Source organism: Lissotriton helveticus, chromosome 7 (genome assembly GCF_964261635.1).
Source record: "Lissotriton helveticus chromosome 7, aLisHel1.1, whole genome shotgun sequence".
NCBI lineage: Eukaryota > Metazoa > Chordata > Amphibia > Caudata > Salamandridae > Lissotriton > Lissotriton helveticus.
The window spans coordinates 1,224,895,544-1,225,183,901 of NC_136068.1; the positions used below are offsets into that span (position 1 = coordinate 1,224,895,544).

General features: G+C 43.6%; 1 protein-coding gene across 2 annotated transcripts; it reads left to right on the forward strand.

Annotated features, from left to right (window-relative positions):
• The first annotated feature begins 17,766 nt into the window (after positions 1 to 17,766).
• TMEM100 (transmembrane protein 100) lies at positions 17,767 to 139,359 on the forward strand. Of its 2 annotated transcripts, XM_078654408.1 has the most exons (4): positions 17,767 to 17,895; positions 18,019 to 18,116; positions 136,266 to 136,330; positions 137,966 to 139,359. In XM_078654408.1, exons 2-4 carry the CDS (start codon positions 18,097 to 18,099, stop codon positions 138,436 to 138,438), a joined length of 558 nt encoding a protein of 185 aa, XP_078510534.1. In that variant the 5' UTR covers positions 17,767 to 17,895; positions 18,019 to 18,096; the 3' UTR covers positions 138,439 to 139,359. The 2 variants fall into 2 exon arrangements, with proteins under 2 accessions (XP_078510534.1, XP_078510535.1); XM_078654409.1 differs by lacking the exon at positions 136,266 to 136,330 and having other exon boundaries at positions 17,768 to 17,895.
• Positions 139,360 to 288,358: the final 148,999 nt, after the last annotated feature.

The following is a 288,358-nucleotide window of genomic DNA, read 5'->3' on the forward strand; positions in this document are numbered from 1 at the left end:
CAAGTGGTTTTTCTCAATGTTCCATCCTATTTAATGTTTGTCTTTCTAAGATCACATGGGTTTATGCTACCATATAGATGCTGGTGCAGCTTCGGATAGATAATGTGATAAACATCAGTCCCAGTAATTCCCCAGTTTTGGCTGCTTTCTGGAATATCAGTGGTTCATTAGAGATACTGAAGCCTTCCTTTTCTTGCAGCAAGCCATGATAAGATATGTTTCTAATGTGTTTAAAGCCTTAAACATTGTGATGTCTCTACAATAAAGATTTCCATATGCCATCTAAAACAGCAATAGTCTATTTTTGAGTTTAGCATAATGCAGGACAGGTTCGTGAGCAGTCGCGGCCGGCATGAATCGCGAGTGGGGGGGCGGGTGATGCGTGAGGAGGGGGTGGGGAGTTAATTTCGCGGCCGGCATGAATCGCGAGTGGGGGGGGCGGGTGATGCGTGAGGAGGGGGTGGGGAGTTAATTTAATAAAATTAAAAAAGAAAAACTTACCTTCGCCTCCGGTCCCGGACTCCAGTGTCGCGTCTCCTGCTCTCTGCTCACAGGAAGCAGAAGCAGGCAGCCTCCCTCTTTTCCCCTAAGCCAATCACAATGCTGCATTGTCCGCGTTATGATTGGCTAGGAGCAATGGTTGAAGTGGGGGGAAAAAAGTAAGGGAACTGTGGGTGGAGCATCAGGAGGCGATAATAACCAGAGGATTGGGACAGTGGGAGCAGTCAGAGGTGAGGCTAAAAAGAGCAAAACATACAGATTTTTTGTATATTTGGCATCCACAACCAATGCATACACGTTTATTTGAGGTTTAATACATTAGTTAATGAAATTAAAATACATTTACAACGTGGGATACATTTTCAATCACAGAATGTCCCAAATACGCTTATAAGAGGAACCAGGTGCCGTTTGTCTCCGAGCCATGTGGGTTCTTTCATCAGCACTTCTCCCATTTCCTAACCATTTGTAAACATAACATTTGGGAGTAAATTCTATGACAGGAGGGCCCACTTGTTGGGGACCACTGTTGAGTACATCATTCAGTGCCCCTCGGTCAATGCAAAATTGTAGTCCTACATTTTTTATGTGCTTCACACAACAGGTAATGAAGCCAGCATTAGATTCCTTCTGGTTTCCTGTTATTGTACCTAGAAATCGTACTCAAAAATGAATATGTACACCTAAAACAACCCAGACCTGATGGTTTTGCATATGCTTTTAGCATTATCAGATGAATGAGATACAAATATTATATTAGTAGTTTGTGTAATTACTACTCAAGTTAGTTAGCAATGAGAATTGAAAATGCATCAAATCTGAAATTATGAGACTCAAACAGTGGTAGAGTCAGAAATAGGTAGTATTCCTCAGATTGTCTCAATCAGTTATTTTCTCCCCTTGTGACTACTATCCTCTGCAATCACTATTAGACACCTTCATCCTTTGTCTCTCCAAAAGCACTGTAGGTGTCTAGAAATACTACCCAGCAGAGACTGCATGAGGAAAGTCAAACACGAATGGCAAAATATCCTAATTTGCAAATGTTTTCCACATAATTATAGCTCTGCCATATTATCCACATAATACATCATCGGCCGCATAATCTGATGGTTCTAACAAAAAAATTGTATGTAGCTCAAATGGATCAAAACACGTGACTTGTGTTGCTGTTAAGCAGAAAGCCCTTTACAAAGGTTGACTGGTCACCGTTCTCACTGCTGCACTTGTATGTTAAACTAATATTATTGAGGCAAAAGCTTTGCAGAGACTGTTGGATGTGTAAAAAAGTCAAAATAATAAAGTATCAGAAAATGTACCTCACATTACGCTGCAGCCTTTCTTTGCTGCATAATTTAGCCAACACTGCAGCATCATTTTGTCCTCCATTGCTGCATAATTGCAGTGGCCCCAAAGCAGGCAGCACATGTCACATGTTAAAAGTGCTTGTGCATGAAGCAGAGATGCCTGCACGTTCCTGAGACCCGCAATCCCAAAAAAATAACAATAAACTTTAAAAAAAATGTAGCCCACTTTTCACAAAGTGCAAATTGCACAGACCTTTCGCAGGCAACTCCCATAAAGAAAGGAACACCCCTCTTTTGTGTGCATCAAATATCTTGTAAAACACACTGGTTCAGGAACCCCTTTCTATAGTTGCATAACATCCTTTCTGTCTGACAGCATAGGAGCCTCTGATAATTAGATCTATGAAGCTGGTTTTACAGGAGCTCACGATTTGCAGGTGAAGCTCAGTTCGTGATATAATAGTCTAATTCTGCTTTAGTCCGTTACTCCTATAATCAGGGGCCCATCTGGTTTTACCACTTGTGCACTTGCTTTACGTCTCGCTGACATCTGCATGTACTGCACTGTGCACTTAACTATTGTTGTAAATGCTAGTTTAAATCTCTGACACCTTTCCACTCAGGGCTTTGTGTACTTTTCAAGGCACACATTTTGTGCAGCGATTCAAGATTAATCCAGTCATTTAAGCCCTGCACTCAGCAACAAGGCCTAAACAAAGGCCTAAAAGACACAACGGCATTCTCACCATGAACTGAAGTGAGAATGCACAATGGCCATAAAATCACCTCTTCTTTCAGCCTCCCCCAGGTAGGCCCCTTGCTATTCACACTTTCCCATTGTCCCCATAACCTGAAGGTGATGGCCCGGCAGGGGATGACACTGCTTCTGGCCAGGCAGGCCCCATGAAGCAGGGGGTGAAACTAGACTGACCCAAAGGCCAGAGCAACACCGAGCTCCCAGCTTCAAATTACAGAGGGTCGGGAGAGAGCCTCATTACAGTGGCCTGGCAAAGAGAGTAGGTATAGTCTACCAGTTTACAGAGGCTACAAAAACGGCCCATAGGTGCCCCTGAAGCACCGGCCCATCGCCCCATGCACGACTGATTGCCTTCCCAATCTGACGCTGTGACTCAATGAGGTGTAAATCACATTCTAACAGCAGGGTCACTAAAGATAGACGTTTTTGCGTGATGATCTATTGCTCCCACAGTGTTGCTTTGCAGGCCCCTGCCCCAAGACACAGAGGGGAAGAGGGAGGAGGTCGTGCCAACTGCAGACGCCTTCCTTAATGTGCAACACACATGGCTCCACGATCATGCAATACTTTTTAATTTGGACCATTCCTGCCGTCCTGGGACGCATTATTAAAATACAGAAGTAGGGGAACGGACTGTGTTAATTCTAAAAAGTAGGGACCCGCCGTGCCCTACCGATCCCTCCCACTTCTACCACTGGCTAGGAGACCGTCCTTTACAGGCGTCTATGGGGAGGCCCTTTTCTTCATGCAGGCTGCGCAGCAGCCTACATGAAGAAAACGGAGAGTGCTATGACTGGTTTGGTCGGCCCTGGGGCCGACCAAACAGACAGCACCCATAAAATTGGGCTACCCACACCTCCCTGTCCCACCTACCTGCCCGTCCCCAACCAGGCATAGCCTTCTACTGCTATTTATACCATTTTCCGTTTCTGCTTCTCGCACTGCAAAAAAGCAGTGGGGCAACGCTCCAACACCCTAATGGAGGAGCCGCCCCTGTTTGCGAGATTAATCAGGAGGTCAAGAGAGCTGCGAAGCACTTTATCAATGGTGGATAAAGTGCTTTAGATCTTGCCTACAGGCTTTGTTTCACTTTTCTTGCCTCTATAGTCCCTCTGTTTCACACCCGCTTTCCTTCTGCTCTCCGTGGAGTCAGCCTCTCCCATGTTGTCACCACCTCCTGACTGCTGTTTAACCAACTACCTTAACCACCTCAACCCCCCTCCCTTCCTCTGAGGGGTTTCCTATCCTGATAACCTCGAAGGACAGGGCATTACTCACAGTCTAAGGCCACCTTATGTCTGATTGAGTCCTCAGTAGGTAGATAATGACAATTGCTTCCAGGTAATTTCTAAGCATGTTTGCTTAGCTTGCATGGTGCTCAGCATTACTGCTGTCATTTAAGTTTACTATAGTTTCGCAAGTTATGCTAGTAAAACACTTTTGTATTGTGTACTTTTCCTTGTACATCAGAATATTTCCTTATTTGTTCCCCTTTTCCTCCCTCTTATTCTGGATGAGCGAATGACTGCACCACACATATCTTAAAAATTCAGAAATTGTCGATACATTTTTTTTGTGAGAGGAATTGCTTGTTTTTGTCTCGAGGGAGGACACCTCTTCTTGAGTGTCTTCGATCAATTTATATTTTTTTCTGCCTTAGAGTGTACGGAAATTAGGCGCCAGAGGAGAGGGCGCGGGGCCAGGTTGTTCTCAGTGTTTTGGAAGTATGTCGAAAAATTGAGGAACCTCCTTCGGGCTGTGCAGTATATTCTGATAACTCTACTATTAAAGCTCTGAAATATGCAATCCTTTTCTGGCGCACTTTTATTTAATCACCTGTTGCTGCCTTTTGGTGAACTGTGCGGTAAAACAGTGTCCCTCACCTATTCTCCCACATATATTCAATTCCGCTAATTTTTGCAGGGCGTCCATTCCTCAGCAGTACAGACAATTAGCACCTCGTCTTTTGACGAGATTCCTGTTGCATCGCTACCTTTTGATCTCTTTTTTTAAGTTCAAGTAAAATTTTATTAGGAGAAAACAAATTTGGCAGTACAAAAAAGAAAAGGTAAACAGTATCATCAATAAACATAATGGAATAGAATGGTACATTAAGGATCAAAAGTTACAAAATGCGAGAAAAGAAAAGGAAGAAAGAGAAGAAAAAAGGAAAGAAGAAGGAAATGAGGCTAGAAGCGTAAAATGTACATCATAAGAGGCATAATAACATGTGAAGTGATGCATATGTACGCAGAGAAATAAATACTGGAGAAAAAAGAAGGAACGAAAGGCAGCTCAAGGGGGTTTCGAAACTTCTTGCTGAAATGGGGACAGTGGAGAGGTACGCTTGGCACAAACATCCAGATAGAGGGTGACAGGAAGCCATAACGCATGTCTCTTCGGGGCCAAGTTAATGGGATAAACAAAGGCAGTGTCCAGTCTATGATTGTAGCACACATTAAACCACCAAGCTTTGAAAGTAATGCCCTTTGAGTCTTTCCAATTCACAGTGATCTGTTGAAACGCAACAGCTAATAATAAATCGATTATATGAACATTCATGTCAACTGCAGACCAGGAGGAAGAGAGTGAGCCAAGGAAAAGATCAGGGAGAGAGAAGGGGATAGAAGTGTGGAAAATAGAGTTAATTTGGTTCCATACCCTAATCCAAAATGCGTGTGTAAGAGGACAAAGAAAGATCATGTGAAAAAGCGTGGCGTTGGGAGTAAAGCAGGACCAGCAGCTATCCGGGACCAAGGGGAATCGCTTGTGAAGGGTAGATGGTGTGTAAAGGAGACGGTTGTAAAGGAAGAAAAGTGTTTGAGTAAGAGATGCAGCTCTAGAAGATTTGCGGAGCTTGATCCATATTTTGTCCCACAAGGAGGAGGGCCAAGAGACGGCTAAGTCATTTTCCCATTGCTCTTCTACTATAGTTTTCGGTCGAGGCGAGGGAGGATGATGGAAAGAATGGTAGATGGAGGATGCTGAAGAATTAGAGCGCAGTTGAGAATGAAGAGAAGAGAATGCGGTATTAGAAATGGTAATTGGAGAAGAGTGAGGGAGGGATTCAAATGCAGACATAACTGCAGTCTTAAGTAAGGCGTACTTATGAATAAAGGAGGAGGGAAGGGAGAAGGTGCGACGAAGATCAGAAAAAGTGGTAAAGTCAGATCCCGTGAATAGTTGGGAAACCCAGATCAAACCGCGTTGCCTCCAGGTTTTCCAGTAAAAAGGCTTTGATTTGATGAGAATGCTATTATTATGCCAGACAGTGGTGTTAAGAAGTTCAGTGGTGGAAGAGGGAGGACCTGGAGCGGAAGCCAAAAGTAGTTTCGCTGTATATTTGTGAATGGGAGAGGATAAGAATTGGGGTTTACGAGAGAAGGAAAGATATTCAGCAAAAGAGAAGGGGGAGAGAGAGAGGCGTTCAAGTTCAGCCCAGAGGGGAAGAGGCTCGGTGGGATCTTTAAGCCAAATAGAAGCTTGTTTCAGGAGAAAAGCTTTGTGATATGCAGGGAAGTGTGGGAAGTTAACCCCGCCTTCTGATTTGGGGAGGCGCAATCGTGACAAAGACATACGCGGTTTCTTGCCAGACCATAAAAAGGAAGATAAAGTGGAATTGATTTTTGCAAAAAATTTGGCAGGGATGGAAATAGGGATATTAGAAATGGTGTAGAGAACAATTGGGGTGAGCATCATCTTTATGGTGTCGAGGCGGCCCCACCAAGAGAGATAAAGCGGGTGCCATCTGGAGGTAAGGTCAGATAATTTCTGGGTACATTTAGTAAGGCATAATGAAATGGTGTCTGGAATAGAAGGGGTGATGTACAAACCGAGATATTTGATGTGGATCGGACTCCATTTGAAGTTGGACATTACAAAAGTTGGACATTACAAAGTCTGGCTTAAAGGTGAATTTAGTGAGGGGAAGAATTTCGCATTTATCGTGGTTCAATTTATAACCTGAGAGCTGAGAGTAAGTGTTAACTTCGGCAAGGAAAGCTGGGACAGAAACAGATGGGTTCGAAATAAATAGTAAAATGTCATCTGCGTAGGCAGCCAATTTGACTTGTGACTGAGATAAAGAAAAACCATGAATATTTGGATTCTGACGTATCTTGGACAGAAAGGGTTCTAGGGCAAGGTTAAAAAGAAAGGGAGAAAGAGGACAACCTTGTCTAACGCCTCTGCCGAGAGTAAAAAAGGAAGATATCAGGCCATTAGCACAAACTGCTGCTCTGGGATTGGTATAAAGGAAGGAGATGAGGGAGATAAAATTAGGACCGAACCCAAACCATTTTAATGCGGAGAAAAGAAAAGACCATTCAACCCTATCAAATGCCTTCTCGGCGTCTAAGGCGATTGCAGCTAAGGAATCATTAAATCGGGACGATTTAGATAAAACATTAAAAAGGAGTCTGGTGTTATCTGAGATAAAGCGACCTTTAACAAATCCTGACTGTTCAGGTCCTAGGAGATCTGGGAGGAAAGGGTCCAATCTGATGGCTAAAGACTTGGCATATAACTTATAATCAATGTTGACGAGTGATATCGGTCTATAATTCTTGCAGTGTTGGGTGTCCTTCCCTTCTTTCGGTATAATACATATATAAGCGTCAGAAAAGGTGCCTGAGGAGGTGCCACATGTTTTAAAGGAATCAAGGAGGTGAAGTAGCTTAGGTAATAAAATCTGAGCAAAGTGTTGGTAAAATTCGACCGTAAAACCATCCGGACCAGGGGCCTTGTCTTTTTTTAGAGAGTGAAGTGCAGTACGTAATTCTTGAGTAGTAAGGGGAGTTTCAAGGGATGACAAGTCAACAGGAAAGTTAGGAGGAGGTTGAATGCTCGTAAAGAAGGTGGAAATAGATTGAGTAGAGGGTTGAGTTTCAGAAGAGTAAAGTGTAGAGTAGAAACGAGAAAATTCCTCCAGGATAGCAGTATCTTTATGTTGCAAAACAGAGTTAGCATCAAAAACAGACTCAATATTCAATTTGTTTTGTTTAACTTTCAGATAATTTGCAAGAACTTTCCCCGCTTTGTTTTTCCCCCCGTAAAATTTAGAGCTAGATTTTAATAAATACAACGATGCATCTTCAGTAGACTGTTTGTTGTAATTCACTTTTGCAGTCACAAGAGCAGTTAAACTATTCTGGGTGTGTGAAGTATAAAAGGAATGTTCTAAAGCTTTGATCTGAGATAGCAGGTCAGTGGTACGTTGACGAGCAAGCTTGCGCTTAGCGGCAACATGTCTAATGATAAAATCTCTGGCCGCCGCTTTGTAAGCGTCCCAAATGGTATGAATGGCTAAGGAGGGGGTGTCATTAATGGCAAAAAATTCGGTAGTGAACTCGATAAAGGAGGTAGAGAATTTGGGATCTAGCAGGAGGGTGTTGTTGAAACGCCATCTTTTAGGACCGGTGGATTTGGGTAAAAGATCAATCTGAATTAGAACTGGGGCATGATCAGAAAAAACGATGGGACCAATGTCAGCATGGGTGAGGGATTGAGAGACATGGTGAGAAAGAAAAATATAATCAATACGGGATTGAGAATGGTGAACGGGGGAATAGAATGTGAATTCCTGACTGGTAGGGTTACAAATGCGCCATGCATCAACTAGGTTATGTTGAGAGATGGCGTGTGTGAAAAGCTTATGGGACTTGTTAGGGGTAAAAAAAGATTTGGAGTGTCTATCCAAAAAGGGATCCAGTGGCATGTTGCAATCACCTGCTAAAATAAAATTATCTTCAATACATTCAGTAATACGAGAAGCAAATGCATTCCAAAAAATAGGGTTCCCACCCGTGGGGGCATAAACATTAAGCAGAGAAATAGGTACACCTTTTGAAGACAATTTGACATTTAACCATCTACCATCGGGGTCAGCTTCAGAGTGCAGCACAGAATGAGAGAAAGTCTTTCGGAGTAGCAAAGCAACCCCATTTCTTTTGCCATCACCAGGAGCTGAAAAAACCTTTCCAACCCAACCTCTTTGAAGTTTAGCAGACTCAATATCAGATAAATGGGTTTCTTGCAGGAAGGCGATATCAACATTCAACTTAGCCAGATGAGAAAGGATTTTTTGTCTCTTAATGGGTGAATGTAAACCTTTAACGTTCCAGGAAACAACGCGTACTGACATTAAGAATAATTAGGAAGTGAAAATGAAAAGAAGGGATTTAAGAAAGCCTCAGAAAAGTAGAAAGATGAGAAAAAAAAGATAAAAAAGGAAGGGAAATATAGAGAAGAGGAGGGAAGAATGTTGGAAAACAAAAAGTTTCGTAAGAAAATGCAGTATAAGTAATAAAAGAGAAGATTCCGGATGAGAACAGAGGCTGTGGGAGAAGTGGAGAAAATTGATGGAGTAAAAAGGAAGAAAGGAAAAAGAGCCAGAGAGAGAGAGCAACAAGAAGAGCCATAACGAAAAAGTTGAGAAAGAAGAGGAAGAGATTGGAGCGATACGGTAAGATAACGGGATTGTGAGAGGGAAAGAAAGAAAAAAGCAAACCAGAAGGAAGAGAGGTCATTGGAGAAAAAAGTCAGAGGAAAGTATGTAGAAAGATCACTAGCAAAACAAGTAGAAGAGAAATACAAAATTGACCAAAAGAAGAAAAAAAGGAAGAGAATACAGAACGGAAGCATGGAAAGAACAGGTATAGGGAAACAAAACCGAAGAACAATGATAAAGAACTAATAATTAGAAAAGAAGAGCGATCAGATACTTACAAGGGTGGAGAAATGGGGGTACAAAATCTGGAAAGGAGGACGAAGGGGATGAAAACGGAGACGAGACGAGGGGGGTAAGGCCAACCAACGAAGGCGGGAAACGGGGCGACGAAACGTCCAACCAGGGAGACATGACGGGCGCTAGAGTAGGGATCTGCAAGAAGAAGGAAAACAGCACAATCAATTGAAGAGAACTATCACAATGAGAACATTGAAATAAAGACAAACATGTAAAAAAAAAAAAATTTGCAATAAGCTTCAAAAGAGGGATACTGGCAAAAAATGCCAGTCATGAATGAACCAGGTAAGTGCGAAAAACATCAAAACAGGGAGTCTGGCAAAAAAGGCCAGGAACGAATGAGCCAGGTGCAGGAATACCAAGCAGAATAACAAGAAAAAACAGGGATATAAACGGTAGCAGAGCGTCAGGAAATCCAAAGACAGCTATGCAAAAAGTCACGGAGGAAACGATGATGAAGGAACGGAGCTGGAAAATTCCATGTTGCCAGGACCGCAGGAGTTGAGAAAACTACGGAGGCGGACTGGATCCTCATAGGTCGTGGTTTTGTTGTTGTGGGTAACCTTGAATAAACAGGGGTGGAATAGGCCGTATCTAGCTCCAATAGATCGAAGTTCTGCCCTCATGTCCAAGAATGCTTTACGTCGACTTGCTGTGGCTTTGGCGTAATCTTGGGCGAAGAAAAGGGTGGAGTCAGACCAAGTTAAGCGTGGAGAGGCCTTAGCTGCTAAGAGTACCTTCAAAAGATCTGTGTATTCCAGAAAATACATAATGACTCCCCTGGGCTTCGCATTTGGAGAAGTAGAAGAGGGAAGTCGGCCAAGCCTATGGGCACGCTGGATGTTGAGCGTGGTGTCTTCGGGGAGATGAAGAAGCTTGGGCAAAAAGGACTGGAAGAAAGTGATAGGATCAGTCCCCTCGCAACCTTCCTTCAGGCCGTAAAGACGCAGGTTATTGCGCCTATTTCTATTTTCGAGGTCTTCCACCTGCTTCTGGAGAGAGGACAACTGCGCATCCATGTGGGGAATTTTGATGGCCGACTCTCGGAGAGTTGAGACAGATTTTTCCACAGTGGAAACTCTAGCGTCCATCTGAGACCAGTTGTCAGTGAGCGTTTGCAGCTTGGCATTAGTCTCTTCCATGTATGGGCGCAGTGCCCTAATCTCCTCAAGTAAAAGCTCCATGGAGATGGCTGAGGAAGGTGTCGTGGGAGAAGGGGGATTTTTCTTGAGTCTCTTTGGAGTGGTTTTAGAGGAGGTTTGTGAAGAAGGATCCATCGCAGACATGGAGTCACAGGCGTCGACGGATGTGGAAGCTTCCAAATGAGCTAGCGCTGAAAACAATTTAGAGTTTTTGATATAGTTGCGCTTGGGGATCTTTCCGTTATTATGCGCCATGCAAATGTGCGTTGAGAGAAGTGCAGAAGATGCACCAACAAAGTCTAGATATGCAAAAAACGGGCACTAGAAGCAGAAAGCGTCCAACAAGAAAAGCAGGAAGCTCAAAAAAGAGTCAGCGTGGACATATGAGCAGTAAAAATATCAAAGTGGCCAGAGGATAAAGTAAGCTCCTAATACAGAGCGCAAAAATATTGGCAGGGAAAGAAGCGCATAACAAAATGGCGCCTTGCTCTGAGGAGAATATGTAAAGTCAATTTTGTTCCTTTCATGGAGCCAGAAGTGAAAAAATAGTCACCTGAGGTAAAGTACATGTGGTCTCCATAGCCGCCAACAAGGTGAGGAAGAGTCAGGGAGCTGCGTTGAGCCGGAGAGCAGGCGCTGATAGAGGTCGCGTTGGTGCGCAGCTTCACGGCGTCAGACAAGATGGCGGTCGCGGCCGTTGCAGAGCCGCGACCGGGACGAAAATGCAAGCCTGCGAGAATAGGGGCTTCAGACCGCCGTAAAAGAACTCATGGCGGGACCCCGGCACCTTCCTATGTTCGGCGCTGTTCACCCGGTGAGAATTGGTTAGCGCAGTCCGCCTGTCAGTCCCTGTGCGGACGGAGCGCTACCGCCGCACCGCCATTCAGATCGGGCGCTTAGCCACGCCCCACCTTTTGATCTCTAAACATAGAGATCCTTTTAGCCCCTTCTTTGTTTGGCTTCTCACTTTTCATCCACTCGAGGTTGCTGCAGTTTTCTCCCAGGGACCTTACCGCAGGTTGTGTTGGCCTGCCCCCATTAGCACCTCTGCTTTGTTACTGCTCAGGTGATTCAGGTGATATATCTACCACCACCACAATTCAGAGGCTGCATGTTTTGTTCAGTGTTGCCAATGTTACTTTACATTTTCACCACTTGCACCTCGTTCCCCAGCTGCAGGGTGCATGGCCTGGGAATCATGAGATAATTAGCGCCTTTTTAAGTTTGAAAACACTGCAAGGCAAGGACTGGATATGCCAAACATACTGCTTTTTATATGGAATTGCGCTTAGTTAGCCTAACAAAGGTATTGTTGAGAGACTTATGTACGGTTGTGGCAGGCAAAATAATAAAATAATTACTCTATATAGCAGCAGCTTCCATTTTTTGTGTAAAAAGGAACTGATGACAACTGCTAATTATTACCCACTTCATTAGTGCTCATTTTATCGACTTCATAAGTATAAAGACTGAATATGGGAAAAGTTATTTCTACAATTGATGTATTAAACTACAAAGCTATTTACAAGCTTCCAAGCTGAGACTTGACTTCCGCTTTACACATGTTCTCCATAGAAGATTGCTATTGTTGTCGGGCATTATGACTGAATAAGATTTATATTCTGTAGCATTAATAAAAGGCTGCAGCTCAGTGAAAAAGCAATACTCGATTCATGGGCTTTCCTTTAAAAAACACACCTAATCTGGAACTTTGGTCAAATTGCTTGAGACTGTTATGTCTAGTTTCGAGTGAGCATTAAATCAGTTCAGGACTGCAGCTAACAATAGTGTAGCAGGGGCCAACTGCATCAGGGCCCACGGTTCTGTGGGGCCCACAGCATTACCTGCTATTGCTGTCTTTTTTACTGCCAAACCATGGAATAGTAGGCTCTTTTTCTGACTAGCATTAGGGCCCATGGCACCCTTGTTATGCCACTGAACCACTGGTGAATTTATCTTCAGATTTTATAGTTTGAGGATGAATATAGAGCTTATCTTCATGACTAACTCACATAGTACATGTCCTCTCACAGAGTGCATATCTCTGCAAATCGTATCGTGTAGCTTACTCCCCTCTCCTCCCACTGTCCATTATTGGTACTCCCTACCACCACCTCACCTCCCTCTGTCCGTTGTTGCTTCCCGCAGCTCGCTCATATTTGTTTCCCACCCCCTCCTGTTTTCTGTTCTTGCTGCTCCCTCCCTTCTCTCCAGCACCACCTTTGTGTGGCTTGTTTTGTTTATTGTCTTGTGTAAATCCCCTTTATGGCCCTCCCTTCTGCCACAAAGAAACATTAACAAAGTCTAATAGCTCTCACATAGATATTTGGTTTTCTTCATGGTTTTTAAAAATGTTACACAGAAACGTGGGCTGCTATGCAACATGTCTTAAAGCAAACACAAAAGCACTATGTTGCCATCAACACTGGCATTTGTATGGTGCTTTGTTTTTATTTACTTTAAGCCATGTTACACAGCAGCCAGTGCTGTTGTGCAACCTTTCTAAATAATCATTGACAATGCCTATAGCGCTTGCTTAGGTGAAACCTAATGCTTTTGACAATGCTTGTTTATCTTTGTCTGTGAGTGGCGGCTTTGTATTCTGCATAGGTTCACTTCTGTTCTGAATCTTCTGTATCGTACCTGTTTTTCACTGCCTTTAGCATTTGGTGGGACTTGGATGCTTCTGCTTTGATGCTGTTTCTGCACCTGACTATTGCGGTCATCTGTGCTTCTCTGTACCTGGTTGTCGCTGCCTTTAGCACTATTGTACTGTGTGTATGTTGGCTCTATGCTATGTTGCGGCACAGTACCTCTTCTTTCTGTCTTACCAGCAGGTTTTGGGCCGACTGTGACTGTTCTTTCTGTAGGGCTTCGGCCTCCTCGAAAGCCTTGCACTGGCTGAGTGGCACATTGGCTCCTAGGAGCAAGGAATGGAATAATCAGTTTGCTGGGCCTTGGAAACTGATAAGGGAGAGCATATTGTACTTTCGGCTGGCAGATCTCCTAACTCGTCGCCTTGTTACTTCGGTTCGAGGTAGTCCTAAAGCAGGGTAGGGCGAGGACAAGTCCTAAAAAAAGAAGTGGGGTCACTCCAAGTTAGTGGTGTCACCGGAAGTGACGTCACAAAATTAGCCCGTCTCCATCTGAAATGCGTGAATACATACATGATACAAGTAGAGGTATAATGCTGCAATAAGTGGCAGTCACTCAAAACACAAGAACACACTTTACACAGGACCCATTCTTCGGATTACATGGTTATTACAGACTCGGGCCATAGGCACTACGGGCATCTGTCGGGGTCCCTGGAAGTGACATGCTCGGCATGTAGACAGTGCAGCTCCTTGAAGCATTAGCGCCTCAGCTGTGCTCTGAGAAAGACTGGCAAGGGGAGGGCGCAAGGTGGAAGGGGAGATTTAGCCTGAGCCTCGGGTGCATTTGAAAGGCTATCATTCACGCACAGGTGCAGACTCGGGTACCAACTCCAGCTTTTGGGCAGGGGGGAATGTGTCCACCCAGTAAAAACCCGGTAAAATAAGTGGGGGGACACCGTCCACCCACGTGGTACCCCGACTCGAGCCCTGCTTCCTCCCTAGCCTGGTCCCATGCAAAGGGCTATGCCACACACAGAGCTCTGTAGAGCACGTCTTTATTCTTTAGAGTGCAACCGTTAACTAACTATGAGCATTGTGTCATCAGCTTTTTTAACCACATCCAGACACACCTAAACTATTACATCATTCTATGGAATCCATCAGGGTCCAAAAGGGGTCCAATATACATATTACAAGCCTTGACACACGGCACAAAATAGCCTAATAATATGCAGACTATTCTAACATCATCAATAACATCTCTTTTAATGCCCTTTGCATCAACCACCCGTATGTTTTCATGCATTGCACCCAACTTTTCCACAGAGGCCAAAATACCAGCATCACTCGTTATGCACTTTGAAGGCGCCCAGAAACCCACTGAAAATCAGTGTCCTTTATGACTTCATCAGGATTATGAAGCTCTACATAAAGATGCATAGGGAATATTTACTTAATTAACCATCGAAAAGAGATGTATGCCTCCCAAGGGGTATAGAAAATGCTGTATAAATTCCACTATAGTACAATGATAGGTGTTGTGCCTAGACACTGTCAAACTGCTAATATATGCAACTATGTCACAGGAAAAGAGTTTTGCATGCCATGAAAATTATATGAATCCTAAAGAACAAAAACAATATTTTAAAGAAACGGTGAAAGGTGCCTACTTCCAGATATACACGGCGAGGCAGCCTAAACTACACTAGCTGTATCCATTCAACACATTTCCTCCGGTGCCTAAAGAGTCTCAAGTCATGTTTCGCACTTTGCAGACAGTCCCTGGCAGTGATTTGCATCCCCTCACATGTTCCTGCTGTGCAAGTGTCTGCTTCAGTTCCCTTCTGGTCTCAGAAAGGTAAGCACGGAGTTGGCTGAATGGCAGCGGTGGGGGAATCCTGGGGGAAGACGAACAAGTGGGCTGCGGCTGTGGTCCTAAACTCTCCGTCCGCCGGCGGAGTGGGAGACTAATAGCAGGCTAGCGTTTTCTTTACAGATCATATGAAATGTGTTTAAAGACTAACAACGGTAAAGGGGGAAAGAGAGTGTGGTGTGTTAAAGCACAAATTTAGGTTTTAGGCAAGCGAACGCGTATTGGATGATATTTGTACAGGGAATCATAAACGGTGAATGTCGCCCCAGTGTTTCAATAACAAGATTACAAAGTTTGTTTTCTTGCCGTGAGGAGACAGCGTCAGTGTTGCATTGCATCTTGGAGATAACTAAGAGGAATCGGTGTTTCGTGTGCTCTGCACTTAAGTTCCGCTCGGGGAGGTGTCGTCATTTTTAAAATTTAATGGCAGAAGTTGGGAAGAGGTTATTGATAAAAACACTTTTTTTCCGTTTTACGAGCATGCATGTCAGAGCTGTCTCTCGCATGGGGTGTATGGGCTACGATGGACACCCCCGTGCCTTCGGTTCTGATTCCCAATAATTCAGGACTGCACCACCACTGCCCTTTCAGCACGAGAGGCGCCGGCAGTGGGGTCGGGGGAGATGGCTTCTCAAACAATATTTGTCGCCTCTTGTGTTTGTTTCAATGTTTTGCGATATAGAATGTAGTACTTTTTAATCTCTGGCGACGTTTGGCGTGCGGTACCACGTCCTTCACACGCACAGCCTCGCGCACCCACGCGTAAACAACATACCCACACACGCTACCCTGGATGTGTGAGGGACAGTGCCAGCTCCAGGCATTGTATAGATTTGCTGTCCTCGCCTTGCGCTGCATTTGCTAATATCGCTGGTCCGGTCCAGAGAAAGGGATTACTTTTGATATATTCCAATGACAAGCATTGATGTTTTCTGTGACTTTCCTAATGTAAGCGTCCCTTTAAAAAAAATATTTGTCTAACATGTGCAGTCTCAGCAGAGGGTGCCATAATAGCATAAAACTACACACACACACACACACACACATATATATATATATATATATATATATATATATATATGTGACGAAAAAAGCTACATGGGTAAGGACAAATGTAAGAACACTGAATTATACAGTTAGTGTCTTGGGAGAAGGCCGGGGTTATATGCAAAGTTATCAAATTTGAAATTAGTGATAGTGATTGACTAGGAGAGTCGTTACGTTTCTTCTGGTTCAGGTGTAAGTAGTGGGAGAGTAGTGTCCAGAATGGGTTCCTATAGGGTCTTTGTTAGGAGCAGCTACTTTTGGAGGTGTTCCGTATAGCCTAATATAGCTTGTCTAGTTAATAAACTCCCCAACAAGTCACTTGTCCTGTTAGCTATCCCTATCAGTTTACAGGTGTCTGTGATTCTCTGGAATTACTAAGATGTAAATTGTTAATCAGTGATCATGCAGTGCACTCAGTGACACGTCCTGTTTTAAATATACTGTGCTCAGAAAATGAGATTGCTTGGCCTCGAACATCCTAGCTGGTGATTCATGGAGACTGAACCTTTTCCCTAGCAGAGAAAAGGTCAGCCACATTTTCTAGAATGAATATGAATTATTGGTGATATTAAATTCCTTCTGCATATTGAATTATCTCCAGCTGGCTGCAAATGCTGACATTTGAATAAATACACATATATCTCTCAATTATAGTGTGTCCAGACCTCATTTGTACCAAGGACCTAGAGCATGACATTTAAACTGGCATTGTTTGTGCAGCAATTCTAAACTAAGTAATTGAGATATACAGGGTAACATGTTACACCTAGTACCCTATCCAATGACCACGGATCGTAGAATAGCTCAAACATATAGAGTGGTCTTCTTAAATGTATGTGACCATCAGATTTTTAAACTATGCGATGAGAAATAGTTTGTCTATACTTTAACATAGTTTTATTTAAATGTTCTATGTGATCTAATCTGATAAATGTACATATAAATAACGTTATTGAATTGCTTCAGACCATAAAACATAAATTCATGGCTATGTTTGTTTGTGTATAATATTGATATGTTTGGTCAGGAGAAATAGAGCTAAAGGCAGTTTAGCAAAGAAATGAGAAAAAGAAGAGGGTAAGGGGTGAAGGAATTTTAGGAGGACATTTTCTGAAAAAAAGTAACTGTGAATAGAGGGTTAACCCTCCTCCCCCCAGCGAAAAAAATAGAAATTAGGGTTTTAGATATCACGCCCCTTTTGGATTCTAGTATTTTAGTTTAGACTAAATGACATATGTATAGGTATACTTCGTTAACTTCTAATCTTGGAGATATGCATTATTCGGGATAGGGCTTTGGCGTATAAAATTACCTTTGGAACCTATCCTTTTTTTTCATTGAACCAGTTTTTGTATGTTCGAGGTCCGCATTCACGCGGGAAGCAGGTAAAATGAACTTTTTGCACTTTCTGCTCATTGTGTAGCAGTCCGAGCCAAGAGTCACAGTGCAGAATGCATACGTTCAAAACACAGCAAAGAGTTCCACACTGAAGTGCTATTGCGTGAAACTAGACGCTTAACTATGCCCGCTGTTAGTGTTAGCGGACGTGGCTGGGGTTTAGCAGATGCTGTCGTCAGAAGCGGCAGTTTCCAGGGTCTGCCCTGCCTCCTGCCTCGGGCTGAGGCAGCCACTGAGCTGTTTACTCCCCGGATCCCTGGCCGAGCGCTAATGAACCTACCATCCTGCCGCAGCTGCAGTCACAACAAGCTGCTCCTTTTAACGTGAGGTTAACCCCGGCCGGGAGCTTCCTTTGCAAAATCACCATAGCTAGAAGAACTCAGATGGCAAAAATGCGCCCGGGGCTGGAAACAGAAAATGAATACTGCCAGGCAAAGGGGCAGTGTTAAGGGAGGGGCCTTTCTCTCTCAATTGCATCGCATCTGGAGTCACTTCAGAGAAAAACAATGTCTGCAAAATGAAACCTTAGTGAGCTGAATTCTTTCCACAATATTTTTCTAGGTGGTGTGTGTTTCAGCAGGGTGGGGCCGTGCTGTACAGATGTCCGACCATCCACGGCCACTTTTCATCTTTTGTTTTTTTGCTCTTCAGAAACAAGGCTTCCGGGTGAACTTTGCGACGTGATGGCCCAGTCCTGACTGCACATCACACCGAACAGACTGTGCTGAAATGGACTATGGACACCCATGGTAGGTCCTGCGCAGTTGTCACCAAGGGGGAGGGGGGCTCTTCAGAAGGTTTGAGGATATGGAAGGAGCGTGTTCCTTAGCTGGGCCTATGTTTTTAAATGTTTGAGCATGACTAAACGCATGAAACATGAGCACCATGTCTTAAATCCGTTTTTATACAAGCATGTCATGGATAATTGCCCCTCATGTCTCCTGAAGGCATGTTTTCAGTCTTGAAAAGTGTTCCACAGCTCACGCCTGCTTGTAGAGGAGCCACAACCCTCTCAGTTTTGGTTTGGTACAGTTTATGTACTCAGATTATTACAATTTGTGGAACTGGATTAAATACATTGTTTTGATGTTTATTTTAGTATTGAAAAATGGGCTCATCACTCCCACCAAATACAAGAGTTTGGTTAATTTGCTGCTTTTGTAAAGAATCGAAGTCCTGGATCTATCACTCTCAGTCAGCCATCATATTTACATTCCTGATTGTGTACACATCTTCAATGCAGGGTGCGTGGTAATCGCATTCTTTCAGAGCAGCAACTAACCGTAGACTTAAACTCTTGTTTACTGAGAACACATCTTACACTACGTGCAAATAACATGCTATGTAAAGTAAACAAACCCTGGCAGCAACAAACCCGTGGTACAATAAGTATTTAGCACATGTACTGAAAGTGCCATGGTTATTCTTTCTTCTGTTCTTCACCTTAGATCTTGAGCGCACCAGCCCAGAACTCTTCTTAGAAGCCACCTGGGCGTTCCAAAGATATTCTGCAAATTCATGAAAAGTCTATGCCATTTCCTGTGAACCTCAATTGCACCATTACTTCAGCTAGACGTTTCTGTATTTTTAGAATGATACGCAGGGCTCTGAACGTCATGATCAAAGTGTTTCCCTGCAATGCAGCAACAAGAAACAGTGCACCACACGAAGGAGAATAGGAACCGGTGCCAAATGTAATTAGAGTTTGTGCATTAGAAATTTAGAAGTGCTTCAGGAAGTGTAACAATCTCAGAACTAGTTAATAACCTCTGGAGTTACATTTTCGACTCAAATATCACATAAAATCGGGGGAAATGTTCACATATTTCACTTATCCTGTAAGTACTGCACTTTGTTTGCAGTTGTAAGTTTATGAGTAGAAGCTAAAATATGAGTGTGTTTAGGAGAAGAGGAAAGGTTATAATTAAACCTTCCCAATAGGTTTCCTCACTGCACACATGCTCTTACAATGGAGTAAGGGTGTAGATTAAGCATGAAAAATGCCCATAAAATCCCACAATGTACTTGCCTGTAGGAGAAGGCGTTTTCCAATTTAGAAAAAAAACAGAACTCAACTGTAATAACATATTACAGTTGAGTTCTGATGTCACAATCCCTGCAAGTAGAGCCAGCAGCCGACGGGATAGGGAGGTCAAGTCATGGAGCATAGTTAAAGCAGTCGTTTAAAGAATGAAAAAACGAAATGCTGCTTTTTTTCTTCTCTGTTTTTCTGGCTGTAAAGTGATAATCAGAAAGTAGATATTTAAGCTATCGTGTTTATTTATTTTTTGTACTCCTTGGGTAATTTTATAAAAGTGAGAATCTTTCTGTATGTTTCTACAAATTCCAAGCTAGTGCTCTTTTTTATTCCGAAACACCCCAGCCTTTTATTAAACTAAATATAATAGCTTTTTGCAACAAATATCTAACAGCTTTTTTGATGTTAAATTTTACATTTGAAATTCTATTTTTATTGTTCATGTTTACAAACAATCTTTTTCTTTCATATGAAAGTGCTGCACAGCAAGAATTTAAATGGTTTGTGGGAAAGGTGATGGTGTGACAATGTATTACATGAGATAATGTACTCCCTGCAGTACATGAAAAAGATAATGCAAGTCACCCTGGAGCTCCATAACTTTATAAAGGAACTTGGACTTTGGGCTCATTCCTCTGTATGATCATGGAGCTCCTCTCTGACTTGCAAAATCCGTCTATCCTTTTAATGTTTATAATGTGCCACAATACCTCTGGTTTAAGTATGCTCTTCTTTCCGTGGCAGTGCTGAAACTGTTGAGTCTAACCGAATCCTATTCCAAAAAGAACTTCCATACCATGCACTTGTCACACCACTCTGGTCCGCAATATAGCAAGAGTTTTAACCGCAGGCCTGATACTGGTGTAATTGCTTTATTTCAATCCAGTTGTAAAAAGAGACACCTCAGACACAATGTATTTTGTTTCATTTCCCTGAGCCTTGTTCATGGACGAATCCGATTAAAACTCTTGCTTTGTTTCAGACCAGAGTGGCGTCTTTCAGGTACATAGCAAGAGTTAATTTCCCACACACTGAGGCCGCCCTGGGAAGTTCAGAAGCCAGCCAAATGGAATTTGACTCTATTTTCGTGATATATAAATGTACTCACACTTGTCTAAATATATATATATATTTGTCTAAATATATATATATATATATATATATATATATCACGTTGTTAGTCCCAAGTTCCTGCTAACCGGCGATCCTTTTGCGGTGCGTTTTCCAACGGCAGGACCACGCCGTTTAAATATTTCAACAACTTCTGGAAACCAGAAAAAGAGGGTCGCACTCACCAAAGGTACTCATTTCAATCAAATTTTCTTTTTTATTCCAATTTCATTTCAAGTAAACACTCCAAGACAAGGCAGACAAAGCCGACGCGTTTCGCAGCAGCCGCTGCTTGATCACGGCATGATCAAGCAGCGGCTGCTGCGAAACGCGTCGGCTTTGTCTGCCTTGTCTTGGAGTGTTTACTTGAAATGAAATTGGAATAAAAAAGAAAATTTGATTGTGCGACCCTCTTTTTCTGGTTTCCAGAAGTGCATTTTTATGGCACTATGTCATTATTTGCTCTAATGAACTGAGGGCGTTTCTTCACAGTGTATTAGGTGGATATGATTCCTGTACATATAGATTATAATTCTGCCATGTCTAGGATTTCATTTTTCTTCATTCAGAATGTATTTCTGTTGGTTAGAATGATTATTGAATTTTCTGCTTAATGAACTCTTTATATGAACTGCTTTACATGCTTTTTATTATGGATTCCACGTCATTATCATTTTTTTGTGCACTTTTTAGCTAGTGAGTCTTTTCACTATGTTTACTGTGAAGTATACAGAAGGCGTTCACCATTGGTAATTTTTGTATTGTCCTATTTTTGTTTTCACTATTTAAATGCACTGTTTGTTCCTGGCGCGCTTTGTGAACAAGCTCCCTTGTGGAGCGAAACGCGTCATCCTTATTTCAATAAATCGTCTTCCCTGCTATCCATTCTTGGATTCCTGATATTTTTGAGGCTGTATTGCATTGCTGGGCGTCTGGCTTCTGAGGTCTGGACCTGTTTGGTTCCGCCATTATCGGACGGGACTTGGACTGCTTCTTTATATATATATATATATATATGAGGTATGTAAAGCTCCTATTGTCCACAAGCGCTGCAATTCGCCACACAAACAAACAGGAACCAGCGAGACCCAACTTCAGGTGCAAAGTTATTTTATTGTTTCAAAACCCAGCACCAGTCCGCCACGACGCGTTTCGGCTAAAGATAGCCTTGTTCACATGACAACGTCACGAGGGCTGGCCACCCTTTTAAAGTGCATAATCGCCATCACATGACATAGAAATGGAAAAGTTACTATAATGTCATAAAGTAACTCACACATACTTAAAATTGCAGCTTGAATGCTGTTAGTTTGCACACTATTGCACATATTTAAACAGTGTCAATATATTTCTGTACACTTGTTTGTAAAATACAGACTAAAACCCCAAGATGATAAAGCTCCATAAAGTCCAGAATATCCAACATTTCATGTGTAAACATTAGATGACAATGGTTAATCAATATTTACTAAAACCTCCAAAAGACATATAAAAGTTAAAAATATAAATATTTACACTTAAAACCATGTCCTAATGATGGAACTAACTCCTGGGTTTATGTGTAATTGACCACACTAGCAGCTAAGCTCATATAAAGGGTATACAGTACAGTTAATTAATGTGCAAAATAGCAAGGTTTGTGCAACGTATTTCTATATGTACAGATGGCAAAAAAGTGCTACCATATAAAGTGCAAAATTGTGAGTAGAATCATTAAATGTGATTAAAAATAGTTACATAATAATTCAGAAGGCGTCCAGGGTGCATGATAAAACTCAATGTCCAATACAGCTACAGATAGGCATTCTAACCCAAGGTTACATCTCTCAATGGACAGAGGTTATTATAGATAGGTGTGGCAATCCTCCCCAGTATTCAGGCCCTGTGGCACCTTAGTATCCAAAAGAATAATATAGCGCGTTTCTAATTTGCGCAACAGGGACTCTCTATCTCCTCCTCTCCTCTGGGGAGGAACACAGTCTATCACATAATATGACAAGAGGGAAGCATCTTTCCCATGGCACTTGTCAAAGTGCCTAGCCACTGGGTATGAGGGGTCAACGTTGCATATGGCTCGTAGGTGTTGAAGGATGCGCTTGTGGACCTGGGGCCTCGTACTACCCACGTATCTTAGCCCACATGGGCACTCCAAAACATAAACTGCAAATTCTGTCTTGCAGTTGAGCTTATGTTTAATCTTAATGGGGAATGGCGACAGTGGTGTTTTTACTTCTGTTTTGCTAACGCCATTTTTACAAGCCTTACAACTCGAACACCTCAAAAAACCCTTGCTCTCATTTAGCCAAGTTCCCGTTACCACCTCAGGGCTGCTGGATACCAGGCTGTCTTTCATCGACCTCACTTTGCGGTAGGCTATGCTGGGAAATTTAGGAATAACTGGACCCAAAATAGGATCTTCAGACAATAAGGACCAGTTCTCCTTAATAATTTTATAGATGCTGTTGTGTTGGTTGCTATAACCCATAATCATCCTTATCACCTCTTGCGAGCCCTTGACCCGTGGTTTCAAGTTAGTCACTCCTGAGCCCAGGAGTGAAATTCTGTCCATTCTGTTTGCCTTGAGAATTGCCACATCTATAGCTTCAGATTTGTAACCTCTGAGAAGGAAGCGCGATTTACAGTGGAGTTGTGCCAGCCGGCACTCTTCCTCACTGCTGCAAATCCTCCTGACACGTAGCATCTCCCCATAGGGTATGCTCCGTATCAGGTGTGCAGGATGATGGCTCCCGGCATGCAGCAATGTGTTGCCCGCCGTAGGCTTGCGGTGCAATCCAGTTTGAAGACTGCCTGCCTGGACGTAAATCTCAACATCAAGGAACACTATAGAAGTTGCACTGATACTGCTGGTGAACCGGATGTTAAGATTATTATCATTCAGTTTATCTATGAAATCAATTACCTCCGTCTCAGTGCCCTCCCATACAAAGAACAAATCATCAATATATCTTGACCACAGTTTTACTTTGGAGTTCATAGTGGCAAAATGTTCTTGCCAGAGGACCTGCTCCTCCCAGTACCCCATGTGTAAACAGGCATATACATATTTATATACTGTCTCTTTCCAACACTCTGGTACTCCCAGTGCTTAATTTGAGCCAGTGGTTTCAGGTGCTGGGCACCGGTACTTAACTGTTAACGCCACACTTATGACAGTCTGCCACATGGTGGCACTACTATTCTGATTTGGAGATGAGCTGAACAATTGTTGTTTATGAATACAATATACATAAAAAAATACTAATACTTGCCTCCCCAGCTATTCCTTTATCTTTGGGGCCCTGGAATAATCTGAACTGTCACACGTGTAGGCAAGAGAGATGGTTAGTAATTGTTTTGGCAGCTTTAAATGGTGCAAGCTGCAGTGGCCTTCAGGTCAGGGCCCTGGCACTTATTATTTTACAAATTAAGCACTGGGTACTCCTTACTATCCCTTATGTTTACCCACCTTTAAACCTTAAAAAAAATTCTTAAAACAGTTATTACTTCTACCCTTTCCCAGCCCTGATCCCTAAAAAACCTATTACTACCTCGTACCTTTACCTATCCCTCACCCTTAAAAAACCCTTTCTACCCCATACCCCTACCCATCCCTGAACGGTAAAAACCTTGTACCCCTTACCCTTAAGCATCCTACTTCCTAAAAATTTCTTTTAAAACACTTACTACCCAGTACCCTTACCCACCCATAAACCTTAAAACCCTTTAAAGCCCCTACAAACCTTACCCCTGCCAGAACTCTTAAATCCCTTTTTTTGTAAGAGGCATAATAATTATGCCATTAAAAGCATGCTTCGTAAAGTACTGCATAGTGAAGTACCAGCTGCCTGCATGGTACTAACCTGCGTGATAAATGCATGTGTCATAAAGTCCTGTGGAGTAAAGGCCATGGGAGACAGGCTGTACACCAGTCAGTAGTTATCTAGAAAATCTGGTATGAATCGAACCTACTGGACGTATGTTGAACAATCGCATTCTAGTTTCGATATTCGAGATATTCCAAAATCCCTTTAAAGTTCCCACATATCTTGCTTCTCACCATGCACCCTTTTAAAATAGTTCTTTCATATATGTTTCACAATAGGTACATGTATTTTAAAAAGCTTCCCCTGATACTCTTTGTAAAAATGGTAAGACTTGACTTGAAAATTGTATGATTAGCAACATAAGAACACGCTTATTGAACATGCACAGTTTAACATGTTTTAAGCCACTGGGATTTTGCATATTGGAAGTATTTTACTTAGCACTGACTTCCTGTTGGTATAGCCAACTGCTACCAGCAGAAAGAAACAGAGCGGGCCTGGGCATGATTAAGGAAACAAATGTGCTTTGAGTAGTTTGTGTCATGCCAGAAAGCTACAGTGACGTCAATGATTCTTCAGGGCCTCTGAAAGGGAACATGGCGGCCTCCCAGGTTAAACATTAGGGGCCCATCTGGGACTTCAATGTGAGTACACACTTAACCCGAATTTGAGGAAATGAGACAAATACATGCACCTCTCTGAAATATGCACTTCCTTGAAAGGATTCTGGGGATCACTTGCTAAAAGTATACTTTTATTATGGGTTATTGATGCAAGTATCTGTGTATACACGGTTTATGAGTGATGTTGCACGTTTATTTATTTTTATAATTGAGATCCCAGAGCAAACCACCTCCACACAATTTGAAAACTGTGAGTAGTGTTACCTCTTACTGCTTCCGAGCTGTGCTGTCTGCAGCTCAGGGACGAATTCAGAGATAAATGGATAACCTTTAGATAGTGCGACCTCACAAAAACAGGCACCTAGAGCTGTGCTGTTTGCAAGAACACACGCATATGGCACGCACTTTTCAATTAGTAAACAAAGGACTGACAGAGGCAATGGAGTGAAGTTGCTTCTTGGAATGAAACGGTGGAAAACAGCAGTGTGCTGAACTCCTAACTGTGATCTCCATCTGTCTCTGGGCATGGGGCTTTAAAGCTCCGGGTGTTTCCCTTCCTTTTCGGTCAGTCGTCCGCTTTCACCACACGTCAAACATGAAGAAGCTAAGTACTGACACGTCTTTCCGATTCAGACAGTTTGTGTCTGTCTGCATGGGTCGTGTCAAAGGTTATTCGAGGTGTAACTGATGCACAGGTTTCCAGAATGCACTTTATTGGATTTCCTTTTGTGCAGCCTTTGATCACTGTGCCAGACTCACTCTGCCAAATAGGAAAACATGCTGGGCCGGTCCACCGACAATATGATGATTCATCGTTGCATTCCTCGCTGAAGTTGATACAAAAATCAGCACCATTTCAACTGTTAGTTTATTTTGTTTTAGCAAAAATCTACTTTAAATATGCAGAAATTCATGACATTTAACTTAATACAGATAATATCAATTTAATCTTTCTCCAGATTTTTGTCAATGAATATTCCAATTAACAATTTGACATATATATATATATATATATATATTCATATATATATATATATATATATATCCATCCAACAAACAGCGTTTTCTTTTCCGTGAATCAGGAATCCTCCATGCCACAGAATATATATATACACTGTCTGCATTTTACATCGTGCTGTCTCCAAAACCTTATTAGTGAGCAGCCTTCATCTAAGTGCAAAAGCTCTTGTGAGTAGATCGGTGTTTTAAAGTCACATTCCTGTACTGTGCCTTAACTGTGTGAACTATGGTAGCTGTGCCATTCTGTTTACACCGAAACGAGTCTTGTAGTTGAGACTGGTGCCCATGTTGACACCTAGTGACGTATCTGTCTTTTAAGTGAAACGTGAATCCATTTGGTTCTTTGCAGGCACCCATTCTTTAATTTGTTCTAGTTTTCAGTTGGCGAGTAATAAAATCTCTGCCTTCAGGAAATTTAACATCATGTGTGCAACTAACGTCAAAGTATGAATACAGACAAGGCTGTCTTTACTCTTTGGTGTTTATTCCATTGCCAGAGAACACCTTCAGATTGAGGTGGGTGTTTTACTGTATATATCGATGGGTCTTGAAATTCATGTCTGCCAGGAGCAGCACCTGGGGCTCTATGTTGTGGTTGAAGAGAGCCAAAATCGTTGCGTACGCCGATGATACGCAGCTCCTATTCACATGGGGAATTCTACATCCCAGGCTAGGAAATGCCTGTCTGCAGTTTTTAAATGGCTTTCCGCAGCACAACTGAAGTGCAATGAAGGAAAGTCTGAAATTCTCTTTTATGGAAGGTTTTCCGACCAGTTCAGGGAAGCTCTCTGGCCAACAGAATTCCCTATGCCGACCTCTACAGGACAACCTGCAAAAAATGTAGGAATATGGTTTGAGGAGGATCTTTCCTTTTCCACCCAGATCAAGAAGCTGGCAGGTCACTGCTTCAGAATTCTTAAATCTCTCCGGAAGTTTCTTCCACTTCTCCCCAGAACAGCTAAGGAGACTGTCACCCGGGCGTTGATACTCTTGCGGATCGACTACGCTAACGCTTTGTACGTCGGTCTGCCGAGGTATCTTCTAAACAAACTGCACGTTGTCCAGTATGCCGCTGTTAGACTCATCTTCAATATTCCTACGAGATGCAGCGCCAGGCAGCTGATGCGGTCACTCCACTGGCTGCCGGTGCTTCGGTGCTTGAACGAAGTTCAAAGCACTGACCCTGATCCACTGTGCTTTACATGCCAGTGGTCCCATCTATTTACAGAAGCGTTTCCGCTTCTATTCTCCGGTCCGATCTCTCCGATCAGCATCTCAGAGGTTGAATAAATGAATGAACCGATTCTTATCATGCGCAAACTTAGCCCAATGGGCGTCAAGGCGCCTAAGTCAAATATAGCAGCAAGATCCCCCATTCTACAGCCTACTTTCATTGATATGCTCTCTTGAAAAGGCAGGTTTTAACCACATCGATGCTCGATGAGTTCCAGCCCTGTGCTGGAATATGCAAAAACCCATTATTCATGACGAGCTGGGCTCGTCATGAGCGTGCTGGGAGGCTACTGCATGACGAGCCCAGCTCGTCATGAGTGTGGAAGGGGTTAAGAGCCTTTTTAAATGTCTCAATTGAGGGAGAGGTTTTTATTAGGATAGGGATAGAATTCCAGAGCTTCGGGGCAACCACAGAGAAAGCTCTGGCTCCCCATCTAGCTAATTTAACACGAGGAACGACCAGTTGACAAAGTCCCGAAGAGCGAAGATCTCGTGTGGGGACATAGCGCGTGAGAAGAGAGCCAATGGCGCTCGAGGGGCCTTCTGTCAGAGCTCTGTAGACCAAACACAGAATTTTGAAAGAAATTCTTTGGTGGACAGGGAGCCAATGAAGTTCTTTCCTGGCTGTGGTAGCGGAGGAGGAGGTTGGCCTGCATTCCTCGCTTCCGGCTCACTAGATCAGAAGGCAAGTCTCTTGCTGTTAAAGCTGCCTCTATGTGGAATCTGCTTCCCCTAGATCTGCGCAGCATTCATGACTTTGGCCTATTGAAGAAAAAGCTAAAGACATATCTGTTTGTATAAGCTCTCACCTCCCCCTTCCCCCTCCCGTCGAGCTCGCGCCGGGACACTCCAAGGAGTACCCATGCGCATTAAAACACTTAATAACATAACATAGCATAACAAGATTACTGCCCATAGGATATAGCTGTGCAGCATAAAGAGGGTTCACAGATCTTGAGTAGTTCATCTGGATGAACTGGAATATATTGTCTAGGTAGGGTGAAAAGCATTTTAGGAACAAGCCAACAAAGGTACTTCTCACAGAGTGGGTGTGTAAATGGACCTGATAAAATGCTGCTGAGATCTTGAGAAGGATTAGAAGATAGGATTTGCCATTGCTGGTACAAAAACCACAGAGCTATTCTTGTGTCTTCGTTGTGTCCTGGAAACTGAATCCTGATGGACAGGAGTGGCCTTGGTTTCCTCAGGAAGATGGGTGGTGAAATTCTTCTTGATGATTTTGTCTTTTAATGGGTGGCGAGTGATTAAATGGTTATTGGTGGCCTCGTTGAGGTTGAGATTGACCTTCCTAAGAAACAAGAGTGTGTATGTGGCTTTGAGGGTATAAGAGACGAGGCAGTGCTTGAGAGAGGTATTCCTGATGTTGATGTATGAATGCTTTGCCAGTGATGAACTTTTCTATAGAAAATGGGATGGGTATTGTCCTCAATTGATGTGGCTTTGAGAGCGTTGAGCAGTCTTGAGAGGCAGGCAATGGTTATCATATAACATTGTGTCGCCTTGGTCATGTTCAGGGAGGCCTAAATGAAAGGTTGGCTACTATGTGTCTGTTCTATGAGTTCTTTCTGATACTACTTGTATTCCTAATTTTGTCATTGAAAACTTGCTGATAGGTGTGCACCTTTCTCCTGAATGTGCTATAGGGTGTCCTGTGCAGGGGTGCTTCAGTGTTTGATGTCCTTGTCCTTGAAAATCTGCTTCTCATATTATTAATCTGGTAGACTCAAAATTTGTTTTGTTACTCACCAGCAGAGTGCTAGACATTTTGTGTGTAATGGGTCCACACAGTGTAGTACTGTTTATAACACGTGTAGCTATAGCACCCTCATCCAGACCATGACACTACTAAGAATTGGCGGCAACTGGTTATAATAGTTGGGTATGGCCTTTTTACCTCTAGCCTCGTCGAGAGACTGCCTTCTGGCTTTCCTTTTAAACCTATGTAGCATATAATAACAAACCCTGCTTCCTTCAGCTGGTAAGTGGTGTGTATGAGAACGTACATGAGAGTGCTTGGTTTCATCCCCCTACATAGGCATCCATGTTAGGGAGATGTATATAACTCATAAAGTTGTAGGTTGTCTGTAGGATTTAGTAATAGTTATTGATGCTGTTACCTCTTCCTGCTGCTGTAATACTCTCCCGGTACTACCCTCCCTATAGAATTCATTCTGAAGCAAATGCATATATTCAAATGATTTGAGTGAAGGAGGGAGGACTTACTATGCTCTTGGGCCAAACTATTTACATCAAGACAGCTCGTGACCTGACAAGAGCAACACCTAAACCATGCCTATGGCATAAGGCATGGACTGCATACCTTGCACAAAAGATGTGCCCATTCTCTGCTTCCTCTGCCCTTTGTTGGGAGAATATCCCAGTAAGAACACCGAGTTGGCAAATAATTCATACATGGAGACTCACTACTAGACAGTGACAGCTCCCATGCCACTTGATGCCAGGAATCACATGTGAAACACCTTAAAGGAAAATGCACTTTATCCTAATTGCTGCCTGACGTTATCAGTGCAGAGCAGCATGGTTCATGCTCATGAGAACTCACAATTGGTAACTGAATCTAGTATTTAAGTTAGCAATTGAAAATATTTCCATGCTGTACTTGGCGATGGTCACGTTATACCTGCAACTCTATCTCTTGTAAAGTGTGATTATGTTCTGTAAAGCACAGAGAAGTTACTGGGTACCTAGATACACACTCATGAGTATTGCTTATGGCATAACATTTATGAAAGCTACTATGTATATTTCCATAACATAAATTGAGTCTCATAAATCTTTCTGTAAAGAATAACAGCAGCCACGGCCCGTGGAGGGAGTTTCGGTGGGGCGGAGAGGCGAGGCGGGGGAGGGACAGGGTTGGGGGTGCTAAAAACCGGAGTATGGATAATTGAAGGTAAGTAAACAATTTAATTAATAAAACAAATTTCGTAGCGCGCCCTGCATCGTAAAATGTGATGCAGGGTGCGCTACGAAATTCGTTTTATTAATGAAATTGTTTACTTACCTTCAATTATCCATACTCCGGTTCTTAGCACCACCCATCCTGCCCCTCCCCCACCCCGCCTCTCTGCCCCACTGAAACACCCTCCACGGGCTGCGGCTGAATAACAGAGTTAAAACATTATGGTGACGATTCACAAATGTAAATTTGCAGGAGTAGAACTACTCACGTGTAGATCTACACCATCACCACTTATTTGCTTTTCCCTGCTCTTACAACTCATTTTTCAACAATAAATTTACTATTAATAATATTGAGGGTGTTTTTGAAGATGATTATCATCAGGCGGATATATTTGCATACCAAAATATAGGACAATGATTAAATGTTATTAATTTTGTAAACCATGGAATTATTTTAATGTAAAATATAAATGTAAATTAATTAAAATAATTAATATTACCCTAAAACTGATCAAATAAAAAGTATCAATACTTCACATCTTATAATTTATTTTCAACTACATTTTAAAATAAAGTAAATACATGAATTTACATTGTAAATAATATTTTTTAAACAATTAAAAAATGACACCACAATCATTTTTGCTCACTTAATTTGCAGTAAATGTGGTTAATATTATATTTTTATTTAATATTAAGATATTTATAATTTTAAAAATAAGTTTAAAAGTTTTTAAATTAAATGCATTATTAAATATATAAGAGAATGAATCAACAATTTAGCTTACTTTTTATCACTAAAATAACTAATTAATAATTTAAATGTAAAATTAATTTAAACATTTAACATTGTCTCTTATGAATTGTTAGTTTGTTTCCCTGCCTCCATTGTTTTATATATGGAAGTGAGTTGCAGTCCTAGAATATGTGTGGTACTTGACATACTACGTGGCTTGGCTGGAGTACATGTAAACCCATTTTTCACTGTTTGGATCATAGTAAATTTAGATGTGCATTTTGTTAATTGCAATGGTCTTAGACTTTGGAGGGCATGTGTTGTGCTAGCATGTCTTTCCCTATCCCCTTCCTTAAATTGCTCCTCTCCCCTTCCACTGAATAGTATTTAGTCCCCATTTTCTACCACCCCCTATTGTCTCTCCTACTTTTACCACTAAAATGTGTACTTAAGTGTGCACCTGTGCTGAGATCTCTGCACAGAAATTAAGGGAGAAGCAGAGGTGAAGAGATCTTCACACATAGGTTTGTGATTTCCATTTTGTAGTTCAAGAAGTAGTGCTACTGGAGTACTACTTTGCATATCCAAAATGCCTTTTGGATATAGGGATTTATAGGTATATAGTGAGAGATACATGTACTACCTCTGCTATATATTTCACCCAGCCGCCCTCAAGAGTAACCCTTGACAGTTAAACATTTCTATTATTTTTCAAGTGGTACCTTGATGCTTAAGAGCTCATAGGAGTCTGGTAGGATTCAGAACTTGAGTACAGAATAGTATCTCTTTAGCTGTGCACTAGTTTCCAGATTAACCTTGTTGTGTAATTGTGGGTGTCCAGTTAAATGTTAATGTCTGTGGATGTTTTGGAAATAGCTTCAGGAGTTTTTGCAAATTCCCTGAGAATGTCAGAGTGGAATTATTTATAGGAATATAGGAATTTAATAATTTTAAAGGTTAAAGAAGGTGGCGGAATGGTTGGTTTATTAGAGGACAGGGCTGACTGGAAAGAGGGTCGCTAGGCACGCTAGGCATGAGCAGATTAAACTTTTGAAATGCATTTAGTCCACAACATATTGACTGGTGTTGGCATTTCCTAGTATCTCTACAATCTTTCTTGATGGCAGCATTTCCTGGAAGGAAGACATATGATGCTGGAATAAGAAATTGTTGATTATGTGACGGGTGGGGGTGGAGTTAGTTCTCAGAAGATTGTAAATAAGATGCAAAGTTCCAGGGTTGGTTGCTGAAACTGGGAAGTGTCACTGTAGAAGTTCCCAAAAAATTTGTGAAGGGTATTGCTGTAGTGGTCATGACTTCGAAGGACCACATCATTTTGCAATAGGTTATGGAGATGCAAAGCACAGGTCCACTCATTTTATAAACATAATACACAAACACTTTTCCAAAATAACAAGTTTTCCTCATCAAATTTGTAGGGCTAAAGTAGAGCTACAAGCATTGGCAGAGCTATTAGGTCTGGCCTTGAAAGGCTGCTGCGATTTTAAAAATTTATATTTATTATTTTCAGAACGTACATGTAGCATGCTTAGTGTTAACATCCTCATTATATTGCAAGGCTTAATGTAACAAAACATTTTGGTGGACGCACACTTAGCCAGTGCATAACTATTATCCTCTTCGCGAGGACTACCCCCAATAACTGAAGTTTTGAAGCCAATTTCCCCATGTATCAGATTGTAGGTTGTGTAGCGTCCTACCCCAGCCTGGGTACTTGTAAATGATCACTCCACACACAGAGCTTGATATTACACGTCTTTATTCATCAGCATGTAACTTGAACTGAACATTCTATTTCATGAATTGTATAGCTCACACCCACACACTTACCTTACTGTTCTTCTGAGTTCGTCAGGAAGCAAAAGCGTCTCGTCATCTTTAACTCACAAGACACCATATCTCTCCCTTTGTTAAATAAAAATTAACAACAATACATAAATACATTAACACTCTTAAACAAGTCATTTTGGTGCCCAAATCAGTCACCCAGATCTGGTCATGAGAGGCTGAGGAGATACCGGAGAAGGGTCTATGACTGGCATTGGTGACAGAGACATCTCTGGTCTCTCAGGTGGGTAAGTGTCATTCCTGACATCTGAAGTTGGCGAAGGTCAAGGCAGGTGCTTGAAATGTGAAGAATCATGTGTGATGGACTTTCCAGGATCATGAGCAGTCATCATGTGTCCTTTACCTGACAAAATCCTCAGTGGGTCAGCATCAAAAGGAGCATCAGACTTGCGTTTTGTTTCTGCCTTCTGATCACTTGGTCTCCTCTGTTGAACACTGTGTTCCGTGCACAGCGATATCTGTCTGCATAGGTCTTCATGTGATGTTTGTGAGAGGTGTCAGTACTGCAAAGTCAGGCAGAATCAATTGATCTCTCATTGGTCCATTGTGACACCCTGGCTCCTATGGCTCTCCAAAACATTAAGGTGGCAGGATATACACCTGTGGTAGAATGCGGAGTTGACCTGTATGCTCGAAGCGCTGAAGAGCTGATTTGAGTTTAAGCTTTTCCAGCAGCGTGCGCTTACCGGTCTTTGAGGGTGCTCATAAATCTCTCAACCACATCATTCGTCTGTGACCAGAGTGGGGTGCTTTTCTGAAGCTTAATATTTATTTAATAAGTGGAAAGTCTTTAAATTCCCTACTATTGAAAAACGGGCCATTGTTGGATTTCAAAATCAAAGGAACATCCCAAGGCGCAAAATACTTTCTAGTCTTTGAATGACTCGGTCATGAGTCATTGACAATGTATCCTCCACCAGAGAAAAACAGGAATATTCATCAAAAATTACCATTAGATGATGTCCATTGTCAAGCAGTCCAAAGAAATCAATTGCAGTCTTCTGCCAGGAATGTTTTTGGAGATCAGACATGTGTTTAATGGATGTGGGGTTGTCTTAGATGACAAACAGTTGCATAAATGACAGGCCAATAACTCTTTTTCAGCTCTTTCATCAAGACAGGCAAACCACACTTCGTCCAGTGAAGCTTGTTTCATAGCAATAGCCCGTGGGTGTCTCTGATGGGCCAATTCAATAACTTGTTGTATCAGACTCTCGGGTATGACAATTCCCAACCCATGTAAGATGATTCCTTCTGGAGTAACTTAAATCTCTACTGGCACAATCTTGAATTTCTGGTATTCAAGGTCATCATGAAGTATGTGTTCGCCATGATTGGTGTGTAATAATTGTGAGAAGTTGGCCTGGTAGGGGATGTTTCCAATTCTGGAACCACCTACTACCTGACCAAACAATCCCCTTATGGTGTCTGGTTGTAAGTCAACCTTATTAGACAAGCTATCCTAGTGGTAGCATGGACTAAGCAGCCTAAAGGCTTAACTTAAGAGGTCGTGTTAAGCGAGCTGTTTTACCACATACAATCCTGTAATACCAAATGAAAGGACACCACACAAGTATATATTATAAAAATATATGTGTTTATTACTAAAAACAATCCCCAGTATTCTTTATGAATAAAGGGGCACAAGCGTTAAATCAAAAGCACTGTTTAAACATACAAAGTTGCACAATTATGGATGAGGGCAGGGGGCCACTCAAACCATATACTAAACAAGTGGTATAAGAAAGGCCACTCGAGCAGTGGTTAGGCCTAGGGCCTAGGGAATCGCTGGGAGCAGTCAGGACAAGCAATGCTGAAGTCGGGAATGGCCCTCGGGATTCGGGAGATGTGCGGAAAGCGCACGCATGCACCAATGTTAACCAATGGTGCGTAAAAGTCAAATAGTTAAAGTTTAAGGACACTTCCGCTGAACCTAGAGGAACAAAACTTAACACACAGACCCTAGAGGTGTGCACCAGTGTGGGAACACCGGCGGAGCAAAGTTACCTCACCCACAGGAAGTGGGTGCACAGGGTCGAAGTGGCGTCGGGTTTTGACACGCAGGCTCTTGGTGCTTGAAGCTGAAAGGGCTGCAGGCAGGGTGAAGACGAAGTGTCCGGTGGAGTCCAAGGGTGGACTCAAGTTGTAGAGTACCTGAAAGCAGAGGGGACAGAGTCTGGGTCACTCAGCAGTGACCAGGGTGGAACCAGGACGGAACCAGGCAATGTCGGGCGCAATCAGGTGGTCGTCGAGGCGCTTCTCTTCGCTGTCACGTGGGCTCTGGGGCATCTGCGACGTCCAGGAGCAGGTCACGATCTGTCCCACGCAGGCTCTCACCGTCGGTGCAGTCGGCTTCCGGTTTGGAGCAAACAAGCCTTGGTAAGAGCAATCCACGCGGGATTGGAAGATGGCGTCTCACTCGGACCAGGAAGGTCAGAGTCGGGGCTCCCTTTCAGGGGAGCTGGTGTGGATCTGGAGCAACCAGAATCACGAGTCTTTCTTTGTAGTTCGTCGGCACAGGGACCACAAGCCAGCTGGCAAGTGACCGGGCCAACGCGTTGAGCCAAATCGTGCCAAAGGGCCCCACGCAGCACTCGTCGAGTGTGGAGGGCTGAACTTCGGCTCAGGAGTAGCTCAGGGTGGGGGCTTCTCAAACCCCGGTGTACAGCTTCGAGGGTCACTCGTGGGCTGCACGGTCAGCGTCTCGTGGTCACTTCAAGATGGCGTGCCCCACGCTTCCGGTCGCCTCCACGGGTCTCAGCTTTGCAGGGACTGTGGATCGGGCTGTTAGAAGCTGGGCAGGCTTGATCTCGTCGATCTCAGTCGCTCGAGTTCCGGCGGGAACTGCAACTAAGTAGACGTCGAGGGCTGGATGGTGCCTGCTGCTGCAGGGTGGTCACTCCTTGACCACAAGGGAGATTCTTCGGGCTTCCACGTTGAGATGGAGGGCGAAGGGTCCAGAATATCGTTTCAAAATGTTTCTTCCAGGAAATCTGATGTGCATTGGCACTGCTCCCACTCTTATTCGAATCTGGTGGGCGTGATTACCTGCTAGGTCCCCTCCTATGGGTGGGACCCAGGAAGTGGGTGGATACACCCCCTTCCTTTGATCCAGGCCGCCCTGGCACGAGGGCTGGAGTGCCCCAGAACCGGTTTGGCCGGATTATGCAAGGGGCAGCCTTGTGCGCCCCAGGCAGTGTCTGGTTTCTTTCAAACCTCCCTGCTACAATACACTATCTCCTGTCTGGAGGGCGGTGACACCCTCCTGTGACAGGAAACCCTTTGTCCAGGACCCCCTTGACTGGGTTTCGGTCAGCTCCAGGGGTCCAGACATTTGTCTGTGGCAGAGGCATCCATTTTGGGGATCTTAAGGCCTTTGGAGAAATCAACCGCATTAAAGTGAAGTAACATGTCTTACCCCTCTAGAGGGGTGGAATGCCATCCCCGTCGCCAGAACTGGCGAGGGGATGGTATTCCAAAGCGTATGACACCTTACACGACATGTTTTGATAAAGCCAAACCAGAGTTGCTAAATAACCGCGAGGATTATAAGGCACTTAATAGTATATGGTATGGCATTATCCTGAAACAGCTTAGGGATTTGTTCCCGACGGCTGCAGACAGGCTCAGCTCATGCTAGAGCTCCATCTCACATAAAAACCAAGCACCCAGCCTCCAGGATTGGTGAGGCCTGTCTATAGGAGTGGCTCACAGGTTTACATGTGTCCAGATATAGGTTTTAGACATAGGTATACTATATCTAAGCAAGGGGTGTGTACACCACCTTACCCCAGCTGAGTGATCAGCCAGTTGTGTCAATTTAAGAACCAGCCAGGGGTGGCAAAAGATATGCTGCAGCCCCTGGTAGGCCTTAGTGGCTCCTGTGCCCTGTGCACCTATAGTGCATTCTACAGGGGCTGACAAGGAGTCCATTTCCAATTGGTATGTACCTAGGGTACATGGAATCCATTTTACAGAGAGAGCAGATGGCCTGGGGCCCTGATTAGCAGGGAACCAGGTCAACTAAGTCAAAAAACCAGCTAAACACAGGCAAAAAATCTGGGGTAACCATAGTCAGGTAGCCACCTTCCTACATAACCCCCCCCCAAACGAAAGGAGATAAGGCTATCCTTGGCCAGGTAAGCCTATATTGCCTGAGTGGCCATATAAGGAAGTACCTGCACTAGCATGGGTACCCCCTGTCTCATGGTCCACTAAGCAGTCCCTCACCCTTTGGGTATTAGAGGGTCTCCACCATAGGGAATCACTACCTTGGGTGTGTTTATGCAAAGTTAAAGGCTGGTTTGGATATGGAGTATTGAAGTTAGGCTCCACTAAGTTAGGGCTTGGCTTCCTCCAATTATCTTCCACCAGGTGTGCCTTTCTTTCTTTAACTGAGTTGCACTGTGCTCTCAGGGTCAACCTCTGGCTACCTAAAGCTGGAGGCTGGGTCCCTCTGTTTGGCTTGCTGGAGGGACAGTTCAGGTTTGGGCCCCTTGGGTCCCAGGTTTGGCTGTGCCCAACAGAATCCATCTGTGGGAGGTCCCTAACTGTTTTTAAGGGGGCTCCCTCAGGAGTTTTTAAAGTTTTCACCTTACTAGGGCTACTAGTTTTGGTGCACCTAATCTTTTGATGGGGGTGCTTTATTTGACAGGGGGCCCTCTGGGTCTCACTGTCCTTCTTGACCTCTGCAGCCCTGGGCTGGCTAAGGCAAGGGAGAGAGGGGCAGGTTACCTGCTCCAGACTGGGTCCCACCTGAGAAGGGTCCACTGACATCAGAGGTTCTGTCAGGCTAGGCCCAACCACCTCTGGGGCAGTTCCTTCATCAGGGGTAAGATCAGTTCCCTGAGGAGGCTGATCCTGTCCTAAAGTCTGGTGAGGGGGAGATTTCTCTTCCTCCTCCATGCTCTCAGTTTGTGTGGAGTTATCCATCATTTCAGGTTTCACAACACACGTGTCAGTTTGAGTTTGGGCTGTGGCCATCACAGCCCCACCAACCTTTTCAGGAGGAGACTCAGTTTGGGTTTCTGCTGTTATCATAACAGCTTTGCTATTCTGTTCAGGAAGAGCTTTTGCTAAAGATGGGGCAGGGAGTATCTCCGCCCTACCAACCTTTTCAGGAAGGACATCTTGAATTGGGGCTGTAGCCATTACAGCCCCACTAACCTTTCCATTGGAATTTACCATTCTTGAATGGATTTCCTGTTCAACCCCAGCCCAGGCTGAGATTTCTAAATCATTACCCAGTAGACAGTCTACAGGCAAGTTTGGGGACACTGCCACTCTCTTTGGGCCAGTGACACCTCCCCAGCTGAGACTTACTACTGCCATGGGATGATTCGTTTGGATGCCATCAATGTTTATTACCTGGTATGTGGCACCAGGTAAAAGTTGCTTAGAGGGGACTATGCCATCAGCCACCATGGTGATGCTAGCCCCTGTGTCTCTAAAAGCTTCAACTCTTAAACCATTGATGACGGGTTCTTGTCTATACTTGCTCAAAGTATTTGGGCAAGCAGAGAAGTTGGCAAACCCCATGCCAGCCTCATAAACAAGATCATTGGGTGATGGGGACCTGGATAGGCCAGGGTCCACCTGATTTCCAAAAGTAAACCCACCCAGATTCCTGGGTGTGCTTCCACTTCCTGGGGGATTACTGCTGACAGTAACAGGAGGTGTTGAAGCTGGCTTTGGAGGTATATTTTCTTTATTGTTATTCTTGGGACAACAGCTGTCTGTTTTGTAATGCCCCACCTGTTTACAGGGATAACAATAGGGTTTTTTCTCAGTTGAAGAAGTGTCTTGGGACCCACCCCCATCCTTGGAGTTTTGGGGCCCTGGGGAAGTCTTTTCTTTACTTTTATCCCCACCCTTATCTTGAGGCTTGGTAGACTCCTTCTTCTGGTTACTGTCCTGATTCTTAGGCCTAATCCTGGTTCTGACCCATTTGTCTGCCTTCTTTCCCAATTCTTGGGGAGAGGTCAGATCAGAGTCGACCAGGTGCTGGTGTAAGAGCTGGTTCTGACAATTACTTAGGATCTGCTCCCTCATAATCAAATTATACAACCCTGTAAAGTCATGTACTTTGCTGCCATGTAGCCAACCCTCCAGAGCCTTAGTAGCACAATCTACAAAATCAGTCCAGTCCTGAGTCTGTGTCTTCTGGGTGTCTCTGAACTTGAACCTGTACTGTTCAGTGGTTAAGCCAAACCCATCTATCAGAACACTCTTCAGGACTTTGTAATTGTTTGCATCCTCATGTCTGACAGTGAGGAGCTTGTCCCTCCCTTTCTCTGAAAAGGAGTACCATAAGATTGCTGCCCACTGTTCCTCAGGAACCTGCTGTACCATGCAGGCTCTCTCAAGAGCAGTCATCCATTTGTGGATGTCATCCCCTTCTTTGAAGGGGGGCACAATCTTTGTCAGGTTTCTACTATCATAGGACCTGGGTTTCTCTTTAGGAATATTGCTGCCACCAGTGGCATCTAAGCCACACAATTTCTGCTCTCTTGCCAAGGCAAGTTTAGCTTGAGCTAAGGTAAGCTTAGCTTGACTCAGGGCTACCTCCTCTCTCTCTATCTGGAGTCTGACAGCCCTCATTCTAGCCCTATGCTCAGCTTTCTGAGAAGCACTCATGCCTCTCTCTGATTCTCTGGAGGCACTAGAAAGATGAGAGTCCCCTGAGGGAGATCTCACTCTTCTGTTGCCTGGGAGAATCATTTGTTGGGATCTGGGGAGGTGCTGGCCCTCTCCATTTCCCAGTAGGTCCAAGTTGGCCTGGCTAAGCCTACCAACTGGAACCTGGCTACCCTGATCCTGTACTTCTAAGTCCCCAGCATCTGAGTCCTCATCCAAGTCATCATCATCCTCCTCTTCAGGGGGATCAACTGCAGGGGGGTTCCCTCCAGTTCCTGTATCTAGGGAAGCTGCTTTTGCCTTCTCTAAGTCATCCTGTTCTAGGAGTTCTACCAGAATTAGGCAGGTGGGGCTTCTGCCCCTTTTTAACCCTCTTGCTTTGCACAAGACAATCAAGTCTCTGCGGGTTAGTTTGTCATATCCAGAAGTTGCCTGGGTAGGGTCAACTGTCACAGGACTAGACCCTGAGGCCTTTCCTGTGTCGGACATGGTTACTAGTGAGGTGTAAGTGGTGCACTTACCTACACTAAGTGTTTTCCTACTGGACCTTGCTAGTGAGTTGTAGTCAGGGGTGTGCTACTCCCTTCAACCTACAACTACTAAGTTCAGTAGAACTTAATATGCTAAGCTTTTGATTTTATATGTACCTAGAGGTACTTGATGTGATCTTTCAATTTGATATAAAGATTGCAATGGTAAAACAACAGCAAGCTCAAATCCCACCGCTGCCACCAATGTGAGAAGTTGGCCTGGTAGGGGATGTTTCCAATTCTGGAACCACCTACTACCTGACCAAACAATCCCCTTATGGTGTCTGGTTGTAAGTCAACCTTATTAGACAAGCTATCCTAGTGGTAGCATGGACTAAGCAGCCTAAAGGCTTAACTTAAGAGGTCGTGTTAAGCGAGCTGTTTTACCACATACAATCCTGTAATACCAAATGAAAGGACACCACACAAGTATATATTATAAAAATATATGTGTTTATTACTAAAAACAATCCCCAGTATTCTTTATGAATAAAGGGGCACAAGCGTTAAATCAAAAGCACTGTTTAAACATACAAAGTTGCACAATTATGGATGAGGGCAGGGGGCCACTCAAACCATATACTAAACAAGTGGTATAAGAAAGGCCACTCGAGCAGTGGTTAGGCCTAGGGCCTAGGGAATCGCTGGGAGCAGTCAGGACAAGCAATGCTGAAGTCGGGAATGGCCCTCGGGATTCGGGAGATGTGCGGAAAGCGCACGCATGCACCAATGTTAACCAATGGTGCGTAAAAGTCAAATAGTTAAAGTTTAAGGACACTTCCGCTGAACCTAGAGGAACAAAACTTAACACACAGACCCTAGAGGTGTGCACCAGTGTGGGAACACCGGCGGAGCAAAGTTACCTCACCCACAGGAAGTGGGTGCACAGGGTCGAAGTGGCGTCGGGTTTTGACACGCAGGCTCTTGGTGCTTGAAGCTGAAAGGGCTGCAGGCAGGGTGAAGACGAAGTGTCCGGTGGAGTCCAAGGGTGGACTCAAGTTGTAGAGTACCTGAAAGCAGAGGGGACAGAGTCTGGGTCACTCAGCAGTGACCAGGGTGGAACCAGGACGGAACCAGGCAATGTCGGGCGCAATCAGGTGGTCGTCGAGGCGCTTCTCTTCGCTGTCACGTGGGCTCTGGGGCATCTGCGACGTCCAGGAGCAGGTCACGATCTGTCCCACGCAGGCTCTCACCGTCGGTGCAGTCGGCTTCCGGTTTGGAGCAAACAAGCCTTGGTAAGAGCAATCCACGCGGGATTGGAAGATGGCGTCTCACTCGGACCAGGAAGGTCAGAGTCGGGGCTCCCTTTCAGGGGAGCTGGTGTGGATCTGGAGCAACCAGAATCACGAGTCTTTCTTTGTAGTTCGTCGGCACAGGGACCACAAGCCAGCTGGCAAGTGACCGGGCCAACGCGTTGAGCCAAATCGTGCCAAAGGGCCCCACGCAGCACTCGTCGAGTGTGGAGGGCTGAACTTCGGCTCAGGAGTAGCTCAGGGTGGGGGCTTCTCAAACCCCGGTGTACAGCTTCGAGGGTCACTCGTGGGCTGCACGGTCAGCGTCTCGTGGTCACTTCAAGATGGCGTGCCCCACGCTTCCGGTCGCCTCCACGGGTCTCAGCTTTGCAGGGACTGTGGATCGGGCTGTTAGAAGCTGGGCAGGCTTGATCTCGTCGATCTCAGTCGCTCGAGTTCCGGCGGGAACTGCAACTAAGTAGACGTCGAGGGCTGGATGGTGCCTGCTGCTGCAGGGTGGTCACTCCTTGACCACAAGGGAGATTCTTCGGGCTTCCACGTTGAGATGGAGGGCGAAGGGTCCAGAATATCGTTTCAAAATGTTTCTTCCAGGAAATCTGATGTGCATTGGCACTGCTCCCACTCTTATTCGAATCTGGTGGGCGTGATTACCTGCTAGGTCCCCTCCTATGGGTGGGACCCAGGAAGTGGGTGGATACACCCCCTTCCTTTGATCCAGGCCGCCCTGGCACGAGGGCTGGAGTGCCCCAGAACCGGTTTGGCCGGATTATGCAAGGGGCAGCCTTGTGCGCCCCAGGCAGTGTCTGGTTTCTTTCAAACCTCCCTGCTACAATACACTATCTCCTGTCTGGAGGGCGGTGACACCCTCCTGTGACAGGAAACCCTTTGTCCAGGACCCCCTTGACTGGGTTTCGGTCAGCTCCAGGGGTCCAGACATTTGTCTGTGGCAGAGGCATCCATTTTGGGGATCTTAAGGCCTTTGGAGAAATCAACCGCATTAAAGTGAAGTAACATGTCTTACCCCTCTAGAGGGGTGGGATGCCATCCCCGTCGCCAGAACTGGCGAGGGGATGGTATTCCAAAGCGTATGACACCTTACACGACATGTTTTGATAAAGCCAAACCAGAGTTGCTAAATAACCGCGAGGATTATAAGGCACTTAATAGTATATGGTATGGCATTATCCTGAAACAGCTTAGGGATTTGTTCCCGACGGCTGCAGACAGGCTCAGCTCATGCTAGAGCTCCATCTCACATAAAAACCAAGCACCCAGCCTCCAGGATTGGTGAGGCCTGTCTATAGGAGTGGCTCACAGGTTTACATGTGTCCAGATATAGGTTTTAGACATAGGTATACTATATCTAAGCAAGGGGTGTGTACACCACCTTACCCCAGCTGAGTGATCAGCCAGTTGTGTCAATTTAAGAACCAGCCAGGGGTGGCAAAAGATATGCTGCAGCCCCTGGTAGGCCTTAGTGGCTCCTGTGCCCTGTGCACCTATAGTGCATTCTACAGGGGCTGACAAGGAGTCCATTTCCAATTGGTATGTACCTAGGGTACATGGAATCCATTTTACAGAGAGAGCAGATGGCCTGGGGCCCTGATTAGCAGGGAACCAGGTCAACTAAGTCAAAAAACCAGCTAAACACAGGCAAAAAATCTGGGGTAACCATAGTCAGGTAGCCACCTTCCTACAATAATGTATTTGAGTATTAACAAATTCTTGTCAGTACTCATGGCAGCAATGATTTGTTCTACCAACATAACAGCAGGGGTACTGGATTTTACAATGAAATTAACATTGGCATTAGTCGCTTTAGAAGTAGTACAATGACACTGTAACGTCACATGAAAAGTAGTCAGCAGGGTTTTTATATTTTTCTGGATGATGCACAATCGTATATTCATACTCCTGCAAACGCTACACCCACCTCTCAAGGCGGGGGCATCTTAGCTTTAGGGTTGCTGAAAATGGTGGGCAGTGCTTGGTGGTCAGTGACAACTATGAAATGTTTTCCATACAGGAACACATGGAAATGTTCACAAGCCCAGACTACAGCTAGGCTTTCTTTTTCCGACTGTGAATAAGCACGTTCTGTCGTTGACAAACTTCGGCTACCATTAGCCACAATGTGTCTCGGGCATTGGCATGCCCAGTGTGCTGGACAAGGGCCCGACCCAACTGGGCTCCCATCAGAAACCTCCGTCTGCAATTGCGATTCTCCTATTAACATGACCAGAGAATCTGGATTTCATTAAAGACAAGGAGGCTAACATTATGCATTAATCCTTTAATGCCAACTCACAACAGCCGCTTACATCACAAAGGAATAACAAAGAACTAGATGACATCACGCCATCAATATAAGCCATGAGCAGGAGTAGAGCTGCCTCTTTTAAATGCGAACGAACGAGGAGAAGTCCAATCAGGCTGCAACTTGGTACGAGGAAGGTGAAGAGGTTGAAATCCATACAAGGAAGTGAAGTAAAAACCGTAGAGATCCATTAATTCGAATTATCTGAAAACAAAATGAAGAACATCAAAATTTAAACCGTTGGCAAACGGGGAGAATTCAGAAAGTTAGCAATAACATTCGATGTAAGCAAACTTGAATTTGAATAGTTGAATACACATCAAAAACTTAAAATGTTATTAATGTCTAATAGAGCAAAATAACCAAAATATCCTCCATCCAAGGGAGGGAAGGGGGGGGATAATGTTAGCCTCTGTGTCTTTAATCAAATCCAGATTCTCTGGTCATGTTAATAGGAGAATCGCAATTTCATTACAAGACAAGGAGGCTACATTATGCATGTAGGTAGCCCAGAATAACAGCATCAGAAACATGTTCAATAGGTTTACAGTAATGATGCGCAAAGGTAGCAGCATTAGACCAGTCTGCACACTTAAGGATAACATCCAATTTACCACCATACCAAAAGGATTTGCTGGACATAGCTCTTCTTAGAGAGTGAGCTTGAAATTTAGAAAGGTCAATACCAGCAAGGTTCATGGCCAACTTAACCCATCTAGCAATAGAGCAGGATGAAATGGGTTTAAATGGTTTGACATAGGAGACAAGAAGTAGATTTGCATCAGGTGGACGAAGGTCTTTCATTCTTGAGTCATATTCTTTCATGCAATCAACTACACAAAGTTTTTTGCAGAAATCAAAACGAGGATAAGAAATGAAATCAGACATAGTCTTAGTTCTTCTGTGGATTTCGAATTTAACACCAAACATGTCATAACATCTATAAGAGATATCTAAAGCTTTGACGTCGGATACCCTGCGACAAGAAATCAGGCATAAGAGAGAAGCAAGTTTAATTGAAAGACATTTTCTGTTAAGAAGGGAGTTATCAGGCCAGGAGCAAAAAAGGTCAAGTAAAAGTTTAACATCCCAGACAGATTGATATTTGGGCCTAGGAGGCCTTTTAAGCCTGATACTTTTAAAGAACTCTACAAATGATAACGTTCTTACCTACCGTCTTACCGTTGACGAGAGAGTGTCCTGCGGAAATTGCAGATCTAAAACAGTTAATAGATCTGTAGGAAAGACCATTGTCGAAAAGTTCCACCAGGAAATTCACTATATTGACGATAGGAGCTTCCACGGGATCCAAGTCCCTTTCCAAGCACCAACTAGACCATTTTTTCCAGATGTTATTATATCTGCAGTGTGTTCCAGGTGCCCACGATTCTCCAAGGAGAGTGAGAGCCGAAGACGAAAGTCCAGACAAGTAGTTAGATTGCCTGAAACTTTCCAGGCAAGAAGCTTCAGGTTCCCTGAGAGAACCAGGTGGTGATCTTCTCCGTTTGCGTTTAGAAGGAGCCCTTGAGTAGCCGGAATCAGGAAGGGAACATCGCATGAAAGTTCCAGAGCTGTGGGGAACCATGCTGGAGACGGCAAGAATGGGGTTATCAGGACCAGGGAGCATTGTTCCTATCTCACTTTCTGCAGAACCCTTTGGATCATCGCAAAGGGGGGAAAGGCGTAGGGGCGGAGAGGAGCCCAAGGTTGAAGGAAAGCGTTCACAGCTAGAGCACCCGGATCTAGCATCCAGCTGAAGTACGGAGGGAGTTGGAAGGTCAAACGGCTTGCGAAAAGGTCCACATCGAAGAGACCCCAGAAGTGAACCAGGGAATTGAAAACGGAGGTATTGAGTTTCCAATCGCTGAAGTCTAGAAGGAATCTCGAGTTCCAATCCGCTGAGAGATTGGATTTCCCTGGGAGGTATTCTGCCTTCAGAGATATCTTGTGTTCCAAACAGAACATCCAGAGTTTCTTGACTACGTCTGATAGGTCGGCAGACCTCGTACCACCGAGACGGTTGATATATGAGACTGCAGAAATGTTGTCCAATTTCAGGAGAACGGATCTGCCCTGGAGAGTGTGCCTGAAACTCATCAAAGCATAGAGCCTGGCCATCAATTCTAGGAAATTTATATGGTGAGATGATTCTGAGGGGGTCCAGACACCACCGGTGTCCTGGTCGAGGAGACGTGCTCCCCAACCGTGAAGGCTGGCGTCTGACTCTAAAACAAAGTCCGGAGTCGAACCGAAGATAGCCCTTCCATTCCAAGCATCCAAATTGTCCAGCCACCAAGAAAGTTCCAATCTGGCTTGTTCGTCCAGAAAAACGTGGTCTCCGTACCAAAGTCCGGATCTGAGAGCTTGGGCTTTCACTCTCTGAAGAGCACGGTAGTTCAGCTGACCAGGGAAGATAGCTTGGATCGAGGAAGAAAGGAGAGCGAGAAGTCTGGCTAATTCCCGGAGGTAGAGAGACTGTTGCCTCAGAGCAAACCTGATCTCTTTGCGAATTTTGGCAATTTTCTTTTTTGGGAGTAAGAGGAGACAGTTGGAGGTGTCTGCTGTGAAGCCTAGGAACTCCAGAGATTTGGAGGGTGAAAGAATGGACTTTTCCCTGTTTGTAATGAATCCGAGATCCTCTATGAGGTTCATAGAGGTTTCCAGATCTTTTAATATTTGTGCATGAGATTGGGACATGATAAGGATGTCGTCTAAGTAGATGATGAGACGAATACCTCTGGCTCTCAGGATGGATACAATCGTTCTCATGACCTTGGTAAAACACCAAAGGGCGGATGAAAGGCCGAAAGGAAGGGCCTGAAACTGAAAAAGGCGATTGTCCCAAATAAATTGGAGAAAGGGTTGATGTTCTATAGCCATGGGTATGGTGAAATAGGCATCTTTTAAGTTCAATTTGACCAACCAATCTCCTTGAAGGAGAAGGTCTCTGAGCAGATGGATCCCCTCCATCTTGAAATGTCGATAAACGATGTATTTGTTTACCTCCCGAAGGTTTATTACCGGACGCCAACCCTTGTCCTTCTTCTCGACTAAGAAGAGGGTGCTTACAAAGTTTTTTGAGACCAAGGTACCTCGATTATAGCGCCCTTCTTTAACATAGAAGAAACCTCTTCTTTGGTGATTTCCAGGTGTTCTAAAGGAAGAAACAGGGGATTTGGAGTAACAGATTGATATGGGATCTCTATGAAATCTATTTTGAAACCTTGGACTGTCTCTAAAACCCAGGGGTCCTGTGTCAAGGACTCTCAAACGTGAAGGAAATGTTTGAGCCTGCCCCCGACCTTGGGAGGGGAAGAAGAAAGAGAAGCACTTACTTTGAGTGGTGTTGTTGGAAGCACCACGGGGGGGAAGCCTCTTCCGCGTGAACCTCTTCCTCTTGGCGGGTAGTATTGTCTGTTGTTGAAGGGGAAGAAGCCTCTACCGGTAGAACCTCTTCCTCTTCCTGATGAGAAGGGCCGAAAATTTCCGGGGCCGAAAGAGCGTCCCCTTCTTCCGGCCTACCTAAAAGGTTTGTAGGGAAAACTCTTTTCATGTTATTTTGAGCTCTGTCCAAGGCGGTAAAGGTTGCGACATATTTACCAAGCGTTTTAATCATGTCTTCTCCAAAGAGGAGTCCATTTGGCTAGACGAAGGTTCTTTTTCTGCAAGATCGCCGAGTTTGGGGTTTATTCTATTAAGGACAGTCCTCCTTCTTTCAATGTTAAGCGAGGAGTTTGCGTTACCAAGGAGCACTATTGCTCTTTGGCTCCATCCCCTGATTAGATTGGTATCAAGGGGAGTGTTAGAAATGTGGGATTCCTCAGCTAGGTCGAGGATTCTAGTAAGGGGGCCTAAAAGGTCAAGAAGGCGATCCTGGCAGGCTTTAAGAGCCCTTTCAAGGCCTTCCTGGGATCCTTACCTAATTTAAATAAGAACTTTATAAAGTCAGGGTCTAGGTTAGGAGTTTGGCATACTTTATCTTCTATGTATGGTCTAGGACACTCAGACCTCATAGTGTTGCGAGATTGTATCTCGAGAGACTTCCTCAGCCATTTAGTCATGAACTTCGCGACGTGGTCATGTGGATACCACCTTGAGCTGTTAGGGTGGGATATATTGGTTGGGTAGAACATTTCTCCCCCTAAAGGGTCAGGGATCGCGTTCTTTGAAGAGGGTGAGGAATCTGCCTCTGAGAAGGAGTTAAGATCCAAGTCGTCTAAGTCTCCCTCATCGAGGTCGAGGACGAATTTATCGTCAGGGTCGTTGAAGAACTCGTCTTCATCAGAGCTAGGATCAACACAAGCACTGTCATTACATGTGCCGCTGAGGGCACCCACCAAATTTGTGCCGCTATGGACACCCAACCTGAATGTGCCGCGGGGGGCATCCTTGCCTTTTGAGGCACTAGGGCCTCCCATACCTTGTGAGGTGCTTGGACCTCCCATATCATGTGAGGTATCGCGACCTCTATCAGTGCTTAGGCAGTGTTTGCTTTTTTTCTGGGGCTTAGAGTATTCGGGATCGTGAGGAGTGTCATCGGGTAGAAGGGATCTTTTATTGGACATGACCTCTCTCAAAGTATCTAGCATACAGCTCCTCATTTCCCTTTGTAGGAAGGATTTAAAAGCATCGCTATTATGATTAGGCGAGCCAGCGACTGCGTCGTCTGATTCCATGTCAGACATGGCAGGTAAGTAGGTTGAATAAAGTAAGGTTAAAACAAAGGTGATTAGTTAAGTAGAATATATCCCTTAATATTAATATTGTGAAAGGGGATTCTTTTTTTTTAAAAATATTTTTTAAGGTAGAAAGTTAGGGATTTTTTTTTTTTTATATTGCGAGTGAAAGGTATAATTAGACCCTGAAGGGCTTGGGCAAGCTATTTAAGGCGTCTACGGGGCCAAACGAGGGTGAAAAAGAGGGTGAACAGCTGGTCGAGTAGAGAAGAGCGATCGGTAAAAGGCACGAAGGCAACCGACGGGCTCGAGCCAGCTGAAACATGATAATGGAGGAAAGGACCTTAGCAGATGTGGGGTGCAGCGTCGCCACTGCTGAGGCCCATTCCTCTGGTGTGGTGTGAAGAGACGAGCTCGCGCTCGTGCTGGGAAAGATCGTCGGAGACCGACGAAGAAAGGGCCCGAAATGCCTTCTTTGGCTAAATTGAATATAGGGGCATTGTGAGTCGGAGAGTCGCAAAGGCGTCAATATCGCTTCACAAGAGCGTCGCACAAACTCCAAAAGGTGAGAGGAGGGGAGCAGAGAGTCGGGAGAGGGAGACAACCATAGATTGGAAGTCGAGGGGTATGAAGGGATGAAGGACAGGGAGACAACTGTCGCATAAGCGCATGAATATGATCCTAAAGACACATCAAGAGCATGAAAAACAATGCTAGTAATTTAAGAGCATGAAGAGCAATATTAATAATTTCAAGAGCATGGAAAAAAACAATGCTAGTAACTTATTAAACAATAGAATATATGAAAAAGTTTCAATAATTGAGAAAATAGTAACAATATCGATAACAAGAGTAGAGAGACAACTTATCTGTTGTGAGCCGCATTTAAAAGAGGCAGCTCTACTCCTGCTCATGGCTTATATTGATGGCGTGATGTCATCTAGTTCTTTGTTATTCCTTTGTGATATAAGCGGCTGTTGTGAGTTGGCATTAAAGGATTAATGCATAATGTAGCCTCCTTGTCTTGTAATGAAATTTCTGATCAAAGTATGCCATTTCATTGCATTTTCAATTGCATGCTTGATGTTCTAGAAACTTTTTTAACATTCACTTTAACCATTTAAATGGAATATTTTGTTTTGTTAACTCTCAATGGGGCACTTAGAGTGTCAAAGTAATATATATACCTTGAACAGTAACTTGCCATACCAAGGAAGGTCCTCAGCATAATTACATCCTGTAGTGGAGAACTGGATGACAAGGCTTGTACTTTGTTGGAGTCTGGAATCAGTCCCCCAGTAAAAAAGACATTGCCAAAGAACTTGAGTTTGGTTTGATGAAATTCACATTTTGCTGACTTTAAAGTTAGACCAGCACCAGAAAGTATACGGCTCACTTGTGTCAGAGCTTTATCATTTTCCTTTCGGGTGGCCCCACAAACTAGCATGTCATCATTATGACTGGCGGTATTATGCAATGAATGATATCCTGAAAAAGTTTGGCAGCTGATGACACAAACCAACATGAGTCGAAAAGGTAGTAATGTACCTGCAATTATTTTTGAGGTCGAGCTGGTGATACCCTTTGTTTAAATCAAGGTTGTTCAAAGCAACGATGTAAAAGACTTTAGTACTATTCAGCTCCATAATCATGTCAGCAGTGTGCGGACCTGGATGGTGGGGGGACCCATGGGTCCCCCCTTTCCATGAATGCATAGTCTGGCGGGCACCATGGGTGTCCGCCACAGGGTGCACGCTTTTCCCCACCCACCCCTTTTTTCAATGGGAGCCTGTGTATGCGTTCGGTACACAGGCTCTCATAGAGTTCAATGGAAGTCCGAGCGAACCGAGTCCGTCACTACATGGACGCATCGGAATCGGTAAAACCGACTCCCGGAGCGCAGTTCGCTTGGAAAGCTCTCCAAAACCGAGTCCTTCAGAGGAATTTCCTAACGGAATCGGACCCATAGAAAATGCAGTGTTTAAGCAGCAAACGAAGTGCAAGCTTTCTCTGTAGAACAAGAACATTCTGGGAAAAGCAGTTCAAATTTTCCTTCCCACAGAAAATAGTAAGTTCCAACATATGCACCATAAGTGCAAACTTGCCTGAAACCCCAAAAAGACAAAAGTACCAGAGAACTCCATCATCTCCATGAGCTCTCCAAAAAGTTGCGGAAGACTACAAATTGAATTGTCTAAAACAACTGTCCTCATGGGAATGCCCACAGGCAGACTGTGAGAACAGAACAAAAGAGAAGTCAGGAGGTGACTATGTAGCTAATTAGAAATTATGAGAGCAAAACATAACGAGAATATGTGAAAGAACAAAACATACCTCATGAAAAATGAGTTATAAAGCAAGCTTGATTATAATATATTGAGGCTTAGGCCATTAGGTGCCAGAGAGATAGTTTTACATGCATCAACAGCGTCAAGTAATAACAAGCACTGGCTTTACCAATGTTTGTAAATATTTTTTATAAAGCTCTACAAGGGTAATATTTTTTGTGTTTTAGTGTAGATTTTGAAAGAGCAGCTGCTCTCAGTCACATATTTGTACAGCAGTGGCACAAATGGGCTAACCCTTGGTAGGTAAAATTAGGACTGCGTAGAAACAAGTATTTTTGCTTTAGTTATAACTTTGATTCTGTTTGATGAATCTTCACAAACATTTCCAAAAGAAAATCATATTTACTTTAGCTCCTTCCTGGATCAGTAAAAAAAGAGCGGGGTGGGAGGGGGATTAAAATGTTTTTTCATCAATCATTCTTCCATAGGAAAATTGAATTGGGCTGATGGAAGATTAAATGATCTGTAATCAGATAATAATCAACATTCAGAGCAAAAAAATTTAAGAGTAGGTATGGGTGTTAGGAGAGCCTAGCCTTAAGGATACTTTCTATGGCCAAAAGGATAGAGCAATCAGAGCAATAGATGAGATAACAAAAGAAAGAAAATTCGAGCATAAAAGTGGGGAAGTATTTAGTACACACTTTCACAAAGCGGATTATTTATCCAAGAAATATGAGAAATAGAAGGTGTGCTATAGGTGTGGGAGTTAAAGTCCTATTCCTTCATTCAAGTCCTGTCCCACAGTTGGTAAGGAATGTAAAAATTGCAGTAGAATAGGGCATTTCATCAGGGTGTGTAGCGATGGAAAGAGGAATTTTAAAAGTAGCAAAAGTAAGGTAGCATGCATTAATGAGTCTCAAAGTAGAATTATATGGAATAATATCAGAAATAAAGTTAAGGGCAAAGGGGAGGAAAATTCAGCAAAAGTGTTGGGGGCTCGTGAACATGAGGTTAAGAGACCAGTCTCTCGACAAAATCTTACCCTTACTCAGGTTCCCATAGGCAATTGTTACCAAATAATTTTTTAGAGAACAATTTACTTGTGTGCTGTCTGAAGTGAGCTTTGAAGTTCCAAACATTGCTGTGTAATCCTTTGAGTTCTTAGGTTTAGTCAGAGAAACAAACTTTTAAAAATCGTGAGGCTCCCATCAAGGTATTTGTAGAATGCAAAGGGGTGAACCTCCAGGATTGGAAAGACCAGTGGAAATTAGGGATTGTCTTAATTCCCCGGGGAAATGAACAAAACCTGTTGAGTCAAGATACATAATTTTTTATTAAAAACATATCAAGTTGGAAGGCTTTATTCACAAAATAAAACTTGAGAAAGGAGCACAACCAGTCAAACAAAAATTAAGGAGTGTGCCTAAAAGAGAATTGAACCAGATCCTTGAAGACCTAATAAAGGTGGACATCATCAAGGAAGTGGAATCATCAGGATGGGTGTTGCAAATTGTTATTGCAGAATCTGTTTAAAAGTTGACATTAAATGCCAGTATATTAGTTTATTGTCATTCGTTGCCAACTATTAAGGAGTTGGTTACAAGCTTAGAAGGGGAGTAAACAATCTTCCCTTTAATTTTTATCTTCTGTGTGCAGCAATAAATGTTCTCTTTACACAACAGCCAAGTCTGTGTGCGCAGAAGGCACGTAAAAACACACTATGCAAGCAATTGCAGCGTGTGAGCTATCAAAGTCAGTAGGTTCTACCACTTCAAATTAAATGTAAAAGCGTAATTTTTGATTCACTCTTAGTTGCATGTAATAATCATATTTGAGTTAGAGGTATTATACTCTATCATGATCATACCAGTTCCCCTTGACATTTGCTCCACCAGCTCCTGCATTAAAGAGTCACACAAATGACAAAACTCAAATGATTGTACCATTGTTTTTTTTTTTTTTTTAAATTTCTTTATTAGTTTTACGAATTTTCATGTATTACTACTGTTACAGACAACGGAAAATGCATATTGCATCTCTTACAAGCAGTGCTTGTCACAAACATTATCCCTTTAGACTGCAAGTTACATATCTGGAACCAATGATTTATTTAGAAACTTGTATCGCGCGCAGCTACCCCCAACAGGGGTGTCCCGGCGCTACGGACAGTTAGCAGTTGTAAGTATGACTGAGCGGCTAAGGGTTGGTAAACAGCCATGTTTTTAAATTGCGTCTAAATAAGCATTCCGATTCTATCATATGAAGGGACAGCCCCTAAACCTTACCTTTGCTTCATATTAGACACCCCTATAGAAGGCCCAAGGGCAGGGTGCATCGTAAGTATAAGGTAGGTCATGCTCTGATGTGTGTAGCATGTTCTAATAGTGAATTACAGCCATTTTCGTTTTTCACTATTGAAGGCTACCTGTTCTCATAGGCCAGAATGGGCAGTTAGATTATTACATTTTTATAATCCCAACTGACTCAGGGAACATGATAGAAATTCGAATTTAGTATGCCTGTACTCCGAATAATAAAATACACCTTTTAGTAAAGTTGGTTTTAATATTCTATATTTGAAAATACCATTTTTAGAAAGTAGGTATTTTCTTGCCGAACTATCCAGGCCTGCCTCTGCTGGGTTGTGTATTTCTTGTCTGGGTTTGTGAGTGACAGGGCTGGGGGATTCCAGAAGATAGGCTGGGGCAGCCCAGTGGTGAAAAGAGAGATCTGCATCTAGATGGGAGTGAGGGGTTGCACCTAGGACCTGAATAGGGCTGGGCCTTCCCTTTAAAATGCTGGCTCCACCTCCTGTAGCTTGTCTGATGTCTCTGCCCTACACTGTGAAAGGAGAGGAGGAATCATGTCAACAGAGTGCTCCAGAGCTGTATCTTTCCTCCCCTGTGCTGGCTCCACCTCCTGTGGGGCGGCTGATGTCTCTGCCCTGCACAGTGAAAAGAAGAAGAGAGTCATGTAAACAAAGTACTCAGGAAATGGTTTGGACTAGGCAGAGGCCTCTCTGCCTTCAGAGAAGAAAGGATTTTGGGGTATAAATATTGGGACCCTGATCCCAAGAAATTAGATCACTTCTGGACAAGAAACCTTTCTGCCAAGGAGAAGAACCAAGGAAGCTGGAGGGGTTGTACTGCCCCTCTGCCAGTGTGCTGTTAGCTGGGTTGGCCTGCAGTGGTTGCTTCATTGCCAAGGGAAAGGAGAAGGAACTTTGGTAGGACTTTAATCTACAGAATATTCTCCAAGGGCTTGACCTGTGCTTACCTCCTGCTGAAGTCTCAGGGACGAAAGACTTCACCTCCAGCTCCCCACTGAATTTCCTTGCTGGGAATTCTGACTCCAGACACTTGCGTGCCGCAGGGAGCTGGAAGCCCGACGCATCGAGAAGAAGCGTGTCGCCGCTGCAGCTGTAATCTTCGCATCGCCGGAGGAGCGAGCCTTCGCCGCATCTCCCTGGAAGCGTGTGTTCATCGAAGCTGCCTGCTGTCGCATCACCAGAGAAGCGTGACGCCATCGTGAGAGTCGCCATTGCATCACCAGAGAAGCGTGTTGCAGGGCCTGTCGTGGCTCCAAAGTACAGAGTCGTCGCAAGGCTGTCAGGGCGTCATCGTCATCGCATCACGGCATCAAGGGCGCCACCTTCTCGCATCGCAACCAGATCATCGCATCGCATCAAAATGCCAACTAGCGCACTGCAACGGGCCCACAGACCGAGAATCTACGCATCACCTCCGCACCGGTAAGAAGCATGACGCATCCCCTTCTCTGCGCAAGCATTGAGGCACGACGCATCATCTCCACCAGATCACGGAACCAACGCATCTCCCCTTTTGCAAGCCTTTTGTTTACTTTGCGTTACGCATCCATGTACTTTGTTGAGAACTTTGTCACATTTACCAACAACTTGTACTAAGCAACTTTAATCTTATTTTAAGTAATCTTAAGTGTAGTATTGTGGATTTTTGTCGTTTGTGGTCTTGTGTTTTAAGTCTATATAAAGAGTACTTATTTTTTATAAAAACCTGTGTGGTGTCCATCTGTAGTATTTTCATTATATTACTGTGTATATTCACACATGCTTAACACACTGCCTCTGAGATAAGCCTATCTGCTCGTGCCAAGCTACCAAAAGGGTGAACAGGGGTTATTAAGGAGTGTAATCCCCTTATCCTAACTTAGAAGTAAGGGTCCCTATTTGGACAAAGGTGAATACCATTGCCAACTAGAGGCCCCCAGATCTAACAGGCACGAATAATGGTCCGTCGGGTGTCCAAAGGAAGAAAAGGGAGAATTTTACGAATCATGCGTAGTTTACCAAAACACGCAGATCTGATCCTATTTATTTGAGCCTTGCAAGACAATTCGTTGTTATATAAGAATCCAATATTCCTGACTGATTCCAGTGGGACTAGGGGAGATTCAGTTCAGGTGGCCACCAAAGTAGGGGCATTCTTTTGATTAAAAAACATCACCTCGGTTTTATCCGAGTTGAGCCTGAGTGTTGAGTGACATCCAGGAGGAGATGTTACTAAGGCACCGTCTAAAGTTAGAAAAGGTATCATCAGAGTGATCTCTAAAGAGGTTTCAATAGAGATGGATTTAAAAGATGTAAAAGCCTCTTCCTTAGTTACCCTAGAGTCAAGAACTAGGGCATCCGTGGCCGGTCTAAACATGGAAAATATTTCTAGGATTTTGGCATGGAAAAAGTTAGACCATCACAAGGTCCTTAGATAGGGGGAATCGAGCTGGATAATGCAGTTGGTTTTGAAAACTCTTTCACTATTTTAAACAGAGTTTTTGAGGAGTTATTGGTGAAGTTAACTTTCTTAACAAAGTACTCTTTAATTACAGTACGTTTGAGTTTGTGGAATTTCTTAATGGCAGCTCTATAAGTAGATTTTGCCTCTGGATCATAGGATTGTCTCTTGCTCCGCTTACATTTTTTGCAGTGGCTCTTAGCACGCAAGGTGGGGCAGAACTAAGGAGCTGAAGGTTTTAGTCTAGAGGAGATCATCGGTCACATAGGGGCAGTATCGTTTATGGCTGAGGATAGCCAGCCATTAAAATTTGAGACATCGGAGCCTAGATCCCCTAGTGACTGCCATGAAGAACGGGAAAGTGTGGGGGCCATCGATGAGCATGTGATTTTAAACCATTTTCTACCATAATCCTGGGCCTTAGCGGAAATGGTAGGGCGAGGGGTTATAGCCAGACTAAATGGGATTAGGAAGTGGTCTGACCATGTAAGAGATGAACAATAAGCAGGATACAGTGCTTATTATAGCAACATATTACTATGTCAACAACCATACCACTAGAATGTACACAACATTGCTGGTAATAACAGATTGGCTTGTAGGGGGGAGCATATTAGGATAGGGGGTAAAGGGGTGAGGGGGTTACATCTCACTGACTTGGTATATTAAGTGCAGATGGTGTTGCTACTGCTGTGTATGATATAGGTCCTGCCACATTGTTCCTCAAATGATTGTACCATTAAGTACATTATCTCTGAATAGTGTGTGAGAGCATTCAACAGAGCTCTCAAGTTTTCCCAGGTCAGGCATTTTAGCTGATCCAGTCATGTTGATTTCTTGCCAATGCATAACATGCATTTTATCCATCACATTATAACAACAAGATGACAAGCAGTAGAATGCCAATTTTTAAAATGGATTGGATGAACTATCTATGCCAGTCAATGGACAACAGGCGATAAGCGAGCCATGCCTTGACACTGGGCAGCAACAGATATCTACCTTTGGTGCCTGGAGCCCAAACATAACTCTGGGTCTTGTGAGTAGTGCTTAGAATGACCAACGGGTGCGTCACTGGTGCAGGTCGTTGCCTTACTCCCGGGCATCAATATCTCCCAGGTATCTGATTTCCATCGAGATACAACTGGCTCTGGGCCCACAGCCTTCTGCTTTCTACCTAGAGTTTCCATCCCCTGGGACTGACACTACACAGTTTGTTGTCTTCACCCAGGCTAAGCTGGCTCTTTTATCCTCCCGCTTTCTCTGGTGCACCTGAAAGCCCCAAGAGCCCTCGGGGCCTCTAACTAGGACTAGGTTTTCACCAGAGACTTCAACCCTGCTCAGCCTCTACCTGACGTGGCAGTTGCTCAGCTGCCAAGGTTTCAACCATCACTGATCTGTTACAAAATGTGGCACATTTCTGAAAGTTGAAGGAAATTTTATTACAATCCCTGTTACATGCCCAGTAGTTGATAGAGAAAGAGTTCCTTGCAAGGCCTTACTTTGTGATAAGTACTTTCACAGGGTTTTTGGGCTCTTACCCAGATCACATTTAGAAGGTCAAGATCATCAACCATGATGATAGCAATGAAGTATATAATCCTTTTCCCTTACTAGCACAGATGGTGGGGACAGTTTGACTCTGCAGAAATCAAGTGGCCTTGGCCCTTTCCCTTAGGTAGATCTGGAGAGTCCATCAGCACCCCAGAAGGAGGAGATTGCCTCCTTCATGGCTGTGCTACACAATATTGTTGAGGGTTATGGAATGCCTTTGTCTGCAGATTAAAACAGGCTAATTACACAGAGATTCTGCAGCTGGCCTCCACTGCTGTGAATCCCTTTCTCCCTGTCAACAAGGCATTCATAAATCATATTTTGGTCACATGGAGTAAACAAGTTTCTACTCAGATAGTGAATCATCAGGTCACCCAGCATCATAATCCTTCACCTTAGCCTACCATGGCTCACTCCTGGAGAGTCTTGTCGTATAGGCTTCCACTTCCTCCTAGCAGAATTCTGACTCTTTCCTCTCTACTCTCCAAGAGGGAATCCAAGAGGATTGAGGCAATGGGGAAGAAGTTGTACTTTTCGGGGTGTCTTACCGTTTTGCACCAAAAATGCGACTTCCCTTCTGATCTTTAGGAAATTGCACAAATGTTTTTTCCTGATCCTCCCTGATCACCTTTGGGACCATTCTCCAGAAGTGTTGCATGATGGTCTGTACACAGCTAAAGAGAACCTCTTCGTCTTTAGCCTAGATACTGTGGAATGGCTGGTGAGGTTCATGGGCTTCTTTATTGCCATGCATCACTGAGCCTGGATGCACTCAACTGGCTGTGTTGTAATGTCCAGTTGATTCTTATGAACATTCCCTTTGATGATGATCATATTTTTTGCAAGAAGGCTGATTTACCCTCGGAACATTTTAAACAGGGTTGTGGCATGGTCCACTTATTTGGCTTGGCTTCCCCTGTTCCACAAACAATACTGTAAGTATGGAGATTACTACCAAGGTATGCCCTTTTGGCAGTGCCACTCCTCACAACCTGTGCATTAGAAGTCCAACCAGTTCTTTCCACAATACAGAGGACATAGCAGTTCCAGGGGTGTCCAAGGAAAACAGTAACATTTCCAGACCGTAAAAGCACTTTAGATCGCCCTCGAATGTACACATCTGTCCTGTAGGAGGGAGGGTGCCATTTTACTTATAACATTAGCTGTCCATCTCTATGGACCATTGGTTCTTCTAGAGTGTCAACCAAGGCATACTCTTCCAGGACATGTTCCCTGCCGCTATGCATTTTCTCCATCCCCTCAAAGGACCATGCTGTCACTCTATCCATCACATTGTATTTTCTCTTCCTTTGGCACTGTCTACACTTCATAGAGGTAAGCGAGCCAGTGGAGGCTTGAGCCAGATCCCTGACTCTAGCTCTTCCTCTTGGAACCTCAAGACCAAAGCAAGCTTGGCGTTCATGTGGCTTTTGCCTGCCGCCCATACTCTAAGCTCATGTGCCAAAAATTGAACACAAACATTAACATGTTGGGGAGCGGTGGCATGTAAATGTTTGATAAGGAGAGAGAATAAGATACCCATCTAGCGGCAGAATTGCACAATGTGAAAAAAAAACCTGGGATCAATCGTGGCTTCCCTGTTTGACCAGATTGTGTGATCTTAAACAAATATTTAATTTACGTGTCTCATTTTTCTTCATTATTGCATATGTTGCTGATGTGTGCTGTATAAAACATATCCTGTGTTTGATTTAATATAGGTAACTATAATGTTTTTCCAGCTATAATAGGAATATAGGCCATGTGTATGGTGCGCATGACAACTGACGTACCTCTTAGTTCACTAATGGCATTGTTGTCATGGCAGGAGGCATGAATGTTTCTAAATTCATATTTAAAAACTGTCAATTTTATTAAATGCTTTTTAACGCTGTAAAATATTCTGATGTCCTAAAGTGAAACGCTCCAGTATGCTAAAGAAATATGCTTTTTGGAATTTTGAAGAGATCATCTCATATTTGTTCATGATTTACATGCCACACATTATCGGGACTTGGCTCATACCCAGGGGTCTTGGAGCCAAGCCAGACCCTTCCCCTGTTAATTTGTTGACTCCCCCGCTTCTAATAATACACTCTCAACATTTCCATGTCTCTCTTGTTCCAAATGGCACAATTGAGACCTTCGTTCTGTGGTCTACAGAGAGGCCAAAGTTTGTATGAGAATTATTGCTGAATACCCTATTGGTTCAGTGAGAGGCACTAGGAGAAACTCACACTCTAGCCCCATCATAAACTCCATCCACACCAAGAACTCACCCAAACACTTGGATGCAACTCAGCTTGCATGATGCTCTGTACAAGATTCATAAGTTGCATGAAAAAATAAATTACTGGAACACATCGGGGAAAATAAAACACTCCTAGGAAGCAGGATTGTTTATGCCATACAACATGAAGTCAAAAAGTGAAATGCAACATTGGCTGCATTGCTGACCTCTGCTATGTTAAAAAAAATCTTTGTAACATTAAGGGCATGGATATAGTAGTTGGAGTGAACCCATTAATGTTTTCACGTGACCCTTCCCACCTAAACCTCTGGCCTCAGCCATTACACCACTGTGGGCTGTTTGAAACCTGAGAGGCCAGTGCCATGCAAAATGCGCTTTAAGGCCTAATGGAACAGTTTAATGTCCTATTAACTTTAGGATAACCCCCTTCAGCCCCAGTCCCACAAAACTGTTTACTCTCCCACCATCCCCACAGCTGGACCTCAGCACATGGCCCATCGCGCAGTGCCCAATTACCAGCCCCCCATATCTTAATTATTTACATAAAATGCTCCATCAGTTGTCCCAAGCTGACAGCGTTGGTAAAATCTGCACGTTTCTGCACCAAGTGCCTCCACACGTTTCTAAGAACTCTCACAGAGCGTGATGTGCCATTGTGCACCAACAGAAACTTCGAACTCACTCATTTTAAATGAGCGCTTGGTGAAGTCTCTCTTTCTGAATATTCGTCGTGCTCGTTCCAAAAGAGAGCCTGGGCGCTTTGAAAGGAAAGGTGCGTGCACGCAGTCACGTACCCTAAAGGTAATATATGGCATAACTATTCTCCACGTTGGACCTTGTTCAGCCTACCAAATAGTCATGTTGACACCAGATTCGCGTCACCTAAAAGCTTTCCTCACATCTCGCATCATATGGCTTGTTTCAGTTTAAGACTATACCCTTTGGGCTAGCTTCAGCTGCGTCGTTATTTCAGCGAGTGATGTACCACTTGTTTATCACTTTTTTAAGAAAATGGAAATGATTGTAAAAGGTTTTCAGGATGACAACTTGATCTATTCTAAAAATGATATGGATCACATGAGAAACATTGAACTAGTGTGTGCTTAACTGAAAGAAAATGGTCTCACCCTCAAAAGTGAAACATTTCACTTATTTTGTACCAAAGTAGAATAGTTGGGGCACATTATGTCAGGGGTTGGCATTGTACCTTAACAGGCTCTTGGTAAAGCAATTGTATGAGCCCCCCTCCTGATTCTAAAGGTAAGCTTTTGTCATTTGCAGGTTTGTGCGACTGTTATAGCAAATTTGTTACGTTATGTTATGTTGATCTGTATGGCACTCTAATGAACCGTAAGAGTATTCATGCACTTGAGCAGGTGGGTAGGTGTGTAGTCCCTGCAGAGTTATTTTGAAAAGTCTACAACATCTTGCAGAACTCAAGAAGTGCGGAGGAGACCTGGATGTGATGAGGGAGGTTGTTCTATGTTTTGGGTGTGATGTAGGAGAATGAGCGACCTCCTGCTCTGCTCTTACGGAAGTGAGGGGCATGTCGGTGTGATTGTGAGGCAGAGCTTAGGTGTCTGGCAGGCTGGTGGAAGTGTTTGCAGCTGTTGAGTTATGTTCGTCCAGTGTTCTGTAATTCTTTCTATGCGTGCATGAGAAGTTTGAAGCAGCTGCTCTTGTTCATTGGGAGCTAGTGAAGCGCTTTGAGGTAAGATGAAGTGTGATCTGGTTGAGGTGTTGGAAGTTGAGTATGAGTCTTGTGGTGGCATTCTGGATGGTCTGGAGCCTGTGTAGGAGTTGTTAGGAGATTCTGGTGTAGAGTTTGTTGTCGTAGTCCAGGCTAGTGATGAGTGCTTTTGTGACAGTCCACCTGGTGTTCTGTGGCAGCCACTTGAAGATCTTTTTTAGTATACATATGTTATGTTATAAAATATTTTATTACGCGCTCTGCTACTACAGAGTATCCTGGCGCGATATGTAAGCACTAAACAGACCAAATCCAGAAAGAAAGAAGCAGAGAACTACATACTAAGATTAAAAAGATGGGTTTTTAACCCTTTCTTGAATCCCGCTAATGTGGTTGATGCTCTCAGAGAAAGTGGCAAGGCATTCCAGGACCGTGCTGTTTGGACAGAAATTGACTGCCCACCCAGTCTTGCATATCTGACCTTGGGCATAGACATCAGATGGAGATTGGCCGATCGAAGAGCACGGTGAGGCGTGTAAAAGGTAAACCTCTTGTGCAAATATTGTGGGCCTTGGTGATCCAAGGCCCGAAAGGCCAGAACCAATGATTTGAACAGAATGCGATGTGCCACTGGGAGCCAGTGGAGCTCACGAAGATGGGCACGTGCACTAGTTCTTCGTGGAAGGTGGAACAGAAGTCGCACGGCCGCATTCTGAATGATCTGCATTCGATTTATAAGGTATTTCGGGAGACCACTGTAGAGAGCATTGGCATAGTCGAGCCGTGCCAGGATCAAAGCACGCAAAACAGTCTCCTTCGCCTCCCTGTGAAGAAGTGGAAGGAAACTCTTGAGCGACTTAAGGGTCGCAAAACAGGTCGCAGTAAGTTTTTTTAGGTGAGCTTCAAACTTAAGATCCTGTCCAAACCAGACCCCCAGGTTTTTGGCCGGGCCTCCGTGATAGCTAGGACATGCAGAATCAGTTGGCCAAATAAGATCCCTAAAATTGGCCGGAAAATTGCCATAAAATAATAGCTCTGACTTGTCCTCATTGCATTTTAGCTGAGCTGAGACAAGCCATCGGAAGACATTGGTCAGACAGGAACAGACGGCCCGAGCGTCTAAGCAGTCCTTAGGCCAGGTAAACAGCAACTGCGTGTCATCGGCGTATGACATTATTTTGGCTCCCCACTGCTCAGCCAGATAGATCAACGGAGTCATATAGACGTTGAACAGCAGAGGGCTTAGCGTTGAGCCCTGTGGTACCCCGGTGGTGAGCTTCTTAGGTGATGAAGCAAATGGGGGCAACCATACCTGCTGCGACCGCTCAGACAGAAACAAAGACAGCCAGGCCAGAACCGCGCCCGACAGCCCCACCTCTGCCAGCCTTGTCAACAACTGGGCATGGGGTACCGTATCAAAGGTGGCAGATAAGTCCAACAAAACCAGGACCGCTCTGCCGCCTCCGTCGAGACACTCCCTAATAGCTTCTGAGACTTCCACCAGAGCCGTCTCAGTGCTGAAAGCAGCCCTGAACCCCGATTGAGCCGGGTGCAGGGCATGAGAAGATTCAATAAAACTATTTAGTTGCCTAAAAACAACTTTTTCGCACACTTTCGCTAATGCCGGGAGCAACGATATCGGGCGATAGCTGGAAGTAGCCAGGGGGTCTAGGCCGGGCTTCTTCAACAAAGGAAGAAGTTTCGCCTGTTTCCAACAGAGAGGTACTGAGGCAGAAGCCAGAGACAGGTTAACAACCTGGGTAACCTCCTGATACACCAGACTAGCCGCTCCCCCCAGAACCCTAGCAGGGCACGGGTCAGAGGGTGAACCAGACTTTAGCGCCTCCAAAATGGCCAGCACATCAGCTTGCTGGGCTGGCTCAAAGATGGAAAATTGGCTGACAGGTTGCTTCGCACCCAGATCAATGATAGGTGGTGAAAGCTGAAGGGGACCACCGGAGTTTAAAAGCTCCTCTTGAATTTTAGCGATCTTATTATCAAAGAAACATGACAGTTCCTCACACCACAGATCGGATGCCGGAGGAACTGGGGAGGCGGCACAAGGGGAGAGAAAGCTCTGAACAATGGCAAAGACTTCTCTGCCATTGTTGTCCGCCTTCTCAATCCTTCCTGAAAAGTAGCTACTTTTAGCAGCCTTGATTTCAGCATAATATACCTTCTGCGCCCTCCGCAGCTTGCACTTAAGTTCCGGGCAGAATTCAAGGCGCCAGGCTCGCTCCAGCTTTTTGCACCCTGATTTGAGCTCTCTAAGGGCATGGGTGAACCAGGGTTTGGAGGGAGACAACCTCGACCGCCTGCTACCACCCTTATTAGTATGTAGAACAGCACTTTGTTGAACCCAAGCGTTGAATGATTCCACCGCAGAATCAAGATTCAATGGCAGGGTCGGCCGGTTCGACAGAAGGGAGTCCGAAAAGGTAGACAAATGTATTCGCTGGGCATGAGCTTGAGAGACAGGTAGTTCCTTCGGCCCTTTTGATTTTATGGGCCAGGTAAACAAAATTAAGGCGTGGTCCGACCAAATGACCCTCCTAGGGGGTAACATAGTGATCTCAAAGTTAGAACAGACCAAATCTAACCAATGGCCAGCCGCATGGGTGGGGAAGTTCACCCATTGTGTAAGATGCGCCAACGAGAAGACTTCTGCCAAGCCGATCGTTTCCGGTAAGTCCAGCGCATCCATATGAATATTAAAATCCCCCAGAAGAAGATATCGAGAGAATTTAAGGGCACGGGGGACAATGACCTCCTCAATATTACCAGCAAAACAGCCCGCATAGCCGGGGGGGCGGTAAAGCAGAGTACCTCCCAAGGTGAAATGAGGGGAGAGGACCACAACGAAGTGTAACATTTCTGTCTCGCCAAGTAATTCAGGCGGTTCACTCACCACTGTCCAGTGGTCCCGGTAAATTACTGCCAAACCGCCACCCCTGCCCGTTGGTCGATCCATCCTGGCAATCCTGAAGCCACGTGGTATAGCAAGTTCGACCACTGGCATACAGGACTCAGAAAGCCAAGTTTCAGTGACGAAAAGGAGATCAAACTCCTTCTCGTCAAGCAGCTCAAATATGTCGGCCGCGTGTCTGGCCATTGATCTAGCATTGATCAGGCCGGCTTTAATAGTATCTAAGTTTGTCCTAGTCGTGCCACCAGGAGATAGGCGGCTAGCAAAACAGAACCCACATGCCGGGCATCGGCGATGCGTAGACTCTAGTACCTCCCAATGTTTGGCGGCATCGCAGCTGTAGGTATTGAGGGCACACAGCTCCTCAGAAGAATACCTCAGAGAGCCAGCCTGAGAGCAGTGAGGGAGGTAAGGGGATGCCCCGGCCCTGGGCCCGTCCGGGACACAGACGGGCACAGACGGGCCCTCCTTTGGCGCTCCTTCGGCGCGCAGACGGCGCGCCCGCAGCGCGCGACCGCTGCGCGCTCGGCGCATTGATGCGTTAAGTAGGGGCGGGGGCGAGGCAGGAGACTAGAGCGCCAACCCCGGTGCAATGCGGTCCCGCCTCACTTCCGGGAACCGCTGGGGCCGAGCGCTGAGGGCGGCGCTGGTCTAAATGTGCAAAAAACGCTATTCTAAAGTGCAGCGTGCAGTGGACCCAGGCAGAGAAGGCAGGCAAGTTGATCCAAGTTAATACAAAGCTCGCGCTAGGCGGCAATCCAATTAAAAGAATTAAAAGAATAATTGTTTAAAAACAAGTAGGTTAAAAAGCGGCAGAAACGAGTAAATTTAAAAGCAGCAAAGTAACAGTGCAGGTATGGGGCGGATAGTACTTACATAGGATGTGGAAGCATTAACTTGTGCAGTCATGTTGAATGTGTCGTCTAGCATAATTGACAGATTTATTGTGTGGTTGGTGTGTGTTGGGTAGAGCTCCGATGGCCACCAGGTGGAGTCCCATGGCGAGGTTTTGTTTCCGAAGACCAGAACTTCCATCTTGTTAAAGTTGAGCTTGAGGGAGTTGGTTCACATCCAGTCTGCTACCATGGTCACGCAGTTGATGAAGTTGGTTATGGTGGTGGTTGTCATGTCCATCAGGGAGAGGATGAATTGGATGTCTTTGGCATAGGAGATGATGGTGATGCCTTGGGATTGGATGATGTTGGGGAGCGGTGGCATGTAAATGTTGAATACAGTAGAGCTGAGGGATGATTCCTGGGGAACTATGCAGCTCAGGGTCTTGGTCTCTAATGTGAAAGGCAGCAATCAGATCCTCTGGGTTCTTACCGTGAGGAAGGAACAGATCCATTTGAGTTTGGATCCTTGGATGCCAATCTTGTGGAGTCTACAAATGAGCATGCTTTGGGAGATTGTGTCGAAAGCCATGGAGTGGCGAGCAGGATGACGGCTGCTGTTTATCCTCAATCCAGGATGGTCTGGTTGTCTTTGGTGGCCACAATTAGTGCTGTTTTGGTGCTGTGGTTCTAACCGAATCCTGATTGGGTGAGCCCGATATGAGTTGAGAGTTGCAAGTTGGTAGCTTTCTTGATCACTTTGGCTGGGTAATGGAGCAGGGAGATTAATTGGAAGTTGCTCAGTTGGTTCGGATCGGCAGATGGTTTCTTGAGGAGGGCTTTGACTTCTGCATTTTTCCAGTTTTCAGGGAATGTGACGGATCCATGGAGGTGTTGTTGATGTGGGGGAGGTTGGGGCTGATTGGTGATGTTCCCAGGTTGTAGTTGTGGTAGACAGATAGGTTCATTGGAGCCCCGGAGTAGTTGGTCCTCATGATTGTTGCTGTGTTGTCTCTGGTGAGGGTTGTCCATTTGTTCATCATGGTTGGCGATGGTCAGGGTGCTGATGAGTTTCCTAAGGTCAGGTTGGTGTGCGAAGTTGCTGTCGATGTTTGCAGTTTCGCTGTGGAAGACGTTTGATAGGTCTTCACAGAGTTGTAGGTAGGGGGTGATGTTATTAATGGAGGCTACCGGTGATATGAAGGCACTGATGATCAAAAAGTTGCCTTACAGCTGCTGGAGCTTCCTTTGATGCATTCAACTAGTGCTGGTAGCGTCTGAGTGCATGTGGTTGTATCAATGGTTTCGTGGCTGGCTCTCTATTTCCTTTCTGGCTGTTCACAGTGCAGTTTGGTGTCTCAGAAGTCCTCTGTGTACAAGCTGGCCTGCTTGCTGGAAATCTGAGTGTCAGGTTTGATGGGTGTGAGGGAGTCTGCGAAGTTCTTAATCCAGCCATTGAAGTTGGTGATGTCCTTGTCGGTTGATCTGTGCTGAGGGCATTGACCCAGTCTGTTTCTGAGATTTTGTCTCAGCTGTGGGTAGGAATGCTGACGGGAATGTTGATTTATAGTGTGTTGATTTAGAAGTGGATTATGGAGTGGTCAGTCTATGTGAGCAACGAAGTAGAGTTGTATTTGATGCTGTTGCTGGTGGTGAAAATGGGGTCCAGTGTGTGTGTCCCATGATGTTTGTTGGTCCTGAGACGATCTGGGTGAGTACAATGTTTCCCAGGCTTTAGAAGAGAGCATTGGAGCAGGGGTTGGTTCTGTTTTCAAGGTGAAAGTTGGGTCGCCAAGGTATATGTAGGCTCATGAGTCAATGATTGAGGTGAAAAAGTCAGTGATGAGGTTGATGAAGGTTGCTCATCATCCAGATGGTAGTTAGGTGAGGGTTACGCTCAGTGAAGTGTTCGGAGATTTTCAGCTTGAAGTGTAGATGTTCCATGAATGGGGTGGCTGTAGAACATTTGATAATTAATAGCACATTTGTTTATAATTTTGCTGAAAAGATGGAAACACTAAGAAATTGGTGTGAAAGAATGTGGAATTTGTTTGGGGTGAATAACAACAGAAAGCTTGTGTATTGGCACATATTGCTAATGCCCTACCCTGAAGTCCTTTTGCTTGTGGCAAATATGGTTGATGCTAGTATCTACATTATGGGTGAGATGCTGTCTCAAATAGCTGATACGGATGGTTGGAATGTGGCAAATGCTTCCAGGACATTGTCTGAGGAAGAACACAAATATGCTGTAATTGAAAAAGAGTTACTTAAATGTGTCTGGGCCTCAAACATTTCAGGAGCTATATATTGGTGAACAGATTCATAATTAGAATTGATCACAAACCTCTGATTAATAATCTTTTGCCAGGAGGAGGATGGAATGCCACTACACGCATTTCCAGGTTGATATCTCATTTGCAAGAATATAATTTTGAGATCCAGTTTGTTCCAGGGAAAAACGATGTGACCACAGATTCTTTCTCCAGGTTGCCTATTGAACCTCCAGAATGAATAAAGAAAACTTATCAAAAGATATGCAGTATTTCTGTGGGAAGCGTTGTGGAAGGAGCATATGGTGGAATCTTAAAGGTTGAATGGAATGTTGCTGAAAAATAAGATGATATTCTGCAGTTAGTATGCAAATTGGTGGTGGAAGGCTGGGCCAGACATCACTTTGTACCAGTAGAGTGTCTTCCGTTTATGACAGTTGAAGAAAATTTGGATATGGAATGAGTATTGCTTTTTAAGGATGGTAAGTGCATGCCTCCTGCTGGTAAAAGAGAAAAGTTAATAAAGCTGCTCATGAGAGTCACCCAGGGATATATGACATATAAAGAATGTTGCACTGCAATTTTGGTGGCCTGAATGTACAGGAGGACTCATTTTTGGGTGAGAGATTGTCTTCAGTGTGCTTATGGTGGGTAGATATTAAAGTTCCCACCCCATGGTCAAAAACTCCTTTGAAAAAGATAGCATTCAATATCTCAACACCATTTCATTGTGTTCCCAGTGTCCCCCAGAATGCTTTAGTTTTAATGAACTTGCATTCCAAATGGCCTGAAGTTAAGTTTGCAAACCATGCCATCACTTCTTGAGTTGTTGAGTTTTTCAAGGAATTGTTTGCTAGGGAAGGACACCCAAATCTATTGACACTTATAATGGAGTACAAATTACGTCCCAGGAAATCAAACAGTTTATTTCACATATAACATTAAACACATTACCACATCACTATACAACCCACAAGTGGAAAAGTTAAATTGGGTACTGAAGTAGAGTGTAACATAGAGTAGAATTAATAATCTGGATCAAAAAGAGTTCCTAAGGTTTTAATTATGGATATAACATATCACATCTCACAGAACTACAGGAGTCAGCTCTTTTATTATTTTGAAAGGCAGAGACCCGTCCTTGGTGGTTCAAGAAGAAGCTTAGTAGCAAGATAAATAACGTGGAAGATGCTTCTCCTGAGGAGAATGTTCAGGATGTGTATAACAGAGTTGCTAGGAAACATGAGAAGATGGAAACTTGGCATGACAGGAAATTTGTAGTTAAGAGACCTGACTTTGTCATGGGTGGCTGGTTCAGAGTTCCTAAGTCTGATTTTGTAACTAAAGGAATGTCCAAATGTCTTAAACCTCTGAAAGTGCTGAGTTAATCCAAGAAGTATTTTGACTAAGGGTGGTCGTGTATGGAATGTGAAGAGATTGTGAAGTGTACAACAGTAAATCAAACCTTGTCTCCCGTTTAATATTTAGTGAGGGTTCTCATACCTTAGCAATCCATGCCAGTGGTTGATTCCAGGTTGCAACAGACTGAGATGGGCGTTGATTATTTGTCTATGGGTGATTGGTTCAGGAGGGAGCCTGTAGAACAATTTCTAGAGAATTCCATTACTGGACCTGTTAAATCTGTGGTTTTCCACAGGCAACACTTCTGTTAAACGTGAGGATTGTATTTGGTGTGCTTTTCTGCTATTACTTGTTTTGTGATGTCTCTTTTTTGCATGGTTTTGTCCCATGGTGCTTTTCTTTCTCTAAGTTACAGCTTTTTATATTATTTCTTTTTCTAAGGGAAAAGGTGTGTTAAATGCTTCTACACATTATCACTACGTATATGCTTTTATTGTTTATAGTGTCCACACACTTCCTATATTCCTCCACCATGTGGTTAAACAACATACCTTTGACATTTTTATCTAGGAGTTATTTGCTTTGTGGCAGACGTGTTGGCTGCCGCAGGTGGTTATAAGCACAGCCTACGAGTAGTTGGGCGCAGACCCTGTCTGAACTCCATGCTGTGCACAGTGTAATGTTGGCTGACCATGGGGGTTAGACGCAGGGCCTCGCCGTAAGCCAGGCGCTGCACCCCAATCTCACAATGTGCATGGCTGAAGGCTGTGCTCATCACTGGTTTTGTATAGTAAGCTATGGTAAAAAAAAGCTGTTTACTCTAAAAGAAAACATAGAAATTCACTGAAAAAAATAAAGGTTAAAGTGGCGTTATAATTGTATGTGGTAATGATATCTTACTTGAGATTACAAAACACCTTGGCAATTCACTGAAAAAAAAGGTTAAAGGGACGTTGTAGTTAGTATATTATTTTAACCTTAAACAAATTGAAATTCAGCAGTTATAGTTAACTGAAGTAACTATTATTTGCACCATAAAATAACTGTAACTCGCATCTCGTCATGCACTGCTTATACCCTTTCGTATTACATCGCTCACTACAAATTCAATGACATTATTGATAACATCACTGATGACCTCTAAAATACTATCATTGATGAGAACAATGTGAATGGCGGGGGCAAAAGTTACTTCAAATTACAATTTTATGCTTCTCAGTTACTGTCAATGTAATTTGTGACTGCAAAAAAGGCATGTCAGCACAACATGTGACATCAAACCCTTTTCTGTTGTGCTGAGACTGCTTGCATCATTTCTTTTCTTCTGAACCATCTGATGTCCTTTGTCTTTTCCTGCTACTACAAGGTGACCTTCATTTTCTCAATTATTATGGCGGCTCGTATGAATAAAAATATTTTGTTTTGGTTTGGTGTAGGGTTCCAGAATGCTTGTTACTTGTTGTTTCCGTAGCTTGTGAACTCAGGGCTTATTGCTGTAATAGTCCTTCATTTTAGTGTATGATATTGAAATACTTTGTATCTTTTATGCTTGACTTCTTTTCCTATGATTGAACACTCTGGTTCCTTGATGTGTTTGTTTCTTTCATTTGTAAGGTCTACATTTCCTTCTTTGTGGGTTAGTATCATGCTAGCCTTTGATACATTCGAATCGCAGTCTAATGAGCCTGGTTACAAAACTAGCCCTTCAATTATTTCTGTATTTCAAATTTCTAAAGGAATACAGTGACAATTTCTTGTCAGTGTAGTTGGCTGCTGACCCAGCATATATCAAGTCTTTAATTTTTTATGAATTAAATTGCCATGCAAAACCCTATTTTAAGCGCTTACATTTCTAGATACATAGAATGCTCACCCTTTGACTATTATTTTGCAGTTTTTCTTTATTAAAATTGGTAGGGAACGTCACCAGAGTATTAAAGCATACATTTTTCATTAGCTGGGCCCACAACCCATCGAAATAATTGACAATTCTTTGTCAAAAAGTACAACAATCATCTCTTTTCCCCTCCTCTAACATAACTGATGATACTGAGAATCGTTCTAATACACCTGGCTGCATTATAGATGTCCAAGACAATAGCAGCTAGAGTCCCACTACCAAGAAGAGAGGGACAATGTCTCAAACATACATTTGGATGCTAGTATTAAGGGGAAAACTATTTCCAAGGTTTATGAATTTAATAAACCTCTATAACAAGGTTTATGAATTTAATAAACCTGTATAACAAGGTTTATGAATTTAATAAACCTCTATATTTTGGCATAAGAACCCGGACCCTGTGTTTCTGTATGACCTGAGTGCTCGGCGGTACACCGTTTCTTTCTTCATATATATATATATATATATATATATATATATATATTCACTGAAAAAACCATAGGTTATAGACCATATATAGTTAGGAATTAGCATTTACAAAACCTTATTTTACTCACACAAAACCATTGAAATTCCATATATAGTTAGTTGCACTAACTATATATCGCGCACCCGCAATCCACTGCTGATGATGTCACATATTACATCATTCATGACATGGTCAGTGACATCACTGATGACATCACAAATGACATCACTGATGACATCACTGACGACATCTCAAATGACATCACTGATAACATCTCAAATGACATCACTGATGGCATCACTGATGACATCTCAAATGACATCACTGATGACATCATCCAGTGACTGTGTGTTTCTGTAAAGTTAAAATGTGTCTTACATATTGAAGAATGAGTGGAAGTATAAGTGTCTGGACAAAGGATTTAGTAGGTGCATGACTGAATGTATGAGTGAGTGATTAAATGTGTCTCACTGAGTGCATGGGTTAGTGACTAAACTACCTTAATTTGAGCATCATTATGTCTGTTGTTCTGTAAACTGCTGCACGTGTTGATCAGTAGCTATATGATTAACTATATGGGTTACTGATTGATTGTCCAAGTATTTGTATGGGAGACTGAGTGTGTGTGTGGCTGGCTGGCTGGGAGGTGTGTGACTCTGTGCAGATCAATGTGTACTTGTATCAATGATTCTATAAGAAGGTAAGTATGTGTTAGTATATGTTTGAAAATGTAAGGTGCTCTATATTTAACTGTATAGACAAGAAAATGGAAGTGTCATTGATTCTTTAACAGGACTGACTACGTGTGTGAGTAACTCCATGGATGAGTGGCAGACTGTGAGTGTCTGTATAGGTGTATGAGTGCATATGATAGTGTTGTAAAGATGAGTGATTGTATGTATGAATGATTGTATGGGTGAATGAGTGAATGTGTGTGTAGACATAGGAATCAGTGAGTGCGTATGTAGTAACTAGTATTGGTGTGTCAATGGTTTCAAAAATTATACTCTGTATTTAACACTGGGTGAAACAGAGGTTATATTAAAATGTGAGGAGATGCATTGTATTGTCACATGAATGATATCATCAGTGATGTGGTCATTGATGTCAAATCACATGTCATCAGTGATGTCATCAGTGATGTCATTTGAGATGTCATCAGTGATGTCATCAGTGATGTCACTGACCATGTCATGAATGATGTAATATGTGACATCATCAGCAGTGGATTGCGGGTGCGCGATATATAGTTAGTGCAACTAACTATATATGGAATTTCAATGGTTTTGTGTGAGTAAAATAAGGTTTTGTAAATGCTAATTCCTAACTATATATGGTCTATAACCTATGGTTTTTTCAGTGAATTTTCAAGGTTTTGTAAATGCTAATTCCTAACTATATATGGTCTATAACCTATGGTTTTTTCAGTGAATTTCATTGGTTTTTTAACAGCTAATATCTGTAGCTGTAAAATGTATTCTTCTTTAAATCCAAAAATATATTTGATATGTTTATGAATAATTTTTTTTAAAAATATTTTTTTTTCTTCGTTCCCGCTTCGCGAATCGGGAAGCTTCCCGGTAGCTGACCTTGATGCCGCGAAATAGACCGCGAGCCGGTAAACGTTTCTTTACCGCAACTGCCGCGTTACAAAACAACATCGTGACGCCTCCCGTCCGCATGACGTTTCACGTTGTCGCGTGATACGTCATATGACGTGCTACGTTAGCGAACTGGTACGCGAAGCGAGTCGCAAAGCGCAGGTTTCTGGAAGCAAACCGGGAGGCCCTGCAAAGCGCTTAACGTAAACACAGCAGGTCATGTGACTTGGTAATAACACTTTTCATTGGTTCATTTCACTTTTGGTTTCCTAATGATGTAAGACTAGGTCATATAATCTAAAATGAACACTTTTCATTGGTTGAGAACTCTTGTTTTTCCCAAATGATGAAAATCCCTCCTTCTTTCCTCACTCTGACTTTCATCATTGTGAGAGAAAGACCCTTTGTGATCACTGAGCAATGGCTTCTTTAGTAGCTTCAGCTGGTGCTTCCCCACCACCTCCACCACATCCAAGGAAGAGTGGACCACCTGCTCAAGTTATAATTCAACAAGAAGAGGAAGAAGAGGAACAGGACGACGAGCACGAAGAGAGGCAGTTTTTGCCTGAGGAGCCCAGGACGTCTCACCGGAAAGAAAACTTCATTTGGCAATTTTTTAAAATTCCCAAAGGTCAGAAAAAAGTAAATGCAAGATACGTAACTTGCCTTATATGTCAAGATAGACTGTCCAGAGGAACCGAGAAAAAATACAGTTTCGGAAACTACACAATGCATCGCCATATGACTAGGTGGCATCCTAACAACTACAGTGGTGCACAGTTTCGGAACGACCTAGATAATCTCCCTATTATGGCCAGAAGATCTGTTGTACCGGAAGTAACGGGACCAGAGGGCAGGGAGATGGTGCCAAATATACAAATGAGATTTGGTGAAGTAAAACACATCTGCGTATTTTGCGATGGATTCATTTCCTACGGAGAAAGAAGCATCACTCTGATCAACAGAGCTATTGACTATCATATGCAAGTTTGTACGAAACGCCCAAAATAATAAATACTTTTTTTTTGTTTTGTTGCTCCTGTTGAGCCCTTTACAATGAATCGTTTTCATTGCCCCCTCCAAGAAAAACCCAAAAAAATATAAAACTGTTCAGAAAAATTCAAAAAAATGTTCCGAAAAATAATAAAAAAAATATAAAACAACAAAAACAATAAAAAAAAAAGTTCTTTTCAGAACTACCTCCCCGTTATTAAAAAATTGGTACAATATTTGGAACTGTGCCAACCTCTATTTCTCTTAGTTCGCTTCCCAGTTCGCTCGCCGGTACACGAACCGGAAGCGAACCAAAAACAGTAAGTATAAGGGAAGGAAACAGACACTTATGTTAAAAGAAAGACAGCTATAGGGGAGTAAACTAGAGATACTATTACCCGTAATCCACTGCTGATGATGTCACATATTACATCATTCATGACATGCTCAGTGACATCATCAGCAGAGGATTGCGGGTTTTTTGGCAACGTGCCTTATCCACGGTTTAATAACGCTGCCTTTTGCTTTATATAAGTTTTCAAATTGTATGAAATATATACCAATAGGTCGTTATGAACCTTTAGGTAGTGCTTTTCTTCATGAGGTCTGGTCGCTTCCATACACATACAGATGTTTCAAAGATGATCAAGAAGTTTATCTGAATGGAGAGGAATGCACTGAGACGCCAGATCATTCACTAATGTGTAGGCACATACAGTTACACGGTTCATGCAACAAACACCGACCAAATATGGCTTGCGTGTTGCAAGGCACGCCAGTTCCTGCTATCATCCCCACGTTCAAGTTGTTGGAAAATGGTAGTTATTTGATGCTCAATAATGAAGATTGTTCTGGGTTAATTAAAAGTATTCCTTTTATCGTAACAGTAAGTGAACGGGTTATTTGCTGCAGAAATGTTCTATTTCCTCCCACACATGAACATAGGGAGTTTTCAATCTCGCCACAAATACCAACCTTGGGAGCAGATTTCAACGGCATGGCAAGAATAAGAGCTCTTTTGTCTCAGAGAGAGGTGGCCTTGAGTTCGGCCCGTGAAACTTTCGTGCTTCACATAGCGAACACCCGTACAGAGGTGCAGACCCTTTTCAATTCAGATTTGCCTTTCCATTTCAGTAAGATGGTTCGGACTATCTTTAACGCATCCTCCACAAAGGCCCTGGCGCACTTTTTTAAAGTTGTTACCAGTGGTCTCGTGACTTCATTTGAGAAAATCTTTGGAGTCATCCCTGCTTTCTTTCATTTTATTTTTTCCACTCTGCTTCGTGGATTGCCATTTTTATTTGCATTACCAGCGGACGCTCTTGTGCTTTTTTACATTTTTAAATATGGATGTCCCTCCTATGCAACCTCCCGCCCTGCAGCTGCTGACACTGTTCCGCAATCGCATGCTAGAATATTATGGCACAATGCCGTTGGCGATATTAAGCACGGCATATGGATTATCTTTTCGATTCTACTACTTCACCTGTGTCCAGCCTGTATTTCACTGCCTGACCTGTGATTTCGATTGGGCCATTGATTTGTGTCTCTGCGGACCGGTTTCTCCTGACGTCGACTTTAATCAGCTGATGACTCCTATCATTACTCACGAGTTGGTTTGTCCTGGCGAAAGGATTATGGCTGTGGCATTGATGCATGGACTAATTGGTCCCTGGAATTTACTGGCGGCAACACAGTCTTTCTTGGAACAGAGCTTTCTTGAAACCCACCGAGCTGTCCTCTGATGGTGATAGAGGATCCGGTGCTGGGAGAGCACGTATGTTCTTTTCCGCTTTTAAATTGGATGGCTGAACTGTTTTCGGATGAAGACGGTGACTTCCTATTGGAGGCTGTTGCAGCTTATTTTGCATACACAGTTATGTCATAGACCTTTTTCATGTTTGATATACTGAGTACTAGCATTTCATTGACAATTCATTGACTTATTTGTCAAGTTTTTATTATTTAGCTTGCCTATTGGCTTAAGACTCGATAAAGTACTTGGCTGTTTTATTTTTCTTTAGCATTACATTTTCCTAGTTTTTAATGCTTTACCTTGCGGACCGTCCACATATAAACTTGCAATCTGCTCTCATGAGATGGCACTTCTATTATCTTATTCAGTTCGTTTCCGGATCATGGGGAGGTGTCATCTAGGTCCTGGATATCTTTACACCGTGTTAAGTTAGTATGGGCTCATTACCGGTTTAAACGCCATTTTTCCTTTTTTGCAACTTCTGCACACGACACTTAGTTGTTGCTTTAGCTTTCAACCTAGTAGTTCATCGTGGTTTACATGAGAATAATATGTTATTGCTCTACTATCTGCTTTGCTTGTTAAACTATATCTGTACAGCGAGTGCTAAAGTTTCAAGAACAACACGATACAGAATTGTTATGAGGTCTGATCTCCACGACTTCATACTCATAACATAAGTGCAACTTCTGCCAATTCTGGGCATGAGGCGGGTTTTATATTGCTTTGCCGAACACACATACACAACACTTGATGCGGTTCACATGAAGAGAGAGCTGGTGTATGCTGATGTGATTCCTTCAAATCTAAGACACTAAAGTATGGGCACGCCCTAAACCAACACAAAGAGACCTTCTTAGCAAATAATATAATATGTGTATTAGGGAGGGTGAGATATAAGCAGCCGCGGGCCGTGGAGGGAGTTACGGTGAGGCAGGGAGGCGGGGAGGGGGAGAAGCAGGGTGGAGCCCTCTCCACCCTGCCCTTCCCCCTCCCCATCTCCCTGCCTCACCGTAACTCCCTCCACGGCCCGCGGCTGCTTATAAGTGTTGCTAACTCTTATTCATTTACAGCATGTTAACATACTGTCACCATTCGCTTTTTATGTACTAGTAACTATGCTGGTAATTTTGCTACTGATAATATGTGTACTTGTATTATCTAAGATACTACGCCTGAGAAGACGGCATTAGTAAATAAACATTTCAAATACACATGTGTTCTTCTTAACTCCATGTTCTGGTTTCTAAGAAATATATAACGACCGACTGTTCATGAGTTCCACGTATCCTGAGGTACTATAAGTTCATATTCTGGATTGTCTAAACATTGAGAGTTTGTTATATCCAATGTGACACTGTACCTAGCTTGCTAAGGGGTTTTTGATTACTAAGGTGAGTTTTGGGACACCCTAATTCGCCGAGGTTCCAATCCTCTGTCCACAGTTCTGTGTGAGAACAGAAACCCTGCGACAGGGGCACCCCCGACCCTTGCTGGAGCTTCATCACACTTGCGATACAACTCCAGCAATGCGCCACCTTTACGGCACAGATACATCACGCATCTGTGCTGTTTTTGCCCCATGATGCGCCTCATTGTAAATGCAGCACACCATAGGTGACGGAACAGCGGCACAGAATGACTAACACATCCCTGGTGATGCGCCAGTCATCATAAATCTATCCCTATGCTTCTTATCTTGTTAGAGATGAACCGCCATATGTATCATCAAAGTTTTTTGCATTTCCTAAATAGCGAACTTTAAGGAATAAATAGCGATTCTTTACCATTCCTAGTTTGCGATGAGCTATTTGCTAATTACAAATTACCCATTCATTTCCTTCATTTCCATAGGGCGGTTGGACTCACTTTTAGCTCGAACGGCTGAATGGATTTCCACGAAACTTGGCAAAATTGTAGGGACTGGTAGCCCGATGTGCCTTTGCTATGTCTCAAGATATATGCTCCAGTGGTTTTTACGAAAATTAATTTTGAAAAATATATATTGGGCTACATTGGCCTATATATATGTTGGAGCCCAAATGTAGCCCAATGTAGCCCAATGAAGCCCAATGAAGCCCAATGTAGCCCAATGTAGCCCAAAGATGGCCGCCAGAGACGAAAAAAAACAAATGTAGCCCAAATATCAGCCAGATGTAGCCCAACTATAGCCCAGTGACAGAATGACCAATCAGCTTCGCAAACCTCCGTTACGCGAAGCGGAGCGCTGTTACAGATATATATCTTTTTTTGAACGTTAATTTCTCAAAATCCACTGGAGCACATATATTGAGACCTAGCAAAGGCACATCGGGCTACCAGTCCCTAATATTTTACCAAGTTTCGTGCAAATCCATTCAGCCGTTTTATTATTATTATTTTTTTTTTTTGCCCCGCGGGGCCCTTTTAAAACCTCCACATCAAACCTAGGGGGTCAGCGAGGATCTACTATTCCCCCTTATGGTCATTTGCCCCTTCGCTTTCGCCTCCTCTTGTCTCTCGATCCTACCGAGAGACAAGATGGCGGCCGCTACGGACTGTTTGGAATGTTGACAGACGCCGGAGAACCAATCAGCTTCGCTTCACAAAGCTCCGTTGCGCGAAAAGTACGCGTCCTGGAGCGCTGCCCGGTCCGCTGTTACAGATATATATCTTTTTTTAAACGTTAATTTCTCAAAATCCACTGTAGCACATATATTGAGACCTACAAAAGGCACATCGGGCTACCAGTCCCTACAATTTTGCCAAGTTTCGTGCAAATCCATTCAGCCGTTCGGGCTAAAAGTGAGGCCAACCGCCCTATGGAAAACTCAATGTTAAAAACACGTTTTGGGACCCCCCTTTTTTCTCGGCCCCCCCTTGACGAACCCCCCCCGAATTTTCAAGGGCTGCTCAGAAACAAAATGTGCCATTTTCCTGAAAATTTCAGCCAATTCCGTCCACAAACGCCAAAGTTATTAGACATAGAATTTTCAAAAATCCCATAGAGAAAAAATCCTAACTATATATACCTACTGGCGACCGCCAGTAGGTAATATATACATATACATATATATATATATTTTTTTTTATCCAACACTTCTTTTTCCAAAGAAAAACAGGTCACACTCCGGACTTCGTGATTCGGTTCTTTAGTATATTTATTCCATCAACCTTTCAATTTAGAAAACACACCAACGCGTTTCGATCTCCCCTGAGATCTTGTTCACGGTAATGCCCCCTCCAGTGTTACACCTATTTAAAGTGAAATTTGTGCTTACATCATTTCCTGTATTGACTTTTGCAGGGCATTATGGTATTTGTAGTGACAATTTAACATATCCATATATACACATTGCTTTAAAATAAATCAAAACTAGTGGGAAAATTAAATAAAATAAATTAAATACCAGCTATCAATTAGCCACATAAGTTGATGTTACATATTCCTAAAATCTTGCAAATTTACGGCTTTTGTGCATTATGCATACACAATGGGTTGCCTTACTGTTTCCTGTTATTTAATTCCTAACAGCGGTTTCTTTAACATCTATTTGTACTATTAATGCCTCCAGTGGCAAAAATCAACCGTACTTCCAATTTACCAAAACGTTTTTGAAATTTACAACTCATTTCCTAGTTAAATATATAATATTTATAAATATGTAAATGCCTCCAGTGGCTTAAATCCAACTAAATTTCAAGTATATATATATATATATATATATGGTATGTGATCAAGGACACTTGATCACATGTCCGAAACGCGTCATCATGGAGGCCCGCTGGAGTTCGTAACTCTCTTCTCGGTTTTGGGAGTTTACAGCGTTTTTTGATTTACTAATAACTTTGGCGCCGTTTGACGAAATTCTCCAAGCTAGGGGGTCGATTAGGATCGCGGATTTCCCGCATCCTCCAGGCCTATGGAAGCCACCGTCGGCCCGGAGGATGCGGGAAATCCGCTGTGGACCCACCAAAGACCCACCGCCAAATTAGGATGGCTGGTGGGTCTTGGTTTCAGTCCGCCGCTTTTCCGCCGCGGTTGTAAGCCGACCGCTCAAACATGTCTGGCGGTGTCAATCAGACACCGCCAGGCATATTAGGATGTCTGGAGTACTATGCCTTTCCACGGCGGCATTTCCGCCGTGGAAAGGCATACGTACTTTGGTTTGGGGGCCCGTTGCGGGCCCCCAGGGGTGAAGGGCGGGTGGGGGGTGCACATGGGGGGGTACCTCTGGTACCTTTGTGTGCACAAAGCGGCAGGCACCGCGCGGTGCCTGCCGCTTTGTGCATGCAAATGCACTGCTTAAATTTTTAACATTGCGGCGGGTGCTGCTTCAAGCCGCACCCGCCGCAATGTTAAAAATAGAGGATGTGCCCGCCAGGGTGGCGGTCACATCCTAATTGCACAGGAGGGAACGCCGCAGCACATGGGGACGTTCCCTCCTACTCAGGGCTCGCGGACGGACGCAAGTCCGTCCGCGATCGTAATGTGCCCTAATTGTTCACTCAGGTCAGCTCCTGTCTTGAAAGTTTCGGGGTGATTCATCGGGGGGGGGGAAAAGGAGGGGTCCCAAAACGTGTTTTCTTCTTTTTAATTTCCATAGGAAACTTTAGACACGGGTTCAGCTTGAACTGCTGAACAGAATTACACCAAATTTGGCATAGAGATAGCTCTTGGTCCAGAAAGCACGCTTTCTTAAAATGGTGTAAATCCATTCAGAAGTTTTTGATTGAGATATATATCAGTGATGTCAGTGACCATGTCATGAATGAAGTAATATGTGACATCATCAGCAGTGGATTGCGGGTGCGCGAGTTATAGTTAGTACAACTAACTTAACGGAGGAATTTCAATGGTTTTGTACGAGTGAAATATCCAACTAACTATAACACCCCTAAAACCTATGGCTTTTTCAGTGAATTTCTAAGGTTTTTTAAATGCTGATTCCTAACTATAACATGCCTGAAACCTATGGTTTTTTCAGTGAATTTCAAAGGTTTTGTAAATGCCAATTTTTAAATGTATTTTTTTATACTGATTCACTACATTTTTATGACTATTTATTTTTTAGATATTTTATTTTTTACATTTCATTATAATTCATTATACATTACATTACAAAATATACTTTCTCAGAATGAATGACTATAGTTTAAATACTTTGCAAATAGGCAATAGACTTTTAAGTACAGTAGTTACAGTTTTTGCAATGGGCAACACAATTTCAAACACAATGCAACATTGAGTTGAATGGACATTTCTAGTTAAATGCAATTAGTTACTTTATGAATTACTTTTCTAACCACAGGACTGAATCCTAGATTCACTCCTGGGACATCTCATGTAAACAGTTGAGTAAAAGCATTTTGGTTACAGTAGTGATTTTTAAGGAATATTATTGTATTTTAAAAGTTGACACTTAAAAACCTTTTCACATAAAATCACCAATGTTATCCTACGGGAGGAAATTCACTTAGCAAGTAAGTAGTGTTATTGTTACTTTTTCTTATTCAGTGGTGGATCCTGGATCCAGCACTGGAGCATCTCCTGTAAATAGTAGAAAGAATGCATTTCAGTCATACAGGCGATTTTTTAGGAATATTTGTAGTTTGTGAAAATAGACACTTAGAAACTTTTCTGGTGAAAACCAGACAATGGATTCCTACGAAAGAAAATACAAGTTATTGGTAAGTATTGTTATAATTACTTTTCAAGGTCAGTGCTGGGCTAAAAGATGCAGCACTGGGTTCTCTCTTGATAAAGGTGAGTAAATCGGAATTCATTGTTTGGATGATTTTAGGTGAATATTTAAAAGTTCAAAAATTCCACACTTAGATGAATATCTAGGCAAAACCAGTCAATGTTATCCTATGGAAGGAAATTCAAGTTACTGGTAAGTATGGTTAGACTTACTTTTCAGGATCAGTACTGGGCTCAAAGATGCTGCACTGAGGTCTCTCCTGATAACAGGTGAGTAAATCGGAATTCGTAGTACATCCATTAATCGCCACAGAGCTGAGTATCAGAAAGATGTAAAAAGGGGCACGGCCTGCACCACCTCTATGCAACGCAGCGCAGTGGCGCTTCCTGGAAGCACCTGGTGGGCTACTTGGCCCCCATGGTCCCTCAGGTTTGCAGTGGAATTTTTTCCCCAACTTAAAATGTGTCACGGGGCATGTTTGCAGACATGTCAACTCAGGACCCGCCTCCTTCCATTGTGCAAACGCGCCCTGTGGTGCGTTTTAAGTTGAGGAATTAATTCCTCTTCGATCTTCAGGGTCCCTGGGGGCCAACTAGCCCACCAAGTACCTCCAGTAAGCGCCACAGAGCTGCATTGCAGAGAGGTGTAAAAAGGGTAGTGGCCTCTGAACACCTCACTGCAACACAGCTCCATGGCGCATACTGGAGGTACCTGGTGAGCTTTATTTTTTAAAATGTTATTTTGGAGGGGGGCTGCCTTACCCCCCTCCTGTAGCCAGTTCTGGCCCCATCCCCCAGTGCCGTTTCTTTTTTTTTAATGTTTTTTTTTGGGAGGGAGTTGGCGTGGCCCCCCTCCCGGGCCACTACTAGCCCCAGGGACCCCATCCACCGGGGCTGGCCCTATCCGTTAGGGGCCTTGGGGGGGTCCCCAAATACCCCCATGGTCCCAGCCGGCATTGCTTTTCCACATGGGGAGTAGCTAACAACCTGCTCCCCCTGTGGAAAAGCAATCTGCTTTCCAATTTGGAAGAAGGAGCAGGTTTCCTGCTCTCTCTTCCAAATAGGAAAGCAGTTTGCAATAACAAGGTGGGAGCTGCGAGGCTCCCGCCCTGTCATTGCAAACTACAGTGTCCTGGGGGTGGACACCCCAGAACACTGCAGGAGCCGGCCCTGGAGGGTGGCGGTTCCCAGGGCCTAGACAAGGCTCCAGGAGGGGGGCTGCGCGGCCCTCTCCCACGTTTTAAAGGAGCCCCAGGGGTGGCGGTACCCAGGGCTGGGGGGGCCTCAGAGCCCCCTCACTTAATGTTTTAAAGCCCCGGGGGGTGGCGAGCCGGCGGGGGTTGGGGGGGCCTGAGAGCCCACCACCCATTTTAAACAAGCCCCGGGGAGTGGCAGTCCCCGGGGCTGCGGGGGGCCCTGTGAGCCCCACGCATATATTAAGTTAGAGCCCTGGGGGGGTGGCAGGTTCCCGGGGCAGTGTGGGAGATTGGGACCCCCCGCACACAATTTTTTTGATGATGCCCCCGGGATTTGCCCCCCGGGGCCAAATTAGCATATTTAGCGCGGGAGACCGCGTTTCTTTTTTTTTATTGGCAGGATGCGCGTATCCTGCGTGCATCCTCCCATTTTAAAACAAAATAAAACAATTTGGGGGGACATTTTTTGGAGGTTTCTTGTGCCTCGGTTCTACCGAGGCACAAGATGGCTGCCAACACTTACTGGTTTGGAATGTTGACCGCCAATTAAAATACAACTCATGCACGGCAGGGTGCGTGTAGGCTGCGCTTAGGGTATGCTGACCTATGCGGGATCCACCGCGCCCATAGATATATAAATGCATTTAACTGTCATTTTCTCAGGAACTACTGAATAGATTTACACCATTTAAGCAAAAGGCATGAGTCTGAAGTAAGGACTACCTCTTTGCCAAATTTGGTGTAATTCTGTTCAGCAGTTCGGGCTGTAGCTGTGGCTAAAGGTCCTATGGGAAATTGCATGGGGAAAACGCGTTTGGGACCCCCCTTTTTTCTCGGCCCCCGCTTGACGAATCACCGTGAAACTTTCAAGATAGGAGCAGACCATAGCTGGCCAAAAGTTTTGAAAAGTTGGCGAAGATTCGTCAACCGGCGCCAAAGTTATTCTAAATAGAATGTTGCGGATTATCTATGGATAATAGGTCCTAACTATAACTACCTACTGGTGACTGCCAGTAGGTAATATATACGTGTCTGTGTCATAAGCAGTGCATTGTGGGGGCGCAAGTAATAGCTCAGGTAACTATAACGGCTGAATTACTCTGGTTTTGTATGAGTAAAATGTGAGCCTAACTATAATGTCCCTGCAACCTTTGATTTTTTTTCAAAGGTTACAGGGACATTATACTTAGGCTCACATTTTACTAACTACTATACACAGGAACAAGGGTCCAAGGGAAAATATTTACCGACCCACTACAGATTCAATCCCCAATTCCATACTAGTACAAACACAACTGGAATCTGGTGGTCAACAGACTATAGTAAGAAGAAATGCAAATGCTGAACATACAGTCACCAAAACTTGTGTTGCATCCAATAACTACTCATTCATATGAACTCCTTGCAACATAGGAAAGTGGCTATAGGATTTCCATCAACTGCCCTTCGTGGCCAGTGTCATCATCTGGAATTCCTGCTTTCCTACCACAACACCTCATAATCAAAAAGGGTGCCTCTGTGGATTAAATGACATACTCGTCAAAAAGCGGTAACCAAAGGCGCAGGTTACTGTCCATCAAGGAGGAGGTCTTTAGAAGAGCCATGTTTTGAGGTCCCTCGTGAAGATGGTGAGGGATGTTGTCTGTCTGAGGTGAAGCAGGAGGGCGTTTTAGGCTCTCACTGTTAGGAAGGAGAAGGAGCGGCCTCCCATTCTGGACTTCCTGGTGTGGGGGACCGTGGCTTGTGAGAACTGGGCTGATCGTAAGGTCCTTTGGAGTGTGTGGAATTTGAGATGGCTGTTCAGGTATGCTGGTGAGAATTTCGAAGGCGATTCTTGCCTCGATGGGGAGCCAGTGGAGAGTGCACAGGTGCTGGGAGATGTGGCAATGTCTTGGCAGGTTGAGGATTATTCTGGCAGCAGCATTCTAAATGTTTTGAAGCTTGCGGGTGAGGTTTTTGTTGATCCAGGCGTAGAGTGCTTTGCCGTAGTCAAGTCTGCTGGTGACGAGGGCGTGAGTGACAGTCTTTCTGTGTTCTAGTGGAATCCATTTGAAGGTCTTGTATAGGAGGCAAAGGGTGTGGATGCAGGAGGATGCAACAAAGTTGATCTGGCTGTCCGTTCGGAGTCCAGGATGATTCCGAGGTTGCATGTGTGGTCAGTGAGTGTGGGTGGGCTTCTGAGGGCGGGCGGCCACAGGGTGTCATTCCAGGCATCGGGGTGTGGGCCCATAATGAGTACTTCTGTTTTGTCTGTGTTGAGTTGTAGACAGCTGCTCTTCATCCATTTGGTGACTACTTTCATACCTTCTTGAAAGCACCTGCATAGGTGAGTGAGTGGGTATGTGAGTGGCTCTATGGTTGAGTGAGTGGTTATGTGAGTACTTGTATGGGTCCATGAATGGGTATGTGAGTGGTTATGTGGGTGTGTGAGTGGGTTTATGAGTGGTTGCATAGGGGTAGGATTGGGAGTGTGAGTGGTTGTATGGATGATGCCATCAGTTATGTCATTTGAGATATCATGAGTGATGTAATATATAAGATTACAAGCAGTGCATTGTGGGGGCATAAGTTACAGTTAGCTTAGTTAACTATAACTACTGAATTTCTCTGGTTTTGTGCGTGTGAAATGTGAGCCTAACTATAATGTCCCTGTAACCTTAATTAACCAGTAGAAAGTACACAACTTGGGTAGATATTATGTGCAAAACTGTGGACTCTTGTTGGATAAAAGGCCAAGTGTGATTCCTTTGTGACTGAGTCACTCACACAGCTACTGATGCACCCACAGAGACACATAGACCACCACACACACCCACTTCCAGACCCACTCAGAAACACACACATACTCACAGACGCAGTGAGACTCTCACTCTGACGCTTGTGCACCCACTCAGAGACCCATTCAGACAGTGACACAGCCACTCAGAGACCCATTGAGACAGTCACACTGCCACTCAGTGAACTATTCAGGGTCACACAGCCATTCAGAGACCCATTCAGACACTCATGCAGCCACTCTCAGACCCACTTAGACGCATACCCCCTTTCACAGGCCTACTCAGACACTCATGCATCCACTCACAGAACTGTACAGCCAATCACACCGCCCTTCACAGAGCCTCCCAGACTCGCACACCCATTCATAGACCCACTTAGACCACTAGCACACCCACTCACAGACCCACCCATACAATAATGCATTCACTCATAGACTGACTCATACACTCAAGGAGGCACACACGATCCCACTCAGACACTCTCACACCCATTCACAGATGCACTAAGACACTCACTCAGACACTCATGCACCCACTCACACTCAAGCACCCACTCACAGAGCCACTCAGACTCTAAATCACCCGCTCACACACCCAGCGATACACTTATGTAGCCACTCCGAAACCTACACAGACACCCACACACCCAGCCACACAGCCATTAAGACACTCATGCACTCACTCACACACCCACTGAGACATTCATTTACTTACTCACACATTCACTCTTAAAGGTTACAGGTTACAGTTAGGAAGTAAAATTAAAAAGAAACTTGAAATTGACTTAAAAACCATAGGTTACTGGAATTTTATGGTTAGGAAGCAACATAATAAAAAACCTTAGACAATCACTGATAAACCAAAGATTACAGGGACATTATAGTAACGAAATAGAAAATAAAATCTTAGACATTCACTGAAAAAACCAAAGGTTGCAGGTACATTCTAGTTAGGCTCACATTTCACTTGTACAAAACCAGCGAAGTTCAGCGGTTATATTCAGCTGAGATAACTATAACTTGCACCCCGGCAATGCACTGTTTACACTCTCACATATTACTTCACTCATTGCATGGCCACTCAAAAATGTTATACCCCTCTCTCCTGTCCCTGAAGGATCAGGGACACTTACTTGACTGTCCGGCAATCGTTGCCACTTATTTATTTTATTTATTGATTTTGAAAGTTTTATAGAGCGCCAACAAGACCCTTGTGGGTATCAGAGCGCTTTACAAACATAGAGGTTATTTATACAACAAAGAGGTTACTTATAGAAACAAATAAAGCAGATAGATCAGGTAAACATAACATCTTGTGCAACGTAGAGCAAAAGGGTGCAAGACAATGAAGACCCATTGAGTAAAGGCAAAGGCAACTATAGTGCCTAGGTGGTCTAGTTGACCCTTGTCATGAGAGGAGTACTGGTGAAGGTGCAATTGTTTCCAGGATTTCCTTAGTCTATCATCATGTGAATTTTGCCATGAGAATCGATTTTACTTCCTTTTTGAAAGATGCAGTGGAGGAAATAAGTCTGGTTTCTGGAGGTAGTGCATGCCAGATCCTAGGCGCTATTCCTGAGAAGGATAGTTTCTATGTTTTTTGCTTGTTGAATCTTTGTGGTTTTAGTAGTAGGTTTTCTACACTTCTTGTGGATCTAGTACCACCAAAGATTGTCAGTTTCTGTGTGAGGTATCTGGGTGTATTGTGATGTATGGCCTTATGCGTCATGCACGCAATTTTCAGGTGAATTCTGACTTCAAAAGGTAGCCAGTTCAAGGATTTTAAGTCTAGGGAGATGTGGGGCCTTCTTTTCGAGCCAGTTATGAGTCTTGCTGCTGCATTGATGTAGGCTCTTAGGGGTGCTGTTGTCGCTTTAGGGAGGCCACAGAGAGCGACATTTCCATAATCCACCCAAGGGATAACTAGAGCTTGAACTGCTGTCTTGAAGTCATTGGCGGGCAGGAAGGGTTTCAGCTTCCTCAGTGTATTTATCTGGAAGTTTGCTCCCTTAGTTGCATTGCTAATGTGTTTCTGCATATTGAGGTTGCAGTCGAGGGTTATACCTAATTATTTTGCTGAGTCCACAATGGTTGGCTGAACGTTGAATGCAGTAAGATGTTTGAACCAATCATGCATGATGAGGACTTTGGCGGGTGGGGCTATTAGGAGGAATTCAGTTTTTAAAGCTTTCAATTTGAGATGGTTCTCTGCCAACCATGTCTGGGAGACTTAATACCGGGACGCAAGGAGTTTCACTTGCGTTCAGGAAGATGGAGGTGGGTAGGCTAAATGGCAACGACTGCTGGACGTTCAAGAAAGTATCCCCAATGTGTCGGAGAAGGAGGAGAGGGGCATAACATCTACAAGTGACTTTACAATTAAGGAAGCTTTGCTTCCTTTTTTTAGATGACCAGTGGGCAGTTACATGCCTGGCATTCCTAAGGAACCCCGATACTATTTGATCAGGGTGATATTGCCTTTCAAACATTGGCATTTCGGGGATAACTCTATTCCGGATATTAATTGCACACTAGAGGTACTGTGTATGATTTCATGTGTGCATGATTGAGTGTACTTTTAAAATGCATTTTATCTCTTACCTTGCATGTGGCAACTATTTGAGGAAGGGGTGATATGAAGTAGTGATTATGAAATTTCATGATGCATGTAACACCAACTAAGCATTTTTTGTATGTACATGAATATGTGTGTAGAACAGTAGTATGATGTATATGTGTTGGAATGCATCCGTGGGCTTAGGTATGTGGGAAGTACCAAGCTCCAGGTGCATTTGAGACTATTTCAACACCTGAGGGTCATTGTCAACTCTGATACTTCCTATACATTTTAAACGATTTCATATCAATTATTTAAGTCAATTGAAGTATTTTATTATTTGGGATTGAGGCAAGATCGCGGCGGCATCCGCAACTGAGTAAGCTGGCTCTCTCCCCTGAGTGAACCCCCTCCCACTTACCTGCCCCAATGGACGTATGACCGGATTTCTGCCCTGTGGATATGATCTGGAGGCTCTGTGTTATGCGCCACGTGTTACAGGTGCCGCTGCACACTTGGCTGCCTTTTACTGGCATGAGGCTGCTGCTTTTCTGGCCATGGCCCTATGACTCCACGGTCCTAAGGCCATGGAAACCTGCGAGAGGTGCAAGACGCCGTGGACCGCCCACTGTGAAGGGAACCAGAGCAGGGGCCGGATTAGGAGCGCAATGTCAGCGGGCGGCCTGAGCGGGATCCCTAGATTGTGGAGAGACCCTGAAGACTGGATCCTCTGCCCGTGCTCAGAAAATGCTACCAGCAATTTTTCAAATGCAGACGGCAAAGACGAGGAAGATGCAGGCAGCTGAGATTGAGATCAAAGGAAATGCAGCTATGTCCAGCATGACGGCTGCAGGGAGCCTCCCGCTGAACTCCGAAGTGACACGTCTACTATGCCTGACTCACTCAGTGGCAAAGAGGTGAGCGAGGATAATGGTAAATTACCCTGATATCGAGGGACCAAGCTTGTAACAGTGACAATTTAGGCTCCTTACAAGAGGTGGTTGCCGGGGATAGGTTTTCTCAATGTCAGACCCTTCAAATTCGTCAGGCGATGAGAGCCTGGGAGGAATAAAAGACTGAACTGGAGAAGAACTTACCCAGAGCAATGGGAGTGATACCAGCAGCCTGCATTTTGAGGAGGCGGTCACCGGTGCTGCAGGAGGCAGTCCCTCAACTAGCCCCTCAACTGTTCAAAGGCAGAAAGAGTGCAGAAAGTCATCCATGATTGAATCTAAAGGGACTGTAGGCTCATTAGTATGGTATTACTCCTTTTCGTCTAATCTTGGGGGTGACGGAGATGTAGCCATAGGAAACACGGTGGTCAGGGGAGTGGAAAAGCCAGCGGAGATTTCACTCTCTATCATCTACCAGGGTATTGTGCTGCACAGGAAGGAGACTCGGACAGAGAGCCTAAGAACTCAAGGCGCATACCGAAAGCTGCAGAACTATTCGCAGAGTGGGGAAGTCCTGTACAGAATTTGCAGCAAGGATTGGGGAAGTCGAGACTCAGATTTCTATGCTGCAGGATGAACTCGTTGCCCAAAGAACCCTTATGGACTCTCTAGGATCACAGAAGGATGATACATCTGGAAGTTAACAGATATGGAAAACCGCTTAAGAAGGAGCAATCTGAGAGTCTTGGGTATCCCTGAAGGGGCGGAGGGAGCGGATGTGTAGAAATATATTGTAGATCTCACACAGTGGAACTGGTACTGGAACCCAGAGGTTCAAAGGGCACATAGATTTCCTTTCAAGCAGCAAAATGCGTTTGGGACATCTTGTAACTAAACCAAAAACTATATTAATTTTTTGGAATAATTTTTGGGCTTGAGAAGCTATCTATGATCTAGCATGTCCAGACAGGAAAAGGGCAGGGAAGGGGAGTGACTTTTTTGTCAGGCCCGATTTCTGTCATGCAACAGTAGGGAAGAGGTGGCACCTGCGGTAACTGATGCCAATGTTTCAGGCAAAGGCAGCACAGGTCTTTTTGCTTAAATCTGTGAAATTGAAGGTAAATTGTAAGAGTCAAACACAATTTTTCACTTCGAAGTCGAAGCCAAAGAATATCTGCAATCAATTCAGAATGGCTAGGATAATGTATATATTTGTATGCATTGTTTGTATGCAGACCTGGGTCAGCAGATAAACATCCTGCTAATGCTAGGCGGATATCTTTTGAGTGTATCTTGCGGGAGGAAACAGGGGGATCTTTGTCAGCTCCCCCTCACCAGAGGCCTTGGGTCCTTATGTCTCACTAGAAAGGCGGGAATGGGGGCGAGTCTTTAGAGGGTGGGGAGCCAGTGGTGTGGAGACTGGGGGTGGGGGGAGGAGGCTTGGGTGCAAGGAGATGGTTGGCTTGGGGAGAAAAGGTTAAAAAAAGGTAATGGTGTAAGTGGGTGGAGAAATGTTCACTTAAACATGCTAGGGTGTCAAATTAGGAGAATATGGGGAATAGAATGATGGCAGGGAGGTTATGGGTATGTACGTTTAATGTGCCTGGTTTAAACGACGGGTTAAGAGGCAGCAGGTTGGGAGGGAATTGAGAAGTGTTTATCCCGATGTGGTATATCTTCAGGAAGCACATATTACTTGGGAGAACCATTGTGTGCTGGCCAAATTGGGATATACGGTATTAGTGTGTACGCAACATGTTGCTACAACTCGAGGGGTGTCTATATTGGCTAAATCCTGTGTACGGTTGTTGGGAAGGGTTATGGGAGGTAAATATGGCCGGTGGCGCAATTGCTAAATGCACGGTTGGGGAATGGAAATTTGTTAGATGCTCGGATTACAGGCCAAATGTTGATGAAGTGCAGATTCTAGATGTGATTTATACCGAGTTGGCATAATGGGTAACCCCTTTAATACTGTGTGGGGAATTTAATATACATTATACAGAGTTACATGCTGGCAACAGAATATGTACGGGTAGGAAACGTAAAGTTTTCAAGGCCCTGCAGCAGCTAGTGTCCGAGCATGGGTTAGAAAATTTGTGGTTCAAATATAGATATCCTGATCCAGGATGTACATATTTGTCCTACCCCCAACTAGTGGGTGAGGCTGGATTACTTTTTCATCTCTAGATGACAGGCCGCTACGGGCAGAATTCAACTATTCCCCAGACTTACCTATGATCATAGCCCAGTGGTTATGGATTTATCGATTCAAAGCCTACCGAGGCCACAGAGACAGTTCACCTTTGATAGGAAACTACTTTCCGATGAAGTATTTGTGATACATACGAGGAACAGGATTATGCAAGTTTCTGATAATAAATAGGAATACAGCTTCCCCTGTTGTAGTGTGTGATGCTCTTAAGGCATGTCTTAGGGGGGTAACATTGAGCTTCAGTACACATAAGCAAAGACAACATAATAGCTTGCTCCAGGGTCACTACGATGATCTCAGGCAGGCTGAATGTGACTTAAATCTATGATTAGTTGATAAGGTGTCAAGTTCTTTGGCACAAGCTACGGTCACCCGCTGTAAGGCTAGGATTAACCTATTATGGTCTGAAGACATTGCCTCCAGGTACCAAATCTACAGAGAGAATTTTATGAATTCGGGGAGCCCCTTGGAAGATGTTTAGCTAAACAAGTCAGGAATAGGGAGACTGAGCGGGGAAGTGCGCTAATTGAAGACTCTGCCTGGAAATGTGAGATTTAAGCAGTATTTAGATAATTTTATCAGGATTTGTACACAGGGGTGGACAAAACAGAGGAAACATCATCCCGATGCCTACCGCAAGCCCCGTTCAACCAGACTTTGAGTAGTGAAGATGCTGCAGAGTTAGAAAAGTCTATAACCCCGAAAGAGGTTGAGAGAGCTAATAAATTGTTAGCGGTGGGTAAAGCAGCTGGCCCTGATACACTACCTTTGGAATTCTATAAGACCTTTTTTTCTGAACTTAACACAGAAATGCTGACAGCCTTTCAGACTGCACAGCAAAGACCGGCTCCAGTATCATGGGATACTGCCAACATCATTATTTTTAAGAAAAGGGATAAACCTCAAACCCTCCCAGGTTCATACAGACCTATCTCGCTTCTAAAGTGCGACGGTAAGATCTACACCAAAATCCTGGTAGCCGGCTATCTATGGTAATAACCCCTTTGGTCTCAATAAGCCAGCATGGCTTCATCCTGGGAAGAGGCACGGTCAACCATATTAATCGGGTGGTGACTATGTTTGATATAGACAAAGTCCAGCAGACTCCACTTGAACTGATACTTCTCGATGCCAAAAAGGCGTTTCACTGTGACTCTTCAGAGTTTTTATGGATAGTGATGGGCCGCACAGGTTTTGGGTGTAGTTGTATTAACTCAGTTAAAACAATGAATAGGTCTCCTGTGGCTGGAATTTGTGTGATGGGATCGGAATCAGAACCTGTTTTTATAACTAGGGGAACATGGCAGGGATGCCTTGCTCATCTTTACTGTTTGCGCTATACATTAATCCTTTTAGAATAGAGTATGGTTATACAACCTGTACAGATTCAGCGGGAAAAGTATAAAGTATTGGCTTATGCCAAGGATGTAGTGATCGTCATCACAACACCCGCCACAGCCATGCCCGAAATAGAACAGTTAGCCTCCTCATTTGGTTTAATGTCAGGGTATAAATTGAATATCGCTAAAACAAGATCATTTGTACAAATCAGGCTATTTTTAACCATATGATAGTTGTGCAGGAGGCAGACTATTTAGGTATTAAAATTAGGGAGTCCTTAGATGACCTAGTTACTGTGAACTTGGACCCATTGTTGGCTGGAATCGAGAAAGAATTGGGGAGGATAGAGTGCTTACACGTTTCAGTGGTAGGCCGCTGTAACGTTCTGAAAATGGACTTTCTACCTAAGGTGTTGTATTTTTTCAGGTCGCTTCCTTTAGAGCTCAGCAGAATTCAGCTACAAAATCTGCAATCTTTCTATGTAGGGTTTATGTGGGGTCAGAAGCAATCTCGGAGAGCACTGAGGTATATGACGCTATCTAGATCTCGGGGAGGCTGGGCGGTCCCTAATTTTTGCTCTATTATTATGCTTCCCTCCTTCAGAATATGAGTATCTTATTAACTGGAGAAAAAAGTAACAACTGAGCCAATGCTCTTTCTATCTATCACATGTTACTAGGTGCAGAAGCATAGAGATGTTTTTTAAGGGTAATTGAACCAAGTTACTATAAAAAGACCCGGTTTAAGGTGTTAGTCGCATTTTTTAAAGTGTGGAAACAGGTTCATAAGAGCCTGAAAATTGGGAGAATTAATTATTATACTCCTATTCATGCAACGCAGTTACTACTCCCTATTTTCTGGGATACAATTATGGGTAGGTGTAAATCAAAGGGGATTTCAATTATCGGGGATTTATATGATAATGGTAACCTCTGCATCTTTGCACAACTGAGGGAAACTTATGGATTGTTAAATGCAGATTTCTTTTAGTATTTACAGATATGGGACTATCTATGCGAAAGGAAACTGCAGCTGGTGGACTTGGGGAAAAAGGGTCTTATGAAAGCGATTAAGGGGGCTTTTGACATGGCAGGGAAAGTTCTGAATTCCTCAAGTCTCAGGGCTCATCACTATAAAACCATTTATAATCTGTATCATACACCCGTGAACATGCTGTAGTGGGGCGGGGTAAATGATGGTAAATGCTTTCGGATGCGGAGCCTACTCAGCTGATAGTCTCCACATGTTCTTTGCATGTATGAAATTACAGCAGCTTTTTTAGGGATAGAGCACTTATTAACTTCTGTGACTGGGGTAGAAATCATGCTTACTCCAACAGCTATACTATTAGGCTTGGCAGAGGAACAGTTAGCCTCCTCATTTGGTTTAATGTCAGGGTATAAATTGAATATCGCTAAAACAAGATCATATGTACAAATCAGGCTATTTTTAACAATATGTTAGTTGGGCAGGAGGCAGACTATTTAGGTATTAAAATTAGGGAGTCCTTAGATGACCTAGTTACTGTGAACCCCAGGACATTGCAGGAGCCGGCCCTGGAGGGTGGCGGTTCCCAGGGCCTAGACAAGGCTCCAGGAGGGGGGCTGCGCGGCCCCCTCCCACGTTTTGAAGGAGCCCCATGGGTGGCGGTCCCCAGGGCTGGGGGGCCTCAGAGCCCCCTCACTTAATGTTTTAAAGCCCCGGGGTTGGCGAGCCGGCGGGGGTTGGGGGGGCCTGAGAGCCCACCACCCATTTTAAACAAGCCCCGGGGGTGGCAGTCCCCGGGGCTGCGGGGGGCCCTGTGAGCCCCCCGCATATATTAAGTTAGAGCCCTGGGGGGGTGGCGGTTCCCGGGGCAGTGTGGGGGATTGGGACCCCCCGCACACTATTTTTTTGATGATGCCCCCGGGATTTGCCCCCCCCCGGGGCCAAATTAGCATATTTAGCACGGGAGACCGCGTTTCTTTTTTATTATTGGCTCCTGCGCGCATCCTCCCATTTTAAAACAAAATTAAAAAATTGGGGGGGACATTTTTTGGGGGTTTCTTGTGCCTCGGTTCTACCGAGGCACAAGATGGTTGCCAACACTTACTGGTTTGGAATGTTGACCGCCAATTAAAATACAGATCATGCACGGCAGGGTGCGTGTAGGCTGCGCTTAGGGTATGCTGACCTATGCGCGTATGCACCGCGCCCATAGATATATAAATGCATTTAACTGTCATTTTCTCAGGAACTACTGAATAGATTTACACCATTTAAGCAAAAGGCATGAGTCTGAAGTAAGGACTACCTTTTTTCCAAATTTGGTGTAATTCTGTTCAGCAGTTCGGGCTGTAGCTGTGGCTAAAGGTCCTATGGGAAATTGCATGGGGAAAACGCGTTTGGGACCCCCCTTTTTTCTCGGCCCCCGCTTGATGAATCACTGTGAAACTTTCAAGATAGGAGCAGACCATAGCTGGCCAAAAGTTTTGAAAAGTTTGCGAAGATTCGTCAACCGGCGCCAAAGTTATTCTAAATAGAATTGTTGCAGGGTTTCTGTACTCACACAGAACTGTGCACAGAGGAGTGGAACCTCGGCAAATTAGGATGTCCCAAAACTTACCTTAGCAACCAACTCACCCCTTACCGAGCTAGCTACAGTGTCTCATTGGACATATCAAACACCCAATGTTTAGACAAACCAGAACATGAACTTACAGTACCTCAGGGTACGTGGGACTCATGAACACTCTTTCGTTATATTATCATTACAAACCAGATCATGGAGTAAAGAAGACACATGTGCATTTGAAATGTTTATTTACTAATGCCGTCTTCTCAGGCGCAGTATCTTTGATAATACAAGTATACTTATTATCAGTAGCAAAATTATCAGCATAGTTACTAAGACATAAAAAGCGAATGGTGACAGCATGTTAACATGCTGTAATGAATAAGAGTTAACAACACTTATATCTCACCCTCCCTAACACATATATTATATTATTATCTAAGAAGGTCTCTTTGGGTTGTTTTAGGGCGGGCCCATACCTTAGTGTCCTAGCATGAAGGAATCACATCAGCATACACCAGCTCTCTCTGCATGTGCACCGCATCAAGTGTGTTAACAATTCTCGTGCAAAGCAATATCAATCCCGCCTCAAGCCCAAGTTGGCAAAGGCTGCACTTGTGTTATGACTATGAAAGCGTGGAGATCAGACCTCATAACAATTCCATATCGTGTTGCTCCTGAAACTTCAGCACTCTCCGTGCAGACATGGTTTATTAAACAAGACTGATATCAGAGCAATAACATATTATTCTCACATACACCACGGCAAACCACTAGGTTGAAAGCTAAGTCAACAATTAAGGGTCGTGTGCAGAAGTTGCAAGAAAGGAAAAATGGCGTTTAAATCTCAAATGTACCTATGCTAACTTAACACGATATAAGGATATATAGGAGCTATACAACACCCCCCCATGATCCGAGAACGGACTAAATAAGGTAACAGAAGTGCCATCACATGAGAGCAGAATCCATTTATAAACGAGCATGAATAAAGATTCAATTATAAAAATTAATGCTAAAAAAATAGCCCACAAATATAATGTGGCTCAAGCCAATAGGCAAGGAAAAATAAAATGTCTTGACCAAAAGTCAATAAAGTCAAGGAAATGCTATCAATCAGCATGTCAATTTGAGGCAGTGTCTAAGATAAGACCGTATATGAAAAGTAAGCTGCAACAGCCTCCAGGAGGAAGTCACTGTCCTCATCAGAAAACAGTTCAGCCATCCAATTTAAAAGATGAAAGGAACATACGTGATCTTCCAGCACCGGATCCTCTATAACCATCAGAGGACAGCTCGGTGGGTTCTCAAGAAAACTTAGTTCCAAGAAATTTTGCGCTGCCGACAACACATCCCAGGGACCCATTAGTCCATGTGCCACCGCCAAGGCCATAATCCTTTCGTCAGAACAAACCAACTCGTGAGCAATGATAGGACTCATCAGTTGATCAAAATCGACGTCAGAAGATGCTGGTCCGCAGAGACACAAATCAATGGCCCAAAGGAAATCACAGGTCAGACAGCGAAATACAGGCTGGACACAGGTGAAATAGGAGAACCGAAAAGATAATCCAAACGCCGTGCTTAGAGTCGCTAACGGCAGTGTGCCATAGTAATCAAGCATGCGGTTGCGAAACCGCGTCAGTAGTAGCTGTGCGTGGTCTTGCACAGGAAGGGCATCCATATTTAAAAAGGCAGAAAACCATCAATGCGCCAGCCGCTAATGCAAGCAAAAACGGGAACCCTCCAAATAAGGATGAAAAAATAGAATGGAAGAAGGCAGGGATGACTCCAAATCTCTTTTCAAAGGAAGTCACGAGACCACCGCTAACAACTTTAAAAAAATGTGCTAGGCCCGTTGTGGAGGATGCGTTAAAGATAGAACGGACCATGGCTCCGAAATGCAAAGGCAAATCAGTGTTTAATAGAGCCTGAACCTCCGTACGGGTGTTAGCAATGTGAAGCACGAAAGTTTCACGGGCCGAGCTCAAGGCCACCTCTTTCTGGGACAATAGAGCTCTTATTCTAGCCATGCCGCTGAATTCTGCTCCCAAGGTCGGTATCTGTGGCCAAATGGAAGACTCCCTATGTTCACGTGTGGGAGGATAAAGAACATTTCTGCAGCAAATAACTCGCTCACTAACCGTTACTATGAAAGCTATACCTTTAATCAAACCACAACAGTTTTCATTATTGAGCATTAAATAACTACCATTCTCTAACAATTTAAACGTGGGGATGATAGCAGGAACCGGCGTGCCCTGTAAAACGCAAGCCATATTCGGTCTGTCCTTGTTACATGAACCGTGTAACTGTATGTGTCTACACATTAAAGAATGATCTGGCGTCTCAGTACACTCATCCCCTGTTAGATAAACCTCTTGTTCATCCTTGAAACATCTGTATGTGTATGGGAGTGACCAGACCTCATGAAGAAAACCGCTACCTAAGGGTTCAAAACGACCTATTGGCACATATTTCATACAATTTGAAAACTTATATAAAGCAAAAGGCAGCGTTATTAAACCGTGGATAAGCCACGTAGCAGCAGTGGCCTCTGCCACAGAAAAAGGTAAAGATTCCAACCTTTCAATATGGAGCATAGAAAAGGAAGCATCACGCATTGAAAGCAAGCGTTGTTTGTCTGTCAAATTAAACGGTGCAAATAAAGAGGAAACGTTCATGTATCCCCAGGGAACTTTACCCATTTTCAGAGTCTGAAGTGTCCATGCAAACTGCATGATCGAACGTAATTGATTTTGACCATGGTACAATACAGATACTTCATCATGCACAATATCAACAACAGACGACACAATATTATCTAATGTGTAAATTCTAGAGGAAAGCACGTTAATGCTATTGTCAACAACTGCAAGAACTTTCTCAAGATTTGCCTGATCAATAGCCCTAAGGCGTGAAGCAGCCTCAATCTGTGAGAGTTTCCAAATTTCATTGTAAACACCATATAACCAACGTTTCGACCTGCCACTAGCTGGGCCCTTAATGAAATCATTCAAATCCACGTCTGCATTCAGTTTGGAAAGGTGATACTTAACCGCAGGTAAAGTTGAATGTTTCAGCCAAGCTTGACACAACTTGCCCACAGAGTAAGAGGTGACAGTATGACTCAAATCAAAACGGGGATCAGATCTAACAGCCTTAAAACCGTCAGTTATATTTAAAAATCTCTTTTGGCAAGAATCAGCACTACGGTGCCAAAGCAGCCAACCCTTGGGATTCATACTGGAAATGTTAAAGGAGGAATTCAGAAGCAGAGCCTGTATATCTCTAATCGACAATTTAGTAAAATTACTCCAATTCTCATATTCCTCCAACTCCGGGAAAGACGGGGTGTTTAACCTTTTAGATGTAGCCAATCCAAAGCATGTTGTCTGGGAAATGGTTTCATTTAAAAACCACATATGATTTGGGATGAGACATGCACGGTGCAAAGCCTCAGTGCCTCGTACCTGCCAGGCTCTTGAGCCCCAAACTGATTTAAGGTCTATGGTATCCTTCCATAGCTCATACCCCCCAGTAACTAATTGATCCAGGAAGGCCTTCGAATACAACAATTTTGTATTTGTAAGTCGAACCTTGGACAGTGGCTGTTTGTGAAATTTAAAATAAAAGGACTCGGGATTGGACTGATTAAAGTCAGTGAAATAAGTATACTTTTTAAGAAACGTTTCTGAACTCCCTTGTGTAGGTGCTGGGCAATGTTCCCACTGAGTAAAATTAACCGCATCCCTTCGGGAAGATGTCTTGTGTAAGAAGTGATTGCCATAATGTTGGTAACAGAACAATTCACCATAATTAGCAGATTCTAAATATAAATCCTCAGCATCAAAGGCAGCATAGTATTTCAAATCAGAAAACAAACTTTCCACAGCATTAACATCCCAATCATCAGAACGAATGTTTTGTTTCACCACATCCCCCATATTAACTCTCAGTACATTAGGGACATTAACGACTTCCGTTGGGCCATGAATCTGAAAACGAACTGCATCCCACGCGATTCCATCCAGAACAGGCCACGCTGTGATGTTAACCAAAGTCAAGTCTCTTTTTAATCTGTGTGTAGAATGTGAAGAGGAAAGTGGGGCCAAAGTTCCATTCAAATGAGTAATGCAAGTTCTCTCCTCGACATAGTGTCCATTCATAATTCGAAAAAAATAAAACACAAAACCAATTGACATAAAAAGGTAAACTGAAAAAAAGGACCAGCCAAATGTATATCCAAGGAGGTATCAAAAAATGTTTTTTAAACAGGCTAGCATATACTGCAATTTTAGAGGGTTTTTTCGAGGCAAGGGAAGCAGAGTCAAATGAAAATCTGGATTCCGTGGCTAAACGAGCTTGCAGGTCAGGCATGGACAAATCAGTGGGGTATGTATAGTCTGTCTCATCAAGGTTAGTTCCTGGTAAATTATTCAATAATGGACTGGAAACAGCAGGTAATTCGATGGCCACCTCAGGTTCATTATTAGAAGCAGTGGGCATAATTGGATTTCTCACAATGGAAGGACAGGAAACAGCCGGTGTCATGCTAAGAAGAATCGGCCACTCTGTGTATCTTGACATTGTCAATAGAAATAAACCTGTTTTCCTTACGACCTCGAAGTGGTGGTAAAATGACTGTTCTTGTGCCCTTCACTCCAAGCACTGGGACTGGAGCTCGATAGGAGGGACCAAACTCTTTCTTGTTGTCGATCTTCTCTCGAACCAGTTCTCCAACTTGGGGTAGCCAGCCAACTACCGGGATCTGCAACGCATCATCCGAAGCGGAGGGCAAATGTTCCTTTGCAAGAGTGTCTCTGGTCTTTTGTAGATTCTGTAAAACATTGCAATGTTCATCTGCGTCAAAGGAAGTGGCGCGAACCACTGAGTCTAGACCGTCAAGGTCAGGGACGAACATCTTGATGCCAAAGAGCATTTCGTATGGGGTCCGCCCACCCAGAGACCTTCTAGGGAGATTATTAAGAGCACGCTGCACGCCATAGAGGTGAGCCAGCCAGTTTCTGCCAGTGCCTATAACTCGGGCTGTCAAAGATTGCTTTAAATCACGGTTCATTCGTTCAACTACACTATTACCCTCAGGTCTGTAGGGTGACGAAAACTTGACTTGGACCCCCATCGAAGTCATGGCATCCTTATACGCCTTAGAGGCGAAAGCCGGACCCTGATCCGAATGGAAGGTACCACAGGCAAAAATCCCTATAAAGATACGCAAATCTCTGATGACAGTCCGGGAATCAGCGCTGCGATGTGGCCATACCCACACAAAGCGTGTGCATGAGTCAACTGCTACTAAGATGTATTTATACGCAGTATCAGATGAAAATGGACCGCAGTGATCTAAATAAACACAGCCTAGTGGTTTATTAGAAATGTACAACTGAGTCTGAGGCGGACGCGTAGCAGTTGAAGGTTTAATCTGCTGGCATATGTCACAAAGAAGGACATAATCACGCGTCTGTTTGTACAGTCCCCGCCACCAGAAACGTTGTTGTAGTTGCGTTACAGTGGCTGAGACGCCCGCATGCGCAGACGCCACACCTTCATGAGCCGCTGTAATCAAGTCTGTTCTGCGATCCGAGTTGGGAATCAGCCGGTCCCCAACATCAGGAATTGTCACAAAAGGAACCTTTTCGGGACTTAAGTGGTATTTATACTTCGAAGGGAATCCCGAAGGATGTTTACTTCCCTTCTCAGAGGCAGCAATCGCTGCCAAGATGTCGCTATCAATCTTGGTTTTAGACCTAGTAACTGCTGCAACTAAGTATGTAGATACTGCTGATTTCGCCGCTTCATCAGCAAGCGAGTTGCCAACAGCGTGTACTCCCACGCGCTGATGACCGAGAGTATGAATCACATAAACGAGTGGCAACATAGCCTTAAGCTCTGCCACTCGAACCCAGATCATTTTATGTTTTATTGTGCTACCCTTGGAATCAAGAAAATCATTTTGAATCCAAAAGAACAAGTTTTCATTGTAAGACTGGACACAGTAGTAAGAATCACTTACAATTAGAGTAGTAACACTTGGATCTGCGTACTCCAAAGCTAGTAAGAGAGCACGAAGCTCTGCCAATTGTGCGGTGCAATCGCCCAGGGGCAACGTGTGTACCTCCCTGGAAATGAACTCATCATTCAACATAGCACCGACCACAATGGCGCATGCGGAAACGTAGGCATGTTTAGAGCCATGCGCAACCTGCGCCGACCCATCAGTGTAAATGATGCAATGGAAGTCCTCCAAAGGTCGCATCGCCAGAGGAGCAGGGTGTACGAATTCATACTGCAAGTACTCCTGCGACCGTAAGGAAGCGTCAAAAATAAACATGACATCCGTGGATGACAATGACGCTGCCCACTGAATCCACCGAGGGTGCAAAGCCTTTGAATTTGGTACACTTGCTTTCGTGACTGCCTCCAAATGAGGACAGGGTGTTACCACTAGCATGCGTTTCCCCTGTGACAGAGCTCGTTCCCTTAGAATAGCCATCTGTACAGCAGTTAAAACCTTTTCTATGGTGGGAAACCGCATCTCAGCCGAAGTGTACAAGTGTGACTTGTAAGCAATAGGTACCGTGTCACCTTCATTAAAAGTGAGGTACGTGAAACCCACCGTCCCAGGAATTATTCTTATGACCAGGTTGGTGTGGTTATCACGAGTCAGTAAATATTTAGAAGCGAGCAGATCAGCCTGCAAGGATTGCAAAATGGCTGAATGCTCAGGCAGCCAGCATGATTTAGAGAAAGTCGGTTGTATCAAAGCATACAAAGGCTTGATACGCTGGGCATATTCCGGAATGTAAGTTCTGCCGAAATTCAAAAAGCCCAGTAAGGATTGTAATTTTTTCAGTGTTGTTGGTGCGCGCAATTGTGCGCACTTCTCCAAGAAGTGAGGAGCCAAACCTCTACCTTCATTGTTGAGCTCATAGCCCAAAAACAACACTGTGTGTTCAGCAATGTGCGATTTTGCAAAGTTGAATTTGTAACCCATGTCTGCGAAGTTGCAAACAAGAGAATTTACACGACACAGATGCTCCCAAATATCGTCGTCTGTGAGATATATGTCATCCACATACGAAAAAGCATCAGGGTCGAGTGCCTCCAGAATAGAGACAATTCGAGCGGTAAATACACCAGGACTATTCTTGTAGCCCATTGGAAGACGCCGGAATTGCTTTTGGACTCCAGCGCTTGTAAAACTGGTCCATTGGGAGCTAAAGCTGTCCAATCTGTGGGCATAAAAACCATTGGATATGTCAAGCGTTGTCTTGAAACGCTTACGCACGAGACTATCCACTAGGGCAGAGCCGTGGGTATTCTGTACAGCACAGTTACGGCAATGCGAGTTTAAATGCCGGTAATCCAAAACCAAACGATATGATCCGTCAGGTTTATTCACAGTAAAAAGGGGATTATTCATCGGTGACACACACGTTTCAATAACTCCCTGATATTCCAATTGTTCAAGGATTTCCGCGACGGAAGATTTTGCTTCACGCCGAATGGGATATTGAGGTTGAGGCTGCGGCTGAGACCGCAACTGAATTTCGTGGCAAGGCGACAATTTATCCCAACCACATTGGTTACGGTACAGAGCCGGCGCGAGAGCCCGAGCCCACTCTTCTGCAAAATGCTGCGCATGCTCTTTCGAGACAGTGTTCGCGAAACTGGGTAGGATTACCTCCTCCCCTCGCGGCGCCGCGAGCACAAAAGGTGGGGGCCAGTCAGCCTCCGAAAGTAAAATATCATATGTAGAAGACAGATTCTCCCAAAATACACCTTTAACGGTACGCTGTATGTCACCTTCAATTAACAGGACAATTTCATATAGTCTTTCAGGGGGAGCAAGTCTCGTATCCGCTGTTTCTATCACAACGTAGACATCAGTCGCTGTCACCCTCAGTAGTGGACGCAGCGCCTCTCTGACTATGGTTATCTCCGCCGCGCTGTCCAGCAAGGTCAGAGCCCACGTCAGATTCCGAAGCCGCGTTCTCACTATCTGTGGCATATCGATGCGCTGTTAAGGCTGCGACTTTCTTTTTCGCAAACTGCGGACGCCTAGGCGTAGAATCCTCCTGCTTCACTGCGCCGTCCGTCTGGCGGGACTGACCACGTCCTTGTTGGCCACCACGTCCACGTCCACCCCCTCCTCCTCCACCGGTCTTCGGGGCCGATGTGTCCTGAAAGGAACGAGGAGAGCGTTGATCAGAACCCTGAAAACGATCAGGTGATTTAATCATCGCGCGGTCGCGCAAATCATAAACTTTTTCGGATGGCGCAGGAGCTTGTATTGCAGGAAAAGTACCCTGAGTCTGCATTGTCTGCTTCCCCTGTGTCTGTTTTTTAGGCCAATTTTGTTTCTTGGACTTTGGCTGGGCATCTGTCACTGCAGATTGCCCCTGTGGTTGTTTTTTCTCCTTCACTGGAAAATATTTCAGACCTCTACTTGTGCGGCCAATCGTTTTATAAGCGGCCACCACAATCTTTGCTTACTGGCGGGGTTTGTCGGCATCGGGCAGAGCAGCCAAAGCATTCGACACCTGAAAGTTAACTGCATCTCCTTTAACATTGGAGAGAATGAGATCACTTACAATCTCAAAAGAACCACACAGGCGCATACCCAATTCAACCGCTGCCTCTGGACCGTGATCATTCTGAACACGTCTAACGATTTCAGGCAGGGCAGTCATAGACGGGGTGCCGAAGCACCGTGTATAAACTGCCGCAAATGTTTTTCCCCAGCTGTCACAGTCAGCAAGTTCAGGAGTAATATCCTTCGGGAGAGTAATCGTCAACATTCTATGTTTATCAGCAGGAGTAGAATTCGGAAAAACCGCTTCCAGTTGATCAAACTTCTCTGCTAGCCAGAATGGGAAGTCATCGTTGTCAACAGGACGCGCACCAAAAACCGAATTTACCATCACTGGATTGAGACGCATTCCGCCTCGTTCCATGGGAGCGGCCGCACCCCCCTGGGGACCACCAGGAAGATGTCGACCGATGTATTGCACTAGAGCACGAATCACGGAAATGGAAACTACATGTAGCCTGCGAATTTCTGCCAGGGTACAAGCCCCGTGATTCGGGTGCGGGGTAAAGCCACCCAACGCAGGCCAATTAGTACCTGGAATTGAGAGTGGACCTAACCTCGCACGGGACAAAGAGTGGGGGAGGGCGCCATCAAACCAAACTCGATGCTGCCAATGATCAATAGGTATTTCCAATGCCCTGTATGGCGTATATTCAGCCGGGACATCCGAGGCGGTGTAGGAGTGGTACAAACCAGAATTAGCGTCCACAGCCGGAAACGTAACCCAAGAGTAAAACAACTCGTAAGGAAACACCGGATCTGCACTTACCACGAAAATCACAGCCATCCCATCCACTGGGACCTGGTACGTCTGAAGATGGTTGCGTACCGCTACGCGACTATGCTGCGCAATAGCCACCGCTGCCGCCATTACAGAATTGGAAACAAGAAAACACAAAGAATACTTTGTAGCACAACTGGGTAGTAATTCAAAGAAACCGTTTAAGTAAGAATCAAGCTTGAATAAAGACCTATTTCAAAAAATAGGTAGGTTTCACCAACACCCCGTTTTCCGGAAACGGATGTGAAGGGGTTAAGGCATGAACGATAAACTACTCGAGTGTCATGATATAAGACCACCGAAACCGTTGGGCGCCATGTTGCAGGGTTTCTGTACTCACACAGAACTGTGCACAGAGGAGTGGAACCTCGGCAAATTAGGATGTCCCAAAACTTACCTTAGCAACCAACTCACCCCTTACCGAGCTAGCTACAGTGTCTCATTGGACATATCAAACACCCAATGTTTAGACAAACCAGAACATGAACTTACAGTACCTCAGGGTACGTGGGACTCATGAACACTCTTTCGTTATATTATCATTACAAACCAGATCATGGAGTAAAGAAGACACATGTGCATTTGAAATGTTTATTTACTAATGCCGTCTTCTCAGGCGCAGTATCTTTGATAATACAAGTATACTTATTATCAGTAGCAAAATTATCAGCATAGTTACTAAGACATAAAAAGCGAATGGTGACAGCATGTTAACATGCTGTAATGAATAAGAGTTAACAACACTTATATCTCACCCTCCCTAACACATATATTATATTATTATCTAAGAAGGTCTCTTTGGGTTGTTTTAGGGCGGGCCCATACCTTAGTGTCCTAGCATGAAGGAATCACATCAGCATACACCAGCTCTCTCTGCATGTGCACCGCATCAAGTGTGTTAACAATTCTCGTGCAAAGCAATATCAATCCCGCCTCAAGCCCAAGTTGGCAAAGGCTGCACTTGTGTTATGACTATGAAAGCGTGGAGATCAGACCTCATAACAATTCCATATCGTGTTGCTCCTGAAACTTCAGCACTCTCCGTGCAGACATGGTTTATTAAACAAGACTGATATCAGAGCAATAACATATTATTCTCACATACACCACGGCAAACCACTAGGTTGAAAGCTAAGTCAACAATTAAGGGTCGTGTGCAGAAGTTGCAAGAAAGGAAAAATGGCGTTTAAATCTCAAATGTACCTATGCTAACTTAACACGATATAAGGATATATAGGAGCTATACAACAGAATGTTGCGGATTATCTATGGATAATAGGTCCTAACTATAACTACCTACTGGCGACTGCCAGTAGGTAATATATACGTATCTGTGTCATAAGCAGTGCATTGTGGGGGCGCAAGTAATAGCTCAGGTAACTATAACGGCTGAATTACTCTGGTTTTGTATGAGTAAAATGTGAGCCTAACTATAATGTCCCTGCAACCTTTGATTTTTTTTCAAAGGTTACAGGGACATTATACTTAGGCTCACATTTTACCAACTACTATACACAGTTACACACGGGAACAAGGGTCCAAGGGTAAATATTTACCGACCCACTACAGATTCAATCCCCAATTCCATACTAGTACAAACACAACTGGAATCTGGTGGTCAACAGACTATAGTAAGAAGAAATGCAAATGCTGAACATACAGTCACCAGAACTTGTGTTGCATCCAATAACTACTCATTCATATGAACTCCTTGCAACATAGGAAAGTGGGTATAGGATTTCCATCAACTGCCCTTCGTGGCCAGTGTCATCATCTGGAATTCCTGCTTTCCTACCACAACACCTCATAATCAAAAAGGGTGCCTCTGTGGATTAAATGACATACTCGTCAAAAAGCGGTAACCAAAGGTGCAGGTTACTGTCCATCAAGGAGTAGGTCTATAGAAGAGCCATGTTTTGAGGTCCCTCGTGAAGATGGGGAGTGATGTTGTCTGTCTGAGGTGAAGCGGGAGGGCGTTCCAGGCTCTCACTGTGAGGAAGGAGAAGGAGCGGCCTCCAATTCTGGACTTCCTGATGTGGGGGACCGTGGCTTGTGAGAGCTGGGCTGATCGTAAGGTCCTTTGGAGTGTGTGGAATTTGAGATGTCTGTTCAGGTATGCTGGTGAGAATTTCGAAGGCGATTCTTGCCTCGATGGGGAGCCAGTGGAGAGTGCACAGGTGCTGGGAGATGTGGCAGCGTCGTGGCAGGTTGAGGATTATTCTGGCAGCAGCATTCTCAATGTTTTGAAGCTTGCGGGTGAGGTTTTTGATGATCCAGGCGTAGAGTGCTTTGCCGTAGTCAAGTCTGCTGGTGACGAGGGCGTGAGTGACAGTCTTTCTGTGTTCTAGTGGAATCCATTTGAAGGTCTTGTATAGGAGGCAGAGGGTGTGGATGCAGGAGGATGCAACAAAGTTGATCTGGCTGTCCATTCGGAGTCCAGGATGATTCCGAGGTTGCATGTGTGGTCTGTGAGTGTGGGTGGGCTTCTGAGGGCGGGCGGCCACAGGGTGTCATTCCAGGCATCGGGGTGTGGGCCCATAATGAGTACTTCTGTTTTGTCTGTGTTGAGTTGTAGACAGCTGCTCTTCATCCATTTGGCGGCTACTTTCATACCTTCTTGAAAGCACCTGCATAGGTGAGTGAGTGGGTATGTGAGTGGCTCTATGGTTGAGTGAGTGGTTATGTGAGTACTTGTATGGGTCCATGAATGGGTATGTGAGTGGTTATGTGGGTGTGTGAGTGGGTTTATGAGTGGTTGCATAGGGGTAGGATTGGGAGTGTGAGTGGTTGTATGGATGATGCCATCAGTGATGTCATTTGAGATATCATGAGTGATGTAATATATAAGATTACAAGCAGTGCATTATGGGGGCGTAAGTTACAGTTAGCTTAGTTAACTATAACTACTGAATTTCTCTGGTTTTGTATGTGTGAAATGTGAGCCTAACTATAATGTCCCTGTACCCTTAATTAACCAGTAGAAAGTACACAACTTGGGTAGATATTTTGTGCAAAACTGTGGACTCTTGTTGGATAAAAGGCCAAGTGTGATTCCTTTGTGACAGAGTCACTCACACAGCTACTGATGCACCCACAGAGACACATAGACCACCACACACACCCACTCCCAGACTCACTCAGAAACACACACATACTCACAGACGCAGTGAGACTCTCACTCAGACGCTTGTGCACCCACTCAGAGACCCATTCAGACAGTGACACAGCCACTCAGAGACCCATTGAGACAGTCACACTGCCACTCAGTGAACCATTCAGAGTCACACAGCCACTCAGAGACCCATTCAGACACTCATGCAGCCACTCTCAGACCCACTTAGACGCATACCCCCTTTCACAGGCCTACTCAGACACTCATGCATCCACTCACAGAACTGTACAGCCAATCACACCGCCCTTCACAGAGCCTCCCAGACTCGCACACCCATTCATAGACCCACTTAGACCACTAGCACACCCACTCACAGACCCACCCATACACTAATGCATTCACTCATAGACTGACTCATACACTCAAGGAGGCACACACGATCCCACTCAGACACTCTCACACCCATTCACAGATGCACTAAGACACTCACTCAGACACTCATGCACCCACTCACACTCAAGCACCCACTCACAGAGCCACTCAGACACTAAATCACCCGCTCACACACCCAGCGATACACTTATGTAGCCACTCCGAAACCTACACAGACACCCACACAGCCATTAAGACACTCATGCACTCACTCACACACCCACTGAGACATTCATTTACTTACTCACACATTCACTCTTAAAGGTTACAGGTTACAGTTAGGAAGTAAAATTGAAAAGAAACTTGAAATTGACTTAAAAACCATAGGTTACTGGAATTTTATGGTTAGGAAGCAACATAATAAAAAACCTTAGACAATCACTGATAAACCTAAGATTACAGGGGCATTATAGTAACGAAATAGAATAAAAAAACCTTAGAAATTCACTGAAAAAACCAAAGGTTGCAGGTACATTCTAGTTAGGCTCACATTTCACTTGCACAAAACCAGTGAAGTTCAGCGGTTATATTCAGCTGAGATAACTATAACTTGCACCCCAGCAATGCACTGTTTACAATCTCACATATTACTTCAATCATTGCATGGCCACTCAAAATTTTTATACCCCTCTCTCCTGTCCATGAAGGATCATGGACATTAACTTGCCTGTCCGGCAATCGTTGCCACTTATTTATTTTATTTATTGATTTTGAAAGTTTTATAGAGCGCCAACAAGACCCTTGTGGATATCAGAGCGCTTTACAAACATAGAGGTTATTTATACAACAAAGAGGTTACTTATACAAACAAATAAAGCAGATAGATCAGGTAAACATAACATCTTGTGCAACGTAGAGCACAAGGGTGCAAGACCATGAAGACTCATTGAGTAAAGGCAAAGGCAACTATAGTGCCTAGGTGGTCTGGTTGACCCTTGTCATGAAAGGAATACTGGTGAAGGTGCAAGTGTTCTCAGGATTTCCTTAGTCTATCCTCATGTGAATTTTGCCATGAGAATCGATTTTACTTCCTTTTTGAAAGATGCAGTGGAGGAAATAAGTCTGGTTTCTGGAGGTAGTGCATTCCAGATCCTAGGCGCTATTCCTGAGAAGGATAGTTTCTATGTTTTTTGCTTGTTGAATCTTTGTGGTTTCAGTAGTAGGTTTTCTGCACGTCTTGTGGATCTAGTACCACCAAAGATTGTCAGTTTCTGTGTGAGGTATCTGGGTGTATTGTGAAGTATGGCCTTATGCGTCATGCACGCAATTTTCAGGTGAATTCTGGCTTCAAAAGGTAGCCAGTTCAAGGATTTTAAGTCTAGGGAGATGTGGGGCCTTGTTTTCGAGCCAGTGATGAGTCTTTCTGCTGCATTGATGTAGGTTCCTAGGGGTGCTGTTGTCGCTTTAGGGAGGCCACAGAGAGCGACATTTCCATAATCCACCCAAGGGATAACTAGAGCTTGAACTGCCATCTTGAAGTCATTGGCGGGCAGGAAGGGTTTCAGCTTCCTCAGTGTATTTATCTGGAAGTTTGCTCCCTTAGTTGCATTGCTAATGTGTTTCTGCATATTGAGGTTGCAGTCGAGGGTTATACCTAATGATTTTACTGAGTCCACAATGGTTGGCTGAACGTTGAATGCAGTAAGATGTTTGAACCAATCATGCATGATGAGGACTTTGGCGGGTGGGGCTATTAGGAGCAATTTAATTTTTAAAGCTTTCAATTTGAGATGGTTCTCTGCCAACCATGTCTGGGTGTTCCCAAGCATTGTGTTAAGCAGTTTAATGTCTTCAGGGGTGTGTATCATAAGGTATAGTTGGGTATCGTCTGCGTACCTGTGATATTGCACGCTAGACGCTTGCAACAGTACGGTGAGTGGTTCCATGAATAAATTAAACAATGTCGGGGATAGCGAGGATCCTTGCGTGACTCCTAACGTTACTGGAACAGGTTTGGACAGGGTGTTGTTGAATTTGAATTTTTGCGTCCGGTTTTGAAGAAAATATATAAACCAGTTGAGCAGTGACCCTGATAGACCCATTTTGTGAGCCTAGCCATCTCCGACTTCCTCAAAGTGAGGAACTCCTCACGTTCCAATAATAATTCTCAAAAAGTACTCACAGTCTACAATTTAGCTGATCTATCTAGGTATCAGTGTTATATTCATAATTGGGAATGAAGTACCTGCATTTACATTGTTCCTTGCCTAAAGGTCAATTTTTAAATGTAACAGCAGAACCTGGCGGGGTGAACATCGGTGAGCCAAGCCTCTGTAGCTAAGGTTCGTGCTCCCGTGTCCGCGTTCCTCTGCCTACCCCTCTCCGCCAGGACCGGATAGTAACGTTACATTAATTGTAGACGGCGAGTACTTTTTGATAGGTCCTGATGAATCGCCGGTCAATGTACCCTTAGCGAGAAACATGTCGACCACTATCTTAGTACAGTCTTGAGCCTGGAAACATTACTTTCCAGTCCGTCCAGACTAACTACTGTTTTTAGTTGACGCATGGGACCACCCGAATAAAGTTGCTTCCGGTACCCTTGTTTCATTTTAATTCACATTTCCATCTACAACACTCTGGCCCCTCACCCGCACTTCACCCATAGGCATCTGGATAAAAAGATCTCCACCAAAGAGCCCCTCTTTGAGGTGTTGCCCGTTGGGAATTGCACCGCCTGCCCAACGAGGAGCATTGCCTATGATGAAGCATGACACCTGCAAAGGTGTGTGAGGCCAGTATATCCAGCAAAATGGATACCCATTGGTAGGTTACCATTCAATCACCATTCCATATCCACACTCCAGTGACCTGCACACAAACCCCAGGAACAGCCCAGTCCTTTTGTTGTAACACACTTGTTAAAATGGTCCCCTAATTTGAGGGACATTTTGGTTCCTGCAAGAGTAAGGAAACCACAAATGGAGAATATCATAATGAGAAGCTGTGGTCAGCCACCAGTAAAAGGACCTCTCCCATGTGGCAATTGCAATGTCTGTAGATTACCCACCCATACTAAGGAGCTAACATTATGTCCAGACTGGCATCTGTATAAACACACTAATTGTAAGACAAAAAACGGTGTCTACGTGATACCAGGTCTGGTGACTTAGTGGACTAATGCGTCCAATGACATGTGTTCGACCTCATCCTCACAAGTTCAATCGCTAGCATGTCCACTCAGCCTTTCATCCTTCTGAGGTCGACTAAAATGAGTACCATTGAGTTGGGTAACAATAAACATCTATTATTCAACACCAAGATCCCCTTGGGTGAACATTAAAGATTGCCCAGGTAAGTTACGATATATAGACATGCACACAAAACATGTGCAGGCATGTATAAATGAACTTAGAAGCACCATTTGGTGTAAAAGAAATCTAACAAAAATGTCAGCTTACTGTACTGAAAAAGAATATGGTCTAAACTATCTGAAGTAGGTCATATTGGAGAAAGTAACAGAGACTTGGTACACCAGAAGACTCCTTCTACTGAAGGAACAGAGATGGGTTTTTAAATTCGAAACACACATTAAGGGTTTAAATGAAGCTATCCCCTGGGCCCTAATGATGACACATGGAAGACTGTAAAAAAAAAAAATGAGATGTGAGATGCAGACATGTTTCCATACAGGAACTTCATACATGACTACAAATGACAGAATTATTAAATGTATATGGGCTTCATACGGTTTAATGAGAGGAATAAGTAGTTATTAGATGAGCAAGGGATAAGGATGACCTCTATCTGAATTAGTACTGGGAACCCCCCTAATTTTCCTTCCATATATCTACATATTGATTAATAGTGTCTATATATGTTTAGTCTAGGACTATTTGTTATGAAATGATTTATCACCTACGATGGTGACCATTTTAGCATTGCTCCGATACTAATCCTGTAAACAGGCATTTGGAACAAGAATATCCTTCAGCCCTTTTTACGCTTACTTTAGCGTTGATTTTATGTTATTATCCACTCTTAATAATAACTGAGGGTCCTGGTGGAGTTACAACCGTCCTAACATGGCACCCTTTGATTCCTCTTTATGCAAGGAATGAGGCGCCCTGGGCGCGCATGAGACATTTGACAGCAATACGCAGGAGGGGAGAGGCCAGATGGGAGACTTAATACCGGGACGCAAGGAGTTTCACTTGCGTTCAGGAAGATGGAGGTGGGTAGGCTAAATGGCAACAAATGCTGGACGTTCAAGAAAGTATCCCCAATGTGTCGCAGATGGAGGAGAGGGGTATAACATCTACAAGTGACTTTACAATTAAGGAAGCTTTGCTTTCTTTTTTTAGATGACCAGTGGGCAGTTACATGCCTGGCATTCCTAAGAAACCCCGATACTATTTGATCAGGGTGATATTGCCTTTCAAACATTGGCATTTCGGGGATAACTCTATTCCGGATATTAATTACACACTAGAGGTACTGTGTATGATTTCATGTGTGCATGATTGAGTGTACTTTTAAAATGCATTATATCTCTTACCTTGCATGTGGCAACTATTTGAGGAAGGGGTGATATGAAGTAGTGATTATGAAATTTCATGATGCATGTAACACCAACTAAGCATTTTTTGTATGTACATGAATATGTGTGTAGAACAGTAGTATGATGTATATGTGTTGGAATGCATCCGTGGGCTTAGGTATGTGGGAAGTACCAAGCTCCAGGTCCATTTGAGACTATTTCAACACCTGAGGGTCATTGTCAACTCTGACCCTTCCTATGCATTTTAAACAATTTCATATCAATTATTTAAGTCAATTGAAGTATTTTATTATTTGGGATTGAGGCAAGATCGCTGCGGCATCCGCAACTGAGTAAGCTGGCTATCTCCCCTGAGTGAACCCCCTCCCACTTACCTGCCCCAATGGACGTATGACCGGATTTCTGCCCTGTGGATATGATCTGGAGGCTCTGTGTTATGCGCCACGTGTTACAGGTGCCGCTGCACACTTGGCTGCCTTTTACTGGCGCGAGGCTGCTGCTTTTCTGGCCATGGCCCTATGTCCCCACGGTCCTAAGGCCATGGAAACCTGCGAGAGGTGCAAGAAGCCGTGGACCGCCCACTGTGAAGGGAACCAGAGCAGGGGCCGGATTAGGAGCGCAATGTCAGCGGGCGGCCTGAGCGGGATCCCTAGATTTTGGAGAGACCCTGAAGACTGGATCCTCCGCCCGTGCCCAGAAAATGCTACCAGCAATTTTTCAAATCCAGACTGCAAAGACGAGGAAGTTGCAGGCAGCTGAGATTGAGATCAAAGGAAATGCAGCTATGTCCAGCATGACGGCTGCAGGGAGCCTCCCGCTGAACTCCGAAGTGACACGTCTACTATGCCTGACTCACTCAGTGGCAAAGAGGTGAGCGAGGATAATGGTAAATTACCCTGATATCGAGGGACCAAGCTTGTAACAGTGACAATTTAGGCTCCTTACAAGAGGTGGTTGCCGGGGATAGGTTTTTCTCAATGTCAGACCCTGCGGTAACTGATGCCAATGTTTCAGGTAAAGGCAGCACAGGTCTTTTTGCTTAAATCTGTGAAATTGAAGGTAAATTGTAAGAGTCAAACACAATTTTTCACTTCGAAGTCCAAGCCAAAGAATATCTGCAATCAATTCAGAATGGCTAGGATAATGTATATATTTGTATGCATTGTTTGTATGCAGACCTGGGTCAGCAGATAAATATCCTGCTAATGCTAGGCGGATATCTTTTGAGTGTATCTGGTGGGAGGAAACAGGGGGATCTTTGTCAGCTCCCCCTCACCAGAGGCCTTGGGTCCTTATGTCTCACTAGAAAGGCGGGAATGGGGGCGAGGCTTTAGAGGGTGGGGAGCCAGTGGTGTGGAGACTGGGGGTGGGGGGAGGAGGCTTGGGTGCAAGGAGATGGTTGGCTTGGGGAAAAAAAAGGTAATGGTGTAAGTGGGTGGAGCAATGTTCACTTAAACATGCTAGGGTGTCAAATTAGTAGGAGTATACCATGAGAAAATGGGGAATAGAATTATGGCAGGGTGGTTATGTGTATGTGCGTTTAATGTGTCTGGTTTAAACGACGGGGTTAAGAGGCAGCGGGTTGGGAGGGAATTGAGAAGTGTTTATCCCGATGTGGTATGTCTTCAGGAAGCACATATTCCATGGGAGAACCATTGTGTGCTGGCCAAATTGGGATATACGGTATTAGTGTGTACGCAACATATTGCTACAACTCGAGGGGTGGCTATATTGGCTAAATCATGTGTACGGTTGTTGGGAAGGGTTATGGCAGGGAAATATGGCCGGTGGCGCGATTGCGAAATGCACGTTTGGGGAATGGAAATTTGTTAGATGCTCGGATTACAGGCCAAATGTTGATGAAGTGCAGATTCTAGATGTGCTTTATACCGAGTTGGCATCATGGGTAACCCCTTTAATACTGTGTGGGGATTTTAATATACATTATACAGAGTTACATGCTGGCAACAGAATATGTACGGGTAGGAAACCTAAAGTTTTCAAGGCCCTGCAGCAGCTAGTGTCCGAGCATGGGTTAGAAAATTTGTGGTTCAAATATAGATATCCTGATCCAGGATGTACATATTTGTCCTACCCCCAACAAGTGGGTGAGGCTGGATTACTTTTTCATCTCTAGATGACAGGCTGCTACGGGCAGAATTCAACTATTCCCCAGACTTACCTATGATCTTAGCCCAGTGGTTATGGATTTATCGATTCAAAGCCTACCGAGGCCACAGAGACAGGTCACCTTTGATAGGAAACTACTTTCCGATGAAGTATTTGTGATACATACGAGGAACAGGATTATGCAAGTTTCTGATAATAAGTAGGAATACAGCTTCCCCTGTTGTAGTGTGTGATGCTCTTAAGGCATGTCTTAGGGGGGTAATATTGAGCTTCAGTATACAAAAGCAAAGACAACACAATAGCTTGCTCCAGGGTCACTACGATGATCTCAGGCGGGCTGAATGTGGCTTAAATCTATGATTAGTTGATAAGGTGTCAAGTTCTTTGGCACAAGCTACGGTCACCCGCTGTAAGGCTAGGATTAACCTATTATGGTCTGAAGACATTGCCTCCAGGTACCAAATTTACAGAGAGAATTTTATGAATTCGAGGAGGCCCTTGGAAGATGTTTAGCTAAACAAGTCAGGAATAGGGAGACTGAGCGGGGAAGTGCGCTAATTGAAGACTCTGCCTGGAATTTTGAGATTTAAGCAGTATTTAGATAATTTTATCAGGATTTGTACACAGGGGTGGACAAAACAGAGGAAACATCATCCCGATGCCTACCGCAAGCCCCGTTCAACCAGACTTTGAGTAGTGAAGATGCTGCAGAGTTAGAAAAGTCTATAACCTCGAAAGAGGTTGAGAGTGCTAATAATTTGTTAGCGGTGGGTAAAGCAGCTGGCCCTGATACACTACCTTTGGAATTCTATAAGACCTTTTTTTCTGAACTTAACACAGAAATGCTGACAGCCTTTCAGACTGCACAGCAAAGACAGGCTCCAGTATCATGGGATACTGCCAACATCATTATTTTTAAGAAAAGGGATAAACCACAAACCCTCCCAGGTTCATACAGACCTATCTCGCTTCTAAAGTGCGACGGTAAGATCTACACCAAAATCCTGGTAGCCGGCTATCTACGGTAATAACCCCTTTGGTCTCAATAAGCCAGCATGGCTTCATCCTGGGAAGAGGCACGGTCAACCATATTAATCGGGTGGTGACTATGTTTGATATAGACAAAGTCCAGCAGACTCCACTTGAACTGATACTTCTCGATGCCAAAAAAGGCGTTTCACTGTGTCTCTTAAGAGTTTTTATGGATAGTGATGGGCCACACAGGTTTTGGGTGTAGTTGTATTAACTCAGTTAAAACAATGAATAGGTCTCCTGTGGCTGGAATTTGTGTGATGGGATCGGAATCAGAACCTGTTTTTATAACTAGGGGAACGTGGCAGGGATGCCTTGCTCATCTTTACTGTTTGCGCTATACATTAATCCTTTTAGAATAGAGTATGGTTATACAACCTGTACAGATTCAGCGGGAAAAGTATGAAGTATTGGCTTATTCCAATGATGTAGTGATCGTCATCACAACACCCGCCACAGCCATGCCCGAAATAGAACAGTTAGCCTCCTCATTTGGTTTAATGTCAGGGTATAAATTGAATATCGCTAAAACAAGATCATTTGTACAAATCAGGCTATTTTTAACAATATGATAGTTGTGCAGGAGGCAGACTATTTAGGTATTAAAATTCGGGAGTCCTTAGATGACCTAGTTACTGTGAACTTGGACCCATTGTTGGCTGGAATCGAGAAAGAATTGGGGAGGATAGAGTGCTTACACGTTTCAGTGGTAGGCCGCTGTAACGTGCTGAAAATGGACTTTCTACCTAAGGTGTTGTATTTTTTCAGGTCGCTTCCTTTAGAGCTCAGCAGAATTCAGCTACAAAATCTGCAATCTTTCTATGTAGGGTTTATGTGGGGTCAGAAGCAATCTCGGAGAGCACTGAGGTATATGACGCTATCTAGATCTTGGGGAGGCTGGGCGGTCCCTAATTTTTGCTCTATTATTATGCTTCCCTCCTTCAGAATATGAGTATCTTATTAACTGGAGAAAAAAGTAACAACTGAGCCAATGCTCTTTCTATCTATCACATGTTGCTAGGTGCAGAAGCATAGAGATGTTTTTTAAGGGTAATTGAACCAAGTTACTATAAAAAGACCCGGTTTAAGGTGTTAGTGGCAGCTTTTAAAGTGTGGAAACATGTTCATAAGAGCCTGAAAATTGGGAGAATTAATTATTATACTCCTATTCATGCAACGCAGTTACTACTCCCTATTTTCTGGGATACAATTATGGGTAGGTGTAAATCAAAGGGGATTTCAATTATCGGGGGATTTATATGATAATGGTAACCTCTGCATCTTTGCACAACTGAGTGAAACTTATGGATTGTTAAATGCAGATTTCTTTTAGTATTTACAGATATGGGACTATCTAGGCGAAAAGAACCTGCAGCTGGTGGACATGGGGAAAAACGGTCTTATGAAAGCGATTAAGGGGGCTTTTGACATGGCAGGGAAAGTTCTGAATTCCTCAAGTCTCAGGGCTCAACACTATAAAACCATTTATAATCAGTATCATACACCCGTGAACATGCTGTAGTGGGGCTTGGTAAATGATGGTAAATGCTTTCGGATGCGGAGCCTACTCAGCTGATATTCTCCACATGTTCTTTGCATGTATGAAATTACAGCAGCTTTTTTAGGGATAGAGCACTTATTAACTTCTGTGACTGGGGTAGAAATCATGCTTACTCCAACAGCTATACTATTAGTCTTGGCAGAGGAATCATTGGCTAGACTTGGTACACAAAGTCGGCTACACTATATTTATGGCAACTGCTGTCGTTCTGCTTTCTATTACCTCAGCATGATTGCAGAAAAACCACCTTCTTTTGAAATGTGGAAAGCCAGGTTTTTTGCATTTTTTAGCCTAGGGCATAATTTATACTCTCTCAAGCGGCCTCGTAGGAGGAACTTTCAGCCTGATTCATGTACGGGCCGTTTTGCGTGTCCCTAATAGCGATTAATAGCGACTCGCTATTGAGGAAACGCAAAACGGCATTCATGTACTTTTCGGGGAAAAAATAGCGACTCGCACGCGGGCGCTAAAGCCGTTAGCGACCGACAAAAAACGCAGAAAAATCGCTATTTCCGGCTACCTGCGATCGGGATAGCGACTCGCAATCCCGATCGCACGGGATAGCGACTCGCAATCCCGATCGCACGGGATAGCGACTCGCAATCCCGTGGGATCGGGAATGCGAGTCGCTATCTCGCGGGATCTGGAAAACGGGAAGACGCATTACGAGCACCGTGATGACATCACAACCAGGAAGCAGCCAAATCCCACCCCCAAACAACACAGTGACGCTATCAGTCGAGTGTTGAAGACCGAAAGCTGCCGCTAAACTGCCGTTAGCGACTCACAACCCCGCCGAAATAGCGACCGCCATGTCGGAGGAACCCCAGCCAGGCCCCAGCAACAGCGCTGCCCGCAAGCGCAAACTGAAATTCTCCGAACAGGAGCTGGAGAACCTCATCGAAGGGGTGGTGGCCAACCACGACCAGCTGTTTGGTGCCAACTCCCGGAGGGTCCCAGAGCAGGAGAAGAGGAGGATCTGGGTTGGGATTGCCTCCAGTGTGAACTCTGTGGGCGTTGCGGACAGGTCTCTGGAGGAACTCAAAAAGCGGTGGTACGACCTCCGAGGCCGTGCCAAGGAGAGGGTTGCGGAGCGCCTTGGTGAGGCATCAGGCACCGGAGGTGGTGGACCGACTGTCCCACCCAACACCCCCCTGGAGGACCAGGTAGAGGACACGTTGGAGAGGGAGGCATGTGTTGGCGTGACCCCTCTGGACTCCTCCCGCCCCACCCAAGACACCCAAGGTAAGTGGCATGCGACTGCGACCCTGTCCCCTATGACCGCCCCTGACCAAATAGGCTCACTCATTGGCCCTTAGTCATGCCTATGTTGTGCATCAGGAAATGCCCTAAAGCATTGTGGGAGACGTAGTATGTCCACAATGTAGTAGTACCACAATGCGGCCAGAAAGGTTCCAAAGTGCGCAAATACACAGCCACCCAGGGAATGACACCCAGCATGCATGTAACATCTGCACGTCTGACAGTCACATGCACCTAATGAGTATCCACTTACCCTCACAGGTGCGGGAGACAGCAGTGACAGTGAGAGGCTGCTGATCGATGAGGAGGCCCAGGAGGAGGAATCCCTACCTGAGACACAGCCACCAGCCCCTGCAGCAGCGCCAACACCAGCAGCCAGGCCCCCCGCCTCTGCTGCATCAACACCTACAGGCCCACCGGCTGCCAAGGCCAGGCCCCCCGCCTCTGCTGCATCAACACCTACAGGCCCACCGGCTGCCAAGGCCAGGCCCCCCGCCTCTGCTGCATCAACACCTACAGGCCCACCGGCTGCCAAGGCCAGGCCCCCCGCCTCTGCTGCATCAACACCTACAGGCCCACCGGCTGCCAAGGCCAGGCCCCCCGCCTCTGCTGCATCAACACCTACAGGCCCACCGGCTGCCAAGGCCAGGCCCCCCGCCTCTGCTGCTTCAACACCTGCAGGCCCACCGTCTGCCAGAGCCAGGCACCCCACCAATGTGCCTCCAGTGGCTGCGGCACCTGCAACACCAGCTGCAACAACACCTGCAGCACGGCCAATGAGACCTGGCCCAGCCACATCCGCTACACAGCGGCCCAACAGCAGGCGGGGCAATGGGCATCTCCATGCCTGCCTGAGCGTGGAGCGGCGCATGCTCCGCATACACCAGCGGCAGTCCCAGCAGCAGGGAGCAATCCAGCTCCAGCTCCATAAGATAGGCCACAATGTGGCTGGAGTCGGGGAGAGGATGGACCGCATGACGGCGGCCATGGACCGCATGACGGCGGCTATGGAAGACAACACTGCAGCGCTGGTGAAGCACCGCAGTGTTGCAAGCAGGCGCCACCACCAGTTGCTGAGCCGGCTGTCCACCTACAGCCGCTCCAATTATGTCTCGGCAAATGCCACCACCCTGCTTGCGCGGCGCTCCCTGACCCAGCAGCACCAACTGGTCCAGTGCTGCGAAGATATTACCCGGGTGCTGGAGCATTTGACCACCGCCGTCACCGCACTGCACGCACCTGTGCTACCGGCAATTGTGGGGGGTGATGATGCTAGTGAGGGTGCCTCCAGTGTCAGCAGCCACTCTGCCACGCAGGCCCCCCCACCTAGGCGCAGCACAAGGGCTACGCCTGCTCCAGCTGCCCAGGAGGAGGAGGAGCCTCCCAGGCGCATGCAAATTGTGCGCCGGAGGCGCCAATGACATTGTGTCAGGGACACAGGCGCAGGCTGAACTTAAGCCTGCCATGGACCGTGTCATGCAGTATGCATGAATACTGCATTTTGTAAATAGTTGTTTCCAAGACCCATTATTTTTTGTGATAATAACAAATACATTTATTTTGGTGCACACATACGCCTTGTGTAATCATTACAGTTTGCATGCAATTGTGATATGTGGGGTGGGGGAAGGGGGTGGGCTAGAAATTGTTAGCTGTGATGTGGTTGCGACGTCTGTGGCCTTCAGCTGGGTTCTCCCCGCGTGCATGGTGCGCATGTGCTGGTGGCCGGTCGTCCCCCTCAGATTCACTGCCTGAGATGTCAACTGGTATCCGGCGCTTGGTTGCAATGTTATGAAGCATTGCACAGACAGCCACAATGCGGCAGCACGCTGCAGGACTGTAATACATGGCCCCACCTGTCTTGTGCAGTATACGGAACCTGCTCTTGAGCAGGCCAAATGTCCTTTCAATACAGTTCCTTGTCCGGATGTGCGCAACATTGTAGCGGTGTTGCTGAGGTGTGGCAGGGTTGAGGTAAGGGGTCAGGAGGTATTCCCGTAGGGCGTAGCCACTGTCACCTGTATGAGAGGAGCAGATGTTGATTGCCTGTGCAGCGCAGTTACTTCATAGCAATGTGACATTGTCGACAAAGTGTACTTACCGAGTAGGTGTCCTTCCCCAAACTCTCCCCTGATCAGTCGTGTGTGGAGTCCGCTGTGCCTGAAGATGAAGGAGTCATGGGTACTCCCTGGGTACTGGGCCACAATGTCAGTGATGATGGTCTTGGCATTGCAGACCATCTGTATGTTGAGGGAGTGGTACGACTTCCTGTTGCGGTACATATACTCCGTGCCAGCTGGTGGGCAGATGGCTACGTGGGTACAGTCTATGCAGCCAAGGACATGGGGAAAATGGGCAACATTATAAAATTGTAGTTTTGTGAGGTCCAAATCCTGTTGGCTCGTGGGAAATGTGATGTGCCGGTGGAGCTGGGTGAGCATGGCGTCAACAAAAGTGTGGAGGCAGCGTGACATGGTGGGCTGGGATATCCCCCCAGCAGCGGCTACTATGCCCTGGAAACTGCCGGATGCCAGGAGGTGCAGGCTGCACAATACCTGCACATGTGTGGGCACAGAATTGTTTCGCCTTGTTGGGTGCTGCATGATGGGGTCGAGTTCTTGTATCAGCCAGGTGATCATTTCCCCATTCAGCCTGTATTTAGCATAAATCTGTTCTCTGGTTTGCCCCAGCAAGGTGACCCGCTGCCGGTAAATCCTTGCCTGCCTCATGCGTCTCCTCCGTGCTGCTCGCTGTAGCCTTCGCCGCCTCACCACCATGTACATCCCAGGCATTGTGGAACGCCTATTGCTGCTGCTGAATGTCCTTATGTGTGATTGGTCAGGCCTGGACCTGTTGGTGATTGGCTAACAGTTTTTCAAAATTTGGTTAATCATGGCTTTTATGGTTACCACCTGCTTTGAGTTGTCCTTAAATTGCGCCGCGCAAATGTGCGATTTAGCACTTTTTCGCTAATGTATTTCTTTCATGAATGCCGATTGAGACAATATTGCGTTTCGCTATTCAATTCGCAGATTCCGTGGTTGGTCGCTATTTCATTATCGCTAATGCTCGGCTTCCCGGAGTCTGCGACTTTTACAGCGTAATCGCTATTCCGGTCGCTATTATTTTTTAGCGATTTCGCTATTTCGTACTTGAATGCCGATTCCGTGTTTTGCACCCGCAATTGCGTTTTCGCAGCCATTGCGGGCGCTATTTCGCTTCATGAATCAGGCTGTTTGTTTTAAAAGTCTGGGGAGCCATAATAGATTAAGTGAACGATGAAAGGTGAAACCAACAAATTGTAAAAAATTTTATTCTATTGCACCCTTCTCCTATCCCTTTGTGATGCCCTGCTGGCTTTTGATTGTATTGCTCATTCTTACTGTTTTAGCAAAGCAATGAATGCTGTTAGTTTTTAAATATGTAATATGATATTTGAATATTATGTATGTAAGCTACATGACATTTTTGTATTTTGATACAAGGCATATTTTTATTGTGATATTAAATACTGCTCCACGCTGATGTCATGGCCTAATAAAATAAAACAAAATAAAAAAATGTAGTATTTTGTTATTGATGACGTCTCAGTTTTAAGAAGAGGTGGCAATATGTAGAAATTATTACGACAGCTAGAAACACGATACATATTAGAACTTGGCTCCAAAACCCCAAAAGGTCTCACATCAGCGAGGATTTGCACAGCTATTTATAACAAATGATTAGTTATCAATGGCCTTTATATATAATCAAATTTTGGATACGACTACTTTACGATCATTGTGAACCTGTTGGGTAATGATTCAGGAAGATATTCAATGCCACATTATGCCAAATACACAAGGGCAAGTGTCCCGTAGAGGGGAGAGTATTGAGCAGTTTAACTATTCACATAAAGAGTACAGACACAGCTGCTAAAGTACCATTATATTTTTACTTTTATGTGATTATCCGAATTATTTTAGGTGGCACTAGCATTTTATCTGTAAGCACTTTATATACTTAGCACTTTAATTAAGAAGTCACAGCGTGGACTGTGTAAGTTGCACCCATGAATTAGATGTAATTTGCTGAACAACATCATGATTGTATGATTTTATATTCGAGTCTAAAAGTATAATTTGATAAAAGATTAAAAAATGTACAAGTTCATGAGAGCAGCTTTTTAAAATCAAAGAACATTCAATGTGTATCAACAAGACAACGCATATAAACAAATCATATACTGATTTTCACATATGATTTCAATAGCTAAACGACATGTTTTAATTGTGCACTAAGCAGCAAGATATATATAAAACAAGGTTTTTAGTGTTCGTATATTGTAGAAATCACAATGGTTTGAAAGTCCTGATGGACGTGCGGTCAGTTGATTATGTCCACAACTTCATGCAAATGAGCAATAATCATGTGGTGAAAAAGTTGTATACAAAAAAAGCAGAATGACAACGCAGTGTACATGTGATCAAGGCAGCGGTCGGCGGAGAAACGTGTCATTGACATGTAAATATTACAGAAATAAAAGCACGCATAAATCGTAGTCTGTTTGTGTGACGACAATCTCGGGATTGGATTTGTATGTATATGTGTGCGTGAATATATATAACAATGGGTGTAGGATCTGAGGAGTTTTACATGCTCCCCGGAGTAATTGTTGGACGATCAGTCACCTTCTTCTAGAACTACTCAATGATGCTTTGCTATCACCGGTGGGGCCATTTGTGTACACTGTTGAGAAATCCTAGCACAATTCTTTTATTTGATCAATAATTCCGACATGGTTTTAAGAATGTAACATTTCCGAATATACACTTAGCACTATTGTAAAAGAGAAACATTGGCTTCAACATTTGCTGCTTGTGAAAATATCTTCTGTCTAGTTTCCTCCAACTTGGACAGTATTGTTAGGACCATAACTTGGCAAATATTATTTTGTGAAATTTATTAACACTTCTAATTAAAGGTTTAGATATAAAACTTTCACATGTACAGGCTGTTGAACAACGGTTGTATGTTTATACAACGCATTCCGTTGCAACGCATGCCTTTACCACGCATGCGTTACAACGGAATGATTTTTTAACGCATAACCTTTTCCTCTAATTCTTGCGTGGTGACGTCGTACGTCGTTAAGAGGAAACAGAAGTTTTTTTCCGTTTCCTCTTAAATGATGACGATTGCCTGCATAATATGACGTGATTTCAGGTGAGGTTTTTATTTGGGGGGAGACCCCCCCAAACCCCCCTTGTTTATTTTGAACCTTTACCACATATGCCTTTACTACATACCTCGTAGTAAAGGTATGCGTGGTAAAGGCTTTCGTGTTAACCACGCATGCGTTGTAATGCATGCGTGGTTAATGTATTCATGGAAACGGCCGCGTTGTAGTGGCTGTTTCCCTTGAACAACATGCCATGAATGCCCTATTATAAATCTTGTGAACACTGTACTGTGCCAAAATGTTTGTACGTAACCTATTAAGGTAAAATACAGTGTATCTCTGCCCTCTTTTGTATGTTTACCAATTTAACTGAACTGGGACTGGTACATGCCTGAGTGCAGAATCAATTAAACACAAATTAATAAAAGAGAGCATGCCACATTGTAAATACTCATGATTATGTTTTATGGCAATAGAGTATTCTTTATCTTAACAGATGTCCATAGCTTGGGTACACTTGTAGTCAAACTTCACTAAAATTATTTCCAATGTGAAGCATGTGAGAATGAGAATCCCTAGTAGATTAACCATCTGCATAGATGCTCTCTCAGATTGGATTCCTGTCTAAACTGTGTTTCACATACATCTGCTGTAGTAACATCCTAGGAGGAGTTGGGGTATGTTAGAACCGGCTATTTCTGGTAGGCTAAGGCTGACGCCAAAGCCAGGCAGAAACCACCATTCTAGTCAGGGCAAGGAAGTCACACGCCAAGATAACCCCTGCTCACCCTCTAGGTAGCTTGGCACGAGCAGTCTAGGCTAAACTCCGAGCCGATGTGTAAAGCATTTGCGCCAGCACACAACAGCAACAACATACTAGGCACACCACAAAAGGAACTCCACACAAGGTTATATTAAAATAACTTTTTTATTGTAAAAATCACATCAGATAGAAATCACACATGTACATGGTGCCAACTGGCACGGCAATATTCACAAGGGATTATTTACACAGGACAGGGCCACATGGGCCACTGTCATAATCAGCACTTTTAGAAATAGAAATAGAACTTATGATCTTAGAATAAAAGTATATAAAATCCTATAACACAAAGTAACAGTTATAGATCACATCCAGTAACTACTGGGAACAGGTAAGTACCTCCTACGCAACCCTAACCACCTTAGGAGACTGTCACGCCGGGGACCAGGACCTCCCTAGGAGCACCTGTACTAAAAAGAACAACCACCTAAGTATCACACAGCATTTAGGGGTCTAAGCAAGAACACATTACCCATGATGTATGGAACACATTCAGGAGTAGTAAAGGAAAACCACCTAAGTATCACACAGCATTTAGGGGTCTAAGAAAGAACACATTACCCATGATGCATAAATATACATTCAGAGGAGTAGTAAAGAGAAACACCTAATGTATAAACCTACACATTCAGCGGTGTTAAGAATAAAGCACATGATGCAATAAAAATACATTCAGAGGTACCATAACAATACAGTAGCGCAAAAGTCACATGATGCCTAAACACATTCAGAGGTGCAGGAATAAAAACCATACAATTGCGCACAGCCTTACATAAGCCACCACCTGTGGCAGTCCCTAGGCCAACTGGCCTTGTAGGGGCAAAGATGCCCTGAGTCTCAATGTCAGGGCGCGCTGCCATGCAGCGCCAGTCTCAGCATAAGCCTAAACGTAGCAGGTGCCCACTACTTGCTGGGCACCTGGGAATCACACAAAACCTAAACGGTGCAGCTGCCCACTAATTGCTGGAGAGTTGTAACAGGCCGGGCACCACTGTGCCCCCTCTGTCCCACACAGGGACTCTCTCTCCAATTGCGCCTAAACGGTGCAGCTGCCCACTAATGGCTGGGCAGCTGGAGACAAAACTGCGGCAGGGCTCTCACTAGCCCTCAGGAAGCAAAACTGCGCCCACTGTTGGAGCCTCACAGGCTCTTATGCCAACATGCCCATCGTTGGAGCCCACAGGCTCTTCAGCTAACATTGTCCCCAGGAAGCACACTGGCTCCTTAACCAATCATGCCCCTCATCCATCAGGCATTGGCACCACTGGCCGTGGGGACCCCCACTGGGGCTCTTAAACAAAAATGTGCCCCATTGTTGGAGTCCCTCCTGGACTCAAGAGAACAGAAATGCCCCTGGGAGCCTTCTAGGCTCTAGGAGCAATGAGGGGGGTCAACAACAGCTGTGGGGGCCCGGGGGCGGCACCGATCATGTGCCCCGACATCACCCCCTCTGTACAACAAAGCCGGGGCCCCTCTGGGCCCGAATCACTATGGCGGCAGAGTCAGAGCAGCCCCCCTTCTATGCGGGGCTGCTCGAGAGCGGGACACCGACAGGGTGCCTCGCACAACTTCCCCCCCAGCCGGCCTTTACTCACCGGCGCTGGGGAGATCTGCAGCTCTCTCTCTCTCTCTCCCCGGGGCTCCCCCTTCACTCAGGAGCCCCGGGGCAGACACGGCAGGCGGCTTCCTTCCGGTGGCAGTGCGGGGCTCTCCCAGTCTCACGGGAGCCCCGCGCCATCTCCCGCCGTACTTCTTCTCTCGCTGCAGGGCTCCCTCGGCACACGGGAGCCCTGTTAACCGGCCGCCACGTTTCTTCCTCGCCGCCTCGTCTCCAGCAGGTCACGGGCGTTGGGCCAATCCCATCGCGGCTCTTTCGGCGAGCCTCCCCACGACGTCATGCAGCATCCAGGAGCCAGCCAACCACAGCGCGGCTCCTGGACCAGGCCCCCTTCAAAGGACCAATCAGAGCACGGCTCTCCTCGGGTCTCGGCCAATCCGGTCGCGGCCCCTTCGTGGTTGCTTTCTCCGCGGCAAATCGAGGTGGGCACTCGTAGATAATTAAATAAAGACGGGCCAGAAACCTCAGCGCTATAAGCGCTATAAGCGAACATAAAGCGCTCCTAAGTGCTAGAAAAGTCCAGATAAAGCGCTCTCAAGCGCTTGGGGGAAATAAAGCGCTCTTTAGCGCTAGAGCACAATCCACAGCACTCCTAGCGCTAGAACAGCAGGCAGAGCGCTCCCAGGCGCTCAGGAGGAAGCTCAGCGCCTCCAGGCGCTAGAAATACAGTTCCAGCTCTATCCACAGGAAAATGCAGCTCCTCCATGCTGCCAAAGCCCCAGAGCTTCCCAGGGGGGCAAAGCCAAGTCCCCCCATCAGCCGAGGCAGGGCAGAGGGGTCCCCAGGAGTCCAGGAAAGTTCATCAGGAGTCCAGGGGCTGGGCTGGACTCAGGGATTCCCCTGAGCCCAAGCAGCAGCACGCCCCTGGCAGATTCAAGTCAGAGACAAGTTCATTTTGGAAGGGGACACAGCCCCTTCTTATACACAGAAAAGTCTTTGAAGTCCTTTGAAGTCTTTGTGTAAGCGGGCCCTGAGCCCTGGGTGTTTCTGGTTTCCCTCTCCTGTCAGCCTCAGGTCATAGGTGACAGTGGGCCTTCAGGAGGGGGAGCCAGCAGGGTGGTCAGGCAGACACAGCCCTGCACCATCAGACGCTATCTCCTCCCGCTTCCCTGGCAGCAGATGTGCCCTTTCATCTACGGGCTGACTCCGACCCCCTCCCTCCGGGGGCTCTGCAGCGCCTCTCACCCTCAGACCAGACAGTCAATCCACAAGCAGGCCCAGGCACTCCTGGGCCAGGCTCACCAGCCAATCACGTGCCAGCAGACTCACTACACAAATATGCCAACTTCTAAAAGTGGCGCTTCTAGACTAGACACAACCATGCTGCATACACCATTACGCATTATTCATTCTCACGAGTTCATACATATCAAACTCGACCCTGCACTCCCCACACATCAGGAACTACCATGGGCATACATATTCCCCATTCATTCCTATGGGAGGGCAGGTCACTCACCACACATACACAGAGAACACACGCACTTTACACTGTACCACAGTGAAAAAGTGCGCAGAGGCCTAAAATCACCAACCCAGGTTCCAGAAACAGGCTAGGAAAAAGCAAAAAGTCTCGGGGTGAACCTGCCCAAAGGACCGGGTCCAACAGGGTATATTATATAATCAGCATTGGTAAAGCCTACCGGTCCAGTCTTGGCAAGCTGGTGTAATGGGTATTAGTTCTGGCAATAGCCAAGACCTTTTGATTTTACAAAATAATGTATATGGTGGGTTTACCTAAAGGGACTTTCAGCTAGCCCTCTTCATACTTTGGTCTCTTGTTGTGTCAGTATCAGTTTTCGTCTGCCTACTACAACATAGGGAATAGAGCAGTGAGTCAGCTCAAATCAGCCTTTGGCTATCTTCATTGGGAGTAGTAGCATTGACATGTTTCACAAGGAGCACACCGGCAAACAAACAAAAAAAAGGTAGTTCCCTTCAGTGGCATAGACTACTATTGCAATGGTTTTGTGAGGCCCACAATTTTTTTGTTTGTAACCAATTGTTTTGTTTTAGAATTACAAGGGCCCAGCACAACCCCCCAAAAATAAAGTTTCCAAAAACCATGACAAAAGAAAACAAGCACTGGCAAAGCCCAGTCGAAAGGCTGGCAAGGAGATGCCAGACATATCTGCTTTGACAATGCTTGTTTGTTTCTTGCAGGGATATGCAACAGAAACAAATAGAAAAACAATGCAGCTATCTAAGTATGGAGGCGCTATATATGCAATAATAATTGTAAATAACAAAAAACAAAACCATTACATGTAATGGTAAGTGCAGTATGGATTCTAGTGGAATAGACACCTCTTGTTAATTTTAATGTACATTGTCAGAGTACAGTATTGACCCCCTCTAGCCCTGGCCTTGAAGTGCACTTTTAAGGCATATGTTCACATGTACTGAGGGAAATAGCTTTCACTCACAGTGCAAGAGAGCCAGTGGGTGCAGAGTGCACACCCATTGCCCTATGCTATCGTCTGAGGTGGGCAGCAAAACAACTGTAAATGACCAATGAATGCATGAAGAGGGCGGGACAAAAGTGTCTCTATGTATGTATATGTGTATGTGTTTTTATTTGTAAAATTGGTTGATTGCATGTGGCTAGCGAGACATCGAATGCTGCATTTAGATAAGACCTTAAATATAATTAGAATTGATTTTGTTTTTTTCTTACCCAAGGCTTTGGGTAACAAGGTTGCATGAGATTTGGTGAGTATACTAAATTAAACAGCCTACCCTGCTCTGTTGACATATGTAAATATATAGCGCCAGCTAAAATTGCAAGTGATATTTGGAGCAAAATGCATATATGTGGGAACTCTGGGTCGTTCTCATGTTTTGGTGGAGAGCAGCTCGTATATAGATCACACTACAACACCACCAACACAATGAAACTGCTCACCTCAAATGTCTGTTTTTCTAGCAACGTTTTTAAGCATAGTATTGGCACTGTGCCAATCATGCCAATCTAGAATGGGACAAGGCCTTTGCAAAGTCAGGAAGGAACAGATCTAGCGGAGCGCGGGTCCTTGGATTCTAATCTCCTGTTGGCTGGTGGGATACTGGGTTGGATGCCGTTTAAATGTCCAGGAGGATGAGGACAGCCATATCACCTCTGCCTAGGATTTAGTGGATGTCGCCCGTAGTGGCAATGAGAGCTATTTATATTCTGTGGTTAGATCTGAAGCCAGATTGTGTGGTATTGAGGAGTTGGTGGTCGTTAATATGGTTGGGGCATATGTTGATCCGTTTCTCCAAGACTAAAGCTTGGTATGGTAGCAGTGAGACAGGTCTGTAATGTGCAAGCATTGCTGGGTCAGCAGAGAGCTTTTTGATGAGTGGGAATGTTTCCAGGTACACAGGAAGGTAGCTGATGAGATAGAGGCATTAAGGATTGGGATAAGCGCCGCACTGATGGGTTGTAGTCTTTGGGGAAGGCATGGTGGGGGTGTTGCCCCTGTGCCATCCTAACTAGGCATGTTCTTATCTGGTTAACCCCCACAGTGGATGTGACTTCCTAAACAGTCAATGCTATTTGTGTTCTTTGTAAAAGGATAGTCATTACTATTTCAAAATTTCCACACCAGTCACTGAGAAGAACTGCTGCAGGGCTAGACCGAATATAGAAAAATAAGTGCATATGAAGTATATCTGTTCCATTTACTAAAGCATACAATTGGATTGCTTCTTTTCCCTAGCAGCCCCTCATTTCTCCTAGCAGCAGTATTAAAGTGTAACTTTCAACCGGAAAGTGTTGCTGAAAGAAAATGTGTAGGATTAGCTGACCTGGACTGAAAAGACCAGTGCAAAAGTTAATGTTCAGTTGCCTACTTCCTTCAAAGCTATTTTTGGAACTATATTGTGCCTGAAATTGGCTGCATGGCATTCCAAAAGGCCTACACAATTATGTCTGTGATCACATACCATTTTCATATTTGTGGACTCCGAATGCCAATTACCATTTTAAATGATGCGCTTGCTGGGTGGAAGGTGAAGAAATGCTAGTGTACTGACTGGGCGTACGTATTATGACCCCAACCAAGTGGTGGCTCAGCGCAAGAGATCCATTTTTGTAGCATGCTATGGCTTGAACTGGGAACACCAGTGGCAGGGTTGGAAGTAGCGCAGACCTAAGCACAGCCAAGTAAGGAATATTGGGGCATATTATCAAGACTCGGCAATAAAATTATCGCCGCTTTATCGGCAGGAAACTGCCGATAAAGTGGCGACAATGGGCTTGATAATATGCTCTATGGAATTCCAATCGAAACTCATGTTAAATGTCCTTCACATCTAACATGAGCTTCGATTGGAATTCCATAGAGCATATTATGAAGCCCATTATCGCCACTTTAGCGGCAATAATTTTATCACTGAGTCTTGATAATATGCCCCCTTATTTCCAAGGATCTCTGGGATAGTTTTGATGGCATGGTGCATTTATTCAAGAAATGAAGAACAGTGCTTTGCAGCTCGAGTAGAAAACTGACTGGGAATCTTATTACTTGACAGAACAGGTATTTTGGGCACAGTTGCACAATTATATTACATATCATATTTTCTGAGGATACCTTTCTCCTTTAAGTTCATTCCATGTTTGACTGCATTTCTGTTTAATTAATTGTTGCGTATGTACTACATGCATCATCTCTAAGAACGGCCTTCTTGCTCTTGTCAGGCTACCAAGGATAAACCATGGATTCCTCACATTTCTGAAAATACTAAGGAAAACATTCCTTAATGAAACTTATCTTATGCAAACTCCAGTGCCACAAACAGACAGTAATGATGTCTTTATGTCTATTTATTTTGAGCCCATTAAATGTAATATCCTTTCATATGTTGCTTTTGTTGAGAGGATTTATACCTTCAAAATGCAGGTCTGCCAAGTATCACGCATCAGGCATGACTCTACCGCATTTCAGTGTGGTGTTCCGCATCACCGCACTGAAATGCATTGTCACTCATTTTAATACTGTCTCTCTGCTGTCCCTGCACCGAAGTATTAGCCACCCCAGGCTGCTAGCGTGCGTGCCTGTGACCTGCGCCGGCTCTGCTGCTCCCCAAAGACTTGCAGGCACGGGCGCTACCCCCAGCACAGGCAGGCTCAGTCAGTAACCGTTAATTGTGTGTCCACACTGCTGCTACAAAATCTTACTCTGCTGCATGAAATTCCAGCCCGTGGCGCCGGCCTGGCTGAGTCACTCAGACTACTGCCCATTCCTGACGTCACCGGGTCAAGGTAGTCGCTGTGCCTAATACCGAGAGGAGACAGTGACAGCCGCCGGGTGGGGCCTGCCCTCAGTGGGCTAGTGCGTTACAATGTAACTACACCCGAAACAGCGGCCGGCATAACAGTGGTCACTTTCAGTGCCCAGTGACTATGGAGATACTTCAATAGGGTGGAACCGCAAAAAGAGCGGCATTTCGAAATTAGTTGCAGTGTGCACACTGCATACAATAAAATGGGGTGGTATATTGGATCCCTCGGGCGAGCCGGGCCCTCAGGCTCACCAACCCTCTTCTGCATAGTTACATGCTAACTTTGACTCGCCATGGAGAGCCTGCTGCCTGACAGCTTGTAGCGGAGGGAGCTGCTCGCCGCTGGTTTTCGGCTGGTGCTTAACTAATCCTCCCGCGGCGCGGATCTACCGTGGTGAGTGAATCAACGGCGGTGCCATTTGAGCCGGGCGAGGTGAGCGCTGGCATGTTTTTCACGTTATTATTTCAACTTCACATAAGCACAGATGAGATCAAAACTTGTAATTAATCAAGCCCACTGTCGGGCCTTCCCACAGGCATTAAATTCCTTGTGTTTTTCTTGAAATGAGAAAGAGAACAACGTGATGATCCGGATTATTATCCGAACGGCAGCCCCCACACACAGATCTGGTGGTACCTCGCCTTTCTTTTTAACACCTTCTATGCTCATGACGAGCTTAGCTCGCCATGAGGCATGGTGCTCGTGTGCTCATGACGAGCTCAGCTCGTCATGAGCCGTGGAACGCTCACACGCGGGGATAATTCACCCGGCTGTGCTAAACGTTCTACGAAAACGGGTGTGGCCGAGACGAGCTCAGCTCGTCATAAGCACATGAGCACTGTGCCTCATGACGAGCTAAGCTCGTCATGAGCACGGGGGCGCTGTGTGCGAAGGGGTTAAATGCTGGCAAGGCACCCCAGTTTTTTATTGCTATGCAATAGTAGTGAAAAAATTCCAGACGGAAACTGGCAGTTTGGTTCTTTTTGCCGACCTGCCCTAGGCTGTCCCTGCCACTCTAAACTTAAGTGGTGTTGGCACTGCAGGATGTTTTCCCCCCTGCCTCGCAATTACCGAAGTGCTGACTGCGCCCCACCCCCAAACATAATTTTGGTCCCAGGCAGCCGGTCTGACTCAGAGAGCGGATCGTTGTCCTTTGAGGCCAGTCTCCTCTGCAGCAAAACCAGCAGAGCATTTTGGTCAACTGGCAAGAAATTCTCAAGTTCTCAACGAGTGTTAAACAATTGCTGAAGAATGACTAACACTGTAAAGGTAAGCTATGACACCAACGCAGCACGCAAATAATAATAGTCACTGCTTTGATTTACTCACGAGGAAGTGCCACTTGCAGTGTCACACAATGAAAACATTTCAATATCACACATAAGCAATTGGCAGCTATGTAAAGTTGTATTTAAGAATCGTGTCTACCCTTTGCAAAATGTTAGAAAGAGAACACTAGGCTGGTATTTTTCTCCCCGGTGGGGGACAGAGATGCAGAAGGGTTAGGGTTGTGAGGGTAGTTTCAATAACAAGCTGACCCATGCTATAAAATGTGCTTTTTAGGCTAGCATGCAGTCATGAACAGATCATCTTCTGAGCAGCATCAGTGCCTGCCAGCCTGCAGTCACACAGTGTGTCGCTGGTTAGTACCCTTGCATTTCTGGTGCCGTGCAGCAGTTCTAACATGTTCTTAGAGTTTCTCGTTGCTCAAATGGGTAGAATCTCTGATAATTATATGTGCCTCTCATCTTCATTGCTTGATTTTTTGCTCGCAAGATAGTGTCACTCATAGGCGTTGAAATGTCACTCATAATTACACTGGAATTATGAAAATGTCACACATTGCAATCTGAAACCTTGGCAGCTATGAAAATGACGAACTAGGAACATGATTTCCTGTTCATGCAGAGTAACACTCAAACTGTGCGGCAAGGATAAATTGTTATGTAAATGTTGTTATTGATTCTACCGTTCACTATAGCTCAGATGTTCCGTGGAAATGGCCTCAAAATGTGGGTGCTAATTGTATATCAACTTTGTGCGAGCACTATTTAATTTTGCGAGCTAACCAATGTACTGAAGGATGTATGACGTTACAACGCATACTTTTACAACGCCTACCATTACCACGCAATTTTTACAACGCAGGATCCATTACAACGAAGTACCATTACAACGCATGTATTTACAACGCAGGTACCTTTACAACGCATACCATTACAACGTAAGTATTGGTAAATTTATAATATTTTTTTAAATGTAAATTTAATTAAAATTAATATTATTTAATTTAATTTAATTTAATTTAATTAATTTAATTTAATTTAATCAATTTAATTTAATGTAATTTAAATTTAATTATATTTAATTTTTACCCTTTATCCCTTTACCCAAAAACCCAATACTGACCCTGAACCTTAAAAATACCCCTTTACCCAAAAACCCAAAACTGACCCTGAACCCTAAAAATACCCCTTTACCCAAAAACCCAAAACTGACCCTGAACCCTAAAAATACCCCTTTACCCAAAAACCCAAAACTGACCCTGAACCCTAAAAATACCCCTTTACCCAAAAATCCAAAACTGACCCTGAACCCAAAAAATACCCCTTTACCCCAAAACCCAAAACTGACCCTGAACCCTAAAAATACCCCTTTACCCAAAAACCAAAAACTGACCCTGAACCCTAAAAATACCCCTTTACCCAAAACCCAAAACTGACCCTGAACCCTAAAAATACCCCTTTACCCAAAAACCCAAAACTGACCCTGAACCCTAAAAATACCCCTTTACCCAAAAACCCAAAACTGACCCTGAACCTTAAAAATACCCCTTTACCCAAAAACCCAAAAATGACCCTGAACCCTAAAAATACCCCTTTACCCCAAAACCCCAAAACTGACCCTGAACCTTAAAAATACCCCTTTACCCAAAAATCCAAAACTGACCCTGAACCCTAAAAATATCCCTTTACCCAAAAACCCAAAACTGACCTTGAACCCTAAAAATACCCCTTTACCCAAAAACCCAAAACTGACCCTGAACCCTAAAAATACCCCTTTACCCAAAAACCCAAAACTGACCCTGAACCCTAAAAATATCCCTTTACCCAAAAACCCCAAACTGACCCTGAACCCTAAAAATATCCCTTTACCCAAAAACCCAAAACTGACCTTGAACCCTAAAAATACCCCTTTACCCAAAAACCCAAAACTGACCCTGAACCCTAAAAATAGACCCTTTACCCAAAAACCCAAAACTAACCCTGAACCCTAAAAATACCCCTTTACCCAAAAACCCAAACGTATAATATTTTTAATAAAATGATATACTTACCAATACTTACGTTGTAATGGTATGCGTTGTAAAAGTACTTGCGTTGTAAATACATGCGTTGTAATGGTACTTCGTTGTAATGGATCCTGCGTTGGGAAAATTGTGTGGTAATGGTAGGTCGTTGTAAAAGTTGCGTTGTAAAGGTTGTATACCGTACTGAAAGCTCGTTTCACAAAATAATGAATTATAAAGGGGTCGCAGAGCAAGCAGAAAAATACTACACCAATCTTGGTGAAACATATCTGTGTTCTTTTATTTAATAAAAAAGCAACATTTAAAACAGGCCACTGACATTTCACCTTCTTCCACGGGCTTCTGAAGGTAGGAAACATCACAGTAGGGTATTAATTAAGTGATTGAAACTAGATATAATAATACGTCTCTTCGGAATCAACATATATTGCATTGCTAATTTGCTTTAATAAAATGATTCCACATCTATATATATAAAAACGAATGTATGTCTGTCTGTCAGTCTGTTTATCCTTTATGCATCACTACACCATTCATCCGATCGCCATGAAACTTTGGGAAGTTTTTGAGTACACTTCCGCGAAGGTTTCTGGCATATGCATTACTACACCATTCATCCGATCGCCATGAAACTTTGGGAAGTTGTTGAGTACACTCCAGTGAAGGTTTCGGGCATATGCTTTACTACACCATTCATCCGATCGCCATGAAACTTTGGGAAGTTATTGAGTACACTCCCGCGAAGGTTTCTGGCATACATTTTTTTAAATTATCGGCCCCCCAGAGCCCTCATAATCTTTCGAATACTGAATGTTTCCATTTATGTATCCACAAGCACTCGAATAAATAAATAGAATTTAAACGACACTTTGAAATGTTTTCCATATTAAAATGAATATGTTTCAATAAAAATGACACAATGTAAATTGAATGTTATCATAACAAGTTTCCTTGAATTTCCTTTCTTCTGAGATCGCAGCAACGCGCAACGGGTAAGCCATGACACTTTGGGAAGTTGTTGACTACACTCCCGCGAAGGTTTCTGGCATATGCATTACTACACCATTCATCCGATTGCCATGAAACTTTGGGAAGTTGTTGAGTACACTTCCGCGAAGGTTTCTGGCATATGTATTACTACGCAATTGATCCGATCGCCATGAAACTTTGGGAAGTTGTTGAGTACACTCCCGCGAAGGTTTCTGGCATAAATTATTTTTAAATATCGGCCCCCCAGGGCCCTCATAATCTTTCCAATACTGAATTTTTCCATTTATGTATCCACAAGCACTCGAATAAATAAATAAAATTAAAACAACACTTTGAAATGTTTTCCATATTAAAATGAATAAGTTTCAATAAAAATGACACAATGTAAATTGAATGTTATCATAACAAGTTTCCTTGAATTTCCTTTCTTCTGAGATCGCAGCAACGTGCGACGGGTAAGCTAGTATAGAATGAATGTGAATGATTGCACCCATAAATTGCTAGGAATAAATATTCCTGACTAGAGGTATCAAAAACTGTTTCCATATGGTTAAAAGCATAAATGTCATTATAATATTATAAAACCATCTACAACATTGTGTTTAATGTGACCTGCAGACTTCAAGGACACATTATAGAAAAGAGTACAGTCCATCATCAATATTGAGTCCTTTGGGTCAACAGGTCAAGAGAGGCATGGTCATTTTCTTCCTTCTGTCTGGTTTAATTTTGATTCTCTATTTTCCAGTTTTGAATGGTCAAAGTCTTTGCAGATCGATGCAAATATCAAAAGTTGTGTTTCAATGTAATGCATCGTCTTAAAATAAAGTGCCTTAGGATGCTTGTCATATACTCAATTAATTGTGCCATGATTTAACCATGTCTTAAATGTCTTAAATGACAAAACTGTTATTTAAGTCTTAAATGACAAAACTGGGAAGTTGATGATCTCAAAATTAAAAAGGCTAAACAGTTCATATAAATTATATCGCACCGTACATTATGTGTGCAGGGAAAGGATATCAACTCATAACAGGGTGAGGATTAATGTGCTACGGACAGCAGTGAGAGCCATTTTAAGGTGGATATGGAGGAAGTTGGAGGAAGTTTAGAACAGCAGTATAATTATCGTGGGCCAGATTTTGGTGGCTACCAGTGAGTTGAACTTTGTCCTAGTGCAAAGCATGGATGGTATAATAGTGAAATTGTGCAATACTCTGCCTCTTAATGATATTGAGGCAATGACACACTGTCAACATGAGAAGTCTGAATTATAGTACCCTAACAACACAAATAGAAATTGTTTCTTATTACTCAGCATACTGGCATCAATGGTATTGCTGCTAGCATCTCTCGGATATAACAAATCTATATACCCATATCTAGTAGCATGCATTCAAGGTTATTCATTTTCAGTCGATTAAATTGAGCTGCAACTTACTCAGGCCATGGCTGGGTGAATGGGGTTACAAGCTGTTACTGGGGCTATCTTGGATGCAAACGTGCCTTTTGACCCAATGTCTCGGTAAAGACATGGGAGTACCTGGTATACAGAGGCACTCTTTTGTAGAAAGAGTCCTGTGTATATTAACTGCATCTCTTGCTTACAGTTACAGATACAAAAAAGTCTGTGGTGCGGCTATCTGCAGATTTTCCTTCCTAATGGCTGCCCCAAGTGAGTAGGTGAAGGCTAATTTACCAATGATGATTGTGTGTGCATTTTTGTTTCCTTTAGTAATGTTCCGCTCATTCCAGGCTCAGAGTTCTCTGAAAACTGCACAGCTTTGCTAACATAGGTTTCACATATGGTCACTTCATGAGGAATTATGCAGGACACTCTGTCGCCCGATCCACATAAGGCCAGCAAATGCAACATAAACATATATAGTGGTTTGGTGGCTGTGACTGGTTTTTGGGCAGTTTCAACAACGTTTTCTATGTTGCAGCCAGCCAATCAGGTTTGCGTGGGGCCACAAATACAGCTGGGCTACTTAATTCGAAATGGATGTTGGGGAAACAAGCTCCTTTGGTCAATCAGAGTTATTTTTTTTTTAACCTGGGTTGGTGAATGGTCCGCAAACCTCGATTTTTGGACCATCCCTGGACTAATGCTCCAAATACCTCTGTGGGCCTGAATAAGAGTTTGGTGGGTAGGATACACCATCACAAACATGACAACTATACCGTGCGCCATATTACAAATGCATTATATCCTGTGGCACTTGCAGTATGGTATCAGGCCCTAAGTCTTTAACTCTTCAAAACACACATACCAAATGTATGTAACCCTAATTCCTTAAGAACTACTGAAAGGATTACACCAAACCAATCAAACTTACATCCCTAAGACCAGTACTTTCTTGCAAAGTTTAGTGCAGTTCTCTTCCCCTGTTTTCTTTCTGTAGAGGACAGCAACATTTCCAATGGGAATTAAAATGTGAAAAGTCGCTTCTTTGACTCTTCATATTCTCCCTGAAGCATCTGCATGAAATATTAATTGCCAAATATGCAAATATTTATTTTGAGTGTATACCAGCTTGGCCTGTAGCTCCTCTCCAGATATATTGGTTTGTTTCATTGTTTGTACATATATTGCATTTCCTTCTTTTCCCCCCAAAGGCTTTGATTATGACTGAGGCGGATTTTTGTGCAGAGATACAGAGTAGCAGGAATTTACAATCCCAGACATTATCTTCACACCTAAATCCACCTATTATGAGTCAATCGCCATGAAATAAAGAATCACAGTTTTTCTGGTTCAAATTCCCAATTCCATGGGTGTAAATGCTTTCTGATCATAGCAGCTGGTAAATGTGAGTTAGTGGGCTGATGCCTGGGCAAGGGGTGGTGAGAGTGTGAAAGGGAAGCATGGGGGTAGAGGGAGGGGGAGGGTGTTGTAATCAGGCCTGGTTGCACTTGCCTAAAGTGATTCTACTAGATACATTTTCTCGCCTGTGAAATTGGTGCAGTGTTACCAGGGAAAATCCAGTTGCACAAACACTGGGCCATTTCAGATCAGAGGTAGCCGTTTTCCACCCAGAGACCCTGCTCCGAATGACTCGTGCTCATGGGCATAGAGTTTATTTCTGCTGTCCTTGATTCGGTTTCTTTTATAAAAGCAGCATAGCAATGTATGAAAATGTGGAATATTTCCAACATAAAATTATAACATACTTTAAACAATTATTTAATTTAAGTATTGCATCTTTAAATTAAAACCTATATAATTGTACTGTAATACAATGTGTTGCACTCGGTGAGCTGTGACTGAAAAATATATTCTTTAATATGTTATTTTTTTTTTATATAGTTCAACACATTCTGGGTCCTAATCAAATCCTTTCTAAGGATTTATCCATCATTAAGAAATTCAACATGACTGAAGATCCAATAAAAGAGATTCTTGGTGGTCCAAAGTGCTTGGAGCAAGTAATGGTGGAGAAGACCAACAACAATGACTGTGTGGTGTCCGCTGTAGCTCCTCGTGTCAGTGAAACTCAGCTGACTGCAGCCACAGGAGGTGCTGAACTTTCTTGCTATCGCTGCACTATCCCCTTCGGAGTGGTCATTCTCATTGCTGGTGTGGTGGTTACTGCAGTTGCATACAGTTTTAATTCCCATGGATCAATCATTTCAGTATTCGGACTTGTTCTTTTATCATCTGGACTGCTTCTGGTGTGTTCTAGCGCTTTTTGCTGGAAAATCAGACAAAGGAAAAAGAGAGCCAAAAGGAGAGAGAGTCAGACTGCTCTTGTGGCCAATCAGAGGAGTTTATTTGCTTAGAAGGACTGTTCACTGAAATACCAGAGAGCTGAAAAGTAAATACTGAAATTAGCTTATGAGCTCACATGGCCAATTTAAAGGCAATACAATGAAGGAAGATGATGAATCCAAAGGGTGGCGATGCAGACATATCAAACACGTGTCTTTAGAAAAGCCTCTAACTTTGCTTTGGATGCAGATGTGTTGCATTTTCCCGAAGAAAAGCAATGTGTCCCTGTTTCTGTAACAATCCAGAATGTGAGTCATTGCTTGGATACAACTAGGAGACATTCAAATGCATTTAAAACGAAGAGCGGACACTGCGCTCCAGAAACTGGAATGAACATATTTATTGTGGCAGTGGAAAGCTGAAGGATTCTAAACCCTGTAAATTTCACTTGGCTAGTTGCCTCATGCTTAAATGTTACGTTGAAGTCAGTGACATTCTTGGATTCACTTATTCTTGCCAGTTATATGTATGTTACAGTGAGTAACTGTTACGTGGTACTTCTTTTTTTATTAGAAATTAATATGAACTGAATGTTTTATTTTTCAAAAAATGTATATGAGATAGGCAGTGTAGATCTGTGTTAACTTTAAAGTTATGAAACTTGGCACTTTTTGGTCATTATTTCATTAAATATAAAAACCAAATTGGATATTTAATTTCTAATATTAAAAATTCATTGCTGCTAAAATGTTAGGATTTTTTTTATATATATATATATATTTTTTCGCAGACAGCTCTCCAGCATAGATGTTTCTCTTCCTTTTTAAAATGATAATTGTTGTATTATTTCAAAACTATCCAGCATAATGTCTTTGTCGTAACATTGACTCATTAAAATGAATTGTTGTGGCTTTTTGTATCCCAAAGATTTTCCTTTTATTATATGTATGCTCTCTACAAGGTGATACAAAATAAACTGAAGTACAATCCTATATTCGAGCTACATTACCATTGAAATGATTGTTTCAAGAATATGATTGGTGTCTGTATAACGTATGCAGTATTATATATAAGTGCACCGAATAATCTGCAGGAGGGACAGTTGCGTTTTGTTGAATGGGTGTTAATGAAGCATAATCCAGTATAGAAACTGCACTCGTGGCTTGCCTTTTGGCACTGATGACACTTAACCTGCTACCCTTGGGGTTGAGCAACTAGAAAATCTGGCAGGAATGCACATCAAATAGGAACAAATTGTAGGAAAGGACGAGTAGTAAAATCTTGGATGTCATCCGAGGTCCAGCATGCATGATGTCACTTCATGTACTCCTAGCTCCCTAGATCCACCCAGAAAAAAACTTTTCTTTTTATTAAAGACCTTTCACCGACTAGTGTTTACAGTGGCATGCTTTATCATAGAGTTCTCTGCGATACATACCATATTAGGCCGTGTATTTAACCTCGGCACTCGAGGGAGCAGTGATGTGATGGGTGAGGAAATTCCCTACACACTAACCCCAGTCTATGACTTTAATGTGGGTCCGTCTTGCAAGTTTAAAAACTGAAAGTGATTCTCTCGAGTTTTTATTACTCTAGCATCTACATGTTTCAGCAACCTACAGTGCCAGAAGGCTGGTCTTGTGGTTTTCCTCTAGACCAGGGGTATTCATAGTATGGTTCGCGGGCCGCCAGCGGCCCGGCAAGCCTTCCCTGGCGGCCCGCGGACTTTGCAGACAATTTACCCGTGTTTAAAAAAACAAAAAAAAAAGAGTTCCACTGAGCGCCGCAACTCTGAGAGACTCTGCTGCTCTGTGGGGACCCGGGCATTCCAGTGATAGTCAGAGTGCAGCTGCAGGGGCGCTAGGAGGTGAAATACAAAAGCCTCATTAACATTGGAATGGTCTTTTAAAGACCTGTGAAGTGCTCGGGTGTGGATGTGTGTGTGTGTGCTGGAAGCTGTCTCAGCCCGGGCACACAGGCAGGGTGAGATGAAGAGGGTGGCAGAGTGAGGTAGAGGGAGGGAGACAGAGGGAGAGCGAGGGCGGGAGTGAAAGGGAGAGGGAGGGAGGGAAAGGGAGGGAGAGGGAGGGAAAGGGAGGCAGACACAGAGGGAGGGAGGGAGGGAGGGAGGGAGGGAAAGGGAGGGAGAGCGAGGGAGGGAACGGAAGGGAGGGAGAGCGAGGGAGAGGGAGGGAGGGAAAGGGAGGCAGACAAAGAGAGAGCGAGGGAGGGAAAGGGAAGGAGGGAGAGCGAGGGAGGGTGGGAAAGGGAGGTAGACAGGAAGAGGGAGGGAGGGAGGGAAAGGAGGGCGGGAAAGGGAGGCAGACACAGATAGGGAGAGCGAGGGAGGGAGGGAGGGAAAGGGAGGCAGACACAGACAGAGGGAAAGGGAGGGAGATGAAGGGAGGAAAAGGGAGGTAGACAGAGGGAGAGCGAGGGAGGGAGAGCGAAGGAGAGAGGAAAACGGAGGCAGACAGGGAGAGCGAGGGAGGGAGAGCGAGGGAGGGAAAGAGGGAGAGCAAGGGGGGGAGACAAAGCAAGGCAGACAGAGGGAGAGCGAGGGAGGGAGGCAGACAGAGGGAAAGCGAGGGAGGAAGGAAAGGAGGGAGGGAAAGGGAGGCAGACAGGGAGAACAAGGGAGGGAAGGAAAGGATGGAAAGGGAGGCAGACAGGGAGAGCAAGGGAGGGAAGGAAAGGAGGGAGGGAAACGGAGGCAGACAGAGGGAGAGTGAGGGAGGGAGGGAAAGGGAGGCAGAGAGAGGGAGGCAGAGAGAGGGAGACAGAGAGAGGGAGACAGAGAAAGGGAGACAGAGAAAGGGAGAAAGAGAGGGAGAGGGAAGGAGACAGAGGGAGAGGGAGGGAAACAGAGGGAGACAAAGAGAGGGAGAGGGAGGGAGACAGAGAAAGGGAGAGGGAGGGAGACAAAGAGAGGGAGAGGGAGGGAGACAGAGAATGGGAGAGGGAGTGAGACAGAGAAAGGGAGAGGGAGGGAGACCGAGGGTGACAGACCGAGGGAGGGAGGAGGGAGGGAGGAGGTTGACAGACAGAGGAAGGAGGGAGGGAGGAGGGAGACAGAGGGAGGGAGGAGGGTGACGGAGGGAGGAGGGAGACAGAGGGAGGAGGGTGACAGACAGAGGGACGGAGGAGGGAGGGGGAGGGTGACAGAGTGAGGAGGGCGACAGAGTGAGGAGGGCGGAGCGAGAGAGAGAGAGATGTGTGTATGCCGGGTCTGGTGGCTCAGTGGACGAAGGCATCCGCTGCAGGGACCTGTGTTCAGCCTCATGGTCACAGCTTATTTTGTTGCTCTAGCCCCGCCCCCTCCCCCACTGACCTCGCCCCCACCGATGCGGCCCTCGGACACAAACCACACTGTAAATTTGGCCCTCGAGAGAAAGATTGTGAGTACACAGGCTCTAGACCAATCTAGATCCCTAAACTTCTCACCTAGTATATTTGTCGGTGTGCATTCTATCTAATCCTACTCATGCAATACACAGTCATACAAATTGATCTGAGAGCATTTCTTGGTTTATGATTGGTATGTCACTTACCCATGAGGGTAGTAGACAGGGGGGCATGCCTTGTGGCATTCGTCAAAGATTCATATCTTCAGGTGCACCTAGGTGCTGTCTCCTGCCCCTGGAAGGTGATATAGGGATCTATGGGTTTTTCCAATATAAAATAATTTCTCTCTTGCAGTGGGGACATTTTGCCCAGATTTGTAATTGTAACACACAATGAGACAAGTACATTTTTTTATATTTGCATACCACTGCCCTCATCCAGATTGAGGCTATCCCCCTCCTCCCTGTTTTTGATCATCATACATTTTCCTCTAATCTACCTCCCCTCTGTTCCTCTAACATCACTTTGATACAAGCCTAACTTTCCTTTGTACCTATGGTATTCCATTCATGCCTATCTCTCTTTTATGCGCTTGCCCTTCTTTTTCCTGTCGAAATATGAATCTACTACCCTTTGTGTCTTTATTTTCCACTGAGTTCTCTGGATTGGCTTTTAGCCTCCTTGGAGTACAAAGTGGGAGAGATGAAGCATCATCGAAGCCCATTTATCCCCATAGTGAAACTGTGAGTGTGTCGGAGACCAGTTATCTTTAGTTGGCTATTTATGAAGATAAGGATAAGGAAGAAGTGAATGCCAGAGAGTTTAAAGAAGAAGAAACTGATTGTGGCCCACCAGGAAGAAGAAGAGAAGATGTTGGAAAGACGTGAAAAAGAGAAAGAAAGGCAAAGTTGAAAGGTAGGAAAAGAGAAATAGAGATAATTGTAGAGAGGCAGTTACCCAAGGAAAAGCTTAGATTTGTAGCACAAATGACTAGTTCTGGGAAATATGATTCCCTCTCCAAATCTGAGGAACTTCTTTCTAAATGTCCAAAAGTGCTTATGCATATGTATGTGGCATGTCTAGATATTGTAAAATGGTTTGAGAGTTTTGAGATCACTTGTAAATCACAAATGTTGAATGTAGTCTTGAAAGCAGGAATAAGTTGCTTGCCAAGGGAAGAACTGACTGTCATATGGAGAATGCATGTGACAGATAACAAGAAGTACCAGGAATTAAAGAAAACTCTGTTCAGAGGGCTTGTGTTGAAGCCAGCCCAGTTCCTTCAGAGCTTTTACGTAAACAAGAAAGTGGATGCGGTGATGTGTGATTGGAATGAATGGGTGAAAGGGATGGCAGCATTAGACTTTCATGCCCTTGACTCGCCAAAGGAGACACATTGACTTCGAAAGGAGTGCTCTACTCCACTCAAGCAATGCCTGTCAGACCTACCTCAAAAGAACGAAGAGAATCTTTCAGTGTTAGCTGACAAATTATGAGCTAACAGGGTTAACAATGGCCTGGAACTGAATGAGTCTAAGCCAACGGGGGAGTATTTCCAGCAGACTGGTTCCAAACAAGAATTGAAGGCTAGATCTGTTCCAAAGCATCCAAGGCTCAACATAAAAACTGAACAGGGTTCTTAGTCAGGAGCACAAGGAGAAAATTGCAAATGAGTCTTCTGCATTGTACAAGGTGGGGAGTATTTACTAGTGCCACAAAGAAGGGAAACACAACAGTGAATGTCCTATCAAGTATCCTGTACCAGTGATAGTTAGCGTGTTATGTGTGGGACATGGGATCAGTGAGCTCCCTGCTTCACTCAATCTAGTAGTGATGAACTCTGGGAGAGTGACCATGACGCTTTGAAGCACATCTGCCCCAATACCATGGAGATTATCAATGATAAAATTGGGCTTCTAGCATCTTTTGTGTCCCTACAGCTTAACAAGACGCCAGTCCTACCCTTTTTGATCCTTAGTACAATTGGGAGAGTGTCCACCCCTTAGGGTCTCCTCACAGGCCACACCAGCAGGTGCAGTCCTTCTTCTGCCTTTCACAATTCCATAGGGATTGTGAAGAGGGTGCTGATGGTGCCACATTGATACCCAATGCCAGCCTGTGACTGGGGGAAACTCCGGGCCACTCCCTAACCAATGGGGGTAAATGTTCCCTGGGGGGACCCTGGCCACTTCTACAGCACTTCATGGGTGTTTTATTCTAAAGTATCCCATTGTGCTCCTCTCTACCTAAAACCAATATAGCAGAACTTTCTTTTCCCTGTGCAGAGCTCCCTGTGCCCATCCAGGGGTGTGGCTATGATAAAGGTCAAACTCTCCCTTGCGGTCACTCCAAACTGGTTTTGGAAGCAGCCCCTCTACCCCTGGGATTGGTGCCTGGCTCCCTTGCAAGAGACTAGAGGGGGCAATCCCATTAACAGTCAGGTGGCACTGAACACTGGCAGAAAGGCACATTCTCTTAGGCAGGAAAAATGACAACGTTCTAAAGGTTTCATTTTCAAAATAGTGATCTAAACTCTGACTTGGACCATTACAATGGATTTTAAATTACCCTTAATGTGAGTCCTCAAATTAATCAGTCACAATATCTTTATTCGGTCAATATTGCCCATAAAGGCATATGTAAAAACAATAAAGGGAAATTCATACATTTAATGTAGTGTATAAAGTGCAAAAGGTTGCTATATACAGTCAAAAAAGTACTCTCAGTATATCCCTGACAACAAAAACCTCAAGAGGGTCTGCCATGTTAGCAGAAATTAAACCGAGCTATCATGATTGTTTTAAAACTGTCAATCCACCCTAGCTATCATTTGATTATACCATAATCGTCGTATCTGTGTTCAAATGATTAAATATCCATAAACACAGTATAAAAATACTCAGCTTATAAACTACACATGAATCCCTTCTGAAACATAATACATTACGCAGGATAAGGTATACAATTATACAGTCATAGTCTAGATCTGATTTGCATCCTACTGTAATCTATACATAAATATACAATCTAAAATCCTAATAGGCCATTAATATCCATTTCCTAAAATCTATTACTTAGAAAGTTTGGTCAAAAATGTCCTCCACGAATCAAGGTTCTATGGGCACTATTCATATTTCAAATTATCCAACTCTGTTAGTTGTTTTCTTCTGGCAATAACTCATGTGATGTACATCGAGACTGTATAAGAGACTAATTCACTCTCTAGTTTACATACCCATTTGAATGCATCCTGGTGCAAGAAGAGAGAAAAAGTGTGCACAATAAACTACTCTTAATGTCTCTATATAGGCTGCAAAATAGCGTATGATAAATAGCGGATTGTTTTGTTCGGCCATCACAAGGACATTTTGGCAAGCCGGGTGTCCAGGCGGCCCATTTAGGGCAAGCCACTAATTGAAGTAATACGCCAGGTCGCTTGGTTGTCAGGTAAAACCTCTGCTGTGTGTTTTTTACTAAAGATAGGTACTTAGGTAGACCTGGCTGAGACTGGATAGACATATCTTGTCACAGACAATTTACCGCTCACAATATTCTGCCTTAAACCTCTTCTATGGTTATTGAAAACCAGATTTATCTCCCTCTTGCTAAACTACTCAATGCTTTCTGGATTAGCAATAGTTACTCCTTCAAAAAACTCAGAAAGCAGTCTGTTTACATAGCTTAGCCAGGGGATCTTGTGGTGCTCGTCTAGATTTAGACAATCGAGTATACAATATTTTGAAAATTTCGAGCCTGCCTTGCTTCACATGTTGTACCAACAGATAACTGTGCTCTGGCCGATCAAATCTTTTATGAATGGCATATCCAGCTCTTTATGTACTATATAAGATGAAGTGATGCAGGGTATATAGCCAGTGTCATAGACATAGACATAGAAACTGATTCCTCAAATAAGTTTTCTAGCTATTTCCATACTGAAGTTAAGCATTCTAAGGTGTTATTATGTAACCCGTTGTTTTCCTATGAGAAAGCAAGCACTACCACAGTGAAAAAAAACTTTGGAGAATTTTCACTGCCAGGACATGTAAAACATATGTACACATGCCCTACTTTTTAAATACCATGCACTGCACCCAATGGGCTTGTAGGGCCTACGTTAGAAGTGACTTAAAGGTAACAAATAGGAAGGTTTATGTCTGACAAAATGTGTATTTTGCCCAATCAAATTGGCAGTTTTAAAAAACTGCTTCCCCATTCTTCAGGGGCAGGCCTGGAGACATGTTTTCCTTGTCATTTCAGTGGTTTCACGATATGTGCTGCAGTCCACCAGTGACATTCAACTTACAGCCCCTGAGTACACTTTTGTACCATATACTAGTGATGTATTTATAGGTTATATATGCCAAGCAGGAGTTGAGCCAATTTCTACATGTTTTAGGGGACATAGTGCATGCACTGGAATTTGGTTAGTAGTGCCCCAGTGCGCAGAGTCCACAAAATGCAGAAAAAGTGCAGACAAAATGGGAGTGACCAAAAAAAGAGGCCTTTTCCTGCAAGGTCAATGGCAAAGTCTTAGGGGAACACTTTGATCACCATATTGCTGCAAGGGCCAGGAAAGGGTAGTGAGCAGTGCAGGGCAGACTCTTAGAAGCCAATTGTCATGGCGCCCATCGCCTCTGCTGCAAACAGCAAGATGGATGAGACACCCAAAGCAGACTGTGTGTTTGAGTCTGGGTTGTTTCCAGAACTGTAGGGTCTGTGGCTGCTGGAGGAACGTTCAAGTACAAGTTCCACAGGGTGCAATTAGAGTACTTTACACTTGTGGGACTTAGGAAGGAAGCCCAGGAACAGGTCAGCAAGAAAGACATCAGGAAACATTTATTCCTCGGCAGAGGTTTTAATTCTGCCGGCGGAGTCAGCGAAATTTTAATAATTCTGTGTTACTCTGGTAACACAGAATTACCTGATTAATTAAATTCCATCCTCTGCCAGCCGAATTTAAATATGCAGTGGTTTCTAAAGTTTAGAAATCACTGCAAACTTCTCAGCACCCTTGAATACTCCGCAGTAATTAACTGTTAATAACTGCAAAGTATTGTAAGGGCACTCAGTGATATATGAAGTGGTTTCTAAATTTTCTAAACCACTTCATATCTCCTCAACAGTGCCTTTTATACTCTGCAGTGATTACAAATTTTAACCACTGCAGAGTATGTAAGTGGCGGGCACCGAGTGATATGCAGAAGTTTCGAAAGTTTTAAAACCACGGTATAAAACTCGTTTTGTCAGTCAGTCAGTCAATAAATCTTTATGCGGCTGAAAATTCAACCATAAAAGACTGCATAAAGCAAGTAAACATTTCAGGCATTTAACTAAACCAAATTTGTAACATGTATACAATAAAACCATTTGATCAATTGACAATAAAATCATTTTCCAACAAAGTTCCGAGCCGAACAGCGGAAGAAATGTACTTATAGATCATTAAGCAGATAAATTCATCTTTTAAAAGAAGGAGATGATGTAGCACATCTTTACACTTACTTATATTTAAAAATCTTAATAAAGGTTTTAAGAAAGAACATCTTGGGACAGCATAAAGTTTACAAAAAAACATAAAATGTAAAGTTCTCTGTCGAGATTCTGAGTCACAAGGACACAGGTCCAATTTAGCATCACAATGTGCATCATGTGGGTACGAAACCAGTAAATAAGCAGTGCCTATCCTAAATCTTATGAGATAAAACATCTTAACATGATTAAAATAAAAAGAAAGATAGGGCTCAGTGCCTGGGGAGCAAATCAACAATGAGTGTTCAACAACCGGTTTCTTTGTCAACTCTTTATGATCTCTGACTGAGTAGGAATAAAACAGGAAAACTCTTTTCAGCTCAGCTTTTGAGATTTTGACTATGTTTCCGGGGGTATTAATACATTCTGATAAACCCAACTTTCCCTGTAAATCATAGATATACATGAACCAAGGAATTTTCTTTACATAATCCAGCTTTAAACAGTCAGTGGTTATAGCACGATTCAAGACTGTCTCTTCTTTTGCCCGGATGTTACGCCAGAGCAAAAGCGGTGCTAGTTGCATACGAAAAGATAAAGGGGTCACACCTAGTTCATTATGACAAATCGTAACAGCAGTACTTTTCGGGACTGTCAATAATCTTTTCAAGAACATGTTTTCAGTCCTCTGCAATCCCGTAACAGTACAAAATCTCCAGACATCGGCCCCATACATAGTGATGGCACACGTGCGAGCTTGATAGATGTCTATAATGGTTTTTATAGGCAGAGAGCCTAGTTTTTTTGTAAGTATGAACATGGCCTCAATATTTTGATTAAAAAAACAATTCTTGCCTCAATTAAGTGAGACCAGGAATTTTTTTGACTGAAAAGAATGCCCAAGTAAGAAAAGGTGGGTACGTAAAGTAATTTTTCATTATTTATTAAACAAGTTTTTAGAATTGTCGGGTATTTGCCCACCACCATAACATGAGATTTTGCGACATTTGTTTTCCGGCCAAGGTCACTCATAAAATTATTAAAACCAGTTAAAAGCCTCTGCAACCCCATCCCAGTTCTGGACATTAACACACAATCATCAGCATATAAAAGTGCTGGGAGAGGTCTGCAGCCTATTAACAGTGCGTCAGTATTCCCATTATCAAGATTGCGCTCATTTATGTATAGGCAAAATAAAAAAGGGACAAGGACGCAACCTTGTCGGACCCCGCGATCCATCTTTATTGGAGCGGTTAATTCCCCATTTGTACCGTAACACCCTGATGCATTGCTGCTAAAAAGTGGACAATTGGTAGTTCAATGCCCATGGATAGCATCTTCTCCCAGAGTCTCCCCCTCTGTACCCAGTCAAAGGCAGACGTCAGGTCCATGAACCATAAATAAAGGCGTTCAGGCCTGGCTAAGGTGTATTTGCCGATGACCAGGTGCAGGTTGAGACACTGTTCAACTGTGCCCACACCTCTCGTAAACCGATATTGGACATCGGAGAACTTCCCCTTTTTGGCTACCCAGGAATCCAACATCTCCAATATAACTTGACCCATAATTTTTCCGGTTCTGTCAATTAAAGATTAGGCCTGGGCAGTAAATTCCGATCCGCTCGCGGAATTTGTGGTACTTGCGGAATTTGTGTAATTTTGCGTTCCGCGGAGAACGTGAAATTTCACAAAATTCTGCATTCTGCATACGCGACTTAGCGAAATTTTTGCTTATTTGCATTCTCAAAATGCGTGCTCGCAAGATATTTTCCACCCAAGCATGCAAATAGCGATTGCGAACAGTAAAAAAGCATCGCGAACATGCAATTCCGCGTGTTCGCTGAATTTCTGCTTGTTCGTGGAGATTTTTTACCGTTTTGCGAAGATTTGCGTAATGCGATTACGCAAATTCCGGCCACCCCTATTAAAGATATGGGTCCAACCTGTGTCCCTTTTGGAAAATAGGAACTATTATTACTGTTCTCCAGAAGTCAGGGGGACCCTGGGCTGCATAACATCTCAATAAATTAGTTAGCAGCTGTAACCCAAGAGAAGGTTGGCTAAAAACAGATCCGCAGGTATACCATCTGGGCTAAATGTCTTATTTTTCACAGTCTTGGATAGGGCTCTGTCCACTTCATCTACCGTCAGCAGTGCCAGGGTGGGAGCCCCATATTGAAAGTTAGGGCTATCATATGAATTATTGCAACTTTTGTAAAGACTAGAGAAATGGTCTACCAGGATTCAGGCATAATTGTCATGTCCATACTGCCATTTTTGGAGCTATTAAAGTGCTCCTGATTTACGATGCGCCAAAAGAGCCTAGAATGCTTACTTTGACTTGCCACATGGAGTTGCCCCACGCTTCTTGCTTAAATTCCATTTTGCGCTTCTTCAGCGCATGTTTATAGGCATACCGTAAATATTTTATCTCCATGGGACTTCTTTACCAATTTATTATGCTGTGGGGTGCATTCGCTATTAATGATTATTGATGCTCTGTTGTTTAGAGCCTGTTTTGTTTAGTGAGTATCACCCTTGTTGTCTCAGTAATTGCCTTGAAGGATTTTATCATGGATTCTGGTTGTCTTCCAGGCAATCTGGAATTTGATTTAAGTTTGACTCTATGATCTGCTTGAGGACAGAGTCAGGATTTAACGCAGACCATTTTCGTAAAAGCCCCTTAATTCTGTCATAAGTCAAAGGCAATATTCTAGTGGATACAATTAATTCTTCAGAGGGTGTGACCAGGTCTAATGACAAAGGATAATGGTAGTTAAAACCATTTTTATGGATGTTAAAAAACACTGAGTACGGGTTAAAATAATCAGATAAGACAATAAAATCAATTAGGGTGCCATGGCCTCTCCCAACATATGTTACTAAATCTGTACTTGTTTCTTCTAGGAGATCAATAGTTAAAAAAAGAGAATATTTTAACAACAGCGAGTTAAATATATTCCACAAGGGTTGTGGTCAAAATGTTGGGCACCTTCGCTTGCCCCCATCTGTAAATGACAAGCTGATCACTTAGAAAGGGGGCACACCTTGCAATTCAAATCGCTTCCCCAGAGCACAACAAAATGCATATCAATCTCCTCAATGTGCTTTGTTAGTATAGTTTCGAGTTCTTGGGCAATACTGGTATTTAAAACATTAAAATTGTTATGATAAGAATTGACAACTACTAGCATCAAATTTTTCCTATGCAGAATATTAATAATCTGAAAGTGCGGGGAGTCAAGACAAGTTTTTCCCAGTCTTCTATTTAAAGTTGTCGAAACCAAGGTAAGAAGCCCTCCTTTATTATGACCACCTAAAGAAGCTCTGGCGGATGTGTGAATGGAATAAATGCCATTTAAATATGCAGTGTCACACATCCAGGTTTCCTGAAAGCATACTCTGCTATATTTTCCATTGAAACCTATCAATTCTCCAATTTCTAGTTTACTCTGCAGGTCCGCAATGTTCCAGAAAAGGCTTCCGTGGGTGATCATGTTATTCTGACTGACATGCGCGCTCTCCGGATCTCCTGAGACTGAAATGAGGCCGTCCTTAGGGACCAGATCAAATGATGCATGGACATCCAACTCAACTGTCACAGATACATTTACTAATACTGGCATTGTTTGGGCTGATACAGAACAGATAGAGTTGGCTACTTTGAGGATATCGTGAGGGGATGTGTTCTCTATGCCCCATAAGCAATCTATGAATTATTCTACCTGTGGAAGGCTAGCAGATGATAAAGAATTCACTCTCAGGTGACTAGTGACGTTAGGCCCAGGCTGTGTGACAGGTTGATTCTGATTTTTAACTCCAGACACCTCCAAGGTCTGAGTATCCAGTCAGGCCACATGGTCTAAAGGAGAAAAATCCCATGTATCCGATTTTACTTGCGAGCCCAACCAGGAGACACACTCAACATTAATGATATTATCATACAAGTCTTCACGACCAGTCCAGTATGCAGCTTTTACCATCCAATGCACCGTTTTGTTTTTAAGCTGCTTACAGTCTTCTTCCGTGCTAGGTGGCAGGGGGGGGGGCATTTCTGAGTATGATAACATAGGGGGTAGCTTCTGGGGAAGATGAAGAACTCTCTCATTATTATCCCCATTTTTCACATGATATATATGGTGTTCATCTAAGTAGTTAGTCCTGCCATTCTCCCGGCCAGTAGTCCTTTGATCAATTGTTATGCCCAATCGTCCACTATCTGGTGGTTTTACCGGTTGCATGGTTGCCTGAGTGGTGTTTGTAGCACAACCCAGTGCTGTTGGCAACTTGTTATGTTTGTTGTGGTATTTCATTAGTGCAAAATGCGCCCTGTCATCTTTTTGGGATTCAAGGGTGTATTTAGCGCAGAATCTCACCGAATTTTTATGTATTTCCCATGATTTAGCTTAATGAAACCCCGCTGATCCCACCTACCCACCACTAGAAACATTATGCTCGATTGCACAATAAACTGCTTTATAGTGAGCCGGTGAATCCCGAGCTAGCAGCAACCAATAAACTAGTGGGTACCCTAGTGCACAGGAGATTTCAGCTTGGGTATAAAAAATACAGGACAGGTTGTTTCCTTTGTTTTGGAGGCCAGGAATGCGCTGGGGCACAAATGTTCTGTAGGGTTTGTTACACTTGATAGTTGAGTGAAAAAACTTGAAGTAAGGCAATAGCACCATTGTTGCCATTAACTGTAGGAGGTGGGCATTTGACTGGATTGGAATTTAAAGTTAGTCCTTTTGACTTACCCCAAGCACAAACAAAAAGCTCATCTTGGTTATGGTGGATCATGCCACAGAGTACTGAGAGATATTGTGGTATTGGCACGTGTGTGTTGTTGCGTGTGAGTGTGTGTGGTCACGTGTGAGTGTGTGTGGTCACGTGGGGTGTGCAGAATGTATGGGGAGTGTGGAATGCTTGTGGTAGAATGCCGTGGGAGAGATGAGACAGTTGCTGAAGGAGGAGGGTTGAAGAGATGTCCTGTGTCGCTGTACCCTGTACTTGTAATAAAGTATTGTGGATTATGGACTACGCTTCACTTTTCATCATTTCAACAGATATACCTCTGTGAAGTACAACCACCAAGGCTGTTGTGAAGGCACTCCTACGGATCATTTCATGAGTTGCAGTTCCCAAGATGGAGGAACTAGAGGAGAGAGTTGTGGGAGAAAACAGGAGAGATATACCACTTCTCAACAACATACTACCTGAAGATGAACTGGTTGATGTAATGCTGTAATATGAATCTTAACAGCTTGATTGGAACTCTAGCAGAGAACCTCAAGACAAATTGGGATCTTATCCTGCCATACATCTTGTTAGCCTACAGGGAACTTCCACAGAAAGAAGTTGCGTTGTGTGCCTTTGAACTTCTGATTAGAGACCATGTTCTTTTTCAGCTTAGAGGGGGCCATTCAGTGTAGAAGAAGTTATCTTTACCCAGTCCTGAAGTGCTAAGCTGTTCTCATCGGTAGACATTCCAGAAGGTTCCTTTGATGATTGCTTTCTGCATGGGGTTTGAGATCTATTGTGACATCACTCACCAGAAGGACCCTATAAATAGCGCTAGCGCATCAACCAGAAGTGCCTGGGAGTGTTTAAGTGGAATATGTATCTCATTGCAAAGAACAGAGAGAGGATATAGCTTTGTCCAACTAGTAGTGAGGTGTTGAGTGATTTGATGACCCTATAGAGCCATAGTCTTCACTGATGAAAGACAATAAAAGCTGAGGTGTAGATTCAACATATCAAAAACAGGTTTGTGTTCTCCAATCTGTGCATTCCTGATAGAAGGCTGTAAACTAGGGCCTCAATAGAAACTAAAGACCTCTGACACTGAGGGGTATTCCTGGGACTGATATGAGGGGGTGGAACTGGCACCTGCATTCCAAGGGGCAGGATCCTGACCCCACTAAAGATATGGATCAAGCCTTCCAGGGTAGAGTTGCAGATAAGACAATATTTAGAGCGGGCCTGTACATTTCAAAGGTGGCATTTTGAGCTGATCTCATCTTCAACGTCCATTGTGGTTGTAACTTCTGAGGCTCTGCCCTCAGGAGTTAGAGATGCTTTTGGGATTAGGACCATACTTCGCTGGTTCGATGCTGGGACATCAACAAGAGGAATAATTGGGGCAGGAGAAACCGCATCTGGATTATCCGCAAATTTGTGAAGGCCTGGGACTTGTCGTGCTCTAGAAAGGAGACTATCAGTTGGTGGATTTTCTTGAATGTTGCTGGCCTACAACTAATTGCAATTGTGGAGGCATTGGTCCCAAAGCACACTTCAAGGGCTGGTTGTCTGGCCTCCTGTCCACGAGATCCCAGGGACGTAAAAGAACTCCTCATTTCCGAGAGATCGTAAGGACGGGACAGGGTGCACCAGAAATGGGAGGAACTGATTGTCGCTTGGGACTGGACCAACTTGACGTACACCGTATTCACACCGTGCAGAAGAGTGTGCTCATAAATTTCAGCGGCCCACCTGAGGTGCTGGAACGTGAGGATTTTAAGGAGTGCTGGGGAAGTTTGCCGAGTCGGAGGGACCCCTGCTTGCAACTGGAAATCTGTGCTAGCCTACACTTCATTGCTTGTGGTGTCAGAGGGTTGTTGGGGGACATTTTTCGATTCAGTGGGACCCAAAGTTTAAGCCTAGGATAACAGTGCGTGACATCGCAGCCTCCATCCGAAGACACCGACTCTTTCTCCCCAGACCCACATCACAAGGTACTCTGTTGTTGAGAATATTATGACAGGACCCGAGGGGTCTCATTGTGCCTTGTGTGCACCCACGTCTGGCTGCCTGGAGCAACTGCAGCTTGCCTGAGGAGGAGCATTTCTATAATTTGGAAGTGTGCCAGCTTCCGGATAGTGATTCAATACTCGTGAAGGTGTTGCTGGCTACCCGAAGGCCTAATCTGGAGGGACGAAACCAAGTAACTGTTTCCTTCCGCTTTAGGTGGTCCTGACAATCTAATCTAAGTGTTGCCACCAGTTGTAACGTGTATCGTTGACTGGTGTAGCTTGAGTGGTTGAGGGTCAGGGTCACAAGGCGTAGTCAAAACCTATGATTTCTTGACGTTGCAACTGTACGGTGTATGCGATATTGGGAATGTTGTATTTTATGCTATGTGGTAGCGGGAAAGTGGAATACCTCTGAACTACCTCTGTATATGTTTCTCTTGCTTTTGACTTGGGAGGGATTGCTTGGATTATGAACACCTCAGGGAAGTACGCACATGGGTTTTTGGTGCTTATGAGGCTGAGGGGATAGTGGGGCGTGTGAATACCTATGACTAGTACATATGTATTCACGCCATTCTGCTGATAATGGGAGAGTTCGACAATTGCATATAACTGTAAAGCATATATCCAATGTGTATGTAATTTTGAATTTAATCTGTGAGTAATACAAAGACCAGTGCTTTATACATACGATGTGGCGTCTTTTTGTAGTGTACTCAGTGTGTTGCGACGGTGATGTTGTGCCATAACTTTGCACTTTGACCCTGAAGATAAGCCTGACTGCTCTGTACCAAGTGAGCACAGGTTATCGGACAAGTGTATCACAATCATCCTATCTTGGATGGTGGATACTGCCTGCCTTCGATGTGCCCCAGTCATCCAGAAACCACTAGGTCTAACAGGTATAATAAGGGGTTTATCACACCTTCCACTTAGGGTAAGCCTATGACCACATTGTGCATTACCTGTTGGTTCATCGTAGCACTTTAAGGATAAGATGTTTAAAACCATTTTGGGGTCAGAAAGCCTCAATATGCAAATTCACTTGGTTTGCAACTAGAAAATGTTTGTTTCTTATGTGCTATACCCATTTGGCAATTCAGTAAATGGTTACTGAATTAAAAAAAATGGATTTAGCAATGTTTAACAAAGCTCTATTTGGGAGGGGCATTTTTAGGGTGATTCTTCCAAATTGTGATTTACAATGCATTCTATTAATGGCTGTGACTGTAATCCAGTTGCAAAACATTGAAAAGTTACTGACTCCTGAGCTGGGGTAAACAATTAGCAAAAGGGAAGGGGCTCATTTTGTACCCCTTTCCCTTTGTGAATGTTAAAAAAGATTTATGGGGTGTAGACTGGGGTCCTGTGGTTGCCTACTCTCAAACATTTGAAAAAAGAGTTTCTTTTGCTTTTTAAATACAATCCAGTATTCTTTCCGAAAAAGGGCTACATTAAAAAAAATATATATAAATGCAATAAAAAACATGGTGGTTACTGACCCTAGTAGGCCGTGATGCCTGTGATGGTCACCAAATAGAGTGAGTCACAATTTGCGATCCACCTCATGAATAATAATGAGGTAGGCTGGATAAAAATACATTCTGAATTGAAGTTTTACAAACTGACCTATTATTACTTAAGTCAGATCACACAATTGTATTTCTTCAATAGAAATTTGGAATGTGCATGACTGGATCCTAGATCCCTAACCTCTTTCTGACAATCATCTTCTCTTTCCATGGTTTCATAGAAGGGAATGGTGTGAGAGTGAGTGAAGCAATGAGAGCCCTGACACAGTAAAAAAGAGGACTGTAAATAAATATCTCTCTTGAGGCATCATAATTTCCAATAATATTTGTTCTCAAGTCTTAAAATTAATTTCACAACGACCTGCACTACACCCAGATGAAAACAAATGAACCATGGAAATGCAAAGGCTAATTAACAGTTTTATATTATTCCAGACCTTAATATAATAATATAGTTTTATACCCACTGCTTCGGGCTATACTGGTTACTAGGCAATGGGTAGATACTGAAGGAGAGGGGGTCTTTATCAACCGGTATGGCCCGTGGATGAAGGGGTGTTAGAACATTGCATCCTTTGAGGGTAGAATGTTATAAATTAAAAAGGAAGAAACAGAAAGACAAACATTGGAATAGAGGAGAAAGCCTACACCAGCCGTTCAATTGAGCTCTCAACATTACAGTATTCTCGTGTTTTATGTATTTCTTAATGTCTCCGTTTTAAAGTTTTGTAATTCCGTTTTTTTCTTTTTTTAAATGAGCTGATCTTGTCAGATTTTCGATATGTAACAGTTATTTTATTGTAGTTGTTTCAATTAAGAGAAAAAAAGGGAGTGGCACAGGAGTTTCACAAACTGTGTCACGGTGACTGGATGACCGTTATTACTGACATTTTAAATAGAGCAGACTATCCCTGTGGGGAAGGGCGTGTATTTAAAGTTAGCATTTGCGTTGCTACACTCCTCTGTTACCAGGCCCTATAATAAAATCACTTGCATCAGAGGAAAGCTGACAACACATTTTATCACCTTCGGCGCTCTAACTTAATCACGACAGGATGCTTTCCTGCCACAAGGAGAACAAGTTGCGTCACTAGAACATCTGACCCTGGTATCTCATGTCAATCACTTTGCTTAAGGTCATTAAAAATATTAGGGTGTCCCCTTACAGCATACTGTAAAGCCCTTGCCTGAGTGACAATTAACAGGAAACACATAGCACAACACATAGTTGAGCTGGCGGATGAAATAAATGCATTTCCTGTTTAAAACGTGACTGTTTTTTTATTGTTTTAACCAGAATTCCTTCTCCAATCTTTTACGGCAGATGATGGTTGTAATTGACATGCATTATATCTATATATTTTATGTTCAGTAAACTTTATATTTAACATTCCTTGTCTCGAAGTTGGATGCAAACAGAGCCTGTGGGAGAAAATTACTTCAGTAAATAAATGCAAAATATTTTACACTTTGCAAACTTAGACGATATTATTAAACACATTTGAAAATCTTAACTTAGAATGAAATGTCACAGAATCATGCAAATAGTTCCCAAAGGAGCAGAAGATGTATGAGCAATTCGACTACAGCAGAAACACCCATCCTCATATTGTTTTACTGCTTTTTGACTGGCTATCCAATTTGGAGATATTTATAACCATCGTTTATTGATGCAGGAATAAGACATGAACATTAGGCTGTATTTTTTTGTTCGAATTGGTGAACATAAAAGCAATACAAGCCACATCCTCCTGTGGCAAGCCAACCTTCTAATTAATGAGGAGTAATGTACTTGTAATAAGCAGGTCAGGAAATCCACCACCTTTGTGACCGAACATCCCAAACGCCAAACTCTAAGGGGTATATGCACAAGAACGTGTGATAACTACAGCAAGAGTAGCGTAACGCAACTTTCAACATCGTATCCTATTGCGGGAAAATAACCTGTGTCCACCTGGAATTCACAACAAGGCGGTGGCATGCGATAGACACCAGATAACGTGGCAAATGTCTGCGTGAAAATCAATGGCACGCAGCAAAAATACGATACGCGAATGCAAAAAAACATGCAAAGAGGCCAACCGCGGTACAAAAAGTAGCGAAAAACAGCCACAGGCCTGCATATCCCACGCGTCTGGTGGGACAATGCACCATAAAAACAACAGTAAAAATACACCAGAAACAAGCCAAAGCACATAGTAATATGGAGGCACCATGACCCAGCGCAGAGGCCAACTCGAACCCCACAACCCCCACAGACTACCAGCAAGGAACAACGGGGTCAGGGAAGGCCAAGGAGAAGAGGGAGAGGAAGACGGGGTGCAGACCGCAGGAAAACAAGACCAGCGTCACGGAGGTGGCAAAACACTATCAGCAACTGAACCACTAGCAGATCGCCTGGATTGCAGTCTGAGTGCCGAGGAGGCCAATCCAGGAGGCCAATAGGCGCCGCCATGACGTGACAACCTAAGCCAGGCACAAACCCGCTGCCAACAGGAAGGCAGCAATGGTGACAGGAGGTGGCAGTCCAGCGCCACAGGAGGAGCTGGAGGAAACCCAGGCCAAAGTCATCAGTGTGGAGACGGTGCAAGGAGTAGGGAGTACAGACACAGCTCGAGAGGACCTGACACAACCTCAACAGGGAGTGCAACGAACAGGGACTGGGGGGACGGGGGAGATGGGCACAATGGCATCCATGCACAACGAGGTGTATTACACTGCACACCCACAATCACCCAGGATCATGTGCCAGATCCCCTTGGCACACTGCAGCACACACAAATAGACGACAACGTGGAACAACGCGCATATCACTGCAGAACAGAGGACACAACTTGCTCCACACATGCACAGAAACATGCTGACTACATCTGACAGAGCCGGAAACTGTGAAATGGAAATGCACTTGTACAACCTCACATCGATCATGTAGTCCAAATGTACACTGTCCCGCAGAAGAAACCAGCACCCCCCAGTCACAACGTACATTGCCATGCAGTCTGCATGCAAACCAGCACAATGCGCCAACATATATGTCACCACAAAGTCAATACGCACCTCCCCTTCACATCGCAGAGGGGCACACAACACCTTCAGCAGAGCACAGAATACAACACATCAGTGATGCTTGAGAGGACCACCACACCATCGACACCAACGTCCTACAACAGCCCATGGATATCCCACACAACCACCCACCAGGACCAGGCCAGCCAAGTTACTCAGAGGAGAACACCAAGCCTCCAACGGACCACACAGCAGGAAGCAACTGCAAACACAGATGCCTTACGACACTTCACCCACCCACACATGGCAACCCAATGCCATGTGTCAGCATGCCACAAGGAGGTGGCCCAAAAGGTGTTGTTGGGGGCCGAACCCATGGAATGCGAACCAGGACACATACATAGGTGTCTATCACCCTTCAGGGCCCATCCACACCCCACTAAGGAGACCCACACTGCCATAGAGATACATGCAGATGCACATTCACAGTACAGGGCCACGCCCGGGCCGCTCAAATAGCTGTCTCACACCCATGTTGGCTCCGCGTACAACGGCCCTGGCCACTCCCCTTACTAATTGAGTGGGTGACGACAAAGCTACATGTCCAAGATCCAACCCGCTGCCTGCAGTGACATGTCTGCATCTGATGTACACAGCACAATTCCATGTCATAGGGCCCAGGGACCTCATGCATACAAGACCACAGGGACACATGCAGATATCCTGTTGAACTGGCTACGGGCACATGTGCCCGGCCCCTTTATTGGCAGGGCCACATGTACAGTGACGCCTGTGCTGGATGTGTGTGGGGTGAGTGTAAGCCATTCCACACGGAATGTCTGGTGCTGGCAACCACTTGAACATTGGACACCAGTGCAATGGAAACAGAAAACTGCTGCGCAACACGGAGTGACCCGGAGAAAGTCCAGTGGACAGCTAACATGCAAACAGAAGTGTCCGTGAGTCGAAGCGCACTGGGTTGGGACACTAGAGATGAGCGTGCTCAGGTGAAGAAAAAGTCTCGGTTTGTGTCCCTTTGATATAACCCTGATGCAGATGCAGTGGGGTGTGTTAGACCTGAATCATCTTCCCCATCAACATCTCAGGGCCCCCACACTGTTTGAGGTGACATAGCTGCCCAACCGCTCCACAGCACAAAACACAATCAGCAACGGACAATGGCCTGCGGTGCACTGAGTCACTGGCACCCGAAGCGCAGAGCAAGAGCTAGCTTTCTAATGAAGAGGTATCCTATCAAGGGCATAGAAAACGGACCTTTCAGTGAGTGTGACGTTAAGCCACTTGTTTTTGAGCTGGAATCCAAAATTGTTAGTGTCAATACAAGAACAATAGTACTTGCAACAGGGTGTATGTTTTGTGTGAGGAGGCCACTTTAGTTTAATTTCTATTTACAGAAATGAGAACATCCTAATCCAGCCCCTCTGAACAACACCTATCTATTTTTGGTCGCCACTTCCCTGTTCTCTGCACCTCCTTGCCATCCAGTCCCACTTTCACCCCTCTCCCAGAGAACCAACCCCTCCACCCATTATTAGTGAACTGATCCAGGCACCCACATCTCTGACAGCTGAACCTTCTACCCCCAATACCCCTTGCACTGTCTCCACCTCCACCCTCCCTACAGCCTCCTCCACTACCAGACCCCCTGGCACACTCGCACTGCCCAGCTCAATGTATCTTCCACTCCTGTTTCCTCTCAGTCCATCCTCCTTTGCAGTCGTCCCAGACTTCAACGAGCTCCATCACACTCTCCTCCACAAAATAGACCCTACCATCTCTCTAATGATCTCTATAAGGCCTGTCTGGAACGCAAAATAAACACTATTCTGAAAGAAATTTCATCACTTCGCATAAACGCAAAGATTTGATTAACAGGTTTTTATTTGCCTTCTTTTTCTGACCCCAAATTTCTTTCACTCTCAGTTTGGAGAGATTGTAAAGCAGAAAGAAAACGAGTTGGCATTACCTCTTCACCATTATGGGAGCAAGAGGAGAATCACCAAATCTAAAGAACCTATGAAAATGTATCTGTTTTCAGGACCAAACCCTATTCGATCTGTATGTATATGTTTGTGGGCTATTCTAGCAAGTACTTTAGCTAGGACATCAGAAAATGTCTTATAGTCACTATTTAATAGTAAATTGGGTCTATATGAATCAGCTCTCTTTGGATATTGCTGGGTTTTCATATCAGGAGGATCTGAAGGAAGACATATCAGTTTGACTATGTTGGGCTTATTCCTCAGTAGGAAGTGGGCCATTGGGCTACCTCATCAGTTTGACTTTGTTTGGGCTTCTTCCTCTGTACTCCCTGGCAGCATAGCTCACACAGCTGCCCCCCCCAGAGTGTGAATACCTGCATCAACTTAAGGCTTTTGCCACATGAATTAAGGAACAGCTTGGGATTTTTAAGATGCCCTATACCCCCTGCACTGCTGCCCTAAAATGTCTAATATCACCCTTTCATTTTTTGGGCTACTTCTCAATAGGAAAGTTTGGGCTACTTCCTCAGTAGACATCTACTTTGGACCATTCCCTCAGTAGGAAGCTATTTCGGCAACTTCTTTAGTTGAAATGTGTTTTTGGGCTACTTCTGCTGTAAGTTCTCTATCAATCGCCAGTTTGTGTTTACTGTTTCGGCTACTTCTTCAGTTGAGATGTGTTTTGGCCTACTTCTTCAGTAGTATTTCTAACAATCACTAGTTTTTATGTCATCGGTCCTACTCTATGACTTGGAAGTGATTCTGCCTTTCCTATGCCAAACAAGAATAATTAGATACAGAAACATATTTACATCAGAACTTGGTACCGTGTGACCACATTATTATCTTGCACATTTATTGTGTCTCTATGCACATACTGCTATTTATGCCCAAAAGATGATTTTGCCTACCCTATGTTGATTTTCGTTCCCATACACTGTGATTTTATGTCGATGCAGGTATCTATTGCCTACACTGTGATTTTTGCCTAGTCTACCTTATGCCAGCAGTAGTTAATCTGTTTTCCTAATGTTTTTAGTTTGTGCTCACTCTGTTTAATTTACACTAAGGATCCAAAGGAGAAATCCCAATTGAGAGCGTATCACTCCCTAAAAATACATACAATCACAAAAGATATGTTCTCTAAAGAAATGGGAGTTTATTGTTTGACAAGGAAAGGTATTCCTTTATAAGGACGAGAACCCTCACTCACCTGAGGGTGACATGCTTCATCTTGGGGCTCCCTCCTCACACCGGGGCCGCAAGGTCCCAGATGTGGGCTACAACTCCCCAGCAAGTGGAGTAGTTGGAGAGGAGCTGATGTGTTTTGAAAGGGGGATGACAGTGTGAGTCGTGACGGAGGGGCAGCGTGCAAAACAAATCAAGTGAAAGGTTAAAACTATGTCAGGAGGCCCAATATTTTTATTCAATGGTACCCTTGAATAGAATTAAAGTGGAGAGGAATGGGGATCCAAAGCAAATATACCCCCTTAGTGGTCAGCATGTTTCTGCCTCTGATAGACTCCAGCTGGAGTTCTTAGGCATTCTTCAGAACCAGTCAACAATTCAAGTCACTCTGCATTCAAACAAAAAATTAATTAATAAATCAGATGGCTATACTGCCCATGATTATATGAAGTCACAAAACTGATGATTGATTAATACACCATCTCCATATGTAAGAACAAAGGAAAATCGCCTTATATAACTGTGATGCATGTGGATCTATTCTCATCACACCCTTGTAAAATATTTGCATCAAAGTTAATTTAAAAGTCAAAAGATGGGTTACCTGATGGAGAAGATGTATGTTACCTCTCTTGAGCCATATGGTAGCCACACAGCCAACTTAGCTATTGTAACTAAAAACACAAAAATTAAAAACAAATGGTGGTGAAGTGTGTGCATCATTATATACACTCTCTTCCACCAAAACGGTAGAGGGTAGGTTAACATGAAATCATTGGACATCATCATCACAGCTTGAAGACAAACAAAGGGGTTAGATTAGAATCAATAAAGTCCCATGTCTAAACAAATGGGTGTCCAATCCGTTAGGATTCTCCTTTCACTGAAAAATGATCAGTTCCACATTAATCCATATAAATACCCGTATAAAGGCAGGTTGAGTACCTACTCTCAACTGGACAGCCCAACTATCCGGGGAGGCAGAGCTGCTTGGCCACAGTGTCATAACCAGAGCGTGAAAAACATCCCCACATATCTGGTTATGTGCTATGTCGCACTCCGAGGGAAAACACTACCTAAGACATAAAGCCAACACCTAGCGTCTATTGGAAGGTCTAGAGTCAGCTAGTCCCAACAATATTGTTGTAAGGGGGAAGACAATAATAGAAAGGAGGCCTTTGAACCTTATATCCGGGATGTCCTTAAAATTAGTGAATTTGATGGGTAAGCCATGCATGAGCCAGGAGAGACCACGCTCACCCTGTATCTTCAATACTGCCATGTGCTGATTGCGATACCCACCCGGTATCTAAACTCCTCCTCCTTCACAGAAAAAACAGTAAAATAACGGTGGTAACCTGGAGTAGGAGGTGGGGTAACATGTGAGCCATGTTCACGCTTATTGGTGTCGTAGTCCAAGTAGGCTGTGTGTTCGGGGTTCCTGCTAGAATATAAGCTGAAGACAAAATGGCAGAAACAACGTGAAGCGTCACATGTCTGCGTGACGCTAAGCAAAGTGGGATATGCAGTTCCCCACATGAGCACTAACTGCAAATCTAAAAAGTGTGCTCTAGTGTATGGAGAATAGAAGTTTCAATGATAGAAGAAAAAGAGTAAAAATGCGATACCCTGAAAGTGCAAAAAGACGAATGCCTTCATAGACTGACACCCAATCACAGTCATTAGGTCAGCTGCTGAAATTATGAACACATTGTGTTTTCTTGCAAAAGAAAATGCTGATCCCAATGAAAACATCGGTGTGGCATGTTAAGGCTATGTGTCAAAGAAGCTGTAACAAGTATACAAATCAGATTGAGGCATTACGGTCACCATTTAATTGGACACGGGCTCTTAGGACCAGGGGTGTCTGCATAAATCTAAACACGGAACCTCCACTCAAAAAGGCACATTAAACCAGCAAGACCTTAAGATATTCTGTGTCCCAAATGGAACTAACGGAGGTACATCAGTCGTTCTAAAATGGGTTGCCCTTGTAGTGTAAAACAAACAAGTCTGCTCCGTAAAACCTCCAAGGGGAGGGAAAGAACAAACATATCCGGGAAAGAGGGGCTTTCAATTGGTGACTCATAGATGAGTGTTGATAGCAAAATCTGGCAAGATGGTCAACAGGCAGAGGATTAACTGTCAACCAATGGGATCATCTGCCCAAACTAGTCCATGGAATCTCATCATTCAATCCCTGAGTGTCACAACGAAGCCTATAGACTCACCTCTGCTCTCTATGGAACTGACATATTTCAGCTTGTCATTGTCAGAGTGTCCCACACTAAGGATGTGTCTAGTGAGTTTTGTATTGTCTTTTTTGCATCTGATGGAACTCCAATGCTCACCTATCCTCAGTTTCACCTTGCTTGTCGTCAACCCTACATGCAACAGAGTACATGGGCAACGTAGAAGATAAATCACACCTTCAGTGTTGCAATTGGTCAGGGAGTGTAGTACCCAAGGAGTGGTGAGTCCCAAGTCTATAGATAGTAGTCTGGACAGACAGAACAAGTGCTGCAGTGGTAGTGCCCCTTAGCAGGGGTCGATGACCATAGTGTGTTATGTCTTCTCACTGGGAGAGTGCTGCGGGGACATGTATACCATCATGCCCTGGATATTCTGACTACTTTTCAGAGCAAAAAGGGGCTTGGTTAGTGTTTCGAGCCCGTGTTCAGAATGTGCCAATTCCTATTAATCAAGTTTTTCACCATATCTGTCAAGTGACTATAAGTACTGACACATACTAAGCAGACCATTGGGCTCTTCGTTACCGTCCCAAGTAGAGCTTCACGATTGTTATTTTTTGCTCTCTTGCATGCTCTGGATATGACATTAGTGGGATAGGCACATTGTTGTAAGTGAATTTCCTTTTTTCAGTGCAGTTAAGCCGCAATCTTAGAAATTGCCCCACTGGAAGATTGTTCCTAAGTTAGTGGGGGTGAAAGCTGGTGTAATTCAAAAGAGAATTCCGAGCCATTGTTTTGGTGTACAATTCTGAATAAATGCCTCCATCTCTTGGATATATTAGGAGGTCCAGAAATGGTAAGGACATTTTACTAGACTCATGGGTGAACTTCAGATGGGGATTTCTCGAATTTAACCAGTTCGCAAAGGTGTCGAGGGAGGCCCCTGAACCTTACCATATTATCAGTATGTTGTGGATATATCGATAAAGACTTTCAAGTTTGATAGTGTAGGGATTTTCAACTGGATAAATATGCTTGGTCCCAAAATTGTGCATGTATAAATTCACCATACTGAGGGCAAATATACTGCCCATGGAAGTCCCGGTTACCTGTAGGTATAGATGTTCACCATTTTTTTATTCTTTATTCAGAATTTTATATAGCGTTCCGGCCCAACACCGCAGGAGTGAAGAACGTCCCAATCCTCTACCCTCACCGTGACCCCCAACACCCGCAATCAAAACGGATGGTGGAGAACACGACACCGGGAGAAGGTGGGTAACAAAACAAGGGAACCCAAGGTCTTGGGGAACACAACTCGTCTCCTCTGGCTTCTTGGCAGCTGACAGCTTGACACAGACGAGACCGCTAAAATGAAAGAAGGGGACAAGATTAAACACACCCCTACTACTATTACCAGTGCCAAGTACACACACGAACCACCAACCTCCCTGCTTACCCCAGATAACAAACGGGAGTGGCTTGATACGAAACTGGAATTATTCCACTGCATTCGTACTGGTTGTTTCTTGCGTAACCCCAGACCAACCACACCCCCTCAGGAAACACCGAGAATGACAAAGGGGGTGGAATTCAATTCTTAGGACAAAAAGGGACAGGGGAAAAATGGTATCAAGGAAATACGAAAGATACCCAAAAAACCCCTGGAATCTAAAAAATAACACGAAGGTAGCGCAAAAACGGCCGTTATTCAGCTCCTTCGTGAAACCACCCAAACACAGCATATAACAAGATGGCTTGGATAGAAAAAGGGATAATAACGGGACGTTAAAACCCAAAGGAAACGTAGCCGAGAATCCCAGAACGTCACCGAAGATCAAAAACAGGTCCCCAAGAAAGGGTTCAGAAATGCCCAAGGGAATAGGAAAACAAGGGAGCAGGGGAAAAAGGGGATCAAAACCCAGCACTAGAAAAGACCGCTGGAACTGAGCTCGAAGGAAGGGAAACAGGGTAGGACCACAGGAACAGGAATCACACGGCAAGGGACCAATATAGAAACCAAGCACCTGTTTCCTGTTGGCAGCCCCCTTTTAAAGCGAGCCCTAGGGAGCGTCCATAAATTCGCATATGCACTTGGCACTTTTAAGAAAAAACTGCTAACGGGGAACTAGACAGAAGGAACCAGGCCCCCTTGAGCCCCAACAGTACCCCCTCCTGAAAACCTCCCTCAAAGGAGCTGGCCGTCTATGCCTATCTGCCTGTACTTTCATGGCTTTCTTGGACTCAAATAAATGCTGTTGGGCTTTCTTCCAGATATCAATCAAACCCCTACTCAGGGAATCCACTGCTAGTACCCTCTCAGATGGCTGAATAGGAATTGTATTGGGATGGAACCCCATTGAACAATAAAACTGTGACATGCCTAAAGCTGAGTGCATGCTGTTATTATATGCAAACTCAGCCACAGGAAGGGCTTGTACCCAACTGCCCGTCAGTGACGTTAGCAAACAGCGCAAATACTGCTGCATGGTTTGATTGGTACATTCTGTTTGCCCGTCGCTTTGTGAATGGTAAGCTGTTGACAAACGTACTTCCATCTTTAATGATCGACACAGGGCAGTCCAAAAATGTGAAACAAACTGTGCCCCTCTATCTGAAACGATGGCAGTAGGAACCCCATGCAGTTGGATCACTTGGGCCAGAAACACATCAGCCAATTCTCTAGATGTAGGTAACCCTGGCAAGGGAACGAAGTGAGCCATTTTTGTGAATAAATCCACAACAACTAAAATGGCCGTAAACCCTGAATCAAGCGGCAAATCGGTCACGAAGTCCATACTGACCGTATGCCAGGGGGAAGGAGGCACTGGCAATGGGTGCAACAACCCAGACGGAGACATGTGCGAGGACTTACTAACAGCACACACCGGGCATGAGGCCACAAATACCTGTACATCATGGGCCAGAGACTTCCACCAAAACCAACGCATACACAGCTCTTTGGTCTTATTGACCCCCGGATGCCCAACGAAGGACGATGAATGACAATATGTAAGAACCAGTGTACGCAATTCGGGGGGCACAAACAAATTCTTTGCCTGATACAATAACCCATCCTTTAACCTGATTCCAGGTTCCGACAGCCACGGAGCCAGATCTAACTGCTTCATTTCATCCTGCACTTTAACCATGAAATCGTCTATGGAAGCACAACCAACTATCTTATCACCAGGAATCATAAAACAGGACTCCTCTGTCTTGTTTCCTTGTGACGGATCCGCATAAATCCGAGATAATGCGTCAGATTTCCCCTGTTGAGCAGCTGGCCTATACGTGATGGTAAAATCGTATTCATTGAAGAATAGCACCCATCTCATCTGTCTGGGAGTCAAAGCCCTAGCGGACCAGAAAAACTCCAAGTTCTTGTGATCCGTATAGATGGTAATGGGGTGACGAGCCCCCCAAAGGTGATGGCGCCATTCCTCAAAAGACAGCTTTATGGCCAATAGTTCCCTTTCGGCAATTGTATAATTCTGCTCAGCAGGTAGTAGTTTCTTTGAAAAGTACGCAATTGGATGCATCAACCCAGATTTATTGTCACGCTGAGACAACACGTCCCCAACGGCTAGCTGGGACGCATCCGCCTCTACATAAAACGGAAGAGCAGGATCAGGATGCATCAACACAGGAGCAGATGTAAAAAGCCCAATCAATCTTTCCAAAGCCAACTGTGCCGCCGGCGTCCACTCAAACACCACTCCCTTCTTCAACAATGAAGTCATAGGCGAAACAATGTCAGAGAAATGACTGATAAAACGCCTGTAGAAATTGGCGAAACCAAGTAGCACCTGTATATCCTTAACACATGTGGGTATGGGCCAGTTAACTATAGCTTCGATCTTCCGGGGATCCATCTTTATACCATCCGCAGATATCAGGAATCCCAAAAACTCAACATGTGTCGCACCGAAAGTGCATTTATCCAGCTTGACAAATAAACGGTATTCCAACAACTTAGACAAAACCTGCAAAAACATGAGCATCATGTTCCTCAAAGGACGAGGAAAAAACGAAAATATCATCAATGTAAACAATCACACTGACATCCAAAAACTCATGCAAAACCTCATTTATAAAAAACTGAAAAGCGGCAGGGGCGTTACACAAACCAAAAGGCATAACACAATATTCAAACAAACCAAACTTACTACGGAACGCCGTTTTCCATTCGTCGCCCTCGCGGACTCGAACGAGATGGTAAGCGCCTCTTAAATCAAGCTTTGTGAACACCTTGGCATGTCGCAGCTGGTCTAACAACACCGGTATAAGAGTTAATGGGTACTTGTCCTTTATTGTGACCTTATTCAATGCTCTGTAGTCCACGCAAGCGCGAAGATCACCCTCCTTCTTCGGTATTAAAAAATATGGAGGAAAACACAGGCGAAGAAGAAGGCCGAATAAACCCATTCTTTAACATCTCTTCCAAATACAGCCGTAGATGTTTCTCCTCCGGCTCCGACAACGCATAAACCCTACTACAGGGCAAAATGGCCCCCGGAACCAAATCAATACGGCAATCAAAAGCCCTGTGTGGTGGCAATACACACGCCTGATCCTTATCAAACACCTCCTTATATGCCACAAACGAAGGAGGCAAACCGTTCTGATCGCAACCACTCGCTGCACAAGACAACGGAGACACCCAATCAGTCGCCTCACAATAACAGTGAAGAAGACGATACTCCGAATCAAGCGTAACCAGCCTCCGCGCCCAATCGATTCTGGGATTATGGGCCTGTAACCAGGGTACCCCGAGTACCACCCCAAATGCTGGTGCAGCAATCAGATCGAAACAGACCGTCTCAGAATGCCCATTATCAAATGTCATCAACAAAGGTTCAGTTTGTCGAGCAATCGACCCAGAGGTTAGCTCCATGCCGTCAATAGCCCTCACGGGTTCAGGTTGTTTCTTCATCACACAGGGAACCATCAACGACTCGGCCAACCCAATGTCCATAAAGTTCCCTGTGGCCCAACAATCCAATAATACCGACAAGGAAGCTCTACCACAAGATGAGTAAGCGAAGCAAGCCGATACCGTGAAATGATGCGGGACTCTTTGAACCGCCCCTTGTACGTCATATGGGTTACAAAAACCTCTTTCATGGACTAAAGGACTCTCACAATCCCTTCCCACGAAAGCCACAGCCTTATTCTCCGGGATCCGGGACGGTTTCACTGGACACTCTCGAGCAAAGTATCCGCCCCTCCCACAATACAAACACAACTGCAACAAGCGCCTTCGCTCCTTTTCCTCCTTGGATAAGGGACCCCGCACCCCACCCAAAGGCATAGGTTCAGGATCTGTTTTCACGCCCCCATTCTCAGATGTTTCTCTCTTGGTTACAGTTGTCCTTGGGGGTTGAAACCTGATCTTTTCCCCTTTTCTTTCACTCATTCGATGGTTGAGTTTAACAACCAAATCGACGAACTCAACACAATCTTCAGGGGGGTCTACAACCTGAGAGACTATGTCTTTTAAGTCCTCGCACAAGCCCTGATAAAACAAAGAGGTTCTTTTTGCCATGGGCCATTGTGTCTCTGCTACTAGACGATTGAAAGTAGCCACATAACCCAAAAGATCCTGCTTACCCTGCCGTAGCTTTAAAATTTCAACATCGCTTGCCTGCATAAAAGCATGCTTAGCAAACAGACTATGCATCTGGTTCTTAAAGGCCGGGAAACTATTCAACACAGCGTCATTGTTTTCCACTAAGGGGACCGCCCAACTAGCTGCAGTACCCGAAAGATATGAGATCACAAACGCTACTTTAGTAGTGTCGTCAGGAAAAGCGGTTGGTCGACACATGAAGTGCAAATGGCACTGGTTCATAAATATAGCATATCTGCTACTATCCCCGGAAAACCTCTCTGGAGCTGCTAGAGGCACCGGCACGGGAGTGTTCACTGTAACGGACAAAGGAGAAGGAGACCCACTCTGCCCCCCACTCCTCTCATATTTAAATGTGGCTGGTTGAATCAATGGGGGCTTAGCCTTAACTGAGGGATCCCCTCTCTTCTCTTAGTGCTTTACTTCACCTCACTCAGTGTCCCCCGTAACTCCTGATTCTCCTGACGCAGGGATTGGACTTCACCCTGTATGTGCGCTAAAGCCTGCATGATTTCCTGCATCGAAGAAGCCCCCCCTGCTGCCTCCTCAACCATTCTTCACTCGAGCGGTGTGTTAATTCGTGGGCTTGGTTTTCTGTTCCGATGCCGACCGGCCCAACACCGCAGGAGTGAAGAACGTCCCAATACTCTGCCCTCACCGTGACCCCCAACACCCGAAATCAAAACGGATGGTGGAGAACACAACACCGGGAGGAGGTGGGTAACAAAACAAGGGAACCCAAGGTCTTGGGGAACACAACTCGTCTCCTCTGGCTTCTTGGCAGCTGACAGCTTGACACAGACGAGACCGCTAAAATGAAAGAAGTGGACAAGATTAGACACACCCCTACTACTATTACCAGTGCCAAGTACACACACGAACCACCGACCTCCCTGCTTACCCCAGATAACAAACGGGAGTGGCTTGATACGAAACAGGAATTCTTCCACTGCAATCGTATTGGTTGTTTCTTGCGTAACCCCAGACCAACCACGCCCCCTCGGGAAACACCGAGAATGAAAAAGGGGGCGGAATTCACAATTCTTAGGACAAAAAAGAGACAGGGGAAAAATGATATCAAGGGAATACAAAAGACACCCAAAAAACCCCTGGAATCTAAAAAAGAACATGAAGGTAGAGCAAAAAACGGCCGTTATTCAGCTCCTTCATGAAAACACCCAAACACAGTGTATAACAAGATGGTTTGGATACAAAAAGGGATAATAACGGGACGTTAAAACTCAAAGGAAACGCAGCCGCGAATCCCAGAACATCACTGATGATCAAAAACAGGTCCCCAATAAAGGGTTCAGAAATGCCCAAGGGAATAGGAAAACAAGGGAGCAGGGGAAAAAGGGGATCAAAACCCAGCACTAGAAAAGACCGCTGGAACTGAGCTCGAAGGAAGGGAAACAGGGTAGGACCACAGGAACAGGAATCACACGGCAAGGGACCAATATAGAAACCAAGCACCTGTTTCCTGTTGGCAGCCCCCTTTTAAAGCGAGCCCTAGGGAGCGTCCATAAATTCGCATATGCACTTGGCACTTTTAAGAAAAAACTGCTAACGGGGAACTAGACAGAAGGAACCAGGCCCCCTTGAGCCCCAACAGTACCCCCTCCTGAAAACCTCCCTCAAAGGAGCTGGCCGTCTATGCCTATCTGCCTGTACTTTCATGGCTTTCTTGGACTCAAATAAATGCTGTTGGGCTTTCTTCCAGATATCAATCAAACCCCTACTCAGGGAATCCACTGCTAGTACCCTCTCAGATGGCTGAATAGGAATTGTATTGGGATGGAACCCCATTGAACAATAAAACGGTGACATGCCTAAAGCTGAGTGCATGCTGTTATTATATGCAAACTCAGCCACAGGAAGGGCTTGTACCCAACTGCCCGTCAGTGACGTTAGCAAACAGCGCAAATACTGCTGCATGGTTTGATTGGTACATTCTGTTTGCCCGTCGCTTTGTGAATGGTAAGCTGTTGACAAACGTACTTCCATCTTTAATGATCGACACAGGGCAGTCCAAAAATGTGAAACAAACTGTGCCCCTCTATCTGAAACGATGGCAGTAGGAACCCCATGCAGTTGGATCACTTGGGCCAGAAACACATCAGCCAATTCTCTAGATGTAGGTAACCCTGGCAAGGGAACGAAGTGAACCATTTTTGTGAATAAATCCACAACAACTAAAATGGCCGTAAACCCTGAATCAAGCGGCAAATCGGTCACGAAGTCCATACTGACCGTATGCCAGGGGGAAGGAGGCACTGGCAATGGGTGCAACAACCCAGACGGAGACATGTGCGAGGACTTACTAACAGCACACACCGGGCATGAGGCCACAAATACCTGTACATCATGGGCCAGAGACTTCCACCAAAACCAACGCATACACAGCTCTTTGGTCTTATTGACCCCCGGATGCCCAACGAAGGACGATGAATGACAATATGTAAGAACCAGTGTACGCAATTCGGGGGGCACAAACAAATTCTTTGCCTGATACAATAACCCATCCTTTAACCTGATTCCAGGTTCCGACAGCCACGGAGCCAGATCTAACTGCTTCATTTCATCCTGCACTTTAACCATGAAATCGTCTATGGAAGCACAACCAACTATCTTATCACCAGGAATCATAAAACAGGACTCCTCTGTCTTGTTTCCTTGTGACGGATCCGCATAAATCCGAGATAATGCGTCAGATTTCCCCTGTTGAGCAGCTGGCCTATACGTGATGGTAAAATCGTATTCATTGAAGAATAGCACCCATCTCATCTGTCTGGGAGTCAAAGCCCTAGCGGACCAGAAAAACTCCAAGTTCTTGTGATCCGTATAGATGGTAATGGGGTGACGAGCCCCCCAAAGGTGATGGCGCCATTCCTCAAAAGACAGCTTTATGGCCAATAGTTCCCTTTCGGCAATTGTATAATTCTGCTCAGCAGGTAGTAGTTTCTTTGAAAAGTACGCAATTGGATGCATCAACCCAGATTTATTGTCACGCTGAGACAACACGTCCCCAACGGCTAGCTGGGACGCATCCGCCTCTACATAAAACGGAAGAGCAGGATCAGGATGCATCAACACAGGAGCAGATGTAAAAAGCCCAATCAATCTTTCCAAAGCCAACTGTGCCGCCGGCGTCCACTCAAACACCACTCCCTTCTTCAACAATGAAGTCATAGGCGAAACAATGTCAGAGAAATGACTGATAAAACGCCTGTAGAAATTGGCGAAACCAAGTAGCACCTGTATATCCTTAACACATGTGGGTATGGGCCAGTTAACTATAGCTTCGATCTTCCGGGGATCCATCTTTATACCATCCGCAGATATCAGGAATCCCAAAAACTCAACATGTGTCGCACCGAAAGTGCATTTATCCAGCTTGACAAATAAACGGTATTCCAACAACTTAGACAAAACCTGCAAAAACATGAGCATCATGTTCCTCAAAGGACGAGGAAAAAACGAAAATATCATCAATGTAAACAATCACACTGACATCCAAAAACTCATGCAAAACCTCATTTATAAAAAACTGAAAAGCGGCAGGGGCGTTACACAAACCAAAAGGCATAACACAATATTCAAACAAACCAAACTTACTACGGAACGCCGTTTTCCATTCGTCGCCCTCGCGGACTCGAACGAGATGGTAAGCGCCTCTTAAATCAAGCTTTGTGAACACCTTGGCATGTCGCAGCTGGTCTAACAACACCGGTATAAGAGTTAATGGGTACTTGTCCTTTATTGTGACCTTATTCAATGCTCTGTAGTCCACGCAAGCGCGAAGATCACCCTCCTTCTTCGGTATTAAAAAATATGGAGGAAAACACAGGCGAAGAAGAAGGCCGAATAAACCCATTCTTTAACATCTCGTCCAAATACAGCCGTAGATGTTTCTCCTCCGGCTCCGACAACGCATAAACCCTACTACAGGGCAAAATGGCCCCCGGAACCAAATCAATACGGCAATCAAAAGCCCTGTGTGGTGGCAATACACACGCCTGATCCTTATCAAACACCTCCTTATATGCCACAAACGAAGGAGGCAAACCGTTCTGATCGCAACCACTCGCTGCACAAGACAACGGAGACACCCAATCAGTCGCCTCACAATAACAGTGAAGAAGACGATACTCCGAATCAAGCGTAACCAGCCTCCGCGCCCAATCGATTCTGGGATTATGGGCCTGTAACCAGGGTACCCCGAGTACCACCCCAAATGCTGGTGCAGCAATCAGATCGAAACAGACCGTCTCAGAATGCCCATTATCAAATGTCATCAACAAAGGTTCAGTTTGTCGAGCAATCGACCCAGAGGTTAGCTCCATGCCGTCAATAGCCCTCACGGGTTCAGGTTGTTTCTTCATCACACAGGGAACCATCAACGACTCGGCCAACCCAATGTCCATAAAGTTCCCTGTGGCCCAACAATCCAATAATACCGACAAGGAAGCTCTACCACAAGATGAGTAAGCGAAGCAAGCCGATACCGTGAAATGATGCGGGACTCTTTGAACCGCCCCTTGTACGTCATATGGGTTACAAAAACCTCTTTCATGGACTAAAGGACTCTCACAATCCCTTCCCACGAAAGCCACAGCCTTATTCTCCGGGATCCGGGACGGTTTCACTGGACACTCTCGAGCAAAGTATCCGCCCCTCCCACAATACAAACACAACTGCAACAAGCGCCTTCGCTCCTTTTCCTCCTTGGATAAGGGACCCCGCACCCCACCCAAAGGCATAGGTTCAGGATCTGTTTTCACGCCCCCATTCTCAGATGTTTCTCTCTTGGTTACAGTTGTCCTTGGGGGTTGAAACCTGATCTTTTCCCCTTTTCTTTCACTCATTCGATGGTTGAGTTTAACAACCAAATCGACGAACTCAACACAATCTTCAGGGGGGTCTACAACCTGAGAGACTATGTCTTTTAAGTCCTCGCACAAGCCCTGATAAAACAAAGAGGTTCTTTTTGCCATGGGCCATTGTGTCTCTGCTACTAGACGATTGAAAGTAGCCACATAACCCAAAAGATCCTGCTTACCCTGCCGTAGCTTTAAAATTTCAACATCGCTTGCCTGCATAAAAGCATGCTTAGCAAACAGACTATGCATCTGGTTCTTAAAGGCCGGGAAACTATTCAACACAGCGTCATTGTTTTCCACTAAGAGGACCGCCCAACTAGCTGCAGTACCCGAAAGATATGAGATCACAAACGCTACTTTAGTAGTGTCGTCAGGAAAAGCGGTTGGTCGACACATGAAGTGCAAATGGCACTGGTTCATAAATATAGCATATCTGCTACTATCCCCGGAAAACCTCTCTGGAGCTGCTAGAGGCACCGGCACGGGAGTGTTCACTGTAACGGACAAAGGAGAAGGAGACCCACTCTGCCCCCCACTCCTCTCATATTTAAATGTGGCTGGTTGAATCAATGGGGGCTTAGCCTTAACTGAGGGATCCCCTCTCTTCTCTTAGTGCTTTACTTCACCTCACTCAGTGTCCCCCGTAACTCCTGATTCTCCTGACGCAGGGATTGGACTTCACCCTGTATGTGCGCTAAAGCCTGCATGATTTCCTGCATCGAAGAAGCCCCCCCTGCTGCCTCCTCAACCATTCTTCACTCGAGCGGTGTGTTAATTCGTGGGCTTGGTTTTCTGTTCCGATGCCGACCGGCCCAACACCGCAGGAGTGAAGAACGTCCCAATACTCTGCCCTCACCGTGACCCCCAACACCCGAAATCAAAACGGATGGTGGAGAACACGACACCGGGAGGAGGTGGGTAACAAAACAAGGGAACCCAAGGTCTTGGGGAACACAACTCGTCTCCTCTGGCTTCTTGGCAGCTGACAGCTTGACACAGACGAGACCGCTAAAATGAAAGAAGTGGACAAGATTAGACACACCCCTACTACTATTACCTGTGCCAAGTACACACACGAACCACCGACCTCCCTGCTTACCCCAGATAACAAACGGGAGTGGCTTGATACGAAACAGGAATTCTTCCACTGCAATCGTATTGGTTGTTTCTTGCGTAACCCCAGACCAACCACGCCCCCTCGGGAAACACCGAGAATGACAAAGGGGGCGGAATTCACAATTCTTAGGACCAAAAAGAGACAGGGGAAAAATGATATCAAGGGAATACAAAAGACACCCAAAAAACCCCTGGAATCTAAAAAAGAACATGAAGGTAGAGCAAAAAACGGCCGTTATTCAGCTCCTTCATGAAAACACCCAAACACAGTGTATAACAAGATGGTTTGGATACAAAAAGGGATAATAACGGGACGTTAAAACTCAAAGGAAACGCAGCCGCGAATCCCAGAACATCACTGATGATCAAAAACAGGTCCCCAATAAAGGGTTCAGAAATGCCCAAGGGAATAGGAAAACAAGGGAGCAGGGGAAAAAGGGGATCAAAACCCAGCACTAGAAAAGACCGCTGGAACTGAGCTCGAAGGAAGGGAAACAGGGTAGGACCACAGGAACAGGAATCACACGGCAAGGGACCAATATAGAAACCAAGCACCTGTTTCCTGTTGGCAGCCCCCTTTTAAAGCGAGCCCTAGGGAGCGTCCATAAATTCGCATATGCACTTGGCACTTTTAAGAAAAAACTGCTAACGGGGAACTAGACAGAAGGAACCAGGCCCCCTTGAGCCCCAACAGTACCCCCTCCTGAAAACCTCCCTCAAAGGAGCTGGCCGTCTATGCCTATCTGCCTGTACTTTCATGGCTTTCTTGGACTCAAATAAATGCTGTTGGGCTTTCTTCCAGATATCAATCAAACCCCTACTCAGGGAATCCACTGCTAGTACCCTCTCAGATGGCTGAATAGGAATTGTATTGGGATGGAACCCCATTGAACAATAAAACGGTGACATGCCTAAAGCTGAGTGCATGCTGTTATTATATGCAAACTCAGCCACAGGAAGGGCTTGTACCCAACTGCCCGTCAGTGACGTTAGCAAACAGCGCAAATACTGCTGCATGGTTTGATTGGTACATTCTGTTTGCCCGTCGCTTTGTGAATGGTAAGCTGTTGACAAACGTACTTCCATCTTTAATGATCGACACAGGGCAGTCCAAAAATGTGAAACAAACTGTGCCCCTCTATCTGAAACGATGGCAGTAGGAACCCCATGCAGTTGGATCACTTGGGCCAGAAACACATCAGCCAATTCTCTAGATGTAGGTAACCCTGGCAAGGGAACAAAGTGAACCATTTTTGTGAATAAATCCACAACAACTAAAATGGCCGTAAACCCTGAATCAAGCGGCAAATCGGTCACGAAGTCCATACTGACCGTATGCCAGGGGGAAGGAGGCACTGGCAATGGGTGCAACAACCCAGACGGAGACATGTGCGAGGACTTACTAACAGCACACACCGGGCATGAGGCCACAAATACCTGTACATCATGGGCCAGAGACTTCCACCAAAACCAACGCATACACAGCTCTTTGGTCTTATTGACCCCCGGATGCCCAACGAAGGACGATGAATGACAATATGTAAGAACCAGTGTACGCAATTCGGGGGGCACAAACAAATTCTTTGCCTGATACAATAACCCATCCTTTAACCTGATTCCAGGTTCCGACAGCCACGGAGCCAGATCTAACTGCTTTATTTCATCCTGCACTTTAACCATGAAATCGTCTATGGAAGCACAACCAACTATCTTATCACCAGGAATCATAAAACAGGACTCCTCTGTCTTGTTTCCTTGTGACGGATCCGCATAAATCCGAGATAATGCGTCAGATTTCCCCTGTTGAGCAGCTGGCCTATACGTGATGGTAAAATCGTATTCATTGAAGAATAGCACCCATCTCATCTGTCTGGGAGTCAAAGCCCTAGCGGACCAGAAAAACTCCAAGTTCTTGTGATCCGTATAGATGGTAATGGGGTGACGAGCCCCCCAAAGGTGATGGCGCCATTCCTCGAAAGACAGCTTTATGGCCAATAGTTCCCTTTCGGCAATTGTATAATTCTGCTCAGCAGGTAGTAGTTTCTTTGAAAAGTACGCAATTGGATGCATCAACCCAGATTTATTGTCACGCTGAGACAACACGTCCCCAACGGCTAGCTGGGACGCATCCGCCTCTACATAAAACGGAAGAGCAGGATCAGGATGCATCAACACAGGAGCAGATGTAAAAAGCCCAATCAATCTTTCCAAAGCCAACTGTGCCGCCGGCGTCCACTCAAACACCACTCCCTTCTTCAACAATGAAGTCATAGGCGAAACAATGTCAGAGAAATGACTGATAAAACGCCTGTAGAAATTGGCGAAACCAAGTAGCACCTGTATATCCTTAACACATGTGGGTATGGGCCAGTTAACTATAGCTTCGATCTTCCGGGGATCCATCTTTATACCATCCGCAGATATCAGGAATCCCAAAAACTCAACATGTGTCGCACCGAAAGTGCATTTATCCAGCTTGACAAATAAACGGTATTCCAACAACTTAGACAAAACCTGCAAAAACATGAGCATCATGTTCCTCAAAGGACGAGGAAAAAACGAAAATATCATCAATGTAAACAATCACACTGACATCCAAAAACTCATGCAAAACCTCATTTATAAAAAACTGAAAAGCGGCAGGGGCGTTACACAAACCAAAAGGCATAACACAATATTCAAACAAACCAAACTTACTACGGAACGCCGTTTTCCATTCGTCGCCCTCGCGGACTCGAACGAGATGGTAAGCGCCTCTTAAATCAAGCTTTGTGAACACCTTGGCATGTCGCAGCTGGTCTAACAACACCGGTATAAGAGTTAATGGGTACTTGTCCTTTATTGTGACCTTATTCAATGCTCTGTAGTCCACGCAAGCGCGAAGATCACCCTCCTTCTTCGGTATTAAAAAATATGGAGGAAAACACAGGCGAAGAAGAAGGCCGAATAAACCCATTCTTTAACATCTCTTCCAAATACAGCCGTAGATGTTTCTCCTCCGGCTCCGACAACGCATAAACCCTACTACAGGGCAAAATGGCCCCCGGAACCAAATCAATACGGCAATCAAAAGCCCTGTGTGGTGGCAATACACACGCCTGATCCTTATCAAACACCTCCTTATATGCCACAAACGAAGGAGGCAAACCGTTCTGATCGCAACCACTCGCTGCACAAGACAACGGAGACACCCAATCAGTCGCCTCACAATAACAGTGAAGAAGACGATACTCCGAATCAAGCGTAACCAGCCTCCGCGCCCAATCGATTCTGGGATTATGGGCCTGTAACCAGGGTACCCCGAGTACCACCCCAAATGCTGGTGCAGCAATCAGATCGAAACAGACCGTCTCAGAATGCCCATTATCAAATGTCATCAACAAAGGTTCAGTTTGTCGAGCAATCGACCCAGAGGTTAGCTCCATGCCGTCAATAGCCCTCACGGGTTCAGGTTGTTTCTTCATCACACAGGGAACCATCAACGACTCGGCCAACCCAATGTCCATAAAGTTCCCTGTGGCCCAACAATCCAATAATACCGACAAGGAAGCTCTACCACAAGATGAGTAAGCGAAGCAAGCCGATACCGTGAAATGATGCGGGACTCTTTGAACCGCCCCTTGTACGTCATATGGGTTACAAAAACCTCTTTCATGGACTAAAGGACTCTCACAATCCCTTCCCACGAAAGCCACAGCCTTATTCTCCGGGATCCGGGACGGTTTCACTGGACACTCTCGAGCAAAGTATCCGCCCCTCCCACAATACAAACACAACTGCAACAAGCGCCTTCGCTCCTTTTCCTCCTTGGATAAGGGACCCCGCACCCCACCCAAAGGCATAGGTTCAGGATCTGTTTTCACGCCCCCATTCTCAGATGTTTCTCTCTTGGTTACAGTTGTCCTTGGGGGTTGAAACCTGATCTTTTCCCCTTTTCTTTCACTCATTCGATGGTTGAGTTTAACAACCAAATCGACGAACTCAACACAATCTTCAGGGGGGTCTACAACCTGAGAGACTATGTCTTTTAAGTCCTCGCACAAGCCCTGATAAAACAAAGAGGTTATTTTTGCCATGGGCCATTGTGTCTCTGCTACTAGACGATTGAAAGTAGCCACATAACCCAAAAGATCCTGCTTACCCTGCCGTAGCTTTAAAATTTCAACATCGCTTGCCTGCATAAAAGCATGCTTAGCAAACAGACTATGCATCTGGTTCTTAAAGGCCGGGAAACTATTCAACACAGCGTCATTGTTTTCCACTAAGGGGACCGCCCAACTAGCTGCAGTACCCGAAAGATATGAGATCACAAACGCTACTTTAGTAGTGTCGTCAGGAAAAGCGGTTGGTCGACACATGAAGTGCAAATGGCACTGGTTCATAAATATAGCATATCTGCTACTATCCCCGGAAAACCTCTCTGGAGCTGCTAGAGGCACCGGCACGGGAGTGTTCACTGTAACGGACAAAGGAGAAGGAGACCCACTCTGCCCCCCACTCCTCTCATATTTAAATGTGGCTGGTTGAATCAATGGGGGCTTAGCCTTAACTGAGGGATCCCCTCTCTTCTCTTAGTGCTTTACTTCACCTCACTCAGTGTCCCCCGTAACTCCTGATTCTCCTGACGCAGGGATTGGACTTCACCCTGTATGTGCGCTAAAGCCTGCATGATTTCCTGCATCGAAGAAGCCCCCCCTGCTGCCTCCTCAACCATTCTTCACTCGAGCGGTGTGTTAATTCGTGGGCTTGGTTTTCTGTTCCGATGCCGACCGGCCCAACACCGCAGGAGTGAAGAACGTCCCAATACTCTGCCCTCACCGTGACCCCCAACACCCGAAATCAAAACGGATGGTGGAGAACACGACACCGGGAGGAGGTGGGTAACAAAACAAGGGAACCCAAGGTCTTGGGGAACACAACTCGTCTCCTCTGGCTTCTTGGCAGCTGACAGCTTGACACAGACGAGACCGCTAAAATGAAAGAAGTGGACAAGATTAGACACACCCCTACTACTATTACCAGTGCCAAGTACACACACGAACCACCGACCTCCCTGCTTACCCCAGATAACAAACGGGAGTGGCTTGATACGAAACAGGAATTCTTCCACTGCAATCGTATTGGTTGTTTCTTGCGTAACCCCAGACCAACCACGCCCCCTCGGGAAACACCGAGAATGACAAAGGGGGCGGAATTCACAATTCTTAGGACAAAAAAGAGACAGGGGAAAAATGATATCAAGGGAATACAAAAGACACCCAAAAAACCCCTGGAATCTAAAAAAGAACATGAAGGTAGAGCAAAAAACGGCAGTTATTCAGCTCCTTCATGAAAACACCCAAACACAGTGTATAACAAGATGGTTTGGATACAAAAAGGGATAATAACGGGACGTTAAAACTCAAAGGAAACGCAGCCGCGAATCCCAGAACATCACTGATGATCAAAAACAGGTCCCCAATAAAGGGTTCAGAAATGCCCAAGGGAATAGGAAAACAAGGGAGCAGGGGAAAAAGGGGATCAAAACCCAGCACTAGAAAAGACCGCTGGAACTGAGCTCGAAGGAAGGGAAACAGGGTAGGACCACAGGAACAGGAATCACACGGCAAGGGACCAATATAGAAACCAAGCACCTGTTTCCTGTTGGCAGCCCCCTTTTAAAGCGAGCCCTAGGGAGCGTCCATAAATTCGCATATGCACTTGGCACTTTTAAGAAAAAACTGCTAACGGGGAACTAGACAGAAGGAACCAGGCCCCCTTGAGCCCCAACAGTACCCCCTCCTGAAAACCTCCCTCAAAGGAGCTGGCCGTCTATGCCTATCTGCCTGTACTTTCATGGCTTTCTTGGACTCAAATAAATGCTGTTGGGCTTTCTTCCAGATATCAATCAAACCCCTACTCAGGGAATCCACTGCTAGTACCCTCTCAGATGGCTGAATAGGAATTGTATTGGGATGGAACCCCATTGAACAATAAAACGGTGACATGCCTAAAGCTGAGTGCATGCTGTTATTATATGCAAACTCAGCCACAGGAAGGGCTTGTACCCAACTGCCCGTCAGTGACGTTAGCAAACAGCGCAAATACTGCTGCATGGTTTGATTGGTACATTCTGTTTGCCCGTCGCTTTGTGAATGGTAAGCTGTTGACAAACGTACTTCCATCTTTAATGATCGACACAGGGCAGTCCAAAAATGTGAAACAAACTGTGCCCCTCTATCTGAAACGATGGCAGTAGGAACCCCATGCAGTTGGATCACTTGGGCCAGAAACACATCAGCCAATTCTCTAGATGTAGGTAACCCTGGCAAGGGAACGAAGTGAACCATTTTTGTGAATAAATCCACAACAACTAAAATGGCCGTAAACCCTGAATCAAGCGGCAAATCGGTCACGAAGTCCATACTGACCGTATGCCAGGGGGAAGGAGGCACTGGCAATGGGTGCAACAACCCAGACGGAGACATGTGCGAGGACTTACTAACAGCACACACCGGGCATGAGGCCACAAATACCTGTACATCATGGGCCAGAGACTTCCACCAAAACCAACGCATACACAGCTCTTTGGTCTTATTGACCCCCGGATGCCCAACGAAGGACGATGAATGACAATATGTAAGAACCAGTGTACGCAATTCGGGGGGCACAAACAAATTCTTTGCCTGATACAATAACCCATCCTTTAACCTGATTCCAGGTTCCGACAGCCACGGAGCCAGATCTAACTGCTTCATTTCATCCTGCACTTTAACCATGAAATCGTCTATGGAAGCACAACCAACTATCTTATCACCAGGAATCATAAAACAGGACTCCTCTGTCTTGTTTCCTTGTGACGGATCCGCATAAATCCGAGATAATGCGTCAGATTTCCCCTGTTGAGCAGCTGGCCTATACGTGATGGTAAAATCGTATTCATTGAAGAATAGCACCCATCTCATCTGTCTGGGAGTCAAAGCCCTAGCGGACCAGAAAAACTCCAAGTTCTTGTGATCCGTATAGATGGTAATGGGGTGACGAGCCCCCCAAAGGTGATGGCGCCATTCCTCAAAAGACAGCTTTATGGCCAATAGTTCCCTTTCGGCAATTGTATAATTCTGCTCAGCAGGTAGTAGTTTCTTTGAAAAGTACGCAATTGGATGCATCAACCCAGATTTATTGTCACGCTGAGACAACACGTCCCCAACGGCTAGCTGGGACGCATCCGCCTCTACATAAAACGGAAGAGCAGGATCAGGATGCATCAACACAGGAGCAGATGTAAAAAGCCCAATCAATCTTTCCAAAGCCAACTGTGCCGCCGGCGTCCACTCAAACACCACTCCCTTCTTCAACAATGAAGTCATAGGCGAAACAATGTCAGAGAAATGACTGATAAAACGCCTGTAGAAATTGGCGAAACCAAGTAGCACCTGTATATCCTTAACACATGTGGGTATGGGCCAGTTAACTATAGCTTCGATCTTCCGGGGATCCATCTTTATACCATCCGCAGATATCAGGAATCCCAAAAACTCAACATGTGTCGCACCGAAAGTGCATTTATCCAGCTTGACAAATAAACGGTATTCCAACAACTTAGACAAAACCTGCAAAAACATGAGCATCATGTTCCTCAAAGGACGAGGAAAAAACGAAAATATCATCAATGTAAACAATCACACTGACATCCAAAAACTCATGCAAAACCTCATTTATAAAAAACTGAAAAGCGGCAGGGGCGTTACACAAACCAAAAGGCATAACACAATATTCAAACAAACCAAACTTACTACGGAACGCCGTTTTCCATTCGTCGCCCTCGCGGACTCGAACGAGATGGTAAGCGCCTCTTAAATCAAGCTTTGTGAACACCTTGGCATGTCGCAGCTGGTCTAACAACACCGGTATAAGAGTTAATGGGTACTTGTCCTTTATTGTGACCTTATTCAATGCTCTGTAGTCCACGCAAGCGCGAAGATCACCCTCCTTCTTCGGTATTAAAAAATATGGAGGAAAACACAGGCGAAGAAGAAGGCCGAATAAACCCATTCTTTAACATCTCTTCCAAATACAGCCGTAGATGTTTCTCCTCCGGCTCCGACAACGCATAAACCCTACTACAGGGCAAAATGGCCCCCGGAACCAAATCAATACGGCAATCAAAAGCCCTGTGTGGTGGCAATACACACGCCTGATCCTTATCAAACACCTCCTTATATGCCACAAACGAAGGAGGCAAACCGTTCTGATCGCAACCACTCGCTGCACAAGACAACGGAGACACCCAATCAGTCGCCTCACAATAACAGTGAAGAAGACGATACTCCGAATCAAGCGTAACCAGCCTCCGCGCCCAATCGATTCTGGGATTATGGGCCTGTAACCAGGGTACCCCGAGTACCACCCCAAATGCTGGTGCAGCAATCAGATCGAAACAGACCGTCTCAGAATGCCCATTATCAAATGTCATCAACAAAGGTTCAGTTTGTCGAGCAATCGACCCAGAGGTTAGCTCCATGCCGTCAATAGCCCTCACGGGTTCAGGTTGTTTCTTCATCACACAGGGAACCATCAACGACTCGGCCAACCCAATGTCCATAAAGTTCCCTGTGGCCCAACAATCCAATAATACCGACAAGGAAGCTCTACCACAAGATGAGTAAGCGAAGCAAGCCGATACCGTGAAATGATGCGGGACTCTTTGAACCGCCCCTTGTACGTCATATGGGTTACAAAAACCTCTTTCATGGACTAAAGGACTCTCACAATCCCTTCCCACGAAAGCCACAGCCTTATTCTCCGGGATCCGGGACGGTTTCACTGGACACTCTCGAGCAAAGTATCCGCCCCTCCCACAATACAAACACAACTGCAACAAGCGCCTTCGCTCCTTTTCCTCCTTGGATAAGGGACCCCGCACCCCACCCAAAGGCATAGGTTCAGGATCTGTTTTCACGCCCCCATTCTCAGATGTTTCTCTCTTGGTTACAGTTGTCCTTGGGGGTTGAAACCTGATCTTTTCCCCTTTTCTTTCACTCATTCGATGGTTGAGTTTAACAACCAAATCGACGAACTCAACACAATCTTCAGGGGGGTCTACAACCTGAGAGACTATGTCTTTTAAGTCCTCGCACAAGCCCTGATAAAACAAAGAGGTTCTTTTTGCCATGGGCCATTGTGTCTCTGCTACTAGACGATTGAAAGTAGCCACATAACCCAAAAGATCCTGCTTACCCTGCCGTAGCTTTAAAATTTCAACATCGCTTGCCTGCATAAAAGCATGCTTAGCAAACAGACTATGCATCTGGTTCTTAAAGGCCGGGAAACTATTCAACACAGCGTCATTGTTTTCCACTAAGGGGACCGCCCAACTAGCTGCAGTACCCGAAAGATATGAGATCACAAACGCTACTTTAGTAGTGTCGTCAGGAAAAGCGGTTGGTCGACACATGAAGTGCAAATGGCACTGGTTCATAAATATAGCATATCTGCTACTATCCCCGGAAAACCTCTCTGGAGCTGCTAGAGGCACCGGCACGGGAGTGTTCACTGTAACGGACAAAGGAGAAGGAGACCCACTCTGCCCCCCACTCCTCTCATATTTAAATGTGGCTGGTTGAATCAATGGGGGCTTAGCCTTAACTGAGGGATCCCCTCTCTTCTCTTAGTGCTTTACTTCACCTCACTCAGTGTCCCCCGTAACTCCTGATTCTCCTGACGCAGGGATTGGACTTCACCCTGTATGTGCGCTAAAGCCTGCATGATTTCCTGCATCGAAGAAGCCCCCCCTGCTGCCTCCTCAACCATTCTTCACTCGAGCGGTGTGTTAATTCGTGGGCTTGGTTTTCTGTTCCGATGCCGACCGGCCCAACACCGCAGGAGTGAAGAACGTCCCAATACTCTGCCCTCACCGTGACCCCCAACACCCGAAATCAAAACGGATGGTGGAGAACACGACACCGGGAGGAGGTGGGTAACAAAACAAGGGAACCCAAGGTCTTGGGGAACACAACTCGTCTCCTCTGGCTTCTTGGCAGCTGACAGCTTGACACAGACGAGACCGCTAAAATGAAAGAAGTGGACAAGATTAGACACACCCCTACTACTATTACCAGTGCCAAGTACACACACGAACCACCGACCTCCCTGCTTACCCCAGATAACAAACGGGAGTGGCTTGATACGAAACAGGAATTCTTCCACTGCAATCGTATTGGTTGTTTCTTGCGTAACCCCAGACCAACCACGCCCCCTCGGGAAACACCGAGAATGACAAAGGGGGCGGAATTCACAATTCTTAGGACCAAAAAGAGACAGGGGAAAAATGATATCAAGGGAATACAAAAGACACCCAAAAAACCCCTGGAATCTAAAAAAGAACATGAAGGTAGAGCAAAAAACGGCCGTTATTCAGCTCCTTCATGAAAACACCCAAACACAGTGTATAACAAGATGGTTTGGATACAAAAAGGGATAATAACGGGACGTTAAAACTCAAAGGAAACGCAGCCGCGAATCCCAGAACATCACTGATGATCAAAAACAGGTCCCCAATAAAGGGTTCAGAAATGCCCAAGGGAATAGGAAAACAAGGGAGCAGGGGAAAAAGGGGATCAAAACCCAGCACTAGAAAAGACCGCTGGAACTGAGCTCGAAGGAAGGGAAACAGGGTAGGACCACAGGAACAGGAATCACACGGCAAGGGACCAATATAGAAACCAAGCACCTGTTTCCTGTTGGCAGCCCCCTTTTAAAGCGAGCCCTAGGGAGCGTCCATAAATTCGCATATGCACTTGGCACTTTTAAGAAAAAACTGCTAACGGGGAACTAGACAGAAGGAACCAGGCCCCCTTGAGCCCCAACAGTACCCCCTCCTGAAAACCTCCCTCAAAGGAGCTGGCCGTCTATGCCTATCTGCCTGTACTTTCATGGCTTTCTTGGACTCAAATAAATGCTGTTGGGCTTTCTTCCAGATATCAATCAAACCCCTACTCAGGGAATCCACTGCTAGTACCCTCTCAGATGGCTGAATAGGAATTGTATTGGGATGGAACCCCATTGAACAATAAAACGGTGACATGCCTAAAGCTGAGTGCATGCTGTTATTATATGCAAACTCAGCCACAGGAAGGGCTTGTACCCAACTGCCCGTCAGTGACGTTAGCAAACAGCGCAAATACTGCTGCATGGTTTGATTGGTACATTCTGTTTGCCCGTCGCTTTGTGAATGGTAAGCTGTTGACAAACGTACTTCCATCTTTAATGATCGACACAGGGCAGTCCAAAAATGTGAAACAAACTGTGCCCCTCTATCTGAAACGATGGCAGTAGGAACCCCATGCAGTTGGATCACTTGGGCCAGAAACACATCAGCCAATTCCTAGATGTAGGTAACCCTGGCAAGGGAACGAAGTGAACCATTTTTGTGAATAAATCCACAACAACTAAAATGGCCGTAAACCCTGAATCAAGCGGCAAATCGGTCACGAAGTCCATACTGACCGTATGCCAGGGGGAAGGAGGCACTGGCAATGGGTGCAACAACCCAGACGGAGACATGTGCGAGGACTTACTAACAGCACACACCGGGCATGAGGCCACAAATACCTGTACATCATGGGCCAGAGACTTCCACCAAAACCAACGCATACACAGCTCTTTGGTCTTATTGACCCCCGGATGCCCAACGAAGGACGATGAATGACAATATGTAAGAACCAGTGTACGCAATTCGGGGGGCACAAACAAATTCTTTGCCTGATACAATAACCCATCCTTTAACCTGATTCCAGGTTCCGACAGCCACGGAGCCAGATCTAACTGCTTCATTTCATCCTGCACTTTAACCATGAAATCGTCTATGGAAGCACAACCAACTATCTTATCACCAGGAATCATAAAACAGGACTCCTCTGTCTTGTTTCCTTGTGACGGATCCGCATAAATCCGAGATAATGCGTCAGATTTCCCCTGTTGAGCAGCTGGCCTATACGTGATGGTAAAATCGTATTCATTGAAGAATAGCACCCATCTCATCTGTCTGGGAGTCAAAGCCCTAGCGGACCAGAAAAACTCCAAGTTCTTGTGATCCGTATAGATGGTAATGGGGTGACGAGCCCCCCAAAGGTGATGGCGCCATTCCTCAAAAGACAGCTTTATGGCCAATAGTTCCCTTTCGGCAATTGTATAATTCTGCTCAGCAGGTAGTAGTTTCTTTGAAAAGTACGCAATTGGATGCATCAACCCAGATTTATTGTCACGCTGAGACAACACGTCCCCAACGGCTAGCTGGGACGCATCCGCCTCTACATAAAACGGAAGAGCAGGATCAGGATGCATCAACACAGGAGCAGATGTAAAAAGCCCAATCAATCTTTCCAAAGCCAACTGTGCCGCCGGCGTCCACTCAAACACCACTCCCTTCTTCAACAATGAAGTCATAGGCGAAACAATGTCAGAGAAATGACTGATAAAACGCCTGTAGAAATTGGCGAAACCAAGTAGCACCTGTATATCCTTAACACATGTGGGTATGGGCCAGTTAACTATAGCTTCGATCTTCCGGGGATCCATCTTTATACCATCCGCAGATATCAGGAATCCCAAAAACTCAACATGTGTCGCACCGAAAGTGCATTTATCCAGCTTGACAAATAAACGGTATTCCAACAACTTAGACAAAACCTGCAAAAACATGAGCATCATGTTCCTCAAAGGACGAGGAAAAAACGAAAATATCATCAATGTAAACAATCACACTGACATCCAAAAACTCATGCAAAACCTCATTTATAAAAAACTGAAAAGCGGCAGGGGCGTTACACAAACCAAAAGGCATAACACAATATTCAAACAAACCAAACTTACTACGGAACGCCGTTTTCCATTCGTCGCCCTCGCGGACTCGAACGAGATGGTAAGCGCCTCTTAAATCAAGCTTTGTGAACACCTTGGCATGTCGCAGCTGGTCTAACAACACCGGTATAAGAGTTAATGGGTACTTGTCCTTTATTGTGACCTTATTCAATGCTCTGTAGTCCACGCAAGCGCGAAGATCACCCTCCTTCTTCGGTATTAAAAAATATGGAGGAAAACACAGGCGAAGAAGAAGGCCGAATAAACCCATTCTTTAACATCTCTTCCAAATACAGCCGTAGATGTTTCTCCTCCGGCTCCGACAACGCATAAACCCTACTACAGGGCAAAATGGCCCCCGGAACCAAATCAATACGGCAATCAAAAGCCCTGTGTGGTGGCAATACACACGCCTGATCCTTATCAAACACCTCCTTATATGCCACAAACGAAGGAGGCAAACCGTTCTGATCGCAACCACTCGCTGCACAAGACAACGGAGACACCCAATCAGTCGCCTCACAATAACAGTGAAGAAGACGATACTCCGAATCAAGCGTAACCAGCCTCCGCGCCCAATCGATTCTGGGATTATGGGCCTGTAACCAGGGTACCCCGAGTACCACCCCAAATGCTGGTGCAGCAATCAGATCGAAACAGACCGTCTCAGAATGCCCATTATCAAATGTCATCAACAAAGGTTCAGTTTGTCGAGCAATCGACCCAGAGGTTAGCTCCATGCCGTCAATAGCCCTCACGGGTTCAGGTTGTTTCTTCATCACACAGGGAACCATCAACGACTCGGCCAACCCAATGTCCATAAAGTTCCCTGTGGCCCAACAATCCAATAATACCGACAAGGAAGCTCTACCACAAGATGAGTAAGCGAAGCAAGCCGATACCGTGAAATGATGCGGGACTCTTTGAACCGCCCCTTGTACGTCATATGGGTTACAAAAACCTCTTTCATGGACTAAAGGACTCTCACAATCCCTTCCCACGAAAGCCACAGCCTTATTCTCCGGGATCCGGGACGGTTTCACTGGACACTCTCGAGCAAAGTATCCGCCCCTCCCACAATACAAACACAACTGCAACAAGCGCCTTCGCTCCTTTTCCTCCTTGGATAAGGGACCCCGCACCCCACCCAAAGGCATAGGTTCAGGATCTGTTTTCACGCCCCCATTCTCAGATGTTTCTCTCTTGGTTACAGTTGTCCTTGGGGGTTGAAACCTGATCTTTTCCCCTTTTCTTTCACTCATTCGATGGTTGAGTTTAATAACCAAATCGACGAACTCAACACAATCTTCAGGGGGGTCTACAACCTGAGAGACTATGTCTTTTAAGTCCTCGCACAAGCCCTGATAAAACAAAGAGGTTCTTTTTGCCATGGGCCATTGTGTCTCTGCTACTAGACGATTGAAAGTAGCCACATAACCCAAAAGATCCTGCTTACCCTGCCGTAGCTTTAAAATTTCAACATCGCTTGCCTGCATAAAAGCATGCTTAGCAAACAGACTATGCATCTGGTTCTTAAAGGCCGGGAAACTATTCAACACAGCGTCATTGTTTTCCACTAAGGGGACCGCCCAACTAGCTGCAGTACCCGAAAGATATGAGATCACAAACGCTACTTTAGTAGTGTCGTCAGGAAAAGCGGTTGGTCGACACATGAAGTGCAAATGGCACTGGTTCATAAATATAGCATATCTGCTACTATCCCCGGAAAACCTCTCTGGAGCTGCTAGAGGCACCGGCACGGGAGTGTTCACTGTAACGGACAAAGGAGAAGGAGACCCACTCTGCCCCCCACTCCTCTCATATTTAAATGTGGCTGGTTGAATCAATGGGGGCTTAGCCTTAACTGAGGGATCCCCTCTCTTCTCTTAGTGCTTTACTTCACCTCACTCAGTGTCCCCCGTAACTCCTGATTCTCCTGACGCAGGGATTGGACTTCACCCTGTATGTGCGCTAAAGCCTGCATGATTTCCTGCATCGAAGAAGCCCCCCCTGCTGCCTCCTCAACCATTCTTCACTCGAGCGGTGTGTTAATTCGTGGGCTTGGTTTTCTGTTCCGATGCCGACCGGCCCAACACCGCAGGAGTGAAGAACGTCCCAATACTCTGCCCTCACCGTGACCCCCAACACCCGAAATCAAAACGGATGGTGGAGAACACGACACCGGGAGGAGGTGGGTAACAAAACAAGGGAACCCAAGGTCTTGGGGAACACAACTCGTCTCCTCTGGCTTCTTGGCAGCTGACAGCTTGACACAGACGAGACCGCTAAAATGAAAGAAGTGGACAAGATTAGACACACCCCTACTACTATTACCAGTGCCAAGTACACACACGAACCACCGACCTCCCTGCTTACCCCAGATAACAAACGGGAGTGGCTTGATACGAAACAGGAATTCTTCCACTGCAATCGTATTGGTTGTTTCTTGCGTAACCCCAGACCAACCACGCCCCCTCGGGAAACACCGAGAATGACAAAGGGGGCGGAATTCACAATTCTTAGGACCAAAAAGAGACAGGGGAAAAATGATATCAAGGGAATACAAAAGACACCCAAAAAACCCCTGGAATCTAAAAAAGAACATGAAGGTAGAGCAAAAAACGGCCGTTATTCAGCTCCTTCATGAAAACACCCAAACACAGTGTATAACAAGATGGTTTGGATACAAAAAGGGATAATAACGGGACGTTAAAACTCAAAGGAAACGCAGCCGCGAATCCCAGAACATCACTGATGATCAAAAACAGGTCCCCAATAAAGGGTTCAGAAATGCCCAAGGGAATAGGAAAACAAGGGAGCAGGGGAAAAAGGGGATCAAAACCCAGCACTAGAAAAGACCGCTAGAACGGAGCTCGAAGGAAGGGAAACAAGGTAGAACCAGAGGAACAGGAATCACACGGCAAGGGACCAATAAAGAAACCAAGCACCTGTTTCCTGTTGGCAGCCCCCTTTTAAAGCGAGCCCTAGGGAGCGTCATTAAATTTGCATATGCACTTGGCACTTTTAAGAAAAACCGCTAACGGGGAACTAGACAGAGGGAACCAGGCCCCCATGAACGCCAACACTTGTCCCAAAGGTATCGGGTGTCAGAGTGCCTTACATAGCACCAGTTACGTTACATGAGGGCACATTAATTTTTATTAGGCACTGGGAGATTAAGTGATTTGCCCTGAATCACAGGATGTTCAGCGTCATTGCCGAGATTTGAACCTATTCCCCAGATTCGAGATAGACCACCCTAGCTGTTAGGCCAACTCCTCTCCCCTTCAAACATATTGAAAGAAGTTCTCCTTAATGGTCACTGTAGCACATTGAAGCACAAAGGAAGTCGGTGTCAATTCTTTTCGTTCTTTCAATAGAGACCTTATGGTATTCAAAGATTCATCTTGTGGGATATTTGTATGCAGTGATTCTTCATCGAAAGATGCTAGAATATGAATCTCTGGGTCAAAGGACATCTATGTCAATGTGTTAAGTATGTGCTTGGAATCTTGCAATTATGAAGGCATATCTAAAACCAGAGGACATAAGAGGGAGTCCGCAAACTGAGAAAGTGGTTCTAGTACTGAACCTATTCTGGAGACAATCAGTCTCCCGAGTGGTGGTCTTGTTGGTTTGTGTACCTTGGGTAACACATAGAAGTAAGGAGTCTTTAGTTGTGTGTTAACTAGAAAACCGGCTACCCTCTTCGTAATCCAGTTGGATTTCAAAGCATCATCCACCATGGACTTGATAGGCGAGGTGTGGGATCGAGGTGGAGCAAACGATAGTATTTCACATTGTCCAGTTGATGGAGGCATTCCGTATGGTAAGTGTTTACATCCATGACGACAGTGGCACCACCCTTGTCTGCTGGATAACAATCTCAGGATCCAAGCCTAGAATACGGAGACACTCAAATTCTTTCTTAGATACATTGAAAAAGGGGGTCCACGCTGAAGGTCTGAGTTGATCATCTCTTTAATTACAGCTTTTTCAAGTGTTTCCACTTCCACTGGCACCATGTGGAGAGGTGGGTTAAAAGTGGACTTGGGTTTGAGACCAGTGTTGATCTCTTGATAGGAGGTCTCAGACATCCTCTCTTCTTGAAAGAAGAAGTTCAATCATACTTTCCTGGAGAATTGTGCTAACTCTGTTCGTGAGGCAAAAGCCTCTCCTAGGTGTTTGGGTACAAATCCTAGGTCCTTATTCAGGACCTCGTGTGGGGAGTCGTAGCCCACATCCAGGACCTTGCGGCCCCAGTGTGAGGAGGGAGCCCCATGGTGAAGCACGTCACCCTCGGGTGAGTGAGTGTTCTCGTCCTTTTAATGGAATACCTTTCCTTGTCAAACAATAAACCCCCATTTCTTTGGAGAACGTATGTTTTATGAGTTGTGTGTGTTCACTCTGGTATCTAACCCGTGCTGTGCGTGTGTATACGCCCTTGTATTACATAGGCCTTTCTGTCAAACTGGTCTTTAAAACCCTCCACCACTAAGAACTCAAAAAATTGAGCAGGCTCCCCAATGCTCATTGGCATTCACGGCCTCATGTACCTCACAAGGATCCTAGCAAATCTTCTTGGTAACTTCCCTTCATCAAGCCCCATCTCTAGCGCCCTACTCTTCCAAAGAAGTGCCATCCACTCCTCCACTGATTGACCCACTGCTGCAACACACAATCATCTCAGAGGACCCCCTCCCCAAGGAATGGCCCTGGACTGCAGATACTGCAGTAGAAACACTCACCTATGTCATACCGCAACACTGTCATGGAAAAGTATGGCTTCAACTCATATTGTATTAAATTTCCACAAAACCTCTCCAAACAGACCGCAAAAAAAATTCAAGCACAAAATTCTCAAACAACAGCTAGAAACACTGATAACAGACATCTTCTATATTCCAAAACACAGAGGCCTTGAAACTGACTTCTTCTTCTACACTAAGAAACCTGTTAAATGGAGAGAGAACTACCTACAACACCTGCACGTAACTAATACTACCAACAACCCCTACTGAACTAAGCTCACTATATCCCCATCTCAGAACTTTAGCGGGGAATTGTCGATAACCATTTACAGAAATGAGAACATTCTTATCCAATCCTCTGAACAACACCTATACATTTTCAATTTCTACTTCCCCGTTCTCTGCACCTCCTTGCCATCCAGTCCCTCTTCCACCCCTCTCTCAGAGAACCAAACCATTCACTCTCTCCCAGAGAACTGATCCAAGCACCCACACCTCCGACTGTGGAACTTTCTACTTCCAATACCATTTGGACTGTCTCCCCCTCCACCCTCCCTACAACCTCCTCCACTACCAGCCACCCTGACGCCATGGTTTTGCTACCAGAATTGCTTTCCCTCTCTCCATGGCCCGCTTCCACTGCCCAGCTCAATGGATCTTCCACACCTGTGTCCTCTTAGTCCATCCTCCTTAGTAGCCATCCCAGACTTCAATGAGATTCATCACACTCCCTTCCCCAAAACAGACCCAACCGCCTCTCTAATGTTCCCTAAAATGCCTGTCTGGAGGTCAAAATCAACACTGTTCTGAAAGAAATTCCATCACTTCACCTATGCATCTATGGTGAACACTGACACTGCCACAAACATTCACCTTGACCCTCCCATCCCTCACTCCTAGCCAAACTATCCCCTACATTCATGACCACCTTAATCCTAGATGTACCACGACGGGAGTGTTGCAGCGGTAAGCCAAAATGCTGAGCAACACCTATGACAATGCCCCCAGCCAACTCAGCCATAGCAAGATCCCAGTCATCCTTGGCACAATTAGGACCCTGAACACCACCTGCCCTCTCAGGCACCCCGCTCAACTAACTACCATCCAACCCAATCACCATGGGCAGAGATCTTTACCTACGCCTTGCTGCTTGCTACTAAACTGTCAATCAGCTGTCAAGCATGCCACTGAAATAGCTGAAGTTACCTTACGACATAATACTGACATTTTATTTTTAACTGACACTTAGCTAAATCATCGCTCATCCCCTTACATCAACCTCTTCACCCCACTGGGCTCCTCAATCATTTGCAGCAACTACAAGATTTGTAGGGATGGCAGATTAGACATCATACACAAAATCAATCTTTGCCTACTACCAAATACCCCACCGTTGAATATTTAGGAGTTCAGCTCTCCTCTAAAGGCCCCAACTGCACCAAATTGCATGTCATTTATGACCCTCCAGGTAATAACTCACAGTTCTTCAAAGGCTTAACAGACCAAATATCACAAAACCATCACCTAAAGAATGCTAAACATCCTACAGTAGTTACCCAACACTGCCATAAACAAATTCACAATAAGGGCTCTACCCATGATGTAATCATCTCTAAGCATAACATCCTATTCCTCCAATCTGACCAACCATCCAACGGGACCGTTCACAGTCTAATTATTTTCGATCTCAATACCATCCAACCAAAGACCCACCTCCAATCTAGCCTTCCTAGGCACTGGGTGAGGAACATACAGAGAATCCCTCAAGCAGAATTAGAAGCTTTAGTCAGTTCCCAAATCCTACCTCCACCCAACATCTCCGCTGATGACCCTACCATCCACTACTACACAAAAATGGAAGAACTCGTTGAAGCAGTCTACCCCCTAAAATTCAAGAAGTCAAGAAGTATCCCCTCCAGATCCTGGTTTAATAAAGATCTTAACAATGAAAAGTGACTACTCTAATTGACTGAAAGAAACTGGAGACAGCAACCCCCACTAACCAATCTATCAATTATCCAGGCTGAATGCCTACAATAAAAAGACCCCCTCCTATTTCCGAGACCACTTGACAGGTCCGGGAACAAACCCAAAGACATCATCAAACAGCAAATCTCCTCTTTCCCTCAACACTCAATTAATGACTCTATGAAGTGCTGTGAGGAATATGCAAAATTTTAATCTGAAACAATATCTCACTGCAAACTCTCTCTCTTGAGCCACTCACCTCCAAACCCTGCACCAAGGATGCCCCTTGCCGAAAGGATCCATCCAGAGCCCTCCCTACAAATGATGGCTGTGTACCCCTATCTGCCACATAGTTCATCAATCTCAGCCCCTTGCAATTGAAAAAATTATGCAACCTGGACTCATTTCAACCATTTTCCCGAAGAAGTCCTCAAATTACTTGCTAGCAAGAAGTCTACATTGCACATCTTCGCCCCCCTCCCTGCTGCATTTGTTAAAAATCTCAGTCACATCATCTCTCCTACATGGACCAAAATCATCAACTCCTCCCTATCAAATGGCTCCATGCCCATCCTCAAGATAGGTAAGTCACCCCCTCATCAAAAACACAGACGCCGACCAGAATGACTGTAAAACTACAGACCTATAAATACCTTCCCCCTCCTTGCCAAAACCATTGAAAATATGTGCTTGCACAACTCAACAACCACATTGAAAAATACAACTTACACAACACCTTCCACTCTGGGTTCAGGAAAGGCTGTAGTACAGATACTGCAATACTGAACATCATAGATGACCTGCATCGATTGCTGGATGATGGCCAGGCCTGTCTCCTAGTCCTCCTGGACCTCTCAGCCGCCTTTGATACTGTCCACCATGATATCTTCTCACAGCATGCAGGCCTCAATGGAACTGTCCTTCAGTGGTTCGCCTCATTCCACAACCAATGCTCACAGCTAATCAAACTAAACAACTCAATCTCAAAAGCCACACCAATCTCACAAGGAGTTGCTCAAGGGTCAATCCTGTCTCCTGCTCTATTCAACCTCTATCTGGAACATCTTGCAATGATCCTGAAGCAAGCTGACATTGCCTGTCATCTGTATGCAGATGCAACCCAACTCTACATGAAAATCTCGTCAGTCTAAGACATCCAGCACCCAAATTTCACTCTCTTCATGGTTCATTCCTGGCTGACCAGCAACCATCTTAAGCTCAACCCAAACAAAACTGAACTCCTTTTCATCCAACCTAAACAAAAATCGTTTCCCATCAATATCTGGCTCAACAACCTCACTGCATTAAACTCCAAACTGTCCATCTCCAACTCTGTTAAATTCCGGGGGATTACACTTGACAGTCACTCGAACATTAAAGAACATGTTAATGCCGCTGCAAGAAGTACCTTCTACACGCTGAAACACCTTAAAAAAGTCAAACACTTCATCCACATCAAAGACTTAAAGATTGTGGTGCAATCCTTAGTTCTCCCCTAGCTGGACTAAAGAAACGCAAGGATCACGGGTACCCCAAAAATACTCCTAGCCCCTTTCAAAGCTACACTCCACGTTGTGGCTAGATTACTATCGGGAGAGAGTTGCTTCAACCACATCACTCACGCAGCTCAACTGGCTTCCAATTGAGGCAAGAGCTATACTTAAAACTGATTGCATAACTCATAAAGCTCTCTTCATGAAAAAAACAGTCTACCTTGCCAATAAATTATAAAAAAGCTAGTCGAAGCAGACCTCTTTGAAGCTCCAACAGACTACTTCTGATTCTGCCAAAATTCAAGAGAGAGAAATCTCGTGCCTTCTCCTTCTCTGGGTACCCTTTCAGAATCTGAAACTCACGGCTCCAAGTCTTACGTTACAATCAAACATTCCCTCATTCCAAGAAGAAACTAAAATCTCTTCTCTCAAAAAATAATTGAACCCTCCTCCTAAAATCATGTCTGATCTGTTTCTCCCTTTCCTGCAACCTTTAAATAAATGTGTGCATCACTACCTAAGGGGAAGCTATGCCTCTACTCCCTTCACCATTCACGAGACCCTATGCTAGCTACCTCAGAACCTCACGAATCACCAACAGACTACTCCAGATTTCACCCAAATTTATGAGAGAAATCTAGCGCCCTATCCTTCTCTGGGAACGCTCCCAGAATCTGTAACTCGCTGCTCCAGGACTTATGTGACAATCAATCATTCCTTCACTTCAGAAAGAAACTGAAACTTCTTCTCTCAACAAATATTTAAACCCTCCTCTTGAAACCATCTGCCTGGTCTGTTGCTCCCTTCCCCACACCCTCTAAATAAATTTGTGCATCACTACACAGGCAAAAACTATGTCTCTAGTCTCCCCACCAAGTACAAGACCCTCTCCTGGCTACCTTAGCACTATTTTGTCTTTCTACACCACTGTCCCTCATAATTTTCCCTATACCCTGTTACTATTTATTTATTTTTACTCACTCCACTTGTAAACCAGTGCAATTACTGCTGTGATCTATATATAGAACTAAGTAAACCAGAACATCAAGGGAGCAAGAAGTTCATAGAAAAAAGTATCAAAGATATGAAAGATCCCCGAAACAACAAAAGGAAGTCATAAAAACGAGAAAGGCATTTAAGTTTGCCCATGATAAAAACAACTATGAACAAGGGTAGGAGTTCACATTTGCACGAAAGTTCAATAACCTGCGCAAGCAAAAAGGTGCCATTGCAAACAAAGTGACAACAATTGCGAGACCCACAAATCTGGCAGGTAGTGATTCAAATATATCCACATCAGATGCCAGTTTGGCCCCAAGTGAAACTGAATCTGAACATAGCAACTCAGGTGCAGAACAAGGAGATTTGGGTCAATTGACACTTACGGAGGAAGGACCATGCAAAACAAACGTCTCAGCAACAAAGGAGGAATGTCAGAAGGCATCAAAGAAGGAAATGCCTCAGGAACAAGAGGACGGAGACAGCAGAATCAACGCTGGAAGAAAAACTAGTGACGAGTGACAATACTATCATTAACGTCACCGATACACAACTTGATCAGGCAGAAAGACAATTTCTGTCCTTAGGTCTCTCTTTCTGTCCACAGAGTAACTATGGCTACTGCAAAACTCGTATCGATGTTTACAAATGTATAAGGAAAATCAAACTAAGAAAATATTTTACCATCAAAAACAACTTGGAGGATACCAGTAAAGACAAACAAGAGGTTTACATCGATTCAACCCAAAACAAGGGATTACAAGCTAGAGACATGCCCCTTAGTGGAGAAGTGTGGCTCACTGGTTAGAGGAGGCAGACCCTGATGCAGAGGTCAGACCCGGGACCAGGGTTCAATTCCCGACGCGGCAGGGTCTTGAGCCCAAATGTCCACGGACTCGATAATTCTCGCCTCGGTGCCTACTCGAATCATGGGTTCACACTCTGCAGCTCTGGGCAATAGCTTGCTTAATCTCCACTACGGCCCCGCCGCGGCGGGATGCCTGGTCTTCACCTTGGGGATGCCCATTAGGGGTAATCTCGCAGGGAAAGCCAGGACGGGTTCCCAAAGCAAGCGCTAAGAGACCTGTTGGTGATTTGGCGCTATATAAATCGAAATTAACATAACATAACTTATGCAAACACTGTATTTCCTCCATGATGTTTCAGTTGCTAATACAAGCATACAAGAGGTTGCTAAATGGAGGGGGTTGACATTGCTAAACCGGGACGCAGTCCATTTAAACCAGTATCCACCTTTGTCCCTACCATGCCACGGGATGCAACTGACATATTTCATGATTGCATCACTGAAGAACTCAAGAAATTACAATGAAAATTGCAGGTGCAACAAAATACCCCCACATATCAGGTTAAAACATATTTTGAGGTTATGAATAAGCTGAAGAACAACAACACTATTGTAATAAATAAATCTGATAAAGGGGGGAATGTGGTTTTATGGGACAAACAAGAGTATATAAAGGAAGCATATCTACATCTTAATGACATAGCTTGTTATTGCAAAATCAACATGACACAGGTAAAACAGATACAAAAGAACTGTTAAGATGAAATAAGCAGATGGAAGAAAGAGGGTCTTATCTCCAAAGATGAATTTATGTTCTTAAATAATGAGTTTCCTGTTACCTAACATGTACTTTATTCCAAAGGTACATAAGAACGAATTACCTGTACCAGGCAGACCTATTGTTTCGGCAATTAAAGGTACCTTTGAGAATACATCTAAGCATGTAGATTTTTATCTTCAGGAATTTGTGGTCCAGTTACCAACGTATATCAAAGATACCACAGACTTTTTATTCCAATTCAACCATCAAGTATGGTCAGACGATTTTATCTTTCTCACTATGGACATCACTGCCCTATACACGAGTATAGCCCCCTCAGATGGGCTTAGAGCAGCAGAATACTTTTTGAGCAAATGACCGATTGAGATGTATTGTCATAATCAAATGCTTTTACAAATGATACATTAGTGTTTGAACAATAATGTATTCTTGTTTGACAATGCAATATTCCAGCAGCTGCTGGGTGTGACTATGGGGGCATGCTTCTCCTCCAGCTTCAAATGTTTACATGTGGGCTGGCGGGAGGAGCATGTCCTCAGGGTGCAGCAATGGTGGGGAATGGTCAGAACACAAAGTGAAGTGGTGGCGTTATATTGACGACATTTTTGTGATATGGAGGGGGACCAAAGATCAGGCCCTTGAGTTTGTTGACAGTATCAATGCTAACACACTGAATCTACATTTTACTGCCCATATAGATAAATCTAGTGCCAATTTCTTAGATATTACTGTTCAAGCTCTAAAAGGCAAAGTAGAAACTTGCCTATTTAGGAAACCTACATCAGGGAACACAGTATTACTTGCTGGTAGTTTCCACCCACAGCACACCATTTCCAGTATTCCCTATAGAGAGTTTCTCCCCATTCACAGGGCGTGTAGCACAATAGAAGCCCTTGAGTATCATCAAAATGAAGCCAAAACGAGACTTGAGACTAGAGGATGTATCCCAAGAAATTGGCCATAGCTATAAGAAAGGCTAATGACAGGAGCAGGAGGCCCTATTTAATCCAGACATACACAAAATAAGGGAAACAATAGATACAGCCAACCAGTCATCAAGTGACAATAAGGAGATGCGATTAATTACCACCTATAGCAAACAGGCCAAAATTATTAAAGCCTTCATTAAGAAACAGTGGCCAATTGTTTTGACAGATGTCACGCTAAAAAAAGTTCTTCCAAAGAACTCTACCATAACTTTTCAAAAGGCATACTCTAATTGTAACAATTTGGTAAAGAATAGCCCTGAAACAATGAAAACAGATAGTTGGCTTTCCTCAAGAAAAGGGTTTTTTAAGTGCAGCTCATGCAGAGTTTGCTAATTTCGTATCAATACCACCACATTTAAGACACCCTTTTCAGACAAATCCTTCGCACTAAGAGAACATTACACGTGTAGGACTGACTGTGATGTATTCTTATAGGTTCTGTATCAATCCCCCTATTCCTGACCCTATTCTGGTTAACAAATTAACTAGCAGCCATCCCATGATGCAGAAACCGTTATCTGATTACGCCAGACCACGGCACAGGAGCGCGTTATCTGATTAGGTCATAACGCTTGCCATCTAATTAGGCAAGCAATATTCCTCCAGCCCCTGATAAGGCATACGGAGTTCTCAAAACAAATCAAACCTATGACAACCTGGGAAAATCTGTGCGGCCATTGTTTTGATTTCTCAAAGAACTTCAGTAAAAGAATGTGCTAACGACCAGCTCGTATGACATCCTTATTGACGTATCTATGTCCATCCTAACGTCAATCTCGGCACCTTACAGGTATAAATATTGCCAATATTGCCTTAAGCAAACACACGCGGTGGTGACGAGATCGGAGCAGCGAGACTTGCCGAAGCCCAGCAGAGAGCGAAGCCCCCGGCGCTGCCCCGCCTTCCTGACACGCTGAGAATGAGACGCTGCTTTCTCCTGCCGAGAAATCCAGCTCCGGCGCTTCCGAGCAGCCCTCGCAGGCAGCTTGGAATATCGAGACCTCAGACGAGAGATACTATCCCTCAACCATCCTAGATCTCAGGTACAGAGCTGAATAACCCCTTACAGAGAATTCTTGAATCAGTCACTTGGCAAAACAAACTTAACTTAAACTGCTACTTTCTATCCCCGCCCACGTATTAGGCTTAGGTCAGGTACACTGGGGTAGGCGTAGTTGGAAGCACCAGTTGAGTACGATTAGTCAAATGTTTATATGTGTATGTATATATTCTGTCCATTTTAAATAACATATGGCTTAGAAACCATATCAATGTTTTTACAGTATTATTTTATAATTCTGCTTTTATTGTATGCACTTTACTTAACCATAAGTATTGCGATAATATCGATCCATTTCTCTTGTACGAGAAAAGAGACTGATCAATAAATAACATCTTTTATTGAACACGCCCGTCTCTTCCTTTTCTCTACAATCTAGTGAAACTAAGAATGCACGTACTGACTGAGTAAAATAAGTTGTCTTTTGTTTTCACACGACTCTAGAGATACACTCTTGATTAGGGGAGAGCAAAGTTGTCATGTTCTATGGTTGTCAGAAACTAAATCCCTTCTTGTCTATCCAGGGAGGTTCAACTCCTCCTTGCCTATTCGAGAAAGTTTCTAGTGAACTCTGAGCTAGCTGGCAAACCCAAAACTTTAAGTCTAATATCGACAGTAGAAGACCTAGTTAACGTCTGGTCTAGGTCTATACTATTGGAGGTATTATTCCAATGCGCAGAGCCTATTGGGATAATAGGAACTACACTACATGGCGCCCAACGTGTTTGGATAGGCGATAAAACTAACGCAAGACTTTAGAGTAACTCAGTCGTGCTCTTTCACTCAGACCCCTTTTTCCCATAATACTCCAAAGACGTCTGGAGTGGGTGAGAGGTAAAATCCGCCAAACCTCGCAGGAGGGAACTCCTATGTATGGTTCTTGGTTCAATCAACGTTGAAGGATACACTGTTCCAAAATATTGTGCATCTAATCTTTGTTTCCACAAGAAACCTGATCTGCAAACAAACAGAATAACCTTCCTGACAGTAAAATGCCAGAAAGTGATGATGAAAGAGAGAGAGCTAGAGTAGCAGCTGAACTAATAGAAGCTGATAATACTATGCAAGAAGCAGACCCGGATATAAAACTCATCCCGGTCAACATAAGAAGATCTATAACGTTAAAACCTATAGACAATGGACTGACACCAAGAGGTGGTACAGTCATATTCGTAATTGAGGCACACGAATATCGGCAGACAGAGGTATTCTATTCATGGATACACTTTCCAGCAGCAAATGCTGTAACAAAGGAGTTCCACTATTATAAAATAGAGGAACCACCGGATACCTACACTCCTTTCGAGGAAGTGGAAGTACCACTCAAATTCCAAGAGCACCTGCTCTTGTTTAATGGCGCCCTAAAACATAATAATCACATCACCAGGCTCGGTCCACTAGGTAGACCAGGAACAACATGGCCGGTCCTAGCCGGATACACACCACATCCAGACATCGAAAGAATGTCTGCAGCAGATGTTTTAGTACAACTAAAACAACTAATTAAAGTATATAGACAACTAGTCCAATATGTAATACGGACTTCAACCATCCAACCTGTAGTTAAAATTCCACAGCTGACCCCACATCAGGGGAACACAAATAAAATTACACCACAGAACATACAGTCCTGCCTAGGTAAAGTACCAGCTAAACGGGAACAAATACCATTCTGGTTAGCACAAAAAATCACCCAAATAGAGGCGGTGTTTCCAGACACCACCCCTGTGGATAAACACAGGATTCTGACTATCTGTCTTCCAATGGGAATCGCACCACACGTGGAGGACTGTGACACTTGGGGTACAGTCTTTGCTTCCATTTACACAAAAACACATGGTGTACCATCCATGTCGGTAATACCAGATGTGCTAAAACAAATTCAAGACGAATACGGTCCAGAACCCGCTTTAACTCTCGGTATGAAATTACTAAAAGACTTCAAGCAGGTCTCGGCAATATTACTAGCCAACATAAAAGGAGAAGCAGCGAATGTGGCGATCCGCCAGAGGTTAAAAGAGACAGATATAGCAGACCAACCAGCTGAAATTGCCAGAATTATAGAAAAATCCTATGAAGAACTAGGTAGAGATAGTTTGGGTGGAATACCAGTGAAGCCCCAACTAATTGAAAGTCCTGAAAAAATATTTATTAAAAATAATCTAAACAGTCAAAAGAAGAACTGGGATGGAAACAAACAATCCAATCCAAAAGAAAAGAGATTCCAGTCCAGAGGAAGGTCTCCTCGGCGGAGAGAAAGATCTCCGGACCAAGGACCCAAGTCTCCCCAAAGGGAGCCCTCTGTGAAAAAATACAACCTTAGAAATAGGGATAACATAAAGAAACCGGATAGATATCAAGATTTTGATACACGTCCCTCTCAATCTTTTCAGACTTCCTCGCAGAAATCGGAAAGAAGAGGACGATCGGTACCCAGGGAAGGGCACGTCAAGTCCAAAGACAAAGAACCTGCTCATCCAAATAAAAAATTACAGTTTCCAAAAAAGAAGGTAGCCAGTATTAAAGTATTCAACAATGCCGAGAATACTGAGGACACAGCTGAAAAACGGAGAGTGGGCTCAGACAATGCTAGACAGCGCAGCAGAAGTGAGCATAGCACGCAAAGTCCTTATGAATCATCTGGAGACAGTGGACACGAATGAATACATTCAGGTGGAAACTGCAGACACCAGAGTTAGCAAACCTCACAAAATATATGAAATAACTTTACGTATAGAAGGGGATAAGACTAGGAAAATAAGGGGCCTTTTTTGGGATAATCTCTCCAAGGGCTATGACATCCTTCTAGCTGAAAAAGACTGGCCACCAGAGTTCGTCAGGGAGTGCCCACATGGCGAAGAAATAATTATGCCTGCCTTCTCAAATCATATTCCAATTCATAAAAAATATACACTTGCAAGAAAGTGGGCAGTAGCTCAAGCTCCTGCTTTATATAAAAATCATGTAGGATGGGATGAGGAGTCTCCTCCTCACAAAATCCAGTTAAAATCACAACCTACTGCACAAAGGCAGTATCCAATCAAGCAAGAAGCTAAAAAACAGGTAAAAGAAATTCTAGATCAACTAGAATACCAGGGGGTGATTGAAACTTGCACCTCACAAATGAACAACCCTTTGTTTCCTGTCTCCAAACCAGACAATTCATATCGTCTAGTTTTGGATTACAGACACCTTAACTCATGTTGCAAAACTTTTGCAGTGCAAAACTCGCATAGTGCTGCACTAATGAATAACATAGTGCGCAAAAAATATAAAACAACATTAGATATCTCTAATGGATTCTTTTGTCAAAATATAGCACCAGAGAGCAGATACTTGTCAGCGTTCTCAATAAATGGCGCTCAAAAAGAATTCTGTCGGCTACCCCAGGGGTACAAGAACAGCCCAGGATTATTCTCAGCGAGAGTAACAGAGTTACTACAAACATATGATGACGAAGCATTATCGTATGTCGACGACATATACCTAACAGACGATGACTTGGATACTCACTTGAAGAGAGTGAACACCATAATACTTGGGTTCGCGGCAGAGGGTTACAAATTCAACTTTAAAAAATCTAGAATTGCCCATCTAACAGTCCTGTTCTTAGGATATGAATTATCAAGTGAAGGCAAAAGCCTGGCTGACAATTTCCTTGAGAAATGTGCCGTACTCCAAGCACCTAGAACACTAAAAAACCTACAGTCAATTCTAGGCTTCCTAAATTTCGGAAGAACATACATTGCAAATTACGCAGAAAGGGTCAAACCCCTTTATGATCTAATAAAACCAGATTTAAAAAAAACCAATTGGACTCAAATACACACAGAAATTCTGAGATCCCTACAAACAGATATGTTAATTAAAACAAAATTAGAAACACGTGATAACACACGCAACCTTGTAATTCGAGTCATCCCAGGAAGATGCGGATTCACATACCTGACCTCTAATGAGGGAGAAAAGGTACCAATTGCATTCAAATCACACTTGTACACAGAAGCTGAAAAGAAATTCAGCATTAAAGAAAACAATGTTTATGCAGTTCAAACCGCAATAGCTAGAGAAAAAGATAAAGCTGACGGTAGACACATCACAGTCAGAACAGCAGAATCAGCCTTTGAGGCATTAACAACCCCGTGTAATTTACCAACAACAGCATTGAATCCGGAATGGATACAATGGGTGAATTCCATTACAATGGACAAAGTAAAATACTACTTTGATCCAGAACTAAAGGAACTAAAATATCTAGAATATGAAAGAACATTCCCTCTGCCAATCGACATTCTGCCATTACGACAGTACGCTTGTGTAATCTATACAGACGGACATGCTCAACCATCCGTTTGGGGAGAACAAGCATACAACCCCACATGTGAGATTACAAAAGAAGTGTGGCGCGGAGGTATACTAAGACCTCTATTAACAAAAACACACTCAGTAGAAACTAATTCAGAACAACAGACTGAAATAATAGCATTGAAAATGGCGCTAGATAATGCAGATCGCGAATTCCCGACACTCATAGTGTCCGATTCGTATTACTGCGTCAAATCATATAACAGCGATTTACAGAAATGGATTCAAAACGGTTACAAAGATGACACAGGTGCAACAATAAAGCAAAAACTGCTTTGGGAACAAATAGTTCTGTTAAAGAAAGAACTACCAAAGACTCACGTGATACACTCACTGAGTCATCAGCGTGATGGCGTTCACGTTGCAGGGAATTCATTGGCTGAGAAAGCCACAGCGGTAGCAACTAAATCGGCTTCCGTAGCTAGGAAAAAGCGTGCAGTAAAATACATTGACGGTGAAACAATGCTGGCGGTGAAAACGTCATCAAAAGGCGACTGCTCAGCGTTACCGATCAGTTACCCACTCGAATATACATACATAATCGATGCGAACTCCGTTCCTTTTGCTCGAATCCCTGGAGTGGGGGATAGAGTAATTCCAAACAAGGACAGGAGAACTTTGTTAATAGCAGACGCATATATGGGCGAGGGTCTCAGACACCTCAAACTAAAAGATTCTCTGGAAGAACTACAATCAGTATACTGGTGGCCAGGCATGAGCCTGCATCATCACATTTTTGTAAAAAAATGCCCGGGCTGCAACAGAGATCGCAGCGGCGAGAGGAACGGGGTAATACCATGGCGTCTCACTCAATAAGGGCTAAACAATAATCAGTGAAACAAGTGTAAATAATGCGTCCCATTAACAAATAAAGACTAGTTTCCACTTATAAATGTAGACCCCAGCACTCGGCTGACGTCGGGACTGTTATACAAAGATTTGCAAGTCTAAATGGCATATACGCTAGGAGCATGCTACGTTTGACCAATGTTTTCACTTTAGCCCTCAAGCTTGTGGGAAAGCACGGCCAAATGAGCATAGCGAAGCGGGATTCTTCTCACTTCCTTCCTGAGGGATACGGGATGGTGTAAAGAAAAAACCAAGGCATAAAGCAATCTATAACAGCAAAGGTATTAGGTTCGGGAGCTGGGTGGGTCAAACATCTAATAAGTGTCCAACGTAGTCTAAACAACTTGCCAAGAAATTCTCTGAGGGGATTCAGTCCGTACGAATTACTGTTTGGGACTAGGATGCTAGTCTTAGATCTTGACAGTCAGACTTCAGTGGTGAAAGAAAAAAGCTTTGATATCAAAGATCGTTTGGCTATTTTACAGGACTTAAACGAAACAAGAAAAGACCTGAGCAACATAAAGTTGAAACAGCAGCCAACAACCACTGAAGAACCACCACCTGTCCCAGCAAGACCTGTCTGGATTCCAAAAATCGGGGATCTAGTCAGAGAAAAGATCGCGGTAAAGAAGGAATTTGGGCCTTCTTACAGAAAAGCAGTTCCTGTCTTGTCCATCAACGGGACAAGATCAGTTGTACTACCGCCACTTGCTGGTAAAAAGGAGAACCGAGTTGTATCCATCGACCTGGTAAAACCACAATCATGTGGCCGATAACAAACAGTAGGCCAAGTGGACTCCCGATAAGTAGTAGAACACCGAGGTTTGCTACAAGTACAGAGGTGCTAACTAAAAGGCTAATCACATTCGAAACGCCTACAGAACAACAACAAGGACTATGCAACAATGCAATGGGCCTCACACCTCTGAAAACCCAAATAAAAACATTTAGTAGAGACACACCAACCTACAATGAAGTAACAAATGAATATGCTGAAGCTGCAAGAAACAGTAATCCTGAAGCAATTGGAACAATAGACAGAACGGCATCCGGCTACTTCATCAACTTTGATGATTCTTCTGAAGATCTAAGTGAATTAAAGACACAGCCATCAACAAAAACTTTTAAAGACAAAGCTAAGGAACTTTTGAAACAACTGAAAGAAACCTATCTGATTTATCCATGGATTGAATTTTGGGTGTCCTTTGGTGTATTTATCCTGATACTTTGGCTCATCATGATACTATGTTTGGGACGCTTCATTGAGGGAAAATATGCAAAAATGGACACAGCAAGCCAGAAAATCAACTTGATCCTCAAGCCACACACGTCTTCACACGTCAAGAAAAGAGAACTTTCTTCAGTCAATTTCACAGCCAATCCTATACCGGGTGGGGTAGTATGGGACAATACTGACTATGAAATTTATGGTCCGGTTGAAATCCTCAAATATCCACACCAAATCAAGATCTTGTTGAGTGACTTTGTAAAACCAAACTCATTTGCTGATGATTGGGACTTTGAAAGTATTAATGACATGATGTCTGACCTAGTGATGTCTGCTAAATTTACCAAACATGATTATTTGCAGGGTTCGTCTAATTATGATAGTATGTACTGCTACAACCACTATGGTAACCATTTTTTACATAAATCAGCACAACCTAGAAATATTTTAAATTATAATCAATTGGAACATTGTGCAACCCCTCCAAAAGGAAGCTCAAGAACCGTTTATGACAAATATTCATATTTTTCAGGGTTCAACACAAGTAATGCTGAAACATTTTATTTAAAATTGTCAAATAGGACAGGAACAAAAACCATGCTTACAAACAAGAAATTGATATATTCGGACTCATTTTTTGAACAAATGAATACATTTGGTTTTGATTATTGGGAAAAAAATGTTGAAGTAAAAAGTGTTTGGGGTACAAAAGAATGGCAAGTACAAGGTATAGAATCATTGTTTAGAGCCTGCATGATCCCAGAACAAATTATATTCTTGAATGAAACTATTCAACAAACTACCTGTCTTGGATTAGCCAAAATCAAAGACTTAAATAAACCGTCTATTCCAAAACCAACAATGAACAGCAATAACTCTGCAGATGAAGAGATAGACGTAAACTTTGTATTAAACCAAAACAGAACAAATCCTGATCGGAAACAATGGTTGATCTGGCCCACAGATACTAATAACTGTCAAGACAGATTCCTGAACAAAACACAGGGGTTCACATTGACCAGGCCAGACCCTAGATATTCCCAAAGACAACACCCAGGGATAATCACCACCTACAGTGTGGGCAAACTCTGCCTTCAATGGCTACAAACTTCCACACTGACAGAGATTAAGCAACACCTAACTTTACTTACTGATGGTGCTGACTTGCGTGATTTCATTATGGGACCGCGCAAACAGCGTCAAAAACGCTTCATAGCAGCCTCTATATATGCAGCTTACAACGAGGCCTGGAAGATAACTCAAATTGAGACAGCAGAAAGTATACGGGAAATTGACCGTATTAATTTGGAAAAATCGCTTTCTGTAGTGGACAATGGGTTAATGACTCTGTCCTCCAGAATCTTTTCATTGGACAGCATTGTGTCATCAGCAATCGACATAATATCGCAAGACTTACTGTTGTTACAACACGGTCAGTCTCAATTGCGTTCTATTGTACAGCTTGGCTGGACGTTACAAAATCTGCGTTCAGGCTATGTGCCTTGGCGTTTAATCAACACAACGTCACTATTCAATATCTTTAACCTTACTGATAAACAGATCAGTATGGCACAGAAGGGTGCTGATTATACAATCCTGAGCATTGAGAAACTCGAGAGATTACCATTGACAATGTCAGAACGACCTGTTGTTGAATGGATAATACATGGGATAATTAATATTCCGATATCTACTTTCAGGTTTCAATACTACCAAAAATATATACAGGCTGGCATGTACGAAAAATTGGGAAAAGGGTACATTAAGACAACATGGAACTTGCCCTATTCACATGCATGTGTCAGTAATAAAGGACAGAAAGTGTTTCTTAGTGGCAATAATTGTGCAATGTCACTAAGCGGTACACTTCTGTGTAATGGAATTAGTTTGCATGGAGCCTGTGAAGGGTACTCAAATAACCTTTCATGTCACCAGCTAGGCGCACCTGCAACAGAGATAGAGCCATTCTTTAAAAGACTCTATAACGGGAGTTACATTCTAATTGTGGATCGCAGATGTTGTAGTCTACTGCCCGGGGTTCCTTATCTCGTTAGTACGACTGCGAAGGTCATGTGCTGTGGACGCTTATTGTTCCCCAGCTCCTTTCCAGACAGGGAGGCAAGGGCATGGCCTAACTTGAAAATTACTTCTATTCGAGTTGATACTTTAAGCAGAATGAAAACAGTGCTTCTTCAGACGCCGACCAGGCTCACGTCATCAAAAGAAACGTATGATCTCCTAGTCGCAAGGACGACTGCAGAGATTCACTCATTATTATCAACTAATTCCCCCATACATTTTGCAGAAATCCGGATTGAAATCTTAAATATTTCTGATACCAGTGGAATCTCAAATGTATTTAAGACAGTATTTTCGATGGCATTAACACCATTCAAAGCCATACTGGGTATTTTTCCAGACTTCGTCCATTCGATTTTTGGAGGAGTTCCCCTCATTTTGGGACTAATTGCAGGAATCCTATTCTTAGTCCTTATATTTCGTTATGGCAAACCATGTCACAGACAAAACACCCGCGACAAGGGAAGAAACAATCCGAGCCATTGGATACCGGGACCGGATATCAAAAATCCTGGGACTAACCCGGCTTAGAGACCTGAACATGACTTGGTTTCTTTCATTTCGGCCGATATGGCAAAGATGTGTTTTACCTGTATTAAGGTGCATGCTGTGCGGAGAAGAATGCGTGTTGGACACCTGTCTGACGCTACAATCGGATGCGCCAATGGATGCAGAAACATTGTTGGGTCCGGTAAAGGCTCATGCATTGTGCTGTCCTCAACGGCTGCCAATCCTGATGACGGCATTCGTGGAAACTTCACCACTACGATTAAGGGGTAGTGAAGATCAAGATGAAAGCAGCATCGATCAGGTACAACCTTCTGTCAGCAATACTACTCAAAACGTCAATGGAGACAATCATGCACATGAATGCATGGTTACATCCTTTTCCGAGTTAGTGGAACTCTCACAGGAAGCTGTTGACAGCTTTTTCAGCAGTCTCAATGATATGATGTTCTCACCAGAGCAGAAATAATGACTCTTGAACAAGCTAGCACACGGCGTTCCCGACACCTTGAATTTGGCCTTCAACTTTAATAATAAAGTAGCAAGATCAACTTTTCCTCCAGTCCACGGACAGCAACTTTTTAGCAGCCCCCAAATATTTTTTTAAATTTTACGGGACACTTTTTCTTCTGCTTAAAGTGAGAACTATTCTTAGAGAACTAATTTCTATTTTTAGAAACTTCATAGACATTAGCTGCCTGCTGGTATGTTCATAAATATTTTTGAACTGTGATGAAGTGGTCTCGAACTTTTCTTCTGTATTAAGAGCCATTTCATGTGTAATTCTAATATTCAATTACTAATAATGTATACATATGCGTGATTATTTTAGCATTTTTCCACTGCTTGAGTGCATATAGTACATATGACTATTTTTTTCCCGTATGTTACATAATTTCAAAATGCATTATGTGTATTTTGGGGTGGTAAGGTATACACGATACTCTACAGTATGTTTTACTATGCCTAGATTCGTAAATATGGCCATAGTTAGCGTGGAGTGGGTGTGATGTATTCCTATAGGTTCTGTATCGATCCCCCTATTCCTGACCCTATTCTGGTTAACAAATTAACTAGCAGCAATCCCATGATGCAGAAACCGTTATCTGATTACGCCAGACCACGGCACAGGAGCGGGTTATCTGATTAGGTCATAACGCTTGCCATCTAATTAGGCAAGCAATATTCCTCCAGCCCCTGATAAGGCATACGGAGTTCTCAAAACAAATCAAACCTATGACAACCTGGGAAAATCCCTGCGGCCATTGTTTTGATTTCTCAAAGAACTTCAGTAAAAGAATGTGCTAACGACCAGCTCGTATGACATCCTTATTGACGTATCTATGTCCATCCTTACGTCAATCTCGGCACCTTACAGGTATAAATATTACCGATATTGCCTTAAGCAAACACACGCGGTGGTGACGAGATCGGAGCAGCGAGACTTGCCGAAGCCCAGCAGAGAGCGAAGCCCCCGGCGCTGCCCCGCCTTCCTGACGCGCTGAGAACGAGACGCTGCTTTCTCCTGCCGAGAAATCCAGCTCCGGCGCTTCCGAGCAGCCCTCGCAGGCAGCTTGGAATATCGAGACCTCAGACGAGAGATACTATCCCTCAACCATCCTAGATCTCAGGTACAGAGCTGAATAACCCCTTACAGAGAATTCTTGAATCAGTCACTTGGCAAAACAAACTTAACTTAAACTGCTACTTTCTATCCCCGCCCACGTATTAGGCTTAGGTCAGGTACACTGGGGTAGGCGTAGTTAGAAGCACCAGTTGAGTACGATTAGTCAAATGTTTATATGTGTATGTATATATTCTGTCCATTTTAAATAACATATGGCTTAGAAACCATATCAATGTTTTTACAGTATTATTTTATAATTCTGCTTTTATTGTATGCACTTTACTTAACCATAAGTATTGCGATAATATCGATCCATTTCTCTTGTACGAGAAAAGAGACTGATCAATAAATAACATCTTTTATTGAACACGCCCGTCTCTTCCTTTTCTCTACAATCTAGTGAAACTAAGAATGCACGTACTGACTGAGTAAAATAAGTTGTCTTTTGTTTTCACACGACTCTAGAGATACACTCTTGATTAGGGGAGAGCAAAGTTGTCATGTTCTATGGTTGTCAGAAACTAAATCCCTTCTTGTCTATCCAGGGAGGTTCAACTCCTCATTGCCTATTCGAGAAAGTTTCTAGTGAACTCTGAGCTAGCTGGCAAACCCAAAACTTTAAGTCTAATATCGACAGTAGAAGACCTAGTTAACGTCTGGTCTAGGTCTATACTATTGGAGGTATTATTCCAATGCGCAGAGCCTATTGGGATAATAGGAACTACACTACATGACCATGCAATCTGTGCTACGTGGGAAGTACTAAACTACAGGTGTATGTTCGTATATTGCAGCATCTCGGTGCAATAGTGAACTCTGACCCAGCCTATACTGTTGCTAGACACTTTAAAGCTGTCCATGATAATAATCTCAAATGCCTGCAATACTTTGTTATCAATGCAGCATCTCCAAACAAATGGGGCGGCAATCGGGAGAGACAGTAACGCCAGCTTGATCCAGATATATAATAGAGCTGGAGACTAAGTCTCCATTAGGGCTCAATGTCGGAGACGATTTGCACAATTTTCTGTAAGTTAGGGATAAGCGTTACCCAAACCATAGTCAAGGCTTAGTTGTCAGCCGTGTAACAAGTATAAAAATAAGTCAAAGTTTTCTGAATCTTCCATTTTTTTAACATTAGGGATGCACAGGCAGGTTTTGTAGCCAGGGGCCGTCCTGTTTACCACAGACACGGCCGCTCCTCCACGCTGCTCCCGACCTGCCTCCCCTAACTGCCTGGTATCGTCGTTCTCCCCAGCTGCTTGCACTCGGCGCTTCCACGATCTCTTCTCGCTTTGCAGGACCGCTTATTTGCATACAGCGCTGCTAATCATTTATTAATTTAAATAGCTCGCATTGTAGGAGAGCCTTATTTGTTTGTATACAGCGCTGCTATTCACTCATTTGTTTATTTAATTAGCTCGCATTGTAGGAGCGCTCCATTTGTTTGTATACAGCGCTGCTAATTTGTCATTTCATCTTTCACTGCACGCTTTAATTGCAAACATCGATTTGAATCACGTAACCTACTGACATTGCAAGATTGTTATCTCTGTAAGTTAATGTGCCTTTAGAACGCTGCTTCACCTCGCCTGCTAAGTAGTTGCAGAGATATTTGTGCCCTCGCTGTGTTGGCTTTACTGACTTCTGCACTTTGCATTACTTTGCCTGTTTGTTTGCTCCGTCCCGCCGGCCATTTTGTTGTTGGTATTATTGTTGTCGGCCCTGCCCGAGTCTCCGCCCCGCTCCCGCCTTCCCAGCTCACCCTCCCTCGCCCCTCCCCTCTCATTATCTACATATGACAGTTGCTCTTGCGCGCAGCGTTTACGCGCAGCAACCGCGCCCAATCCGCGCCGAAGGTGCGCCAAAGGTAAGCCCGTCTACGCCCGTCCGCGCCTGGACCGCGCCCAGCGCCAGACCCCCTGTTCCTCGTACCTCCCACCTCCCCCGCATTACTTACGATGCCACCACCCTCCTAGCCCTCAACCCCGGCCGCTCCCCCATCTGCGTCCAAGCCGCTCCTGGACACACCCATGGACCCTTCTCCTGCTACTCCTGCAAGTTCGACGGCACCAAGAACAAGAACAACTCCTCATCTACGAACACACAACAGATATCCGACCCCAACCACCTACAATGCATCCTGCTCAACACCCGCTCGGTCCACAGGCACGCCATCGACCTCTGGAATCTTCTAGACACCATCTCTCCGGACGTCGCCTTCCTAACAGAAACATGGATGAACGCCACATCAGCCCCAGACATCACCATTGCCATCCCGGAAGGCTACAAGATCATTCGCAAGGATCGTACCGGCCACACAGGAGGAGGCATCGCTATCGTCCATAAGCAATCCATCCGCATCTCAACCAGCTCAGACGTAAATCTCGCCAACTCTGAACACCTTCACTTCCAGATCCACACCGACCCCAAGACCACACTCAGAGGCACCCTCCTTTACAGGCCACCAGGACCCCGCGCACAATTTAGTGAAGACATCACGGACTTCATCACTCCACACGCGCTCCCCTCCGAGGACTACATCCTTTTGGGAGACCTCAACTTTCACCTTGAAAAGAACAACGACCGCAACACCACCACCCTTTTGGACAACCTCGCAAACCTCGGACTTAAACAACTTGTCACTACCCCCACACACATCGCAGGTCACACACTCGACCCTATCTTCACCTCCAGCAAGCATGTCTCCTTCAGCCACACCTCAGCTCTCCTTTGGACTGACCACAGCTGCGTTCACTTCACCTACAACAAGCCCACATCCAACAACCACCCCCAACCCACTCTGCAAAGAAACTGGAACAAAATCACCATCGACCAGATCTCCTCATCGCTTCTTCAAAAGCCCCCCGCCCACTCCTCAAACCCAGACCAAGCAGCCACCAACCTCACCCAATGGTTATCCAACAGCGCCGACATCCTAGCACCACTGAAAAAACGACAAATCAAACTAGGCAGCAAGAAGGCCTCCTGGTTCAACGATGATCTTAAGAAATCCAAGAAACTCTGTCGCTCCCTCGAGAAGGCCTGGAAAAAAGACTCAACCACCAGCACCAAGGACGCCTTCAAAAACGCCACCCGCATACACCACCAATTAATCCGAAATGCCAAGAAAGCAGCCTTCAAGGACCGTCTAGATAACAACGCCCACAACAGCAAGGAATTATTCAACATCGTCAAGGAATTTACCAACCCCTCAGCCAACTCCAACGACATCACCCCCTCTCAAGCCCTCTGCGACTCCCTAGCCTCATTCTTCCACAACAAAATTGCAGACATCCACAACAGCTTCGACAACCAACCCGGAGACCAACCCACCCAATCCCCTGCAGGACCCCCACCCCCCCTGAACATCCTCAATGACTGGAAGCCAATCTCCACTGAGGACACCATCCGTCTGATGAACTCTATCCACTCAGGATCCCCCACAGACCCTTGCCCTCACCACATCTTTAACAAAGCAGACTCCATTATTGCACCGCACCTCCGAGACATCATCAACTGCTCCCTCAACTCCGCAACCTTCCCGGAAAGCTGGAAACATGCCGAACTCAGCGCTCTCCTGAAGAAACCCACAGCTGACCCCACCGAACTCAAAAACTATCGCCCTATCTCACTCCTTCCATTCCCGGCCAAAGTCATCGAGAAAGCTGTCAACAACCAGCTCGCCGCATTCCTTGAAACCAACAAATCCCTCGACTCCTCACAGTCCGGCTTCCGAGCCAAGCACAGCACCGAAACCGCCCTCATCGCAGCAACAGACGACATTCGAACTCTACTGGACAATGGAGACACAGTCGCCCTCATCCTCCTCGACCTCTCCGCAGCCTTCGACACAGTCTGCCATAGCACCCTTCTACAGCGCCTCAAAAACATCGGAATCCAAGGAAAAGCACTGGAATGGATCACCTCGTTCCTCTCCGGAAGAACCCAGAGAGTCCGCCTTCCACCATTCAAGTCAGAGGCCACTGAAGTCATCTGCGGCGTACCTCAAGGGTCCTCACTCAGTCCCACCCTCTTCAACGTTTACATGAGCCCCCTCGCGGCCATCGCACGCCAACATAACCTCAACATCATCTCCTACGCCGACGACACTCAACTGATCCTATCACTCACCAGACACCCTAACACGGCCAAAACCAACCTACACGAAGGAATGAAAGAAGTAGCCGAATGGATGAAGCACAGCCGTCTGAAACTGAACTCAGACAAAACTGAAGTCCTCATCTTAGGTACCTCCCCCTCCGCCTGGGATGACTCTTGGTGGCCAGAGGCCCTTGGAAAAGCACCCATCCCGACGGACCACGCACGGAACCTGGGCGTCATCCTGGATTCCTCACTCTCGATGAACAGACAAGTCAACGCCGTTTCTTCATCTTGCTTCAACATTCTTCGCATGCTCAAAAAAACATTTCGCTGGATCCCTACCGAAACTAGAAAAACAGTCACCCACGCTCTGGTCACGAGCCGACTGGACTACGGAAACACCCTCTACGCCGGCACCACCGCAAAACTCCAGAAAAAACTACAACGCATCCAGAACGCCTCAGCCAGGCTCATATTAGACATCCCGCGTAAAGAACACATCTCTGATCACCTGAAAAACCTCCACTGGCTCCCCGTCAACAAGAGGATCACTTTCCGGCTCCTAACCCACGCACACAAAGCACTCTACGAAATCGGACCCGAATGCCTCAACACACGACTATCCTTCTACACCCCCTCCCGCCAGCTACGATCCTCCAACCAAGCCCTTGCCACTGTACCTCGCATCAACAAAACCACCATGGGAGGTAGATCCTTCTCCTACCTAGCAGCTAAAACTTGGAACTCACTTCCCACCCACCTTCGCCTTACTCAGAACCACCTAGCATTCAGAAAGCAACTCAAAACGTGGATATTCGACAAGTAACTCCCCACCCTTCTACAAGCGCCTTGAGACCCTCTGGGTATGTAGCGCGCTATATAAATCATTTGACTTGACTTGACTTGGGTATTAGTATCTACACGAGTTTAATGAGATAAGACATTATTTACGTAGCGGATTGCAGATTAGATACATAAGGTATTGGTACCTGGAGATTTTAGACATATTCTGCATTTTCCCAAAGGAAATTGTACACTCTATATGAATTGACACCTTATGATCCCATAAGTTTTAGCAAATTTATTGCACTTTTTGCACAGCAAGTTCCTATTATGCACTTTGCACACTTCGGTACTGTTTAGGCATTAGCAATTTTTTTTTTTTTTTTTTTGTCCTAACTCACCACTAACGAGTGCAAATGGTCTCCCTTGGCCCAATCTTATCCTGGGCGCCCCGGGCCGGACTTCTTGCTTTCGCCTGGGGCCAGCCCGGCCTGCCTTTTTATACCAAGGCATGGTGTAATCATTGGACCTTGCATATACTATAACAGCCTCATTGCTTTCCCCCATTCCATAAATGGTTTCCACACCGTGATATTTACATTGTGGGTTGATTGTGATTCAAAACGTGCAGTTCTAAGTGGAGCTCGAAGCCAATTTTCATATAATGTAGGGCTGGCATCTTTCCAAATCTTACAAATTTCTCTTCGAGCAATCAAAATGAAAAAAAAGAATAAAACAACTTGTGTCTCCCTCAATCCAGCAATGAGCTCTGCATCCAGACCAAACATGACTCTGGCTAAGTTCAAGCATAATTTTGTTTTAAAAATACTCTCAATAGCCTTCTCCACTCTACCCCAGAAGGGCCCCACTACCGGAGAGTCATAAAAGATGTGAATCTCATCCGCTTCTATGAGTCCACATCTTGGACAGAGAGGAGATGGGTTTACAAACTTAGCCAGCTTTTTAGGTGTATAATAGAGCCTGTTTATAGTGTAGAAGTGATTTTTTTTAGAGAGACTGTCCTAACATATTTGTAGAGTACTTTAAGAGAGTTATCATACAAAGTAGCTGAGTCTGCCACCAGCCTAGTAGAGTTCCAAACCCGATGAAATGGGGGGACTGCAATTCCTCCGCTTCCAGCATTTTCCTATACCAGAGCCCAACTTCCTTCTTCCTAGGCCCAGGAGATAGGAGAGCTCGTCGATTTCCCAGTTACCACCGATGTTCTCTTTCTCGGCCATGAACCAGGAGGAGAGTTGGATGTATTTAAATCTAGACAGAGAGTCCCCTATCCTAGATCTCAGTACCTCCCACGGAAGGACCTTTTCTGATGTTATTAAATCAGACCAGAAACGTATTCCTGCTCTCCTGATAGGAAGAGACAGGCTGTCCCTAAGGCATGGGGGCAAACCTGGAGATTCCCAGATTGGAGCACACTCAGAATAATATTTGATGCTCCATCTTGCTTTAACTTTGTTCCATACAAAAAGAGCTGATTTTAAAAGCTTTAGGCGTACTTTTTGTAGAATTGTACTGCTCCTCAGATCAGAATATAGAGGGCTAATAGATCAAAAAATAAAGGCTCAATGGGCCGTTCATGCTATGGGTAATTATGAGTATGGGGAGAGAGCCGGTACAGTCCTGGCAAGTAAGATCAGAATGGACCGGGTGCGGAACAATTCCCCCCCCCCCTGTTCCAATGAATACGAAGCCATGATACACTCTTTTTGCTATAACATCTTCGCCCTTTTTCTTTTAGGCGAATTGGTGGTAACAGCAATGGTGGAAACTGGTTAATGGTAATTATCTGTCAAACAGTACACAAGGGGTTAGGATTGGATGGGAAAACGACACTGCTGTAGGGTTTTGACAGATCCGTACATCGATTACACCCCAACCAGTCTTGGACTGAGACAGCATGTCAACTTCCCACATGCCATTCTTCCCTGTCCATGGGTCTGACAGATTAAGCCATGGTGGAGATGAGGAACAATAAAAAAAAAAAAAAAAAAAAATATTGATAGGTTAATGATTGATGACCAGGGGAATACATCTTGCAAACAGAAAGATATGGAAGATCATTTGCTCTCTATGTTCTCTAAACTCTATGAGGAAGAATCATCTTCCACACATGAGAACTCCGTACAATGGCTGGAGAGTAAGGCCCTGCCTAGCCTGACAGATGAAGGTAGATCCATTCTTAATAGTCCCTTCACTGAGAAAGAGGTTAGGAATCATATTACAAAATTAAAAAATAACAAAGCAGCAGGGCCTGATGCCCTCCCTGGCGAAGTTTATAAAATTTTCCATGAGAGTCTGGTACCTAGACTATGTGAATTATTCAATTACGTTTATAGTCAAAGGGGCAGGATACCAGCATCCTGGAAGAAGTCCATCATTGTACTCATCTTAAAGCCAGGGAAGGACCCCCTTAATGCAGACTCATATAGACCCATCTCCCTGCTAAACGCTGACTACAAAATCTTTACTAGTGTTTTGGCAGGGAGATTGGCTAAATTGGTTCCACAACTCATCAGTTCGGACCAGAAAGGCTTTGTGCCCGGAAGATACATTCATGAGTTGATTTTGCAGTTGATTGGAAGCATAGATCTAGCGGTGGCACGGTCGGAGCCCTTGGCGGTAGCTGCATATGATGCGGCGAAGGCCTTCGACCGTGTCAACTGGGGATTTTTGTGGAAAGTACTTAGGGTAATGGGTTTCAGTCAGACTTTTATCCAAACCATGAGAGGGTGCTATGAGGGTGACTCGGCGGAAATTTTATTGAATGGTCTTTTAACATCAAGCTTCAATATTGGGATTGGTACCAGGCAAGGGTGCCTCATCTCACCCCTTCTTTTTGACATTTATATTGAGCCGTTGGCACAAGCATTGAGGAACGACGAGACAATTACACCTTTCGAATACAAGGAGTTGAAATGTAAGCTTGCCTTATATGCTGATGATCTTTTGATTTATACCAGCAACCCTGCGGAAGTACTCCCTAGGGTGGAGATGATAATGGCTGATTTTGGCCTCCATTCGGGATATCAAATAAACAACTCGAAGACAGAAATCATGTGTTGGGGGATAGATAATTGGGAAGGTCCTTGTAGCAGCCAGTTTAGATATCTGGGAATTATTATCACTTCAGATATTAATAACATAGTTCAAACCAACATAAAGAAACTATGTAAGGATATTGACCAGCTCTTCTCCAGATGGCAGAACCTCTCCCTTACAATATATGGCCAAGTCAACCTGGTCAAGATGATAATTCTGCCTAAGTTAACCTATTTGTTTAACTCGATACCCCTCATTTTTCCAGATAAAATCTTGGCGAATATTCAGGGAAAGATTGGCAGTTTTATTTGGGCTAAAAAAAAATCCAGGTTATCTTGGAAAAAGCTGAAAAGAAGATTATTAAAGGGGGGCTAGCACTACCAGATATAAACTGGTATGCTTTATCTTTCCAGTTGAAAAATATCCAATGTCTTCTTTCATGCCCTGATGATTCTAATTGGGGGAGGATTCTGAATATAATGGTAGGTCAAGAGGGAGGCAAGTCCAGGTTTCTGTATAAATTTGGCATTAGCACTTTTTTACTACATCTGTAGTAGGACAATATTGTAGAAAAACACTTTTGCACTTTACATACAGTAAACAAGAGTAGTTGTGTATAATAGAATTAGAGCTATTATGACTGACCATCGAAATGTTGTTTGCTGTGAGATAGATAGCGCAATAGTAGGGCGCACTGTCCGTACAAGATGAGTTTTTTTAGAAATAAATACAGGTATTTATTATTTTAAGCATTAAGCAATTTATAAATATAATATTCCTGTGTAATAACAATGTATTTGCACACACTGAATATCTGGAATGTCAATGTCAACACACATGGAATTGTTAGGACATGATACTATAATATTTGTTTACACTACACACTTTACATAATGCCATTACATGTTAATTATTGAAGAGACACTTACAAGGTGGCCCAATCGACAACAAAGACTATATTTGTAGTTTTGGACACTGTTACTTTGTATATATAAATATAAACGTGTCCAAGTTAGGTGCGCAGACAGAATGATTATCATGCGCCATATTAGAATCAATGTTGCTGTTTTTACCTTACATGTAAAGCAGTTGACATCAATGTATAGTATGTTTTTCATTGCTATCTATATATTGATCACGTTACCGGAAGCTACACTTTTACTTTATATACCCACTTTTGTAGAACATTTGTCATGTGATCAAGAACACAGCCTGTGTCTGAAATGCGTCAGAGGCAGCACCATTTTTTCCTAAATAAAGTATTAATTGTGGCACCAGCTTTACCATGAATCCGTGTTCCTGTATGTGCGCAATCGCACTTGGATATCGTCAGTGGATAAATATATATATATATATATATTTGCCAATGGCCTATGCTTATATTTTAGCAGCCTCCATTTTGGAATTATTTTTTTGTATGTTTACCCAACACACTGTTTATAAATTTGTTCACAATTGCCATGATTAATTTATAACTTGAAAACCTAATATAAGGTGCTTGTTCTGCATTTGTGAAAAAACATTCTTATATTTGTTTGCACTGTTTCTTTATTTTTATTTTTCTTCTTTTGGGCGTGTTCCCCCAATTAAGCCCCTCCCAGTGTTATGTATATATATTCCCACTTTTTTGTTGAGTGCTTATATGTGAACAAGCTCCCCAGTGGAGCGAAACGCGTCATTTTCCAATAAACGTTTATTCCTGCTACTCACTCGAGTTGGATCCTTTGTGAGCTTTGTTTTGACTGTTTGCTGAGGCGTAATGAGGTCTGCACCCTGATGTTGCCTGTCATCCACTGACGGGTTGGGATTGCTTTTTCATATATATATATATATATATATATATATATATATATATATATATATATATATATATATATATATATATATATATATATATATCTATATATAGATATATATATATATATATGTATATTACCTACTGGCGGTCGCCAGTAGGTATATATAGTTAGGATTTTTTCTCTATGGGATATTTGAAAATTCTATGTCGAATAACTTTGGCGTTTGAGGACGGAATTGGCTGAAATATTCAGGAAAATGGCACATTTTGTTTCTGAGCAGCCCCTGAAAATTTGGGGGGGTTTCGTCAAGGGGGGGCCGAGAAAAATGGGGGGGTCCCAAAACGCGTTTTTCCCATGCAATTTTCCATAGGGCGGTTGGACTCACTTTTAGCTCGAACGGCTGAATGGATTTCCACGAAACTTGGCAAAATTGTAGGGATTCGTAGCCCGATGTGCCTTTGCTAGGTCTCAATATATGCGGTCTAGTGGATTTTGAGAAATTAAGGTTAAAAAAAATATATATATCTGTAAGCGCGCCCCGGTGAGCGCCCCGGTTCGCGTACCTGACGCGTAACGGAACTTCGCGAAGCGAAGCTGATTGGCTCTCCGGTGTCTGTCAACATTCTAAACAGTCCGGAGCGGCCGCCATCTTGTCTCTCGGTAGGATCGAGAGACAAGAGGAGGCCAAAACAAAGGGGTAAATGACCATAAGGGGGCATAGCAGATCCTCCCTGACCCCCTAGGTTTGATGTGGAGGCTTTAAAAGGGCCCTGCGGGGGGAAAAAAAAATCATTTTTTTTGCATGGGGAACGCCCGGTACGCGCACCGGGAAGCGGTCTGGGGAGCGTACTATAAGGAAAAAAGAATGATAGACTTTTTAAATATTGTATGTTTATTGATTGTTCATTTTTTATTTTTTTTGCTTTTTTTTATTAAATATAAATTTATGTTTGTGATTCTTTTTCCAAATTTAACAGAACATTTAACAACACATTGTTGGAAATGTCCTCATTTTCAATCAGCGAATCTACTGCATCTACACATTGAACTAATTCATGGTCCCGTGATTCATCCATGAAATCTGAGTCATCATTGTCCTCAATATCTTTTTCTGTGTTGTTCTCCAGAACAATTTTGAAGGAAATATTCTGCTCTCCTTCCATTTTCTTGCTGTAATTTGCATAAAAAATAAATATATCAGTAGAGATAGGGCACTGTTGGGTTTAGGTTCAGACAGGTACTTGTGAGTTTATAACAGAGAAGTAATCTATGGGCACTGTATGGTTTCAGGCGTGAAGTAGTACTATTAAAAAGTGCCTGTGAAGAAGCCTAAGTAAATTCATAATTATACCACAGAAACCTAAATCAATCCATAATTATAATAAACAAGCCTTTCTCAATGTCTAACTCTTACAGAGGGACAGTATATAACTATCTGAAAATGTTTTCCCAAATTAATTTAAAGTGCATGACATAGTTCTCCTTTCAAATTTACAAAATAACATCTTACCTTTTAAAAACAAGTTTAAGTTGTCAGTGAAAATGCTCTTGGAATGTACTTCAGGAAGTAGTAGTCAAAATGGCTGTGCTTCTCTCTCTTTCTTTATATGTATTCAGGTACATAAGCAATCAAATGTCAGGTAAAAAAAGTAGAAAATGAAAGTAACATTTTACTTGGTTGTCAATTCCAACACTTCAGATGTGTTTTGTGAAGTAATTTACCTCAGGGTATTTAGAGAGGTCTACAGGCTAAATGGCTAAATGGAATTCCAACCAAATTTGTGAAAATGGTAGGGATTGGTATGTAGTATGAGCTAATCTATATTTGGTGAAAGTGTCTCCAGTGGTTTTTCTGTATATTACTTTCCCACCTTTTTTGAGCGAGCGCTTCCCGGTGCGCACCCCGGTACGCGAACCGGCAGCGTTACGGGAGTCCTCCATTTTGTGTTTCGGTAGAATTGAGATACAAGATGGAGGGCAAATAATGTTGAGAATGGGTAGAAGGGGGCACGTTGCGCGAACCGGGAAGCAAATCAAAAGAAATAGAGGTTGCCAGAGTGCTAAACATTCTAGCAATTTTTTATAAAGGGGAGGTAGTTCTGAAAAGAACTTTTTTTAAAATAATTTTTGTTGTTTTATATATTTTTTATTATTTTTCTGAAATTTTTTTAACTTTTTTTTGTAATTTTTGAACGATTTAAAAAAATTTTAGTTTTTTTTGAGGGGGCGTTTTGAGCACTTGTGGTTTTCAAATGCTCTGTTTATCAAATTGATACTCATATTTGCACATGAGAGTAGGTCACCACAATAAGGAACGACTGGACAACAACGCACACAACAGCAAGGAACTCTTCAACATCGTGAAAGAGCTCTCCAACCCCAACGCCGGAAACAATTACATCACCCCTTCGCAAGACCTCTGCAACTCCCTCGCCTCCTACTTCCACAACAAGATCGCGGACATCCACAACAGCTTCAGCACTCAACCAACGCACGCCACGACCGAACCACCGCCCCCCACCACCACCCTCCGCGCCTGGTCCCCGATCAGCACCGAAGACACCATCCGCACGATGAACTCCATCCACTCCGGATCTCCGACAGACCCCTGCCCTCACCACGTCTTCAACAAGGCCGACGCTGTAATCGCACCCCACCTGCGGGACATCATCAACACCTCCTTCGACATCGCCACCTTCCCGGAGAGCTGGAAGCATGCCGAACTCAGCGCTCTACTCAAGAAACCATCAGCAGACCCTACCGACCTCAAGAATTACCGCCCCATCTCGCTGCTCCCGTTTCCGGCCAAAGTCATCGAGAAGACCGTCAACAAGCAACTGGCCGCCTTCCTCGAGACGAACGGCTCCCTCGACCTCTCGCAGTCTGGCTTCCGGGCCAACCACAGCACCGAGACCGCCCTGATCGCAGCCACAGATGACATCCGAGCCCTGCTCGACAACGGAGAAACAGCGGCCCTCATCCTCCTGGACCTCTCCGCGGCCTTCGACACTGTCTGCCACCGCACCCTAGTACAGCGCCTCAGCAACGTCGGAATCCAGGAGAAGGCACTGGAGTGGATCACCTCCTTCCTCACCGGAAGGACACAGAGAGTCCGCCTCCCCCCGTTCAGATCCGAGGCCACCGAAGTCATCTGCGGCGTTCCTCAAGGCTCCTCGCTCAGCCCAACTCTCTTCAACGTCTACATGAGCCCCCTCGCAGCCATCGCACGCCAGCACAACCTGAACATCATCTCCTACGCCGACGACACCCAGCTGATCCTCTCCCTCACTAACGACCCGCCACCGCCAGAGCCAACCTGCACGAAGGGATGACAGAAGTAGCCAAATGGATGTCGAACAGCCGCCTGAAACTGAACTCAGACAAGACGGAAGTCCTCATCCTGGGATCCTCACCCTCCGCCTGGGACGACTCCTGGTGGCCCCCCGCCCTGGGCAGCGCACCCAAACCAACTGACCACGCACGCAACCTGGGCTTCATCCTGGACTCCTCCCTCTCCATGACCAGACAAGTCAACGCCGTCTCCTCGTCGTGCTTCCACATCCTGAGAATGCTACGCAAAATCTTCCGATGGATCCCCACCGAGACCAGGAAGACGGTCACCCAGGCCCTCGTCACCAGCCGTCTGGACTACAGCAACTCCCTCTACGCCGGAACCACCACCAAACTCCAGAAGAGACTCCAGCGGATCCAGAACACCTCAGCACGACTCATCCTGGACATCCCCCGCCGCAGCCACATCTCCGGACACCTGAGAGACCTGCACTGGCTCCCGGTCAACAAGAGAATCACCTTCCGGCTCCTCACCCACGCACACAAAGCCCTACACAACCAAGGTCCAGGATACCTCAACAGCCGCCTCAACTTCTACGCTCCCACGCGCCAGCTTCGATCGACCAGCCACGCCCTCGCCGCCGTCCCCCGCATCCGAAGAGCCACCACAGGAGGAAGGTCCTTCTCCTACCTGGCCGCCAAGACTTGGAACTCCCTTCCGACCCACCTCCGCCTGACCCAGGACCACCTCGCCTTCAGGAAGCAGCTCAAGACCTGGCTGTTCGAGCAGTAGCGGACCCCCCCCCAGCGCCTTGAGACCCTCTGGGTGAGTAGTGCGCTATACAAATGCTCTGATTGATTGATTGATTGAATAAAGGCACACTATCTACATGTGCACAAAATTCTGTTGGATGTTTGGGACCGTTTCCCTCGCCTCTGGTCCTGACAGAGTTACCTGTGCCGATGTACTGGCCACAGGAGTTGGTGGGTTGTCTTGGAGGTGACGCATCTCTGCAACGCTGTAATTCAGTGGATGCCACCTCTGCATATGACGGTGCATAGTTTAGTTACCATAACTATACTTTTTGTCTGTACCTCTAGATAAAACATCTTTACAAATGAGGCATGTCACATGTCGGGCATTCACTTTTTTTGGCCTTGAGGAAAAGAATAAAACTGCCAAATAAAACTGTCTTTGTGGTGGGATTTCCGGGGCTCTTCACGTAAGAACTGCCTCCTCTCTACTTCCTCTTCCTCTTCTTCTTCCTCTTCCTCATCTGGGTTGGGAAGGAACTGTGGAGGTGGTCCTTCGTTCCTAGGTGGTTGTGGTGGTGGTGGGGGTCCACCAGCTGCAGCTACTACAGATGCCATTATTTTAATAAGCAAAAACAGGTCTTCCTCTCACAAAGATGAAAGTCAGAGTGAGGAAAGAAGGTGGGGGCTTTCATCATTTGGGAAACCAATGAAAAGTGTTATTTTTAGGTCACATGACCTAGCCTTACATCATTAGGAAACCAAAAGTGAAATGAACCAATAGAAAGTTTTATTAACAAGTCACATGACCTGTTACGCTTACGTTACGCGCTCCGCGCCGCGCCCCGGATCGCTTCCGGGGAGCTGCGCTTCGCGCCTCGGTTCGCGCTCCGAAGCACTTCCGGGTGCGCTAACGCGGCACGTCATAAGACTCATTACGCGGCAACGCGATACGTCGCGCTTACACGACGCGTCACGATGTTGTTTTCTAACGCGGCAGTTGCGCAAAAAGAACGTTTACCGGTTCGCGGACCGGGTCGCGGCACCAAATTAAGCTAACGGGAAGCTACCTGGTGCACGGACCGGTAGCGAAACAAAAAAAAATTTAAAAAAAATATATACATAAAAAAATTATATTAAAAACATATAAAATATATTTTTTGATTTAAAGAAGAATACATTTTAAAGCTTTTGATATTTGCTATTAAAAAACCATTGAAATTCACTGAAAAAACCATAGGTTATAGACCATATATAGTTAGGAATTAGCATTTACAAAACCTTATTTTACTCACACAAAACCATTGAAATTCGCATATATAGTTAGTTGCACTAACTATATATCGCGCACCCGCAACCACTGCTGATCATGTCACATATTACATCATTCATGACATGGTCAGTGACATCAATAATTTATTTATTTATTTATTTATAAAGTCTTATATAGCGCGAACGTGACCCACGAGGGTATCAGAGCACTTTACAATAGAAGAATAAGCCATGGAAAAGGTAGTCAATACAAACAACATGTCAAATTGTCATAGTAGAGCAATAGCATCTGCAGAACATATTACATTAGACATTGTGCTATCAGCCGCACAGATCTATATCCCACGAAAAACATTAATTAGCAAACAATTGTGGAGCAACATGGGATGTGATAAAAGACATGCAGCCAGATACGTCCCATACTTGGATTTAGGACATTAGTTTGTTCATTAATAGACTTTTTACTTCCTTTTTGAATACAGTAAGGGATGTGATTCCACGCACTCTGGGTGGAAGAGAGTTCCAGATCTTTGGAGCAATCCCTGAAAAAGCTCTACAGCCTGTTCTCTTCTTTCTGAAGGATTGGGGTTTCAAAAGTAGAGTGGTCGCACTTCGTAGTTGTCTGCAGCCACCTGATTTTTCTAACTTTAGCGCCAAGTAGCTGGGTGTATTGTTGTGAATTGCTTTGTGCGTCATGCACGCCACTTTCAGGTGTATTCTTGCTTCATAAGGCAACCAGTTCAGTGCTTTCAAGGTTGGTGAGATGTGATTGTTTCTTTTGGTTCCTGATACCAGTCTAGCCGCAGCATTCAGAGCTGCTCTCAACGGTGCAAGCCTGTATTTCGGGAGACCAGCGAGGGTGGTACTTCCGTAGTCTAGTCTAGGTAGTACCAGAGCTTGTACAGCAACTTTTAGGTCAGCCTGGGTGAGGAAGGGTTTAAGTTTTCTTAATATATTCATTTTGTGATTAGCTCCCTTGGTGGCAGTAGAGATGTGCGCCTGCATATTCAAATGTTTGTCAATGGTGACACCTAGGGATTTAGCCGAGTCTATGATGAGGGGGACACAGTCAAAGGAGGTTAGGTGTTTTAACCAGAGGTCTATCTTTGGGGTGTAGTTTGGTGGTGAGATGAGGATGAATTCCGTTTTTTTGGTGTTTAGCATGAGATGGTTGGTGGTGAGCCAGCTTTGCGTGTTCAGAAGCGTAGTGTTAAGAGCAACAAAGTCATCTGGCGAGGAGATTTTAAGGTATAGCTGCGTGTCATCCGCATAAAGGTGATATAGAATGTTCGCAGAATTCAGAGCATTCGCCAGGGGCTCCATTAACAAATTGAAGAGAATGGGTGAAAGGGCAGATCCCTGAGGTACACCAAGAGTGACCATGGATGGTTGCGAGAGTGAGTTCTTCATCTTGAATCTTTGAGATCTGTTATTCAAGAAGGAGGAGAACCACTGTAGCACAACGCCCGAGAGGCCTATCCTTCTTTCCAATAGGGCTAGGAGCTTATCGTGCTTGACCGTATCGAAGGCGGAAGACAGATCAAGGAGTATTAAAAGGCATGATTCATTTCGATCAAGCATGATTAGTATTTCATCCATAATGTGCGTGACTGCAGATTCAGTGCTGTGCCCACTACGGAAGCCCGATTGGTGACTGTCTAAGAGGTTGAAGCTCTCAATGTGATTGCATAATTGGATTTGAACACATTTCTCCAATAGTTTAGCCAAGGTGGGGATATTGGTTATAGGACGGTAGTTGTTAGGATCAGCTGGAGAAGCATCAGCCTTCTTTAGTATAGGAGTGACCTGTCCTATTTTAAGGCAATCCGGAATGACACCTTGAATCAAGGAGGCGTTTACAATTTTATACTGCAAGGAGTCAGACAATTAGACCAATACCGTACCGGAGTACGGACATGGCTCCGGTACATTGATGATATTTTCATCATCTGGGATGGCACTGTGAAGGAAGCTGAAGAGTTTGTTGACATTCTTAATGTGAATGACTTCAACCTCTCCTTCACTAGCCATATAAACAAGGCTACTGTTGACTTCTTAGATCTGAGGGTCACAATAGAAAATGAGCGCTTGGTGACAGCTCTGTACAGGAAAGAGACGGCCGGAAACAGCCTTCTCCATGCGCAGAGCTGTCACCCGCGGAATCTGATTAACTCTATCCCCTATGGTGAACTCCTTAGAGCTAAAAGAAATAGCACTAAAGTGGAGGATTTCGAAAGAGAAAAAACTGTTATGTGCGAAAGATTTAAAGCCAGGGGGTATAGCAAGAAATGCATTGCAGCAGCTGTACGCAAAGTAAAGGAGAAAGACAGCAACCTTACATCCACTGAAGACAAAAATACTGAATGTGAGGGTGTTAGGTTTATAACAGACTATAACTCCCAAGCCAGAGAGGTTAGAGGAGCTATTAATAAATACTGGAGCGCCCTCAGAACGGATAAGGATATCAAATCAGGTATTCAGGAGTTTGCACAAATAACGTACAGGAGACCATTGTCTCTAAAAGACAAAGTTTGCCAAACACTTGTAGTGAACAAAAAAAGAAAAGACAACCCGGTTCAAGGATTCTTTGTCTGTGGCCGCTGCAAAGCATGTAAATTCAGCCACAGTACGAAAGAGATTAAGTTGTCTACTCTGTGTGAACCCTACAAAATCATTAAGCATGTTTCATGTCAAACTGAATATGTGGTTTACGCTCTAAAATGTCCCTGCAATAAGTTCTATGTGGGAAGTACCATTAAACCAGCCAAAGATAGGGTTTTGCAACACCTAAGGGCCATAAAAAACCATGATAAACAATACCCAGTGGCAAGGCATTTTGCCACCCACCATCAAAGCAACAGTAGCCTTCTCTCATTCGTGGTACTAGACCAAATACCCATGAGAGAGAGAGGTGGTAACAGGTTGCAAGAACTCAGACGGCTGGAGTCTAGGTTCATAATTAAATACCATACCATGCAACCCCAAGGGCATAACTGTGATGAGGCATTAAGTGTACATCTTGGATAAACGTCGAATATTGAATTGATGATTAATGAGCCTAAGCTACTTCAAATAATCTTTGTTTTTAATGGAATGAATGTAGAGAACACATAGCAGTATGATTGATAATCACTGTATTTATTACTTTTTTACAGGTACCATTATCGTTAATTTTGGGAGAATGTGAGACAGCTCATGCAAGACAGAAAGTGTGTGGCACAATGTATCAAGTGGCAGTCTATGAAAGGAGCGATGACCCTAGAATCGAAGTATGACTTTGTTTATTCTGGACTGGCAATAGCCCATGGTGTAGAATTGAGTGATGCATTAAAACCGTAAGAGATGCAATTGATCATTTTTAGCCCACTTGGGCTTAACTACACGCAAGCATATGATGAATTACCGGTTTATAGCGGCAAATATGCTGAGGCACAGAGACTTTGGTGCAATAATGACCTTTTGGACTTAACTCGTGAATTGGGCGAAAATATTGCCTCAACATGTAATTTTGTTGCTCCATGTAGACGACCAAAAAACTTATAAAAATTTATAATTGTATGAAATATAAATAATAATATATATTGTGAAATGTAAAAGACACATTATGAATTATGCCACGTACTGCTGATAAAATTTGCAAATCTGTCTTCGCAGCTCCAGATGATAAATGAAGGGGTAGTCTGTCTATTATGTCTATTGCGCACTGTAATCACATGACACACCTTTAAAATACTGGATGGTAAACAGACACAATTACTCGTGACCAAGGGAAGTGGTTCCCGAAACGCGTTGAGTGGGCTGTGAAATAAAACACCAGTTTCTGAACTTGTTTGCTGGCCTGGACGTCGTTCTTGAAAGAAAGGGTGAACAATTGTGGTGGAATTCGTAGGGAGTGGCGCTCCCGTCCTGGCCCGCCGCTGCAAGCGGCCATTAAGCTTCGCGCCGACAAGAAGTTGGATATATATATATATATATATATATATATATATATATATATATATATATATATATATATATATATATATATATATATATATATATATATATTACCTACTGGCGGTCGCCAGTAGGTATATATAGTTAGGATTTTTTCTCTATGGGATTTTTGAAAATTCTATGTCTAATAACTTTGGCGTTTGTGGACGGAATTGGCTGAAATTTTCAGGAAAATGGCACATTTTGTTTCTGAGCAGCCCCTGAAAATTGGGGGGGGTTCGTCCAGGGGGGGTCGAGAAAAAAGGGGGGTCCCAAAATGTGTTTTTAACATTGAGTTTTCCATAGGGCGGTTGGCCTCACTTTTAGCCCGAACGGCTGAATGGATTTGCACGAAACTTGGCAAAATTGTAGGGACTGGTAGCCCGATGTGCCTTTTGTAGGTCTCAATATATGTGCTCCAGTGGATTTTGAGAAATTAACATTTAAAAAAAGATATATATCTGTAACAGCGGACCGGGCAGCGCTCCGGTTTGCGTACTTTTCGCGCAACGGAGCTTTGTGAAGCGAAGCTGATTGGTTCTCCGGCGTCTGTAAACATTCCAAACAGTCCGTAGCGGCCGCCATCTTGTTTCTCGGTAGGATCGAGAGACAAGAGGAGGCCAAAGCGAAGGGGCAAATGACCATAAGGGGGCATAGTAGATTCTTGCTGACCCCCTAGGTTTGATGTGGAGGTTTTAAAAGGGCCCCGCGGGGCAAAAAAAATAAAATAATAATAATCGAACGGCTGAATGGATTTGCACGAAACTTGGCAAAATTGTAGGGACTGGTAGCCCGATGTGCCTTTGCTAGGTCTCAATATATGTGCTCCAGTGGATTTTGAGAAATTAACGTTCAAAAAAAGATATATATCTGTAACAGCGCTCCGCTTCGCGTACTTTTTGCGTTACGGAGCTTTGCGAAGCTGATTGGTTCTTCGGCGTCTGTAAACATTCCAAACAGTCCGTAGCGGCCGCCATCTTGTCTCTCGGTAGGATCGAGAGACAAGAGGAGGCCAAAGCGAAGGGGCAAATGACCATAAGGGGGCATAGTAGATCCTCCCTGACCCCCTAGGTTTGATGTGGAGGCTTTAAAAGGGTCTCGCAGGGCAAAAAAAAAAAATATCGTTTTTTTAGTTTTTTTGCGTGGAGTGCGCCCGGTTCGCGAACCGGGAAGCGTTCTGGGGAGCGTACTTTCTTGAAAATTAGTGAAAAAAGTTAGAGTAAAATAATAATTGTGAGTGATCAGATGTAGGGTAGCTCTGAGAAGAGCTTTTGGGTTTATGGTACATTTAGGTACTTATAAGTAGGTACCAATGCACAGTCTTAAATTCAGAGTGAAAATTCTGTTGCCCTCATCTGAGAAGTGAACTCCATCTCCTCTGTAGATATCTTGCATGTAGTAACGCAAGTTATTGTTGTACAGGGAGCCCATTCCATGGTCTCTCATGTAAGCTGAAACAGATTTGTTTACATGCTTCCTCGATTTCTCAATTTGTGGACAAAATTGGTTCGACCACCTCCATTTTTGTCTTTGGCATATATTTGAATATACCAAGGCAGTCTGAGGAAAAAGTGCCATCAATTGCTCAAAGGTGTCCTTTAAAAGCATTTCCAGACCTACCCCAGTCAAAGTGCCCAAATCATTACCTCCACAGTGCACAATTAACAGGTCAGGTTTTGGCAAATGCATAAAGGTTTTCACCAATGGTATCAATTGGTGACATTTTAATCCTCTGTGGCCAAACCACTTAATTTCCACATCTTGTAAATTGAGGTTAGGTAAATTCCTGTTTTCAGCGTACCTCTGAGCCCAATAGATGTAACTATGTCCAACAATCCAGACAGAAAACATGGCGAGAGAAGGTTCTCCTGCAGTCAGATGAAGTGTGGCAATGAAATGGCAGTTGAAAAAATGAGAGTGTAAAATGAAAAAAACTGAGGAGTTTCTGTGTTAATGAAGCAGTAAGAGTGATTGGTGGATTTTGATGGCTGAAAACAGAAAGTTAGGGTGCATGGATGAGTTCGTTGAAAGATGTATTTTGAGTGGCGAAGAAAAAATCATGAAATGAAAGATTGCACTGGATATGCAGGTGCACTGAGAGTTCAGAGTTCAATTGCAACATTGTTGTGTGAACTTGGAAACACCAGAGGTCTTGAAGAGGTGGTTGCTATGCAGAAAAAGCAGAGAGGGGGCAGAGGGGGGAAGGGTTTTGATTTGAAAAAAAGTGAGGGAAGAGTTTTGATTGGGTGACATGAGAGATAGGTGAGAAGAATTACAGCATTTCTGTGCTTTTGATAGCTGCAGACTCTGGAGTGCATACCTTTTGCTCTGCTGAAGACAAATTGGTGTGTTTCTGAGACTGTTTTGAAACTCAAAGTATTTGCTAAGGTGAGAAAAGATTTCTTTAATTTAGATTGAAAATAGTGTGCTTTAAGGAGAAAATTATGAAGAAAGTTGTGTTTTTCAAATGTTGCTTTGTCTCAAGTGTTTTACAAATAGATTTTGTTTCTTTGAGAAATTGTAATTGGAGAAAATGTGAAGTATTAGTACTGACAGGGTTTTTATGTGCATAGGAGCTGTGGAGTGTTTTCAAATTATGACTTGTAAATCGTTTTTGAGAAAAAGCAATGGTTTTAATATTGATGACAAGGACATAATGGTGTCTGCTTCTTTATAAGGTAATTGAGAGTCTCTGATGTTATTTTTCCCATTTCAATGTAAGAAGTTTGTCTGTGGAGCAAATTGCTTGTAAATATGCTCCCACCTGTGCATGGCAAATTTAGATTTTGAATGTTTGCGTTACATAGGCATGTTAAAGGTGACTGAAACATGCTGCAAAGGCAATCAAAAAACGCTTTTATGTGTCTTAAGGACATTTTAAGTCATTTCCCCATGTGCAGTGTTTTCAAATTATGAGTTGAAAATCGTTTTTGAGGTAAAGGAATGTTTTCAAAATTTATGTGCGCCATATGCCCCCAAATTTCTTTTTCAGGGGTGCAGCAGGGTGTTCTTGAGACACCCCTGCACCCTCGGAAAAATTCGTAATTTGCGATGAGGTAATTGCTAATCGCAAATTGCACCTTCATTCCTATGGGCCTCCTGCTGCATGGAAATGAATGGGTAATTTGTAATTAGCAAATAGCTCATCGCAAACTAGGAATGGTAAAGAATCGCTATTTATTCCTTAAAGTTCGCTATTTAGGAAATGCAAAAAACTTTGATGATACATATGGCGGTTCATCTCTAACAAGATAAGAAGCTTAGGGATAGATTTATGATGACTGGCGCATCACCAGGGATGTGTTAGTCATTCTGTGCCGCTGTTCCGTCACCTATGGTGTGCTGCATTTACAATGCGGCGCATCATGGGGCAAAAACAGCACAGATGCGTGACGTATCTGTGCCGTAAAGGTGGCGCATTGCTGGAGTTGTATCGCAAGTGTGATGAAGCTCCAACAAGGCTCAGGGGTGCCCCTGTCGCAGGGTTTCTGTTCTCACACACAACTGTGGACAGAGGATTGGAACCTCGGCGAATTAGGGTGCCCCAAAACTCACCTTAGTAATCAAAAACCCCTTAGCAAGCTAGGTACAGTGTCACATTGGATATAACAAACTCTCAATGTTTAGACAATCCAGAATATGAACTTATAGTACCTCAGGATACGTGGAACTCATGAACAGTCGGTCGTTATATATTTCTTAGAAACCAGAACATGGAGTTAAGAAGAACACATGTATATTTGAAATGTTTATTTACTAATGCCGTCTTCTCAGGCGTAGTATCTTAGATAATACAAGTACACATATTATCAGTAGCAAAATTACCAGCATAGTTACTAGTACATAAAAAGCGAATGGTGACAGTATGTTAACATGCTGTAAATGAATAAGAGTTAGCAACACTTATAAGCAGCCGCGGGCCGTGGAGGGAGTTACGGTGGGGCAGGGAGGCGGGGAGGGGGAGGGGCAGGGTGGAGAGGGCTCCACCCTGCCCCTCCCCCTCCCCGCCTCCCTGCCCCACCGTAACTCCCTCCACGGCCCGCGGCTGCTTATATCTCACCCTCCCTAATACACATATTATATTATTTGCTAAGAAGGTCTCTTTGTGTTGGTTTAGGGCGTGCCCATACTTTAGTGTCTTAGATTTGAAGGAATCACATCAGCATACACCAGCTCTCTCTTCATGTGAACCGCATCAAGTGTTGTGTATGTGTGTTCGGCAAAGCAATATAAAATCCGCCTCATGCCCAGAATTGGCAGAAGCTGCACTTATGTTATGAGTATGAAGTTGTGGAGATCAGACCTCATAACAATTCTGTATCGTGTTGTTCTTGAAACTTCAGCACTCGCTGTACAGATATAGTTTAACAAGTAAAGCAGATAGTAGAGCAATAACATATTATTCTCATGTAAATCACGATGAACTATTAGGTTGAAAGCTAAAGCAACAACTAAGTGTCGTGTGCAGAAGTTGCAAAAAAGGAAAAATGGCGTTTAAACCGGTAATGAGCCCATGCTAACTTAACACGGTGTAAAGATATCCAGGATCTACATGACACCTCCCCATGATCCGGAAACGAACTGAATAAGATAATAGAAGTGCCATCTCATGAGAGCAGATTGCAACTTTATATGTGCACGGTCCGCAAGGTAAAACATTAAAAACTAGCAAAATTTAATGCTAAAGAAAAATAAAACAGCCAACTACTTTATCGAGGCTTAAGCCAATAGGCAAGCTAAATAATAAAAACTTGACAAATAAGTCAATGAATTGTCAATGAAATGCTAGTACTCAGCATATCAAACATGAAAAAGGTCTATGACATAACTGTGTATGCAAAATAAGCTGCAACAGCCTCTAATAGGAAGTCACCGTCTTCATCCGAAAAGAGTTCAGCCATCCAATTTAAAAGCGGAAAAGAACATACGTGCTCTCCCAGCACCGGATCCTCTATCACCATCAGAGGACAGCTCGGTGGGTTTTCAAGAAAGCTCTGTTCCAAGAAAGACTGTGTTGCCGCCAGTAAATTCCAGGGACCAATTAGTCCATGCATCAATGCCACAGCCATAATCCTTTCGCCAGGACAAACCAACTCGTGAGTAATGATAGGAGTCATCAGCTGATTAAAGTCGACGTCAGGAGAAACCGGTCCGCAGAGACACAAATCAATGGCCCAATCGAAATCACAGGTCAGGCAGTGAAATACAGGCTGGACACAGGTGAAGTAGGAGAATCGAAAAGATAATCCATATGCCGTGCTTAATATCGCCAACGGCATTGTGCCATAATATTCAAGCATGCGATTGCGGAACAGCGTCAGCAGCTGCAGGGCGGGAGCTTGCACAGGAGGGACATCCATATTTAAAAATGTAAAAAAGCACAAGAGCGTCCGTTGGTAATGCAAGTAAAAATGGGAATCCACCAAGCACAGTGGAAAAAATAGAATGAAAGAAAGCAGGGATGACTCCAAAGATTTTCTCAAATGAAGTCACGAGACCACTGGTAACAACTTTAAAAAAGTGCGCCAGGCCCTTTGTGGAGGACGCGTTAAAGATAGTCCGAACCATGTCGCTGAAATGCAAAGGCGAATCAGTATTTAAAAGGGTCTGCACCTCTGTACGGGTGTTCGCTATGTGAAGCACGAAAGTTTCACGGGCCGAACTCAAGGCCACCTCTCTCTGAGACAAAAGAGCTCTTATTCTTGCCATGCCGTTGAAATGTGCTCCCAAGGTTGGTATTTGTGGCCAGATTGAAAACTCCCTATGTTCATGTGTGGGAGGAAATAGAACATTTCTGCAGCAAATAACCCGTTCACTTACTGTTACGATAAAAGGAATACTTTTAATTAACCCAGAACAATCTTCATTATTGAGCATCAAATAACTACCATTTTCCAACAACTTGAACGTGGGGATGATAGCAGGAACTGGCGTGCCTTGCAACACGCAAGCCATATTTGGTCGGTGTTTGTTGCATGAACCGTGTAACTGTATGTGCCTACACATTAGTGAATGATCTGGCGTCTCAGTGCATTCCTCTCCATTCATATAAACTTCTTGATCATCTTTGAAAATCTGTATGTGTATGGAAGCGACCAGACCTCATGAAGAAAACCACTACCTAAAGGTTCATAACGACCTATTGGTATATATTTCATACAATTTGAAAACTTATATAAAGCAAAAGGCAGCGTTATTAAACCGTGGATAAGGCACGTTGCCAAAGCAGCCAACCTTTTGGATTTATACTGGAAATGTTAAAGGAAGAATTACGGAGTAGGGCCTGTAAATCTTTAATGGACAACCGAGTAAAATTACTCCAACCATCATATTCCTCTAACTCCGGGATAGTAGGGGTGTTTAATTTTTTAGAAGTAGCCAATCCAAAGCATTTGGTCTGGGAAATTGTTTCATTCACAAACAACATATGATTTGGGATGAGACATGCACGGTGCAAAGCCTCAGTGCCTTGTACCTGCCAGGTTCGTGAACCCCAAACTGATGTAGATCCTGGATATCTTTACACTGTGTTAAGTTAGCATGGGCTCATTACTGGTTTAAACGCCATTTTTCCTTTTTTGCAACTTCTGCACATGACACTTAGTTGTTGCTTTAGCTTTCAGCCTACCTGCGTCAAGATCTATGCCTGCTTCAAGCAGGCGCAGGGTTTTGATGCAGCTTTGTCCTATCTGATTGTAAATGCGGCACACCGTGGGTGGCAGAGCAGCGGTGCACGTTAACTGGTGCATCCCTGGGGATGTGCTAGTTAATATAAATCTGCCCCTTTACATTTAATTATGTGCAGGGGACACAGAGTCGGTGAGGTTTATCCAAGGTTAAGAAGAGATGAGTACTGTTCAGTGAAAAATTGGAGATAGGCTTCACCTCCTCTGCTCCTCAGCATCGTTGGACATGGTTAAATAATAGCTGCAAAATGTTACTCTTGTTAAACAATTTTACTATTATAATCTCTGAGATTTGTCTCTTACTGTGCAACATCTCATTGTTGTTATCTTTCTTTAAAGATAAAGACAACATCAACATGAGCGACAATCAGCAATCAGTTGATTTCGACCTCATCATTGAACTCGTAATTGAAACATCAGTGGATGTTGATCCCTTGGATGATTTCAATCCTGAGGATGAAGAAGAACGTGATGAGGATGCAGATTTGTCAGAATTGTATGACATAGGATGGGAAGCTGACGTGCTTGAGCCTATGGAACTATAAACATTTATTTTATAAATTTATAATAAATAAAAAGTAAATATGTAAACCGTTTAATTTAAAAATAAAGACACCTTCAAAAACAGGTTATGTGTAGTGTCTTCAATAAAATATTAAAATATGGTCATAAAATTAGATCAGATTCATATATAAAACAGCACAGGTAAAATGAATATAAATTCCATTTCTTTTCTGCTATTTCTGTATTCTAAATTTGCCATGTACAAAAAATTCTTCTATGTAAAAATGTTAAGTAGTGTGTTAAGTTTTTGATGACTGTTATTAATTTACTGTTGGGTAATAGTGGTTAATAAAATTTTTTATTATATTTTACCACAGATTCAACTGCAGATTATTTCAAGATTTTAGGATGCCAAGCAAAGAAAGAGTGAGAAAGGCTGCAAAACGTCAAAGACAGCAGGTGAATGAAAAAAAGCAGCAGTCCTCTAACAAAAAGATTTGTCAAGTCACCAAGAAAGCACCGGGTAAGAGTACAAAAACATTCATAAGAAATATCTCTAGTAAAAAAAATATTACTACAGAAAATGTTTCAGTCCAGAAAAGGAGAAGCAATTCAAACGGTAAGGAAAGGCCAATGAGAAATGTTACTGCTAGAGTAAGAGATAACTCTATGCATGAAAGTAGAAGGAAACAACAGTTTAGGGACATTCGTAAACGAATGTTCCGCAACAGGATAATTGGCAATTTGTTAAAAAATATTAAGAAAGGTCAACAGAAAGTGGTTTTTTATAAGAGAAAAAAAATAGTTGAGAAAGTTATTGATCAGGCATTTGAAATTAAACGTAAGTTATTTATTTTGACAATCAATAGAATTAGGAAGCTAAACAAGGCAATTTATGATTTCAAAAGAAATAGTAGATGGAAGAGAATAGTTAATCGTAGTAATTTTTTTGAAGTTTTTTCTGGAGAATGGATGCATAGTTCAAGCTCTGAGGCATTTTTTAATGAGGAGAGTTATTTCCAGGATAATGATTTGGTGCATGCAGTTGACACCAGTGGTCGAGCTTATGAAGTGAAAGATGGTTGTCCAGTTGAAAAAGAAAAACTTGTGACAACAGAGATAGAAGAGGTGTTAGGTAATGAGGTTTTAGGGAGACGTCCTAAGGGTCCTGTGTACACCTGGAAGTGTAGTAGTATTTGCAGTGTACGACAGGATTCCATCAATTTGCTTTGTGATTTTATACGGTCATTTAATAAGAAAAGTTTGAAGCAGAAAATGAAGTTGTTGCAAGAATTAGATCCTTGCAGAGTGAGAGAAGTGATAGGTTTGCATGGTCATTCACTGGCTTGTCTTTCCAGGAGAGTATGCCAGAGTGTTTTTCATCATTTCAGGATGCTAGCAGTGCATCATAATAAAGTGAGGAAATTAGTTAGAATGTTGTATTATGCTAAGAGTCCAGCAATTATGCTTAAACAATTATGCGCTGCTCTTTTGCATGGTTCTGAAATAGATGTGAAGAATATATGTGAAGAAATTGAGTTTTGTTACTTTGGAAGTAAAGAGGATAATGTTGAAATTGACCAAGAAGAAGAGAGTAATGTGGAAGATAGTGTACAGGTTTCCAGTACAGATAATTTCCAGAGGGAAATTGCGACGTTTGAGGTGAAATCAAGTGAGAGGCCAAATTTCACTTGTGTGTGTTGTCGACGCACTTATTATAAGAATCAGACTAAGTTAGTGGATTTATATGGAAAAAGTGAAAGGGAAAATAATAGTGAATGGAAGGATTTTACAACATACTTGATGGTAGAAAATTGTTTTGATTTGGGATTGGATCAACGTGTGTGTACTTATTGTTGTAACAAATTAAATCAAAACCAGATGCCTGCTAGAGCAGTTCATAATAATCTGGAATTGGTTGAGATTCCTTCTGAATTGAAGGATTTAAATACTTATGAATCTATTTTGATTCAAAGTATCCATCCCTTTCAGGCTATTGTAAGAATGGAGCCAAAGACAGGGAAATTGCCTCCATCAGATTTACAGAGAGGATTAAAGGGAAGAGTTGTTTATTTGCCTCTAGATTTGAAGAAAAACATTAACACAATTGGAGTAGAAAAAGTGGAAGAGGAACCTCTTGTTATCTTAGTTAATGGGGTTCCGACAAAGAATAAGAAAATATGGCAAGATTTAGTAGATGTTAGGAAAGTCAAAAGGGCAACATTGTATTTGAAAAAATATAATAAATACTATAAAAATGTATATGTTGCAGAAGAGGAAGTAAGTGAGGAAGAGGATAGCGATTTGTGTGCTGGTCAAATTGAGAAAGTAGAACCCTGTACTAGTGAAGAAATATATGAACATTATAGTGTTCATCCTTTGCATTCCAAGGAAGTCATGGGGAATGCTATTGAGTTGTTTCAAATGAAACAAGCGAAAGGGAGTCCCATTAGTGTTTGGGAGGAAAGTTTGGAAGCTCGGTGTTTCCCACAGCTTTTTCCAACAGGTCAGGGAGGAAGATATGATGAGCGACCTCATCAAATTCCTGCTTCTGAATACCGGACTTTGCGATTGTATGCAGGAGATCCTAGGTTTCGACAATGCATTCCTTATTTGTTTCATCTCCTGTTTGAAAGCGATCTGTCTGGACTGTCATATGCAGTGAACCACATCTTGAAAAGTGGTATACACATGCAAAACATCTCGGCAAGTGACTTTATGGATAAAGTCAATGTCCAAGACAGTATTTTGGATTCTCACCTGATTAATCTCATGGCGTGTCAGCGTGGTACTAATGAGTACTGGTACCGTCGTCATGGTGATTTAAAATGTATGCTGAGGAACTTAGGAACTCCCACATGGTTCCTCACTTTGAGCTGTGCTGAGTATGGCTGGGAAGACTTACTTGAATTTCTACGAGAGGCAAATGCTAACGTAGAAAACATCGAATTCAAGACACCCGGAGAACTGTGCTCTTTGGATCCAGTCAATGTATGTAGGTACTTCAATCATAGATTTGAAGGTATGATGTCTTTCATCATGAATAAGAAGAATCCACCTCTTGGAGAGGTGTTGGATTTCTTCTGGAGGAAGGAGTACCAAGCAAGAGGTGCTCCTCATATACATATGTTGCTGTGGATCAAGGATGCACCTAAATTTGGAACGGATGCAGAAGACTCAGTGATGAGTTTCATAGAACAGTATTCTACGTGTGCTGTTCCAAACGCAAAGGAGAAAAAAAGCCTAAGAGAAAAAGTTCTACGTTTCCAAAGCCATCGATGTGGAAAGTACTGTCGTTGTAAATTCCGGAACAAAGACAAGTTCTACACCAAATGTCGTTTCGGCTTTCCACGACCGGTGATTTCTAAAGGAAGAGTGAACAGTTTGATGTCTTCGCTGCGACATAATGTGATGAAGAAATCACCTAAAAACACATACAATTTGAAGAGGAACGAAGAGTCTAAGTACATCAACGACTACAACCCGGTGATTTTGTCCATGTGGAATGCTAACATGGATATACAGTTTGTGGCTGATAACTGTATGGCTGTGGCTCGGTATGTGACATCTTACATCACCAAAAAAGAGAAGACAGAATTGAAGGATATGTGGGAGGACATTTCCCATGAAAAGAGCCTCAGCAAGAAGTTGTACAGTTTCAGTCTGAAGATATTGTCGCATCGAGAAATCGGAGCTTACGAATGTTCTGACCGGTTGTCTTCAGCAAGTCTCTATGCCAAGTCCAGGAGTATCGTTTGGGCGAGTGTTGGTCTTGCTGCAACACGTAATCGAGTTCTGAAACCTGTGCGGGAAATTGAGTATTTGGCGGAAAAGGAGCCAAACAGTACCGACATTTTGAAGAGCAACATGTTGGATACATATTATCCAAATCGAAGCAGTCACCTCGAGAATGTTTGTCTGTATGAGGTTCTGCAAAATTACATATTCAAGAGGAACATCAAAGAAGATACTGAGAAAGGAGTGTATGCTGTAATAGGAAGTGAGGGATGTCTGGTCAAGCAAAGAAAATGCCACTTGATAAACCATCGAAAATTGAGTGGCGAATCTCCTGAAAAAAAGGAGTTTTTCTATTTAGCACTTTTGCAACTTTTTAAGCCTTGGCGTGCAGAAGAGGAACTGCTTGGAGATTTCCTTTGTTATGAAGACTCATTCAATGCTGCCAAGGAGACCATAGAATGTCCTGCTTTTCCCAAATATGTAGAAATGTTGAATGTGGAAATTGAGCAGGAAGCAACGATTGCAGCCGAGATTGCCAGAGACAGTTCTCAGGACAGTCAGAGTTCTGCTTCATTGAGTCAGGATCCACTAGGAGGACCTCTTATCGAAAATGAAGCTGCCACTGCTATGAATGAAGTGGAAAGAGCCATGGCACATGCTCAGGAGGATGCGGTTAACTTAGAAGAGTTGGAAAGACAATTCAACGTTGAGCAGAGGAAAATATATGACGAAGTTACCATGCAAATTGATCATGGATTAAGTCATGACAAGAAAGAGTGCTCATGTACGTCGTTGAAGCCTGTCCGACTGTACGTGAGTGGAGAAGCGGGAACTGGAAAAAGTTTCCTTATTAAAGCAACTTCATGTTATTTGCAGGAAAGGACAGAGTCATCGCTGTCTTGTGTTGTCACCGCTCCAACTGGACTGGCAGCACATAACATTAAAGGGATTACTTTACATCGTTTACTGATGCTGCCAGTGGAGCATGACAACAAATTAGAATATCACAAGCTATCTGGAGATGCTTGTTTTGAAGTTTCAAGAGTCTTGAGGAAAATGAAACTTCTTATCATTGACGAAGTAAGCATGGTTTCCAATGTCATGCTTGCCTTTGTGCATTTGAGAATGCAAGAAGTTCTCAAAACAGAGTATGATGTGTTATTTGGTGGCAAACACATCATTGTTTTCGGAGATCATCTGCAGCTGACACCAGTGAAAGGGCAACCTGTGTTCAAAATGCTCACGCATGAAGATACCAGGAAGTGCTTAGGGAGCATTGGCAACGTCAATATATGGTTAAACTTCAATTATGCTGAACTGCATGAAAATATGCGTCAGGCAAAGGATGAAGTTTACAAGACTATTCTACAAGATGTTAGAATTGGAAAAGTGACCGAGCATGGGAAAGAAGCTTTACATGCACGATTACTGACAAATTTATATCCAGACGAAGATGTTGTGCCTGAGAATATTTTTCAGAAAGTTACTGAGAAAAAATCTGGAATATGTTTGATGCCAACTCTTGCAGAATGTGCCAAATTCAACAACAAAATGTTGCATTTAGAAAAGCAAGAGATTGTGAAACTGGAAGCTATTGACAGAGTAGAGCATATGGGATCAACAATTATTTTGTCTGAGAATCTGAAAACAAAATTGGATTCATTAGAGAAGAGTATATCTAAAACTGCGGGTTTTGAAAAGACTCTGAATGTGTGCTTGAACTGCCGTATAATTTTAAGAAGGAATTTACATGTTGAAAGAGGTCTGGTAAATGGATCAATGGGTAATGTTGTTGATTTTGTGAAATACAGAAATAGAGATGGAATTGAATTTTTAAAAATTAAATTTGATGGCATTGAGGAAGTACAGCTAATTGCTCGTTGTTCTGCTAGATTTTTGCTTGTAAAAGACTTATATGTTCGTCGTAAGCAGTTTCCTGTTTGCTTGGCATATGCGGTGACAATCCATAAATCGCATGGTTTAAGTGTAGACTGTGCATTGGTGAATATTGGCAGTTCTGTGTTCAAGGAGGGTATGGCATATGTGGCATTGTCACGAGTTAGAACTTTATCGGGATTGTACTTGATTGAGTGTGATGTCACAAACATTTGTGCGGATCTAGATTGTGTTAAGGAATACAATAGGTTAAGAAGAGAGTATGCGCCACATTTGCCTCAGTATCCTTTGTTTGAGAAACGTGTGGTAGGCCGGAAACGAAGAAATGTGACCAATACTGGGGAGGTTGTAGCAAAAAGACGAAAAGTCGATGAACCTGAAATTATAAGCAGAAACAAAAAGGATTCTGTTGAAGATGTTGTTGGTTTTCAATTTGAAAACAGTTCTGGTGTCAACTGCTATGCTAATGTAGTGGTTAATGTTTTGTTTTCTCTAGAAAATGTAAAAGAAGAGATTGTGGTCAATTCTGATCAAAGATTTTGCAGTTTGTTAAATTCTGTGTTAGAGAAATGTAGCACTGATAGAACAAACATAGAAAGTGTGTCTGAAATTCGAAATCTGTCAGCAAGATTGTCAGGAGTTTTTAATGTATATGCTTGATGTATTGCATGATGAAGGTGTAGATGTAGATCACCTGTTTGGGCTTTCTTATCAATGGCAGCATGACTGCGAGAACTGTAGGGTATCAAGTACTACTAGTGTAGACTCAGAAAGATTTATATATTTAACTTTGCCAGACAGTAAATCAGTCTCTTTTAATAAGCTAGTAAAAGCAGCTGATCACAACATGGAGTGTAGCCAATGTAAATCTGAAATGATGTCCACATTATTTATACGAACATATGGCCAGTATGTCATTTTAATGTTCCAACGATGTAGGCCTGATGGAACAAGATTGACAACTTTAATTAAAAATTTTGTGGCTTCACAGTTGTCAATATCAGGAAGGACTTTTGTAACTGTAGCAATTATATATCATGATGGTCCTTCAATAACATCAGGACATTATACAGCTTATTTAAAGTGTAGAAATGGCTGGTCATTCTGCAATGATTCTGTTTTAATTTTCAAAAAAAAATTGCCGTATGACCTTAAAAACTCTTACCTGGTGTTTTTAAAACCAAAATTTTAGGGAAAGAATCTCGGGATGTGCTCTGAGGAATTTCAAGAAGTTCTAATGGCTCCTACACGATTTGGCCTTGAGGATAAGTGTAGTACAGAGACATAACTTCTTACCATAACACTGGACGTCATGGAGAAATACGTGCACTTTGAATGAGTTCATAAAAACTGTTTCTTTTTATAAGCTAATTGAAGCAGCCAATCAAAACATGGAGTAGAGGGAATGTAAGTCTGCAATGCTGTCTACTGTTTTACATTGCTTTGTGATTAAAAGTGATGTAGAGAATTAAATAATTGTACTAGTCATAAAGGTAGTGTAAGTCTGCTTCATAGTAAGCAGTATCAGTGTGATAGGAAATGTAGAACATGATTGAGCAAGAAGGGGAAGATATTACTAGTCCAGGATTGTGAAAATGATCTTCAACATTTTAATTGTGAAAGTTGCGGAAATACAACGTGACGGGATTGGCTTAAAAGAATTCTAAGAGTTATAAATGGCTCAGACACGATTTGGCCTTGTGGAAACGTGTGGTAGAGAGCGAGAAGTCATTTATTGTATGTAACATGTTTTTGAAAATGATGGAGGTTTTCTTTCAGAAAGTGGCGGGTTGAAAGTAATAACAGCACAACAGAGTGTAAGCTGTTCATAGGACATCCTTGGCCGTCATGGAAAGTAAGTTAACTTTAAGGAGTTCTGAATTCTGATTTGTTATGTTGTATGGGTTTTTTAAACACAATCATTTTGATTGTGTTTTTTTTCCCCCGCTGTTATATGATGAATACCTTCAAGTCACTGTTTTAGTGAAATTTGATACATTCTGAGAACAGCAAAAATAAACCATTTAACATGTATAATTAATTCTGTTCTGTTTGCATTTATGATGTACATGTAGAACTGTGTAGGAGGCATGGAGAAGGTGAGGCTTCTGTAAGTGTCAAAGTTGTTGCATACAGTGCTCATATTCTACGTAGTCTTTTATATTTCATTACTTTCACTGTTTCTGACTGTTCTAAAAATTTTTTTTTAAAAAGAACAGTAAGTATAAGGGAAGGAAACAGACAGTTATGTTAAAAGAAACACAGCTATAGGGAATAAACTAGGGATACTGTTACCCGCAATCCTCTGCTGATGATGTCACTGAGCATGTCATGAATGATGTAATATGTGACATCATCAGCAGTGGATTACGGGTAATAGTATCTCTAGTTTACTCCCCTATAGCTGTCTTTCTTTTAACATAACTGTCTGTTTCCTTCCCTTATACTTACTGTTCTTTTTTTAAAAAAAAATTTTTTGGTTCGCTTCCGGTTCGCGTACCGGGGAGCGAACTGGGAAGCGAACTAAGAGAAATAGAGGTTGGCACAGTTCCAAATATTGTACCAATTTTTTAATAACGGGGAGGTAGTTCGGAAAAGAACTTTTTTTTAATTGTTTTTGTTGTTTTATATTTTTTTATTATTTTTCTGAACATTTTTTTACTTTTTTTGAATTTTTCTGAACCGTTTTATATTTTTTTTTGTTTTTTTTCGGAGGGGGCAACGAAAACGATTCATTGTAAAGGGCTCAACAGGAGCAACAAAACAAAAAAAAAGAATTTATTATTTGGGGCGTTTCGTACAAACTTGCATATGATAGTCAATAGCTCTGTTGATCAGAGTGATGCTACTTTCTCCGTAGCAAATGAATCCACTGCAATGTACGCAGACTTGTTTTACTTCACGAAATCTCGTTTGTATATTTGGCACCATCTCCCTGCCCTCTGGTCCCGTTACTTCCGGTACAACAGATCTTCTGGCCATAATAGGGAGATTATCTAGGTCGTTACGAAACTGTGCAGCACTGTAGTTGTTAGGATGCCACCTAGTCATATGGCGATGCATTGTGTAGTTTCCGAAACTGTATTTTTTGTCGGTCCCTCTGGACAGTCTATCTTGACATATAAGGCAAGTTACGTATCTTGCATTTACTTTTTTCTGACCTTTGGGAATTTAAAAAAATTGCCAAATGAAGTTTTCTTTCCGGTGAGACGTCCTGGGCTCCTCAGGCAAAAAGTGCCTCTCTTCGTGCTCGTCGTCCTGTTCCTCTTCTTCCTCTTCTTGCTGAATTATAACTTCAGCAGGTGGTCCAGTCTTCCTTGGATGTGGTGGAGGTGGTGGGGAAGCACCAGCTGAAGCTACTAAAGAAGCCATTGCTCACTGGTAACAAAGGGTCTTTCTCTCACAATGATGAAAGTCAGAGTGAGGAAAGAAGGAGGGATTTTCATCATTTGGGAAAAACAATAGTTCTCAACCAATGAAAAGTGTTCATTTTAGATTATATGACCTAGTCTTACATCATTAGGAAACCAAAAGTGAAATGAACCAATGAAAAGTGTTATTACCAAGTCACATGACCTGCTGTGTTTACGTTACGCGCTTTGCAGGGCCTCCCGGTTTGCTTCCAGAAACCTGTGCTTTGCGACTCGGTAAGCGTACCAGTTCGCTAACGTAGCACGTCATATGACGTATCACGCGACAACGCGAAACGTCATGCGGACGGGAGGCGTCACGATGTTGTTTTCTAACGCGGCAGTTGCGGTAAAGAAACGTTTACCGGCTCGCGGTCTATTTCGCGGCATCAAGGTCAGCTAACGGGAAGCTTCCCGATTCGCGAAGCGGGAACGAAGAAAAAAAAATATTTAAAAAAAATTATTAATAAACATATAAAATATATTTTTGGATTTAAAGAAGAATACATTTTACAGCTACAGATATTAGCTGTTAAAAAACCAATGAAATTCACTGAAAAAAACATAGGTTATAGACCATATATAGTTAGGTATTAGCATTTACAAAACCTTGAAAATTCACTGAAAAAACCATAGGTTATAGACCATATATAGTTAGGAATTAGCATTTAGAAAACCTTATTTTACTCACACAAAACCATTGAAATTCCATATATAGTTAGTTGCACTAACTATATATCGCGCACCCGCAATCCACTGCTGATGATGTCACATATTACATCATTCATGACATGGTCAGTGACATCACTGATGACATCTCAAATGACATCACTGATGACATCACTGATGACATCTCAAATGACATCACTGATGACATCATGACACACCAATACCAGTTACTACATACGCACTCACTGATTCCTACGTCTACACACACATTCACTCATTCACCCATACAATCACTCATACATACAGTCACTCATTATTACAACACTATCATATGCACTCATACACCTATGCAGACAGTCACACACTGCCACTCATCCATGGAGTTACTCACACACCAAGTCAGTCCTGTAAAGAATCAATCACACTTCCATTTCTTCATCTATACAGTTAAACACAGAACACCATACTTCAGTGACATCACTGATGACATCACTAATGACATCTGAAATGACATCACTGATGACATCTCAAATGACATCACTGATGACATCATGACACACCAATACCAGTTACTACATACGCACTCAGTGATTCGTACGTCTACACACACATTCACTCATTCACCCATACAATTACTCATACATACAGTCACTTATTATTAGAACACTATCATATGCACTCATACACCTAGTCAGTCCTGTGAAGAATCAATCACACTTCGATTTCCTCATCTATAGTTAAACACAGAACACCATACTTTTCACACATATACTAACACATACTTACTCTCTTATACAATCACTGATACAAGTACACATTGATATGCACAGAGTCACACACCTCCCAGCCAGCCACACACACACTCAGTCTTCCATACATCCAGTCATTCTTCAATATGTAAAACGTATTTAAACTTTACAAAAACACACAGACACTAGATGATGTCATCAGTGATGTCATTTGAGATGTCATCAGTGATGTCATCAGTGATGTCACTGACCATGTCATGAATGATGTAATATGTGACATCATCAGCAGTGGATTGCGGGTGCGCGATATATAGTTAGTGCAACTAACTATATATGGAATTTCAATGGTTTTGTGTGAGTAAAATAAGGTTTTCTAAATGCTAATTCCTAACTATATATGGTCTATAACCTATGGTTTTTTCAGTGAATATATATATATATATATATATATATGTATATATATATATATATATATATATATATGCAAAAAAGAAGGAGAGAACTCTGGGTAGGTCTCAGTTTAGGTGGAAAGCAGCTCCTGTTAGAGCACTCTCAACACCAGCGACACTCTAGATCTGCTCACCTCAAATGTCTGTTTTTCTATCAAAGTTTTTAAGCATAGGATTAGACAGTGCTATCCATGCCGAGATAGAAAATGACAAAGTCTTTCGCCATTTAAACAGCAAAGTCTTTAAGCATAGGACTAGTACAGTGCAGTCCTTGCCGAGCTGTCAAATAACAAAAGCCATTTATCACTCCAGGCACAATATTACAGCTTTGAATTGGTAAAATACCAACTCAAGCCAACCTGAAATGAATAAAAGCAACCCCTGACACAGTGTTTCGCTCTAATTAGAGCTCTTCAGAGAGGTATAGCTTTGTCCAGACACAAGGGAGCACCCAGTATTAAGTCAAAACAAAACCCTTTCAGGCATAGAGTGACGCATAAATTATGCAAAATAGAAGGAGAGAACTCTGGGTAGGTCTCAGTTTAGGTGGAAAGCAGCTCCTGTTAGAGCACTCTCAACACCAATGACACTCTAGATCTGCTCACCTCAAATGTCTGTTTTTCTATCAAAGTTTTTAAGCATAGGATTAGACAGTGCTATCCATGCCGAGATAGAAAATGACAAAGTCTTTCGCCATTTAAACAGCAAAGTCTTTAAGCATAGGACTAGTACAGTGCAGTCCTTGCCGAGCTGTCAAATAACAAAAGCCATTTATCACTCCAGGCACAATATTACAGCTTTGAATTGGTAAAATACCAACTCAAGCCAACTTGAAATGAATAAAAGCAACCCCTGACACAGTGTTTCGCTCTAATTAGAGCTCTTCAGAGAGGTATAGCTTTGTCCAGACACAAGGGAGCACCCAGTATTAAGTCAAAACAAAACCCTTTCAGGCATAGAGTGACGCATAAATTATGCAAAAAAGAAGGAGAGAACTCTGGGTAGGTCTCAGTTTAGGTGGAAAGCAGCTCCTGTTAGAGCACTCTCAACACCAGCGACACTCTAGATCTGCTCACCTCAAATGTTTGTTTTTCTATCAAAGTTTTTAAGCATAGGATTTGACAGTGCTATCCATGCCGAGATAGAAAATGACAAAGTCTTTCGCCATTTAAACAGCAAAGTCTTTAAGCATAGGACTAGTACAGTGCAGTCCTTGCCGAGCTGTCAAATAACAAAAGCCATTTATCACTCCAGGCACAATATTACAGCTTTAAATTGGTAAAATACCAACTCAAGCCAACCTGAAATAAATAAAAGCAACCCCTGACACAGTGCTTCGCTCTAATTAGAGCTCTTCAGAGAGGTATAGCTTTGTCCAGACACAAGGGAGCACCCAGTATTAAGTCAAAACAAAACCCTTTCAGGCATAGAGTGACGCATAAATTATGCAAAAAAGAAGGAGAGAACTCTGGGTAGGTCTCAGTTTAGGTGGAAAGCAGCTCCTGTTAGAGCACTCTCAACACCAGCGACACTCTAGATCTGCTCACCTCAAATGTCTGTTTTTCTATCAAAGTTTTTAAGCATAGGATTAGACAGTGCTATCCATGCCGAGATAGAAAATGACAAAGTCTTTCGCCATTTAAACAGCAAAGTCTTTAAGCATAGGACTAGTACAGTGCAGTCCTTGCCGAGCTGTCAAATAACAAAAGCCATTTATCACTCCAGGCACAATATTACAGCTTTGAATTGGTAAAATACCAACTCAAGCCAACCTGAAATGAAGAAAAGCAACCCCTGACACAGTGTTTCGCTCTAATTAGAGCTCTTCAGAGAGGTTTAGCTTTGTCCAGACACAAGGGAGCACCCAGTATTAAGTCAAAACAAAACCCTTTCAGGCATAGCGTGACGCATAAATTATGCAAAAAAGAAGGAGAGAACTCTGGGTAGGTCTCAGTTTAGGTGGAAAGCAGCTCCTGTTAGAGCACTCTCAACACCAGCAAAACTCTAGATCTGCTCACCTCAAATGTCTGTTTTTCTATCAAAGTTTAAAATACCCCAGTGGGTCGCTCTGCCATCTTTTCTCACCTCACAGGCACCTCACGCGTCTTGCTGTATTGACATTGCTGTGCCTTTCCGATTTTACCCGCATGGCAGCCTGGAATAAATATTTGCAATACCTACCCGTGTCTGGGCTCCTTCGTAGAGGCAACTTTGTGTGTTTGGATATTGGACGGCTCGCCTAGCCGTGAAGGAGATCCCCGCTGCAGCTGAGCAGACCTGGGTGACGCCTACCGGGCGGCCACCGTATCAGGACGGGAGCAGTAATTCCAAGGCAGTGAGGTGCCTGTGAGGTGAGAAAAGATGGCAGAGCGACCCACTGGGGTATTTTAATGAAATCCATCACTGGAAGAACAGCGGCTCACTTGAGTAATACGTCAAGGCACCACAAGTTCCAGAGGGCCGTGCGAGCGGCCACGCCCACCAGGGCAGAGGACTGATTTAAAAACAGGTGCACTGCTCGCTTGTACTTTCCAGTTTTCATCAAGCCAATGATTAAGGGCAGTGGCCCGAAACGCGTCTGGCTGTATTGACATTGCTGTGCCTTTCCGATTTTACCCGCATGGCAGCCTGGAATAAATATTTGCAATACCTACCCGTGTCTGGGCTCCTTCGTAGAGGCAACTTTGTGTGTTTGGATATTGGACGGCTCGCCTAGCCGTGAAGGAGATCCCCGCTGCAGCTGAGCAGACCTGGGTGACGCCTACCGGGCGGCCAACGTATCAGGACGGGAGCAGTAATTCCAAGGCAGTGAGGTGCCTGTGAGGTGAGAAAAGATGGCAGAGCGACCCACTGGGGTATTTTAATGAAATCCATCACTGGAAGAACAGCGGCTCACTTGAGTAATACGTCAAGGCACCACAAGTTCCAGAGGGCCGTGCGAGCGGCCACGCCCACCAGGGCAGAGGACTGATTTAAAAACAGGTGCACTGCTCGCTTGTACTTTCCAGTTTTCATCAAGCCAATGATTAAGGGCAGTGGCCCGAAACGCGTCTGGCTGTATTGACATTACTGTGCCTTTCTGATTTTACCCGCATGGCAGCCTGGAATAAATATTTGCAATACCTACCCGTGTCTGGGCTCCTTCGTAGAGGCAACTTTGTGTGTTTGGATATTGGACGGCTCGCCTAGCCGTGAAGGAGATCCCCGCTGCAGCTGAGCAGACCTGGGTGACGCCTACCGGGCGGCCACCGTATCAGGACGGGAGCAGTAATTCCAAGGCAGTGAGGTGCCTGTGAGGTGAGAAAAGATGGCAGAGCGACCCACTGGGGTATTTTAATGAAATCCATCACTGGAAGAACAGCGGCTCACTTGAGTAATACGTCAAGGCACCACAAGTTCCAGAGGGCCGTGCGAGCGGCCACGCCCACCAGGGCAGAGGACTGATTTAAAAACAGGTGCACTGCTCGCTTGTACTTTCCAGTTTTCATCAAGCCAATGATTAAGGGCAGTGGCCCGAAACGCGTCTGGCTGTATTGACATTGCTGTGCCTTTCCGATTTTACCCGCATGGCAGCCTGAAATAAATATTTGCAATACCTACCCGTGTCTGGGCTCCTTCGTAGAGGCAACTTTGTGTGTTTGGATATTGGACGGCTCGCCTAGCCATGAAGGAGATCCCCGCTGCAGCTGAGCAGACCTGGGTGACGCCTACCGGGCGGCCACCGTATCAGGACGGGAGCAGTAATTCCAAGGCAGTGAGGTGCCTGTGAGGTGAGAAAAGATGGCAGAGCGACCCACTGGGGTATTTTAATGAAATCCATCACTGGAAGAACAGCAGCTCACTTGAGTAATACGTCAAGGCACCACAAGTTCCAGAGGGCCGTGCGAGCGGCCACGCCCACCAGGGCAGGGGACTGATTTAAAAACAGGTGCACTGCTCGCTTTTACTTTCCAGTTTTCATCAAGCCAATGATTAATGGCAGTGGCCCGAAACGCGTCTGGCTGTATTGACATTGCTGTGCCTTTCCGATTTTACCCGCATGGCAGCCTGGAATAAATATTTGCAATACCTACCCGTGTCTGGGCTCCTTCGTAGAGGCAACTTTGTGTGTTTGGATATTGGACGGCTCGCCTAGCCGTGAAGGAGATCCCCGCTGCAGCTGAGCAGACCTGGGTGACGCCTACCGGGCGGCCAACGTATCAGGACGGGAGCAGTAATTCCAAGGCAGTGAGGTGCCTGTGAGGTGAGAAAAGATGGCAGAGCGACCCACTGGGGTATTTTAATGAAATCCATCACTGGAAGAACAGCGGCTCACTTGAGTAATACGTCAAGGCACCACAAGTTCCAGAGGGCCGTGCGAGCGGCCACGCCCACCAGGGCAGAGGACTGATTTAAAAACAGGTGCACTGCTCGCTTGTACTTTCCAGTTGTCATCAAGCCAATGATTAAGGGCAGTGGCCCGAAACGCGTCTGGCTGTATTGACATTGCTGTGCCTTTCCGATTTTACCCGCATGGCAGTCTGGAATAAATATTTGCAATACCTACCCGTGTCTGAGCTCCTTCGTAGAGGCAACTTTGTGTGTTTGGATATTGGACGGCTCGCCTAGCCGTGAAGGAGATCCCCCCTGCAGCTGAGCAGACCTGGGTGACGCCTACCGGGTGGCCACCGTATCAGGACGGGAGCAGTAATTCCAAGGCAGTGAGGTGCCTGTGAGGTGAGAAAAGATGGCAGAGCGACCCACTGGGGTATTTTAATGAAATCCATCACTGGAAGAACAGCGGCTCACTTGAGTAATACGTCAAGGCACCACAAGTTCCAGAGGGCCGTGCGAGCGGCCACGCCCACCAGGGCAGAGGACTGATTTAAAAACAGGTGCACTGCTCGCTTGTACGTTCCAGTTTTCATCAAGCCAATGATTAAGGGCAGTGGCCCGAAACGCGTCTGGCTGTATTGACATTGCTGTGCCTTTCCGATTTTACCCGCATGGCAGCCTGGAATAAATATTTGCAATACCTACCCGTGTCTGGGCTCCTTCGTAGAGGCAACTTTGTGTGTTTGGATATTGGACGGCTCGCCTAGCCATGAAGGAGATCCCCGCTGCAGCTGAGCAGACCTGGGTGACGCCTACCGGGCGGCCACCGTATCAGGACGGGAGCAGTAATTCCAAGGCAGTGAGGTGCCTGTGAGGTGAGAAAAGATGGCAGAGCGACCCACTGGGGTATTTTAATGAAATCCATCACTGGAAGAACAGCAGCTCACTTGAGTAATACGTCAAGGCACCACAAGTTCCAGAGGGCCGTGCGAGCGGCCACGCCCACCAGGGCAGAGGACTGATTTAAAAACAGGTGCACTGCTCGCTTTTACTTTCCAGTTTTCATCAAGCCAATGATTAATGGCAGTGGCCCGAAACGCGTCTGGCTGTATTGACATTGCTGTGCCTTTCCGATTTTACCCGCATGGCAGCCTGGAATAAATATTTGCAATACCTACCCGTGTCTGGGCTCCTTCGTAGAGGCAACTTTGTGTGTTTGGATATTGGACGGCTCGCCTAGCCGTGAAGGAGATCCCCGCTGCAGCTGAGCAGGCCTGGGTGACGCCTACCGGGCGGCCACCGTATCAGGACGGGAGCAGTAATTCCAAGGCAGTGAGGTGCCTGTGAGGTGAGAAAAGATGGCAGAGCGACCCACTGGGGTATTTTAAGGAAATCCATCACTTGAAGAACAGCGGCTCACTTGAGTAATACGTCAAGGCACCACAAGTTCCAGAGGGCCGTGCGAGCGGCCACGCCCACCAGGGCAGAGGACTGATTTAAAAACAGGTGCACTGCTCGCTTGTACTTTCCAGTTTTCATCAAGCCAATGATTAAGGGCAGTGGCCCGAAACGCGTCTGGCTGTATTGACATTGCTGTGCCTTTCCGATTTTACCCGCATGGCAGCCTGGAATAAATATTTGCAATACCTACCCGTGTCTGGGCTCCTTCGTAGAGGCAACTTTGTGTGTTTGGATATATATATATATATATATATATATATATATATATATATATATATATATATTCACCACAGGTCCCAAACAGGAGAGTCGCACCGTGTCTTTACGACAAAATATTATTTATTGTTAGCCATTAATGGACACTGGCAGTTCTTTATGAGTAGGGAATCCTACGGATTAATTTCTCTAGCAATAATGTAACCCGTGGAAATGAGGGAACGGGAGGAAGCAGCGCTGGCAATATATGATTACAATGTGCCAATAAATAAGAAAAAAACAGCTATGACAGGCACCAACACTAAAGTGGCTGACGTAACAACGCGTCTTAAAAGACTGGAAAAACTTAAGCGATCTGAACTGTCCAAATGGTGGGAGTCTATATTCCTGCAATGGTATCTGGAGGTAAAATGAATCCCGAGAGGGCTCTGGATCCTGGTAGCCCCCACCTATGAGGATCCCAACCCTAATATGTTAAGGGAATGGGCTGACAATAGCTAGGAATCGTCTAGCAGAATACTAGCAATTCTTATTAAGTATGCAGAAATCGATCACGTAAAGATCTTGGAAGAAATTGAACAGATTCTTGATATGTTGAGCAAAGAGGCTGACCAAGAGACTGTTACTAAGTTCATGAAAGAGATGAAAGAACGCCTGACGAAACTCGAGGCAACAATCAAGGAGAGAAAGGCGCAGAAATTCTTGAGAGATAAGATCGATTATGATTGTGGCCAAATATTCACTTTTGCCAAAAAATTCGAAAATCTAAGAAGGCAAAGGATGAGCACTATGGGTAAAATGGGGCAACAACAGCAATCTGAGCACAGCAGTATACAGAGCTCTGAATTGAACACCGACCTAGAAGAAGGGCCAAGCAATACAATAAGAACACCAATACCATCAGTAATTGACGAATTAGATTTTTTAAGCGAAGAAATATGCTTCAATCTCCACCCTCGGCCCCCAGTAGACACCAGACCACAAAGAGCAAGAGGCAGAGGTGGAAGAGGTGCAAAGGTGCAAAATATTGCATCTAGCGGTGAGAAGTCCAAACCCACATCCAACAAGTAGAATGCAACAATGAAGCAGCACTTGTCAATCTTACAGACATCACTTTATCTGATAAAGAAAAAATTATTTTGAAGTTGGGACTTTTTTATTGCCCTAAGATTGACCTTGACTATGTTAAGACACGAGTGTTTGTGAGGACACTGAAGTTAAAGAAATTTGTTGCAGTAGCACAGAAATGTAGAGACAAACCACTACAATGCACCGTACAGGATCAACAGTGCAATCTAGCTGTAGATTATATGAATCTAATGCTGGAGATGATAGAATTACAAGATGAAGAGAATGGTGATACCAATGCATCTCAAGGTATACCCAGTACATTGGATCGTGCAATTGAATTAGCCCACGTTGAAGGAATCAACATAAGTAGTGATGCACTTACGAGGTTTAAGCCGACTTTGGAGTTCACTCCTATGACAGCAAGGTAGCGTTGGGGTATGAAGAAGGGGCATGTTTCTCTGGGTGTGATTTTGGATTCTGTTGATGTATTGTTAATTGTTAATGATCTGGTGGTCAATAAAGTATAAAACCTTTGTAAAAAAGTAAATGCAAAGAAAAAACCTTTTCCGCAACAAGCAAAAGATTACTACACAATTGTTGATAAATTAGCATGCAATAATAATTGTATTGTTCGTAATGCTGATAAAGGTGGCAATGTTGTTCTCTGGGGTAGACAACAATATCTTACCGAAGCTTATAAACAGCTTAACAACAGATTGAACTATGTAAGGGTAAAAGATGATGCTATGATTAAATGCCATCTAACATATAATACATCACTTTAGGATTGGCACAGGAAAGGTCTAATTAGTAATGAAGAAATGTATTTTTACCACCCCTGTGCTATAACTTATACCAAAAAATCATAAAGATAGGGAAAACCCTCCTGGTCATCCAATTTTCGCGGCCATTGGCAGTGCCTTCGAGAGTACCTCTAAGTATGTTGATTCCTTTTTATGTCCATTGGTTAGAAAGCTTCCATCTTTTATTCAAGATATGGGAGACTTTTTGCGTAAAGTCTACGATGTGTCTTGGGAGAGTGACTTCTAATCAATGAAGATTGATGCTACAACTCTTTATACAAGCATCCATCATAAAGATGTTCTTAATGCCACAAAATACTATCTGGGTAGCCGGCCTGTTCAACTATGGCAGCACACACAAATGTTATTGAGCATGATATCAACTTGTCTTGAAATCAACTTTTTCTTGTTTGACGGTGAACTATTTCAACAAGTGTGTGGCTCTGCGATGGGCACCTGCTTCGCCCCAGCTATGCTAATTTACAGATGGGCTGGTGGGGGGAGCAGGTGGTCCAGGCAGTGTGGCAAAAAGAATGGTAAGACAGTATAATTCATTGAAGTCGCTACTTAGACGATTTATTCGTCGTGTGGGAAAGCACTGAAAAAAGTGCTAGGGAGTTCGTGGAAAAACTTCAAACTAATGACTTAAATTTGAAGTTAACCAGTGCTATAAGTTCTGTTGAAGTTAACTTTTTGGATTTAACAGTATTTGTACAAAATGGGAAATTAGAGTCATAGCTGTATCGGAAGCCTACAGATGGAAACACATTGCTTCATGCAACTAGTTTTCATCCCAATAATATGATTAGAAGTATCCCCTATGGGGAATGCCTCAGAGCGATGAGGAACTGTAGTCACACTAAAGATCTAGAGATAGAACTTTTGTGTCTAAAAAAACGATTTATGGCAAGGGGATATTCACAGACATGCATAGATGAAGCAATTGGGAAGGCCCAGCAGAAATCTAGGGAAAAGATACTGTTCAATACCAGTAAAAAGTAGCAAGTAGAAACCAAAGAAAGTAATAATCCGTGTAGGATGATCACAACATACAACAGCCTGCAGGGTAGGTTAAGAAACATCCTACAAAAACACTGGCATCTGATCTACAATGACTCAATTTTAGGTAAATTTGCCCAGCGCAGGCAGCAGATCACTTCTGGACTAATCAAGTTTGGGGTGCCTCGACCATGTGAGGGTTACCCACAAGCGCCTGTGTTATAAACAACAGCGGGAAGCGAGGGGAGTATACACAGCTTCTGTAATAATTATTGGGCCTCACACTCGAAACAACACCAGTATTGGCATAATAATTTATAAGCCTTTTGATTTTGAAACAATGAGAACGGACAAGGGTTGGTGATTAAGGTGCATTATGGGACATTTAGGCCCTGCCATTCCGTTCTCTTTGCCTATTGTGGGACGTGCTGTTCCGGGTTGGTTGTAGCCCCACCAATGGAGTGCAGAGAATATAAAATGATTACAAGTTGTACATAACATTTCTGTATGGTTTCGGCACTGAAGAAGCTTCTGTTACTGAAATGCATTTGCCAAATTAAACCATATTGCAAAGATCCCGAAGTGCTCCGTGTGTTTGAAAGTTGCTGGAGAGGCAAGATGGGTTCACCTACCTTTACGGATACACTCGCTGCAGTGTTCGGCCGCCTGGTGAAGTGGTGTGTTGGAGTTTAATTGGTGTGCCTGAACCCCCGCTTGCCAGTGCAGGTCATCTGAGGAAGACGTGGAATAATCAAGTTTGGGGGGCCTCGACCATGTGAGGGTCATCCACGAGCGCCTGTGCGATGAACAACAACAGCGGGAAGCGAGAGGAGTATACACAGCTTCTGTAATAATTAATGGGCCTCACACTCGAAACAACACCAGTATTGGCATAATATTTAATAAGAATTTTGATTTTGAAACAGTGAGAACAGACAAGGATTGGTGATTAAGGTGCATTATGGGACATTTAGGCCCTGCCATTCCGTTCTCTTTGCCTATTGTGGGATATGCTATTCCGGGTTGCTTGAAGCCCCACCATTGGAGTGCAGAGAATATAAAAGGATTAGAAGCTGAACATAACATTTCTGTGTGGCTTTGTCACTGAAGAAGGTTCTGTTACCGAAATGCATTTGCCAAATTAAACCATATTGCAAAGATCCCGAAGTGCTCCGTGTGTTTGAAAGTTGCTGGAGAGGCAAGATGGGTTCACCTACCTTTACGGATGCACCCGCTGCAGTGTTCGGCCGCCTGGTGAAGTGGAGTTATGGAATATATATATAATCTATATATATCTATATATATCTATATATATCTCTCTATATATATATTTTACCTACTGGCGGTCGCCAGTAGGTATATATAGTTAGGATTTTTTCTCTATGGGATTTTTGAAAATTCTATGTCGAATAACTTTGGCGTTTGAGGACGGAATTGGCTGAAATGTTTAGGAAAATGGAACATTTTGTTTCTGAGCAGCCCCTGGAAATTTGGGGGGGTTTCGTCAAGGGGGGGCCGATAAAAAAGGGGGGTCCCAAAACGTGTTTTTCCCATGCAATTTTCCATAGGGCGGTTGGACTCACTTTTAGCTCGAATGGCTGAATGGATTTCCACGAAACTTGGCAAAATTGTAGGGACTGGTAGCCCGATGTGCCTTTGCTAGGTCTCAATATAGGTGCTCCAGTGGATTTTGAGAAATTAACGTTCAAAAAAATATATATATCTGTAAGCGCGCCCAGGGCAGCGCCCTGGTTCGCGTACCTGACGCGTAACGGAACTTCGCGAAGCGAAGCTGATTGGCTCTCCGGTGTCTGTCAACATTCTAAACAGTCCGGAGCGGCCGCCATCTTGTCTCTCTGTAGGATCGAGAGACAAGAGGAGGCCAAAACAAAGGGGTAAATGACCATAAGGGGGCATAGCAGATCCTCCCTGACCCCCTAGGTTTGATGTGGAGGCTTTAAAAGGGCCCCGCAGGGGAAAAAAAATATATATATTTTTTTCTTTTTTTTTGCGTGGGGAGCGCCCGGTACGCGCACCGGGAAGCGGTCTGGGGAGCGTACTATAAGGAAATAAGAATGATAGACTTTTTAAATATTGTATGTTTATTGATTGTTCATTTTTTTTTTTTTTTTTATTAAATATAAATTTATTTTTGTGATTCTTTTTCCAAATTTAACAGAACATTTAACAACACATTGTCGGGAATGTCCTCATTTTCTGAGTCATCATTGTCCTCAATATCTTTATCTGTGTTGTTCTCCAGAACAATTTAGAAGGAAATATTCTGCTCTCCTTCCATTTTCTTGCTGTAATTTGCATAAAAAATAAATATATCAGTAGAGATAGGGCACTGTTGGGTTTAAGTTCAGACAGGTATTTGTGAGTTTATAACAGAGAAGTAATCTATGGGCACTGTATGGTTTCAGGCGTGAAGTAGTACTATTAAAAAGTGCCTGTGAAGAAGCCTAAGTAAATTCATAATTATACCACAGAAACCTAAATCAATCCATAATTATAATAAACAAGCCTTTCTCAATGTCTAACTCTTACAGAGGGACAGTATATAACTATCTAAAAATGTTTTCCCAAATTAATTTAAAGTGCATGACATAGTTCTCCTTTCAAATTTACAAAATAACATCTTACCTTTTAAAAACAAGTTTAAGTTGTCAGTGAAAATGCTCTTGCAATGTACTTCAGGAAGTAGTAGTCAAAATGCCTGTGTTTCTCTCTCTTTCTTTATATATACTCAGGTACATAACCAATCAAATGTCAGGTAAAAAAAGTAGAAAATGAAAGTAACATTTTAATTGGTTGTCAATTCCAACAATTCAGATGTGTTTTGTGAAGTAATTTACCTCAGGGTATTTAGAGAGGTCTACAGGCTAAATGGCTAAATGGAATTCCAACCAAATTTGTGAAAATGGTAGGGATTGGTATGTAGTATGAGCTAATCTATATTTGGTGAAAGTGTCTCCAGTGGTTTTTCTGTATATTACTTTCCCACCTTTTTTGAGCGAGCGCTTCCCGGTGCGCACCCCGGTACGCGAACCGGCAGCGTTACGGGAGTCCTCCATTTTGTGTTTCGGTAGATTTGAGATACAAGATGGAGGGCAAATAATGTTGAGAATGGGTAGAAGGGGGCACGGTAGACGTATCCTGACCCCCTAGGTTTTCTGAGGATGGCTGAGGAGGCCCATATGTGCGAAAACCTATTTTTTTTCAAATTTTTGCACGGTTAGCGTCCGGTGCGCGTACCGGGTAGCGCTCCGGGGAGCGTACTTTGGTGAAAATTAGTGAAAAAAGTTAGAGTAAAATAATAATTGTGAGTGATCAGATGTAGGGTAGCTCTGAAAAGAGCTTTTGGGTCCTGTGGCTGATTTAGGTACCTACAAGTAGGTACCAATGCACAGTCTTAAATTCAGGATGAAAATTCTGTTCCCCTCATCTGAGAAGTGAACTCCATCTCTTCTGTAGATATCTTGCATGTAGTAACGCAAGTTATTGTTGTAGATGGAGCCCATTCCATGGTCTCTCATGTAAGCTGAAACAGACTTATTTACATGCTTCCTCTATTTCTCAATTTGTGGACAAAATTGGTTGGACCACCTCCATTTTATGTCTTTGGCATATATTTGAATATACCAAGGCAGTTTGAGGAAAAAGTGCCATCAATTGGTCAAAGGTGTCTTTTAAAAGCATTTCCAGACCTACCCCAGTCAAAGTGCCCAAGTCATTTCCTCCACAGTGCACAATTAACAGGTCAGGTTTTGGCAAATGCAAAAAGGTTTTCACCAATGGTATCAATTGGTGACATCTTAATCCTCTGTGGCCAATCCAGTTGATTTCCACATTTTGTAAATTGAGGTTGTGTAAATTTCTGTTATCAGCATACCTTTGAGCCCAGTGTATATAACTATGTCCAACAATCCAGACAGAAAACATGGTGAGAGGAGGTTCTGCTGCAGTCAGATGAAGTGTGGGAATGAAATGGCAGTTGGAACAGTAGGAGTATGTAATGAAAAAAACTGTGGAGTTTCCGTGGTAATTAATCTGTAGCAGTGATTGGTGGATTTTGATTGCTGAAAACAGAAAGTTAGGGTGCATGGATGAGTTCTTTGAAAGATGTAATTTGAATGGTCAAGAAAAAATCATTTTATGAAAGATTGCACTGGATACGCAGGTGTACTGAGAGTTCAGAGTTCAATTGAAACATTGTTGTGTGAACTTGCAAACATGAGAGGTCTTTCAGGAGGTGGTTGCTATGGAAAAAAGGCAGAAAGGGCAGAAGGGGGAAGGGTGTTGATTTGAAAAAAGTGAGGGAAGAGTTTTGATTGGGTGACATGAGAGATATGTGTGATGAATTACAGCATTTCTGTGCCATTGTTGGTTGCAGCCTCTGGAGTGCATACCTTTTGCTCTGCTGAAGACAAATTGGTATGTGTCTGAGACTGTTTTGAAACTCAAAAAGTATTTGCTAAGGTGAGAAAAGATTCATTTAATTTAGATAGGGAATAGTATGCTTTAGGGAGAAAATTATGAAGAAAGTTGTGTATTTAAAATGTTGCTTTGTTTCATAGGTTGCTTGGGGCATATTTACAAGGCCTTTGAGTCCCTTTGATGTTATTTTTCCCATTTTAATTTAAGACATTTCCCCGTGGTGCAAGGTCCTTGTAAATACGCCCCCATGTGTGCTTGGCAAATTTAGATTTTGTTTCTTTGAGTTACATAGCCATGTTAAAAGTGATGGAAAAATGGTGCAAGGGCCTTCAAAATACGCTTTAATGTGTGTTAGGGCATTTTAAGTCACTTCCCCTTGAATGTAGTTGAATAACTGCTTTACTTGATGTGTTTAAAAACGTTTATTGAAGTCATTTAAGTTTCTTGATATGTACTGCTAGAGTTTCATAGGCTGCTTGGGGCATATTTAAAAGGCCTTTGAGTCCCTTTGATGTTATTTTCCCCATTTTAATTTAAGTTATTTCCCCGTGGTGTAAGGTCCTTGTAAATACGCCCCCATGTGTGCTTGGCTAATTTAAGTACTAATAGGATGTGCTTCTACATAGGACCTGTGTTGTGTTTTCAAATTATGACCAGAAAAACGTTTTTTTTTTTTTAAACGCTTTTCACATTTATGAGAAGGTCATATTGGTGTCTGCTTCTTTAAATAAATATTGAACTGAGAAATATTAAACTGAGGCTTCTGTAAGTGTCAAAGGAGGTGAGTAATGTACATTGCTCTGTTGCATACAGTCCTCATCCTCTGCGTACTCTTGGATATGCTAGACTAAATCTGCTCAATGAGATAACTAAGCTGAGGAAACACAGGTGATGTGATTGTGAATTGAGCATAAATATTTGCACGTTTTTCAATTACATTACCTGTGTTTCCTAACATTACGAATCACATTGTGCAGATGAGGTTTAGGACTGTCCAGGGAGATAGAGGAGGTCTGGCCTTTGTTCAAGAGTGTAGTGGACATGACTCACTTCATTGGTAGGCCTGCACATGTATTATCTCCTCTGTACTCTTCAACAAGCCTAAATTTCATCTGCAACACTGAGTAGGCCTCACCTCAAACAAACCTCTGGATAGGCCACACTTTATCGTCATCCTGAATCAATCATTTAAAATGTTAGGGGCAGATTTATGATGGCCGTGCGCCTCTTTTGTGCCGCTGTTGCGTCACTTTTGTGATGCAGCAGTGATGCAAAAGATGCACCATGTTGCAAGACAGGCCTCACTTCATCTCCAACAAGATACCGTCAGTTTAAACTGTAAACATTTAGGACTGTGTAGGGGGCATGGAGAAGCTGAATCTTCTGTAAATGTCAAAATTGTTGCATACAGTGCTCAACTTCTGCGTAGTCTTTGATATGTTAGTTTCCATCTGCACAATGAGATACCTAAGCAAAGGAAACACAGGTTATGTGATTCTGAAATGAGGAAAATAAATTCCACATTTTTCAATTACATCACCTGTGTTTCCTAACATTATGAATCACATTGTGCAGTTGAGGTTTAGGCCTGTCCAGGGACACAGAAGAGGTCTGGCCTTTGTTCAAGAGTGAAGTGGACATGACTCACTTCATTGGTAGGCCTGCACATGTATTATCTCCTCTGTACTCTTCAACAAGCCTAAATTTCATCTGCAACCCTGAGTAGGCCTTACATCAAACAAACCTCTGGATAGTCCACACCTTATCGTCATCCTGAATCAATCATTTAAAATGTTAGGGGCAGATTTATGATGGCCGTGCGCCTCTTTTGCGCCGCTGTTGCGTCACTTTTGTGATGCAGCAGTGATGCAAAAGATGCACCATGTTGCAAGGTAGGCCTCACTTCATCTCCAACAAGATACTGTCAGTTTAAACTGTAAACATTTAGGACTGTGTAGGGGGCATGGAGAAGCTGAATCTTCTGTAAATGTCAAAATTGTTGTATACAGTGCTCAACTTCTGCGTACTCTTTGATATGCTAGACTCCATCTGCACAATGAGATACCTAAGCAAAGGAAACACAGGTGATGTGATTGTGAAATGAGGAAAAGAAATTCCACATTTTTCAATTACATCACCTGTGTTTCCTAACTTTACGAATCACATTGTGCAGATGAGGTTTAGGCCTGTCCACGGACACAGAAGAGGTCTGACCTTTGTTCAAGAGTGCAGTGGACATGATACACTTCATTGGTAGGTCTGCACATGTATTATCTCCTCTGTACTCTTCAACAAGCCTAAATTCCATCTGCAACCCTGAGTAGGCCTCACCTCAAACAAACCTCTGGATAGTCCACACCTTATCGTCATCCTGAATCAATCATTTAAAATGTTAGGGGCAGATTTATGATGGTCATGTGCCTCTTTTGCGCCGCTGTTGCGTCACTTTTGTGATGCAGCAGTGATGCAAAAGATGCACCATGTTGCAAAATAGGCCTCACTTCATCTCCAACAAGATACCGTCAGTTTAAACTGTAAACATTTAGGACTGTGTAGGGGGCATGGAGAAGCTGAATCTTCTGTAAATGTCAAAATTGTTGCATACAGTGCTCAACTTCTGCGTACTCTTTGATATGCTAAACTCCATCTGCACAATGAGATACCTAAGCAAAGGAAACACAGGTGATGTGATTGTGAAATGAGGAAAAGAAATTCCACATTTTTCAATTACATCACCTGTGTTTCCTAACATTACGAATCACATTGTGCAGATGAGGTTTAGGCCTGTTCACGGACACAGAAGAGGTCTGACCTTTGTTCAAGAGTGCAGTGGACATGATTCACTTTATTGGTAGGCCTGCACATGTATTATCTCCTCTGTACTCTTCAACAAGCCTAAATTTTATCTGCAACCCTGAGTAGGCCTCACCTCAAACAAACCTCTGGATAGGCCACACCTTATCGTCATCCTGAATCAATCATTTAAAATGTTAGGGACAGATTTATGATAGCCCTGTGCCTCTTTTGCGCCGCTGTGCGTTACTTTTGTGATGCAGCGGCGGTGCAAAAGATTTGCTATGTTGCGACATATTTACAACTTGATGCATCTAGGCAGATGTGTCATGCTGTAAAGTCCTGTGCCACATGAAACCTGCGTCAGATTTCATGTGAGCGTTTTGTTGTAGGGTGGGCAGTCATTTGCATGAAAGCCCTGTAAAACTAACACAGTAAAATTAAGAAGATTTCACTGAGTCACATTTATGGCATTGCTGAATCAAATCCTTACGTCTGTTTGAAACAGGCATAAGGAGTGATGCACCATGCAATGTGTGGCTTGCCCCTGTGCATTGCAGTAGATATGTCGCGCTTATGATGTGATTCCTGCAATGCGCCATTTTTGTGGAACAGATGCGTGACGCATCTGTGCTGTTTTTGCTCAATGGTGCTCTGCATTGTAAATGCGGCACATCATGGGTGGCAGAGCAGTGGCGCACGTTAACTGGTGCATCCCTGGGGATTCACCAGTTAACATAAATCTGCTCCTTTAAATTTAAGTATTAGCAGGGGACACAGTGTTGGTGAGGCTTATCCAAGGTTAAGAAGAGATGAGTCCTGTTCACTGAAAAATTGGACATAGGCCTCACCTCCTCAGCATCGCTGGACATGGTTAAATAATATCTGCAAAATGTTACTCTTGTTAAACAATTTTATAATTATAGTCTCTGAGATTTGTCTCTTACTCTGCAATATCTCATTGTTGTTCTCTTTCTTTAAAGATAACGACAACATCAAGCATGAGTGATAATGAGCAATCTGTTGATCTCGATATTATCATTGAAATTGTGATTGAAACATCAGTGGAAGTAGATCCCTTGGATGATTTAAATCCTGAGGATGATGAAGAACATGATGAGGATGCCGATTTGTCAGAATTGTATGACATAGGGTGGGAAGCTGACCTGCTTGAGCCTATGGAACTATAAACAGTTATTTTTTAAAAGTTACTGGAAATGAAAAGTAACCATGTTAACCGTTTCATTTAAAATTAAACACATCTTCAAAAACAGCTTGTGTGAAGTGTCTTTAATAAAATAGGGAAATATGCTGATAAAAATTAGTTCAGATTCACATATAAAAGAGGAAAGGTCAAATGTAGAAGCATTCTATTTCTTTGCTACTATTTGTGAGTACTAAATTTGCCAATGCACTAAAAATTATTGTATGTAAAATTGACAAGTAGTGTGTTAATTTTTTGACGACTGTTATTGATTTACTGTTTGGTAATAGTGGTTAATAACATTTTTTATTATATTTTACCACAGATTCAACTGCAGATCATTTCAAAAGTACAATATGCCATCTAAAGAAAGAAGCCGAAAGGCTACAAAACGTCAAAGACAGCAGATTACTAAATGCTTGCAGCAGTCCTCTACAATAAAAACTCGTCAAGTCACCAAGAAAGCTCCGGGTAAGACAACGAAATCATTCCTAAGAAACATTTGTAGAAAAAAAAGTATTACTACAGAATATGTTTTAGTCCAGAAAAAGAGAGCCAATTTAAACGGAAAGGAAAGGCCAATCAAAAATGTTACTGCTAGACCAATTAGCTCTACTTCCTCAATGCCATCAAATTTAATTTTTAAAAATTCAATTCCATCTCTATTTCTGTATTTCTCAAAATCAACAACATTACCCATTGATCCATTTACCAAACCTCTTTCAACATGTAAATTCCCTCTTAAAATTATACGGCAATTTAAGCACACATTCAGAGTCTTTTCAAAACCAGCAGTTTTAGATATAGTCTTCTCTAATGAATCCAATTTTGATTTCAAATTCTCAGACAAAATAATTGTTGCTCCCATATGCTCTATTCTGTCAATACCTTCCAGTTTCACAATCTCTTGGTTTTCTAAATTCAACATTTTTTTGTTAAAGATGGCTCATTCTGCAAGAGTTGGCATCAAACATATTCCAGATTTCTTCTCAGTAATTTTCGAAAAAATATTCTCAGGCACAACGTCTTCTTCTGGATACAAATTTGATAGTAATCGTGCATGTAAAGCTTCTTTCCCATGCTCGGTCACTTTTCCAATTCTAACATCTTGTAGAATATTCTTATAATCTTCATCCTTCGCTTGACGCATATTTTCACGCAGTTCAGCATAATTGAAGTTTAACCATATATTAACGTTGCCAATGCTCCCTAGGCACTTCCTGGTATCTTCATGCGTGAGCATTTTGAACACAGGTTGTCCTTTCACTGGTGTCAGCTGCAGAAGATCACCGAAAACAATGATGTGTTTGCCACCAAATAACACATCATACTCTGTTTTGAGAACTTCTTGCATTCTCAAATGCACAAAGGCAAGCATGACATTGGGACATTCGTAGACGAATGTTCTGCAACAGGATAATTGGCAATTTGTTAAAAAATATTAAGAAAGGTCAACAGAAAGTGGTTTTTTATAAGAGAAAAAAAAGTTGAGAAAATTATTGTTCAGGCATTCGAAATTAAGCGAAAGTTATTTATTTTGATAATCAATAGAATTAGGAAACTAAACAAGGCAATTTATGATTTCAAAACAAATAGTAGATGGAAGAGAACAGTTAATCGTAGTAATTTTTGTGAAGTTTTTTCAGGAGAATGGATGCATAGTTCAAGTTGTGAGGTTTTTTAATGAGGAGAGTTATTTCCAGGATAATGATTTGGTGCATGCAGTTGACACCAGTGGTCGAGCTTATGAGGTGAAAGATGGTTGTCCAGTTGAAAAAGAAAAACTTGTGACAACAGAGGCAGAAGAGGTGTTAGGTAATGAGGTTTTAGGAAGACGTCCTAAGGGACCAGTGTATACCTGGAAGTGTAGTAGTATTTGCAGTGTGCGACAGGATTCTATCAATTTGCTTTGTGATTTTGTACGGACATTTAATAAGAAAACTTTAAAACAGAAAATGAAGTTGTTGCAAGAATTAGATCCTTGCAGAGTGAGAGAAGTGACAGGTTTGCATGGTCATTCACTGGCTTTCCAGGAGAGTATGCCAGAGTGTTTTTCATCATTTCAGGATGCTAGCAGTGCATCATAATAAAGTGAGGAAATTAGTTAGAATGTTGTATTATGCTAAGAGTCCAGCAATTATGCTTAGACAATTATGCACCGCTCTTTTGCATGGTTCTGAAGTAGATGTGAAGAATATTTGTGAAGAAATTGAGTTTTGTTACTTTGCAAGTAAAGAGGAGAATGTTGAAATTGACCCAGAAGAAGAAGGTAATGTGGAAGATAGTGTACAGGTTTCCAGTACAGATAATTTTCAGAAAGAAATTGCCACGTTTCAGGTGAAATCAAGTGAGAGGCCTAATTTCACTTGTGTGTGTGTCGACGCACTTATTATAAGAATCAGACTAAGTTAGTGGATTTATATGCGAAAAGTGAAAGGGAAAATAATAGTGAATGGAAGGATTTTGCAACATACTTGATGGTAGAAAATTGTTTTGATTTGGGATCGGATCAACGTGTGTGTACTTATTGTTGTAACAAATTAAATCAAAACCGGATGCCTGCTAGAGCGGTTCATAATAATCTGGAATTGGTTGAGATTCCTTCTGAATTGAAGGATTTAAATACTTATGAATCTATTTTGATTCAAAGTATCCATCCCTTTCAGGCTATTGTACGAATGGAGCCAAAGACAGGGAAATTGCCTCCATCAGATTTACAGAGAGGATTAAAGGGAAGAGTTGTTTATTTGCCTCTAGATTTGAAGAAAAACATTAATACAATTGGAGTAGAGAAAGTGGAAGAGGAACCTCTGGTTATCTTAGTTAATGGGGTTCTGACAAAGAGTAAGAAAATCTGGCAAGATTTAGTGGATGTTAGGAAAGTCAAAAAGGCAACATTGTATTTGAAGAAAAACAATAAGTACTACAAGAATGTATATGTTGCAGAAGAGGAAGTAAGTGAAGAAGAGGATAGCGATTTGTGTGCTGGTCAAATTGAGAAAGTAGAAGCCTCTAAAAATGAAGAAATATATGAACATTATAGTGTTCATCCTTTGCATTCCAAGGAAGTCATGGGGAATGCTATTGAGTTGTTTCAAATGAAACAAGCCAAAGGAAGTCCCATTAGTGTTTGGGAGGAAAGTTTGGAAGCTCGGTGTTTCCCACAGCTATTTCCAACAGGTCAAGGAGGAAGATATGATGAGCGACCTGATCAAATTCCTGCTTCTGAATACCGGACTTTACGATCGTATGCAGAAGATCCTAGGTTTCGTCAATGCATTCCCTATTTGTTTCATCTACTGTTTGAAAGCGATCTGTCTGGACTGTCATATGCAGTGAACCACATCTTGAAAAGTGGTGTACATATGCAAAATATCTCGGCAAGGGACTTTATGGATAAAGTCAATGTGCAAGACAGTATTTTGGATTCTCACCTGATTAATCTCATGGCGTGTCAGCGTGGTACTAATGAGTACTGGTACCGTCGTCATGGTGATTTAAAATGTATGCTGAGGAACTTAGGAACTCCCACATGGTTCCTCACTCTCAGCTGTGCCGAGTATGGCTGGGAAGACTTACTTGAATTTCTACGAGAGGCAAATGGAAACATTGAAAATATCGAATTCAAGACACCCGGAGAACTGTGCTCTTTGGATCCAGTGAATGTATGCAGGTACTTCAATCATAGATTTGAAGCTATGATGTCTTTCATCATGAACAAGAAAAATCCACCTCTTGGAGAGGTGTTGGATTTCTTCTGGAGAAAGGAGTACCAAGCAAGAGGTGCTCCTCATATACATATGCTGCTGTGGATCAAAGATGCACCCAAATTTGGAACAGATCCGGATGACTTAGTGATGAGTTTCATAGAACAGTATTCTACATGTGCTGTTCCAAAGACAAAGGAAGACAAAAGCCTAAGAGAACAAGTTTTACGCTTCCAAAGCCATCGTTGTGGAAAGTACTGTCGTCGTAAATTCAGAAACAAGGACAAGTTCTACACAAAATGTTGTTTCGCCTTTCCACGACTGGTGATTTCTAAAGGAAGAGTGAACAGTTTGATGTCTTCGCTGCGACATAATGTGATGAAGAAATCACCCAAAAATACCTACAATTTGAAAAGGAACGAAGAGTCCAAGTACATCAACGACTACAACCCAGTGATTTTGTCCATGTGGAATGCTAACATGGATATACAGTTTGTGGCTGATAACTGTATGGCTGTGGCTCGGTATGTGACATCTTACATCACCAAAAAAGAAAAGACAGAATTGAAGGATATGTGGGAGGACATTTCCCATGAAAAGAGCCTCAGTAAGAAGTTGTACAGTTTCAGTCCGAAGATGTTGTCGCATCGAGAAATCGGAGCTTACGAATGTTCTGACCGGTTGTCTTCAGCAAGTCTCTATGGCAAATCCAGGAGTATCATTTGGGTGAGTCTTGGTCTTGCTGCAACGCGTAATCGAGTTCTGAAACCTGTACGGGAAATTGAGTATTTGGCGGAAAAGGAGCCAAACAGTACAGATATTTTGAAGACCAACATGTTGGATACATATTATCCAAATAGAAGCAGTCACCTCGAGAATGTTTGTCTATATGAGGTTCTACAAAATTACATATTCAAGAGGAACAGCAAAGAAGATATTGATAAAGGAGTGTATGCTGTAATTGGAAGTGAGGGATGTCTGGTCAAGCAAAGAAAATGCCACTTGGTAAACCATCGAAAATTGAGTGGCGAATCTCCTGAAAGAAAAGAGTTTTTCTATTTAGCACTTTTGCAACTTTTCAAGCCTTGGCGTGCAGAAGAGGAACTGCTTGGAGATTTCCTCTGTTACGAAGACTCTTTCAATGCCGCCAAGGAGACCATAGAATGTCCTGTTTTTCCCAAATATCTAGAAATGTTGAATGCGGAAATCGAGCAGGAAGCAACGATTGCAGCCGAGATTGCTAGAGACAGTTCTCAGGACAGTCAGAGTTCTGTTTCATTGAGTCAGGATCCACTAGGAAGACCAGTTATCAAAAATGAAGCTGCCACTGCCATGATTGAAGTGGAAAGAGCCATGGCACATGCTCAGGAGGATGTGGTTAACTTAGAAGACTTGGAAAGACAACTCAACGTTGAGCAGAGGAAAATATATGACGAAGTTACCAACCAAATAGATCATGGATTAAGTCATGAGAAGAAAGAGTGCTCATGTACGTCGTTGAAGCCTGTCCGACTGTACGTGAGTGGAGAAGCGGGAACTGGAAAAAGTTTCCTAATTAAAGCAATTTCATGTTATTTGCAGAAAAGGACTGAGTCATCGCTGTCTTGTGTTGTCACCGCTCCAACTGGACTGGCAGCACATAACATTAAAGGTATTACTTTGCATCGTCTACTGATGCTGCCAGTGGAGCATGATAACAAATTACAATACCACAAGTTATCTGGAGATGCTTGTTGTGAAGTTTCAAGAGTCTTGAGGAAAATGAAACTTCTTATCATTGACGAAGTAAGCATGGTTTCCAATGTCATGCTTGCCTTTGTGCATTTGAGAATGCAAGAAGTTCTCAAAACAGAGTATGATGTGTTATTTGGTGGCAAACACATCATTGTTTTCGGTGATCTTCTGCAGCTGACACCAGTGAAAGGACAACCTGTGTTCAAAATGCTCACGCATGAAGATACCAGGAAGTGCCTAGGGAGCATTGGCAATGTTAATATATGGTTAAACTTCAATTATGCTGAACTGCGTGAAAATATGCGTCAAGCGAAGGATGAAGATTATAAGAATATTCTACAAGATGTTAGAATTGGAAAAGTGACCGAGCATGGGAAAGAAGCTTTACATGCACGATTACTATCAAATTTGTATCCAGAAGAAGACGTTGTGCCTGAGAATATTTTTTCGAAAATTACTGAGAAGAAATCTGGAATATGTTTGATGCCAACTCTTGCAGAATGTGCCATCTTTAACAAAAAAATGTTGAATTTAGAAAACCAAGAGATTGTGAAACTGGAAGCTATTTACAGAATAGAGCATATGGGAGCAACAATTATTTTGTCTGAGAATTTGAAATCAAAATTGGATTCATTAGAGAAGACTATATCTAAAACTGCTGGTTTTGAAAAGACTCTGAATGTGTGCTTAAATTGCCATATAATTTTAAGAAGGAATTTACATGTTGAAAGAGGTTTGGTAAATGGATCAATCGGTAATGTTGTTGATTTTTTTAGAAATACAGAAATAGAGATGGAATTGAATTTTTAAAAATTAAATTTGATGGCATTGAGGAAGTACAGCTAATTGGTCGTGGCTCTGCTAGGTTTTTGCTTGTAAAAGACTTATATGTTCGCCGTAAGCAGTTTCCTGTTTGCTTGGCATATGCGGTGACAATCCATAAATCGCAAGGTTTAAGTGTAGACAGTGCTTTTGTGAATATTGGCAGTTCTGTGTTCAAGGAAGGTATGGCATATGTGGCATTGTCACGAGTCAGAAGTTTATCGGGATTGTACTTAATTGAGTGTGATGTCACAAACATTTGTGCGGATCTAGAATGTGTTAGGGAATACAATAGGTTAAGAAGAGAGTATGCGCCACATTTGCCTCAATATCCTTTGTTTGAAAAACGTGTGGTAGGCCGGAAACGAAGAAATGTGACCAATAGTAGGGAGGTTGTAGCAAAAAGACGAAAAGTCGATGAACCCAAAATTATAAGCAGAAAAAAATGGATTCTGTTGAAGATGTTGTTCGTTTTCAATTTGAAAATAGTTCTGGTGTCAACTGCTATGCTAATGTTGTGGTTAATGTTGTCTTTTCTCTAGAAACTTTAAAAGAAGAGATTGTGGTCAATTCGGATCAAAGATTTTGCAGTTTGTTGAATTCTGTGTTAGAGAAATGTAGCACTGATAGAACAAAAATAGAAAGTGTGTCTGAAATTCGAAATCTGTTAGACAAATGTTCAGGTCAAACGCAATTCTCTCAAAATATTCAGCAAGATTGTCAGGAGTTTTTAATGTATATGCTTGATGTATTGCAAGATGAAGGTGTAGATGTAGATCACCTCTTTGGCCTTTCTTATCAATGGCAGCATGACTGCGAGAACTGTAGGGTATCAAGTACTACTAGTGTAGACTCAGAAAAATGTATATATTTAACTTTGCCAGACAGTAAATCAGTGTCCTTTAATAAGCTAGTAAAAGCAGCCGATCACAACATGGAGTGTAGCCAATGTAAGTCTGAAATGTTGTCCACATTATTTATACGAACATATGGCCAGTATGTCATTTTAATGTTCCAACGATGTAGGCCTGATGGAACAAAATTGAAAACTTTAATTAAAAATGTTGTGGCTTCGCAGTTGTCAATATCAGGAAGGACTTTTGTAACTGCAGCAATTATATATCATGACGGTCCTTCAACAACATCAGGACATTACACAGCTTATTTGAAGTCTAGAAACGGCTGGTCATTCTGCAATGATTCTGTTTTAACTTTAAAAACAAAATTGCCTTTTGACCTTAAAAATTCTTACCTGGTGTTTTTACAACCAAAATTTTAGGGAAAGAATCTCGGGATTTGCTCTGAGGAATTTCAAGAGGTTCTAATGGCTCCTACACTATTTGGCCTTGAGGATAAGTGTAGTACAGAGTCAAAAGTTATTTTTGAGTTTTAAGTAGTTCCTGAAAAAAAATAAGGTTTTCTTACAGAAAGTGGTGGGCACGGATTAGTTAAAGGACAACAGAGTATTTCCCAAAGCAAACGGTGTTCTTACCATAACACTTGACGTCATGGAAAAATAACTGCACTTTGAATGAGTTCAGAAAAACTGTTTCTTTTAATAAGCTAATTCAAGCAGCCAATCAAAACATGGAGTAGAGGTAATGTAAGTCTGCAATGCTGTCGACATATTTTGAACAAACTTTGGTTATAATGTCATTTAAAAATTCCAACTATATAAACCTGATGAAAATAAGTTTTCAACTTTAATTACAAATGTTATGGCTACATAGTCGTTGATTTTAGGAAGAGCATTTCTAACTGCAGCTATTATATGACATGATGTTCCTTTGACAACATCCACTTATTACACATCTTATTCAAAATGTAAAAAAAGCTGATGTTCCGGAAATAATTCACATTGCACTATGAAACAATGTTGCCTTTTTATTTAAAAATATTCTTACTTTCTGTTTTCAGAAGAAAGAATTTAGGGTAGGTAACTGGCCTATAATGATTTTAGGAGTTGATATAATTTTATGTACTGTTTTAAATTGCTTTGTGATTAAAAGTGATGTAGAGAATTAAAAAATTGTAGTAGTCATAGAGGTAGTGTAAGTCTGCTTCATAGTAAGCAGTATCAGTGTCATAGGAAATGTGGAACATGAGTGAGCAAGAAGGGTGAGATATTACTAGTACAGGATTGTGAAAGTGATCTTGAACGTTTTCTTTCTGAAAGTTGCGGAAAAAGAAAATGACGGGATTTGCTTAGAAGAATTCCAAGAGTTATAAATGGCTCTTACACGATTTGCCTTGAGGAGAAGTGCGGTAGAGAGCGAGAAGTCATTTATTGTATGTAACATATTTGTCAAAACGATTGAGCTTTTCTTTCAGAAAGTGGCGGGCTGAAAATAATAACAGCACAACAGAGTATAAGCTATTCATAGGACATCCTTCGACGTCATGGAAAGTAAGTTACTTTTGAGAAGTTCTGATTTCTGATTGGTTATGTTATATGGGTTTTTTAAACACAATCATTTTGATTGTGTTTTTTTTTCCCCGCTGTTATATGATGAATACCTTCAAGTCACTGTTTTTAGTGAAATTTGATATATTCTGAGAACAGCAAAAATAAACCATTTAACATGTATAATTAATTCTGTACTTTTTGTATTTATGATATACATTTAGAACTGTGTAGGAGGCATGGAGAAACTGAGGCTTCTGTAAGTGTCAAGGGAGGTGAGTAATGTACATTGCTCTGTTACATACAGTCCTCACCTTCTGCGTACTCTTGGATATGCTAGACTACATCTGTACAATGAGATACCTAAGCTGAGGAAATACAGGTGATGTGATTGTTAAATGAGCAAAAATATTTGCACGTTTTTCAATTATATCACCTGTGTTTCCTAACATTACGAATCACATTGTGCAGATGAGGTTTAGGCCTGTCCAGGGAGACAGAGGAGGTCTGGCCTTTGTTCAAGAGTGCAGTGGACATGACTCACTTCGTTGGTAGGCCTGCACATGTATTATCTCCTCTGTACTCTTCAACAAGCCTAAATTTAATCTGTAACTCTGAGTAGGCCTCACCTCAAACAAATCTCTGGATAGGCCACACCTTATCGGCATCCTCAAACAATCATTTAAAATGTTAGGGGCAGTTTTATGATGGCCGTGCGCCTCTTTTGCACCGCCGTTGCGTCACTTTTGTGACACAGCAGCAGTGCAAAAGATGCACCATGTTGCAAGATAGGCCTCACTTCATCTGCAACAAGATACCGTCAGTTTAAAATGTATATATTTAGGACTGTGTAGGGGGCATGGAGAAGCAGAGGCTTCTGTAAGTGTCAAAGTTGTTGCATACAGTGCTCACCTTCTGCGTAGTCTTTCATATGCTAGACTACATCTGCACAATGAGATACCTAAGCAAAGGAAACACAAGTGATGTGATTGTGGAATGAGCAAAAAAAATTGAAAGTTTTTCAATTACATTACCTGTGTTTCCTAACATTATGAATCACATTGTGTAGATGCCTCACTCAGTCTGTATCTGACACTCTTTCCTTCACTTCCTCTGTCTCCTCTCTCCCTCACTCTCTTTTCCATATTCACCCTTTCCTTATATAGTTTACCTTACTCACTTTCTTTTAGTAGCTTACACAACTTCAATTTAGTTTTCTCTTCTATCCTTCTTTTCTGTCACTGAAAGTATCTTCTTTTTTTTCTCTTAGTAATTTACTCTATTTCAATTTCTTTTTGTCTCTGACTGTCTATCACCGTTTCTTTCTCTTTTTTTCTGCATGTTTATCTCTAACTTTATTTCTTTGTAAAATTGGATGATTGTCAATCCTTTCCCTTGTCTTTTCTAATTTTTAAATACATGTTTTAATATTTTTCAAATTTTTGTTCTTTCTTTCACAGATTGAAAGTATAAAAATAACAAGTGACTAAGTTAACGACAATTATAAGGTAAATGTTTTGTACTCTTTTCGTTAAATTTCTATCACATTTAACTTCTATTAGTTCCACTGCTTCATTTATTTAACCCTCATTTTCCTGCCTTTGCTACTTCCCTCATTCCTTTCTCTATTACTTACTTACTCTACTCCTTCCACTCCTTTTCTCAGTCCCTCTGTTCTCATAGTTCCTCACTCCTGTTCACTCACTCCGTCTCTATTACTCTCACTGTCTCTGACTGATCACTCTTTCACTACTTGTTCATTATGCTTTCTCCCTGTAGTTCAAGCACACTAAGGGGCATATTATCAACACAGGCGATAAAATTATCGCTGCTTTTATCGGCAGAAAACTGCTGCAAAAGCGGCTTTACCGGCAGTTTTCTGCCGCAAAAGCGGCTTTAGCGGCATTTTTCTGCCGATAAAAGCAGCGATAATTTTATCGCCTGTGTTGATAATATGCCCCTATGTTATTTACATTTCTTTGCTGTTTCAATCATTCCTTTTCTGTCACTTCTTCTTTTCTGCTTTCTGTTTTTTCTCTCTGTTATTCCACATGATTTAACCTTAGTCACTATCATACATCTTGTTTTATTCCTATTTACTTTTGCTCACTGTTTTCTTAACACTTTCCCTCAGGATTGTTCTTTTAGTCCGGTTCTATCCCTACCTCTTATTCCACATCCTTTACTATTTTTCTTCTTATTTTGAACATTCACTCACATTCTCTAAGAAACTCTTGTTTATTATTCTTCTACTCTCTTTTTTACTTTCACTTCCTTATCTATTTCGTTTTCACAATTATACCCTCTTCCATCTTTTCTTCGGTAAATATATCTATTAAACAGTATCTCTGTGTTACTCCCTCTAGCTGTCTTTCTTTTAACATTACTCTCTGTTTCCTTCCCTTATACTTACTCTTCTTTTTTTTTTTTCTTTTTTTTTCTGGTTCGCTTCCGGTTCGCGTACCGGTGCGCGAACCGGGAAGCGAATCAAAAGAAATAGAGGTTGCCAGAGTCTAAACATTCTAGCAATTTTTTATAAAGGGGAGGTAGTTCTGAAAGAACTTTTTTTAAATTATTTTTGTTGTTTTATATTTTTTTATTATTTTTCTGAACATTTTTTTACTTTTTTGGTATTTTTTGAACGATTTTAAAAAAAAATTGTTTTTTTTCAGGGGGAACAACGAAAAACAGGCATTAGAAAGGGCTCAACAGGAGCAAAAACTTTTTTATTTTTTGGGGCGTTTTGAGCACTTGTGGTTTTCAAATGCTCTGTTTATCAAATTGATACTCATATTTGCACATGAGAGTAGGTCACCGCAGTAAAGGCACACTATCTTCATGTGCACAAAATTCTGTTGGATGTTTGGGACCGTTTCCCTCGCCTCTGGTCCCGACAGAGTTACTTGTGCCGATGTACTGGCCACAGGAGTTGGTGGGTTGTCTTGAAGGTGACGCATCTCTGTAACGCTGTAATTCAGTGGATGCCACCTCTGCATATGACGGTGCATAGTATAGTTACCATAATTATACTTTTTGTCTGTACCTCTAGATAAAACATCTTTACAAATGAGGCATGTCACATGTCGGGCATTCACTTTTTTTTGGCCTCGAGGCAAAGAATAAAACTGCCAAATAAAACTGTCTTTGTGGTGGGATTTCCGGGGCTCTTCACGTAAGAACTGCCTCCCCTCTATTTCCTCTTCCTCTTCTTCTTCCTCTTCCTCCTCTGGGTTGGGAAGGAACTGTGGAGGTGGTCCTTCCTTCCTAGGTGGTTGTGGTGGTGGTGGGGGTCCACCAGCTGCAGCTACTACAGATGCCATTATTTTAAGAACCAAAAACAGGTCTTCCTCTCACAAAGATGAAAGTCAGAGTGAGGAAAGAAGGTGGGGTCTTTCATCATTTGGGAAAAAAAAATTCTAAACCAATGAAAAGTGTTATTTCTAGGTCACATGACCTAGCCTTACATCATTAGGAAACCAAAAGTGAAATGAACCAATAGAAAGTTTTATTAACAAGTCACATGACCTGTTACGCTTACGTTACGCGCTCCGCGCCGCGCCCCGGATCGCTTCTGGGGAGCTGCGCTTCGCCCCTCGGTTGGCGCTCCGGAGCACTTCCGGGTGCGCTAACGCGGCGCGTCATAAGACTCATTACGCGGCAACGCGATACGTCGCGCTTACGCGACGCGTCACGGTGTTGTTTTCTAACGCGGCATTTGCGCAAACGGAACGTTTCCCGGTTCGCGGACCGGGTCGCGGCACCAAATTAAGCTAACAGGAAGCTACCCGGTGCGCGGACCGGTAGCGAAACAAAAAATAAATTAAAAAAAATATATACATAAAAAAATTATATTAAAAACATAAAATATATTTTTCGATTTAAAGAAGAATACATTTTAAAGCTTTTGATATTTGCTATTAAAAAACCATTGAAATTCACTGAAAAAACCATAGGTTATAGACCATATAGTTAGGAATTAGCATTTACAAAACCTTGAAAATTCACTGAAAAAACCATAGGTTATAGACCATATATAGTTAGGAATTAGCATTTACAAAACCTTATTTTACTCACACAAAACCATTGAAATTCGCATATATAGTTAGTTGCACTAACTATATATCGCGCACCCGCAATCCACTGCTGATCATGTCACATATTACATCATTCATGACATGGTCAGTGACATCACTGATGACATCTCAAATGACATCACTGATGACATCACTGATGACATCTCAAATGACATCACTGATGACATCTCAAATGACATCACTGATGACATCACTGATGACATCTCAAATGACATCACTGATGACATCACTGATGACATCTCATTTGACATTACTGATCACATCACTGATGACATCATTCATGTGATAATACGATGAACCTCTTCAGACTCTAATATAACCTTAGATACACTCAGTGTAAACAGACACTCACAGACTGTCACTCATCCATGGAGTTACTCACACACCTACTCAGTCATGCAAAGAATCAATCACACCTCCATTTCCTCAACTATACAGTTATACACACCTTACTTATTCAAACATATACTAACACATATTTACTCTCTTATACAATCACTGATACAAGTTCACAATGATCCATACAGCCACTCACACATTCACTAGCTCTTATGCACAGTTATTTATATATGTCAACTCTCACATGTACTGTATTTTACATATGTACTTACTTTGACATGTAGCACTGAGATATCCATTCACTCACCAATACACTCATGCACACAGTCAACCGCCCATACAGCTGTTTTCACATGCACTTTTGAACCCATACATCTAGTGAATCAACTGCTCACACATCTATGCACAGAGTCATACACCTCCCCGCCACCCACACACACACTCAGTCTCACATACAAATACTTGGGCAACCAATCAATAACCCATATAGTTACTCATATAGCTACTGATCAACACATGCAGCAGTTTACAGAACAACAGACATAATGATGCACAAATTAAGACACTTTAGTCACTAACCCATGCACTCAGTGAGACACATTTAATCACTCACTCATACAGTCAGTCATGCACCTACTAAATCCTACATCCAGACACTTATACATCCACTCATTCTTCAATATGTAAGACATATTTTAACTTTACAGAAATACACAGTCACTGGATGTTGTCATCAGTGATGTCATCAGTGATGTCATTTGAGATGTCATCAGTGATGTCATCAGTGATGTCATTTGAGATGTCATCAGTGATGTCATCAGTGATGTCACTGACCATGTCATGAATGGTGTAATATGTGACATGATCAGCAGTGGATTGCGGGTGCGCGATATATAGTTAGTGCAACTAACTATATACGCGAATTTCAATGGTTCTGTGTGAGTAAAATAAGGTTTTGTAAATGCTAATTCCTAACTATATATGGTCTATAACCTATGGTTTTTTAAGTGAATTTTCAATGTTTTGTAAAAGCTAATTCCTAACTATATATGGTCTATAACCTATGGTTTTTTCAGTGAATATATATATATATATATATTCACTGAAAAAACCCTAGTTCTCACACGTTATAGTTAGCATGACATTTCACTCATACAAAACCTTTGAAATTCCCCTGTTATAGTTAGTTCAGCTAACTATAACTCGCCAACCCGCAATGGACTGCTGATGATGTCACATATTACATCACTCATGACATGGTCAGTGACATCACTCATGACATCACTGATGACATCTCAAATGACATCCCTGATGACATCACTGATGACATCATCCTTGTGGCAGACCTCCTCTCACCGTAATATAACCTTTGATACAGACGATCAAAAATAGAAACTAAAATTTTTAAAAAAATGGAGTTACCAATTCCAGTTAGAACAACCTATTCAGTAATTCCAAAATCTACATACACATCCAGTCATTCACTAACAGTTTTATATAGGCACTCATACATGTACTCACTCATCATATGTACTCATACACCTATACATCTTATTACACACCGACACTCATCTATAGAGTTACTCACACACATACTCACACATGCAAATAAACTATCAAACATGCATTTACTTACATATACAGCTATACACACACCACTACACTAATTTCTACAGAATCGTACACATACTTTCTTAAACAATCACTTATAGAAACACATACTTATTTATACAGGAACTCTTACAATCTCTCCCTCTCACATATACTCATTTATATACATCAATACTCACATATACTAGTTTAAAACATATGTAGTTACTCATAAAGATACTATTGAGACAGTCATTCACTCACTAACACTCCCATACACACACTCATCCACCCATACAGTCCTGCACACATGCTGTCTTCAAAACACATACAAACAGTGAGTCAGTCATTCATGCATCTGTGCGCTAAGTAATACTCCCCACCAAACCATACAGACACTAATTCTGATACTCAAAAAAAGAACTAATAACCCATATAAACACTCGTAGCTACTCACCAACCCATGCAGCCACTTATACACAAAGTGAGACACTGATACAGATATTTAAATATTTAAAGATTACTTGCTAATACACCTATTCACTAAGATATACTTAATAAGTCAGTTATACAATCAATTTTACAAAAAAAATCCATTTAGACACTTATTTACCCATTTATTCTTCCATCGACCTTTAGATATACATATATAAAAACTATTTATTTATTTTTCAGAAAGACACACATTCACTGGATGATGTAATCAGTGATGTCATGAGTGATGTCACTGACCATGTCATGAGTGATGTAATATGTGATGTCATCAGAAGTGCATTGCGGGCGCATGAGTTATTGTTAGCTGAACGAACTATAACGGGGGAATTTCAAAGGTTTTGTATGAGTGAAGTGTCACGCTAACTATAACATGTGTGAAACCTATGGTTTTTTCAGTGAATTTCTAAGGTTTTTTAAATGCTAATTCCTAACTATAACGTGTGTGAAACCTATGTTTTTTTCAGTGAATTTTATAGGTATTGTAAATGATAATTTTTAAATGTATTGTTATATTTTTTTATACTGATTTACTACATTATTTTAAATTATTTATTTTTAGATATTTTATTTTTTAAATTACATTACATATTGTTTATATAAATTGAAACATAAATGTTCTTAAAAATATTGAAATTGTAATATATATTTTTGTTAAAATATTTTTTTAACATATATATTTTATTTAGCAGGCAATGATATCCTATGGAAGGAAATTCAAGTTACTGTAACTACGATTAGAATTACTTTTCAGGATCAGTAGTGGACTGAAAGATGCAGCACTGAGGTCTCTCCTGATAACAGGTGAGTAGATCGCAATTCGTTGATCGACTGATTTTAGAGGAATTTTTTAAAGTTCCAAAACTCCACACTTAGAAGAATTTCCAAGTAAAGCATGTCAATGTTAGCCTATGGAAGGAAATTCAAGTTACTGTAAGTATGGTTACATTTACTTTTCAGGGTCCGTCCTGGGCTCAAAGATGCAGCACTGACTTCTCTCGTGATAACAGGTGAGTAAATCGGAATTCGTAGTTCGGCTGATTTTACAGGAATTTTTTAGACTTCCAAAACTCCACACTAAGAAAAATTTCCATGTGAAACCAGTCAATGTTTGCCTATGGGAGGAAATTCAAGTTACTGTAAGTATGGTTACATTTACTTTTCAGGGTTGGTCCTGTGCTCAAAGATGCAGCACTGACGTCTCTCGTGATAACATGTGAGTAAATCGGAATTCATACTTCGGCTGATTTTAGAGGAATATTTCGCTCAATAGTGAACGAAGGGGGCGGGGCCTGAGGAGACATGTGTGCAATCACTCCCTGTGGCGCGTTTTAGGTTGGGGAATATATTCCTCTTCAATCCTGAGGTCACCTGTGAGGCAACTAGCCCATCAGGTACCTCCAGTTTGCGCCAGGGAGCTGCGTTGCAGAGAGGTGTTCAGAGGGCAAGCTTCCTTTTTACAACACTCTGCAACGCAGCTCCGTGGCACTCACTAGAGGTACCCGTTGGACTAGTTGGCCCCTAGGGGACTTCTGGATTGAAGAGGAATATATTCACCAACCTAAAACTCGCCACAGGGCGTGTTTGCACACATGTCACCTCAAGCCACTCCCCCTACCTTCACCACTGTGCAAACATGCCCCATAACGCATTGTAAGTTGGGGGACTAAGTCCCCTTGCATACTGGAGGTCCCTGGGGGCCAACAAGCACACCAGGAACCTCCAGTATGCGCCAGGGGGCTGCGTTGCAGAAAGGTGTAAAAAGGGTGTGGCCTAATTACACCTCTCTGCAACGCAGCCCCCTGGCGCGTTTGCAGAGGGGGAACTAATTCCCCTTGCATACTGGAGGTCCCTGGGGGCCAACTAGCCCACCAGGAACCTCCAGTATGCGCCAGGGGGCTGCATTGCAGAGAGGTGTAATGAGGCCACACCCCTTTTGAACACCTATCTGCAACGCAGCCCCCTGGCACATTTGCAGAGGGGGAACTAATTCTCCTTGCATACTGGGGGTCCGTGGGGGCCAACTAGCCCACCAGGAACCTCCAGTGTGCGCCAGGGGGCTGCGTTGCAGAGAGGTGTAAAGAGGCCATGCCCCTTTTTACCCCTCTCTGCAACGCAGCACCCTGGTGCTTTTTCAGAGGGGGAACTAATTCCCCTTACTTACTGGGGGTCCTTGGGCCAACTAGCCCACCAGGAACCTCGGGTATTGACCAGGGGGCTGCGTTGCAGAGAGGTGTAAAAAGGGGTGTGGCCTCATTACACCTCTCTGCAAGAGAGCCCCCTGGCCCATACTGGAGGCTCCTGGAGGGCTAGTTGGCCCCCAGGGACTCCCAGTATGCAAGTAGAAGTACTTCCAACTCTGCAAACGCGCCAGGGGGTGCGTTTGCAGAGAGGTACAGGGAATGGGCGTGGCCTCCTCCCGATCCCGTTTTTAAAAAAATGATACATTTAAGAAGTGTGAAGCCCCCTTCTTTTTCTTTTCTTTTTGGCCCTGGGGACCCCATCCCCCAGGGCCTGCCCCCAATTCTTTTTTTTATTATTTTTTATGGGGAAGGGGGCCGCGTGGCCCCCCTCCCCAGGCCAATTCTGGCCCCGGGGACCCCATCCCCTGGGGCATGGCCAACTTTTCTTTTTTTTTACGTGGAGGGGGGCTGGGTGGCCCCCCTCCTATGCCCCCTTAAGGCCCCGGGGACCCCATCCCCCGGGGCCTTTCTTGGTTTTTTTTGGGAGGGGGCTGCGTGGCCCCCCTCCTGGGCCACTTCTGGCTCCGGGGACCCAATCCCCCAGGGCCTGGCCTTCCTAGATGGGGGCCGTGGGGGGGGTCCCCAAGCCCCCGATGGTCCCTGCCGGCTCCCCGCATCCTGCGGGAGCCGGCATTGCTTTTCTGCATGGGGAGCAGCTAACATGCTGCTCCCCTTGCAGAAAAGCAATCGGCTTTTCTTTTTGAAAGAGAGAGCAGGTTTCCTGCTCTCTCCTTCAAAAATCAAAGCAATTTGCTGTGGTAGGGTGGGAGCCGCGAGGCTCCCGCCCTACCATAGCAAACGGTGGTACAAAAGGGGGTGGTGATGGACGGAGCATCTGAATCAATCAAACACTCACACCCAGTCAAAAGATCTGGGTTTAATCCATCACCGTTCTTTAGCCCACTCTGCCACCCCAGTTCAGACATGGTTATATGCAAATCAGTCTGACGCTGTGCCTCATGGGAACAGTCCAGCCCGAACTGCCAAGCCATGTCTTCCCTGGACCGGAAACAAGCTTCCGAGGACCGGTTTCTGGCATTCCAGCCGTCTTCAGCCCAGCTTGCATGAATCCAGTGGCAAAGTGAGCAAGGGACTCACGTCTGAGCATACCCTGCCACACTTATGGCGGCCAAAAGCGGTGCAAAACGGGGTGGTGATGGACAGAGCATCTGAATCAATCAAACACTCACACCCAGTCAAAAGATCTGGGTTTAATCCATCACCGTTCTTTAGCCCTCTCTGCCTCCCCAGTTCAGACATGGCTACATGCAAATCAGTCTGACCCTGTGCCTCATGGGAACAGTCCAGCCCGAACTGCCAAGCCATGTCTTTCCTGAACCAGAAACAAGCTTCCGAGGACCGGTTTCTGGCATTTCAGCCGTCTTCAGCCCAGCTTGCTTGAATCCAGTGGCAAAGTGAGCAAGGGACTCACGTCTGAGCATACCCTGCCACACTTATGGCGGCCAAAAGCGGTACCATAGCAAACAGCAGTGTCCCGGGGGTGGGCACCACGGGACACTGCAGGAGCCGGCCCAGGGGGGTGGCGGTCCCCAGGGTCATCGAGGGCTCCAGGAGGGGTACGCGCGGCCCCCCTCCCAACATCTACAAAGCCCCGGGGGGTGGTGGTCCTAGGGGTTGGGGGGTCTGTCACGGACCCCCTATTTTACATATTAGAGCCCCGGGGAGGTGGCGGTCCCCGGGGCATGTGGGTGGCCTTGAGCCCCCCACACAGGTTTTTTTTTTAATTTAAAAAACAAAGCACCGGGGGGGTGGCAGTCCCCGGGGCTGTGGGGGGGCCGTGTGCCCCCCGCTAGCATAATTACTTTGCCCCGGGGTTGGCGGTCCCCGGGGCAGTGTGGGGGGAGATTGGGCCCCCCCCACTTTTTTTAAAATATGACCCCGGGATTTGGTCCCCCCGGGAGATAATTTTAAAAAAAGCAGACCGTGTTTTTGTTTTTTGTTTTCACGGGGTACGCGTACATACGCGTACCCCGCGATTTAAAAAAAAAATATATAAAATGTGGGGCTTTGGGGGTCCTTGTGGGACCCCTTAAGCAGGCTAAGGATTGAAAATCTATGATGTACTTAGATTCCCTTTGTCTAAGTTTCAACACCCTGTTGCCACCCCTGGGGCTCTTGTTGATCTGTTCTAGGATGAAGAAACTGAGAAGTGAGGAATTGAAAAAGTGTCTGTCCCTGAAGTGCCTTGCCATGGGATATTTTTCATCCATGTGTGTAATGGCCCGACAATGTTCTAGGACTCGTTTTTTGGCATGTAGGGTGGTGCTCCCTATATACCAAAGCTTACAGGGGCATTTGATCACATAGATCACATGTGTAGAGCTGCACGTGAGAAATTGTTGTATTTTCCTCCGAATGCCATTGTACTCAACCTTATTCTTGAAAGTGCTGTTTTTTCAGGCCTTACAATGGCCACAAGGGAAGAAACCCTTCAGGCCATTTCCTTGTGCTGTCGAGTACCTGGTAATGTCACTATGCACCAGCATGCCCCTGATGTTCCTGCCTTTCCTGTATGTGATGCGAGGTCTGTCTGAAACATCTTTGCCTATAGTATTGTCACAGTTCAAGATATCCCAGTGTTTGGATAATATCTTCTGAATATGTTTAGATTCTGCGTTATATGTCAAGATGAGATGAGTGTTGTCTTCACTATCCTCGATGCTGGCTGTGTTGCTGTCTGCCAGTGTTGAGGATCTAGGAATGCCATCAGCTCTCTGTTAGCCTTCCTAAGAACCCAATCGGGATATGCTCTCACTTTGAAGCGTTTGAGCATTTCAGTGCATTCTCCCTGATATCCTTCCTCTGTGTTGCAGTTTCTTTTTGCCCTCAGCAGCTCCCCAAATGGAATACTCCACTTGAGAGTTTCTGGATGGCTGCTGGGGCATGAAGAATGCTGTTGCCAGCAGTGGCCTTCCTAAAGAGAGTAGTGTGTAGCTTGTTGTCTTTGATGACAACGTTGACATCTAAGTATTCTGCTGAGACCTTACTGATGTGACTGTTTAGAATGATATTCTTGGTGTTGATGTTAAGCATATCAATGAATTGGTTTGCTTTAAGTTCTGATCCTCTCCAGACTACGAAGAGGTCGTCAATATATCGCCACCATGTAATGACATGGGCTAGGTGTTCTGCAATGGTGGGGTCCGCGAAGACCATTTGCTCCCAGTGCCCCCTGAAAAGATTTGCAAAACTGGGAGCAAAGCACAAACCCATCGCCGTTCCGACCACCTGTCTGTATACCACCCCGTCGAAGAGGAAAATGTTGTTCTTGAGATAGAACTCCATCATTTCTAACAACATTTTGTTGTGTTCTCTAAAACGGAGTGGACGGGCATTGAGAACGTGCTCACAGGCTGCCAGGCCTTGCTCATGGTCGATGATAGTGTACAGTGACTGGACATCAAGTGTTATGAGAAAACATTCATCAACCCACTGTATGTCCTGTAGTTTGTAGAAAATATTTGGTGTCTTTGATATAGCTGGGTAATCTGCTGACCCAATCCCGTAGATAATGGTTAGAGACCTGCTCTGCCACACTCCCCCTTGAGGACACAATGGGCCTCCCAGGTGGGTTGTCCTGACTCTTGTGGAGTTTGGGTAGGAGGTAGAGTACAGGTGAAATAGGATGATCATTTTTGAGGTACCTGTACTCCTCCCACTCGAGGATGCTTCTGTCCTTTCACACCGCTGGTTTCTCCCAAATCTCGATGATACTGTTGTTGTACATGTTATGTGTGATAGGGGTATAGAAATTGGAATCACCAAGTTGCCTATGTGCTTCTGCAACATATTTATCCCTGACCAGGATGACAATGTTGCCCCCTTTGTCCGCAGGACGTATGACAAAACTGTCATCCTCCATGAGTGATTTTAAAGCATCTCTTTGTGTGGCTGAAAGATTGTTATCAAAGAGCCCATACTTTCTCTTATTGTGTCTATGGTTGCAGAAGGCTTTACTAACACTCTTGTGGAATGTGTCTATGGCATCATGAGCTAGTGAAGGAAGAAAATTGGACCTGGGCTTAAAGCCAGATGTGGCACTGCTATCTGCTACAAAGGCTGCATCCTGGAGTATCTGTGTACTACTGACAGTTTCTGCAACCTTGAACATGCAAGTACTGTGGTTGGAGTCTGGTGCTTCCCCTCCCTCTTGTTCTAACTGAAGTATGTTGATGAGAGTGTCAACCTCTCCTATGGTGAAATTGTCTGAGAGATCCGCTGTGTGGGGGTTGGTTTTCTTGGGACCACCTAATCTTTTAAGTTTGTGCCATTTCTTTAACTTGAGTTTGCGCACAAACTTAATAAGGTCGATCCTAGACTCACAATAGTTACATGGCATTGAGGGACAAAAGAAAAGGCCAAAACTCAAGGTCATTTTTCCTACGTCACTTATCACCCTTTTAGAGAGGTTAATGACAGTTTTGTTTACCATACTCGAGTCCATTATTGTCCTCTTTTGAAGCGTGTCCTGATATTTCCCATGTTGCCCCTTTCTTTGCCTCTTTTGCCACCTCTGCTGAAGCCTCTTTCCTCGGTTTCTTCATTTCCCCGACTTCTTCCACGTCCTCGTCCTCTCTGTCCCCTTGTAGCTGGTGCCGGCGTCTCCTTGTTCATCCGTCTGATCCGGCGCAGGTGATGATACTCC

Excerpts from the sequence above, each read along its gene's own strand:
- TMEM100 (XM_078654408.1), top strand. The coding sequence starts at position 18,097 with ATGGACTATGGACACCCATG. Across the intron at positions 18,117-136,265 it reads ATGGACTATGGACACCCATG|TTACAGATACAAAAAAGTCT; the intron begins GTAGGTCCTGCG and ends TCTTGCTTACAG. Across the intron at positions 136,331-137,965 it reads CTTCCTAATGGCTGCCCCAA|TTCAACACATTCTGGGTCCT; the intron begins GTGAGTAGGTGA and ends TTTTTTATATAG.